The 276,194-nt window shown below is 51.9% G+C and overlaps 1 protein-coding gene across 4 annotated transcripts; it reads left to right on the forward strand.

The window, feature by feature from the left end:
* Nucleotides 1–36,789: 36,789 nt before the first annotated feature.
* Nucleotides 36,790–232,800, forward strand: ROR2 (receptor tyrosine kinase like orphan receptor 2). Of its 4 annotated transcripts, none has more exons than XR_007146557.1 (9): nucleotides 36,790–37,109; nucleotides 186,348–186,425; nucleotides 203,337–203,624; nucleotides 204,468–204,498; nucleotides 219,951–220,078; nucleotides 223,666–223,980; nucleotides 225,277–225,488; nucleotides 228,635–228,837; nucleotides 230,362–230,489. XR_007146557.1 is itself a non-coding variant. In XM_047831488.1 (9 exons), exons 1-9 carry the CDS (start codon nucleotides 37,022–37,024, stop codon nucleotides 231,802–231,804), a joined length of 2,820 nt encoding a protein of 939 aa, XP_047687444.1. In that variant the 5' UTR covers nucleotides 36,790–37,021; the 3' UTR covers nucleotides 231,805–232,800. The 4 variants fall into 4 exon arrangements, 3 of the variants coding, with proteins under 3 accessions (XP_047687444.1, XP_047687445.1, XP_047687446.1); XM_047831488.1 differs by having other exon boundaries at nucleotides 225,277–225,522; nucleotides 230,362–232,800; XM_047831489.1 differs by lacking the exon at nucleotides 36,790–37,109 and adding an exon at nucleotides 38,080–38,134 and having other exon boundaries at nucleotides 225,277–225,522; nucleotides 230,362–232,800.
* Nucleotides 232,801–276,194: the final 43,394 nt, after the last annotated feature.

Here is a 276,194-nt window from a genome sequence, read left to right on the forward strand (position 1 = left end):
GTGTCTTACCCACTCAATCTCTAGCTTTTCTCATTTTTCATTTTTCCAACTTTACCGAAGAATAATTGATCTCCGTCTTTTTGTTAACAGTAGTTTCTTTTTTTCTTTTAAGTTTATTTATTTTGAGAGAGAGCGAGATAGCACGAGCTGGGGAGGGACAGAGAGAGAGTAAAAGAGCGAGAGAATCCCAAGCAGGCCCTGCACTGCCAGCATGGAGCCCAACGTGGGGCTTGAACTCATGAACCATGAGACCATGACCTGGGCTGAAATCCAGAGTCAGACACTCAACCAACTGAGCCACCCGGATGCCCTAATCTCTGTGTTTTAGTTGGTATATTTATACCACTAATATTTAAAATAGTCATTGATACATTAGAGTTTAAGTCTGCCATTTTAAACACTTTTTTTTTTTTCTGAGACAGAGAGAGACAGAGCACGAGGAGGGGAGGGGCAGAGAGAGAGGGAGACACAGAATCCGAAATAGGCTCCAGGCTCCGAGCTGTCAGCACAGAGCCCGACGCGGGGCCCAAACTCACCAACTGCGATATCATGACCTGAGCCCAAGTCAGACGCTCAGCCGACTGAGCCACCCAAGTGCCCCAAGTCTGCCATTTTAATATTTTGTTTCCTACATATCTTCTTTTTTCATTCCTTTGGTTTTCTTTTTCTTTTTTTTTCGGGGGGGGGGGCTTCCTTTCTTGTTAGTCACCTGAACAGTTTTTAGCACTGGATTCTTCTTTATATACAATATTTTTTTGCATACCACTTGGCATAACTTTACTGTCGTTGTCCCAGCTGTGACCTGATGCCACTACCTGTGCTATCAGTGTTTTGCCCTCTGAGTGTAGACGCTTTACCTGCATTTAGATCCCCGACCCTCCCCACTTCTTAAACGTAATCGTCTTAAGCGTTTCCACTACGTGCATTGAGCACCACATCAGATCGTATTACAATTTTGGCTTCAGACATAAAGTACAATTAAAGAAACTCAAGAGGGGAAGAACAGTCTGTTACGTTTGCCTCTGTATCTTCTCATTCCGTTGTCCCTGTCTTCCTCTCCGAAGGGCCCCTCCTCTGTCTGTTGTCATTTTTATGCCTTTGTCTGCTCAAGCTGCCATGACACATGCCACGATCCTGGGCACTTCATCAGCAGCCCGTCCCTCCCAGTCCCGGAGGCTGCGGGTCCAGGGCGAGGTGTTGGCAGGCGTAGTTTCTCCTGAGGCCCGTCTCCTTGGCTTATAGGCTGTCACCTTCTGTGTCCTCACACGGTTTTCTACGTGCACACGCTCCTGGGGGCTCTTCCTCTTCTTATGAAGACCACCGATCCTATCAGAATAGGGCCCCATCCTTATAATCTTGCCTAACCTTAGCTACCTCCTTAACGGTCTTGTTTCCAAATACAACCTCCTTGGGGGTTGGGTTTCAACGTATGAATTTGGGTGGGGGGACACAATTCAATCCATAACCTTTTTTTTTAAGGTTTAGGGCGCTTCCTGTAGCAATCTTTAGAGGTAGGTCTGCCCACACCAAATCCTTTTAATTTTCCTTCATCTGAGAAGTCTATTTCCCCTTCATCCTTGAAGGATAGCTTTGCCAGATATAGGATTCGCGGCTGACAGATCTTTTATCTCTTGAAAAAATGCACCAGTAACTTCTGGCTTGATGGTTCCAGATGACAAATCTGCATAATTAATTCAGTCTTCCGGTACAGGTAGAGCATCATCTCTCCCTGGTTGTTTCTAAGTCTTGTTTCATTTTGTTTTATTTTTGTGTTTAGCTTTTCACAAGTTTAATAGTGACGTGTCTTTGTTTGGATTTCTTTGGGTTTCTGCGATTTGGATTTCTCCCAGCTTCTTGAATCTGTAGTTTTATGTCTCTTGCCAAATTTAGGAAGTTGTCAACCATTGTTTCTTTGAGTATTTTTTCAGCCACACCCTCTTTCTCTCTTTCTGGAACTCGGATGATAAATGTTGGCCATTTGGGATATTTAGTTAGACATCTGTTTCACAGATCCCCCAGACTACATTTTTTTCTCAGTCTGTTTCTTTTTGGTTTTGTTCAGATTGAATGAATTCATTGATCTGTGTTCAGGTTCATGGATCCTATCCAAAGTCATCTCCATTCTACTACTCAGTCCGTCCAGTGAGTTTTTATAACTTCTATTTCTTTGCAGAAATTTTTTATTTTTTAATTTGTCTCAAGAGAATGTGTCATTGTTTATTGAACATTCTTAATTACGACTGTTTTCAAATCCTTGTCAAACACTTTCAACACTTTTTCACTTCAGTATTGACATCTGTTGATTTTTATTTCCCTTTTTTTTAATTTTATTTTTTCATTTATATTTTTGGGAGAGAGAGAGAGCAGAGGAGGAGGAGCAGAGAGAGGGAGACACAGAAACCGAGGCAGGCTCCAAGCTCCGAGCTGCCGGCACAGAGCCCGACACGGGGCTTGAACGCACAAGCCGTGAGATCGTGATCTGAGCCAAAGTTGGATGCTAAACCGACTGAGCCCCCCAGGTGCCCCTGGTTTTTCTTTCTCAAAGGGTAGTTTTCCTGGTTCTTGGTATGATGAGCGAAGTTTTATGGGCATTTTGGCCACTTTGTTAGGGGGCCTCTTAATGCTACATAAATCTTCTATTTTAGCAGGCAAGTGACCCCTTTTACATTTACTGTTTGGTTCTGACCCGCTTTCGTGGGTTGTAGCCCCAGTGACCGGTGAGTTGCTAGAGCCCTCGTGGTGCTATACCGGTCGGCCTCATTCTTGTGGCATCTCTGGGGGCTCTGGGGGATCCGTCCCGGCCCCTCTGCAGCTGCCTGAAAGGGGAGGAGTGGCTCCTCTGGGCCATCTGTGCTGCTGGCCACCTTCCGCCACGGGACTGGGTGGGAGGGGTGTCTCCTGCCACTGGGTGGAGAGCTCCGAGCTGCGATGCCGCCCCTCCCAAGGGGAGCAGTTCCCAGGTGCGGAGTGGGGGTTGGGCCAGCCCAGCAAGGCTTTGAAGGCAGATCCGGTCCCCTGCTAGGTCCCCTTGGGAAGCAGCCCCCGTTCGGGCCCCGTTGGGCTCCTCCTTTCCCGTTCTTCCGCCCTGGCCTTTCTCGTTTGTTTGTCTCCGCCAGGTTTCAGGCCACTGTGGCACCCCTGCGGGGCATCTGGGAGATCAAAGACCTCACCAGGTCACCACACCCCAAGACCTGAGGTCCCTGTCCCCCTTCTTCTTTTCCATTTTTCAGAGTCCTGTTGCCAGTTTCTGTCCAATTATTTCCAGGCTATTCGTTTGGATGCGGGGGGGGGGGGGGGGGGGGCAGGAGGTGGATAAGTGACTTCAGTCACGCTTGCTCGTTCTGAAGCTACAGGTACCGTTTAAGATTCCGCACACGGAAGCTGGAAAGAACCGCTTGAGATCCATGGCTGCGAGAGCCGCTGCTGGGCACCGTAGGGTGGGCGCACTCTAACAATCACTGCGTCTTCAGAGTCTCAGTCGGTGTCCTGAAGGCACTTCCCTCCATCCTTGGACAAGAACACTCCAGGCTGCATGTTTCTGAGCCAAAACCACGTTGAACCGGGAGCCCGAACATAGGACATCGCGATGTTCCAAAAGCTGATGACGCTACTCTCTGCTTATATTGTCTGCTCATCTGTCCTCCGTCCATCCGCCTGCCTGCAGATAGGTATTTCTCCGTCTAATCACCTTGAGTATGTGCCTCTTTTCTCTGTTCAAAAGAAAGAAAAAGAAAAGAAAAACCCTGCTTTATTCAGTATCCAGACGCACCTAACGTAGTGAGCCAGAACTCCGAAACAACCCCTTCGTGGGAATCTTTCTTCAGGAAAGAGGCCAGCGCTCTAACATACAGAAAGGACAAGATTTTGTTTTAAAGTTTGCTCTTAATAGCCCTGGATCAACGCGACAGAACGTCAGCGTTTTGCAAAGCCTTTAAATGTGGAGATTTCAACCGGATCTCCCTCCAGTGCCCGCACCCTCTTCTCTAAGTGCCTCTCAGATGTGGCTTTTAGACGAAAGCATCTTAACGCAGCAGCAAATAATTCCACGGCGAGATATCGGCTCCACGGGGTGTGTGTCACGAAGGATCACGCCCGCGGGTTTCGTTTCCGTAAATCCGAAATCTACTCCCCAGCGGACACCCCACTTTTTCTGCATTCAAGAGACGAAATACATAAGGAGTTCGTTAAGAAATCAGGCGCTTCGGTGGGACGGCTTTGATTTGACACTTTTGAAATACGATCCAGGCCACGGTGGTGAACGGTGCAGACCTCTTTTTCTTGGCACCCGCATCTGGACCTGGTTATTTTAAATTAGCTTGGGGGGCGCTGGCACCCCCCACCCCTCGTCGGAGCCGCTAACGGCAGACGGAACCGGGGCCCGAGATGCTGCGGGAGGCGGGTGCGCGTTCCGAGTGCCTGGAAGGAAGCGGGTCCCTTCGTCCTCAGCTTCTTGTTTCTGCGCCGCGTTTGTCGGCGCCGAGAACGTTTCATCCACGATGGTGGCTTCCGTGCCAAGGATAGACTAACCCTGGAGCGTTTTGTCCGCCTTGAACTTCTTCCCTCAGAAGCGCAAGTGACGCTAGCTGGGTCCTCCCGTCAGTGTTTATTAAGTGGGTAAAAACTGCCTCCAAAATCACCTGCCACCGACAACGTGGCTAGCGTGCTCTGGGCTGCCCGCGGGCGGAGATGGGGCTACCCACCGCCTTGTCCCCGTGGGACAAGCTTCGCTGCCTTTGCGTCGCCTGTGGCCAGGAGTTCAAACCCGGCCCGCGTCCTGCGTCCCACCCCTGTCTGCGGTCGCACAAGAGCGGGTCAAACTGGGCTGTCCCCGCTCCCCGGCAGCTGATACGTTCCGTTTTCTGCTTTGGGGCATGTTTGTAGGTGCAAGTTGACCGGAGCAGGTCCGGTCAAAAGAGAAGGGAAACGATCGCTTTCACGCCGACGGGATCTCCTCCTTCCCGTGGTTTTGGAAACAGTCACACGGCCACGCCTCGGATGGTTTCACGGAAGCCGGGGGCTGGGCACGCTCCTGCCTCCGGGACGAACGGCTTGTGTCGAGCCTCGCACAAAGCTCCACAAGTATCTCGGGAAGAGATTGTGCACCGGGAGGGTTCGGAACACACAGCTCCTTTTCCACGGCCCGATGGGGTCCCGCCCGCGTTTCTCCCCGAGACTCAGCCTAAAATCACCCGGGGAGGGGGCAGGATCTTGGCACCGGCAGGGGCCTGTCTCAAAGCTGCATCTCATGTAAACCTCCACAAAATCTACTCACAGAGGAGAAAACAGAGCCAGAGAAACTACCCCGTGTCTGTTCCCACAGCCGGGGTGTCGCCCAGACCTGCCCGTGACACCTGTGTCCCACGCGCCCTGCACCTGTCGCGTGGCTGATCCAAAATGGACTACAAATCGCCCTTGAGGCACCTGGGGGGCCCAGTCGGTTAAGCGTCCGGCTTCGGCTCAGGTCCTGATCTCGCGGTTCGTGGGTTCGAGCCCCGCGTCAGGCTCCGTGCTGACAGCTCAGAGCCTGGAGCCTTCTTCGGATTCTGTGTCTCCCTCTCTCTCCACTCCTCCTCTGCTCACACACTGTCTCTCGCTCTCTCAACAATAAACTTTAAAAAATTTTTAAAAGAGGACAAAAAGGACTACAGATTGCCCCGACTCCGGGAAAGAATCTCTCTTCTCTCTCTCCCTCTCTCTCTTTCTCTCTCTCTCTCTCTCTCTCTCTCACACACACACACACACACACACACACACCTGCTGTTGGATACCATTAGAAACTGAAAATTCTGCATCATGGATTGAGAATCATCGTCAGAGACCAGATAGAGCCTGAAATTAAATTTTTTACAAGTTCAGCAGGTAAGGGGAAAGATGAACTGAAGGATGAAGATCGGGCTACGGGGGCTGGAGAAATGGAAAATACAGGAAGAAGTATAAGAAGACTAGAGGTGCCTAGTCCCGGGGTTGGTTAAGCCTGGGACTCTTGATTTCCGCTCAGGCCACGATCTCATGAGTTCTTGAGTTCCAGTCCCCACCCCCTGTCAGGCTCTGCCCTGGAAGCTCAGAGCCCGCTTGGGATTCTCTTTCTCTGCCCCTCCCCCACCTGCACTCTCTCTGCCCCTCTCAAAATAAAGAAATAAACTTAAAAAAATTTTTTTTAATATAAGAAAAGTAGAGAATCATTCTAGGAGGTAGAATATCTAATTAACGGAAGGCATAGAAAAAAAATAACAAACTTTTTTAAAGATTATTTTTAATTTTGGGGTGCCTGGGAGGCTCAGTTGGTTGAGCAGCCTACTTTGGCTCAGGTCATGATCTCACAGCTCGTGAGTTCGAGCCCCGCATCGGGCTCTGCGCTGACAGCTCAGAGGCTGGATCCTGCTTCGGATTATGGGTCTCCCTCTCTCTCTGCCCCTAACCTACTCACATTCTGTCTCTGTCTCTCTCAAAAATAAATTTTAAAAAAGATTATTTTTTATTTTATTTTCAGTTTATTAGAGAGAGAGAGAGCACAGGTGGTGGAGGGGCAGAGAGAGAGAGAGAGAGTGCACGAGCGAGTGGAGGAGGGGCAGAGAGAGAGGGAGACACAGAATCCGAAGCAGGATCCAGGCTCCGAGCTGTCGGCACAGAGCCCGATGCGGGGCTCGAACTCATGAGCTGTGAGATCATGACCTGAGCTGAAGTCAGTCTGGTAACCGGCTGAGCCACCCAGGCGACCCTAAGATTTTATTTTTAAATAATCTCTACATAGGGCTCAAATCCACAACCCCAAGATAAGAGTCACATGCCCCACCAACTGAGCCAGCCAGGCGCCACAGAAATATATTGTTAAATAAACAAAAAGCTTAACTATGAGTTAGATGTTGGACATTCTGCGATAATTGATGGGTGAATGGATAAATAACCCAGACCTCTCAATCCTCGAGAATTAATACACAGAAATTCTGCCAAACCAGGGACGTGAGTCGCCATATCGAAGAAGCCTGTTGAACACCTCCGAAAACGAGTTTCGGAGACCCATGGCAAAGCACAACGTCGTGAAACCTCACACATCGTAACAAACTGAGTTTCTGAATCGTGTCTCAGAGTTAAAATCTGTTAAATTTGTGTCATTTACTTATAAGTAGATACTCACAAAAGGCTGTGCCTTGAGCGATGGTTCCAGTTTTAAGAGGACCCACAGGGCACTTTGCAGAGGCTGAGTTAATCACATGGAGTCACCACGGTTGTGAGTGAAGCCAGCCTCCGATCCGAAATGCAGTTTACAACTAGAAGCGAACCAACACGGCCGTCTGTATCGAATAGTCTAAACACTCGGCCAGTCTCGTGGCAAACGCACTCTGGCGCCCAGGCGACAGGAAAACAGCCGATGGAACAACACTATCCATATTCCGAGCATATGCGTATGCTTCTTATCACAAAGACTTAGCCAGAGCTTAACTTTATGCCAGTGAGGTAAAGAGCGCGTGTAGATGAGCAGGCTTGCTCGGTGAAACATCTTCGCTGTCCAAAAAAATATCCGCCGTCTACCTCAGGGTTGTTCTGTTTTCAAACCACTTGTTTCAGCCGATTCCCACTTTCCTCGGGGTTTTTCATTAAATGCTTCTGCTCGAGCCAAATGTTCCGGCCAAGGCTGGATTAAAGATGATGGGGCTCAGAGTTCTCTACTCCCACCCCAAACACGGGAGAGAACTGAGAGCCCTAACCTTCACAGAGGAAAAAACACGGATCCTCTACAGTGACAGAGGCCCCAGGTGTCTGCCAAGCAGCCCGTCCCCCTTTCTGGGGAACGCCTAGAACCCAGACTGGATGCCCGCAGTATGGCCCCTCCTGGGGGAGGGATCATGACGGGGCCAGGTGCTGGGGGTGGGGGGGTCCAAGATATTCTTCCCACTAAGAGGACAATCACTGTACTCATGTCGTTTTTAGACTGATATTATGTCCTGGCGGGGATCGGAACGTGGCCCCCCAAATACGCCACCCTGGCAGAAGGATTATTTTGAGCTGAAGGCCATCGAGAAGCAGCAGGTATAGGAAAAGCCCCCCTCTCTTCCTAAAAATGGGGCGCAAAGTTCCCTTTGTGAAGGTGTCCCCTCGACCACACCAGCGAGGGAGGAGCGACATTATGACCGGAGATGGAGGTCACCCACATGAGTGTCCAGCAGTAGACCTTACTAAATAACCCTTACGTCCCGTTACGTTCCCCACAGCGTTACTTCCCTTCATTACTGCCACCAGAAGCCCAGCCTGTTTCCTCTGTCCGGCTGCGTCCGTACCATTTATCACCCTGTGTTAACGCGTAAGGCTCCTGGTCTAGCCACCTCTCTTAAGTGTTTACTTCTATGAAAACCTCCACGGACACGGGAAACATGAGATGACCATCAACTACAGTTGGTGTGCTTTTAGTCCTGTTAATTTGTCTTGGTTGATTTCATCTGCAAACCGCAGCCCAGGAACGTAAGAGGGTGCATGAAAAGTTTCTTCTCCCCTTCAGTTCCTTGCTACCCAAAGCGTCTTAGCTCATACACGTGCAAAGAATCAGAAGTAATAGCAGCAGTAAGACTTGTCCAGCAGGTGAATTTGAACTTGTCGATACCCAGTAAGACCGAGCATTTATCACAGACTTATTGGCCGTGTGGGTTTCTTGTAGGAACTGTCCGTTCACGTTACGTACCTGTTGTCTCTTCCCTCACGGATACGTAAGCTTTCTTTTGTATTCTGGTATCTCTCCCTTGTTCTCTGTGCTGCAAACAACTCCTCCCCCTCTGTGATTGGGGCAGGTGAGGGTTTGCATTCTGTCTGTATGTCATCGAGTCACCCTGTCGTTTGATCTGAGGCACGTTACCCGAGTTTGGTCTCCCCTGTGTCTAACGGGGTGGTTTAGCCTGATTCACACGTCTGTCCGGGGCGTCAAGCGAAATAAACCATGAAGCCTGTCAACAGGGTAATAGATTAACATCCAGAGATAACGTCGATGTTGCTGTGACGCATGGATCCCGAGAGCAGGCGGGGGGTGGGGGTGGTGGCGGGGAAGCTTCGAGATCCCTGCGTTATTTAGAGTTAGAGATCACTGAATTAACACTACGTAGACAGCACTCACCACGTAGCGGGCAGTTTTCAGTCTTACGCGTTTTAGCTTATCTGCTCACAACAACAGTTCGCAAAAGTTGCTACTGTTACCCCAGTTTTGTGTGTGAGGAAGGAAGGAACCAAGGGAGACACCGGGACAGTTGGCCAGATGTCTGGGGAATGGGTAAACAAGACAGAGCCGCAATTTCCGCTCGCGCATCTACCGGGAGGAGTTCTCGGAACCGTCCGGTTGAAAAACAAGAATGTTGTTTAGAGCAGGCTAAGCCTGGCTTGTAGGAGTTCTCCGGAAAGGGACCGGGAAGCCCTCCTCAGGGACTGCAAGGACACCTCCCGTTTCGCAAGAACTGCCAGTTGGGACCCTCACCAAGGGGAGCGGAGCCATACATCCACACCTGAGGCGTCGGCCTGGGTCCTCCCCACCCCGTGATGCCCTGGCCGGCATTCTTTGCCGCCCTCCCACGGGGTAGCAAGAAACACCTTCGGAGACCGTCAGGACGGATCACCCACTCTCGTGACACCCGCCGACTTCCTTCCACGGCTTCCGTAAGATTCTCAAAGAGGCTCATCAGCTCAAAGGCTAATTTACCAAACATACCACCCGTCTACATCTCAAGCTCCCCCACCAAAACTGACAGAGGTAACTTTTTTTTTTTTTAACTTCTGTAGTAAAGAGAGTCTTCGTTTTCCTGAGCTTCTGGGGCTCCTGGAGTTTTACTCGTGTGAATAAAAGAGAGTCCGTGGATGGTATCTGGGAAGGAAAAAAACAACAGCAACACATTTTCCTGCACCCTCTTAGGTTCTGTGCCAGGGGCGCTGCTAATTAAATGGACAAAAACAAAACCAGATTAATGGACAAACAGGTTTATTTCATATCCCTATGAGAGGCCCCTCAGAAATGAAATGAAAACCTCCAAGAAATGGTTAGGCCTGAGAACTTCTATATCACATTCAACACAGAGCAACCAATGGTGGAGACATGCTTCTAGAGGAGGCCAACGGTGGGAGACAAATACATGGGGAGACTAATGGGAGGCGAGGGTTGTCTGGGTCAGGTTTGTGCAGATCCATATCGGTGTTGACTCCCAGTCTCAGGTGATAAGAATGTTCTCTTCTCGGTACGGGGAGGGCCCTTTACCACAGGACGTTTTACGACCTGCTTTTAGGTGGAAAGGAGGTCAGAGAGCCGTTCCTGCCTCTGCTGTTCTCAAGTTCCTTCAGCTCCAAATAATCAAAATGCCAACGTGGCCTGACTGAGGGTGGCACGTCCCAATCCCTTCAGTGGGGAGGGTCCCACGATCTTCCCTTCACCCCGTCCTGCCAGCCTGCTCCCAGGGCAGGGTCCTTACCTCTCATCCAGCAAGTAAACAGCCTAGAGATGTGCCCCGGGGTGTTCTGGATGCACTTAGATGAGCTTCGCTGCAGGCCCCGAATTGGTGAGGCCCTGGCACTCTGCTCACAGCCCCTGGGGTCCTTCCATCTCCACGGAATTCGGGCTACGCGGCCTCATCCTGCATGTTTCCCTGAATGGCGGTGCTCTCAAGGTGTACCTCTGTAGGAAGAGTTTTCTGAATTAAGCCCACTTAGGTGAAAAATCCATTCAAGGTTTTAACATCGCCTGGTGAGCAAGCGCTTTTCTGATGCAGCCCATACAGTTACGCTTAGGTAGGAAAACCCGGCTTGTTTAATTCAATCCAGCGCCTGGCGCGCAGCGCGCCAAGGTCCGGCGGGAGTTCGCTTAAGCAATCCTGTTTCGCAAAGCCAAAACCTAAGTAAATTAAAATTCTTGACTGATTCGGGGAAATTGTAACAGATCACGTTTTCCCGGTGGGACCATTTTCAAAAAGGCGAACAATGAATAAAGTTGTGCGTGTTTCACCAGCTAACAAAATAATCTCTCTAACGCCATTCTAACGTGTAAACAAACAAGTGTGCGAGCCCGCGGGGGCACCGGCCTCGCGGGTCAAAGTGAGGAGCGGGAAGAGGCATCGTGTCTTTGCAGCAAACTGGGATTTCTACTCCGTTTGGAACAGCGTTTAAGGGTAACAGTATAAAGTATTTTACTTATTTATTTTAACGTCTCTGTATTTTTTTTTAATTTTTTTTTAACATTTATTTATTTTTGAGACAGAGAGAGACAGAGCATGAACGGGGGAGGGGCAGAGAGAGAGGGAGACACAGAATCGGAAACAGGCTCCAGGCTCTGAGCCGTCAGCCCAGAGCCCGACGCGGGGCTTGAACTCACGGACTTCGAGATCGTGACCTGAGCCGAAGTCGGACGCTCAACCGACTGCGCCACCCAGGCACCCCAACGTCTCTGTATTTTTGAGAGAGAGAGAGAGAGAGAACATGAGTGGGGCAGAGAGAGAGAGAGAGAGAGAGTGAGACACAGGATCCGAAGCAGGTTCCAGGCTCTGAGCTGTCAGCTCACAGCCCAATGGGGGGCTCGAACTCACAGACCGCGAGATCATAACCTGAGCCAAAGTTGGACACTCAACCGACTGAGTCACCCCGGAGCCCCTATAAAATATTTTAAATAACATCTTATTGTCATCGAAGAAATGACACGTTCTTGTCTAAAAGCCTTTGACGTGCAGGAAAGCGTCGAGTACAAAAAATCATCCTTCATCCTGCCAGATGGAGGTAATTGACGAATTATTATTAAGATTTGAAAGTAGTAACCGACCTAGTGACAGAGTTAGTTCAGGGAGTAGAGGAGCACTCTTTAGTTTTCTATTACCTTATGCATTTATTTGTTTGTTTATTTTTTTAAGTCGGCCTCGTGCCCAGCGGGGGGCTTGAACTCATGACCCTGAGATCGAGTCACCTGCTCCACCAACTGGGCGAGCCAGGCGCCCCGGAGGAGCAGTTTGCAAGAGACACCATTTGGGGGCGTCCAGGTGGCTCGGTTGGTAGAGGGTCCACCTCTCGGTTTTGACTTAAGTCACGATCTCGTGGTTTCATGGGTTCAAGCCCCGTGTCGGGCTCTGTAGTGATGGCAGGAGGCCTGCTTGGAATTCTCTCTCTCCCTCGGGCGCTCCCTCACTGGCACCCTGTCATTCTCTCTCAAAATAAATTAATTAATTTAATTTCTTTAAGAAACTTAAGGAAAGAGGCACTGTTTGGAAATGGTCCCCTTAACACGTAAAGACAAGGTAATAATATAATAATTTTATATAGATACTGATTTGTCTGGATTTCTGCATCTCTATAAAGTGTCCTATTTACAATTGCACTGTACCCTCCCCAGTGATACAAATAATAATAATAATAATAATAATAATAATAATGATTAGAGTTGAATGAGCCCTTACAATTTGTCAAGCACGTGTTTGATTGACTCAAAGACCAGGCAGAACCTCCCATGAATGCCAACCTGCTTAGGACCAATGCATCTACTCATTAAATCAAGATAAGTGAGTAGACTGTTCTATTAAGTAAGATATTAGAAAAAGCCCAGGGGCTTCCGCAGGGGGCAGCCACGGGGAGGGTGACTGACGCACAACAGAGGCCGCCCCCGGTTTGCGAGGCATTTTCGGTCGGTTGCACACGCCAGGAGGGAGGCGGAGCCCCGGAGCGGGGACACAAGGGGACAATGAATGGAGGCACAGAAGGCACGAGAGTGCTGCGGTCTGACCCTCGGGGTCCAAGGAATCCCTGTGAGCCCAGGCTGTGGAAACACCGACTTGAATAAGTCAGGAGGTGCGGCAAGTCCCGGGTGACGGAGACAGGAGGAAAGAGGGACATCGAAAGCCAACCTCAGGCAGACACTGAAGTAACGATTGTTACAGGCAGGGTCCTGCGACGGGTGTGAAAGTTAGTGGTCGGGGGACAGAGGTTGGAGGGGAAACAGGATACTTGTATCGTCTCACAATACCCGCCTCTACTACTGACCCTGCACAGTGGAGACCCCGACGCACGGTGTGACCCCGGGGACCCGGGGCGTCCTCTCCGAGGGTCGGACAGGCCCCCACGGTGACCCCGAGAGGCGCGCTGTGCGGAGAAAGGCTGTGTGGTGTCCTGGCTGCTCGTGATTGTGACGAGCGTCAGACGAGCCCAGCGTAGAGATGTTCTCTGGGAACAACCGGCCAGCGCTCTTCCCAAGTGGGTCACGGCCGTGAGGGACCGGGATGACCCGGGAACTGCCCTCCGCACGGAGGAGACTCAGGAGCCCTGAAGGCTCAGTGCAAGGTGGGACCTGGAACAGAAACGGGGCATTGCTGGGAAAACCGGAGAAAAATCCGCGGAGGGTCCATAGTGTCGTCGACAGCGAGTTTCCCGGAGTCGGACGTGGTGCCTCGGACACTTGAGCCTAGAAGGAACCTGGTGAGGAAGCCTCGGTCCTGAGCCCCTTCCGTACGTCCAGAGTTATTTCAGACTCAAACAGTAATGAAGGAAGCAATGTCAGCAGGGAGGAGGAGGCCTTCTCCGACGTGAGCCCCAGATCGCGTCCCTGGTGGCGACTCCCCAGGGCCGGCAGCATTCCTGCCCGGTGACCGGGGCTCTGGGAGAATCGGGCCTGGGGTTTTGTTTCGTCTCCTGCAGAGTGGAAGGTTCCGGAAGCTGGTGATACGAGAGCGGGCTCCGTCTGGCTCACCAAGACGGGCCCGTGACCCAAGCGGGACGCAGAATTGAGGCGTCTCCAGAGACACGTGGGCAAGTCGTTGGAGACGTGTCCATAATTTAAAATGCGTCGTCGAGTTCGTGTTTGAGGTCTGGGGCGGGAGCCCACGAGGAACACCCCTTCTCTCTTCCCGAGTTCTGAGCCGATGGACGGACAAGACAGTCGGAGATCAAAATGCCAGGTTCACTAGTGTTAAAGGAAAGGGTTTTTTTCTTTCCGGGGGCTTTTTCTTCAGACCCTCCGTCCAGCCCCACCCGAAGGCAGATCTCAACGACCCCAGCCCCCGGGCAGGCAGGAAATCCCCGCGACCAGATCTGGATTTCTGCAGAAGTTACGGATGAGCCAGGCACCCTCGGTGGGCCAGGCTCGGAAGGCTGGGGAAAGAGGGAGAATGGTCTCCCTGTGGCTTATACCTGTAAGACGAGCCAACGTCCGTGAATTAAGGTCGCCAGGGGCTGGGGGAGGAGGGGAGGGGGACAGGTTTCGGTTTTGCAAGAGGAAGGGTTCTGTGGATGGATGATGTGACCGCACAGCCGTGTGAGTGCCCTTGGTGCCCAGAACGGTGTGCTTAATTAAACACGGCTGGGATCGATCGCGTACCGGGTGTCGTGTGCATTTTACCATAATTTAAAAAAAAATTAATTTAAAGCAATGGAAGGAAGCAAAGGTACACGAATTAATGACATGGCCACAAGTCCATCATGACTTTTACTATATCAGTGCTCTGCAAAGAGGCAAAACCAGAGGTGCCCGGGCGGCTCGGTCGGTTAAGCGTCTGATGTCGACTCGGGTCATGATATCGTGGTTAGTGGGTTCGAGCCCCGCGTCGGGTTCTGTGCTGACAGCTCGGAGCCTGGAGCCTGTTTCGGATTCTGTGTCTCCCACTCTCTCTGCCCCTGCCCCACTTGCACTCTCTCTCTCTCTCTGTCTCTCTCTCCCCAAAATAAATCAACATTAAATTTTTTTTTTTTTTTAAAGCAAAGCCAAATGTCATCACTGTGTCTAGATTTATGTCTGCTCTGGAGAGAAGTGGAAAATGGTCTCAGAAACTTTTAGTTATTCCCTCTGCAAGACTGCAGTATTGGGGGAGGGGCGGTGGGGACAAGAAAATACCCCTCGGAGCCTTCGTGCTTGCTCCAGGGACAAGTGAGAGGCTGCAGTGAGTCCCCCAGCGGTGATCAGGGCAGAAACGAATGCCCAGGAGGCAGCGAGGACCAAGTGTGTGGAGGCAGGAGACTGGAGAGGCGTTCACGACAGACGGCGCGGACGGTGATCTGGGCCTAATGGAGGCCACGCGGGGCGGTGCAGAAGGCCGCGTGTCCCTCCCCAAGACCCATCTTGACCCCCTTAGATCCGGAGCGGCTCTGGGGCGGCTCCAGATGGAGACTGAACCCGTGACCTCCGCACGTAAAGACGTCCATGACCCCCACTGTGCCATCTGGGGCTCATAAAACCACATTCTCTATCTGTTCGTGGCTGCGGGCTATTCAAAAGCTGGAGGGCAATATTTGGGACCGCTCTGGTTTATTCGTGGGCTTTAATTCAGAACACATTTCCACAAAGAGAGAGAGAGAGAACAAAGAACAATAGCACCAAAGTTCAATTTACATTCTCAGTCAGTGAAACAAAATGGAAATAAAAACCAGTTGTGCGCGAGTCATTTATAACTACACCGCGGCTCCAAGAGCGCCTTCCCTATAATGTCACGGAAGAAAGGACATTTTTAAACCGCCAGCAAAAGAGCTTAAGTGACCAAAAAAGGAGAGGTGAAGACTTTCTATTAAGAAAAAAATGTTTTAAACGAGGGCCGTGATGACAGCAGTCTCTTCTCTCTCAATTTGGCGGCTGCAAACTTACTTGAATATTTCCCGACTTACAGTCTTTTCCTGCGGGGAGCGTCGTGTCTGGGGGCCGCTAGGCCCTGGGAAGGAAGCCCTGGGAAATGCCTGCTCGGGGGAGCGGGTTTGCTTCGTGGTTTGGCGAGAGACCTCCGGGACCATCACACCCCGACGAGTTCCAGGCACAAATTTGCCCCAGTAAGTTATGTCTGGCTTGTTCCAGAAAAAAAAAAAATCTATATAGGTAGATAGATATAGATACCGATATTGATATAGATACAGATATAGATATAGATGATATAGATAAAGATATAGATATAGATATAGATGCAGATATAGATACAGGTACAGGTATTTAGATACAGATATCAATATAGATATAGATGCAGATATAGACACATATACATACAGATAGAGATACAGATACAGACATATATATAGATATAGATACAGATGCAGATATAGACACAGAGATACAGATAGAGATACAGATGTAGATACAGATACAGATATTGATATAGATACAGAGACAGATGTAGATATAGCTACAGATGCAGATATACATACAGGTACAGATACAGGTACAGATATAGATACAGATACAGATATAGATACAGATACAGATATAGGCACAGATACAGGTACAGATATAGATACAGATAGAGATACAGATACAGATACAGATATTGATATAGATACAGAGACAGATGTAGATACAGCTACAGGTGCAGATATAGATACAGATGTAGATACAGATACAGATATTGATGTAGATACAGAGACAGATGTAGATATAGCTACAGACGCAGATATAGATACAGGTACAGATACAGGTACAGATATAGATACATACATAGATATAGATACAGATACAGATATAGATACAGATGCAGATATAGACACATATAGATACAGACAGAGATACAGATGTAGATACAGATACAGATATTGATATAGATACAGAGACAGATGTAGATACAGCTACAGACGCAGATATAGATACAGGTACAGATACAGGTACAGATATAGATACATATACAGGTATAGATACAGATACAGATGTAGATACATATACAGACATAGATATAGATATATATCAAGTGCTAACAGATGGCTCCACTTCCAACCCCCATGTGACAGACGCAGTGAAGAGGTAATGCACGGCACCCCTGTCCCCGCGGGACAGGACAGGTGCTAAGCTGCTGGTGGTAAGTGTGGGGCTCCCTGAGTTCAATGTCAGACTGGATCTCACACAGCTAAGCAGCGGCAGAAGCAGAAAGAGACTCCAGGGCCCACGTCTTGCACATTTTCCGCACAGCTGAGAAATGGAAGCTCTTTGAGGGACCCTCATGACAGCAGTCACATCAGGCTGCTGGCAGTGAGCTATCCTGGTCATCAGGCCTTCCCGTGGGCCGAATTTTCCCCTAAACTGGGTCCCCTGGCTGGTTTATCTCCTCCCTGTTTAGAGTTTCTTTTATAGGATCTTTTCCACAATGACACCCTAGCCATTTATGTGCACGCACGTTCCCACTGTTGTATCACAGACTTTCTGTTTTTTTTTTTTTCTTCCCAGTGTTTATTTTTGAGAAAGGCAGAGCATGAGCGGGGGAGGGGCAGAGAGAGAGGGAGACACAGAATCCGAAGCAGGCTCGAGCTGTCGGCACAGAGCCCGACACGGGGCTCAAACTCACGGACCACAAGATCGTGACCTGAGCCAAAGTCGGACGCCCAACTGACTGAGCCACGCAGGCGCCCCATACTGTAGACTTTCCAAGGCTAAGGAGAGTCTCTCGGGTTTCCAGCCCAATGCGTGCTGTGGAGTCGGGGGCTTGCTAAGTGTTTGTGGAAAGAATTAATGAGTCCGATCATTTTTCTAATTAAACTTTTAAAAGGATTTTGCTTTCTTTTCGTTGTATACGAATACCTGCGGAAGAAATCTGCTTAGAAGATACATTTAGATATTGTAGGAAAGGTTGGATGGAAAATCTGTATGTTAAGGGCTCTGGGCCCCCATTCGCAGCCGCTGCTCTTTTGTTGGCCCCCAGGAGAGGTTAGAAGGGCTCCGTCCTGGTTTCCCAGACTCCCTTCCGGCTCAATGTTCCACGGGGCCAGTTATGACCAAAGTGGAAACCGCCAAAGTCCATTGGGAGGTTTCTGTGATCAGGGCCACCCTGTTCTCCTCTTTTTCCACCGACGGCCACCGAGCCACCGGGAGACTGGAGGCAGCAAATGTGAATCTGGGACCCACCGCACCAAGGGGGAAGGAGTGGGGCCATAGAAAGATCCAGGATTCCGGAGGGCATCGTGGAGCGGCTGAGCCTGTGACACTAACTGCTGTCCCCAGGCCTCTCCTTCTGCAAGAAAATTCAGCCCTTCTCTGTTTGAGCCATTTTAGCCCCAAGGTGGCCTAGGGTCTTTTGAGTAATATCTCTGAATCAAGAGATCATGGAGTCGTTGCTCTGACAACACATCACAGAATGTACAGGAAAGCCAGTTAGTACCGTCACGGCCCCGGGTCTTAGCACATTTTGTTTTTTTCTGTTATGACCTGCCAACATAAGGCTGTGTATGTATTTTTTCTGAACCTTTATAAATCTCATCAAACCTTTCCATGACATTTGCCATGGAATATACCTTCCTACACTTTTCAAAACTAAGGACTTTCTCCTCTATGACCATGATAGCATGATCATATTTAATAATTCCCAAATATAAACCAATGCCCAAATCCATATCCAAATTTCCCCATTGCCCACCCCAAATGTCTCCTATAGTTGCATTTTCATTTTTTATGTTTTAATGTTTATTTATTTATGAGAGAGAGCACGAGGGAGGGGTAGAAGGAGAGAGGCCAGAGGACCCAGCAGGGTCCGCACTGAGGGAGCACGGGGCCCGACGTGGGGCTCGAACCGACGAACCACGAGATAATGACCTGAGCCAAGGTCAGACGCTCAAGTGACTGAGCCACGCACGCACCCCCATAGTTGCTTTTTTAGAGCTGCGATCGAAGCGTTGCATTATGTTTTTATCCCTGTCCCCATATTTCCGTGTGACATTGTCCTGTTGGAGAGGCCAGGCCAGCTGTCATGAAAAGCGTCCCGCTGTATCGATTTTGTCCGATTTCCTGCTGGTGTCATTTCGTGCCTCCTCTCTCCCCAGATTTCCCGTAACTGGAGTGATGTGGAAAGGTTTGATGAGATTTGAGTCAAATTAAAGCGTTTTTGGCAAGGACACCGTAGAAGATCCACGTGGGTATTTTTCATGGTTCCTTCTCGTCCCACGGAGCCGTGGGCCGCCTCCCACACCCAGGCAAGCTTCTCGGCCATGACCCTTGTGCCTCCTGTCCCTGCCCAGCTGCACACTGTCCCCGTGTCTGGTCTGATGCATCTCCTCATGGTCCCGCGCCCCCATGCCTCTCCTTGCGGTCTCTACAGAGGTCATCTCCTCTCTCCTGTAGGCTGGGTCTACATGGCAGGCGCTGTAGACATGGTCCTCGTGTGTGGGAAGAGCCTGGGACTCGATTCTGAGCAGTAGAACAGAGCACAGGTGAAGGGCTGCCTGATCAGTCTCCAAGGACCAGCCTGAAGGACGCAGCATTCTTCGTACCCCAAGGCCAAGTCCCTGCTGATCCCTTGTTGTCAGAACCACGTAATTCATGATCTCGAACAACAACAGCACCGCTAACATTATCCCCCCAACTGAACCATGCATTCTTTTTTTAAATGTTTATTTTATTTATTTTTAAGAGCGAGGGAGAGAGTGCTTGTGCAGGGGAGTGGCAGAGAGAGAGAGAAAGAGAGAGAGAGAGAGAGAGAGAGAGAGAGAGAGAGAATCCCAAGCAGGCTCTGTGCTATCAGTGCAGAGCCCGATGCGGGGCTCGAACTCACGAACCACCAGATCATGACCGGAGGCAAAACCAAGAGTCAGACTCAACCGACTGAGCCCCCCAAGAGCCCCTGAACCATGCATTCTTTGCAGGAGGGAGCCACATGTAAATGCCGTATCTCACGCACTCTGAGGCATCATGTTGCATACGTAGGAGGTACTCCTAACTACTTGTTCTTAACAAAGGTAGCAATTATTATAGTCGACAGCTTGCAAGTAAAAACCACTACCATTGGGCTTTCCAAATACTGAGAGCTGTATCAGTATGTGTCTCTATACAGAACCAAGTGTGTCTATAATAAGGAGAGAAGGATAATAATATTTGGCTCGACAAAAGAAAACATTGTGTTTTGGAATTTCCTTTCATTTTTTTTTTTTACTTCTTGGAAACACACAATACAAATGGAGTGAGTTAGTGAAAATGTTTTCCAGATGTTCTCTAGATAAGGGAATAACAAATATAAACAAGAATCTTTTCTAATTTTTCCTGAGAAAATTCTAATGAAAGTTCAGTCTTTAACCAATTGTTCTTTGCCCAGACTCGCATTTCCCCCCTTCGGCTTCAGATTCCCAGCGCGAGAAGGACTTGACAAAGCTATGAGTTGGGATCAGGGCACCGTAGGATCCCCAGTTTAAGACTGAGTCCTGAGCACAGTATTGCTTCCTTCCCAAATCCCACTGAAATGAGAGGAAAGTTATTTTTCCATGACAAATCCATGGGCTTGATTAAAAAAAAAAAAACAAACAGCAAAGGGGCTTATAGGAGAATGGAAATATTTTGCCTAATCACAAGCAGGAAGGTGGCAGCCGACACAGAGGCTAATGTGAATGGCAATCACCATCCTTAGACCCCAGTGCATACTGCATCAATAAAACAAGAATGGGCTGCTATGAAAAAGGAGCAATTCAAGCCAAAGTCGCTAGAATCTTAACAAGTTATATATGGGGGTGTCTGGGTGGCTAGGTCGGTTAAGCGTCCAACTTCAGCTCAGGTCATGATCTCACCGTCCGTGAGTTGGAGCCTCGTGTCAGGCTCTGTGCTGACAGCTCAGAGCCTGGAGCCTGCTTTGGATTCTGTGTCTCCCTCTCTCTCTGCCCCTCCCCTGCTCATGCTCTGTCTCTCTCTGTCTCAAAAATAAATAAAAACATTAAAAAAAATTTTTTTAAGTTATATACGTTATATCTAAAAGTACACACGCGAATGATTATTGTGATTGAAGATTTCACTTGAAGTTTCAAATTATTGCTTTCACATGGGCAAAGGGAATTATTTGTGACCTGTAATGTAAAACCTAGGATTTTATAAATTAGGGAAAACTTAACAAATCTAAAAATACAGAGAGAAGTCAACAAATGCGCTGGATTCTCTGAAGAATAAAACAGGCAGGTAGGGAAAAATTAAGAAAGAATTCCCGTAAGAAACTTTCCTAGAGATGAATATAAGCTCAGGCTTCGAGCTATGAAGAACCCACCAAGCGCCAAGCAGAGACGTTTAAAAGGCACACGTCTGGGTACAAGTAGGAGAAACTGCTGTTGTCAAGGATAAAAAGGAAACCCCAAAACTCTCCAAGAGGAAAACCAGGGTGTCTCATAAGCACTAAGAATTAGACTGAGCTGTGTCTGATGTTTGAGGACAAGGAAAGAGCGCTTTCCTTCCCAGGGGAAGTGAATTCGAACCCAGACTCCTGTCCCCAACCCCCAAGCACCAGTGAAGTATGAGGGAAAATAAAGACACAGTTGGGTTTTGGACTGCAGGTGGCAGGTGGCAGGAGTGCCCCCAATAGGGTGAATTTTCCCGTGGAGCTGCTTCAGGGCTAGATGAGGCATCAGAGACCCCGTTCCCGTCTGTCCGTCTCTCCACTCCATCGTCATTGGCATCGGGCTTCATTCTGGGACTTGCTCTCGAGGGCACCAAGGTGCCTCGTTTTTGCGCATCAGAAGAAAAAGAGGGGAGACTTCACTTCCAGCAACAGGCTATTAGTTGTGCTCTTCGATCCGAGCCAGGCCGTGCGTGCCCTGCACCACGTGACCCGTGCTGGTTGTCTTAGATTCACCCACCAACCGGGAGTGAACGGGGGGTTCCTTACCGTGAGCCATGCGGTCCAAGCGGAAGAGGGGTAACCCCCCGAACAGAACAGGTTTGCTCAGAAGGAAAGAAGGGAAAATGGATCCCGGATTGCCAGACAGCAAAGTCTAGTACACACTCTTACACCCATTCTGAAAAAATTCCTTGAGGATCTACTCCAGTAAAATGGAGAGGAAGGCAGGAAGAGGGTGACGCACAAGCCAAAGAAGAATGGAAGCACATCATGACATTAGAGGCATGTCTGTGACACTGGCTAGAAATGAATGCGTTTCGGGCATCTGGGTGGCTCAGTCGGTTAAGCGTCTGACTTCAGCTCAGGTCATGATCTTAACCGTGTGTGGGTTCGAGCCCTGCATCGGGCTCTGTGCTGATGGCTCAGAGCCTGGAGCCTGCTTCAGATTCTGTGTCTCCCTCTCCCTCTGCCTCCCCCCTTCACGCTCTGTCTCTATTTCTCTCTATCAAAAATAAATAAAAACCTTAATTTTTTTTTTTTTAAAGAATGCAAAAGTAGCCAGAGACAAGACTGAAATTCATGAGCATGTCAGTGTTTCAATACAACTTTATTAAAAGGGGCACCTGGGTGGCTCAGTCGCTTAAGCGTCCAGCTCTTGATTTCAGCTCAGGTCACGATATCTCGCGGTTTGTGAGTTCAAACCCCACATTGGGCTTCGCACTGGCAGCGTGCAGCCTGCTTGGGATTCTCTCTCTCCCTCTCTCTGCCCTTCCCCTGCTCATGCTCTCTCTCTCTCTCTCTCTCTCTCTCTCTCAAAATAAATAAATAAAAGTTAGAAAACCTTAATAAAAAAAAATTCATTAAAAGAAACAGCCAGGCAGGGGTGCCTGGCTGACTCCGTCTGAAGAGTATGTGACTCTTTTTTTTTCTCGATAATTTTTTTCCAGCTTTATTGTGATATGATTGAGATATAATATCGTGTATGTTTAAGGTGTACAACTCTACTCCCTGAGTAGCCAATGGTGCCTGTAACAAAACCTGTACTCCTGGGATAAACTCCAGTTGGTCATGATGCGTTATCTTTTTTATATATTGTTAGATTTGATCTGTGAAAATGTTACTTAGAGTATTTTACATCTAGCTCCTAAAAGATATGGGTCTATAGTTTTGTTCTCTTGTAATGTCTTTATATTGTTTTAGTATTATGATGATGCTGGTCTTATAAATTGAGCTGAGAATATTTCCTCCTTTTTAGTTGTGTGGAAGACTATGTACAGAATTGCGATTATTTCCTCCTTAGACAATTTGTGGAATTCACCAAGGAAGTCATGTGGGTTGGGCATTTTCTTTGGGAGGAAGGTTTCAACTACAGTTTCAGTTTCTTTAATAAATATTGGGTCATTTGGTTTATCTATTTCCTTCCAAATGAGCTTTCGGAGTTTTGTCTTTCACGGAATTAGCTCGATATATGTAAGTTGCTGAAACTATTGGCTTAAAGTTGTTCAGGATAACCCTTTATTATTTATTATCCTTTTTATTGTCTGTATAATGTCAAATTTGTGTCACTGTAGCTAGAGATTCATAAATGGCATTGATGGTCTCGAAGGTTTGTTTTATTGTTTTTTCTGTTGTCTGCTTCAAATGAATTCCTCTCTGATCTATATTCTCCTTTTTTCTCTTTACTTTGGGTTTAATTTGCTCTCTTAGTTTCTTGAGATCATCGATTTAAGACCTTTCTTCTTTTCTCATGTAGGCGTCTACGCTATGAATTTCCCTCTATATCTTGCTTTAGCAGCATCTCCACACATTTGGATCACGTGGTGTGTTTTTATTCGCATTCATTTCAAAATATTTTCTTATTTCTCTTTGTATGTCTTCTCCATCCCATGGGATATTTAAAAGTGTGTTATTTGGTTTCCAAATATTTGGGGCATTTTTAAGAGATATTTCTGTTATTGATTTCAAATTCAATCCATCGTGATCAGATAAATGCTTGGTATGACTTGAATCCTTTTAAGTTTGTTAAGACTTGTTTTATGGTACACAATGTGGTTTTATGTTCATAGTTCTCTTCTACACTTGAAAAGAATGTTGCATGGAATGTTCTATAAATACCAATCAGACCAAGTTAAAAGATAGTGTTGTTCAAATCTTCAGTGTCCTTACAGATTTTATGTCAATTTTTCTAACAATTTTTTTTTGGGTAGTCTCTACACCTAGTGTGGGGCTTGAACTTACAACCCTGAGATCAAGAGTTGCGTGCTCTACCGACTGAGCCAGCCAGGTGCCCTTGTGTCTATTTCTTAAATCATTATTGAGAGGGGGTATTGAAACCTCTGACTGTCATGATCAATTTGTCTTTTTCTCCTTTCAGCTTTTGCGTCAATATTTTGGAACTCTGTTATTAGCTTCATAAACATTTATAATTTAGTAATGTTAGCATTATCATGTCTTCTTGATGAATTGACCCATTTATTATTATGAAATAGTCTTCTTCATCCTTCATAATAGTCTTTGCTATCAAATTTACTTTGTTGGATATTAATATTCCAGCTTTCTTTTGACTGTTGGCATGGCATGTTGTTCTCTATCCTTTTACTTTTCACCTATTTGTGTCTTATTTTTTAAATTTAAAGTGCATTTCTTGGGGTGCCTGGATGGCTCAGTCGGTTGAATATCCAACTCTTGATTTCGGTTCAGGTCATGATCCCACAGTTCTGGGACCAAGTCCCGTGTTGGGCTCTCTTTCTCTCTCCCTCTGTCCTTCTCCCCTGCTTGTGTGCTCTCTTTCTCTCTCTAAGATAAAAAATAAATAAAATACAGTGCATTTCTTTTTTTTAAAGTGCATTTCTTGTAAGCAGCATATAGTTGGGACTTGCTTTTCTGTCCAATCTGATGATCTCTGACTTTTAATCATCGTATTTAGCCATTCATATTTACTGTAATCATCAGGTGTCTTGCTCTGTTTTCCATTTGTCCCATCTGCTCTTTGTTCCCTTTTCTTTTTCTGGCTCCTTTAGGATTAATTGAACATTTTTTATGATTCTATTTGATCTCTTTCATTGGCTAATGACCTACAACTCTTTGTTTTTTCATGTTAGTGGTTGCTTTAGGGTTTATAGTATTTGTCTGTAATTCATCACGATCGCTTTACATGTATTACACCACTTCATGTATAGTATGAGAACCTTATAACAATATACTTCCATTTTCCTTTCTTGTTTCTTCTATTATTCTATTTATTCTTTATTCAATTGTTGTCATATATATTTCACTTCTGCATATGTTATAAATCCCACAGATTGTTCTGTCACATAGTCTTAGTGCCTAGATTGGCTGATCCAAAGTCCATTCACCTAATCTACATGCTAACAATAAAACAAGAAAACAAACAAAAGTGGGGGTGCCCAAATGGCTCAGTCAGTTAAGCATCTGACTCTTGATGTTGACTCAGGTTGTGATCTCTTGGTCTTGGAACTGAGCTCCATGTCAGGCTCTGCACTGAGTGTGGAGCCTGCTTGGGATTCTCTCTCTCCCCCTCTCTCTGCCCCTTCCTTGTCTCCCTCCCCCCCTCAAAATAAATAAATAAACTCAAAAGAAAATGAAAACAAATAAAAATCCTCAGCTCAAATTAATCGTTGACAAGCTTCAAGTAGGAAAGATCATGCTGGTTAAATGTGAGGTGAATCCTGTCTAAAATGCAACATAATCAGGAAATTCATCAAATTATTAGTATAGATTCTTCATGGTTTCAACACTGCATGTTCATTTAAGTCTCAAAAAGTTCTCAAACAGCTGCTGGGATAAAAGTGATAGATTTATAGGGTAATGTTGCTATAAACTATTTTTCCACGTAGAACGTAAAAATGCATACTGTAACACATAGCTTTGTGTTCTGTGATGAATCATAATTGCTTCTACATATGGTGGTTACTCGACGCTGGGCACCATTCTGAGTGCTATACGTATATTAATTTATTTAACCTTACTTCATGGTCAAGTAGTCCGTTTACAACAGGGCAGTGAGAATTGCTATATATGGCAATTCAGAAAATGTTGAACTTGAGAGTGCAATCAATTTTAAGGATGATGTGCATCCTGTTACATTACTTTGCTACATTGGTTAGATCAAGATTTACCAAAAAGGATTCGGTTTCCATCCCATGTGAATACTAAATTTCCTTCCCTCTTTAAAAAGAAAAACACTCTGTGCTTTATTATTTCAACAAGTTCTCAGTCTTATTGTTTCAACTAGTCCCAATAAATTTGAGTTGTTACTGTTCATATCATTTTTATGATATGGCATCAGACTCTCAAACAGATACTGACAAGAGCAGGGCTGGAATTCGTGGCATACTACATTGTTTGTATAATCTACGCCCCCTAAGAGATGAATAAATCAGACATTCTTGTGTAACAGGGTAGACGGAGTTCCCACATGCTCCAGCAAAGGAACTCTGAGCACATCTGTGGAATGTCAGAGCCTTGGTTCAGGAGGTAAAGACCAATTTGGGGACTGGGCGCCTGGGTGGCTCAGTCGGTTAAGTGTCCAACTTCGGCTCAGGTCATGATCTCTTGGTTCGTGGGTTTGAGCCCTGACAGCACAGAGCCCGCTTCGGATCCTCTGTCCCCTTCTCTCTGCCCCTACCCCATCCTCTCTTCTCTCAAAAATAAATACACATTCAAAAAATAAGACCAGTTGGGGTGGTAGTCCCACAGCTGGAGACACGGAATCTCAGGAGAGGTGATGGCAAAGGCCAGATGAGACCGTGGAGTGGACCAGTCCAGCCATCCCACCCGGGAGGCTGCCGGGCTCCCTGCACGGACCTGGGGACAGTCGGGATGCAGTGAGCCTCGCCCGTGCTCACAGACAATGCCTTAAGGAAGGGAAGAAATGAAATCTGAAAATAAAAACAAAACCAGCAACATTTGGGTCAGCTCGTGTGGGCAGTTGAATATTAAGTAACTACATATTAAAAATAAGTAGGGGGCGCCTGGGTGGCGCAGTCGGTTAAGCGTCCGACTTCAGCCAGGTCACGATCTCGCGGTCCGCGAGTTCGAGCCCCGCGTCGGGCTCTGGGCAGATGGCTCGGAGCCTGGAGCCTGTTTCCGAATCTGTGTCTCCCTCTCTCTCTGCCCCTCGCCCGTTCATGCTCTGTCTCTCTCTGTCCCAAAAATAAATAAACGTTGAAAAAAAAAAGCTTAAAAATAAGTAGATACGTAGAACATGCAGTATTATAGATAGTAATACTTGCAAAGGAGAAAATGTAGACCGGCTGAGGGACACAGGAATGGTCAGCTTTGAGAACAGGGCATCAGGGAAGGCACCGAGAAGGGGACATTTGAGTCGAAGCTGGAGAGGGTGATGAAGTGCGCTTGGGCCATTGAGGAAGACTAAGGAAGCCAGTGAGGAAGGACGGACAGGGGGTGTTGTAGGAGCAGAGGGTGCATGGACAGCAGATCACGCGGCGTCTGTGAACCACTGGAGAGATGTTTGCTTTTCCTACAGACGGAGGCTGTGGCAGAGGAAGTCGGTGGGAGAGGAAGAAGAGACGCGAGTTGGATCCCAAGTGAGCCACCCTGGCTGCCATCTAGTTGCACTGATTCAGCTGGGACTTGATGGAGGCTCAGACCACGGTAGAGGGTGTAAAACATTGATTCGTTGAAGGATACATTCTGAAGGTAGAGCCAATATGTCTTCCGATGGATTTGATGCGGGAGAACGTGAGGAGTCAAGGGTGACGTCAAGATCTCTGGCCTGGGTGATGTTTGCCGAGATGGGAGAGACCGGAGGGAGGAGGCCAGGGGGAACGGTCAACAGTTGTGTTTTCGCTAGTTCAAGTTGGATATGCACCTGACGGACTCAAGGGGGAAATGTCGAGCGTGTTGCTGGACATATGACAGTGGCGTGTGACGGGGGGGACCCAGCTGAGATGCTCGCTTAGGAGTGTCAGTCTATGGTGGGCCTTTACAGACGCGAGACTTGCCTGCCATCCCCGTGGGACGTTTCGAAGTAGGGGAGAGGAGAGCAAACAGGGGAGGAGGTGAAAAAAAAGAGTGGTCAGTGTGGGCAGAAGAAAACCGGGGGATGCTTTGGAAGCCAGATGAAGAAAGTGGTCCCAGAAGGTGAACGTCAAAAGCTACTACTAAATCGAATAAGAGTAGGACTGATAATTGACCCTGGAGATTAGAACCGTGGGCACCACTCAAGACCTTGTCAAGGGGAGCTTCTGTAGAGGGGAAGAGGTGACATCGTGCTAGAAGTGACTTCAAGGTCAGAGAAAATGGTAGAGTAAGGACATCTGAAAATTCTCTGCTCTGTAAAGGCAATGACAAAACCGGTGAACTGATCAGAGTCAGCTTTCTAAGAACCCTGGAAACGAACTAACAGCCTGTAACAATTCTAGATGGAGGAAGCACTTACGCAAGACAAGCAGCCAAGTCTTGGTGAGAACAGAGTGACATTTGAGTAGAACAGGAGCCTTAACTTGTCCTATCCCTGTCTCTGTCTCTGCAGCTTTGCAAAGCCGTAAAGCCCAGCGGCCTGACAGCCCCCAGGGAGGGCACAATGGAGGTGCAGCTTCTCCAGGGCCCCACTGCCAGAGCAGTGTCGATATCTGACTCATCTGGGGCTCCCTGGGACACCCCACCTGCAAGGCTGCCTTGAACTTGGCCTTGAGCTTCTCCCGTGAGAAGACACGTATGTTGAGACCACGTAGAAGTAATCGTCTAACTTCACAGGTGCGCAAAGCTGGGGTGAACGGTGGGCTAATGAGAAAGCTTGAGGGGGAAAGCTGGAGAATGAGCTATCCCCAGGGGCTTTGGAAAGCTCCGATCTTCGGGGCTCCGTGACCTGCTTTTGTCACTTAGCCTGTCTTAGATGCCTGTCTGTCAACAGCTCTACCCGATCCTGTTACACTGTAGCACAAGACCATGAGACAGACACACACGTCAATATCTATGTTGTATTAACATAGATTGGTTGATATGACACACAGCGTTTATATTAATATATTTATATGCTACGTATGTGTGTGTGCATTTAGACGTTCTCCTATCGATAGATATTTCGGTCATTTCAAATGTTTTGTTGTGAATAATAATGCTGTATGGAGTAGTATCCGGTCTACAAAGGCAGCCCCCAGGAAAGCTCACCTCCAGGTTTCCACGGCCTTACGGCGTCCCTCCCGCACCGGGTCTGGGCTTTCTGTAGTCGGCACCTTGCCGGGAACCGATGCTATCAGGGGGTTCCGGAACTAAGCCTGACCAAGGATGGCTGCCTCCACATCTGTGGTCTTTGGAGCTGGCTTTCACGTGAGTCCAATGTCCTTTGAAGAGAGAGGCCACCATGGGGCGCCTGGGGGGCTCAGTCGGTTGAGCGTCCGACTTCAGCTCAGGTCACGATCTCGCGGTCTGTGAGTTCGAGCCCTGCGTTGGGCTCTGGGCTGACGGCTCGGAGCCCGGAGCCTGTTTTGGATTCTGTGTCTCCCTCTCTCTCTACCCCTCGCCCGTTCATGCTCTGTCTCTCTCTGTCTCGAAAATAAATAAACGTGAAAAAAAAAAAGGAGAGAGGCCACCTGCTGAGGCCTTGGACAAGAGCCGGCCCCATGCTTTCCCCAGAGGTGGAGGCCACGGGGAGGGGCACCGAGATGCCGGACGCATGAGTGAAGAAGCCCTTCTGGGTGTTTCCACCCAGTGGAGCCTCAGATTTCTACTACCCAGGGGAAAACCGTCCAGCCGAGCCCAGTCAACCCACAGGACCTTGAGGGGTTATCGTGAGTTGTCGTGTTATGCTCTCAAGTGCTGGGGTCCGCTCTGCGGCAGTGGGTAAGCGAAATTCGTCAGGAAACCACACAAGCTCCCTCCTGATCTCTCTGTGCATAGAGAACCGAACGGCGAGGCCATGGGGCCGCACATCAAATGGTAATAAATCCCGCCTAGTTCCTCTCCAGAGTGACCCTGCCCCACTTCACCTCCGCACCCACGGTCTTGAGACTACCTTTTTCCTTTGAAGCGCTTGCCGGATCAGAAACGGGATTCCTGGTGGCTCAGTCGGTTAAGCATCGGACTCTTGGTTTCAGCTCAGGTCACGAGCTCAAGGTTCGTGGGTTTGAGCCCCGTGTCGGGCTCTGTGTGGACAACGTGGAGCCTGCCTGGGATTCTCTCTCTCTCCCCCCCTCTCTGTCTGCCCCTCCCTGCCTCTGTCTCTCTCTCAAAATAAATAAATTTGAGGGGCGCCTGGGTGGCGGAGTCGGTTAAGCGTCCGACTTCAGCCAGGTCACGATCTCCCGGTCCGTGAGTTCGAGCCCCGCGTCGGGCTCTGGGCTGATGGCTCAGAGCCTGGAGCCTGTTTCCGAATCTGTGTCTCCCTCTCTCTCTGCCCCTCCCCCGTTCATGCTCTGTCTCTCTCTGTCCCAAAAATAAATAAACGTTGAAAAAAAAAATTAAAAATAAATAAATAAATAAATAAATAAATTTGATTTATTTAAAATTTTAAAATGTTTATTTATTTTTGAGAGAGAGAGAAACAGAGTGTGAGCGGGGGAGGGGCAGAGAGAGAGAGAGGGAGGCCCAGAATCCGAAGCTCAGGCTCCAGGTTCCGAGCCGTCGGCCCAGAGCCCGACGCCGGGCTCGAAGTCACGAACCTCGAGATCGTGACCTGAGCCGAAACTGAGAGTCGGACGCTCAACCGACTGAGCCACCCCGGCGCCCCTAAATAAATAAACTTAAAAAAAAAATTAAAACACAGAAACCGGAGGACGGCCGCCTCCTCGCGGGGCGAGGAGAGAACGCACAGCGCGTACATCGCCCTGCACACGACTCTGTTACCGCTCTTGTGGCTCCAAGCCCGTTCTGGCCGCAACACTCCCTCCGCGGACACGTGAGGACCCGTTCCCACCGCAGCTTCGCAGCGGCGGGGTCCCAGGGCGGCCTCGTCCGCGTCTCCGTTGGATGCGTGGCATCTGCGGGAGGGGCTGGGGGGGGCCTCGAACACCCGTCTGGGGCCGGCATGCGCGGCTTTGCTGAGGATGAAGCCACGCCTCCCTGCGTGAGGCTGTCGCTCTACGCGCGTAAACCTGGAAGGCCACGCCCTTCCCGGAAGCTCTGGATCTCGCTGTGACGAGGGTCCTCCGAGTGAACCCGGTGACGCGGTCGCGGCGATCACGGCACCAGCCCTCACTCCCTCCTGGAGCCAAAGGCCCCGAGGCCTTCCCATCACACGAGGGAACGTGCGTCTGCGTGGACGTCATCTGGGTTAGGCAGTTTTACACGGGGCCCTCTTGTGTTGTGTGTGATAATTTTACAGTCAACAGTAAGTAATCGGAAAGGGCGACCTCGGGCCTGCGTCCCTTTGCTGCATCGCGGGGATGTCCTGGGGCTGCCGGAGCAAAGCGCCCAGACCAGGAGGTTTCAACAACGAGCATTATGGCCTCGCAGATCCGGAGGCTGGAAATGTGTGATCAAGGCGTCCGCCGGACCAGGTTCCCTCCGAAAGCACAACACGCATCTGTTCCAGGCCTGGCGTCTCCTAGCTTCTGGTAGTTCTTTGTCTCGTGGCAACGTCCCTCCCATCTTCCCTGGTGCCTGCCCTCTCTACACGTCTGTCCGCGTCCAATATTTTCCTTTCTAGAAGGATACAGTCATAGTGGGTTAGGGCCCACCCTGATGACCTCATCATTCATTTATTGTATTTATTGTATTAATTAATCATTAATTCATGTATTTCATTAATACACAGTATCTGAAAAGAACCTGCTTCCCGTTTCCAGGCTCCTGGCTCAGAGTTCCTAATGCCCTTGGCATCTCCTGAGTCATGAGTGTCTTTTGTTTTTCAGAGCCAGCCTCTCTCAACTACACCTGAGTGCGTGCTACTGAGGTGACTGTTCGAGGGCCCCTGAACAGCTTTGTGCGAACCCCGGTTTCGCGGCCAAGTGGGACAGAAGCGTGGGCGCCCCGGGGCCCCTGAGACTTGAGACTGGCTTCTGACGTGCAGGCGGGCGTCTTGTGGGACTGAGCCCTTAACCCGTGGAGTCTGGTGCTAACTGTGGGTGGCCAGCGTCAGAAAACGGTTAAGTTGAGGGCCCCAGGTTGCTCTTTGGAAAACTGACGTTGGAGGAGACGCCGTGTACTTGCTGTCCGAGGAGAGGAGAGTGGTTCTCTTCGTCCTGGAGAGGTTAAGACGAGCCCCTCAGCCAGTCGTGGGGCCTCCTCGGGATGACCCCCGGCCCGGGGGGGGGGGGGGGGGTCCGCTTGGTGCAAAGTGGTGAACTACACAGAAAGGTACTTCCTGCCAGCGCCTTTCTGCTGCCCCCGTGTCTTGACGTAAAGATTGGAAATTGAAGACAAGCTTTCTCTGTTATAAGGGTCGCGCTCCAGCTCTGTGAGCTTCGGAAGTTTGTAGTGTGGTGAAAACTGGACCCTTGGTTTCATTGTGTCTGGGTCTGCATTTGGAGGAACAAGAAAGCCGATTTCAAACTGATCTCGCAAAACCACCGTCGTTTTGGACGGGTGTGTAACTTGGGGGCAAGCCTATCAAAAATACACCCGGTCGCGCAGTGTGAACTGGAAAACTTCCTGGTGTCGTGTCGTAAAGACTTGCCCCCCGCGAGGGAAGGCGGTGGACTGGCAAATGAAAGAACGCATTGGGTTCGTCCTAAATCCGAGTTGAACACGGCATTTTCCGCTTCCCTCCCTTCATCCCCTCCGCGTGTGGCGTCACTGCACCCCGGGAGCTGGCGAGCGCACCCCGGCCCTTTTCTTAGGGCAGAGTCACTCAGGGCCGCTTCAGGTCAGCAGGGAAAACGGACCTAGTTCAAGTACACTCGAAACACACGGGTTCGATCACAACTGTGATACGTGCCTCTGGGTGGGGTTCCAGACTCACTCTCCTGGGGTGATGGTGATCAGGGAGGTGTCCTTGAGGAAGAGACAGCAGAGGGTAGTTAGACCTGGGTTTGAAAGATCTTTTTATGGCGGTGGGGACAGCCTGTTGGAGCTGGGTGATGGAGGAAGCGGGGAGATTGGGACAGAGGCTCTTAACTGGGCAAGCGATGATGTCATCCTGAGTTCGGATGACGGCACTGGGGACAGAGGACAGTAGGCAGGAGGCATCCGGGAGGTAAAAGCAACCGGACATGGCCATGGGGTGGATGTACAGGGAGAGGGAAGGGTCAAGGGCGGGGCCGGGTTTGTGTCTCGTGGGGCTCCATGGACGGTGGGTGACGGAGGGAAATTAGGAAAAAGATTAGGAAAAAGATCAGGTTTCAGGCAGGGTTCAGGGTGCAGCAGGGCGTGTAGATCAGGCGCTCAAGTTCGGGGGCACCAGGCTGGCTCATTCGGTTAAGCATCCGATTCTTGATCTCGGCTCAGGTCATGACCTCATGGTTCATGGGATCGAGCCTGGCATCGGGCTCTGTGCATGGAGCTTGCTTGGGATTCTCTCTCTCTGTCTCTCTGTCTCTCTCTTTCCCTCTGCCCCCCACCCCCACCCCGCCTGCTCGCTTGCTCTCGGTCTCTCAAAATAAATAGACGTTAAAAAAAAAAGGAGTTCAAGTTTGGATAACTTGAGTTTGAGGCGCCCCTGGGGCAGCCAAGTAGAGACGCCAAACATGGGTCTGGAGGTGAGGGCGAGGGTTCAGTTTGCAGATGGACGTCAGCGGAGGCCATGGGCTCGGGGGAGACCGTGGCCAGCCTAACGGCCAAGTGCAGAACAAGGAGAAACATCTAAAGAAGCAGCATTGGAGCTGGGGGTCCTCGGTGTCAGGGAGCCGAGGGGAGGTGCGTGGTCTCAGGAAGGAGTGGTCTAGGACCGCGTGCTGCAGAGGGGCCGAGCGAGAGACAGAGACCTCCTTGGTTTTCGTACTCGGGGGTCCCAGCTGACCTTGCCCAGAGTGTTTGTGTGGCTCGAGGTGGGGGGTGGGTCTTGAAGCCGGGCTGGCCAGGAGGGTGGGGAAATGCAGCCGTCCGTCCCTGCTTGGACTTCTGCGTTGCCGGCTACTGGTAGAGCACATGAACACAATTCACAGTTGTACAAGAATACAATTCGCGCGGCGATTTCCCAGCTGGCGTGGAAATGAGCAAGTGAGGACCACCCACCCACCCCCTGCACTGATCTGCCTGTATTCCCGCAAAAGCCCAGCAGGCAGAGGCCGTGAACAGAGCCCCCCACTTTTCACATCCGTGCAGGGATGTTTGCTATACTCTGACACCCCAGATCCCCCCCTTTTTTTTTTGGTCTGATCTAGCAGTTCCTGGTACTCAAAAAGCATTACTTGGAAAAGACAAAACCGGTAAATTGATTTCATCAACATGAGAAAGCACTGTTTATGAAAAGGCACTGTTAAAAACCACTAAAAGACAAACTGGAGGTTGGGGGAAAACGTTACCTGTATCTTTACTAGAACGAGCTTCTATCCAGAACACGTAAAGAACTGTTAAAACTCAAAACTAATGAGATCTATAACCCAGTTAGGTGATGAGCAAAAGATTGAAACAGACATTTCACATGAGAAGGTATACAAATGGCCAACAGGCTGATACCCCAGGAGCCCTTTGCCTCAAAGCCTTCACACTGGCCCGCCACTGCACCTAAGTGTTTTCCTTCAGACACCTGCATGGCCCCCCACTCACGGTCTTGCAGGGGGGCCCGGTTGCTTCCTGCTGCTCTCGCTGGCACACCACGCGCGTTTCCTCCTCCTCTTTCCCGCTGCCTGTCCTGAGGACAGCATGGCTGTATTCCTTCTGGGAGGTGTGGCCGTCAGCCTCCTGGTTGGACACACCCCCACGCGGTTTCCCCCTACAACGAAGAGGGCGGCCCATGACACCAATGCTGCGGACATGTCCGAGTGACTTCTGAGACTTAGAAGACGCTACAGCTGCCACCTGGCTCTTACTCTGGGGGTGTAAGACAGCTGACCAGCTGCCACCCTGGGAGGGTGCTCAGGGAGCCCCGCAGAGATCCACGTGGCAAGGGATGGGGACCCCACCCACACGCAGCGCTAACTTGCCAGGCGCGTGAGCAAGCTGCCTTGGGAACACCTCTGGTCTCAGGGAATCCATCAGACGATGCAGCACTGACCGACCCTGACCCAGACCTGAATTCTTGACCCGTAGAAACCAGTGAAACCATAAAGGCTTACTGTATCCGGCTGTTAGGGTCGGGGGGTGATTAGTCATGCAGCAACCAATAACTAGTACAGGTTGGAGGGAACAATTTGGCTTGGGATCTAAGCCATGTTCTGCTGCTTAGAGAGCACACATTTTGACTCCCCCCCCCCCCCCCATTTATAAAGGTAGACTTATTGCATTTATTCCTGTAGGTGCTGAACCTGTAGAGAGGGCAGCAAGGAGGGAGCGAGGGGGGGGTAGATGAGGCGGGAGCAGGCCAGAGTTATAGGTAGGGGAACTTTGGAGACAGAAATGCTGGGAAGATAATTTTTACAAACCTTGAAGAAATCATATGTGACATAACCCACATTTCTGACTCCACCCAAGGAACTGTCAGCAAAAATACACGTTGCTGTTTTAAACTCTCAGGTCAGGTGTGTGGGGCGCCTAGGCATGTGAACATTGCACGCAGGTGAGGGGCTGAAACGTGATCAGGTCATTTCCCCAAAGTTCACACTGAAAGTCAGGGCGGGGCTGCTGACCCACCGGGTACTTCTGGAACTACAGCCTCCAGCCTACCCAGCAGAAAGAAAGCAGGAAACGGAGATCCCCCCAACAGGACAAAGCTTTGCTATGGACTCGTCTTTGAGGGCCAGGCTCACAGGACCCTTCTCCGCCTTCCCTGGGTGGTTCCCACCAGATCCACAACGGAAGGGTCTGGAACTAAGTGCTTCAGGACCAACTCTTAAAGCCTTATTTACTCTTAAAGCATCCTTGAGCCCCCCCCCCCCCCCCCACCAGGGGAAGAAAAGTGAGGAAAAGCCCACAGATAAAGACCTGGCCGTCCTCAAACAGCATTTGGGAGAGCTGTCTGCAGCTCAGACAGACGGACAGACAGCTCCGGCTGCCTGCACCAGCCGGCAGCCCCTGGCCAGGCACGGGCACAGCCCCTCCAACGTGCATGAGGAAAGAGAAGCGTGTGGGCTATTACTGCGAGCAGATTCGGCAGAGACAGTGCGAGGGAGGGAGGCCTAAATCATTTTACCAGGGGCAGCGCGCCGCTGGGGCGGGCTCGGCCATGTTGTGAGCAGATCACAGCAAGAGAACTTTTATTTCCTGCCATGTGTGAGGCGGTGAGCGGGCGATTCCGGGGGTGGGGCGGGAGTAGGGGGCAAGCTCAGCCGCCTGGGGCTCTGGCACCCGAGGCCGGGGCTCTCCCTAATTCACCCCAACCAGCAGGAAATGGCGCTTGAGCAAAAAACGCCAAACACACTGCTCGATAATCAGTTAAAAGATAAATCTCACAAAACAAACAACCGAGACGCTGGCTGGCGGTTCCAAATCCTTTCTCCAAGAGAGCAAAAACAAAGAAAATTCCTAAGTTACAAACAGGAGGGTCAGGCTTTCCAATTCCAGACCTTGCTTGGCATGTGTTAGGCAAAACCAAGAATAAGCAAGAAAATATGCTATTTGAATTGCATTCAAAATGTCTTTTACAAGTGAAGCAAATTACTTCTGCATGTTCTGGGGCTCTGCAGAGAACAAATAGTGTTCTGCCTTTAATGGGTAAAATTACACAATTTGCTTTTAACAGTAAACCAAAAGCCACGGTGGCTTCAGATAGCATCGCGCTGCCTCTACGCAGCTCTACCGCCTCCGGGTTTCTGAGCGTTTTGGAGAGACGCGGTCGTCCCCACCGCGCAGCGGGAGGCGCCGGCGGGGACGCGGCCTGGCCCGTTCCTTTCCTGGAACGTGTCGCTTCTGCATGCACTCGCTCTCTTCCTCCCGCACGGCTGGTTTCTGGGACCGGGTGGCTGTCGTATCTGCCCCGGTGGGCCTGGCGGGGAGCAGTGTGGTCCCGAGTTACTGATTTGTGACCAGGCCCCCGGGGGCCCCGCCCCCTGAAGCTAGATGCCAGCTGCCCGGGGCGCCTCTGCGGCGACGGCTGCCGCGGCCCAGGCCGGCGGGGCGCCCCCGGGGCGCACCTTGGCGTCCGAGCGTCCCGAAGTCGCGCGCGGGAGGCCAGCCCCGGGACGGAGCGGCGGCCCCTGGTGCCGGCCCCCCGCTTCCCGCGCGCCCCGCCCGTCGCGGGCGCGTCCCTCCGGCAGGGGGCGCCGGCGCCGGCCCTGCTCTGCCCATCGGGGCGGGCGAGCCGGGGACCCTGCCTCCTGCGCGCCCGCGGTCCGCCCCCCGCGCTCGTCCCGGCGGCCGGCGGGACGCCCAGCCCGCGCCCCGGAGGCTCGCAGCCAGCCCGCGCCGCGCCGGGAGCCGAGAGGCGCACTCGGGCCGGGACGTGAGAAAGACGAGGAGTTCCTCGAAAGGGACCGACTCGCGCCGCGCCCGGGAGGAAGGGCAGCGGACGCGCGGCCCACAGGGCTGGTGGCGCCCGGCCCCCCCGCGCCCCGCCGGCCCCCCGCGCCCCGGCCCCCTCTGCCCGCGGCATGGCCCGGGGCTCCGCGCTGCCGCCACTGTGCGCCCCAGCCGTCTGGGTGGCCGCCGTGCTCCTGCTCTGCGTGCCCCGGACCTCAGGTAGGACTCGCCGCCCCGCGCCCGCCCCGGCGCGTCCCCTCGGTGCTCCCGGGTCTGTGCCTCCGAGCCTGTGCCGCCCCGGGCCGCCCTCCCGAGCCAGGGGCGCCGCCTAGGGTCCCTCCGCGCCCGGCCCGCCTCGGCCCCGCGCCCCGCCGCCGGGGGCTGCTTCCAGGGAGGCGCGCTCAGGGGACGGCTAAGTGTTTCCAGAGGCCGGGCGCGCGGGCAGGCGGTGCCGGCGGGGAAGCCCCCGGCCGGGGGTCTGCGAGGGTCGTGAGTGTGAATGCGGCCCGGGCCTGGGTCCGCAGACCTGTCTCTGGTTCTCAGGATCTCGTCTCGGACCTGGCCCTCCCGGGTTTCCCCTGCAGGGCTCCCCGGCCCCCGAGCCCCCCAAGCGGGGCCGGCGCCGCGATCGGGCGGGGCCCGGGGGAGGGGGCTCCCGACCCCGCCGCCCGGTCGAAGAGGACTTTGGCTTCCCTTTTGTTGGCCCCGAAACCCCCCTCCTCGGCTCCCGGGAGGTAGCCGAGTGGCGTTTCCTGCTTGGGGTCGGGGGTCGCCGGGAGGCCTTTCGGCTGCTGGGGCGGCGCCCCGAGACCCGGGACCAGGCACGCGGCTGGAGGGTCGGGCCCAGGTTCCTGGTGGCGTTTTCCTGGAGGGGCACACGTTGCCCCCGGAGGGGTGGGGGTGGGGGGCGCTGCGCGGGCTTGTCTGCGCGGGCCCCGGGGCGCGTAGGAACTGCCGCGGTGCGGAGGGAGCCGGGGGGCACCCCCCCGGGGAGCCCAGGGAGGCGGCGCTCGCCCACGCCGTCCGGAGCCCCCGGCACCTCCGGCCTGCGCGCGGCGGCCGAATTCCGGGCACCCTGCCGGGGTGGGGGAGGGCGGCGGTGCCTCCTGGCGGGAGGCTTGGAGGCCGAGGAGGTTCGCTTCCAGCCCCAGAAATGTGTGAGCCGCTCCCTTACTCGTAAGAGGGATTCGGAGTCGCCCGCCTCTTCTTGCACCGTTCACCACTCCGCGTATTCCTGCGGGCAGGTGAGAGCTAAGGGACTGTCGCGCAAGGGGGCTCAGCTCTTCCCCCGTCTTGCTTGCTGCCAGCTGCCCGCTCCGGGGACCTGCCTGCAGAACCGGCAATGCTGGGCAGCCTTTCTGGGGGTCGTCTGGGTTTAAGCAGATGCTGATTACGTCAGACATTTCTGGTTACTGGATTTGGGCAGGGGGTTTGCATTCCGTCGCTGTCCCTCAAAGCATACACCGCCCCGGGTGCACGGTGCGGTGGTGAGTAAAGTATATTCGAAGTCGGTCTGGGCGATTCGCACAACATCCCTGTGGATTTCTGCAGCCCTCCTCCCCGCAGGAGTCCCCCTCCCCTTTAAGAGTCGGGCGACCCGTTTGCTGCGCTGTTGGGAGGGGGGCGGGAGGGGCTTAAAGCCGAGCCTGGACGCGCGGTGGCGCAGCGCTGGCGCGGTGGGCGCGCGGGGGTCACTTGTCCTGCACGACTCCGCTGGGCCGACCTGCGGCTGCGGCCTGTGCGGAGGGTGGGGTGGGGTGGCGTGGGAGCTGGGAGCTTCGAGGGAGGGTGACCCGTCTGTTGCTCAGATCGGCTCTTGGAACGACAACAGGAAAGTCGCTCGCGTTTTTTTAGCGCAGTAGTTTACACATTGCTGTCCTTTCCAGTCGACTTTCAGACCGTCTCTGAGGAAGAAAGCAGTCCTGTGTCATTCTGCTTAACTTTTGAACCCTGTGGGGAGGTAACTTTCATCTTCCAGGGAACTAGTAATCTCTGTACAGGGAGGGAGTAGGAAAGCTGTTCCTCCCCCTCCTTCTCCTTCTGGGATTCAAATATGACCATTCGTACTCCAAATATGAATGCACTTTAGTGATTACAGGGGATTTGGGTGTTTGGAGTCTTTTCTGCTATGAAGAGGAATCCTTGTAATTTGGGTGTATTTTATACACAAATCATGTTACTATGGAAAAACTTGGAAAGGTTATTGTGGGAGGATTTATAAGTTCTTCGTCTGCGTTTTTCTAGAAGGCTCTGTTTCCTAAGGAGACAAACACCTGATGGACTGTGTGCCCCGCCTAGGTAGGCTCGACTGGGAGGGACAGTTTGGGGGCTCTCCTTTCACCCATTTTGATAGTGCAGCGTTGATTTCTGGCCTCGGATCCCTGGAGAGATGGGAATCCCTGGAGAGATGGTCGTAATAAATGATAGCAGTCCGTTTGGAAGTAAGCAAGTGAACACATCTTGAGTAAGAAGACTTGGGAAAAAGAAAAGTTTTCCTGTATATAGTAAGGCAACATGTTTTTCTTATTATGGCTGAGTACTGAGCAAAGACGCACACATTTGAAATGTTTCGATATTGAATAGTGAGTTTAACCCTGGTGTCTGCTAAATCCTGAAGGCTACCCGGGCTACCCTGAGACCCGCGACACCACCGATCCTGAGGGGCGTCCCGCTGTAAGCTGTTGTCCTGAAGTGTTCCCAGAAATGGCGTTGGGTGCCCACGGGGGCTCCAGTCCACGAGGCTGAACTTTCAATTAGTAAAGTAAGTCACAGTTGGAAAACGGACCAGAATTTTGCGCTTAGTGTTTTGGGTTCAAAAACAAAAACCAAAAAACAAACAACCCCCCCCCCCCCCCAGGGTTTAAAAACGTGCTTACTGGGATAGTTTTGGGGGACAGTGATTTGCAGATTGAGGAGGCAGTGTGAAAAACCTTTCTGTCTTTATTGTTAACCCTTTTTCCCGTTGTCGGTCAAAGCACAGCCTTCCTTGGTGTTTGTATGTTACTCTCCTCTGATGGAGTGATTTGCAGTGAATTACTCGCTTCCCGTTGAAGGGTTAGTCTTGGTTTAACCTCAGACGTTTAAGCCTGGCAGAGCCTGGGTTTGACACGACTTTTTCCTTCGGAATCTTTTCCGGAGCCATCAGTGGGATAGAAATGTGGTGGGGCCACAGGCCTTCTGACAGGTAGGGAAGATGAATCCTCTGCGGGGGGGATTTCTGAGGCCAGTTATCAGCTGGAGAGGTGGCTGGTCTTTCAAATGCATTCCTGGGGAGGGCAGGAGGTGGGAAGTTATTATCATTGAAATGGCAGCTGGGTGTGAAGGGCTTGGTTTCCCTGATCTGCAGAAGCCTGGCCAGTCTGATGAAGCACAGGAAATTTGTATACTCTGTATCTCGTTTCCCTGGGAGAGTGCTAATTCTGTAATTCCAAGTTGGAGTCCAGGGAAAGAACGGGGCTGGCCTGCGAGTGTACTCCCCACCCAGGGTTTATAACCATCTTCTGAAGCTTTCGTTGATGTCAGAGGCCTTTTGGTGTTTATTTGGCCCATTCCCTGGGAACCTGAAAGCAGATCCCAAGGTGTCCGCCCCGCCCCCTCCCCTGCCATGCGGTCACCATGTGGCAAAGGGCCGGGAAGGGAAGCTTCCAGTTTCCCCTGCTGTGCCCTACAGGGGGCAGGGGGGGCTTCTTCAGGGCTGTGACTCCATTCTGGTAAAGAAGGCTGTCATTAAGATACTTCCTTCTTGGGGGACCCTGTGGTGACTGCCCGGTGACCTCCGTGAATGTCATGCACGAAAGCTTTCAAAGCAAAGGGGGGCTTTGCTTTACGGAGGAACGTTGCTGGGTGAGTCTGGATTTTGCGTGGCCAGTAGCAATTTCACGAGAGGTCGATCGGGGTCAAAAGGACGGTTGTCGAAAACATCGCTTTGCGGCGACCCTTTGGGTGCTTTGGTTCTGTGCTGCTTGCTGCAGGGAGTTTGATGTGTAGGGAGGGCTTCCTGAGTTTGCAAGTGAAAATCCTGCAGCCACGGGCGCTCTTGCCGCTTAATCAGGGCCACAACCAGCGGGGGTTCGGTACCGGCCTCTTTCCAGTCTGTATGTATTTGCTTTTGTGGGGGAGCTCGCCAGGTTGGAAAGATGGTCATAAATCATATCTGGGGTGGCATCTGTTTCAAAATCCTATGAACGGGGTGGCCAAGGAAGTGTCGAACAATGCTGGGAATTTTCTGAAAGCTTCCAAAATTAGGGAATTGTGTTGGTGTGTGGTTTGCCCCAGTTTGGGAATCTCTCTCTCTCTCTCTCTTTTTTTGAGTTCTATCTGGGAAAGAACCCCCCCCCCCAAAAAAAAATCAAAAGCCAAAGGGAAGGAAATAATTACAGAAAAATTTAGCCTAATTAGGCTAAGTGGCTTGTCCTCCAGAAAGTCTCAGGTTCCAGTGGGAGCTGGTGTGTGTGTCTTTAATTGTCGGAGTAAGCCCCGGGAGGTACTCTGTCACTTTTGAGATGTTATCTGGGGAGAATGTGGCGGCTTCTTCAAGTCCTGGGGGAGTGGGGGAGGGTTTTCCCCGGGTCCCCAGAGCTCCCAGCCTCCTGGTTTCCATGGCCCCCGCGCCCTCCTGGACGGCTGGGTGGGGCACCGCGGTTAAGTATAGGAAACCCTCACCACAGACGGGAGCTGTGCGGGACAGGAGCCACGGGGTCCGTCCACGGGGTCCGTGGAGCTGTTGCGGTGACAGTGAAGCGAAAGACTCCGATCCTCACCGCACTGGCTGCATTTCCCGGGCGGCGCCCACAGGACATTTTCATCACCGCGGGAAGCTGTGTCGGCCACCGCCCAAGGGGCTGCCCGTCCCTCCTCTTTGTCCGGGGGCTGTGTGGTTGTCACGTGCTCCAGGAGCACGTGGGAGAGCCCAGAGCAAGGAGGGGCTTCCCCCACGTTTGCTTACGTTTTGCTTGTTGGCCGTGGGGGGTCGGAAGGGCAGACCGGGACTGGATGGGCCCTGCTCTGTGCCGTCCTGCCCCGAGGGCGCCCAGCGGGTGGGTGAGGACCAAGGCAGGGAGCCTCCCAGGGCACCAGCTAGACAGAATTACGTGAGCGCGTGTGTGCACCGTGCACCCGTGTGTGTGTGTGTTGGGGAGGGGTGGCGCCGCAGTTTCCATGCCACGAAGAGCACAGAGGACGGGGGGGGGGGGGGGGGGGGGGGGCGGCGGCGACGACTGTTCAATCAGGCCGAGTGTGGGATCGATCTTGCAGTGGGAGATCTCGAAGAGGAGAAGAGAAACGCGTGTCGCCTGGAGGAGCGAGCGTGCACGGTGCAGATTCCCCTGCGCACGGCGGAAGGGCCGAGGATGCCTTCCCGCCTACCTGGTCGCCCCCACCCCTTGCACCATGCCTGGCACACTGGGAGGTGCAGAAGCGGTCTCCCACAGGGAGGGCCACTTGTAGGGGGCAGGACGAGGGGGGGGGGGAACTCAGAGTCCAGACTGACCGAATCGGCGAGATTTGGCAAAGGGACCCCCCGAAGGGAGCAGAAGACGTGTGGTCACCCCCAAAGGAGGGCAGCCCTGGCGGAGGTCTCTCTTACCCCAGATCCCATGGCAGCCCTGGGGGGCCGGTCCTGTGCTCGCAGCAGGAGGGAGCAGCCGGAGTGCCGTCCACGCAGCAGGGGAAATCACACGGGGTCAAGCGTGAGGGTCTCCGCTCACAGATGTGTTCAGGACGTGGGGGGGTGAGTGGGACAAGGGGTGGGATGCTGCAGCCGGGTCTTAGGGGTAATTTGGCAGCCGCTGGGGGGGTTGAGGGGGTTGTGTTTGCACCCAAGAAAGGAGGTGCATGAAAACTCGAGGGGTTAGGGGCGCCTGGGTGGCTCAGTCGGTGAAGCGTCCGACTTCGGCTCAGGTCAGGACCCTCCCGGTTCGTGGGTTCGAGCCCCGCGTCAGGCTCTGTGCTGACAGCTCGGAGCCTGGAGCCTGCTTCGGGTTCTGTGTCTCTCTCTCTCTGCCTCTCCCCTGTTCCAGCATGCTCGCTTTCTCTCTCAAAAATAAATAAACTTAAGGAAAAAAACTCGAGGTGCTTGGCGTTGGAGCCTTTGGGAGACTTCCAGGAAAGGGTCTTTCTCTGGTCCTTTTCTCTGGGTAAGGAGCTTCCTGGGGGGAAACTGAGGCAGAAGAAAAGTCCAGTCGTCCCTTAGGGGTCTGGAGGAGGGTTGCACTCAGCATTTTGGCTCCGGGCAGACAACGGGCATCGGACAGGAGAATGAGTGGGATTTGGGCTACGGCGAGGAGGAGTTCGGTGTGGACGCTCGAGCTCCATCTGGAACGTGAGCAGCCCACGGATGGGTGGCCTGAGGGGCGTGAGGAGGGAGAAGGGGCTGCAGGCTGGAGAAAGCTTTCGGGCACAGCCCCCAGGTCACACGTGGTGCGGAATCGACCCCGTAGCCCTCCCACGGGATGCTGTGCTGTGTTTTCTCGGACAGCAGACTCCTGCAGAACACTTGGGAATGACCGTTGGAAATGGGGGGTTTTCTTCTACATACTGAAATGACCCCCGGTCACCATATCATAGTCTGGGTGTAACATTGGATACGACTCCAGAGCAGTGTGCAACGGGGAAAAATTGAGCACGATAAGTCTACAGGAGGAGCCGGTGACAAGTGGGGGGGGGGTGCTCTGTGTAATGAGCTTGTGGGGTACAGGCTCTGGCTAGTTGTACATCTGCTTGGTTTTACAAACAAACAAACAAACAACCAAAAAGGACCCAGGCTCCAAGCTGTCAGCACAGAGCCCGACGCAGGGCTTGAACTCCTGAACCGCAAGATCACGACCTAAGCCGAAGTTGGACACTGAGCCACCCAGGCGGCCAAGATCTTTTTTTTTTTTTTTTTTTTTGATTAATATAAAATAAGCAGAAAGTAGAGCCTTTTAACCACTCATAATGGTGTAGTTTGGTGGCAGGAAGCACATTCACGCTGTTGTGCCCCCATCCCCACCGTCCATCTCCAGAACTTTTCCTCTCCCCAAACTGAAACGGTCCCCATTAAACACTGACTCCTGACTCCCCCTTCTTCCAGCCCCCGGCGCCCACCATTACACTTTCTGTCTCTCTGAAGATCACTACTGTAGGGACCTCAAGTAAATGGGATTATACGCTCTGTCTTTTTGTAACGGGTTTCTTTCACTTTGTGTAGGGCTTTCAAAGTGCATTCACATTGTAGCATCATGTTTCAGTACCTCATGTCTTTTTAAGGCTGAATAATTTTTTGAAAATCCCATAGTTGTTTTTAGTTGTTGAGACAGAGAGAGAGAGAGAGAGAAAGGGAGAGGGCTTGCATGAGTGGGGGAGGGACAGAGAAAGAGGGAGAGAGAATCCCGAGCGGGCTCTGCACCGCCAGCGAGGAGCTCGACATGGGGTTCGATCCAACGACCCTGAGATCGTGACCTGAGCCAAAACCAAGAGTCAGATGGCCAACCAACTGAGCCACCCTGGGCACCCTGGGGCACCCTGGACATCTTGACAAGTCTTTGAATCCACAAACAAGGGATGTCTTTCCATTTAGTTAGATCTTCTTTAATTTCTCTCAGTAATGTTTTGTAGTTTTCAGTGAACAAGTCTTTTTTTTTTAAAGAGTTTATTTTTAAGTAGTTTATTTTTAAGTGGGGCTCGAACTCGCAACCCCAAAATGAAGAATCCCACACTCCACTGACTGAGCCAACCAGGTGCCCCTCAGTGTACAACTCTTTTACCCACTTGGTTAGGTATGTTTCCAAGTATTTTATTCGTTTTGATGCTGTGGTGCATGGAAATATTTTCTTAATTTCCTTTTCAGATTGTTGTTAGTTACTGTGTAGAAATGCAACCGATTTTTGCCTGTTAATTTTGTGTCCTGTGAGTTTGCTGAATTCATTTCGTTGCTCAAGTAGATTTTTTCTGGATCTGTAAGCAAAGTCATGCCATTTGTGAACAGAGATAAGTTTACTTCTTTCCAATTTTGGATGCCTTTTATTTCTTTTTTTTTTTGTTTTTGCTTAATTGCTTGATCTAGAACTTCCAATACTGTGTTTAATAGAAGTGGTGAAATCAGACACTCTTGTTTTGTTCCCGATCTTAGAGCAAAAGTTTTCTGTTTTTCACTATTCAGTATGATATTAGGATTTTTATGTATTTTCATCATGACCTGAACCAAAACCAAGAGTCTGATGCTCAACTGACTGAGCCGCCCAGGAGCCCCCACAGTAGTTTCTTTCTCTTCCTAGTTTATTCCCATATATTTTTGTGTAGTTTTGACTTTGGAACATGTAAATGTACTAATGTTCAAGAAATAAAACTAAATCACTAAAGATGGCAGGAAACTAAAACTGAATGTAACCAAGTAAATAAACCCAAGTATATTGGAAATGAACAACGTAACTACACTAATAAGGAGCCGGGAGACCTAGATCAGGTGACTGTGGTCCCAGTACTCTATGTATCCTCCGTGTAGATTAAAAACAGACAAAACAAATGGAAACAAATCTTGCATTCTTAGGTTCATTTTTCACAGTGAGATCTAATCTAAAACTGTGAACTGCGTATGAAATCAGACATCCTTGTACGAAGTGTGTTGATAGTGTTGTAGGCAAGGTTCCTACTGTGGAAGGAGGGGCAGGCAAATAAGGAAGGGAGGGAGGGAGGGAGGGAGACAAGGAAGAACCCAGAGGGGTTGGATTGGAATTGGAGAAACTGGTATAAGTCACGATTTCCTGTATTCACAGACACAACAACCCTCCCCCACGACACACACACAAAATAGTAAGTGTTAAGATTATGAAATCCTAAAACATGTATTTTTCTATCGGTAATAGTTATGTCCTGGCACCTCATTAGCAATGAGCACTCTTCTTGTGCGGGTCTTGGTTGCTAGATTCTGTTGCGCATTGAAGGAACTAGGAATACTTTGGAGAAATGACTGATTCCAGTGGGGCCAGGATGGGAAGAAATACAAGAGAAGCCGGGAGCGCGGAGCGAGTTCTCGAGATACAAAGTAAGCAATCAGACATAATGGGGACATAGGAAGCATGCAGGTGCCAACTCGAAGGAGTACAGGTGGTCAAATCTGGAGCAAAGTTAAGCCTCAAACTGAAGGTGGATGTTCCATGGAACAAAATAGCAATCTGTGATTCAACGCCGATGGTAAGTAAATAAGCAACTGAATACGAGTGTTAGGGCCCCGGGGCCTCCTGACAGGGGAGCACAAACAAGGTGACTTAGAAGATGGAGATGTCCATAGAAAATGAAGAGGTCAAGGTCAGCAGCCCGGCCTCCCTCGGGAGTCTCTGAAGGAGGATCCTGTTTTGTCTCTTCTAGCTCCTGGTGGCTCCCGGGGTCCCTTGTCTCGTGGCCCCATCAGCTTGCTCTTTTTTCCACTTTCACGTGGCCACCTTTCCTTTGTGACTGTGTGTGTCCCTTCCTCTTCCTGTGAGGACACCTGTCGTTGGGTTTAGGCCTGCTTTAAGTCCAGGATGATTTTGTCTCGGGATCTGGCACTTGTTACTTCTGCAAAGACTGCTTCTCGATAGGGTCACATTTGAAGTTCTAGGAGGATATGAATTTTGGGGACACTATTTAACCCACTGTGTTACATAAATAAATGGAAGGGATGGGGGAAGAGAGGGCACTTCCTTACAGCAAAATGCCAACTCATACGTGTGCGGTGAGTAGGAAGAATCACTCTTGGCCACAGTAATTGTGGAGATGGGTTTGGCCAAGAGTCCTCAATGAGTGCTGAATCTAGTTAAAAGAGGCCATGCGTGGGGCGCCTGGGTGGCTCAGGCCATTAAGCGTCCGACTCAGGCTCAGGTCACGATCTCGCGGTTCGTGGGTTCGAGCCCCGCGTCGGGCTCTGTGCTGACAGCTCGGAGCCTGGAGCCCGCTTCGGGTTCTGTGTCTCCCTCTCTCTCCGCCCCTCCTCCTCCCATAAAATAAATGAACATTTAAGAAAACGTTTTAAAAAAGAAGCCATGCTTCGTGGGGAGCAGGAAATGTTCGTGGGGAAAAGTTATTTCCCCCCAGAGCCCTCACTTGCAAGGGGACAGTTAGTGACAAGACCAGAGACATGGGATGTCACCCCGACTGGGTGATCAAGGCTCACGCCACCAGGGCGGGCAGAGAGACATCACCCTTCTGCGAAGGGCATCCCTGGGGTTGCATCTGAGCTCGGGGTTGCAAAAGCTGAGTGTGATGGTGATGCAAACCAGCAAGCCCAGCTGGAGGGGCACTTTATGAAAGACTTGGCTTTGCGTAGAAAAGGTCAGTGTTGTGAAGGACGAAAACGGCTGCGTGACGGGTCCAGCTTGAAGGAGACTCCAGGAAGGGACAGCGAATGCAGAGTGTGTGAGTCCATAGGGGCCGTGCTGCAGCAAAAACACGCCGACGTGGCTGTCGTTGGAATGTGGGGTAAGTTATTCAAAAGTGTCGTCAAAGTTCACTTTCCTGAGTGTGTTCATTGTACGGAGGTTACGGAAGAGAACGACGTGCGGGCTTTCGGGAAGCGTATGCTGTGTGTTCCGGGATAAACGACGTGGTGTCCACAGTCGGGATAAAAACACCGTGTGTGCAGAGGATAATGGACACTTGGGTGAAATGGATCTGGTCACCAGCGTGGGGGGGGGGGGGGAGCTTTGTGCGTGAATCTCACAACATTTCTGGAAATTTTGAAACAGTTTCCAAATAGAGAACTGAACACGTCCAGTGATACACACGTGAGACCGGCAGCCAGTGTCTCTTAGAAGAAAGACACGATCGGTTGTGTTTTATTGGAAATGGTGTCAGACCTCACACAGGGCTGGGGAGGGGGTGGGACTCACATGTTTTTGACCCCGTTTCTTCGACTAGATTGAAAATCGCCAAGTCTTAGCCTTGTTTCTGGATTGCCAGAACTTCTAACCTGTTTTCCCTCAGTTTTTTTTTTTTTTAAGTTTATTTATTTTTGAGACAGAGACAGAGTGTGAGCAGGGGAGGGGCAGAGAGAGGGGGAGACCCAGAATCCCAAGCAGGCTCCAGGCTCCACGCTATCAACACAGAGCCCAACACGGGGCTCGAACCCACGGACCGCGAGATCATGACCTGAGCCGAAGTCGGACGCTCCACCGACTGAGCCACCCAGGCGCCCCTTCCTTCGTCTTTTTAATTCTAGAAAACTTCAAACATACGTGCAATTAGACTACCACAGTGAACGCCTATGTATTTTTCATGCAGCCTCAACAGTCACACGTTCTGTTAATTTTGTTTCATTTCCCCTGGCCCTCTTAATGGGTCCCGGACAGCCTTCATTTTTTTACCTGTAAATGCTTCGGCATGAATGGTAAGAACTGTTTCCCACATAGTCTCAATACTGTTATCACAGGCAAGCGTTATCTGAGACCCGGGCCCTGCCCTGTTTTCCCGGCTCCCTAGAAAATGGCCTTTGACGCTTGCTGTGTTCATAGCCGGGTCCGGGTGCCGGTTAACTTTGCTGTTCACCATCCACAGTGGCCTTCGGCCCGACCCGGGGTTCCCGGGGTTCCCGGGGGGGGGGGGCTGTGGCTCTGAATTCCAGCAGGTCTGGGTGCTGTTCCGTGGTTCCCAGGCTGTGGGCACTCTGTGGAGAGGGGCCCCGCAGATTTGGGTCCTGGGGCAGAGGTGTGCGGAGGGCCCCAGGAAGGCCCCATCGAGTCGGTCTGATCCTTCGTTCCGGGTGTCTCTTGGATCGGTGCTCCTTGGCACCTCTGGGGGGAATCCGTGCGGCGGGCATTTCTTCGCCCGTCTCAGAGGACCTGCCTCATCAGGCAGAGGTTATCAAGGTGTAGAAAGACAGGGAGGAGGGGGGCGTTATAGCTTTCAGGGCTGTACTGGCCCCTCCCCATTCTTTTCAGCAACAGTGCAGAAAAAGACTCAAGTCTTGTGTTTCCTGCTGCAGAGGATTTGACGCCCGCTCTAAAATCCAGACTGCGGGATGGAGAGAACATGTTTACAACAAACAGGGCAGGGGCGCCTGGGGGGGCTCAGTCGGTTACGAGTCTGACTCTTGGTTTCGGCTCAGGTCACGGTCTCGAGGTTCGTGAGTTCGAGCCCCACCGAGCCTGCTTGGCATGGCTCCTGTTCGAGGACAGAGCCTGCTTGGGATTCTCTCTTTCCCTCACTCTCTGCCCCTCCCCCACTCACTGTGTCTCTCTCTCTCTCTCTCTCTCTCTCTCTCTCAAAACAATAAATAAACCGAAGGGGCGCCTGGGTGGCTAGGTCGGTTAAGCTTCCGACTTCGGCTCAGGTCACGATCTCGAGGTCCGTGAGTTCGAGCCCCGCGTCGGGCTCTGTGCTGATGGCTCAGAGCCTGGAGCCTGTTTCGGATTCTGTGTCTCCCTCTCTCTCTGCCCCTCCCCCGTTCATGCTCTGTCTCTCTCTCGGTCTCAAAAATAAATAAACGTTAAAAAAAAATGAAAAAAAAACAAAAACAAAAAACGTACAGGGCAGATGAGGGGGTTTGTATCCAGACCACGTAACTCATGAGACTGATGAGAACATAAATGCCGCGGTGAAAAGGGAGCAAGCAGCAGGCTGTGTGTGGAACAGGAACTAGCCCAAGGCCCGACACTTAGGGAAGGCGTTTGGGTTTGGTCTCCTTAGGATGGAACACAGTGCACCTTAGAGGATGGTGACCCGGTGTCGTCCTGGCGGAAGCCTGGGGTGGGTCACGAGGTCTGTGCCAGCGGTGACGTGGGCAGCGTGGCACCGTGCTGTGTCAGTGGCCACTTGGAGGGCGGTTCACACGGACTGTTAACATTCAAAACCCACAGGTTCTGTGGCTTGCCCCCCCAAAATACACGCGTGCCTGGGAGGCACGTTGTTCACTGCGGCCCCATTTCTAACGGCGAAACGTTGGGAATACCGACGTGTCTTTTTTTTTTAAGTTTATTTATTTATTTTGAGAGAGAAAGAGGGAGAAAGAGGGAGGGAACGAGCAGGGGAAGGGCAGACAGATGTACGAACCCCACGTCCGCTCGTTCCCTGGGTTTTTAGACTCTCCACACGGGGCATCTCTTGGCTTCACAGATGTCCAGTCCACATCCCATTCTAAACGTTCATCATTTTCTAAATCATTTTTTAAGTTTATTTATTTTGAGAGAGAGAGAGAGAGCACAAGCTGGAGAGAGAGAAAGAGACAGAATCCGAAGCAGCCTTCAGGCTCTGGACCCGACGCGGGGCTCGATCCCGTGAACCTCGAGATCGTGACCTGAGCTGAAATCAAGAGTCGGATGCTCAACCCACTGAGACACCCAAGCGCCCCAACATTTATCATTTTTAAAGCTGTCCCCCAAGGGGCGCCTGGGTGGCTCAGTCAGTTGAGCGTCTGACTCTTGATTTCGGCTCAGGTCATGATCTCACAGTTTGTGGGTTCGAGCCCCATGTCGGGCTCTGTGCTGATGGCACGGGTCCTGCTTGGGATTCTCTCCCTCCATCTCTCTCTCTCCCTCCCCCCATCTCTCTCTCTCCCTCCCTCCATCTCTCTCTCTTCCTCCCTCCATCTCTCTCTCTCTCTGTCCCTCAGCTTGCTTTCTCTCTCTCTTCCAATCTCAAAATAAATAAACATTTAAAAACAAAAAGCTGTCCCCCAAACCCTCCAGTGGGGGCTGCGTCCAGGTGGGGCTTGTTCTGGGACCTCCGGGGCGGCCTGCTCCCTTTAATCCCAGAATCCCCAGAGCCGCTGAAATACTGGAACCTTGTGTAAAATGACCACAGGAACCAGAGTTTTCTTGATATTTTGAAACCGAAGCAGAAAACGGGAAACCAGAAAGGATGCGGAGATGGAAATACAATTGGAGCCGTCTTTCAAAACCTAGTTTAAAATTCTTCTAGCTGTAGGCTGGAGGCTTGTTCCTCTCAAAGCTTTTTCACAAAGAGGATACCGTGCTGTTACCGGATGAATTCCGTTTCCCCCACGAAGAGGTGCATTAGAATCCTAACCCCCAGACTCGAGAAGGTGACGTTATTTGGAGAGAGGGTTTTTGCAGGTGTGATCGTGTGAAAACGAGGTCGTTACGGTGGGTCCTAATCCAGTATGACTGGTGTCCTTATAAAAAGGGGGAACTAGGGCTCAGGGACAGACACCCGGAGGGAAGGTAATAGGAAGAGAAGACACAGGGAAAATAGGAAGAGAAAATCCAGCCCTGCCAGCCCCTGGGACTTGAGGCAGTAAATGTCTATCGAATAAGCTCTCCAGCTGGGGCTATTTGTTACTGCAGCCCAAGCTGACTCATACACTGCTAACAGACACCCCTTCTATCCGTGAGCCGTGGGGCCCCAGGACTGGTCGGTATTGGGGTCAGGAGTTGGGGCACCCACACGACAGGGCCTGCCGTCAGGGAGCCTCTGGGTGTCCGTGGCCAGACGGGGGCCAGCCACTTGGCACAGAGGACATGCCCGCCCTCCGGAAGAGCTCCGTGTCACATGCTGTCCCCCCCCCGGACAGTGCTGTGGCCACCCTCTGTGGTTGTCCGCCCCCCCCCCCCCCACCTTCCTCCGGCTGCTTGCCTGGCTCTCGAGGGGGGGCTCCCAGAGCAGAGGGAGGCATCTGCGCACGCTCCCCTCCACGGTGAGCCCTCAAAGTGCCAGGCGTCCGGCCCTTGGTGTCCCCGAGGGAGCCCCGGTAACAGCAGAAACAAACACGCTGGAAGCAAACATCCTGGGCGCTGGGACCGCTCGGCTATCAGCGCCTGTGATTTATCTGGGCCTGGAAGCCTTTGAAGCCGGAGGCATCGGACTCCTTGAAGTCTGGCCCCCGCGGGGGAGCCACAGAAGGCGCCAGAAGGAGAGGAAAGGGGCCAGGGGCCCTGGCCCGGCTCCGGGGTGCCTGCTCTCGGGGTCCCGGGAGGGCGGGTGAGGGAAGGAGCTCTCGGAGGGGCACTTCTCTGTTCCTCCCTCTGTCCTGTTCCCAGGCACAAGGCAGCAGGGAGTCCCCGGCGGGAAAGAGGCCCTGATTACAAAGCTGGCTCGCGGTCCGTCAAGGGGGGAGGCCCCCTCTAGATTTTGGGGGGACCCTGGGCAGAACGCGAGTGTGCACGGCTACCAGCTCACCAGGGTCGGCTCCTTGGGGGGCTGGAGGGTGGGGAGCGCATGGGGCCACGCAGAGAGGAGGGTTACATGCAGGGGTGTCCGCGTGCACCCCAGTGGCCGCTGGGCCTTCCAGCCGGGCGCCAGGCGGCTGTGAAGGAGCGGATGCCACAAGGAGACGCATAATCCCAGTGTAGCCGGATTGCGTCAGGAATGTAAGCACGAAATTCTTTTTCTTTTTTTTAATGTTTGTTTATTTTAAGAGAGAGGATCCCAAGCAAGTTCCGCACTTGTCACCGCAGAGCCCGATGTGGGGCTCAAACCCTCGAACGTGCGATGGTGACCTGAGCTGAAAAGAGCCAGCAACACTTAACCGACTGAGCCCCCAGGCGCCCCAAGCGGGTAATTCTTTCATCGCTAAGATTCGGATGATGGCTTTGACCTACACTCCGTTCCTTTCACTGCTTGCGAAATGCAGTGTGTCCTTGTCATTTTATTTGGGAAAAAGGAACGCCAGCCGGTGGTTTCACGAGGCAGAGCCCGGCCCCATTCCCTGTCCCGAGTGGAGGGTTTCCAGAGTTCACATAAAATTCACTTACCTTTTGCCGCTGTTGTTCTGTGTGGCTACTCTAAACTTGGAGCCCTTCTCTCTCTCTCTCTCTCTCTCTCTCTCTCTCTCTCTCTCTCTCTGTAAAATAATAGTAATTAAAAAAAAGAAACAAGATAGCCCAGCCTCTACTTGACTGACTCATTTTAGACCACGGGGTCGAGAAGTCAGGCTGACACAAAACAAAACGAAACAAAACAAAACAAAACAAGACGAATGAAAACCAAGTGTGGGTACAAGTTGATCTGCTCCGGGTTGAGGTTTAAAATGCTCTTTATAATTGTCCCCCCCCCCCCCCCGCTTTGGAATGGGGCCTGCCACGTGTTTGGGTGTGTGTGTGAGGGGGGAGAGGGGGGTCCTCATGATGTTGAGGAAGCTCTGGCTTGGGCCCAGCCACCAATTTACAGCTGCAAGTATTTATTCGAAGAATCACGATGTGAAAACCCTCCTGAAACGGTACTGTAGGATTTTTCTGTCTTTTGTGCCGGCGGATGCTTCCAAGGGGTCTCTCTCGGCAACGGAGAATCATGTAGCTCTTTCTGGAAGGTTTAGATTTTGTATCAGGGTAGTGCATGTGTTACCTGACCAGGTAAAAGTCAAGAAAAACAAAACAAAAACAAAAACCCTAGTAACAAATGCTGATGGCTTGGGGAAAATGAGACGCCCCTCCCCCTCCCCCCGTCCCCTCCCCCTCCCCCGTCCCCCGTCCCCCTCCCCCCATCCCCCATCCCCTCCCCCGTCCCCCCTTCCCCAGTCCCCCTCCCCTCCCCCGTCCCCCCTCCCCCTCCCCATCTCCCACCCCCCTCCTCTCCCCCTCCCCCCATCCCCCTCCCCCTCCCCCCTCCCTCCTCCTCCCTCCTCCCCCCTCCCCCTTCCACCCCCCCCCCCCCCCCCAGTCCTGGATCCTCAGATAAATGTGGCCAACAGTCTCTGTGCTTCATTCCAAATATTTTCTGGGCACACGTGCTTGCCTGCCCATCTCCTTCATTTTACTTTCCAAAATTGTGGTAAAATTCACCTTACCTAAATTCAGCCATTTTATTTTACTTTGTTTTTGTTTTTATTTTTATTTGTTAACGTTTACTTTTGAGACACACAGGGAGACAGAGTGCGAGCGGGGGAGGGGCAGAGACAGAGGGAGACGCAGAATCCGAAGCAGCTCCGAGCTCTGAAGCTGTCAGCCCAGACGGCCTCTCGGGGCTCGAACCCACAAACTGGGAGATCATGACCTGAGCCCAAGTCGGCTGAGTCACCCAGCTGCCCCCAAATCAGCCTTTTTAAAGTGCACAATTCAGGGCCATTTGGTACACTCACCGCCTCCGTCCGGTTCCAGAACATTCCCATCGCCCCCAAAGGAGACCCCTTTGCATCAGCGCTTCCCGCCCATCCCCCTCTCCAGCCTCCGGCAACGCTAATCTATTTTCTGTCTCTCTGGATTTGCCTCTTCTGGAAATTTCATCTAAATAGAATCCTACAATATGTGGCCTTTGTATCTGGCTTCTTTCACTGAGCTTAATGTTTTCAAGCTTCCCCCGTATTGTGGTCTTCTCGATGTATTTCTATGCACAGTGAGCTTATGTCACACGTAATGAACTGCTGTTTCCAATAACAATAGTCCGTATAAATCTTTCCCTGTTCGTGCGTGCCAGGTACCATTCTTTCTCTAGACCTTTGCCGAGGTCTGTCATTTGGAGACACGGGTACGTGTTTATTTCACTGGTCTCACGGATGGATCCTTCTCATCAGAAGGGGTAGCTGTTACATAAACTAGGGCTGTGGGGAACATCTGCAGATACATTTATTATTATTATTATTATTATTTTTTTTTTTTTTTGCACTTGTGTCTCTATAGAGTCGGTTCCCAGAAGTGAATTTTTTTTTCCTCCGGCGTATTTATATTTAAATTTTTTATAGCTCTTACAGGAATCGCCCTTCCAGAAGGCAGCTGTTTATACTTCCAGCAGGGGTGGGGGGAGGGGGGTGGGGAGGTGGGGGTGGTGGGGGGAGGGAGGGCGAGCCCTTCAGGTTTTCCCAAGCCCTGCCTAACACTGGGAATTGTCAGGCATTTTAATCTTAGTTAAGTCTGAAAAATAGACACAGCACGTTAACGTTGTGTATTGGTAATTTTTAAATGATCCGCGACGCTAAGTGTCTCCACATCATTTGTGTTTCCTTTTTCTGGGAGATGACTGTTGACTTTTTCTACTAATTTTCTGTTCATTGTCCTCAGTTTCCTCCCCGCCTTCGAAGAATATTTAGCCCCATTCCTGATCATGTGAAACTATTTTTTTTTTCCTCAGGCTGTCCTTTGCCTTTGCCTGACGACATTTGTTTCCATGCAGAAAGTTTTATAGGAACAAATGAAGCTTGCTTGCATGTAGCTTGAATTTTGCCATTCTAAGGTTATTTTTAAAATTACCCTTTTTTGGAGGAGTTTTTATGATTCATCTTTCTGGTTGAATCTTTCATTCACATGGAATTCAGATACAACTTTATTCTCAGACATGAATTGCCCTGAAATCCTTTTATTGAATAATGTATTGCTTTCAATTACTGGAACAGCAGACTTTTTCTTTCTCTCTCTCTCTTTTTTTTTTTATGGTATTAAAAATTCCTTGTTAGCTTGGCGTTATTTTTGGATTATTCAGTGGCTGGCCCACTTTTAGTTACCATAGCATTTTTTTTTTAAGTTACCATAGCTTTATAAATTTTAGCATTTACTAGGAGTAATCTGTTCTCTTACCCATTTCCCCCAGAATGTTCTTGGCTAGTCTTGTGTAATTTTCTAGATGAATCTCAGATCAGTTTTATCCTTAGTTAGCAAGTTCTTTTTTTTTTTTTTTTTCAACGTTTATTTATTTTTGGGACAGAGAGAGACAGAGCATGAATGGGGGAGGGGCAGAGAGAGAGGGAGACACAGAATCGGAAACAGGCTCCAGGCTCCGAGCCATCAGCCCAGAGCCCGACGCTGGGCTCGAACTCCCGGACCGCGAGATCGGACCGCGAGATCGTGACCTGGCTGAAGTCGGACGCTTAACCGACTGCGCCACCCAGGCGCCCCAGTTAGCAAGTTCTTAAGGGTCTCTTCGTGAGCCCAGCGGTAGCTACACGTTTTAGATTGTGTTGCACATGTTGCACGAGTGTTTTCCTTACTGTTATTTCCCAGGTAGTCTACAATCCTCAGTTTCTTTTTCTTCTGTGATTCAAGAGTTGTCTAAGAAGAAATTCTAGGGGCGCCTGAGTGGCTCACTCGGTTAAGCATCCAACTTCAGCTGAGGTCACGATCTCACAGTTCGTGGGTTCGAGCCCCGCGTTGGGCTCTGTGCTGATGGCTCCGTGCCTGGAGCCTGCTTCGGATTCTGTGTCTCCTCCTCTCTCTGCCCCTCCCCTGCTTACCTTCTGTCTCTCAGGAAATGGGTAAACATTAAGAAAATAAATTTTTTTTTTTTTAAAGAAGAAATTTTAACTTGGGGCTCCTGGGTGGCTCAGTTGGTCACGTGTCTGACTCTTAATTTCCACCCAGGTCATGATCTTGAGGTTGTGAGATCGAGCCCCGTGTCGCGCCCTGTGCCGACAGTGTGGAGCCTGCTTGGGATTCTTTCTCTCTCCTTCTCTCTCTGCCCTTCCCATGCCTACTCTCTCTGCATCTCAAAGTAAATAAATTAAAAAAATCAACAGATTGAGCCGCCTAGACCCCTAAATGTCTGTTATATTTTAAATGTAACAAATCGCTTTGTTTGGGTTTTGGTCCTTTTTTCTTCTAGCTAATAAGTTTTTCCCTCTGGCTTTATTTACTTCTGTTACTTTCGGGGGTTATACGTTCTATTTTTGTTTCCTTTGACTTTGGTGATGCATACGCATCTAAATCAAGTGACCAGGAGGTAAAACATAAAAGGGAAGGGCAAAGATTTACCAGCAAATATTGTGAATTCTTGAAATTCAGTCGCTTCGCCAGTTTGTGCCCTGGTAATGACTGTGCATTGTGCAAGTTAGTTCGTTCTTTATCTTAGTTCATTGTCATCGGTCACACCTATGAGTACACATCTTTCTGGTGCCATATTCTCAGGGACACCACTGGTGGCTTCGCCGGTGTGGCCCCTGCGGTCAGTAGGTCCACCCTGGGTCCTGACTCGCTGTAAGCGATTCGCAACCTTGCCTGAGCGATGGATTCACTTACGAAGCCTTTGTTCATCGCCAGCGGGACCTTGGTCACGCACAGACGCTTAGTGACTCCCACAAGGGTCTCTGCCTGGCTGGGGGGCTTCCGACACCGTGGTTCTGGCGTCTCCCTCTCCCTGCTTGAGATCCTTACTGACTGGCCGGGCCGGGGCGTGTGAATCCGGATTTCGTTTTCACAGCTCCCAGCTGACGTCTCCGCGCCATCGGGAGGAGCTGCTGCTGGGAATTCTGGGAAGTCTGGGAATTTGACACAATGATGGGAAACGTGCTGGGCTTTTCCCTCACCGCGGCTCCCGTGGCGTGCGGAAGCCAGGCGTGGGCCTTGTGCCCTGCATCTGCTGTGCCCCAGTGCTGTGGCCTTCGTCCCTGACGCCAGTAGCGGGGACATGCGTCCTCCTGAGGCTCGTGGGGGTTGGTGAGTTCTGTTTCCAGTTTCCTACTTGGTTAGAATGGAGGACGTGTGGGGGTTTCTTGAAAATGGGGAGACTCCATGAAGGGAGGGCGCATGTCTTTGCCATCTTGAATCGGGGGTCAGAATGTGGTTGGCCCGTGAGCAGAGTTGAGTTTCCAAGGGACCAGATGCGCATGCTGATGCAGTTCTTCAGTGTCTTGGGTGTCACTTCCTCTGCAGGTGGGGTTCAGTCCCTTAACGGTGTGTAAATTCAGCGACATCAGACGGACCCCTCTCTCCTTTGCACACATCCTTATGAACCTGTCTAGTCTCCTCTGCGTCACCGCGGAGCATTGGTGGGCGGGGACATCCTCGAGGCTGTCATGGCCTAGTGGGGTCACTGAGATTCTCCTCCGTGGCGACATCGGTCTCTGTTTCTCAAAGTGGGTTCCCCTGGTCGCCCCTCCCCAGAGTTGCTCCCCAGAAGAAAGGCCGGGGTGAGGGGTGAGCATGGCTGGAGACTGATACGTGCGGTTTTACAGAAACCTGCTTCCCAGACGTGTGATCAGGGGGTTCTTTAGACTCAGGGACCGTGTTGGGGGAAGTGTGGGCGTGGGCATGGGGGTTCACCACTTCTGCATCTGTGGACCGGCGGAAGGCGTGGTCTCTGCCTCGACCACGGAGTTGCATCGTGTAGAGTTGCCCCACGGCGTGAACCGGGGCGCCTGCGGAGGGGATCGGGGATGCCGTGTATTTGTTGGTGAAGGCCCCAGTTTGTCCGTTTCAGACTTTGCTACAAAATAAGCCGGGCTGTTGACATCGAGGGTGTTTCAGTCTTTGCTAACAAGCGATGGGGGGCTGCAGGCATCCGTGGCGCCCGGTCCCTCCTTGTGATCGAGGTCCTGGCGGACGAGGGCGGCCATCCAGTGTGGTGTGGGCAGTCTGGACGGCCCTCTGGACGCTACAGTCATCCCTCAGCAGTAGCTTTGGGCCAGGGCTGGCCTTGTGCTCTTCAGACGTATAGTCTTGGGAGCCGTCCGTGAGGACGGCCCTCTACAGATGAGGAACCCGGGCAAAGACACGTCCATGACTTGCCCAGAGTCACGTCCCCAGGTCGGGACCCGGCTTTCTGAGGCTCAGCTCTTGCACCTGCTGGAGGCCCACCAGCCTCTCCCCCGTCGCCCGCCCCGGTCGTCAAGCAGCCAACATTGGGGTGGGGTGTGGCCCACCTTCCATTCTTCCGACCTCACGCCGTGCGTGCGCCAGTGATCGTGCCCATGGGATCTTACCTTGAAAGAAGGCTCTTTCACATTTCCCGAGAGAGGGGGACACAGCGGGCCGTGCAGGGCCCCCGAGGGAAGCATCAGGTTGGTGGGGAGGCAGAAGTAGGAGTGAGGAGGAGTGAGGTCAGAGCCTTCGTTGAGGTTTTACAGGAATGGCAAGGCTGTGTGGTCAGCAGCTTAGGAATGACCAGCTGGAATAAGTCTGGCGAGCCCTGGGACACGGGGGCTCCCTTGTCTGGCTCCCGGCCCTGGGGTGACATGGGGCAGGAGGCACACCGGCTTGCCGTGTGAGGAAGCAAGGTGGTGGGGATGTGGGCTCTGCGCTGTCTGGTTTGCACATAAAAGGCATGCCCGCCAGCCTTTTGCCGTCTCTAAGAATTGGCCGGCCCTGGGAGGGGCCTGCTCCAGATGCCAGAGCTTCGAGAATGCAGAAACTAAGAGCAGCTGGCTAATACGGTTGGCCCTGCGGTGAATGGGCGCCATATCGACAATTCCTGAATGTGAGGAGCAGAGTTAGGACTGGGGGGGTGGGGGGTGGGGGGGGAGACGGCTCCTGGCACCTTGCCCCAGCTGCGGTCTGCCCACGGCAGGCGGGAGGGTGGGTGGGTGGGGACTTTTCCCGTGGGCAGCCTGCTAGTCCCTGCCAGTGGCTAGTTGGGGATTCGGATGAGTGTCCAGACGCGACCGAGGGCAGAGGCCTCCGAGTGACGTGAAGATCTTAGGGCCTCGGGGTGACTTCTTCCCTCCACGTGGAGCTCCAGGAGGGCTCCTGGGGGGGGAGGGGCGTGACCTCTGACCTGCTCTGGTCCCGCCTCGGACACAGTTTGGGTGTTGATGAAACAGTTGTGGTCTGAAAAAGATTGCTTTGCTCTCTTGGGCAGAGTCCAGCTTGCGAAACGGGGCTGAAGAGAAGCATTTCACCCACTCCCATGACACACGACTGAAAAAAAATGCATTCTTTTGTACTTTCATCAAATTGTGGTAAAACACACATCAAATTTGCCATTTTTATCATCTGTAAGCGTGCTGTTCGTTGGAACCGGGGACAGCCACGCCGTGGCACGGCCATCCCCACGGTCCGTCTCCAAACTCTTTATCTTTCAACACTGCAGCTCTGTCCCCATTAAGCAGTAAACCCCCCCCCCCCAATCCCCTGCCCCCAGCCCCGGCCACCACCCTTCTTTCTGCCTCTGTGAATCTGACGCTCGAGGGACCTCATGTAGGCGTTAGTCTTTTTGTCACTTAGCGTAACGTCCGCAAGGTTCACACGGACGTAACACCCTTGGTGTTTTGTCAAGGTAGATGGATTTCTGCCTCTTGTAGTAGCGATGGCTTGAAGTTTGACAATTCACTACATATTCCATCTCTGTTGGAAGCGAAAATACAAGATGCTTTTTTTTATTTTGAGAGAGAGAGAGAGAGAGACAGGGAAGGAGAGCAGGGGGAGAGGCAGAGAGAGAGGGAAAGAGAGAATCCCAAGCAGGCTCCACATGGTCAGCACAGAGCCCCACGCGGGGCTTGATCCCACGAACCGCGAGATCACGACCTGAGCTGGAGTCAGACGTTAACCGACTGAGCCACCCAGGCGCCCCGACACAAGATGTTTTCTTAAGTGCACGGCTGACACTTGAACAACATGGGGCTTGGGGCACCGGCTCCCCCTGCGCAGACGAACCCCGCCCCCCATAACTTCTGACTGATGGTGATAGCGTTGACCGGAAGCCTTACTGATAACATCCACATCGGACGAACACGTATTTTGTATGTTGTGAGTTCTATACGCCGAATCCTTAGGAAAAGGAAGCCGGGGGAAAGAAAAATGTTATTAAGAAAATCATAAAGAAGAGAAAAATGCACTCACAGTACTGTCCTGTGTTTTATCAAAGGTTTTTCATGGAAATGGACAGCTCTGCTGAGTTCACACCCTTGCAGTTGAAGGGCCAAGCGGATGTGCGCGTCAGACGCGGACGAAATGAGGCAGTGGTCACGGAAACCAAGTTACTTGCTCCCTGCAAAGAGGAACGTGGCGGCTGGTTTTTCCGTCCAGGCATCCATCCCTGTGGGATCAGAATGGTGTTATGCCTCTGGATCCACCTGGTTGGATAGACGGTCTCGTCTCCTCTGACCGCCGCTCCTAATACGGGGTTATTACGAGTTTGAGTTCCTGTGGATTACTTGTCCGTAGAGCTGTGGCCGCACGAGACGCTTCGGGGTGTGTGCGTTTTGAGGCAGGGAGTAATTAGGGGAGGGAATTGGGAATTAGGGCTTGCGCAGAGACAGGTCATAAGTTTGGGAAAAAGTGGGTGTTCGGGCCAGGCACGCGTGCACACACGCACACGTACACTGGAGGCCAAGAACACCTCTGGGGCCCTGGCTTGGTGAGCCTGCCCACACTGGGTGAGGGCGGAGCTCTCCCGGGAGGTGCTGGGACCCCATTTGTGGGATGGAAGAAGGCTGGATGTTGAGGAAGTGCATTCCTGAGCGCTGTGTGAATTCGTGTCTGCGGGATGAACTGGTGTTAGGTGCTGTGAATGTGTCCTTCTCCGGAGGACCAGGGCCCCATGGTCGCGATCGTCTCAGTGTGGTCCCTGCAGCAGCTCGGTGAGAATGCATTAGAAATGCCAGTTCCGGTCCTTCTGAGTCAGAACCCTTGAGTGGATGCCCAGCAGTGTGTGTTAACAGGCTGTCCCGGGGATTCTGACATGGGCAGCAGTTGGAGATCCATTGGCGGTGGTTCCCGCGGTGGGCCTGGGTTAGAAGGCCGTGGACGTCACTGGGTGCCGAGGGGTTAGAAGCGGACGTCGCTTTCCTGAATTCAGCTCCTTCCTTGCTTCTCCCTGTCCACTGCAGGGACTGGGGAGCCCCAGCCTGACCGCAGGGCTCCTGGATTTGGGCACCTGGAAGGCCGAGAAGGGATCAGTGCAAATCAAGGGTCAAAGTGTGATCTGTGGCGGGAATGTGTGAGACCAGAGCGTCCCGCAAAATTCTGGGGCGAGGAAGGGACCCACGCGGCCCGACGCTGTCGTGGGCTCTCTTGGCGGGAGTCACGTGGGGCAGTTCGTCTGACAACTTGGGCCACGCGTGCAGAGTAGTGTCCCTCCGTCCCGCGTCCACAGGGGCAGGACTCTGCCGGATCAGAAGGATACTGAGCAGGTGGGCAAGCATGCGGTCCAGAAAACGGGCGCCTTTGTGCGGACGGTATCGGCAAACAAGCAACACATTTATAAGCACGTTGTAAAATCGCAGGTCAGGGTTAAAGTATTCAGGTCAGTGCCGTCGACCCGAATAAATCATAGGACAGTGAGTGTTCGGGAAGACGATCGTGTTCACGGTCCTGGAATGTGCCGTCTCTGATGCTTTCTGTGCACATTTTAGAAAGAAAGCATTCATTCAGATCTGTGTTCACGTCCTCGGCCTGTGGTCTCCGTAACTGTTTTCCTTCCGAGGTCCTGAATTAGCCCACGGCAGGTTTTCCGGTCTTGGATGTTTCTGGAATGTAATTTCAGGATGCCTGGGGCATGTGCTGTTCCTCCAGGTGCACTGTCCAGTAGGTGGCTGTTTAACTTAAATTCATTAGAATGAGGGCGCTTGGGTGGCTCAGTCGGTTGAGCGTCGGACTTCGGCTCAGGTCACGATCTCGCGGTTCCTGAGTTCGAGCCCCGCGTCGGGCTCCGCGCTGACATCGCGGAGCCTGCCTGGGATTCTCTCTCTCCCTGTCTCTCTGTCCCTCCCCCGCTTGCGCACACACTTTCTCTCTCTCAAAATAAACAAACTTAAAAGTAAATATAAATAAATAAATAAATAAGTAAATAAACAAATAAATAAATTCACTAGCATCAAGATTACAGACCGAGCTCCTGAGATGTACCAGCTAGGCTCGCGTACTGGGGGGGTGGGGGTGGGGTCTCACGGGAGGGCCGTGAGTAGTCTTCAGGTGTGCGTAACCTGCGCGGTAGACTGCCGGTATTTAAACCGCTTCGCAGTGGGTTGTAAGGATGAGGCGACCAGGGGTGAAGCTGGTGGTTTCCCTCCCACAGCCCCAGGAGTGTGTGTCGTTTTCGGGGCCCCGCCAGCGGGCGCGTGGCGGGGGCGGGGGGGGGGGGACCCGGCTGCTCCTGTCCCCTGCAGTACTGGGTTGGTATGGATGGGCCTTCCTGCTGACAGTGGCCTTTGTCGTCGTCGGAGGAAGCGGTCCCTCGTGCTGGTTTCGCTCTGCACTCCCCGAGAACTGATGATGTCGAACGGCTTTCGCTGTGTGTATGGCTGTTTTCCGTGTCATCTTCGGAGAAACGTGTATTGATGTCCTTGGCCCAGTTTTTACTCGGGCTGTTTATCTTGTTACTGGTGCAGCCCTCGCCACCCCGTCGAGCTTGGCCGGAGAAGAGATGGGGGGCTCCAGGCTCCTTCGGTGCAGCACGGCGCCCTAGACCGTACCGCGTGTCTGCCCGTTGTGTCCTTGGGGTCCCCACCTCGAGTGTGTTCGCCCCAGTTAAAAGATTGCCACGCAAGATCGAGGAACCACTCCGAACCTTCTAGAAGTATTTATTTGGACTCCACTTTAACACCCCTCCCCCCGCCTCCTGCGCTGTGTTCAAGAAAGACGTTCTGCTTTGTGTTGAGGTTGGCTTCTTGACTCGCTCTGCTCTGTAGGTCAGAAGGAGCACTGGGGTGTGCCCAGCGCCGGCCTGTGGGACGCTTTGTGGGCTGGCTGCACGTGATGTTGCCCTTGATACGGATGGGAGGCCAATGTCCCCCTCGGACACTGTGTACTCACCCCTCAGTGGGGCAGATCCAGTAGCTGGCTGGTACTGGCTGATTAGCTGGTTGTATATTTTATTTTATTTATTATTATTATTATTTTTAAATGTGTATTTATTTTTGAGAGACAGAGAGAGGCAGAGCACGAGCGGGGGAGGGGCAGAGAGAGAGGGAGACACAGAATCCGAAGCAGGCTCCAGGCTCCGAGCTGCCGGCACAGAGCCCCACGTGGGGCTCGAACTCATGAGCCGTGAGATCATGACCTGAGCCGGAGGCGGATGCCCCACCGACGGAGCCCCCCAGGCGCCCCCAGTTCCAGAGTTCTCGCATCAGTAGTATGCCGCATATCAGTTTTCAGGTCCCAATAATAACTGTAGGATCTTCTAGGTAGTTCATCGAGGGGTTAGGTTCTTTTCCAACCTCTTCCCAGTTACTCAAAAGAGGAGGAGAGAGAGCTCTCAAACCTTCCGTTTCACACAGTGTCCTCCTAATACTGGCTGTCGAACTGGATTTGTTGGGGCTGGAGTCCCTCTGTCACTTGCAGGCATTCAGGGGTCAGGTGGCCTCAGAGGGACAGATGGAGGGTCGGGAGTTGGCTGCTCAGAGCAGCCCCGTCCAGCCTGGGCAAAAATGTTTGAAAAGGGGCACCTTGGTGGCTCGCGGGTTAAGCGTCCGACTCTTGATTTCATCTCAGCCCACGATCATCTCATGGTTCATAGGACCGAGTCCCGCACTGGGCTCTGTGCTGTGAGAATGAAGCCCGCTCGGGATTCTCTGTCTCCCATTCTCTGCCCCCTCCTCTGCTCTCTCTCTCTCTCTCTCTCTCTCTCTGTCTCAAGAGTAAATATTTAAACATTAAAAATTTTTTGAGAAAACGTAGGCTCAGTAAGTGTTGGAGCTATCGGTTCAGCTCCCTCGGAAGGGCAGGCGGATACCTGCTTTAAAAGGGTGCGGAGGATGGGGCACCTGGGTGGCGCAGTCGGTTAAGCGTCCCACTTCAGCCAGGTCACAATCTCGCGGTCCGTGAGTTCGAGCCCCGCGTCGGGCTCCGGGCTGATGGCTCAGAGCCTGGAGCCTGTTTCCGATTCTGTGTCTCCCTCTCTCTGCCCCTCCCCCGTTCATGCTCTGTCTCTCTCCCAAAAATAAAATAAACGTTGAAAAAAAAAATTAAAAAAAACAAAAAAAAGGGTGCGGTGGAACCTTCCAGTAAGGCCAGAGTGAGTGGAATCTGAGACCTGGGGCTTGGGTCCAGCCCTCCCACCGCCCCACCCCGCCCTTGGGCAGCATGAAGACCTGAGCACATTGTGGGAGCATCTGAAATGAGAACTTACATTGCCAGCAGTCAGAAAGAACCATTCTCCACCCCCACCCCCCCAGACTTGACGACTTTGGTATTGCAGGGACCCAGGTACGCGCTCGGTAAGAAGAAAAAAAATTAAACGAGGCCGTTAACACGTGAAATGATCCTCTGAGATTTTTAAAAACGTTAACACTGGAAGCAGAAAATACTAGAGGAATAATATTTGGAAGGTCAGGAATCACGGGCTACTTGTTCAGATGGCCCTGTGCTCAGAGACACTGAGGCACCTGTGAGTTCTACTGAACTGTCACTTTTACGAGCTGGCCTTTGCCTTCATGCGAATTTATACCGGATGAATTTGGTACTTAAAGAACAGAGTCAAAAAAAAAAAAAAAAAAAGCACATCGTGTCGTACAGTTGGGCCGAGGCCTTCTGGTTGCCTGAGAAGTCAGCTGGTTAAAAAGCGAGGGATGTTGGGGCGCCTGGGTCGCTCAGTCGGTTAAGCGGCCGACTTCGGCTCAGGTCATGATCTCGCGGTCCGTGAGTTCGAGCCCCACGTCGGGCTCTGTGCTGACAGCTCGGAGCCTGGAGCCTGTTTCAGATTCTGTGTCTCCCTTTATCTGACCCTCCCCCGTTCATGTTCTGTTTCTCTCTGTCTCAAAAATAAATAAACGTTAAAAAAAAATACTTTAAAAAGCGAGGGATCTTGTATAAAAACCCTGCGTATCGTCAGTAGTGATAACAAACCCTGACCGAGTGCTTGTTTGAAGGGCAGAGAAGTTCCTTTGTGCCACGGATTTGCCCTTAGAGATTGCCAGTGTCTTCGGGAAGCTAGGCTCCGTTTGTCAAAGAATGTGTAAAATCTTAGGCCGTGTGATTGTGTGGAAAAGTGGCCTGGAAGACGAGGTCAGCACGGAACACGGACTCTGGAGAGACGTCGCCATGGGCTGGGTGACGAGGGAAGGTCAGGGGACGGTGACCGATGTCGGTCATAGGTCTGACCAGGACCGGAGGGGGCCGGTTGCTGATTCTGCCTTGGTTGTTTTCTCCGTTTCCACCATCTGGATGAAAGTGGTTTTTGCTACATAGGAGTGAGCCCGTTAGGTGCCATCACAGACTAAGTGCACAGGCCATTTGCACGTGCTTCCTGCCTCTTCTGTTTTAACACCACAATTACTGCAATACAGTCACAAACCATAACACTCTCCCCTTGAGAGTGTAGACTTCACTGGTTTTAGGGTATTCACAGACTCGTGCAGGACGTTCTGTCACCGGTGCCTGTTTAGACAAGATATGAGAGCCCCCCCCCCCATATGACATTGCCTGTCATTGGCTATTTTCAGCCTACAAAAATGGCAATTTCAGGTGGTCCCACTTTCACACACTTGTCTTCTCCTGAGGCTCTGTCAGTTAAACGCCTGACTCTTGATTCTGGCTCAGGTCACGATCCCAGGATTGTGAGATTGAGCCCCGCCTCAGGCTCTGAGCTGTCAGTGCAGGACCCAACTTGGGGTTTGAGCCCATGAGCCGTGAGATCGTGACCTGAGTCGAAATCAAGAGTCACGGGGCACCTGGGTGGCGCAGTCGGTTAAGCGTCCGACTTCAGCCAGGTCACGATCTCACGGTCCGTGAGTTTGAGCCCCGCGTCAGGCTCTGGGCTGATGGCTCGGAGCCTGGAGCCTGTTTCCGATTCTGTGTCTCCCTCTCTCTCTGCCCCTCCCCCGTTCATGCTCTGTCTCTCTCTGTCCCAAAAATAAATAAAAAAACGTCGAAATCAAGAGTCAGACCTTTAAGCGACCGGGCCACCCACATACCCCGGGCCTCACCTCATGAGCAGGTGTGTGTGTGTAGATGCGTAGACGCACGTCCAGATGCATAGGTCTTGCTTGGGGTAGTCTTGAAGGCAAGTAATGCTGTTAGGTGGAGTAAGGGGTATGAAATTGCTGCTTTGGTAGGTAAACGGTGATTGAGGTGGAAGGAGCCGGTCTGAAAGCACTGGAGCCAGAAAAAGATCAGTGGTGCCAGGGGTCGGGGGGAAGGGGTGAACAGGCGGAGCACAGGGATTTTTAGGGCAGAGAAACTGTTCTCTTTGATGCTGTCATGGCAGGTACAAGACACGCTTGGCTTAAAACCCATAGAGCTTTACAACAGAGTGAGCCCTTTGTAACCACGGACTTGGGGGGGGGGTAACTGTATGTGGATTTGGTTCATCAGGGTACAAATGCAGCACACCGGTGTCAGATGGTAATAAGGGGGGGGAGACGGTGGAGGGGGTGTGTGGGTGCGGGGGTGGGGGAGACGGTGGGGGTGGGGGAGACGGTGGGGGAGTGGGGGGGTGCGGGGTGGGGGAGATGGTGGAGGGGATGCGGGGGTGGGGGGACTGTGGAGGGGGTACGGCTGTGCCGTGGTGGGGGGAGGGGGTGGGGGGAAGGGGTGGGGGGAGTGTGGTGAGGGGGAGACAGTGGAGGGGGTGCAGGGGGGGAGATGGTGGAAGGGGTGCGGTGGTGGGGGAGACGGGGAAGGGGTGGGTGGGTGGAGGCTGTGTGGGGGAGGGGGTGGGTGGGTGGAGGCTGTGTGGGGTGGGGGGAGACGGTGGAGGGGGTGGAGGTGTGTGGTGGTGGGGGGAGGGGGTGGGGGTGTGTGGTGAGGGGAGGGGGTGGGGGTGTGTGGTGGGGGGGGAGGGGGTGGGGGGAGTGTGGTGAGGGGGAGACGGTAGAGGGGGTGCAGGGGGAGGCGGTGGAGATAGGGGAGGGGGTGGGCGGGTGCGGGCATGGGGGAGACGGTGGAGGGGGTGGGGGAGACGGTGGAGGGGTTGGGGCAGATGGGAAAGGGGGTGGAGGGTGTGGGGGAGGGGGTGGGGGGAGACGGTGGAAGGTGTGGGGGAGGGTGTGGGGGGAGACGGTGGAGGGGGTGGGGCAGATGGGAAAGGGGGGGGAGGGGGTGGGGGAGGGGGTGGGGGAGACGGTGGAGGGGGTGTGGGGGTGGGGGAGATGGTGGAGGGGGTGCGCGGGGGGGGAGACGGTGGAGGGGGTGTGGGGGCTGCGGGGGTGGGGGAGACGGTGGAGGGGGTGGGGGAGAGGGTGGAGGGGATGGGGGGTGTGGGGGAGGGGGTGGGGGAGACGGTGGAGGGGGTGGGGCAGATGGGAAAGGGGGTGGGGCAGATGGGAAAGGGGGTGGAGGGTGTGGGGGAGGGGGTGGGCGGAGACGGTGGAGGGGGTGCGGGGGTGGGGGAGACGGGGGAGGGGGGTGCGGGGTGGGGGGGGACACGCGGAGCTCTCTCTGTACTTCCTGCTCACTTTTTCTGTGAACCTGAGCTCTAAAATATAAAGTCCGTTTCACATGGTTCAGCCCCCCCTCCCCATTGGATCCTCTTTAAACACAACAGTCATAATCGCTTTATGCGACTCACAGACCCTAAATTGAGCATTTTAAAGCGCACACGTTGCTGGGTTTCAGTACATTCACAGAGTCGTGCGGCCACCGCAGTCCGTTTTAGACCGTTTTCATTACCCCAGAAGGAAACCCTGCACCTCCGGCCCTGGCCACCAGCCACCTGCTTTCCGTCCCCGTGGATTTACCTGTTCAGATACTTCCTATAAAGGGAATCATACCGTAGGTGGCCTTTCGTGCCTGCCTCTCTCACTCAGCCTCGTGTGTTCGAGGCTCATCCTCGTCATCCCAGGGCACTTCGCCTCTCTCGGAAGATAATTGGTGGGAGAACAGTTTTAGATTTATGGAAAAAGTGCACAGAGCGCAGGGGGCTCCCAGAAACCGGACCCTGCATTTCCACGATTGCTAACATCTCCCGAGTGCACGTCTCAGCATTAGTGGATCCAACCGAGGTCCATGCACTTTCCATTTTCCCTGGCTTCTCACCTCGTGACCTTTCTCCGTTCCGGGCACCACACTGCGTTTACTTGTCCCGTGCCCTCTCTTGGCTGGCACAGTGCCTCGGGCTTTGTTTTTGAGGACCGTGGCGGCTTTGAGGAGTGGAGTCGTGTAGTTTGCAGCGGCTTGGGCGTTTATCTGATGTTCTCAAGGTCAGAGGGGGGTTGTGGGATTGGTGGGCGGAGACCCCGGAGGGAGGGTGCCTTTCCCGGCACGTCACACACAGCGTACCTGCTAGCCACATGGCTTGTCGCGGACCGTGTCGCCTGGCCACCCTCCTTGGCTTCTGGTTGCCGAGTACAGTCACCGTATGGAAGCAGCACATTTTATCGATCGATCGGCGGACACGCGATTCGCTTCTGCTCTGCGGCTGATGTGAATAACGCGGCTGTGCGCACGGTGTTACTGGGCTTTTGTGGATGTACCTTTTCAGTTCTTTTGGGTGTCTGCTTAGGAGTGGGACTGCGGGATCATCTGCTCGTCCGCGTTTAACATCTTGAGGACCCCCCAGACTTTTCCACGGTGTCTGTGCCGTCTTGGGCTACGCCCTCCCCAGCGATGCTCGAAGGTTCCATTTCTCCACATCGCCACCAATGCTTGTCCTTGCCTGTCTTTTTGACAGATTCTCTTTTTATGTTTTTTACCTTTCAGAAGTTTATTTATTTATTTTGAGAGAGAAAGAGACAGCATGAGCGGGTGAGGGCAGAGAGGGGGGAGACAGAAGATCCGAAGTGGGCTCCCCACCCATAGCACGGAGCGCGATGCGGGGCTCCATCCCATGAGCCGTGAGATCATGACCTGAGCCGAAGTCATGACTGAGCCACCCAGGCGCCCCAACAGATTCTCCTTTTAAAGAGACCCAAGGCTAACCTTTTGAAATTGTCCCCAGGCACGTTCTGAGTGTCACATGCGTCCTCGATTCCCGGCCCCGCCGTCTTGCAGCTCGTAGGCAGCGGCGAGCGGGGTCCGTGCCAGCCTGGGAAGCAGGTGCCCGGCCATCCCGGGCAGGCTTCTCCGTGCTCTAGCTCTGCCGTCACCGTCTCTCTCAGCACAGAGGACTCGGTGCTGGTGCAGGAGGTGTGACCGGCGTCTTCCCACCTGTGGTGGCCTCGATGCCTTGTTCTGCCACGTTAATTAAACCCCTCACAGAACCTCTTTCCTAGTAGCTTCTCTCCAGATATCTCCTTCCCGTTAGTTTCTGGGTTGTGGATTCTTTCTGAAAATCTGATTTGATTTTCAGATAGTAGTGGCTGCAGCTTAGGGCTAGGAAACCCAGGGACTGGTTTGTGTGTGTGTGTGTGTGTGTGTGTGTGTGTGTGGAAGGGCAGCTGGAGAGGCAGCCATGGATTCTTCTGGAAGAATCCCCCATACCAGGGGCCTTTCAGGGTGCAAGGGAACCCCAAGAGCACAGCGGCATCGGGAGGGGATTAACGACCGTCCTCGAGCAGCTGGTGATCAAGCAGGTAACTGATACTTGAACAAACACGGGAATTAATCTTAGAGCCACTGGGAAGGGAGATAGCTGAAGAATTATGGAAGAGAGGGGCACCTGGACATTTGAGTCGGTTAAGCCTCCGACTTCAGCTCAGGTCATGATCTCACGGTTGGTGGGTTCGAGCCCCGCGACGGGCTTTGTGCTGACAGCTCAGAGCCAGGAGCCTGCTTCGGATTCTGTGTCTCCCTCTCTCTGCCCCTCGCCTGTCCCATGGTTTCAGTTGTTCCCATAGACTAAGAGGCAATGAACGTTTTCCACCTGAGGATGGGGAAAACTTTTGTCAGATGTAACTGACATGGGGCTTGAACTCACGACCCTGAGATCAAGAGTCTTATGCTCTACTGACAGAGCCACCCAGGTGCCCCTTTAAAGATCCTAGAGGATCCTTCTGCCATGGTGGTGGCCAGCCTCAGAGTCTCCATACTGCTTGCCTGTTTCTTGGGAGAAGCAGTAGTTGGGTATTAGTTAGATAATAAGGTTTGACGTTCTAGAAAAGTGTTGCTAAGTTTCTGTTCTTAATTACAAGAAAAAAATGTTCCCGACGTCAAGGACCTGACGAGAAGGGCCCTGAACAGAGTCGTCATCCCTCTGGCTGCTTTGGTCGAGGTCTGAGTTACCACGAGGAAAACCGTGACCGCGATGGTCACAGATGGGACCGGCTGCCTAATGGTGACAATGGCTTCACTTCAGAATTTTCTGACCCTTTACAAGAGGACTTTTGGATTTGAGCCCCAGCGGATGTTGGCGGTTGAGTAGATAAAGGTGGAAGGGTGGGGGCCAGTGGAGGCCAGGGCCCCTCCAGACTTCTCTGCAGGAGGGGGTGCCCAGTCGAGGCTTCGAGGAGGGAGCAGAGGTGAGGCGGGGGGGCTCTGGCTGCTGACTGCAACGTCCACTAGAATGCTTGGCGAGCTTAGAGAGTTCACCAACAGAAGTGTCATGGCAGCTTCCCCTGAACAAAAGAAGCGAAAAGGACTCAAAATCTATGCACACTTTTTTTTTTAATGTTTATTTTTGACACAGAGAGAGAGAGAGAGACAGAGCATGAGCGGGGGAGGGGCAGAGAGAGGGGGAGACACAATCCGAAACAGGCTCCAGGCTCTGAGCTGTCAGTACAGAGCCCAATGTGGGCCTCGAACTCACGGACCGTGAGATCATGACCTGAGCCGAAGTCCGACGCTCGACCCACTGAGCCACCCAGATGCGAGTTGTAGCCCAGATGCGACCTTGTACACCTCCCAGATGCTGCTGGGCTTCCTGGGATCCCTCTGTGAGACAGAGAGGTCTTAGAGCCTCTGTGAACGGACCTGTGATACAGGTGAGGGGGAGACTCGCCCCGACGCCCACTCTAGAGGCCAAGGTCAGCCCGCCCTTGGCACCCCCTCTGCACATCCTCCAGCGGGACACCGAACGCATGAGACTCTTCCCCCCTGGGTGCCAGAGGCCGAGACAGATCCCAGGGGCCACCGAGGTGGGAGGCGGGTTCAGGTCGTCTGTGGGGTCACAGCCCTCCGTGCCCTTCGTGCCCCTCTGGGAGGTCGATGCCGGCTACGGCGGCCTACGGGTCACTGTCACTGTTTCAGGATGACGTCTCTGAGAGACAGCCGTGCTGTCGGATGTTGCACGAGGGGAATGCAGGTGATCTGGATGTTCTGACGTGGCGGACAGAACCACGGTGTTTGTGAAAGGTGTTTAGCGCATTTGTGGTGTTTTAATCCAGAAACCTCCATACTGTTTTCCAGGGGGCCCCTGCAGACCTCTTCTTAGGTAAAGACACTTACGGTTAGGATTTGTCTGCTTAGAGCCCCAAACATCCTAACTCCTGGAGACAGAATTGCATCGTATGAACAAAACTGAAAACTTTATTACGGGCTTAAACTTTCTGTGAATGTGTTGGTGGGAAAAATAAAACTTATCAAGCTACAAGCGGAACTGATGAGCTGAAAGGAGGCTAGTTTGTGCCCGAGTTCTTAGCTCATAAACTTGCAGGTAACTTACTTCCGCAGAGCTCGGGGACTACAGCCCAACTCGGGGCTTCATCCCAAGACCCTGGGATTGTGACCGGAGCCGAAATCCAGAGTTGGACGTTTAACCGACTGAGCCACCCAGGAGTCCCCTTAACTATCTTAACCATTTTTTAAGAGCCTTTTTTAAAAAATGTTTATTTTTTGAGAGAGAGAAGGAGAGAGAGAGAGACCCAGAGCACAAACAGGGGAGTGGCAGGGAGAGAGGGAGACACAGAATCGGAAGCAGGCTCCAGGCTCTGAGCTGTCAGCACAGGGCCTGATTCGGGGCTCGAACTCACGAGCCAGGAGATCATGCCCTGAGCCACCCAGGGCTCCTAACTATCTTAATAACTATCTATCTTACCCACCCCTAACTATCTTAATAACCATTTTGTAAAAGTAGGCTCCGGGCCCAGTGTGGAGGTTATTTCTACTTAATGGTGGAACCTGGGGCAGCGGTTAGTATTTCTGTCTTCTCCTTGGTCGGCTTGTCCAGGGAGTCTCTGGAAGGCGGTTGAATGTTCTGTGAATCCTCCCGGCTGGTGTGACACACGGTCCCATGCCGTTTTCATTGACTGGCAGAGCTGGGGTCTTTTTGTAGAGAGAGAAGAGGCTGAATCTTTTCAGTGTGATTCATTCCAAAGAATAAAAGTCTTTGTCAAGCGTGGATCGTTGTTACCAGTGCACTTGAGGGCTTTGGACATTGCCGTATGATATATTTTTGTCTTCCTTTTAGGTTTTAATAATTACTGTCAATGTTTTCTTTAAAAGGCTGTACTATGTTATATACTCTTTGCTGGCCTATTACATAATAAGTAGTTCTACTTTTTTTTTAATCTCAAGACAACATTAACTAAATATCTATTATATAATGTTAATAAGTCTATTAAACTCTTAATACACTATCTGAAACAGAATATTAAAGAAATGTTACATTTAAAAATTGCTTCAAAAATAGTTTTAACTGATGAGCCAACATGATCCTCAATTTTCACCTGTTGCATGTTTTGTGGAACTAAACATTTTTTTTTCCTGAAATATTTATCCTTCACATTTTTTCAAATCCAAACTTTCTGCTTTGACTTAGAAGTGCATCTTGGTAGGAATCCACACCCTGTAGCTTGTGAGATCAAGCTGTTTTCTACTTGGAAATACACACTGTTTTTTACTTGGAAATAGTTTCGGATGGACAGAAAGTTGCAGAACTGGTACAGTTTCCCCAAACCCTTCACCGGCTTTCCCCAGAGTGAACAGCACCCATCAAAACAAGGCATGTATCAGAGAGAGGAAATTAACATGGGCGTGATCCCGTTAGCTGAACGGCAGACCGAATTGGAATCTTGCCAGTTTTCTCGAGATGTCTGTTGTCAGTCCGGGATCCGCCGCAGGACCCCACATTTCATTTCGTTTCATTCGTATGTTTCCTTCTTCTTTTCCAGCCGGTGACAGTTCCTCGGGATTGCCTTGTTTTTCTTGACCTTGACACTTTTGAAGAGCACTGCTCATTGTGCGCCATATTCCTTGACTTGGGTTTGTATGTTTCGGACGTGTGGATTCAGATTCAGAGGGTGCGTTTGTGTGGGGAAGACAGCAGAAGCGTCGCGGAGCTCTTTCCAGAGCCGTGTGATGTCCACGTGTCCCTCTGCTGTGGGCATTAGCCTGGCCGCTTGGCTAAGGCGGGGTCTGCCAGGTTTCTCTGCTGTACAATTTCTGTTTTTTCTTTCTTGACGAGGTCATATCTTTCAGGGAGATACTTTCGAGACTATGTACATATCCTGTTTTTGTTTTTTTTTTTATGTTGGCTTCCTATTTCCACAATCTATTCTGCATTTAGTAAAATTGGAATGTCTACTTTCTTTTTTTTTTTTTAATTTTTTTTAACTTTTTTTTTAATTTATTTTTGAGACAGAGACAGAGCATGAACGGGGGAGGGGCAGAGAGAGAGGGAGACACAGAATAGGAAGCAGGCTCCAGGCTCTGAGCCATCAGCCCAGAGCCCGACGTGGGGCTCGAACTCACGGACTGTGAGATCGTGACCTGAGCCGAAGTCGGACGCTTAACCGACTGAGCCACCCAGGCACTCCAAGGAATGTCTACTTTCAAAGAGAGCCTGTGTGGAGGACACTGAGTTTGACTGTTTTTAATTTTTTTTTAATGTTTATTTATTTTTGAGACAGAGAGACAGAGCATGAATGGGGGAGGGGCAGAGAGAGGGAGACACAGAATCCGAAGCAGGCTCCAGGCTCTGAGCCATCAGCACAGAACCCGATGCGGGGCTCGAACTCCCAGACCGCGAGATCGTGACCTGGCTGAAGTCCGACGCTTAACCGACTGCACCACCCAGGCGCCCCTGAGTTTGACTGTTTTTAAAAGGAGCAGGTGACAGGGTTGATGGGGCCACAGTGATGGGATACTTTGCTTCGTCCCGGAAATGTGTGTAGAAACATCATGTATAGGGAATGCGTAATAGTGTTTTTAAACATTTTTCTGTTCTGTGTTAAGTTGCTTCTGTTATTCCATGTTGTTAATAATGTTACATGTTTTAGGCATTAAATATAAAGCTAGATTTCTTTGAACTTGATTGTCTCTCTGTATTTGAAGCCATTTCTTTTTTTTTAAAATGATCTTATTTTTAAATTATTTTTAAATTATTCTATTTTTTATTAGAGAGAGCACACACGAGTGGGGGATGGGCAGAGAGAGAGGGAGAGAGAGAGGGAGAAAATCTCAAGCAGGCCCTACACTGTCAGTGCAGAGCCTGATGCAGGGCTTGGACCCAAGAGCCATGAGATCATGGCCTGAACTGAGATCAAGAGTCGGACGCTTAACCAGCTGAGTCACCCAGGCGCCCCTATTTGTTTATTTTTTTTTATTTGAGGGAGAGAGAGAGAGAGAGAGAGAGAGACCGAGAGCAGGGGAGAGGGACAGAGGGAGAAGGAGAGAAAGAATCCCGAGCAGGCTCCACACTCCATGGAAAGCCCAACCCGGGGCTTGATCTCACGACTCTGGGATCACGGCCTGAGCCGAAACCGAGAGTTGGACGCCCAGCCGACTGAGCCACCCAGGCACCCCCCCCCCCCGCCCCACCTTGAAGCTATTTCTTAAGTGCAGGCTCCCCAGATGGGAAGTTAGTAGGTCCTCAGCATGGTATTGGGTGCAGGTATTGGCAATAATAATAACGGGAGTGAGGATGTTGTGGGCTTGTCATCCTCGTGCGTGCTGGTTCTCATGGACCCGTTGGGCAACCCCCCCACCCCTCCACCGCCCGGGAAGGAGCTGTGAGCACGGGCCGGCTCTGCACCCCCGGGGATGGGGACAGAAGTGCACCCAGGCCCGCGCATTGCATTCCAAGACGGTCGCTGGAGAGGAAAAGCAATTAGCAAGGCATTTTAGTTTTCTCATCCGAAAGAAATTCTATAGGTTGTTTTTGGCAGAGTGGTGTGTTGCATTAGGCCCCGTGGACCCCGGTGCTCTGTAAATTAAAGAGGTTTGGGGGCATTGTGGTTTCTTCTTAAATTCCTCTCCTTGGCTGGAGGCCGACAACAGCCGGATCCGCCGTGACGCGTTAATGTGGGGTCGTGGAAGGGAAAACTTTCCCTCCTGGTCAGCCCAGTCCAGCCGTCCAAGGTGCCAGCTTTATAGGTTTGCCTAATGAAATTATAAGGGTTTGCATTTGGAGGAATCGGAGTCATTTGCTTAATTGGCACCTTCCCCTTGAAATCTTAGTTGCTGTTTCTTCTGGCTCTGTCGAGTGTTTTAAAATCTCAGCGGAGCTCGTTTGGGATAATCTCTTAAAGAGGAGATTAATTTTGCTTGTTATTCATATCCATTAATAATCAATTAGTTTTGAGGGAGCAGAGGAAGGATGCTGAGTTTGTCTGAAGCATCTTTCTTTGGGGCTGGTGTACTTTCTAACCCTGTGGTCCTCCTGTGTGCTCTGGATTCCTTCGCAAACAGCCTCCCCTCGGGGAGGCATCAGTACCTGCCCACCTCGAGGGGTTCTCGTCTTGGGGATTAAATGAGTTAATGCTTACAAAGCCCTTAGGGACTGCGCTTGGTCTGCTGAAAGTGCTAGGTTGGTGTTTGCTGCGGTAACTTCTATCAAGCCTGTACGTGCTCCTCGTTCAAAAGTCGTTAAGAGCTTACGCTTCCCCAGGCTAGAACTTCTGGTTCTAAAACACCGTAGTTGGGAGATGTTTCGGTGGATGTTTTCCAAGGACCAGTTGCCCCTGCGGACCTCGTGTTGGGTGTGCTGGGCACCTCCTGAGCTTCATCTATAAAAGCAGACTTGGCTCCGGCTTCCTTGGGGCCCTTCATCCTGTCCTTCAAGGCACGGGAAGTGTCCCCTCCATTCCTCCGGTGACCCGAGACATAAGCCAGGGAGTGCTTCGGGCCCTTCCTCTCCCCAACAGTTGATAACACGTAAATGTCCGTTTCAGCTACCGGCTAATTTTAGACACCCCCCTCTGTCTTGTCCCCCCTGTATCTTGTCCCCCCCGTATCTTGTCCCCCCTCTATCTTGTCCCCCCTCTATCTTGTCCCCCCCTCTATCTTTCCCCCCCTGTATCTTGTCCCCCCCTGTATCTTGTCCCCCCTCTGTCTTGTCCCCCCCTGTATCTTGTCCCCCCTCTATCTTATCCCCCTCTGTCTTGTCCCTCCCTCTATCTTGTCCCCCCATCTATCTCATCCCCGCCTCTATCTTGTCCCCCCTGTATCTTGTCCCCCCTCTATCTTGTCTCCCCCTCTGTCTTGTCCCTCCCTCTATCTTGTCCCCCCATCTATCTTGTCCCCCCCCCGTACCTTGTACCCTCCTCTATCTTGTCCCCCCCCTCTAACTTGTCCCCTGCCTCACACAGCTGTGCTGACGTGGGCAGTGGCCGCCTCCTCTACCAGCACTTGGGGGTGCCTTTCGCAAGAGCCTTGACAACACACAAGCTGTTACAGGAACTCGGAAGTGCTTCTTTTTAAAAAATTTTTTTAACATTTACTAATGTTTGAGAGACAGAGGGCATGAGCAGAGGAGAAGCAGACAGGGAGGGAGACACAGAATCTGAGCCTCATGTAGGACTGGAACTCGTGAACCGTGAGATCGTGACCTGGGACGAAGTCAGACGCTTAATCGACTGCGCCACCCAGGCGCCCCCGGAAGTGGCTTCTAGAAGCGGCCTTGGTGTCCGAGAGGAGCCCAGCCTCTTTGGTCACAGCCTCTTTCCCGGTCTGTGTTCCTGGGAGATGACCACCTCCCCCCTCCCTCTGCAACGCCCCGAACTAGGCACGGTGCACAGGAGCTGTCTGGAGGGAGGCCGGCTCCGTTTCGGGACGGACGTCACTCCTCTGAGCTCACATCGGCCTCCTGCAGCCTCGGGACCGTCCCCCCCCCTTTGCACACCCTCTGCCTCACTTAGTAGTCAGTGTGGACGTGTTGATGGAGCCCCTGGGATTGTCATTGATCAGAAGAGGCCAAGTGCTGGCAGAACGACAGAGCTCAGGGTGGAAACCAGAAACTGCTCTCAGGACAGAAACAGAGGCCACCCAACGCTTGCTTCGTAAGGCCCTGCCCGTGAACGCCAGTGTCCTTTAGAAGCTCCTCCGCTGAATCGAGGATCGGTCGCCCTAGGTGTGTAAGTCAGCAGGCGAACTGGTTCATTAACCTGGCAGGGGGATGGGAGCCCCCTGTTTCCAGGGCCTTGTACCAGGTTCCCCGTGGTATCCCAAATGCCCAGGCGCACAGAAGACCCTTAATAACTCGTCTTGGTTAAGAGAATAAATAAATAAATACCTTAAAATTTTTCAATTGCAGTAAATTATACGCAGCGTAAAATCAGCCACTTAACACCGTTTTCGGGCACTAAGACAGTTAACGTTGAACAGTGCGGTGGGGCCCGGGTACGTTCATCACCGCCGTCCCTCCGAGGAACTCTTCCTTCTAACCAGCCGAGTCCATTAAACGCGGACGCCCCTCCCTCCCCTCCCCTCCCCCCGCCCCCGGCAGCCGCCATGCTGCTTTGTGTCTCTGCGAAATCTGACTGCTGTCTATTTCGTGGACGTGAAATCATACAGGATCTGTCCTTTCGTGCTGGCTTATTTCGCTGAGCATCGCGTCCTCAAGGTTCACCCGTATGGTAGCAGGTGTCTTGATTTCCTGACTTCCTGAGACTAACGTTCCCCCGAGTGTGTGTTTCACATTTTGTCTATCCCCTCTTCTGTCCCCTTGGGTTACCTCCCCCTTCTGACCGTATGAGTCATGCTGCTGTGAATCTCTTTGAGGCCGTGCCCTCGATTCCCTTGGTTTTGCTCCTTCTCGGTGTCCGGACGAACACCCGCGTCGTAGGCATGGTCATCCGGTCTTTAATTTTTCATCGTGGAGTTTTTACATTCTGGTGTTTGCATTCTCTAAGAAAGTCACTATCCAGTACAGGTTCGTTTCATCTCCAACTCCACGTTTCCCAGAGGACCAGACCCCTCCTCCAGCCCCCACTGGAGGCGAGCGGGTGGGTGGCCCACGCCCCTGAACGTCCTGAGCGTGCAGGTGGGGGCAGCACCCCAACTCGGAAATGGTAGCTCGGTGGCTCTGGAGAGGCTGTACCCACCCGAGGCTCCTCATCAATTCTTCTCCATTCTTGGGTCCGTGTAGAAGACAAAAGTTGCTTTGACGGGTCCTGGGAGGATACTCCCAGCTAAGGAATGACAGCTGGCCCCCTTTAGACGTTGCGGCGAGTGGAAATGCGTGGGTGCTGGCCGAGCACGTCTTTGGTGTAGCTGTTTTCAGAAAGCTTTGCTCAGAAAGGTGGCTTGATCCCTTCCGTCTTGATCGATTTGTTTTCAAATCGCCGTTCCCAGCCCTCGACTTCTTGGATTTTCCTCCTGCAGAATCCCACCTCGGTCCCACTCAGCCAGAAGAAAGGCTGGGTCCTGAGACCTGGAGGTGTTTGTAAATCATGGCTTCCTGTCTCGGGTTTCAAGAACATGAAGCAGATTTCTCCCTTACGTGGGATTCCATTGGCGGCTGGGGTCAGCCCCTGCCAGGGTGGCCACCTTGATCCGAGAGCTAGATGAGCCGGCCACTGTCAGTTTCGCACGATGGAGAGGGCTGCGCGGGGGCCCTGTGATGCTGGCCGCGCGGTGGTGTGCCTGTGCCCAGTATTGCCTGACCGTGCCCCGCAAAGCGGGGAAGGTGGTACATCTTATGGGGTGCGTTTACCACCAGTAACAAAGCCCCGAGAACTGAAGGCACAGGGCCGGGTGGAAGCATGGTCAGTCTGGAGCCCGCACGTTTTGTCCACAGTTCTCTGCTTCTCAGACTGTCAGGGAAAGAACTACTCACGTTCCCCCCGAGTCCCTGCACCCCGGTACTTTCTCCACATCACGATGAAAGGAATCGATAGATGAAAGGCTGGAGAAGATGTGACGTATGTACAAGGAATATCACTCAGCCAGAAAAGAAGGATCAGATCTCCCCGTTCTGGGCACCCTGGACGGAGCTGGAGAGTAAGTGAAGTAAGTCAGGCAGAGAAAGACAGATACCGTATGATTGCACTCATGTGCGGCATCTGAAAAGCAAAACGAATGAAGAAACAAAACAGAAACAGACGCCTAAGTACAGAGGACCAACTGGTCGTTGCCAGAGGGGAGGGAGGTAGGAGGTGGGCAAAATAAATAAAGGGGCTCAGGAGGTACAAGTTTACGGTTTTGTTTTACAGTTTTTTGTAGTGTTTATTTTTGAAAGAGAGAGAGCGAGACAGAGCACAAGCCGGGGAGGGGCAGAGAGAGAGAGGGAGACACAGAATCGGAAGCAGGCTCCAGGCTCCGAGCTGTGAGCACAGAGCCCCGACGCGGGGCTCGAACTCGTGAACCACGAGATCATGACCTGAGCCGAAGTCGGACGCTTAACCGACTGACTGAGCCACCCGGGCGCCCCTACAAGCTTACAGTGTTAAATAAATAAGTCACCGGGATGAAAAGTACGTGAAAAGTCCAGCATAGGCAATATAGTCAGGAATACCGTAATAACTTTGTAGGGTGACGGATGGTAGCTATGTGAACACGCGAGCATCTCATAACGTGTGCGAGTGTGGAATGGCTGTGTGGTAACACCCAAAACTAGGACGGCCAAACCTCGGATCGCGAGCAGCTTATTCCGTGAGTGTCCCACGAGACCAGCAAACGGTCTAGTAAGTTTTAACTTGATAAACGAGCCACGTCTTAAGAGTCGCATGTGACGCTGCATGTCACGTGATCGCAACTGAGCCAATGGTTCTTGAAATTCGCTTTGATGGATGAGTGCTTTGGATCACAAGCGTGTGTCCAGGAGGAATTATGCTCGCAAACCGAGGTTTTACTGTTATACTGTTGTGTGTCAACTATGTTTCATTTAAAAAAAAAAAAACACGCACGTTGGATAAGATCCATTTAATAATGCAAGGTCCATGTGACCGTGACCTCAAGCTAAGACCCAGTAAAATAAAGTGAAAGGGGTCTTCACCCCACGAAGGAACGGTCATGGTGTGTTGGAAGGGCTGGGTCCTCTGGGAGGCCAGGTACCAGTGGGGCATCACCGGCCGCAGGCAGGGGACTGTCCACGAGGGATCGCATCTTGGTGATTTTCCTGTCACCGTGCCACCACGTGGGTTTGGTAGGAGTGCAGACTGCCGGGCCATCTCCCGTGGGTTAGTTTTCCCCACACGTGCGGATTTCTCAAAGATTGCTAGGTGCAGACCTGGGTCTGTTGGTCAGGGGAGATTTTTCCTTCTAAAGTGGAAGTTGGTCATTGTGGGCGTCCCAGGTTGGCATCCGGGGCGAGCTCCTGCAAAGCCAGTCTGCCCTCCCCCGGAAGAGCCGCCTACAGTCTAGGGGTGCGCGTGCTCCCCTGATCCCAGCCCCACAGACCAGACTGGAGGACTCCCCCCGGATAAGGCTGCCCTCTGTGCACAACCGTCTCCGGTCCTGCCACACCTCTCCGGGTTTGGTGTGGTTTAGAAAGCCTCCTCCTGAGTTTTACTTTATCATACCTGCTCAGCAGTTATTACTGGGGTTTTTTTTTCTTAAAGCATTCTCTTCAAATGAACGGTGTTTTTCCCTTTTCATTAATAATCGTTTCTTTAAAAACCAGCAATTTGGAGTTGCACACGTAGTCTGTAATTTTCTGCATTTCCTTTAATATGCAATCTTCTGCTGGGATCTAGAATTTCCTAGGAAAGCCTCCACTCTTAGTTCTTAAAAAAAAACAAAAAACAAAAAACAGAGCATGCTGCTGGGCTCCTTTCTTTGTTCTCGGACTTTCTCCCCGATTTATTCCCATTTGCTTTCGTTTCCATTTCCTCTCCTGGATTGTGTGTTTTGCCTCCTCCCCTCCTCCTCCACGCCTCAACCCTGTGGAGCCAGGGGCTTGACGCAGTTTTGCTTGGTGTATGTGTGTGTGTGTGTGTGTGTGTCCACGCGTGCATGCATGGATATGTACATGCGTGTACACGACTGTGCACACGTGTGTAGGTGGGCATGCATGTGTGTGCACTCTGTGCATTTGCGTGAGTGCATGCATGTGTGTGCGTGCACTCTATCTGCACGAGCGCGCGTGGGTGCGTGCACTCTGTGTGCATTTGCACGAGTGCGTGTGTGTGTGTGTGCATGTGTATTCGCGTACGCGTGTGCCCGTTATGCGGCCATGGGCTACGTGCAGTCCCAGGCAGCCGATGGTGTTCCAGGCTGTGGGTAATGAGCAGTTTTATTTTTCCTTCTGGAGGAACCACGGGACCCTAAAGCCATAGGTGGCGTCAGAAATGAGCAGCTTGTCCAAGACCCATGGGGGATCATGATGAGCCAGGGTGTCCGATTTCGGGGGCTGGAAGGGCACTAAAGTGTGTCTGACTGTCCTCCACGCTCCTGCCTTTCTGTAGGGCTGGTGGCCGCCCGGGGAGTGCAGAGCGGTGGCCCCCACGCAATGTCTCAGCGGTAGCCCCGGGTGGCCGGCTCCTGCCGGGGCTCTGCCTCAGTCTTCCCACCCGGAAGCAGAAGTGTTGAGACTCTTCCAGGGTGAGGGCACATCCGCTTTGGCCCTGGTCCCGCCACCCACGCCTGGAAGGCAGCCTGGAGGCAGACTCCCCTCCACCACAGGCTGGAGCCCCCGGAGGGAGCATTTTTGGACCCTGGCGATTCCTGGGCCTACGTGGGTCAGTGGGATGAAGCTGGGAGAGCGCCTGGGTTTTGCTCCAGGGAATCTGCTCAGGGAATCTGTGGGCCGGGATATGCAGGGGTTTGCAGGGATCAGCACTGTGCAGGGGCGGGGGAGGGGGGGGCAGGGTGGCCGTGCCTGACCTGGTGACAGTTCCCTTTGACTTTGTGTCTCTGGATACCCAAAGCACTTTCCTTTAAAACTACTCTGGCCGTCAACGGATTTGTGTTTCTGGAAATCAAATGGATTTTGTGTTGGGAACATAGCAGTGTGCCTTTGTATACGAAAAGCAAGCACGGGCATTTTATTGCCGTATACTTTTTAGCAGACCTAAGACTCCGGTATTTTTATGAGCTCCTAGTGAGCCTGCCCTAGAAACCGACTGGCTTTGCTGTGAGCCCCCTTTGTCTGTGGGGCGCGGCGTTCCCTCTGTGCCCAGGATGTTCCTGCTGACTGGGCGGCCGGGCGGGGGCGGGGGCGGGGACGCGGGGAGTGTGCTTGTTGCCTTCTGGAACACATTCGAAGGTGAGGAGAGCTCATTCCCGGGGAGGGAGCCCAGCTCCTGGACTTCCCCGGGTTTCCGCAGTAAGAGCGCCAGAGACCCCCACCCAGTGCCCCCACAGGCTCCTTCACAGCCGGCTGGAGTCAGGCCCGGCCCCCTGTCCTTCCAGGAGGGGGCCCAGAAAATCCCCATCACTGCCTCCTTCCTTGGATTCCCACTTCAGGGGAGAAGTTTGTTTCGTTGTTACTTTTTAATAGGTGGGGTTTTTTTGTTTCTTTTTTTGTTGTGGCAAAACATATGTACTGTACGTTGACCGTTTTAACCATTGTTCAGCCTACGGTTTGCTAGCAGGAGGCAGACCTTCCCCCTGGGCCGCCGTGACCACTGTCGGCTGCTGCAGACTTCTTTCTCGGTGCGAAGTTGAAACTCTGGCCCTGTCTAAGGCCAGCCCCCTACTCCCCTCCCCAGCCTCTGGCGGCCACACGCTCCTTCAGGTCTCTGTGGGTTTGGCGACTCAAGGCTCTTCACCTAAGTGGAATTAGACGGTGTTTGTCTTTTTATGACTGGCTTACTCCATTGGGTGTGACGTACCAGGGTTCACCCGTGCCCTTAGCATGTGACAGCGACCAGGTTTCTTTCTCGATGATCTGGTTCTTCAATGGTCATTTGTGGGGCGCCCGGGTCCCTCAGTTGGTGGAGTATCTGGCTCCTGGTCTCGGCTCAGGTCAGGATCTCGCGGTTCGTGGGATTGAGCCCCTTGCCGGGCTCTGTGCGGACAGTGTGGAGCCTGCTCAGGATTCTTTCTGTCTTCCTCTCTCTCTCTCTCTCTCTCTCTCTCTCTCTCTGTGTTGGAGGAGAAAGTTCTAGGACGTCCTGGAGCTGGGGCCTTGAGCCGTGTTGGAGCCCTTGTGAGCCATTTCGTCTGGAGCCTCAGTTTCTGAGCCTGCACAATGGGTGTGACCACCACATTGTGTGGATTAAAGCACCGTTGGGTAAACTGAGGAATATGCCTCTTGGAGGCACACGGTCTCTTTCAAATGCCTTTATTAGTGCTGGCCTGGTGCTCTAGTCCCAGAGCTGGGTGGCCCCCGGCTTAGGTGCCAATGGCCTCGTTTGCCCAAGAGCTGTGGGCGGATAAACAAAGCTCCTCCCCTCAGGTTGAGAAGTGTCCGGGTGCTTTTATTTTTAACCCTCTGCACAAGAAGATAAGGTACTGAGCCAACCTTTGAAATGACCCAGAACTTTTTCTCCTGGGGGCAGGGAAACCTAGAGCTTAGTTCTAAATTGGAGGGGTGGGGGTAGATAAACCCACGCCTCCTGGTTGGTTGGTTACATTTGAAGCAACTTGTAAACCCTCTCTTGTCGCACAAGTTTTATGACTTCCCCCAGGGATCTGCAACAAGCCAGCTGTCAGCCTGCAGGTTTTCGTGGAGGTGGCAGCGTGGGGTGTGGGTGTAGCTCATTCTGCATATACCGTGTAATTTATGAATGCACATACAGCGGGTAACTTGTCCCTGTTTGTTACGCAGTTTGCATCTCGGGCGGGTGTCGGCGGGCTGTCGAGTGAAACGGCTGGAGCAGATTGTCTTTGATTCCTTACAAGGAATGACAGAGGAATGACAGAGGAATGCTGGAGAGGTCACGGATGAGCACCCCGCTTCCGACCAGCCAGCAGAGGGGCTCTCTGGGCAGTGCCCTGGCCGTTCTTAGGAAAGCCCTGTAGCTTTGCTTCTTTAAAATCTTCCCAGAAAGGGATTTAACAATCCGGTGCCGGATGAAACAGTGTGCTAATTCTTAATTCCAGGAGTCTTGCTTCTTGCTCTCTATTTAACAATGGATTCCCTGCTTGGAAACAGATGTGTGTTCTTGACTTAGAGCTTTTCTCCTCCACGAGGGGACTTACGGTCCTCTGTTTGCTCAGGACGGAGGAGCAAGGTGGGTATAGTCGTAGTGACAGCGTGGGGACATTGAAGGCTGAGGTTTTAGGGCATAGATGAGGGATCTCCCCCGCGGCCGCCCTTTTCACCGCCCAGGACCGCCCAGTGTGACCCTAGGGAACCCCCTTCCCTCTTCTGTCTGCCTTTTTCAAGCCCCAGTGCTTCTTTTAAAAGGTTTTCTCTAACAAGCCTGTGGGGGGGGGGGGGCTCTGAAAACTCTTCATCAGTGTCCCCCCCCCTCCACCCGGCACTGAGGCTGTTTAAATCACGTGGGCATGTTGCCAGCGCTCCTGAAGGCCAGTCATTCCTCCTCGGTTGGCCTTCCTCTCAGGCCCTGTCCCCACCCGCCCCCACAAGGCGGTTGGCATCCCAGCCTCCGCCCAACTTCACCCACACACACCCCAGCCTCTAGGCCACCTCCAGTCTCCACCCCACCCCCAGCCTCCACTCACCCCAGCCTTCACTCACCCCAGCCTCCACCCCACCCGCAGCCTCCACTCACCCCAGCCTTCACCCCACCCCCAGCCTCCACCCCACCCCCAGCCTCCACCCCAATCCCAGCCTCCACTCATCCCAGCCTCCACTCCACCCCCCAGCCTCCACCCCACCCCCAGGCTCCACTCACCCCAGCGTCCACTCACCCCCAGCCTCCACTCCACCCTCAGTCTCCACCCCACCCCCAGCCTCCACCCCACCCCCAGGCTCCACTCACCCCAGCCTCCACCCCACCCCCAGCCTCCACCCCACCCCCAGCCTCACCCTCAAGGCACAGTGCCCCAGATTGCAGGGCCTGTGGAGCCTTCCCTGCCAGGGGCTGCACAGCCATGACTGAGTGGGGAGACCTGGTGAAGCAGGGTGCAGGAGGTGCTCTCCCCAGCTTTCCTGCCGGAGATCTCGGGGGGGGTGTGGCCAGCCTGTCAGCTTACCATCTTCAAGGGGCTGCTGTCATCCTGGGGGACCCCCCCCCCCCACCTCAGCATGCTTCGTTTTGTTTCGTCTTCACATCTGTGTGATGCCAGGGGTCCACTGGGTCCCGACTGTGCACCTTGCAGGGTGGGACCCCAGGGACGTGTCTGACCCCACCCCTAGCTCTGGGTGTCTTCTGCGTGTCCCCCCGGGGCCCAGGCCTGTAACGTGTGCTGGGGCCAGTCCCTGCCCCTCTCGGACTGTCGGTGGCCCAGCAGCCACGTGTTACACACGAAACGAGTCTCGGTGTAGAGCGAGGCTCTGGGTTCGAGGCCTTGGGTCTCTAGGTCCTTGTGGGTTAACATTTCTCCAACCCGGCCAGGCTGTAGTCGCAGGTCACGCAGAGATTTTATCCCTTCATAGGCTTCGGGCCCTTCTTCCTGGTCTCCTGGTGCGTGTGCGTGTGCCCACATGTATATGTGTGTGTGGGTGGGTGGGGGGGGGGGGGCGTGTGCCTGTGTGTGTATCTTGTGTGTATTTCGTGGTGTGCAAGTGGCTCGGGATCGAGGTGTCGGGTGGATGCAGGTGGAGTTCGGGGGACACCGGGGGCCTGGTCTCAGGTAGATGGCCTTCCTGGCTTCCCTGTCCTGGAGCACACCTGTCGTCCAGGTGCACCTGACCCTGGGGCAGGGGGGGGCACCTTCGCCCCTGGCGCATCCAGGGGAAAGGAGGCACCGCCTGCAGCCCCCCTCACGGTGAGCGCCAGGCCCCCCTCGTCCCAGGGCCCTGCTCTTCCGCTGCTCCCAGACCCTCCGACCCCCACCCCCCCCCCCAGGGCCACTTTCCTGCCGCCCTTGGCTGAAGTCCCCTCGTGAAGTCTGTCAGCAGCCGCTCATCTTCCTCATGAGTCCCCGGGCAGTTTCCAGGACACCCTCCTTCCCCACCATCACCTGCCCGCCCCTGCCTTCCTGGGGGCATTTATCATCTGGGTCCACCGCCTTGGCCGTGACTCGTCCGCCTGGTGCGCGGAACAGAATGAGGCCTCTTGGCGCGGCTCAGGAGGGCTCCTGGCAGCTGGTGTCCTGGAGGTGTGGACAGACAGAGTGACACGGCTGCTGTGCTCAGCCGCCCTTCTCGCTGAGAGACACGGTGACCGGGCCAAGGCTGGTGACAGGTGCCTTACAGGGGGACTTGGCGTGCGGGGCCTGAGGCCTCCTGCGGCCTCCGTGGGACCTCCAGCTGGCAGAGCGTGTGGAGGCCGGCAGGCGCCCCCACGGGCTCCAAAGTCTCTGCTCTGCACCGGGGTCTGCCGTGGGCCCTGTGTTTGCCAGGCCTGGAGGTGTTCGCTGTGCCCCGGGAGCCGGGAGACCTCGGCTTTGCAAACAGGACTGGCCTTTTACGTTGCTGCTAGAGTCCGTGAGTTAAGGGCACCTGGATGGGGGGGGGGTCCCCTTTACGTGTCGGGCCCTGGCCCAGACCCCCGGATGGAGGGGGGGGGCCCGTGTCGTGCTGGCTGCACGGGTAAGTGCATTTGTCATACCCCAGTGATGGACACAAGTTGTCATATAGAAATGACACCTCAGTAAAGTTGATGTGAACCCAAGCGTGGTCTTGGGGCTCAGATCCTGGCTCTTCCCGTGTATTTTTGGCAGGTCATTTATCATCACGGGTCTGTAAAAGGGACTGTGTCTTCTCCGTGCCCCAGCACATTGCCGGTCACCCTGATCTTTAAGGAGGCCACGGGTCCCTTTTCCTCCGAGGGAAGTTGAAATGGACCACGGGCTGGGCACGGGATCCCTCATTAACTGTGCGTAGCCTTTCGGGACTCCCTTTCCAGAGGCGGTGACCATCGTGGCCGGGCCCAAGGGGCCTGGGGGCCCAGCTGCAGTGAGGTCTGGTCTGAACCTGCGGGGTGTCCCTGTGGCCTGACCCTCCCACTCCCTCTGTCCTCGGGCACCTTCTTCATTCTGGAGCCTTGTGGCTCCCAGGCCCTGGTGATGCTTCCTCGGTAACCGCGAATCCGCACGTGGATTTGGCTTGCGGTTCGGGACACTCTGAAGCGGACCCGTCCTCAGGGAGCGACTCTGGGTTTCCCGGCCGGGTCTGCCCCCAGGACGCCAGCCTGGCCTCCCTTGTGGGGCTTTGGCGTGGGTGTCCCAGGGTCTCAAGCTTCAAGGGGCGCCTGGGGGCTCAGTCGGTTAAAGCGTCTGACTCTTGATTTCGGCCCAGGTCATGATCTCACGGTCATGAGATCAACCCCCTGATCAAGCCTGCTTGGGATTCTCTCTCTCTCTCTCTCTCTCTCTCTCTCTCCCCCTCTCTCTCTGCCCCTCCCCTCCTTGGGCTCTCTCTATCTCAAGACAAGTAAATCAACTCAAAAAAACAAAGAAATAAAAGACACTTCGAGGTTCAGAGTGAGCTGGCCCCCTGCCCCCAGACCCCTCCTTGGTGACCAGCCCATATTATGGCCCCACACCTTGGGCTGGGCTGTTCCCTTCCCCCGCGTGGTCTCCCTGTTCTACCCCCCAAATCCTGCTCACCCATCTGAGTTCCATTCCACACGCGTGCTTGCTTTTATCTGATGCAGATTCCCCGAGGTGATGCCGACCTCTACTCCTTTTTAGGGGGCCCCTAAAACCCTGCCACGGGGTTATTTATATCATTTATGAGCCTCTGACCCTTGGCTCTGGCAGCCCCTTAAAGCAAGGTGTGCCAGGGACCCTGGGGTGCAGAGGTCTGCTGCGAGGCCATGCAGTTTCGTCCACCTCAGGCAGGAGACCGTATTTGGATGCACTTTGGAAATTAAGTAGTATGATTTTAATTGCTCGTATTAATAATTAGCTTGACTCTCAAGTTTAACGGGACTTGCAGACTCCTGGCCTCCCACTTACTTTGGGGATGTTGGTTCTGATCACAGCTCTTGCGGGGCTGGGTGGGGGGTCCTCCGGCACCCCCAGGATGTTCAGGGTGTGCCCGGCTCCCAGGCCTGAATTTGACAGGCAAGGAAGAGGTGCTTTTCTGGGGGCGTAACGGCCCCCTCTGCCTGCCCTCCCGCCCCCCTCCCCCCTCCCCAAGCTAGCTGTTACCCCCAGGAGAGGGTCTGAGGAGAGCCGCGGAGGGTTTGCTGGGGCCTGGCCAAACAGAAAGCAGGCCTGTCAGGAATGATTAAAGAGCCCAGTGTTGGAAAAGAACAGGCCTTTATGTCGGTGGTAAAATGATTAGGAAGTAATAAGAAAAACGCAGGTTGGGACAGAACATTGTTTTGTTTAATCAGTTCTAAGTCCAAAAGGGGGGGGGGGGAAGGACCCTTAGAAGTCATTTTAAAAGGGATTACAACATACACGTGAACATTTTCCACCTACTTCACGGGTTTAAACTTTCGGGGGAAGGGGCCTGTCAGGTCTATATTCCTGGTTCTGGTCTCATGCCTCTCTGGGACACGGCAGTTTGTGTCCTGGGAGCCCGAAGCAGAGGTGAGCAAGAAGCAGGCCTGTGAGCAGGAAATGTCACCTGGTGACTCACAGTTCGAGGGCTGCAGAAGATCCGGATGGGGCCAGCCCTTTCCAGAAGCTGAAGGAAGAAACCTGGAACTCGATCAGCCTGTAACAAGAAATGGAGATCTGAAGGAGAATGAGTTCTGTTGGTTTTATTTATTTATTATTATTATTTTTTCGATATTTATTTTTGAGAGAGAGAGAGAGAGAGAGAGAGCGAGCATGCTGGAACAGGGGAGAGGCAGAGAGAGAGGGAGACATAGAATTCGAAGCAAGCTCCAGGTTCTGAGCTGTCAGCACAGAGCCCGACGCGGGGCTCGAACCTATGAATTGTGAGATCATGACCTGTGCTGAAGTCAGACGCTCATCCGACTGAGCCCCCCAGGCGCCCCTGGTCTTTGCTCTGTCTGCTTCACCGCCCTCCGCGGATGCAGTGTTTTGTGGCAGTCCTGTGTTGAGCGAGTCTTTCGGGAGCTGTCTTTCCAACAGTATTTGCTCACTTTGTTTTTCCAAGTTACGTTTTTGCCGCTCCTGCAACATTTCAAGCTGTTTCATCATTACCACATTGGTTACTGTGATCTGGGATCCGTGCTACCGCTCACCGAGACTCAGTTCAAAGTAATAAAGTATTTTTTTATATTTATTTTTAATTTATTTTTGAGAGAGACAGGGAGAGAGAGAGAGACAGAATCCCGAGCAGGCTCTGTGCGGGGCTGGAACTCATGAACGGTGAGATCATGACCTGAGCCGAAATCAAGGGTCAGATATTTATCTAACTGAGACACCTGGGCGCCCCAGGGTAATGATGTGCATTTTAATTAAGGTGCATGCATTGTGTTTTTTTGATATAATGCCCCTGCACACTTAATAGACCGCAGTATAATGTATGCAGAGCTTCTCTGTGCACCGGGAAACCAGAAAATTCATCTGACTCACTTTATCGAGGTATTATTTGCTCTAGTGCAGTGGTCTGGCACTGAACCTGCGATGTCTGTGGCGTGTCTGTAGTGTTTCTGTTTTCTTTTGTACTGTTGCTGAAGATAAACTTGACGGGGACAGAATCGTGGGGAAGCAGGGGGTCCAAGGTTGCATCTAGAAGCCTCGTTTAGAGACAGAGGCTGCTGCTATGAATGTGCCCAGTGGAACAGCACTGGCAGGACCTGCTGGTCCTTTTTCTTCTAGACTGCAGGGTACAGACTGCTTGAATTTCCCTTTTGGGAGGAGATAGACGGATTTGGGAAACTCTTCCAGTAACAGGTCCTCCTCTCTCTCGGACCCTCTGGATGTTATCATTGCTGTTACATCACTAAACTTCCCACGTTTGTAAAGATGGGGGCTGTTTGCGTATTCCTAAATGATTTGACAAGGGTTAATGATTTACTGATATCCTAGCAATCTCGGGGCCTCCACAGGTGCCCCTGGCCTCCCTGACTCACCAAATGCTTGAATCATCAAGTGAAGGAAGAGTTGTTTTTTTTTTTTTTTAATAGATTTTATGTTTTAGGGCACTTTGAAGTTCATAGCAAGACTGAATGGAAGGTGCAGAGGATTCCCATGTACCTCCTGCCCCCACGTATGCACAGCTCCCCTGTTATCAACACCCCCTCACCAGAATTGTAGTCAATGAGCCCACACTTTATGCCATTGTGGCTTATGGAAGGTTTCATAGGAGCACCCTATTTTCGGGTAGCGGGGTGGGAGGGGGATCCCGTATGGTGATGTCATCGGGGGTCGGGTGAGCCTGAGGCACATGGTACAAATGCAGGCGGGAAACAAGGGACGGGAACACTGGAAGGTCTAAGGGGGTTCTTGCCCCGTAGACACAACGGCAGTGCCGACGCCCCGAGGCGGAAACAAAGGGTGGAGTGTTCCGGAACAGCACAGGGCCCGCGTGGCTGGCGGTGGGTGGGTGTGTGTGGGGCGGGGGGAGCAGGGCCAGGCTCAGAGAGGGCCTTGCAAGCCGCAGTAGGGATTTAGAGCTGTATTCTGTACGCACCGGGAAGCTTTTGGAAGGTTTCGAGCAGAAGAATGTTGTAATCTAGCTTTATGTTAGAGAACCCCCTGCCCATGATCGGAGCCAGAAGGGGCAGAAGACGGAGAGTGGTTGCAGGTGCCTGGCCTCAGGTTGGCTTTCTGCAGGGGGCAGGAGGCAGAGGTGCCCTGGGCTTCCTGCCCCCCAGCCTGTGACTGTGATGGAGTCCCCCTTCCTCATTAGGTTGTATCACGCGGCACAACTGACTTTAAGAAAGGGAGATTATGTCCAGCCAGCCTGGCCTTGTCGCTTGAGACCCGCCCGGGACTAGGGGTCAGACAAGGAAGTCAGGAGTCGAACTGCGAGTAGGGTTTGATGTGTGTCGCCCCCTTTGAGGACGGAGGGGGCCACGTGGCAAGGAATGTGGGCAGCTTCTAGAAGCTGAGAGCGGCCGTCAGGAACAGCCAGTGCGGGATGGGGGGCATCAGGTCTGCAGACACAAGGAACAGAAATCAGACGACACCCCGAGGGAGCTCAGAGCTGCCGGAAAGGACCCCAGCCGTGGGGACAGCTGGGAGAGACTCTGAGCGGAGAACCCGCCATGCTGTGCCTGGACTTCTCATCTGCAGAACTGGAAGCTTGTCAGTAAACGTGCTGAGCCTCGGAATTTGTGGGGATTTGTCCTGTGGCAGGAGAAGTAGACTGAACAACAGATGCCTTCTGAACCCTCGAGAACACAGACGCGAAGTTCTCGTGTAGAGTTTAGCAGGTGCGACCTGGCGACACGTTAAACGAACACAAGAAAGGTTTACCCTAGAAATTCTGGTATGATCCAGCGTGAAAACATCCACGTGAGTAGGCGGGAGGGAAAAATCACCATGGATGCTATAGTGCTTGTGCTAAATTTCAGAATTCTTTGCCGATGAAAAAATTAGCAAAATAGGCTTGTCCAACTCCGTGAAAAGAATCTTTTGGAGACCTGCGCTGAATGCTGCATTTCCGAGAAGATGCGTGAAAGATGGTGACAAGGTCCGGAGGTGAGTTATAACTGTTGGTATCCAGTGTCCTTCTGGAAGTCCTAGGCAACGTGATAATTGGAAAGGATAAGAGAAAGCTGTCGTTATTTGTGGGTCATATAAATGTAGTTCTGCAAAATTCAGGGAATCCCCTGACAAGTATTGAAATCAAGGAGAGTGTTCAGCAAGGCGACAAGATGTGAGTTAACACAGAAAGCCCACCGGATTCCTGTTGCATCAGGAGTGACCATTTGGAACAAAACCAGTAACACCTGACAAAGAATCTATAAATTCGGCGCGTTGCTGATCAAAATCCCAAAAGGCAGGGTGCCTGGGTGGGTCTGTCAGTTGAACATCTGACTCTTGATTTCGGCTCAGGTCACGATCTCGTGTTCCATGAGTTCGAGCCCCACGTCGGGCTCCATGTTGACAGCACAGAGCCTGCTTGGGATTCTCTGTCTCTTTCTGTCCCTTCCACTCTCTCTCCTCAAAAATAAACAAACATTGAAAAACGTTCCAAGAGGCTTTTTCGTCAAACTCAACGTGTGAATCTAAAATCCAAGTAGAAGCAAACCCTTAAAAAGGAGCCTGGAGGCTTCATTTTGGAAGCGAACAATAAAAGTGGGGAGGTTATCTTACTGTAAGAGAGGGAGGTGCAGTCTTAGGCTCTCATGATTGGAATTGTGTGCTGTTGCCATGGGAACGGACCACTGCCGGGGCCGTGTTGTGTCCCCCGCGTCCACGTGTTGACGTCCTCACCCCCATGGCCTCAGAGTGGGACTGCATAGGGAGACCTCCGAGGAGAGAGTTAACTTGAGGTCCTTAGGGTGGGTCCCAATCCAGTGTGCCTGGTGTATTTCAAAGGAGATGGGGACACAGACACACACGGAGGGACGCCCACGGCCGGCCGTGTACACGCTCGGGAGAGACCAGCCCTGCGCCCACCTTGGCCTTGTGCTTGCAGCCTCCAGGACCCCCAGGGGATACGCTTCCGTGGCCTCAGCCGCACAGGCTGGGGTGCTTTGCTGTGGCAGACAGAACAAACACGCGGACCCAGCAAGAAAACTTACCGGTGCGGACACCGAGCCCTGTCTGTGTGAGCGTTCCCTGTGATGGAGGTGGCGGGGGCTGCCCAATATTCCGTTGGGGAAAAATGGCCCTCCCTTCCCCACGTACAAAACCAGATTTCAAATTCCAGGTGCGACTTTGAGCTACAGTTTAAAGAGGCGCGTAGAAGAGGTCAAGTTTATAATCTCTGTATGGGAAGGGAGCTTGGTGGTTGATGGGAAACCTTATCGCTGCACAGTGACGGCTGTCACTGCACCGTGACACTATCTGGGAGTGAGCACTTCTTCTCTTAACTTTCCCGGGAGATCTTCCGCTCTGCAGTCCGATTCGGTGCTTTCTTGTCCTGGAGGGGGGAGGCCAGGCCGGGGAGGGGGTTGGAGAGACACTCCGGCCGGGGACAGGGAGGGGAGTGTGGCTTTGTTTGGGATTCACTGAAATCCGGACACAGTTCTCTGCCCGGCCACGTGCAAGGGACCTGGTGTCCGCACTGCCTCGCAAACCTCGTCTGAAAGCCACATGTGTCTGCTGTAGAATCGCCAGGTGTACCCCACGCGAGGAAGGTGGCCCTGTGGAGAGAGGGAGGGTCCTTTCCCTGCTGAAGGAGCCGGGCGTTGTATTTTAGCGGGCTCAGTGCGTGTGAAGCTCAGTCTTTAAACGACGTTGGTTTTGTGTGACGTCTTTTTAGCCCTCTGAAGCCCGACTGTGTCCCTCTGTGTTGCAGTTACGATGTCTGCCCAAAAGATCTGGACTTGGGGTGGACACAGCCTACCTGTGCACTCACAGGGGTCCCTGCGGACCCCTACACACCTCGGGAGGCTCAAGCATCTGCGTGGGGGGGTGTGGGGAAATGGATGCGGGTTCTGACAGCCTATAGGGAGGAATCCGGAAGGGTGGTGCACATTTCTGCCGGAGGACAGAAGGGCGGGCTGCCCCCGTTTCCCGGAAGTTTCTAGAAGCTGAGGTTTACATCTCCCTGCTGGAGGCTGAGCGTGGTTTCCCAGGGAGCAAGTCTCTGCTCACATAGGTGTCCTTGTCCAGCTGTCTGTGTCCCCACAGATGGCCTTTGAATTGCTCTCCAGCCTCTGACTTTTCCTGCAGGCTTTTCTTCCAGGAAACCGAGGGAGACAGGTTGTTTGCGTTTTTTTTTTTTAATTTCTTTTTAATGTTTTTGTTTATTTTTGAGAGAGGGAGAGAGAGAGAGAGCAGGGGAGGGGGGCAGAGAGAGGGAGACACAGAATCTAAAGCTCCAGGCTGCACAGGGCCCGACGTGGGGCTCGAACCCACGAACCGTGAGATCGTGACCTGAGCCCAAGTCAGACGCTTAACCGACTGAGCCACCCAGGCGCCCCAGGTTGTTTGCATTTTCTAAGAAGGGCACGTTCCGGGGAAGAGAGCACTTCTGAGCCACGCTGGGCTGACGTCGTGGGGCCCTGCAGTGTGTGGGGAGCAGAGTTAGCGAGGCCTCTCGGCTGCTGGGGAGCCTTGGTCACAGGGGCGGTGACCCCCTCCCTGCCCAGCTCACACCCCCTGCTCAGGGGCCTGTGCCAGAGCGACTCAAGCCTGCCCACTGTGAGGGGATTTCGTGAGGGAATCGGCTACGAAACACCTCCTTGCTCCCGCTACAGCCCCTTGAAGAGGCGAGGTGCACAAGTACAGATTCTCAAGCGTTCAGACCTCGAGAAATTACCATTTCCACGTGAGCCTTTCTGAAGCCGAGTCTCCCCGGGTCAGTTTTAGGGGATCAGTGTGTTGTGTGCTGAGTTTTTGAGTCTCACTCTGGCCCTGCTATGTTGGGAAAACCCATCATCGATTGCTTTAGTGGAAGGGACCGCAGACGCCTTCTGGTCCACCGGGTGCGCTGGTCAGCATGGGCAGCGGGGGTGTGGCGGAAAGGTGGGCGATCTCTCCAGACCCTCCAGTGGAGGGACAGCAGGTGCAGAGCTCAGGCCTCCTGACCTGGAGAGCCCCCAGCATATCAGCTGCGTGCGTGGGTGCACTTTCATGCCGTAGGTCTGACACTGAGCCTCCAGGGGGACCACCTGTGGAGCGGTGGCTTCGGCCGTGGTCGGCGTCTGAGCTCAGAGTGGTTCAGACTCCTGGGCACGGAGGGGAGAGGCGCTCTCCTCTGTTTTACCCCGTGCGAGCCTGTCACACTCTTGAGTGTGTAGACGGAGTGGATGAGCCAAGAGGGGCCCTTGGAGCGTCTGTCTTTAGCCAGGAAGCGAGTAGGAGCAGGTTGAGTCTCATATAGGAGGGTGTCCATGCCGGGAGAACGAGGCCGGGATTATTGCCCCTTGGGGGGCTGCCTGCATACGGTGCCTCCCGACGTGGTCCTGTCTCTCCCGTAGGTCTGCGTGGTTTGCAGTCCCTCGTCGGTGCCTTTGAGTCTGTGTGAATATCCCCCTTCCCCTCTATCTAGATAAATAGAACGCAAAACCCTAACAGGGAGCTCACCTGCGGAGAAGCCTTGGAAAGCCCCACGGACAGGAAATGCAAGTTCACAGCACAAGGAGGTGCACAGCTCTGCCCCACCAGGCTCGCAAACGCTGGGGAGTCTGACCGCTCCAAGTGTCCGCACAAACCTTCGCGAAGAGCGGGACGGACGGAGTGCGGACCGGGGCGTCCGGTCATCGGGCAGCTCCGCCCCGTCCGGGATGCCGGTCGTGTCTCTCCCCCTGCAGATGGGCACTCCACCGACGGACCAGAGAAGCCGGCACGCGGGACCGGACAAGCCGCGGTGGGTGCCCAGAGGTGCCGTGGTCGCGTTCACAAAAGCTGGACGGGCAGCGGGAACCGATCGGGATGCGTGGATTGAGTGGAGTGACAGGTTCTCACCCGGATGGCTCACCACGTGGGGCAGGAAGAGCCACTCAGTTGCGGGAGGATCCAGAAAGCCCGGTGCGATTTTTATGTTAAAGGCGAAAACTCTGCGAGATCTCTTGCTCTGGGTTGGATACACGCGTGCTAAGAGTGGGCAGCTACGTATGGGCGCTGCATTGATATAAATTCAGAGTAGAGGCGACCTTTGGAGGGGGGCTCAGAAGGCAACGGGGCTTTCACCGGGCTCTTGTGGTATTCGTTCACTTTTTTTGGGGGGGGCACACATCTGGAACATTTCATCCTAAATGACGTCCAAACCTGGAAAAGCAAATGGACCCTGAACCCTCTGAAAAATTGGATGTTAGAAATGGACCTGAAAGACTTTCTGCTTCCCACTACTTTGCCCGGAGCCCAGGGTGGGGCGATGGTCACCCGAAACCAAAGCCCCACCCCGGCGGTCCTGCCCAGCCTTCCTTTGTGGGTCTGCTCTGGGAGGCAGAGACCTTAAAAGTTGTCTCGGGGCGCCTGGGTGGCGCAGTCGTTTAAGCGTCCGACTTCAGCCAGGTCACGATCTCACAGTCCGTGAGTTCGAGCCCCGCGTCGGGCTCTGGGCTGATGGCTCGGAGCCTGGAGCCTGTTTCCGATTCTGTGTCTCCCTCTCGCTCTGCCCTTCCCCCGTTCATGCTCTGTCTCTCTCTGTCCCAAAAATAAATAAACGTTGAAAAAATTAAAAAAAAAAAAGTTGTCTCGCTCCGGATTCTGGAAGAGGTTGAATTTCCTTGCAATCCTGGATCAAAGGAAGGCAGGCCATCTCTCTGGTTGTCAAGGGAGCTGCGCCTGGGTCTGTATTGATACGTTCAGGGGATCCTCTCCTGCCGGGCTTTTAAATGGTAAGTAGTGGGTTCATGACCCTTGGTGAGAAGAAAGATAACCCCAGCAGGTAATATTATCTTTTCCTTTCATCTGTTAATCTCCCTGCTGCCGGCCAAACACCCCCCGGAGCCCTGGGTCTGCACGTCTCCAGAACCCTGCAATTACGCTCTTTGCCATCCCCTGAAGCTGGAAAACCTGATTTTCTTGAGAAAGGAAACCTCATCCCAGGAACGGAATTTGGTTTCTTTCCAGAGACGCGTGGGGCGGTCAGGGATCACTTCCTGCCCTCTGCCCAGAGTGGGATCCCATCATGGAGGGAGGAGGAGAGCCTTTGTCTCAAGGCAGGAGGGCAGTGGCTCCCTAGCCGGGACCCCCGACCCAGACACTGTGGTGTAGACAGCCTGCAGTGTTCACAGACAGAGTCCTCGGGACAGACCTTGTCAGCCCAACCCAGCCCGGGCTCGCTGTGCACCCTCGAAATGGGGAGGAGGAAGGTTTGATCGGAAGGCTTCGTTACGGGAGAGTTCGGGTTCTCCCAGAAGCTGAGTAGCTAGGACCCATGGGCCCCCCCATTGGCTCCAGCAGAAATCGCTCACTCCTACCTCCATCCCGCCCCCAGATCCATCATTTCATCCATGAAAACATCGTATTTACTATGTGCCTCCAGGGGTAAGGGCTCCTTTACCAAAGGAACCTCACCGGCATATTGTCACACTTCAGTGAACGATACGTTTCATCATATAAAACATTTTACTGTTTGTCTCCTGATTTTTATTTTTTATGTTTTTATTATTTAACCCGGATTGACTTAAGGCCTACACGTTGCAGTTGGTTGATTGACTGAAGACGCGTTAAATTAACATAAGTCTCAATACCCTGAAGGAAACTGCACCCCCGGGGGAGGGGCCCTGGTGGGGCTCCTGCTGGGATCCCAGGTCTGTGAGTCCCAAACCCTTTTGTGTCCCAGGCATTTGGTCCTTGAATGATACCTCGTGTATACCCACCCTGGTGTGGGGTGCAGGGGTTGGGGGTGCGGGGGGCATGGCACTCCAGTTCTGGACCCTGCCGCCCCTCCCCCCCACGGCCACCCCTCCCCCGCTACCCCTCCAGAGGTGAAGGGACCCAGAAGCCAGGGCAAGACAAGTGGCTGTCTTGATGTGACAACCGTGCTGGGCAGTTAGCTTTATGAACAGCACCCTCCTTGGAGGCTGGTGGGTCCCTGTTGAAGAGATCCAGGAATGGGGCCCCCTTGTCCCCGCTTCACGTTGTTCAGCAGAGGCTTTTTTTATTTTTATAACTTTCTGCAGCCCTTTGCCCTGGTTCCCTCTTCCTTTTGTTCTCTGGCTGCAGGCCACACCGCCCCCTCGCCCCGGTTCCCTGGTGGGAGAGAGATGGGGTGCAAAGCCCCCGACTTTCAGTGCCCATTTCGGGCTCTGGGGGGCTGCCCGGTTTGGCCTCCCCCCACCAACCCCGAGCCCAGTGGCTCGTTAACTTTGTAAGTAGAAGGCTTAGTTAAGAGCCCTGCCTGGTCCCAGAAAATGCTGAGTTAGGGCAATAAAGCGTTTCCTACTCCGTCTCCCCCGCCGATTCATCACCTTCTCAGCACAGGAAGCCGATGATTTAATTTCGAAAATATGGTTTAAAAAAATTGGTCCAGAGGCTGTTGGGACTTAACTCAGTGCATGTTTATGCCTATGCAGATGATATCCTGACATGCATTTAAAAAAAAAAAAAAAGACTCCAAGGTTTTGTGAGACTGGAGATGGAAGGGTGTTCCCTGGTGGAGCGATGTGGGACCTGCCGGGCGGCCCCACGGGGTGCGTCAGCCCCGGTTCAAGCCAGAAATGCAGGAGAGGGAAGAGGCTGTCAGATACCGCCGATCAGATCAGATCAGATCAGATCGTGGAGGTAAAGCCGTTCGTCAGGAATGTTCTGACAGTAGGAAAGCCGAATGTAGATTCAGCTTAAAAAAGAAAAAAAAAGATAATTGAGGGTAAGCGGGGAGGAAGTAATCCTCTTTAAAGGTCGGTTAGGTGAATGTTGCCTGGATGCTCTGCCTTGATCACCATAGGGGGTGAGGGCATCACAGGGGCTCCTGCCACAAAGGGCCCTGACTGCTGCGTGCGCCCGTGTGTGTGTGTGTGTGTGTGTGTGTGTGTGTGTGTGTGGCTGCCTGGGTTTGCTCGGGTATGTTTCCACAGAAGCTGGCGTGTGTGGACAGCAGGCGGGCGTTCTCGGTGGTGCTGAATGAGGGACCGTGCCGCTGAGCTGACGGACAGACAGACGGACAGAGAGGCCGAGAGTTAGGAGGCAGGAAGGGATTGCGGTCAAGTGCTCGGGCTCCCCCCACGGAGAACCCCCCCTCGCCCACTCGGGGGGCTCCTCCCCAGCCCGCCCGCTCGGGGGGAGGAGGGGGGGCACCGTGGTCCCAGCCAGCCGGCAGGGCACTGAGCCTGCTTTCCCTCTGTGGCTTTGGCCGTGATGGTAACACGCGCCTCCCGTGACACGCGTGTGCCCTGGCCAGACCCGGGCGGGCGTGAACCCCCCTGAGAGTCTGCTCCCTGCCGGACTTGGTGCTAGAAAGGGGCCGGGACCGGGGAGGGGGGGGAGACCTCGGACGGCCTCCTGGGGCAGGGTCTCGGCTGCAGCGAGGGCTCTGCCGGAAAGGTGCCCGGGCGACCGGCTTTTCCCGGCACCGTGCAGGCGGCCGTGGCTCCCGGAGCGCGGAACAGAGGAAGAAGTGTGTGGTTTGCAGCGAGAGGGTTCTAGCCCTGGGCGCCCTCCCGGGGCCTCTCGTCAGCGACGTGGTGCGGAGCGGCTCCCGCCGGTGGGATTTTCCGCCCGGAGGGAGGTATTGCCCATCCGTGGCGTCCGGATCGGCAGCCCCCAGCCACACGTGGCCGTCGAGTATGCGAAACGGGACCAGTGAGACTGAGGAGCTGAATTTCTAATCGTGTTACTTGTTTTTTTTTTTTAAATGTGTATTTATCTTGAGAGAGAGAACGAGCATGAGCGGGAGGGGGGCAGAGAAATGGAGGGAGAGAGAGAGAAGCCCAACTAGGCTGAGTGCACGCTCTGACACCTGAACTGCTGAGCCACCCAGGCGCCCCTCGGCTACCTGTTAATTAATTAATTAATTTAGCATTTATTTATTTTTGAGAGACAGAGTGTGAGCGGGGGAGGGGCAGAGAGAGAGGGAGACACGGCATCCGAAGCAGGCTCCAGGCTCCGAGCTGTCGGCACGGAGCCCGACGCGGGGCTCGAACCCACGAACTAGGAGATCATGACCTGAGCTGAAGTTGGTCACTTAACTGACTGAGCCACCCAGGCGCCCCTGTGTTAAAAAGGAACCCGGTTTCAAGTAACTTAGATTTAAAGAGCCCCCTGCAGCTCGTGGCTACCGTGTCGGACGGTGCAGCCTGGAGGGGTGGCTCCCTCTCACCATTCCACGGTTTATGTCGTCAACGGGGAACAGTGTGTAATGTGCACACGCCCAGCGTGAAGGATGAGGACGTGGCCAGCCGCGTGCCCTCCGGCGGGTTTAAGAAACCGAGCCTCCTTCTCGCTTGCTGGGTAGCGTTCTGGGTCCCACCGTCTTCCAAGGTCCCAGTAGTCCTCTGTTTCACGTCTGTGGTCTTGCCGCCTGGGAGCGCGTCTGGGTCGCTGTGTTAGGGTTGATGCGACAAAGCGGGCTGATGCGGCAGCGTAAGCAAGCCTCCTTTCAGTCTGGAGGCTGGAGGCCAAGTTCAAGGTGTCTCTCTCCCTGGCACGTGTGGTCACCGTCGCCTCCCCCGTGTCCTCACATGGTCGTCCCTCTGTGTCCTAATCTCCTCTTAGGACATCAGTCACGTTGGAGTAGGGTCCCCCCTAATGACCTCATTTCATTGCTTCTTTGAAGACCCTGTCTCCAGGTGCACCTCCATTCTGAGATACCGAGGGCTAGGATGTCAGCGTATGAATTACGGAGACTTACTCTCGAGCCAGGAGCATCCCTGAACAGCATATTGCTTGGTTTTGTGAGTGTGGCCCCTCATGCAGGTGGAGGTGTGTTACCTATGCTTCTGCAGCCGGGTTTCGTCACCCAGAATTTCCATTGCCTCTTCACGGTCACTTGCAGGCCATCGGACGGCTCTCTTGGGGGTGTGGTTGCCTGGGCAACACATTAGTTCTGTGGGCCGGGGGGTGGGGGGTCCCTTCCTTCGGGATTAAAAGGGCCGGAATCAGATGTTACCTGCTGTTGGCTCAGTAGGCTTCCGCCTGGATATGACAAAGAGGGGTGGCTCCCTGGGTAGTCCCCAGGCAGCCCCGTGCTCCCTCTGCCCAGCCAGGTGCGGACACACATGGACGCCCAGCGCGAGAGTGGCCTCCGGGCCTCTGACAGAACATTCTTTCAGCCTCCGCTTGAAATTTTGATCCGTTAGCACCTCTCCCGGCATTTTGTCCTCTCATCTCTCCTTGACCTCAGTGGCCTCCTTCCTCTTGCTAACATTCCCGCACGGTCTTATTTTTGCCCTTTGCCTAGTGGTCTTTACTGAAGAAACTGAACAGCTCGGAGGAATTCCTACCCCCTCCCCAATTTTTCCCACCTCATTATAAAATTGATTTGTGTATGTCAGTATTTGGAAAGAAAACTGTCAAGAAGAAATAAAAAATAGGGGCGCGTGGGTGGCTCAGTTGGTTGGGTGACCGACTTTGGCTCAGGTCATGATCTCACAGTTCGTGAGTTCAAGCGCCGCGTCCGGCTCTGTGCTTACAGCTCAGAGCCTGGAACCTGCTTTGGATTCTGTGTGTCATTCTCTCCCTGCCTCTTCCCCACTTGTGCTCTGTCTCTCTGTCTCTCAAAAATAAATAAATGTTAAAAAATTTTTTTAAAAAGAAGAAAAAAATTCACAATTGTGCTACCGCAGATAACTCAGTATTTAAAAAATTGGAATATTTACTTCCATTTTTACACATTCGTGATCGTACCTAACAGGCTTCTGTTACATAAACACGTGTCTCGTTGTCTATTTAGTCTTTCCATAACCACCTTTTTTTTTATGTTTGTTTAGTTTTGAGAGAGAGTGAGTGTGTGAGTGGGGGAAGGGCAGAGAGAGAAGGGGACAGAGGATCCAAAGCGGGCTCCATGCTGACAGCAGACAGCCTGTGTGGGGCCTGAACTCATGGACTGCAAGATCATGGCCTGAGCTGAAATCAGATGCTCAACCGACTGAGCCACCCGGGCGCCCCCATAACCGTCATTGTTAATGGCTGTGGCCTTGGGCCTGGGGAGGGGATGGGGTGTCATGGTCTGCTGAGGCCAGGGTCGTTCATTCTTACTGCCCCCGCCTCCCGCGGCCCCCGCCAGCCTGTAGAGTAAGTGAATTTAATGAACGGGCACAGAGTGCTACCTGTGTATTTTCCTAGCAATAAAGGGATTTCTCAGGTATTGTAAATATTCCATTTGTTGGAGGAAGCCATGGTTGGTAGGGGGCCTTGTGAAGTTCTGAACGCTCTGAAAATCTCGTTAATGCTGGAGGCTTACACAAATTAAAGGGTCCTCGTGCGTAAAGCCTTTCTTTCTCAGCCTCTTTGTGATGAGAAAATAATTGATTATCTTTAGGGATAATAATACCTTGAGATATTTATAGCCCTTCCTGGAGAGCTCTGGGACAGTTTGCAAATGCGATCTAATTGTACGTCTTACAACCTCCCACTGAGGTAGGACTCAAGTATTATTATCTCTTTGGCCCCTTCCTCTAGTATTTGAGCATAAATCTAAATCTGGGAGACAAAGCGATTGGCCTACGTATAATTTAGTCTGTCAATAGACCAAACAGGAATCACCGGCATCTAGCAAACTCCAGCTGTGAAGTGATTTGCCCACGTTCTTTGTGATGGTTCTTCAGAGTTCTTCGAGACTGAATAGTCGACTCTTAGGAGTGAGTGTAATAATGGCACCTGGCAGCACTTAGCACGTTTCCTAGAGGTCCAGTCATTTGGGCACATCTGGATTATAATTTTCCCTTTAAGGGCGCCCCTCTCCTTTCCCTGAATACCATAGTCTCTGACCCTCTTGATCCTGTTCTGGTCTTAGAATCCCTCAGTTTCCTGGGAGCTCGTTCTGTGTCTTTCTGCCTCCTACAAATCAGTGCTGGGCATATGACTAAGGGGTGGGCACATGCCCCGGTGCTTCCTGATCTCCTTTAGGGATGTGTGGGTCAAACCTCGAGTGTGTGGTGGTGAGTGAGGTCAGAAGGAGAGTGGAAGGGGCGAGGGGTGTGGGGAGAAGAGACAGGAACGTTCTAAGAAATGCTGTGTCAGTGGGACGTTTGAGTCCTTATGAGTTCCACACACACACGCTGATAGTTTGGCTGGGTATCATTCTCAGTTGAATGCCAAGTTCCCTGGAATGTCACCCCACGGTTGCCTAGTGCCCCATGCTTCCTTCTTAGAGGTCCACTGCCTTCGGATCCTCCTTTCTTTTCCGGTGTCTTGGTTTTGCTTGGAGACCTTTGGGGATCTTCTCCTTCTCCGTGGTGTTCTGAAATTTCACGGTGGTGTACAAGAGGCACACGTCTCCTGGTTCATTGCTCTGAATGCTGGCTTGCTTTTTCAGTCGGCGTGCTTGAGTCTTTCAGCTTGAGAATGGAGGCTTTCTTCAATGTCTGGTGGTTCTTGGTTGATTCCCAGTAGAAACAGTAGCATACGACCGGTGAGGCCCAAGTGGACTCACTTCAGGTTCAGTGTTGGGACTGGGCACTTTACAAGGTCTACCAGTCTGTTTCTGGAAGGTCCATTGCATCTTTTGATAAACAGGCACACTTTTTTTAATGTCCCTTAGAGCAGTTAGGAGGAAGGCAAGAAACGAAGGCTGGAGTGTCAGGCCTGCTCTGAGCTCGGATGGAAAAGGGTGTAGCCTGGTTGGGATGGGACTTGGTGGTTAGGGTTTGTGCCGGTCCCTCCCCGTATTTGCAGTACCGCTGTTTTTCACTCCCACCTGCTCTCTGATGGACCTGGTGGTGTCTCTGCGCTCTGAAACGTTCTTCACTGGTGCCATGTGGACTCTTTGTGCTGTTTGTCGTTCTCGTCACCCTCCACGGATCTCCAAGGCTGTGGGTTCTGCTGCTGCCTGTTGTGCCCTCTGTCCGGTGACTTGCTCTCTTCTGTTATTTGTGGGCTTTCTCCTCTCCTTTCACCGAGAGAACAATCTTGTTCTCTACATGATTATGGGTTTCTACCTTATTTCATTCCCATTATTTTGTGAGGCATTTGGAAAGGGAAACAGAGAGGCATGTGGTCAGTCCAGCAATTTTTTTCCCCAGCTGGATACAATAATTTGAGAAGCACCACAACACGCCTTTCCTGTTTTCTGAAAACAAGAAAACTAACCAGTGACTTTCTTAAGGGTACTTGGAAATTGTTTTGGAAGCATTGACGTTTCTACACCTTTGTCAGGTGGATCGAGAGCCCTACTGGGATTTCTGCACAGGCTTCTCATTGCCAGATGTCTGTTACTTCTGATAGAGTCAGGTTCTGGTCCATTTAAAACATCGCCATCAACAAAAGTATGAAAGCACTTGGAATGGATCTTTAGGCGTCCCACTGGCAGCCTTTCATGCTGAGGTTGGAGGAGAAGTCTGCTCACGCTCTGCCCCTGGGATCTGTGATCAGGTGGGCTCGCCAAAAAAAATGTCTTCTCTATTTATGTGGAGAGAGTGAGCGGGAAAGGGGCAGAGAGAAGGGGAGAGAGAGAATCCCAATCTGAGCTGTCAGCACAGAGCTCGACGCGGGGCTCAAACTCATGAACCATAAGATCATGACCCGAGTCGAGATCAAGAGTCAGACGCTTTAACCGACTGAGCCGCCCATGCATCCCACCAAAAAAGTGTCTTTTGAAGTGAGTGAAAGATAATAAGACAACACATCCACGTTGTATTTGACTTAAATCACGTGTTTGAGTTAAATCATGCGAATGATCATGCCTCCGCTAATCTTTGGTTGTCGGCCAAGGTCTCCCAGTGAGGGTTACCTAGGAGGAGTCCGCAGTTGTCTTTTTTGCCCAAACTGCATCCAGAGTCTTCAGTTTGGGCGTCTTTAGAAACGGACTGAAAACCAAAAGGAGCTTGTAAAGCAGTCCGAGGGCAGAAGTGTATAATGTCTTGTAGTCCTTTATAGCTTAGTCTCCCACATCCCGTCCCCCCGTTTTTTTTCCAAAGCCGCCTTCGTTTTCCTAGAAGGAATTCTTTCTGCCCTCCTTGTTCCGCAGAAATGTTATGAATTTAGACAACATTTAATTATACAATTTAATATTCTGATAGGTATAACGGGTGCGAACAGGTTCGGGAGCGGATGTGGTTGAGTCCTGGCGAGGGTGTGCGTCACTTCGTGGAGCAGAAGTGGGGAGTGTGGTCTCACCGTGATTGCTCGGTGCATTTTTCAGGGGCCTTGAGGACCTCCCTTAACCAGAATAGTTGCTTGAGTAGACGTTGGTTAAGAGACTTCTGCTGCACTAATCCTGCTCTGAAGCAGATTCAGTTTCCCACCATAGGGAGTGGAAATGAAGGATATTCTGTCTTTCCCTGAGCATGAGCCCAAAGTTGATGGCTCCTGGAGGCCCTTTCTGGGGCTGGCTTTGTCAGCCCCCTTCCAGGTGGCTGTCATCATTCCCCCCACGTCCTGACTTGATTTTTTTACAGAGCACACACCGAGTTGCTGGTCTAAGTCTTTGTCAAAGCAGAAGTCTAAGGTCCCCCAGCCGATTCAACAGACCACCAGATGGAAAAGCCTTTAATGGACTCTCTTGGACGCACTCCTTTTAAAATTCATCTCCGAGGAGAAGTGAAGGTTAATTTGTCAGAGGTAATTTACGGCCTGAATTTCCAGGGGAGGTAAAGTTTCCCTGAAGGCATCTCTTTATGGAAGGGATCCGGCTGTAGAAAGAGACTCTGGGCTTGAGCCACTGGGTAAATTGTGGGATTGTGGCCCTGGGTAAATCACAGCATTGTCAACACAGCCGGGTTTACCGCCGGGTTGGGCACACTCTGTCACTTTGGGGGGGGGGGGTGCATGCATCTGCCCGGGTTCAAATGCACCCAGACGCCCGTGGGACTGCCCCGGAGAGGCCATGTTGCACTCTGGGCCCCCATTGGTGGGATCTCAGCGCTCTTGCCCAAGGGCAAGAGGGTGGACAAGGGGTGTGTGGACCAGACGTGCAAGCGGGGGGTGGGGGGCAGGTGACAGCGTGGAGAGAGTAAACCCCACCCTTATAAGCTCCTTCACCCAAAGGAGGGAACCCAACCCACAGGGCCCAAAAGTCCTCCCCGCGGGGGACAAGCCCCAGCTCCCAGCGGTCAGAATCCGAGGAGAGGGTGATGGCAGTGGTGGTATGAAAGAGTCGAGTCTCTGTGAACGTGAAGAATCCCGGAGGCGCCGTACTCGGGGTCTCCTCCGGTCCTGCCGAGTCAGGGGGACACCGGGCCTGTGCCCTGCGTGGGTCTTTAGCTTTATGCCAAGTGCACCAAGGCGCCTTTTGCTTTTCTCGGCGCGAACAGGCCCACGGTGTGCGGGTCCCCCTCTGTACCCCAGCGCGTGTTGCTACGTTGGCCGTGAGCCGGGCCTTCCCTATTGATACCGAGGCGCTGCTGCGGAAGTTGTTATTCCGCACATTCGTCTTATTTCCAGCCCGGCCTCCCGGGTCACACGGTAGAACGCACGCCCTGTGTTCTGGCAGCGGACGGCGTTGCCCTCCTGGGCATGAGGGCCACGCTGACCGCGCTGTCCGCAGAGCACGCCAGCCACAAGTGGGCGTTGGGAAATACTGAGGTGGGAGGAGAGTTGACCTAGTAGCCACCTGACAGAAATCGGCGCTGACAGAAATAGAGTTGATTCTGGCCACGCGGTGAACGTTGCCAGCTCCCTCCTCCAGGCCCAGCGCGGGGCGGGCGTTGCACGTTTGGGAAGTCTTGGGGATTGCTGACCTCTGTCGAGGGAGAACAGCCGCCTCCCTTGGGTGGTGTTGTGGTTCCTAATTAAAAGGACCAGGTGGATGGGGCCCAGTCGGTTGAGCGTCCGACTTCGGCTCAGGCCACGATCTCGCGGTTCGTGAGCTCGAGCCCCGCATCGGGCCTCGTGCTGGCGGCTCGGAGCCTGGAGCCGGCTTTGGATTCTTAGTCTCCCTCTCTCTCCACCCCACCCCTGCTTGTGCTCTGTCTCTGTCTTTCAAAAATGAATGAACATAAAAGGACAAGGTGGATCAAGGGGTGGACTGCCGACCAGCGGCTGTACCTGCAAAGCGTTTACACGAGGGACCTGGGTCAGAAAACTTTCCACGTGCCATGGTCTCGACTATAGCAAAGGTGAGGGATCTCTTTTATGCTGGCTGTTTCCCAGAAAGAGAAGGAAAAAAAGAAAAAAGAAACAGAAATAAAGGATGTAAACTTCTTTATTTAGAATTTATGGAGAGAATGAGATTCCTCTCCAGATCTGTTCTGGTTATCGATTGTTGTGTAATGAAACACTCCACCAGTTACAGGCTGAAATGATCACGTGTTAAATACCGCCCTTCTCTGGGTTCGCAAGTTTCCCACGTGGGGCTCTCGTAAGCCTGGGGTCTTCTAGGGCCGCTGTCTCATCTGAAGGCTCATCCAGGCTGTTTGTCCAAGAAGATGCACTGACGTGGTAGGTGGTTGATGCTGATTGTTGGCTTGGAACTAAGGGGTTTCTTGACTGAGAACTCGTACGTGGCCTCTCTGTGTGGCTTGGCCTTCTCACAGAATGGCGGCTGGATTCCAGAAGGGCTTTCCGGAGAGTAAGTGTTCTAAGGGCAGGGAGTTGAACCTGGCCAGATACAGGCTTTATTCAGATGGCACCAGGTCACTTCCTCTATATTCTGTGGGTCAAAGGCATCCCAGGGCCCACCCTGATTCTGGAGGGTAGAGAAATGGACCCCGCTTCTTGGTGGGGAGTGTCAAGGTCACCTTGCAGAAGAACATGTAGAACAGAGATACTGTTGCAGCCTCCCTTGGAAAATATAGCCCGTCACAAGATTTTAAAGTCTAAATTGGAATTCAAATCCCTTTGAAATAGGCTCGTACACATTTGTATGTTGCAGCCCGTGAACAGACGCTTGGAACCTGCAGGCTGGTTCATTCATTCAGCACACATTTGTTTACCGGGTGCTGTTGGACGCATCCTGGCCCCTAAACGACGAGGTGGAAGGAAGTAGTAAAACACACAGACAGTGTTTTAGATGGAGACAGACACACAGTGGTATGTATATCGGACAGCTGCTCTCCACACGGGGGGAGGCCCAGTGTGGACGCAGAGAAGGTGAGACTCACAGACAGAGTGGGAGCTGATGTGGGCTGCACTCTGGCCGTACCTTCTCGCTTGGAGAAGGTAGTGTACTCTTGGCCTCTGGGCTGTGCTAGGTCAACCAAGAGTTTCTGTGCTCAGCAGAGTCAGTCCCTAAACCTGGATTGTGCCTCTCCCCAGAAGGCGCCACTTTAAAGAGTAATTCAACTGAGCTATATTTATAGAACGATACTATTTATGATGTTGGCATTAACGATTCTTTGTGGTTGTATTTTTATTTAATGTGAGCTCTGCTAATAGCATTCCAGAAATTAAAGGATGCTCGTGTCTAGAGTTTCCTTGCTCCTGTGAGTGTCCTTAGAATAAATATTTTCCCCCAGGTATATAAAAGTATTATACACACTTGCTCAGACTCTCCTTAAAATCAGTTCCAAATCTGTGGCTTAGGGCCATTTGCAGGCTGCATAAAATAATGCAGTCCAGATTTGTTGAAATATGAAGGGTTTTTTTCCCCCTTTGGAAATCTGTACTTTCAGCATTCAGCATGTTATTCAACCTTAAAAAAATCACTTTTGATCTTGAGTTGCTTTTAACATCACAAGCAGAGATTGGTGTGTGTAACCACGACCGAAAGCAGGATTCAGAACAGTCCCAGTGGCCCCCAGAACGTCCTTGTGGCACCCCTTTATAGCTCCGATCCCCATCGCCCATAAGTCTTGGCAACCACCGATCATTTCTCTGTCCTGTATTCTTGTTTTCTCAAGAATGTCATGTTGTGGAGTCATAACGGCTTTGACCTTCTGAGTTGGCATAAACGTTTCTGATTCACCCATCTGGTTCCAGCTCTCGATAGTTCATCCCATTTTTGTTCCTTTTTCTTCGTGCTTGATCATTCAGGTTCTCCAGTAGGAATTTCCTTCTGCACAAAGTGCTTCCTTTAGCAGATCTTTTCCTGCTGGGCTGCTGACAGTGGGATCCAGGAGTTTGCCTTCATTTGAAATTGAAAATCCTTCATTTGGTAAGGGTGCTTCTTTTGCTTGCTGGGTATAGAATTCTGGGTTGATAGTTTGTTTCTCAGAGAACTTTAATAGTTGGTTTTTCACTCTTCTGACCTCCATTATTTTTAATGAGAAATTGGCAGCCATAAAAATAGTTTTTCCTCTATAAATACTTTGTTTTTCTCTGATTGCTTTAAAGATCATTTTGCTTTGTCCTTATCTTTAGTTTGTTTTTTTTTTTTTTTCTCCAGCAGTTTGATTATTACCTGTTCAGGTGTAGATTTCTTTGCGTTTATCTTTTTAAGGATTCATTGAGGTCTTTATTTTGTGGCTTTATATATATTTTTGCCCCTTTTAGGAGAGTCTTAGCTATTACTTCTTTTTTTCTCTCTCTCTTTTTAAAAGTAAGTTCTGGGGGCGCCTGGGTGGCTCAGTCGGTTAAGCGGCCGACTTCAGCTCAGGTCACGATCTCGCGGTCCGTGAGTTCAAGCCCCGCGTCAGGCTCTGTGCTGACAGCTCAGAGCCTGGAGCCTGTTTCGGATTCTGTGTCTCCCTCTCTCTGACCCTCCCCCATTCATGCTCTGTCTCTCTCTGTCTCAAAAATAAATAAATGTTAAAAAAAAAATTTTTTTTAAAGTAAGTTCTGTGCCCAACCTGGGCCTTGGACACATGATCCTGAGATCGAGTTACATGTTGAGGCAGCCAGGAGCCCCTTAGCTATGATTTCTTTACCCCTTTTTCCTCTTTTTCTGAGACGCTGATGGTACAAATGTCAGATCACTTAATTTTGTCCCACAGATCTGTGAGGATCTCTTCATTTCTTTTTCCAATCTTTCTGTTCAGGTTTTGTAATTTTTATTGACACCTGCCATCTCCATACTGGTTTCATTCTCATGCAACAGGTTTTTCTTCTGTTTATTGTGTTTTCATTCTAAAATTTCCTTTTTTTTTCTTTTTTATATTTTCAGTTTCTTTGCTGAACTGTTTCTTACTTTTGTTGTTTTCCAAAGTGTGTATCCTTACTTGTTGGAGTGGTTTTTTTTTTTTTTTTGGCAGTTACAGATAATTCCGACACCTATGTCTTCTTGCTCTTTATGTCTGTTGCTTGCTTGAGATTTTCCTGGTTTTCTGTAGGTTGAGTAACTTTGGATTGTATCAGGGAGATTTGAGGTGTTCTATTTGGCTGTGGGACCCAGAATGTTGTTTTGGTCCTTGTGGGGAATGTTGGTGTCGTGTGAGCACAGTTGGTTCATTTGGGTTCACCTGCAAGGTCCCAACTGCTTCCTGTATTTGTGGATCAATGTCAATTCTGTGTTCAAAGCCTTTGTAGTGCTAGTCAGGTGTGCCCCCCACAGCACCTCACCGTGGCTGTCAGGACCTGGGTGGTATTCTGTTGTTCAGTTCTTCTTTTTTTTGTTTTGTATATTTTTAAAAAAGTTTATTTTAAAAAGAGAGCTAGTGCAGGAAGGGGCAGAGAGAGGGAGGCACAGAATCCGAAGCGGGCTCCAGGCTCTGAGCTGTCAGCACAGAGCCCGATGCGGGGCTCGAACCCACGGACCGTGAGATCGTGACCTGAGCCGAAGTCGGACGCTCAACCGACGGAGCCACCCAGGCGCCCCTGTTGTTCAGTTATTCTAAGCATCTCTTTGGGGTCGGACTCCCCCCCCACTACAGCTCGTGGGGGACCTTGGTTATAAACAACATTAAGGGAATACTTTTCTGAGTTTCATCCTCCCTGTGATCTCTATACTTTCTGGTTCCCAGGGGCTCCCATTTTCAGTCCCCTGGCACAAAATTGGGTTTTAGCTACCTTTACTGCTGCTTGCTCTCGTGGACCATACCCATGGTTAGAGGACAGAAAGAGACAAAGACAGCAGGTCTGATCCCCTCCTGGGGCCCCAGCCCCTCTAACTGCAGAGATAGGCTCTCCTCAGAGGGTCAAGTTCCCGCAGCCACCTGTTGCCGACTTCAAGACCACCTTCACGGCATCCCATGGGGCTGGGGTGTAAGAGAATGAAGAAAAGGGAAAAAGTGAAAAATAAGTGGGGGTGCTTCCTGTGTTCTATACTTCTCTCGATTCTCCGCAAACCGATCCGGAAGGCTTTTCACGGTGCTCACTCTCCTGTGCGGGTGCCCACGTGTGTTTCGGGCTGTGTCGGGAGGGCCTGCAGAATAGAAGCCCCAGGCAACTGGTCCCTGTATTCGTTCCCTGGGAGACACGGTCAGAGTGTGATTAGCCCCATCCTGCCCAGGACCCAGCCCTCAAGGTGTTGAGATCATCCTAGAAAATGTGCAGATCTCATGTTCTGTTGTGTCTTCAAACACGATAGCACCAACCCCACTTGAGAAGGATTTGTGGGTCTCAGGTTGTACGGAGACCCTCTCCCGTTTCTTTTCTCCAAGCAAAAGCATCTCCACGAAGTAGTTAATTCCTTTCCTTCATCACTCCTGCCCCGTAGAACTTCGGGGGATGATGGAGATGTTCCACGTCGGCGTGTGGGAGCCGTCAGCCTCCCGCGGCCCCTCAGCCCTGGAAGTGTGGCTGGTGGGACCAAGTAACTGAATCTGGAAACTAACTTCTTTCATTGTAATTAATTGAAACGTCCGCAGCCCCTTCTGTGTGGCCGCGTCCCTGCCGTATGTATGTTGCGGCTCCGAAGCACGCAGCTGGCGAGCTTGGACTTGGGTCAAAGGAAAGAACATCTCTACTTCTGCCTTTGCCAGTTCACACGACAGCGTTTTCACTGTGCCTCAGACCGACTGCACAGTTGTAACACAACACCCAGCAGAGTGTTTTGATTTAGGTAATTCAGGAAGTGGCTGTTTTTTCAACCTGTGTTGCTAAATTTGGGTAGTGGCCCGTGTTCCAGGCGTCTGCTGTGGAACGGCTTAAAGAAAACATCTTCCAGATTTCATCTGGTGGGGGTTGGGGGGAGGCGTGGTGGCTCTTGAACATCTCTGGGCACTCTGATTTTTAGAAATCGCCGTCGGGAGGTTGACCTGGCCCCCAGTGGAACTGACATTTTTCACTGTGCCCCCCACCCCGTGCCCTTGTCTGATTTTCTAAGGAACGGTGAAGGACTCCTCTGCAAACGGGCATTTCTTTCTTGCTCAGAACGAGATCTTTACTGATCGCTTTTGGTCACTTCGTGTGCCTGTTTAAATGAAATGACCCTGCCACCGTCCCTGGGAAGCTGGCGTTTTGATATCTTTGTTCCACATAAAGAGGAGTAACGTTCACGTGGTGAAAATCAGGTGAAATTACAAAAAAACCCCAAAACAACAACTGGTCTCCCAGTTGGGTCCTTTGAGTCTGTGCCTCTGTAGTCTGGTGGCTGTTTTCCTCAGTGGAGGTGTCACTCACACAGAGAGGTGACACCCTAAGTCGGAGGAAGAACCTGGTGGTTGGAGGTGTATCAACGACCCATTTACGTCGAGTGACGGGCTTAAGGACCGAGAGTGCCTTCATGTGGTTTTTCCCTTTGTTGTCCCTTGAAAGGGCTGCTGGAGATCTTTTAAGCTTTTTATTGCCATATAGAATTACCGTATTTGAAAACTATACTGAAAAAAACCTTTCAGCCTTAGCTCGTACTTTGGGGATTTGGAGATCACAGACAACTCAGTTGACGACTTCGCTGCTGGTGGGGGGCGGGGGGGGGGGAGTATTTTGCCGAGCGCAGAAATTCCTGGCTGCGGTCATTCCAATTTCCCTTTTGAGGAAGGCTGTCTGTTGGCTAATGGGATGCAAAATGCCTTTTTCGTGAACCACTGCCCTCCCCTTCAGAGGGGACGGGAGGAGGGTGTGCAGTGTCAGCAGAAAGGAAACATATGGCCCATTTCAGTTTACCAAGATCTGATTTACCTCTTTGTGCTCGGTTATGGTGAAAATGATTGCCTTTTATTTTTATTTATTGATTTATTTTTTAATGTGTATTTATTTATTTTGAGACAGAGAGAGAGAGAGAGAGAGAGAGAGCACACGGGAGAGAAGCAGAGAAAGAGGGAGAGAGAGAGAATCCCAAACAGGCTCCATGCTGTCAACACAGAGCCTGATGTGGGGCTCGATCCCACCACCCTGAGATCATGCCCTGAGCCGAAATCAAGAGTGAGCCACCCAGGCGCCCCACGAGCTGCCTTTTAAATAAGTTGCCTAAAACGAGCACATTCTGAAAACTATCCTGGCGTCACCGGCTCCTCTGGCGTGCCCTCACGGAAACTGTAGATTCTTGGACTCGTTTGGAAGGATACACTGTGCAAGTGACCGCCCCGGAAAGGGGCCCTCGCAAGTCCTGTGACTTGTGCTGTCCCTACTGGGCGCCTTCCACACGTTTTGATCTACGGCGGCGTTTCCCTGCAGATTCTAGCACCAGGATCGTAGCATCGCTGAGGTATAATTACTGGAACAGTCCCCTCCTGCCGTGTGTGTGTGTGTGTGTGTGTGTGTGCGCGCGCGCGCGCGCGTGTTGGGAATGCTTCCTTATTTCTGTGCCCTTTGTCCTCCGGAGGTCCGCGGCCCCTGTGCTCGGCTTCCAGGGCGGATGGGGGCCCAGGGCGGGTTTGTGGACTCAGAGCGAAACGTAGGTTTTCTCCGTTGCAGGAACCAGCTCTCGTCCTGGCCAAGCCCAGTGACGAGCGTCAGAAACTGAAGGACCGCTTTCTCATGGTGGGGGCGGGGGTCTGGTAGTCTGGCACATGCGTTGGGGCTTTTTGGGTTGAGTTTCTTATTTATTGTTATTGTTTATTTATCTGAGGAGGAGGGGTAGTATTTTTAGAGAGGGAGCGTGAATGGGGGAGGGGCAGAGGGAGAGAGACTCTTAAGCAAACCCCACACTCAGCCCGGAGCCCGATGTGGGGCTCGATCCCACAACCTAGGGATCTGTGCGTGAAGTCAGGAGTTGGACGCTCAACCTGCTGACCACCCTGGTGCCCCATCGGGCTGCGTTTAAATTCTGGGGCACACAGGTGTGTAGAGGAAAAGGAAGTGCGTCCGCACGCGAGCGTAAAGATGGGAACCTCGCGTGTTCCCAGTGAGCCCAAATGGAGCCCACCTCCACCTTTCCTGGAAACCACCTTCTCTTCTGCTTTCTTTCTGCTTCCTTGCTTTTGTTCTAGGTTTTATATCACCTCCGCCTGCTCCCTGTCTTGTTGCCGGCATCTCCAATTTAGTCATTCTTACCGATACGCTTTTATTGAGATATAATTCACTTACAATTGCAGCTGACCATAGAGGGTATAAAATGCAGCGACTTTGAGGGTACCCACAGAGCTGTGGGGCCCGGGGCCCCACACCCATGACCTCAGCTAAACCTCCTCACCTCCCAGAGGACCCACCTGTAAATACGATCCCCCTGAGGGTTCCACGTAGGAGTTCTGGGGGACACAATCACGTAGTCCGTAATGGCCTTCTTGACATATGTCGGAAACAAATCCTTCATCAAATATATCGCTTGCAAGTTTTTCTCCCATTTTGTGGGAGTCTTTTTGCTTTCTTGATGATGTCCGTTGAAGCACAAAAGTTTTCCATATCGATGAACCCCGGTTCCTGTGTTTTGTGTTGCTCTTTCTTTGGGTGCCACATCTTCGGGACCACTGTCTAACCAAAGGTCACAAAGATTTACACCTGTGCTCTCTTCTAAGCCTTTTATAGTTTTAGCTCCGGTGTTGAAGTCTGTGGTCGATTTCGCGTTAATCTTTTTCTGGATCTGGTGTGGAAGGGGTTCATCTTCATTTTTTGGCGTGTGAATGTCCGGATGTCTCAACACCAGCTGAATTGTCCCAGCAGCCTCGGCAAAGATCAGCGGACCATAAATGCGATGGCTCATTGCTGGCCTTCGAATTCTGTGCTGTTGATCTGTATGTCCATCCTGTGTCATTGCCACGCTGTCTCAGTCACTGGGGAAGTGTGAGGCCTCCAGCCTTGTGTTTCAGGATTGTTCTGGCTACTCTGGGTCGCTTGCGTTTCCGTATGGACAACTTCTGCAGGAAAATCAGTTGGGATGTTTGTGGGGATTGGGGAGCGTTGCCATCTTAACTGTGTTGAACCTTCCAGTCCACGAGCGTGGGATGTTCTTCTGTTTACTTAGATCTTCTTAATTTCTTCCAGCAACGTTTTGAAGTTTTGCACTTTTGGGGGGGGAATGACTTTAACGCTAAGCAGTTTGTTCTCTTTGAGACTATTACAAACGGAATTGTTTTCTAGATTTCATTTTCAGGCCGTTCACGGCTAGTGCATGGAAATACGGTTTGCATTTTGTATTTATGTTCTGTGTATTGATTATCAACACGCTCACTGGTGGCTTCAGTACCCCCCTCCCCCTCTTCTTCCTGACTCCTGTGTTCCTGACAAGGCCCCTCCATTCGTCCGGAGGGAAGGGGACCACCCTGGCTGGGATTCGACTTTTTTTCAAGGAAGGGCCCTGCCTCCCGCGGGAACCCCACCGCCCCCCCTCTTGCGGGAAGGCCAGTGGGTTTGACTCGGCCCTTTCCCTCAGAGGTTGAAGGCCTCCAAATGCTGGCCAGGGGTTCACTTTTCCAGAAGTCCCTGATAGGCAGGGCCTGGACCCTAGCCCTTCCTGATGGTTTCTCATTTCCTCTTCTACCTCCCTCCCTCAAACCATCCCATGCGAATCTTTACACGCATCCACGAGAAGAGCCCCCTCCCTGTCGCTGTCCCCATGGGCACAGCACCCTGGGCCTGCAGGACCCCACTTGCCCGGTACCTCTCAGAGGGGGTGTGGGGGCTGAGGCCGGCTGGGTCTTCTCCAGGCCGGGTCCTTCAGGACGCTGCCACCCACTGGGAGCATGTGCCCGCACGTGTTGTGCCTGGAATGCCCCGGAGAGGACCCCGGCCTTCATCGGAGTCTTTCCTGAGTGTGTGGGGGACAAGACTTTCAAATGCTCTGTGTAGTGGGGGCCTCGTGGTCTTTGGCTGGGGCCGGGCCAGCGTTGGTGTCTCCTCACCGGTCACCAAGGTTTTCACTGACAGACCTGCCCGGGCTGGGACTCGCGCTGGGCAGGAACCCACACCCGCATGCTCCCGAGCCCTCTGTCCTTCGGTCTGTCCATCGGCCGTCCTTTGTCTCTCCTCCGGAGCTCTAGAAGGCAGGACCGTGCCTGCCTTGTGTGATGGCCGCCGTGGCTGTGTGTTCAGGGGGTGGACGCCGGGACCTGCCAAGCCTCCTGCCTCGCTGGCTGTGTGATCTCAGGCGCGTTGCTCAACCTTCCTGTGCTCTGCTCTTCAACCGTAAGGTGCAGGAGGCATCACAGCCTCAGGGGATGTCTCTGAAGGTCACGGGGTTGGTGTGTGGGTGTTTAGGACACCGGGGGGGGGGGGGGGGGGGGGGCTCCTGGAGCTAAGTGTCCTTGTTACTGCCTGTGAGCGCCAAGGGTTAAGTGAAGCCGTAAAATTGCTCTGTTCTTTTTCTTTTTTAAAAATGTAAACAGACCTTCTTTTTAGAGCAGTTGTAGGTTCCCAGATAATTTGGGCGGAAGGCACAGATCTCGCATGTACTTCTTGACCCCACCCAGCCCGTCAACATCCTGGCCACCGGCTGCGTTTGTCACAGCCCACGAAGCTGGACTGGCCCGTCGCGGTCCCCCACAGCCCCGAGTTTACCCTGGGGCACACTCGGGGTGGTGTGCATGCTGTGTGTTTGGGCACGTGTGGGATGCCACACGTCAGCCACGAAGGTGTCTCCCAGACTGGTCCACTGCCCCGAAATCCCTCCGCGCCCTGCCCGGTCACCCCTCCCCCGCCCGCCCGGTCCCTTTACTGTCTCCCTAGTTTTGCGTTGCCACAGCATAGCGTCTATATCACCCTTTCGGCTGGCTTCTTTCGATTAATGAAACGCATCGGAGGTTCCTCTGCGTCTTTCCGCGGCTTGATGGGCCGCTTCCTTTTAGCACTGCGTAATACTCCCTTGCCTCGATCGCCGTCTTGTTTTATAAACCAGCACTTGACCTCTGGAGGAGTCAGACCCGCTCCAAGTGTCTGCGGTTCTCAGCCGTGAGCCTGGAGGGCTTCTTACCCACGTCCAGCCCCGGAGTGCCGGGTCCTGTAGGTCTGTGGTGTGGCTGGGATGCTGCATTTCGGAGGACTTTCCCTGGGCTGCTGGCGGGCGTGTGTGCGTGTGTGTGTGCATGTGAGTGTGCATGTGAGTGCATTTCTCTGTGTGCACGTGAGTGGTCGTGTACGTGTATGTGCACGTGTGCATTTGCATGTGGGTGGATGTGCACGTGTGTGTGTCCGTGTGCCTCTTCCCGTGGCCCAGGTGGGCTGCTGACGGTCAGCACCTCCCTGGCGCGGTGGGACAGGAGTCCGGGTGGGAGGCTGCAGGGGACAACCCTGGGGGGACGGTCTTTGCTCCCCCCGGTGCCAAAGTCGGGCGGGGCCGGGCCGCCTTTGTTCCCTCCTCCCGCAGCAGGACCGGGGCCTGATCCTGAGTGGGGACGAGCCGGTGTTTCCCTTTCCTGGGCTTGGCAGCTGCTCGCGGGCTTCCCCCTAAACCCGGAGGACCTCTGGGAGTAGTTGCCACCCCCTTCCCACGTTCCCCCCGTTATTTTCTCATGCTCGTCTCCACAGGATGTATGCTTGATTAAGTTACTCTCTTTTATCATAATTAAAGAAAAATGTGGTGGGAGAGCACTCGAGACTGCCCTCGATGAAAACCAGATTGCTGAACCTGCAGGAGAGCAGGGGCGGCCCCGTCACGTCCGGCGCCCGGGAGTTCGGGGCCTTCGGGGCCGCCCCGGGGTGACCCAGCCTGTGCTCCCGGCCTCCCTGCCCCGGGGCCGCGCCCGCGTGTTAGCCTGTGAGCAAGGCGACCTCCTGCCAGCCCGTGTGGACGTCTGTGGAGAGCGTGTTTCCGGCTGACTCGCTCCCTGGGTGCCGGTCACACTGATCACGACGGCCACACTGCAAGCCTGATGGTGCCTTCAGCGGGTCACGAAGCCCTCGCTCCCGGGGACCCTCCCAGGACTCCACGGGTGAGGTCACGGCCGGCAGGCGGATGGATGGTCTACGCGCCGACGGGAAGGACCTCGGACCTGCTGCTGTTGTTTGCGACCTTGTGTCTGCGACTCGTGTGGGTGTTGGGAGCATTTAGTGACAGTGCTGAGGTCCCAGACGTGCAGAGCCGGGCGGGGCGGGGCGGGGGTGCTGACGGCTTTGCCGACGGTCACCAGCGAATCAGGCGCCACCGTCCAGTCCCCACAAGTGTGTGCTGGGCCCCCTGACCCAGGGGCTGACGAGGGGGAGTGGGTTCTGGAGCCACTGGGCTCCAGTCCTGGGCTCCAGTCCCGGCCCTGCCGCCGACCCCTAGGTGAGCCCGGGAGAGTGACTTGAGCGGAAAGCGGTCCCGGTTTCTGCTCCATCCCTCGGGGTGGGTGACGACAGACACGCTTGCCTCCACACCGCGTCAAGCAGCCCTGGGAGGAGGTTGTGCACGCCGGGGTGGCAGCGGAGGGGTGCCCGTCCACCGCTGGGATTTGCGCCGTTGTTCGGGGCTGTCCGTTCCGGGAGGGGGAGCCCAGCCCTCACTCAATCGAGGGTCACCGAGCCCCGCGAGCGCAGACCCCAGGTGCATGACGCCTCTGCCCCAGACCGTTCTGGGGCTCGTCCTGACCTGTCTTCCTCTTGGACCCTTACCGGCCACGTGGGTGCAGCCAACTCAGGTTGCTTCCATGGGAAAGTGCCCCTTCCAGCAGCCTCGTCCCCGTCCCGGGAGGGAGCGCATCCCGGCCCCGGGGGTTTGGGCCTCAGGGATGCACCCTGGACGGGACGGGTGAGCAGTCCTGGTGGGGACGGCCGTGGGGGCGGGAACCTAACTTCCGGTCTGCGCACTTTGGGGGGAGGACTTGAGCTAGGCCTTCTGTTCTCACGTGTGGAACAGTAACTTGACGTGTGAATACTTCCGTTTCCTTGCGAACGCTGTTTCAAGCATTTTGGAAATATCAGTTGTGATGTTAACCTGTTGATAGGTGTTCCCCTTTGCCTCTTGTCGAATCCTTGAGGCCCCTCTCCTAATTATAGTTTTTAAAAGAAAGCCCTTGCTAGTTCTTCATGGGCTTATTGAAGCCGAATGCTACTAAAGCGATTCTCCACAGATCAAACCCCGCTTCCCACTGGAGTCAACACTAGAAGGGCTTTTTCTAAAAATGGTTTTGCCTGATAATGTTTTGGCGTAAGACCCTTGGCTTACCAAGTGCCCACCACTGTGCCACGCTCTTGGAGGCCACGGAGGATCCTGTGCCCTGAGATTAGGAAGCTCCCGCTCCTGCCTCTTGAGTTGGGCTCCTTAAAAAGGATACTTGATCTGAATTTCTATTTTATTGTTTTGTTTTATGTTGTTTTGTTTTATTTTATTTAAAATTTTTTTTAACGTTTATTTATTTTTGAGAAGAGAGAGACAGAGCGTGAGCGGGGGAGGAGAGAGAAAGAGGGAGACACAGAATCCGAAACAGGCTCCAGGCTCCGAGCCGTCAGCACAGAGCCCGACACGGGGCTCGAACTCACGGACCGCGAGATCATGACCTGAGCCGAAGTTGGATGCTCAACCGGCTGAGCCACCCAGGCGCCCCTATTTTATTTCACTTAATTTTACTGGGGATGAGCGCATGTGTGCAGGGGAGGGGCAAAGAGAGAGCGGGAGAGAATCCCAGGCAGGCTGCACGCTTTTAGCTCAGAGCCCGACATGGGGCTCAGTCTCATAAACCGGGAGATCGTGACCTGAGCTGAAATCAAGAGTCAGACGCTTAACCGACTGAGCACTGAGGCACCCCGTGAACTTCTTAAGTAACTGGGAAGTGATACAAAGCCAAATCACCTCTGCTGTGAGCTGAGAGCTGAGAGCTGAGGGTAGAATCAAGTTGTCGCTCTCTTCCTCTGCGACGAGGACTCCGCAGATGAGTAATGTCGGCGTACAGACTGTCAGCGGCACCAGGGCGTATATGTGCCGAGGACGCTGTGAGCCCCCGCGGTCACCTAGGGGACAGTGCCCTGACCCCTCCCGCATGCCACAGGCTGGCGGGGGCCATCCTGGACCCAGCGGTAAGGTACACCGTAGGTGCACGTACCCTTTGCGTCCGGTGTCCTTTGACCGGCGATGACCAGGGCCCGGTAGAGAAACACATCAGCTGCCTCGCCCGTGGGTGGGTCAGCTCCACGATGTGCGTTCTGCACGGCCTCCCAGGGGTGCCCAGTGTGACTGAGCCCCAGAAACCTGCTCGTCAACGCAGCTGGAGGGCGTCCCACGGGGCAGAGTGGTCCAACTCTGCCCGTGGTGGGGGCCTCCAGCGGGACCTGTCCCTGGACTCACGGCCTGGCTCAAGGGGCGTGTCCTCCCCTGCCCCACAGTGATTATTTTGATCCGTTCAGGTAGCCAGCGTTTCCCAAGTGCTCCCCGGAGGGGCCGAGAAAGGCAGCAAGCGTGTGGACGAGTGTAGGGTGGTGTGAAATGATGTGTCGCAAATCGGGTGGCCTGAGGCATGCTTCACTTGGATGCTAGAAATCTCCCTTTGTCTCCAGCTCCCCAGATGGTCCTCCTGATTCTCAGAGAAGGAGGCCTTTAGAAGGGAAACGCGCTGGGACCCTGGTCTGCATCCCGTCCGTACCTGCCTTCTCTCTCTCTCTCTCTCTCTCTCTCTCTCCCTCTCCCCCTCCCTGTGAGGATGGGGAAGATGATTTCTGGAGGGCAGTTGCTTGGTTTACTTTGTGGACCACATTCCTCTCCAGGCTTCTTACGGCCTCGTGTCTTTGTGTGTCCGTTTCACTTATTTACGGCCTTGCTCTTTCAACCGGATTCTCATTTCCTTTCGGATGTGCTGATATTTCCTGCATTTGGAGCTAAAATTCTGCCCTCCACGCTTCCTCCAGGAAGTCCTTCTGTATTGTATCTAGAATACACTCCTCCTCCCTGCCCCCTCCCCCCCCCCCCCCCCCCCCCCCCCCGCCATCACCACCTGGGATGGAATTAGGTGTTTAACTCCCCGGCCCACGTGGGAGAGCCCTGTCATAGTCGTCTCCGCCTTTAGGAGGGGCGACGCCAGTCTCACAAACACCAGGAAGCCGTGCAGAGCCGTATGGATCTATTTGTTAACAACAAAATTTCTCTCAGATGAAGTTCAATGAAGCAAACAGTAGGCATCTATTGTTTAAGGTGATAAATCTATAACTAATTGCATCTGGTTCTCTTTCCCGTGTATAGAAAATACAGCGGTCTCAACTGAATATCTTAGCACTGATGGGCTGGATAGGACGGGTGGCTTAGATTCAGGATCAGCTCGAAAACATCAGCATCGTTCTTACGTACCTGCAGAAACGTTGAGAACAGGAATCAAACCAGTCAGAAAACCACGAATGACGTTCGTAAGAAATGTGTGACAGCTCTGTGACGTCACCGCGGAGGGGGTAAAGGAAGACTGGAATTCCTGGAGGCGAGAATGCAGTTGTTGGGTGGGAAGGCAACGTTACAAAGACACCTGTTCTTCTGAAACGAACGTCTACGTTTAATGCGGTTTCGGCGAGTGCCCTCGTAAGGTATTGTAGTAGAATTTAGCTGTCTTTTTCTAAAATCTAGAACTGAGAATTAGCAAGGAGAGCCAAGATCGTTTTGAAAAAGTAAAGCTAGTGGGATTTTCGCTGTATCTGATACGAGGACGTCTCAACCAGAATTAAATAGACACGTAGATCTATGGAATAGATTAGAGAATCCCTTGGCAGACCCGTGGGATATAAGGGGGTTTGTTAAATGATAAATGTGCCTTTTCAAATGAGTGGGGAGATAGTGGAGTTATTATAATAAATAGTATTGCAGTAATTAAGTGTGCCTTGGGGAGAATATCATGTCAGACCCCTGCTTTATACCAGTCACCAAAAAAGAGTAGATATGAGAGTTTGTTTATGAAAGGAGCAATGAATAAATCCTAAAAAAAAATTATTTTATTTTATTTTAGAGGGGTGGGGAGGGGCAGAGGGAGAGAGAGGGAATCCCAAGCAGATTCTGTGCTGTCAGCCCAGAGCCCGACGCAGGGCTCGATCTCACGACCTTACGGTCATGACCTGAGCTGAAATCAAGAGTCCGACGCTTACGCAACTGAGCCACCCAGGCAACCCCACGATGGATAAATCTTAATAGAAGCTGTGATGGGCAAAGGATCTTAAAAAGGGGATTTACAGCAAGGTATATACAAGGGGCCGGGAACATGAGAAAAAAAATGCTCATCCTTGGTAGTTTAGGCTCTTACTGCTGCTGGAACAAATACCATAAGCTGCGTGGCTTGAAACAGGAGGTCAGGAGTCTAAACTGGGTCGGCGGGACTGGATTTCTTCTGGAAGCTCTAGGGGAGAATCTGTTTCTGTGCCTCTTCCGGCTCCTGGAGGCTCCCATGCTCCTTGACTGGGGGCCGTCCTCCCCTGTGCGGCCGGCAGTGGAGCATCCTCCCGTCTCCCCCTGTCCCTCGTCACATGGCCCTTTCTCACCCTCCTGTGTCTCTCTTCACAAGGGTGCTGGGGATGACCGTGGACTCACCCTGATGATCCAAGATCATCATCTCAAGATCCTTAATCACATCTGCAAAGTGCCTTTTGTCGTGTAAGGTACATAGTCCTAAATTCTGGGCATCAGGACGTGGGCATCTTTGGCAGACCGTAATTCTGTCTACCACACTAGCATTGAGAAACATGCAATGAGTTATGATTTCCCACCATCATTCTGGCAAGGTCTGAAGAGTTTGCTAAGGACTGTGGAGGGTGTGGGGGAATGGGCATTGGTATAAACTGTGGAGTATAGACTCCTCATCCATTTGGAGGTCAACCATATCTCTTTAAAAAAATGTTTTTTAATGTTTATTTATTTTTGAGAGAGAGAGAGAGAGAGCAGGGGAGGGGCAGAGAGAAAGGGAGACACAGAATCCGAAGCAGGCTCCAGGCTCTGAGCTGTCAGCACGCAGCCCGACGTGGAGCTCGAACCCATGAACCGCAAGATCATGACCTGAGCCGAAGTCGGGACATGTAACTGAGCCACCCAGGCACCCTCGTTAGCCGTATCTCTTAAAAAAATGAACAGCGTGTACTCCCATGGGCCTGCTGGGTCCGTGTCTCGGGCTTCCATTCCAGACTCACAGAGCTTGGGGCGCAGAGAGTATATGGGGTCTTTGTGGCAGTGCTGTTTGTGAGCAAGAAGAAAAAACACGAACTGTTTCTTGTTTTGCAAGCGGTGTAAAAACACACTCACAGATGTGGTGCATTCGTACTGGGGAGTATTATGCAGCCATGGAGGCAGTGAGGTGACTCTGCCCTGAGAGGTCCGGGCTCGGTGAACCCAAGTCATTTGTAAAATAGCACGCCCACGGTGATGCTGTTTAGGGGAGAAGATACGCTCAGAACCACGTGCTTTTGGAAGCGTCCGTGACAAAGCCAGAACTGGTAACGTGTGTGGAGATTGAGGCGAACTTCATTTTTGTCCGTGGGCATGACTCCGACGGTTGAAAGGCATGGACAGCTCACTTGAGGCAGAAATCAGCTCTTCGGCAGTGAGCCCCCAGAAGCGTGGGGTCTGTGGGGATGCACTTGGTTCTCGGGCTCTGGGTCCTGTGTGGACTTGGCTCCGTTGCAAGAGTTAGTCCCATCCGAAGAGTTAAAGAGCAGAACCTAGAAGCTCAGCAATTGCATTTTCTTGCTTCCGGGACCATCTGCTTGTCCGTGGAGATGCTTCTCACGTTGCATTGTATTTTCACCTCCTGGGTCCCTTCCTCTGGTCTTTTTCTCTTTTCCCTCCTGAGATTCTCAGTGTTGAAATCAAGAGAAACCCGAGACCCCTGTGTGACCGCGGTTGGGCACGTTTCCTGAGATGCTCCCGAAATCACGCAACCCCGCAAGAAGGCCTTGGATCCCCTGGTATTGTTGGCCGAGGGGATCTCCCCACACAGTGAGCAGCCTGTGGACGCCTCCAGAATGACACAGGGGGAAGGTGGACGCGCTGATGGGTGCGTGCACGGTGGCTGCCGAAGACTTGACTTCTCAGTTCTCTGGGGTGGAGCGTTGAGAATCCTGATTTTCCTAGAGTTCTGATTGCTTCAGCAGTCTTGGAACAGTGAAGTACTGTCTAACATATTTCTTTCCCCCGTGTTTGACCTGGAGATCATTCTAAGGCTGGCCCCAGCCGTAGGCCAGCATGAGTCTAACCTGGTATTAGGGACCAAAGCCTTGTGTGCAGCTGTTGTCGAAGTAACAGAACTTTAGCAGGCGGGTGAAGAAACAAGGAGCAGGGACCCCACGCATCCAACTCCACGTCTCCTCCGTCTGCATGGCTGGACACATACACGTCCACCCCTTTTTGAGAAACCAGCAGAGTTTAGAATACAGCCTCCCTCCCCTTAGTCCTGACCTTCAGGGGGTGCAGTCTCAAAAGGAGCGCTTTCTGGGGCGTCTGGGTGGCTCAGTCGGTGAAGCGTCCAGCTTCGGCTCAGGTCATGATCTCGCGGGTGGTGGGTTCGAGCCCCGCGTCGGGCTCTGTGCTGACAACTCAGAGCCTGGAGCCTGCTTCGGATTCTGTGTCTCCCTCTCTCTCTGCCCGTCCCCAGCTCATGCTCTCTCTCTCTCTCTCTCTCAAAAATAAGTAAATATTAACAAAGAATAAAGGAGCGCCTTCACCAAATGGCATTTTCCCTTGATGGATGAGAGCGGCGTGCATCTGTTACTGGAAGGTGAAATCACGGGTTAGTAGAATCAAACCAACGCCTTTCCTTGTGTTTCGTTTCCGTAAAACACATCCGCCCCTTGGGCGCAGGGAGGCCCGAGTGTCATTAGTTTTGTGCCCCAGGTGATAAGCCTCTTCAAGTTTCTGCTTGCTCTGAAAGATGCCGCAGCATAAATAACGTTTTCTTTAGAAGGCTCATCTGTTTCGCATTGCGAGGCAGTTTCGACACCGTCTGGCGGGACACGCGAGGCGATGAGGTCGGCTGAAGCCGGTGCCTGCGTGCTTCCCATCCCGGGGAAGGAGTCTGGGCCGCTCTCCAGATCAAAGACAGACGCGCGTCCAGCCGAGCGGAACTGGAGCCCTGGGGAGTGTAATTTCAGTGGCAGCATAGACGTGAAGGATGCCTTCCTGCTCAACAGCAGGATGGAAGGGGCAGGGCCCGCCGTGTGCCGGGGCTTTCTCACCTGACGTCCACCCGGCACCCTCAGGGCCGAATTGAGAACGGCTGGGTGTTGTGGGTTCGGAGCGACTCTCGAAAGACGGGAACTGCTGGGGCGCCTGGGTGGCTCCGTCGGTTAAGCGTCCGTCTTCGGCTCAGGTCATGGTCTCGAGGTTCACGAGGTCGAGCCCCAGGTTGGGCTCTGTGCTGACAGCTCAGAGCCTGGAGCCTGCTTCCGATTGTGTCTCCGGCTCTCTCTGCCCCTCCCCCACTCTCACTCTGTCTCTTTCTCTCTCTCTCTCTCTCTCAAAAAGAAATAAAAAAAATTAAACACATAAAAGACTGGACTTACTGTTTTATTTGTAAGCTGCCCCTTGTCGTCTCTGGTGCCCTCGGAGCCTGCCTGTGTGTGGGGTGCTCTGGACTGAAACTCCGTTTGCCCCACGTCTGCGTGTCGGAGCCCTAACTCTCAGCGGGGTCGTGTTTGGTGTTGGGCCTTTGGGAGGAGATGACGCACGGGGTCCCCGTGGTGGGTCGGTGCCCTTGTAAGAAGAGGAAGAGATCACAGCGCTTCCTCTGCCATGAGAGGACAGCCAGAAGGCAGCCGTCTGCACGCCCAGAAGAGAGCCCTCACCAGAACCGAATCTGCCAGTGCCCGGATCTGGGACTTCAGCCTCCGGAGCTTTGAGCAATAAATGTCTGCTGTTGAAGGCCCCCAGGTGGTGGTGTTTGCTCTGGCAGCTGACTGAGATGGGGAGTTAGGTTTGGTAGCGCTTTCTGGGGCGTATTTGGGTCTCTGTGTGGTGTGTGAGTGTAGCCTTCCATTTTCGGGTGCATGGCAGAGAGGAACATGGGGGCATCTAAGCTCTTAGCAAGACAGGTGCTTGGAGACAGTGGCCTGCCTGCTACAGTTAACCTAGGCCTCGGCTGGGTGGAAGGTTCCAGGAGGGAGGGCAGGTGGCTTGTGAGAGCCCATCCCGGTGGAGCAGTGCCCCCTCCCGGCACCCACCCTGCCCCTGCGGTTTGCATGGCTGGTACATGCTGACACCCTGAGTCTGATCTGCCTCCTCTTTTGGGGACAGCGTCCCGCCCTGGGCTCATGGGGCTGTTGTGAGTGACTGCCCGACCTGGCCACAGTAGCCCCTGTGACCTTTTTGGGAGGGACGGGGTTAGGCCTACTTTTAGCCGAGACTCCCTTGCATAGCTGCTGCCTCCCTCCGTAAACCCCCCTCCCTCTCTCTCCCCGCCCTTCTCTACCCTGTGCCAATTTGTGCCCCGGTGCCTTTGCACGGGCTGCTCCCTCAGCATGTGCTGTCTTTCCCTCCGTTTCCTGGGCAACCCAGCCCTCTTTCAGCTTTGGCTCTGTGGCGCCCCCCCCCCCCCCCCCCCCCCCCCGCATCTCCACACTGTGTGCTGGTGGACACATTTTCCTGAGCATGTCTTTATGCATTTTGACACATAGTTTCTGGAAGCGCAGTTCTGTCCCTGAGCTGTTGATATTTGGGTGGTGGGGTTTCCCAGGGAAATGCATCTCCTCTTCTGTAGAAAGCACGGAGCAGGAAACAAAAAGACGTTTCTAGCCCCAGAGCCTTTGGGGGTTCTCCCGAGCCCTGGAGGAGACAGCTCGACCTGCAGCCCTTTGCCCATGTGAGTAGGGCGGGTCCGTCACATGCTGAGTAAGTGGGGCCTCCCCGGAGGTTTTCCTTAAGGCAAGTGTTGTGTCTTTGCGCCTGGGCCGTAATAGAACACCACGGGCTGGGCGGCTCCCACAACAGACGTTTACACCCTGCAGCTCTGGGGGCCGGAGGCCAGCATCGGGGGTGCCCGCAGCCTCGTGTTCTGGGGAGGCCTCTTCCTGGCTCGCAGGCGGACGGCCTCCTTGCTTTTCCATCGAAGAACCCTGAGTGAGTCCAGAACGACCTCCTCCAGCATAAGCGCAGACTCTGAGCTGCCCAGGCTGGCCACCGGGGTTAGGGATGCTGGGGGGACCGACCCCACCGTGTCCTCATGTCGCCGGACGGAGGGCCGTTCAGAGAACGCCGTCCTCGTCCTTCCTTGAACGGCAGGGAGGGCCGCACCTGGGCCCAGAGAGGACAGAGCACGAGGAGCACCCAGCACGACACCGTAGCCACCCCCCCCAACCCCCAGTTTTGATCGGACCCGTAATTTCCAGCAGGGTCACGAATGCGTTGCGCTTTGGCCTGGCAGGAGTTTGCAAACCAGGAAATGGTTGCTCTGAGTCGGGACTCGTGTGTGGAAAACGCAGGCATCAGTCCCGCTCTTCTGTCCGGCCCTGACCCAGGGGCGACCGCGGAGGTCGTGGGGGAACAGTTACTCAGTGCAGCCTCTTTTTGTTTTTGCCCCAGTGAATCTCCCCCGGTTCTGGTTCTCCCCGTGGCCCTCCCAGCCGTGCGGGTCCTGGCGGCAACGAGATGTTCCCCAGACACGCGGGGGCCTGCTCAGCTGAACACGGACGGCTGGTCCCGAGGAAAGCGGTGGCGGCCGTGGGCCGAGTCCACGGTGGCCGCGTCCCGGGGCTGGAACAAGCGGCTGTCTGCGGACGGAACCGGAGCCAGGAGCCCGCGCCTTCCTGGACGAGGAGGCCCCGACGCCCAGCCAACAGTGTTTCTTTGTGCGCGCGGCTCCCGGGACTAACGGCCTGGAGCTGGTAGCTGGAAGTCTAGTCACAGGCAGCGGTTTAAATCAAAATAATCACTTTAAGAAACAGTAGGGAGCTTAGCTGGAGAGCCGTTTCCTCTGCCCTGAAACGCTAAGGCACGTTGTGATTTATGCCCTTGGCTCTGGGCGGCTTGCGCACAGTTAGGAGGACCCCCTCCCCGCGGCCTCCCCCCACTCCAGGGATGAAAAAACACTTCAGAAGGAGGGCGGGGAGGCCCTTGGTGCAGCGAGTGGCTGTTGAAAGGAAGGGGGTCTTGCAGGGAAGCGGCCGGGCCAGCCAACCAGCGGGGAAATGCGTGCCCGCGGGCTGCTTTCCTTTTGTGCTGAGCTGAGGCTTTTGGGACTCTGGGCTCTGCGCCTCCAACAGGACGACAGGACGAGACCCTGGAGTTCGGTGTTGGAGACCCCCATTCCACAGAGGGGAGCAGGGACGGCGGGGTGGAGGCCATCCTGGCCGGGGAGGGGCGGCTCTGTGCCTGTGTTCCCCACGTTGGTGTCAGGATCTGGGCTTGATGGGACCGCTCTGCACGGGTGACCAGGTGGCTGAGCATCCGGCATCAGCAGGTGTGGATTCGGGGCCCGAGCTGATTGCCTTGTGGTGGCAGGTGGGCGAGGCGTGGAGCCCCACAGCGCCCCCCGTGGGGCCTCCCTGGCCTCTCCGTCACCCTTGCTCTGGTGCTGGTGTCTGCCCTCCTCCCCTCACGTCGGGGCTGGCGTGTCCACCTTTGGTTTAGGTCCAAGTGCAGATGGTGCTTGGGCTGAGCAGGTCTGGCCCCGTTTCTCGGACGGCTCTGTCGGTGGTGGGGGCCGCTGCCCAGGACAAGCGCCTCTCTGCCCGGTGTCCGCGGAGGCTGGGGTTGCTGGGAAGGGGAGCAGGGGTTGCGAAGGAGGATCGCACACGTGTTCCAGGCTCTCAGCCGCCCCCTGGTTTGTTACATATAGACCTCGATGTCCACTCGGAAGACGCACAGTTGGTGGACATGTGGTCATCGGTAAGTGGGAAGGAGCCGGAAAGACGGGAGCAGAAGTGCCCTGATAACCACCCTTGCCAACCCCAGTCTAGATGAGCACTTCCTATGGGGGGGCTGTAGGCTGTCAGGATGTGTTATGTGGGGCCCGGAGAAGCTTTCTGGAACTATCAGTAAGGTTAGGATACACAGGTGGTCTGATGGGGCCATGTGGGCTTCTGGGCAGCTCTGGTACCTGTGCCACTCCCAGGGGCAGCGTGGAGCCCCCCCAGACGGGAGCTGGCTGTATCCCTGTGCCTGTGATCGGGATCTTCCCACGGGCCCCTTCCGACATCCTGTGTCTGTCCGAAATTCCCCGGGTGCTCCCTTTAGCCTGTAGGCTCATGTCCCGTGGAGCACTCGGCACAGGCTGGTTTTGTCCAGAGTCCGTCCCTGGGGTTTCTCTTCTAAGTCCATCTTCCTCCAGCAGGTGCTCATGGAAAGCAAGTCTGGAAGGCCATCTTGCAGGGGTGTGGGCTGCACCAGCCGTGTGGGTGGACACCTGGGTCCAAGGGGCGGAAGGGAGTGTGCCTTGGGAGGATGCTGCCCTGGGGGCCGGGAGCCTGCCACGATCCGTGGCTTCTGTGCCCTTTAGCTCTGCTACGTGCAGCGTCGCTCAGGGTCCTGCAGACCCAGCAGACGTGGGGCTGGTGGTGCGGGAGCCTGGGGCGTGGGTGGCGGGGGGAGAGCCCGGCACGCCTCTGCCCTTCCTCTCCCAGTGTCCTGGGTGCTCCGCTGGGGCCTGGGCCCGGCTTCCCACCTGGCTCCGTCCTGGGTCCCCCGAGCCGGAGTGAAATGTTGAGGCCTCCAGAACTGACCGTCAGGGCAGGGAGCTAGGGAATTATGAACGCGTGCTCAGTGGAACAGCTTCTAGAAGCATCGATGCCACAAAAAGAAACCTGTGGAGGTTCCTCAAAAAATTAAAAAGAGAACTACCCTACAACCCAGCAGTTGCACTACTAGGAATTTTTCCAAAGGATACAGGAGTGCTGATTCATAGGGGCGCATGCACCCCGATGTTTACGGCAGCGCTTTCTACAATAGCCAGATTATGGAAAGAGCCGAAATGTCCATCAACTGACGAATGGATACAGAAGATGCGGCTTATATATACAATGGAGAACTATGTGGCAATGAGAAGGAATGAAATCTGGCCGTTGGCAGCAAGGCGGATGGAACCGGAGGGTATTATGCTAAGCGAGATAAGTCAGTCACGGAAAGACAGATATCTTATGTTTTCATGCATGTGTGGAATTGTCTGTTCTCGTCGAAAGCCCGGTTCTGGCCTTCCTCATCACAGAGGGACGGTTAGACAAGGAAGGATGCCCCGATGTGACCTGTGGCTGCGGCGTGTTCATGGGGTCGCTCGTAGGTACAGCCCGTGTGGCCGGGAGTTCCTGCTCTTGGGGGTCACGTTCTGCCTCATTTCCATCAGCCACGTGTGCAGGCACCAGTATTTGTCCCCGCAGTTACGCAGGCCTCCCATCCGGCCTCCCAGACGCAGACACCTGGACCCACGTGGCGGGGCTGCGGGTGGAGTGTGCAGACGTCTAGGTAGGGCTCTGGAATGTTCTGGGGCGGGCTCACTCGCGGGACGCTGTTCCTGCAGGAGAAGGGAGGCCGCACGTGCGGGCTGGGCTTCGGGCAACACGGGTGTGGACTTGGCCGCCAGCAAGGCCTTTCTGTGAGCCGTTGAGACGGACGTGCTCGTGAGAACCAGGACGTGCTTCAGGGCTGCGAGCGAAGGGTGGAGGGCAGGTGAGACGCGGCTTCCCTACAGGGGTCTCGGCCTGCGGGTGGTGTCGTGACGTCAGCCGAGACAGGGGCTTCTGGCTCCCGACGCTGCCCGCTGACCCCGTCCCAGACAGGCGCACACACACACACAGTAACACACACAGATATATACAGATACAGAGGCAGATACACAGACACAGAGACAGGCGCACACACACACACACACACACACACACACACAGACATGCATACGCACGTGTGTGCTCTGGGCCGGCCACCCCAAGAATCAGCCCGGGATACTAGAGGAGGTATCTTGGTAAAGACAGAAGAAGTCCTGCGCGTTCCCCGTGAGCCCCTTCCTCTGTCTGTTCCACGCCTCGTGGAGAGGGAGCTCTGAGTGTCTTTACTTTAATGTCCTCTTGACTCCCTGCCCAGGATGGGTCATTAGGTTTTCCCCTACCGAAGGGAAATTTATCCACTTTTCCCTCCCGAGTTCACAAAGAGACCTTCTCTCTAGTTTCTGCTGAAGCAGACTTCCACTCTAGGCCGAAAAACGATTTTCTTGTTCTTTGTGCCTTTTATTTAAAACCCCAGAGCGGAGTGTTTGCTTTTATGAATGCTGGGTTTCACGAAAATTCATAACATCTGTAGTGGCGAAGTGCATAAACACACAATGCCTGCTTTGCTATTTTAAAAGGGCCTGGTACCACACATCACATTTTCTGACTGCTCGGGGTCGGTGTCCCCAGGAGCCCGGGCCCCCTCCCCTCCGGAGAGGATGGGGCCATGTCGCGGGCGTCCCCCTGCGTGCCCCGTGCGGGGACGGGGCCTGGGCCGCGGCAGACTGGCTCAGAAGTAAGTGGAGGCCCTGATGCCTTCCCTCTGGGCCCTCAGGTTAACGCAGTCTCAAACTGGTGGTTTAGGTGGCTTGCTCTGTCCCCAGACGGCTCGTACCGCCTGCTCTCATTTGCCTTTACAAGCTGACAGGAGACACTGACCTTCTCAAAGGGATAGTCTTTTCATGGTCCGAGTTGCATCTTTCAGGATCCGAAGGGAACATTCTGCATCTCAGATGTGCCCAGTTTCAGGAATACGGTGAAGATGTTTACTGCCTAATAAACTATAAATCCCAAAATAAACTCTGGACAAGGCAGGAAAGCGTCCGAGTCAACAGGCAAACACAGAACTGGTCTTGTGAGGGCAGCGGGGGTGTGGGTGACTGCTGTGTTTCCGGAAATGTGCGTTTAAGGTAGCAGTTTGACAATTGGAACTAACGTGAGGATTGTGTTTTTTCTTTTACGTGTTTTCAGTTAGAATGTGGGAGCAAGTGGCACTTTAATCCATGTCTCCCATTCTTTCTTTTTTTTTTTTTTTAAGTTTATTTCTTTGAGAGCGAGTGCAAGTGGGGGAGGATCAGAGAGGGAGAGAGAGAGAATCCCGAGCAGGCTCCGAGCTGTCAGCGCACAGCCCGACATAGGGGCTGGAATCAAGAGTTCGCTGCCCGGGGCGCCCGGGTGGCTCAGTTGGTTAACCGTCAGACTCGGGATTTCGGCTCAGGTTACAACCTCATGGTTAGTGAGTTCGAGCCCCACATCAGGCTCTGCGCTGACCGCACAGAGTCCACTTGAGATTCTCTTTCTGTCTCTCTCTCTTTGTACTCCTCCTCTGCTTGGGCTCTCTCTCTCTCAAAATAAATAAATAAACTTAAAAAAATAAAAGGAGTCTGCCGCTTAACTGACTGAGCCACCCAGACACCCTGCCATATCTTTTATTCTTTTACTTCTACTGGGTAGTTTAAAATAAGGTATGGGGACCATGAGTTGAACCCACGATAGCACTTAAAAAATTTTTTTTTCCGCTTGCCAAATGTGCACCGATCAGTCTAAGAACCCTGGACCTTAAGACATTTTCTGGGGCACGATTGGGATTTTTTTCCTCCTTTTGAAACACATTAAGAATCCTGGAAATGAGACATTTGGGAAATGGAAAATTTATGAGAAGCTTTTTGAGAATACCTGCCCCCCCCCCGTAACTGATTTACACCCCCCCCAAACCCCTCAAGGTCTCCCACTCTTGGATGGTGTTCATAAGAGTCAGGTTTCCCTCCCTCCCCAACACTTACCTCTCTGCTTAAGAAAGACTTAATAACATGCATAGATATAAATGTTTTTAACCTGAAATGAACTTTTAAAATAGCTTCTTTGGGTACACATTCCATAAAGAAAAAAACAATGTTTTCATTATTTTTTTCTGATGGTTCTCAAATCCAGTAATCTGGAATTATTGTAAATTCTTTTCTCTGGGAGGTAATAATAACCACACACCATTGACTGCAGTTGCAAACAGAGGCGGCCCGGCTTTCAATACTGTGGTTAGTGCAGCGCGTTGGAGCAGACGGGTTGAACGGGACAGGCTGAGGTGGCCCGGGGTGTCCTCATCTGGTACCTGGGCTGGGAGGCTGGAACCCCAGGGCGGCCCAGATCATTCTTCTCTCTCCAGGTGTGTGGGAGGCTGAGGCAGGTGGCATCACAGCTGATGCTTCATGCTCCGGAAGGGAGTTTTCTGGGGGACCGGAAGCACAGACTGCCGGGGGTTCATGAGATCTGGGTCCAGAGTTGGCACAGCATCGCTTCTGCCTTCTTCTTGGGGTCAGAGTAGCCTTGGAGCCCACCCAGACTCGAGGGGAAGTGGGAGAGGACCGAGGTTTCTCCGCTGCCTCCAGCCCGCCACGCTGTCCCATGCCTGGGAGCCTTCCTTGAGACCGTCTCGGGAAATGCTGATGCCCAGGCCCAGAAACGCGGACTTCCTGGGTCCAGGGTGTGGCGTGGAAACATGTTGTGTTTTTTAAGTTTATTTCTTTATTTTGCGAGAGACAGAGAGCACGAGTGGGGGAAGAGCGGAGGGAAGAGAGAGAGAGAGAATCCCAAGCAGGCTCCACACTGCCAGCGCAGAGCCCCACGTGGAGCTCAAACCCATGAAGCCGGGAGATCATGACCTGAGCCGAAACCAAGAGGTGGATGCTTAACTGACTGAGCCACCCAGGCGCCCCAGAGCAGGTATACTTTCAGTGGTTCTAAAGTATGGCCAAGGTTAGGAGCTGCTGTTTGGACTGAATAGAAGTAGGTGTTTGGTATAGAAGCTGATGCACATAGTAGGGCGTCCCTAAATCCTTTGGGGGGTAGCCAGCTGCTGGCCAGGGCACGAATTGTCGGTGATGGCCTTCAGACCCAGATGGTCTGTATGCCACAGGGGCTGCAGAGGGACATTCGTTTAGGGACCGTCGCTTCCCCGGGCTCTGCGGCAGCGCGGGGCGGGGGGGGGGGGGGGGGGTTGCTGCACACTCGCACTGAGCGTGTCATAGACGCGCGCACGTGGCTTCGCCCTGACCATGACCAAGAGTCCTGATTGGGCGGGCCGGGTAAGCCACGCCCTGGGAAGTTCCGGCTCTTGCAGGGAAGAGGGGGGCGCCGAACAGCCTCTGTGCAGCCCCCAGACCCTGTGGGGTGTCGGGGCGAGGCGGGGTGCCGTCCCGCGTCATCACTACAGTTGGACACAGGAGACCTGGTTCAGAATGTTCTTAGCTCTGCATGAAAATGAGCCTTGGATCCGTGGGCGGGGACGGTCTACACACGCCAGGGCAGCGGGGCGCTCCTGCCGCATCGTGGGCGAATCTCTCGGGCGGGTGTCTAACCAGAGACCGCAGGCGCAGGTGCGGGATTCCAACCTGGAGAACTGCTTTCCGCCCCGCCGACGATGTAGGCGGTAGAGGTCTATAGAGAAGTGGGGAAGCTGTGACCACAGAAGCATTTTGGTTATGTTTGGAGGGGATTGGGACCCTGAGCGGGAAGGACGCACGGAGACGTCGCTGGAGAGTACTTTTCAGTGTCTCCTCGAGGACGACCTCGCAGGGTGACCTTTCCAGGCCAGGGGAGGGGCCGGCTTTGCCTCCCCGGGTCAGCCCCTAGCCTTCCAAGCTGTGTCCTGCCCTCTCCCACGGTGACAGGTACACCCCTGCGTTCAGGCCTTTCCTGGCCTTTCTGCAGGGACTCTGTGCACCGTTTTTTCAGGAATCTTCTGGAAAGAACGTCCAGTGCCCCTGGCACAGGTGCACCAGAGGAAGAGAGGGGCATCTTCCCTGGTAGGCGAAGGGGGGGCCAGGAATGAGGCCCGGGATCCTGGAGAGGCCCGTTCTGACGTGCATCGAACCCAAAGCCTGCCGGGGCAGCCCAGGGTTCCGGACCTGCTTATTTGGCTGAGCTGTAGCTGCTGTTTTGGAATAGGGGCTGGGGGCGGGGTGGTGGGTGCGTGGAGAGAGCGAAGGAGCCCGTAACCAAGGCCGCGATCCCAGCGAGTTGCCGAGGAAGCATGGAATTGGAATGCCTTACGAAGACCGGACACGGCTGCCTCTCCTGCACCGTTGGTACGTGAGGCACATCTCAGCGTTCATCAGCGAGCGGCTGGGTTGGTAAAGGACACTGGCAGGAAAGGAGGGAGGTGGCTCGCCGGCCCCCTTCCATTCCTGCTGCTTCCAGACCGGCCGGGCCATGGTCCGCAGGGTCCCCGTCGGGCGTCGACGCGGCCTCTGGCCCGCTGCCCCCGGCCCACCCGTCCGCATGACGTCTACACTCCCAGACACGAGGCCGGGCGCATTCTTGTGCTGGGGTGGAAAAGCAATCATTCCCTGGCAGAGGGCTTGGCCAGGTTATAAAGCGGCCTCCCGTGAGCAGAGCCCGCGCTATCGGGTTTTATTAGGGCTGCGCTTGTCTTGAGCCCCGCGGGAGTCAGAGTGGAGACTCGAGTGAAACCTTTAGGTAAACTTCAGAGCCACACCTTCCTTCGATTCAGGATTCAGCAAACGTTTGTCTCAGCTTTAAAATCGCAAGGGCTTCCCCTTGGGGATCTGTACCCTTTGAGGAGGCTTTAAAAACTTGGTTCCACTTCAGGTTTTTGCCTTTGGAATTTTAAGGGGCGCCTGGGTGGCTCAGTCGGTTAAGCGTCCGACTTGGGCTCAGGGCATGATCTCACAGTGCGTGGGTTCCAGCCCCGCGTCGGGCTCTGTGCTGACGGCTCGGAGCCCGGAGCCTGCTTTGGATTCTGTGTCTCCCTCTCTCTCTGCCCCTCCTGCGCTCAAGCTCTGTCTCTCAAAAATAAATAAACGTTAAAAAAAAAAAATTACTTTGGAATTTTAAGCGTTTGGGTAGATGGGTCCGTTACCTGGTGATGTTGGTTTGGGGCTAGAATGTAAATCGCGCTGACCTTGGCTTTGAGTGGCCCTGGAAGGACTGACTGGGTGTTGGGGGCTGTTCTCTCCCTGTTACTCCTCTGGGAGGCTGGTTGAGCGGATCTCCTGCCTCGGCCGGAGTTAGAAGTACCGAAAATTCACACAGCACACGCCGGGCCAGGTCCAGAATTCATGTTTGCTCAGTGCCTGGATTGAAAAAAGAAACCACAGAGCACAGTGGCCCTTCAAGCAGGGCTGGCTGGAAGAGCCAGCAGCCGTGCGGGGCCGCAGGTTTGAAGGTGGGAAGCTGGTCCCAGGGATCCTAGGCCTGTCCCTGCTCCTCGGCCTGTCCCCCACGCCAAGGGTGTGCCTTTTTCTTTTTCTCTGGGTAACAGGATTTACTGCTCTTTGTCATGGAAATCAATTTGCAACCTGAGCCACATTTTTGCTTTCCCTTTTGCCAGCTGGCAGGGAACTTGGATGAGCTTTACAGCCCAGCAGGGGAGGGGGGGAGGGGGAGAGGGGAGGAAGGGGGGAGGGCCAGCCCTCCTTGACCTCCTGCACCGCCCCTGACCTCAGCCAGCAGTGCTGGCGGCTGGGGGGCAAGACCCCTGGAAGATACCATGCTGCTCACAAATGCTTTGGGTTTTCCCCGAAAGCTGGGCTGGGAAAAAGCCGATCTAATCGGTGCATTCAAGCGGATGCTTGGGGCAGGAGCTCCTTCTCCTGTGCGAGGAGGAGGGAAGGCAGGGTCTAGGAGGTGGACCACGGGAAAGCCGGCAGAACATGGGTCACCGAGGGTGTTTCGGTGCTTGCTGGTCAAGTCACATGAGGTCCACAGGCTGGGCTGGGTCTTGGGTTGTTTCAGTGGGCAGGGGGTGGGGGGAGAGGCACCGGGAGGTAGGTGGTGCAGGGAACTGGGGTCTGTGGGTGCCATGGAGGGACTAGAGATGTTGTGCACTCAGAGGATGGGGCTGTCATGTCCTGTGAGTGCGGGAGTGGCTGGTGCAGGGCTGGGGACCCTTGGTGCCTGTGCCTCATCTGGCTCTCTCTGTTCCTTGAACCTGTTCTGCAAGGTCGGCTTTGCCGTGACCTGCCAGGATCAGCCGGCTGCGAGGCCCAGCAGGGCAGGAGACCCTTGTCCGGCCCGATGTGTGGCATATTGGGTGAGGAGTCCCAATCAGGACGCCCCTTCTTGACTCTGAGTTACTGGTAATAGTCTGGTGTCTCTTTTTCCAACCTTTTTTTCCCATACATTAAAAAAAAAAAAAAGAATTGGGGTGCCTGGGTGGCTCAGTCGGTTAAGCGGCTGACCTCGGTTCAGGTCATGATCTCATGGTTCGTGGGTTCGAGCCCCGCGTCGGGCTCTGTAATGACAGCTCGGAGCCTGGAGCCTGCTTCGGATTCTGTGTCTCCCTCTCTTTGCCCCTCCCCTGCTCACTCTTTGTCTCTGTCTCTCAAAAATAAATAAACATTAAAAAAAATAAATAAAATCTTAAGGAAGAGGAAATACATTTATAGTACTGTATCGAAAAAAATCTGTGTAAAAGTGGACGGAAGCAGTTCAAACCCGTGTTGTTCAAGGATCAGCTGTATGTGCTTTGTGAAGAAATCAGTGTAAACAGGACTCAGTAGATTTTTACTCCAAGAAAGGTTCTGGGCTGTATCTACACCAGTAGATTGATTAATGATGGCTCCTTTGTGTGTTTTAGGTTAAAATAAAATATTTATCGTAGGTGTATGTCATTTTTTTATGACTTCCCCGCTCCATGTGGCTGGCTTCCATTAATCAGCCATCTGCAAATCCCGGTCACTTTGGGACGAAGGTGTCCGTTGGGCTTACACTCCAGGATATGGCCGTGCCTTCATTTGATCACTCCCCGTTCTGACTGTTTAAAATTCTTCTCTCTCTGGTGGTTCCAGGGATGTGGAAATACAGATTACACCTGCCCTGGATGTCCGCGGTTCAGCGCCGACGCGCGACCAAGTGTGGCCACACGTTTGGGGGAAGAACAGCATTGTGTTCATTCATTTTGTCTCTCTGAATGCACTCCAGGGAGGTGACTGCTCGTGCCGTGTCAGAGGTGTGGCGGAGCGGTAGTGACCCGCCGATGTGTATTTAAGCTCTACCTTGAGGTCACTTGAAAATGGAATTCTCCCTGGTTCTCAGCTGGTGTTTACTTTCTGGCGTCTGTAACCATTTAGACGTTGTAAACAGGGAGATTATGAGATCCCCAAACAGGCTTTTAAGAAAATTAATCACACATTTCTCGTTTTTTTTTTTTTTTTTTAATTTTTTTTTTCAACGTTTATTTATTTTTGGGACAGAGAGAGACAGAGCATGAACAGGGGAGGGGCAGAGAGAGAGAGGGAGACACAGAATCGGAAACAGGCTCCAGGCTCTGAGCCATCAGCTCAGAGCCCAACACGGGGCTCGAACCCACGGACCGCGAGATCGTGACCTGGCTGAAGTCGGACGCTCAACTGACTGCGCCACCCAGGCGCCCCACATTTCTCGTTTTTAAAAGCCGTAGGAAACGAGAGATAGAAAAGATAACTTTTTATGATGTTAATTAATATCTATGCCAAAGTAGAAGCCAACATGAGTGGTGTAGCCTACATAATCCTATTAATACCAGGCCAATTAAAGAAGCCTTACGTGACGTTTGGTAAGGGGAGGTTGAATGGGTTGTGTAAGATATGGTGACTGTTTATAGAGACTGTGTACTTTAGAAACCTGGGTAAATAGACTAAAAACTTTCAGAATTAGTGAAATCATTAATATATTTGGGAAAAATCCATTGGGAAACCTTTTCTAGACACCATTAATTATCAGAAACTGTCTAGGGGAAACATTTCACTGCACAAAGCATAACCAGTTAAACCACACCTTTACCAAAGGGTATGAACGTGTGTTAGAATGATGAAAAATTTTAAAAGGACAACAATTTAGGCATGGTCTGGATTCCATTTTCTTTCTTTCTCTTTATAATGTTTATTTTATTTATTTTGAGAGAGAGAGACAGAGCATGAGCAGGGCAAGGGCAGAGAGAGAGGGAGACGCAGAATCCGAAACAGGTTCCAGGCTCTGAGCTGTCAGCACAGAGCCCGACATAGGGCTCGAACTCACGAGCTGTCAGATCATGACCTGAGCCGAAGTCGGACACTCAACCAACTGAGCCACCCAGGCACCCCTGGATTCAATTTTCAAGTAGTCTCTACACCCAGCGTGGGGCTCAAACTCAAGACCCTGAGACCCCAGAGTCACATGCTCTTCCTGACTGAGCCAGCCGGCCGCCCCAGGAAGGTTAAATGCTTTAAAGGTGTCCATTCCCCCCAGCGTAACAAACATCAGAAATAATCTCAATCCATATCCCAATAGGACTTTTGGGTGACACTGGACAAAATGACCCAACAGCCCATCTTGAAGAATAAAGAATTGGTTAAATGGCTACAAAAATTTTTGAGTAAGAAAGGTGCTTAAAGCAGATCATTGCTATGTTTAAAATACATTATAAAACTGTAGTCTCTAACACAGTATGATTCTGCCCCAAATAATGACTAATGAATGATAGGAGAATAGGCAAATGATACAAGTAAGAAGAAAAACACTAATGGGCATCACAGAAATGTACAAAGGCCTCAGCATCCTTCAAAATATGCAAATAAAAATTAACCTGAATGATGGACTGCTGTTTAGTTGTTGAATCATGAAGCTTTCAAAAAGTATATTCTTTTTATTTTTAGTTTTTATTTTTTGAGAGAGAGAGAACATGCACGCTTGCTCATGAGCAGAGAAGGGGCAGAGGGAGAGAGAGAGAATCTCAAGCAGGCTCCAAACCCAGTGCAGAGCCCAACTTGGGTACCAGTCCCACGACCCTGGGATCGTGACCAGAGCCAAAATCAAGAGTCGGACACTTGACTGACCGAGCTAGCCAGGTGCCCCCCAAATTATATTCTTTTTTGTTGTTGTTGTTTATTCATTTATTATTTCTGGGCTAGAGAGGGAGACACAGAATTGGAAGCATGCTCCAGGCTCTGAGCTATCAGCACAGAGCCCGATGTGGGGCTCGATCTCACCCACTGGGAGATCATGACCTGAGCTGAAGTCAGATGCTTAAGTGACTGAGCCACCCAGGTGCCCCAGTATTCTTACATATATCATAAGCAAATGTGTGGATAGGACCAGACCTCGTGTCTATTACTTACACTTTTAGGAATCCATCTTGGGAATATGGGGAGAGAGAAAGAATTATAGACAAGGATGTATATTACAGCTTCGTTTGGCACAGTTAATTATTAGAAAGAGCCTGAGTGTTCAGCAGCAGGAGACTAGTTAAGTAAACTTGACATACTCCATTTTGTATTTTGTAGACATTAAAAAAAATTACGTTTTCAAAGAATAATTGATGATACAGCAAAATCTTCATCACACAATGATACCTATAATGATGGGGGAAAATGTTACAATATAATATTCATTTGTTCAACTAAGGCATATTGAGTGCTTCACGTGTCTCAGACAGTGCTCCAGACTCCCAGGATCTGTTTGTACTATGAAGAATTCCCTTCCTTATGGATCATAGAGCCCAGGGAGGAATTATGACTGTACTGTTAATGATCATATAACAATATAAAGCTCAATTTACAAAATGACTCTCCTCTGGTAACAAAAAGTGTTTTTATCACCATGTAAGCATGTATAGTCTGGGGAGTCAAAAAGAAACGCACACCAAAACGTTAATACTGGTTTTGTTTGGCTCAAAGTCTGATAGGTTTTTTTGTTTTGTTTTTGTTTCTTCCCTGTGCTTTCTAGTATTTCCCAAATTTTCCGTAAAATCTGACTTCTATTTCAGTGATCAGAACAAAGCTAAGAACAAAGTTAAGAAAGGAAGGGAACTTACAGTGTTCCCTTCTCAAAATGTGAACACAAGAGTAATTAAACAGAGTCATTTATATACACAGTAATTGTTGCCTATTCGCATTGACAAAAGATCGTCTGCTTAACCCATGAATTAACTTACTGGATTTGTAGTTACCTTGTACAACTGCAGGGTCAAGGAATTTAACCACAACACATGTGGGGTTTCTAGGAGAACACTTTGGTTGTAACACAAAGAAAGATGTCAAGGATAAAAAAAAGTATGTCAAGGATAGAAGGACCACGCAGAAGAAGAAGACCTGGAGTGTGTGAGAAGACACACACACGGGGGCACCTCGGTGGCTCAGTGAGTTAAGCGTCTGACTTCTGCTCAGGTCACGATCTTGTGGTTCATGAGTTCAGGCCCCGAGTCAGGCTCTGTGCTGACAGCTCAGAGCCTGGAGTCTGCTTTGGATTCTGTGTCTCCCTCTCTCTCTGCCCTTCCCCAACTCGTGCTGTCTCTCCCTCTCTCTCTCTCTCTCTCTCTCTCTCTTTCATAAATAAACATCTAAAAAAACTGAAAGGAAAAGAAAGACACATATAAAAATGAACTACCACCGTAAGCACGGGTGGGGTGCTCGATGTATCATGCTCTGTCTACACTTCTGTGCATTTCATCCTGTGAACCAGGAGAGCATCTTCCTTGGGGACATCCTTGGCCTGTCTAGGACTTGGCCGAAAACTATAGGACATCTACTGCAATGCTGTCAGAACAGACCCCAGGAAAAGTGGTTACTCCCCTGCGAGTCAGAACTGCCACGTGGGCCTTCCCGTCTTCCCACCCGGGTAGATTTTCATAGAAGCCAGGAATGTGTGGACCTGAAAGCCGGTGTCCCTTGGGCCTGTGGATCACGGCTGACTTAATGAGCCCTGATGCCTTTCGTCGGTGCCTTTGCTGAATTCAGGAGGACTTTGTCTTGCTGAAATCAGAGTGTTTGCCCGAGTCAGCAGTTTGTGGCCATGGAGAAAATCCGAGGATTCTCTCTGCGGCTTTGCTAAATTGATGCTTTTCCTTTGATGGCCCAATTCTGAGCTGATTCAAAAGTCCTGTGATTTATAAAACCGTAACATGTGACTTGTGTCCCGTCCCTTGGGCGTCCCAGAAGATGGGAGTCGGGAGACGTCCTCAGAGCCACCTTCTCCCCTCCCGGGTGTCAGGCTGGATATCCCCCCCCCCAATTTTTTTTTTGATATTAATTTTTGAGAGTGAGAGACAGAGCGTGAGCAGGGGAGGGGCAGAGAGAGAGGGAGACGCAGAATCGGAAGCAGGCTCCAGGCACGGAGCCATCAACACAGAGCCTGACTCGGGGCTCGAACCCACGAACCGTGAGATCATGACCTGAGCCGAAGTCAGATGCTGTGCCCCAGGCCGGATAGTCCTATAGGAATCGTTGTAAGTAATTGGACAATGGCAGCTCTCCAGGTCTCTCAGGGGCAGGATCTCAGGTTGGTTTCTCAGATGTTTTGCTCGGTTTCAGTTTTCACCCCAGCGTGATTACAGATGAATTAAACGTGAGCGGGACGTACTAGTCACCCGCACACCGGCTCTCCAGGGTGGGGGTGTCCCCGGGCCCGTCCCGTGCACCTCCCCTCCGCCCCTTCCTGCTGGCCATCTCACACCGCACAGCACTGGCCCCTGTGTGGGGCATGCCAGCGGTGGAAACAGATGTGTGTGTTTTTCTGATCGTCCCCTAAGTCTGAGAGACACATGTTATTTGGCACTGGCTTCCAGAAGGCCGTAAAGAAATATTCAGGGGCTTGGCCGTGTGGCCCGTCTGACTTGGACACATATCTGCAGCCCAGAGCTCCCTGTCCTCCATTGCCCACAGGCCAGAGGACCGGGATGCCCTGTGAGCAGTGCCGTTCGCTGGGTTTAGGGGGCATTGTTTTGGCAGCTGGCAGGAGGCTTTGCTGGGCCCTCCCCTCCTGCCAGGCCGCCTCCTGATTGCAAACACATGGGTGAGTTCCAGAACTCGGGGACCGGTTGTGTGTCCGCCTGCTGAGAGCTGTGCGTGTCCCGCCCCTGATGCCCTGTTTCTCCTCGAGGAAGCAGGGCCATCCCTCCCTTACCAGGGACAGAGGACACCTGCCTCAGCTCAGGTGCGCCTCCCGGACGCACCCGTCACAAACGTCCTGGGGCAGGTTGCTGAGCGCTGGGATCTGGTTGCATTTGGGGCATCTTCTGCAGCTCCGGGAAATGGTTTCCAGTCTTTCTGCCTCTCCTTTCTCTTCCTGTGAATGTGTTTGCCTTGTGTCCCGCAGAGGGGACGCTGATGCCGCCCGAGGGGCCTAACCTGGAGTGGGGAGGGCTTGCGTGCACAGCAGCGTGAGTGAGTCATGGGCTTGTGTCCCACTGGCCACTTCCCTGTGGCCCTGAGCATCCGCTGACCCCCCTGAAATCCGTTCTTTTTTTCTTTTTTAATTTTTTTGATGTTTATTTTTGAGAGAGAGAGAAACAGCACGAGCAGGGGAGGGGCAGAGAGAGGGAGGGAGACACAGAATCCGAGCTGTCAGCACAGAGCCTGACACAGGGCTCGAACCCACAAACCAGACGATCGTGACCTGAGCCATAGTCTGACGCTTAACCGACTGAGCCACCCGGGCGCTCCCTGAAGTCCCTTCTCAACGTAGAGGGGCCAGCAGCCATCTCTCCCCTGCAGGGGGGGCCTCACGATGAGCACCAGTGACGCAGGAAGTGGTGTCCCGCAAATGCACGGTCAGCAGACCTCATTCTTTCCTCCCCAAGAGAGAGACCATGTGTCTTGAGCAGGGCGTGCGTTCTAAGGGCTCGCGAACCCAAGGGAGGTGGGGGCGGGGAGGGGGGAAGAGCGGCTACCAATTGGGGATCTCAGAGGAGCCACCCAAATCCAGCAGGACTGCGTGCGATGACTTTGGGGGGCGGCGGATCAGGCTTCCCCAGGAACCTAACTGAACATAACCCTGTGGACTCACCGTCACCCTGCCCGTGTGCCTCCCTCCTTATGTCCCTCATGTCCGGACGATGCACATTCTCCAGTGTGCAGAAGTGTGAAAGACAGTACACCAGGGGGCGCCTGGGGGGCTTAGTCGGGTAATCGGCAGACTCCAGAGTCGCGATCTCACGGTTCATGGGTTCGAGCCCCGTCTCGAGCTCTGCGCTGGAGGTGCAGAGCCTGCTTGGGATTCTCTCTCTCTCTGTCAACTCCCTCCCCCTGCTCATGCTCCCTCTCTCTTTCTCAAGATAAATAAACTTTAAAAATTAAAAAAAAAGTATTGGAACGGCAGAGACGCACAGACTCCCCGCCCCCGCACGCACATGTTGCAAACCTCGTTCGCTGAGCCTTTTGAAACTAAGCTGTTGACGTTGTGACCTGTCCCCGGACCTCGCGCATGAGCATCTCCTGAGAATTACGGCTTCCTTGTACATCCCGGTGACACCGTTCCTACACGGAGGAAGAGCAGCCACTGTCCCGGGATGTCAGCGGCTGCTGATTTGTGGGCTGCATGCTCCCTTCTCCGGGTCTCCCCAAGCGTGTGTCCTTCCTATCTCCCCCCCCAAACCAGGGTCCCCAAACACTCATCGGTTTGGTGGTTATAACTAGTTGGCCTCTTTCTATCCAGAAAGTCTCCTCCCCCTTTCTTCCTATCTCTGTGACATTGGCCGTGTGGTACAGCGGGCTGGTTAGCCTGTGGGATGTCACCCGCCCCGAATGCCGGACTCCTTCCCGCTGGCGCCCCTATCCCTCGCGCACACTCTTGGGACGGTATTTGAGCGTTTGTGGCCCGAACGCTGGGTGGATGAGCTGTGTGCTTCCTACTGCATCGCATACGGAGGGTCCCAGCTCCCCCACAGCCCTCTCTGCACCGTGTTCTGCCTCCCGGGACGAGCCCTGTCCCAACCAGTTGCAACGCAGCAGGTGGCGAAACGGTGACGTTCTCATTTAGTCGTTAATACCGCAAGGCTTCCTTCCACCCCAGTTTCTGGGACTCGTTAGGACTGCGGGTTTAAAAAAAGGAAAAAAAAAACCCTCAATGTGTTAGAATTAAAGGCATCTTTAGTTTTGCTGATGCTCACGTTTAGTCAGTGGAGTGCTTTAGGCTGGCACCTGTGTCCTTCGACTTGACCCTGTTAGCGTTCGAGGGTGCGTTCTTGCTGCCCGGCTCCCCTCAGCGTCCCCCTGACCCAGACAGACAAGCAGCCCTTTTCCCAGGGAGTTTGGTCCTTGCTAGCGATGTGGAGACCCCAGGTATGGGTGCTGCTGGCCTCCTGGTTATGGGGCCCTCATTGCTTCCAGGCCCTTTCTGTGGCTAGCTCCATGTTTTTATTTTATTTTATTTATTTATTTATTTATTTATTTATTTATTTATTTATTTATTTATTTTTGGGACAGAGAGAGACAGAGCATGAACGGGGTAGGGGCACAGAGCGAGGGAGACACAGAATTGGAAACAGGCTCCAGGCTCTGAGCCATCAGCCCAGAGCTCGACGCGGGGCTCGAACTCACGGACCGCGAGATCGTGACCTGGCTGAAGTCGGACGCTCAACCGACTGCGCCACCCAGGCGCCCCTAGCTCCATGTTTTTAAAAAGCGTGACTTCTGGGCGCCTGGGTGGCTTGGTCCGTTGAGCGTTCAACTCTTGATTTCGGCTCCAGTCCTGGTCCCCAGGTTGTGGGATTGAGTCCCGTGTTGGGCTCTGCACTGAGCCTGCTTAAGAGTCTTTCTCGGTCTTTCCCTCTGCTCCTCTCCCCAGCTCGCTCTCTCTCTCTCTGTCTCAAAAAAAAAAAAAAAAAAAATATGATTTTGTCCAGATCGTTGTGATTCAAATTGGAATCGGAATGCACGCCTCTACGTTTTCCTCACTTTCCTGAATTCCCCGCATCCCAACCTCGGTTCGCTGTCCATCTGCCCCTCCTTGAAGGGTCTTTTCTTGCTCTTTGTTTTGTGGTGAGTGTGTAACGCTGTCTCCTCCCGTGTCGTCTCTGCCTGTGTTCACCCTTCACCAGGTGCTCCTCAAGTACCAATTTTATGTGACCTGCCCAGGAAGCAGAAAGCCTTGGGAGACGGGGCCCCAGGCACCGTTTGCATCATGCTCCCCAACCCGTTTCTACTCCTGGCCCCTTAGAGAAACACACGTTTCTGGGGGGAGGGGAGGCGCCCTCGCCCCCCGTTAGCAGTTCAGAGCTGGGATTTGTCCAGTTCTACTTAGTTGTTCCTAACAAGTTTGGTGGGTGTTAGATACCCTCCCCACCACCACCCTGTAATACAGCCCCGGGGAAGAGTGTTCAGGGCCTCATGCGGAGGAGACCGTGAAGCAAGGGTGCTCTCTGTGTGGTGATAACCCTGCGAGGTGCCCAGCGGCTGAAGGGATCGGAAGCTTAGTGATGGGATGGAGGCACCCATTCCGCTCCTGGCCCCTTGCCTGCCCTCCCCGGGCCACAGGGGATCCGGCCAGCCTGTCCCCCAGACGCTCACCCTGGCCTGGTTGCTTGCCCAGCAGTGGTCTCTTCCCCGAAGCTGGACCATCAGGCTCCTCGATGCAGTCGAGGCGGGGAAGGAGGGGTGACTTCCCCAGGGTCTGCCCGGGCGGAGCAGCGGGGAGCAGAGAAAGGGGCGCCGTGCTTGAAGAACAGAGGCAAATGAGGTGACCTGTGGAGAGGAGACGGTAGGAGGGTGGAGAAGGTCTGATGCCCCGCAGGTCACAGGTAGGGAGATTTCAGGGTCCAGAGGTCAGAGTTCACCGGAGTTGACGTTCATGCCGTTGGCCGTGTCTGTTCCAGCGGGGAGAGAGACCCAAGTTCATGCTCCCGGTGCCGTGGGCAGGCCAGTTGGCCTCTGGCTGGTGTTTTGTGTTTCCAAGCTGTCTTGGTCCATCCAGGCTGCTGTGAAGAAACACCACAGACCGGATGGCTTAGAAAAACAAGGTTTCTCAGAGTTCTGGAGACCAGAAGTGTGGGATCAGGGTGCTAGGGGGCGTCTGCCGAGAGCCTTCTTCCGGATGGCAGGCGGTTGCCTCCTCCCTGCGTCCTACGTGGAGGAAGGGGTGGGGAGCTCTCCGAGGCCTCTCCTAAGGGCGCTAATCCCATTCGTGAGGGCCCCCCCTCCGGGACCTGCTCACGTCCCAAAGCCCCCCCCACTAACGCCACCATACAGGAATTCTGACCGTAGCACAAGTGTCCTGGGGCAGTGGCTGAGTGCTCCTGACCTCTGCCTGTTCTTTTCTGGGTTCTCCCGTATGAAAGGGTTAGATTTCTGTGCGGCCTGGAACATTTGTTCCCGTGTCTTCTGCAGAAAGCCACGGGGGCCACTTTTGTGACAGATTCTTCCTCTCTCCACACCGGAGGGCTCTGTTAGGGCCGATCAGGCTTCCAGAGACGCGGTGACCATGCAGCTGAGGGGTGGCTCCACGGGAGGGTTGACATGGCCAGGTGGGGGGGTAGGGGCCATGATGGGGTGGAGGCGGAGGGCTGTCGGGGACGTGTGGCCTTCTGTTCCCGTTACACATGTTACAAGAGGCACCAGCGGCCGCCTGGCGGGTGCTGTTGGGAAAGCTTGAGTGTCTCTGCCGGCTTGAGTGAAAGATGCTCAGCTGTGCACATCAAAGAGTGGAAATCTGTCATCTCAGAAGTCACTAATGTACAGTTATGTGACACAGATTTGAGTAATTAGAGGGTTTGATCACCAGGCATGTGAAGCCTGTACAAATGTTGGTCGACGTTCCTGGAAGGAAGTCAAACTTGGAGACTGTTGGAGCGAGTCACGACTCTTTAAAGGTTGCCACAAGCTGGATTGATTTAGTTTGGCAGAAACTACAAAAACAAACATGGAACTCAGAAAAGCAAAGGCTCATGGGACCCCATCTCTGGCCCCGGAGAAGAGGAAATGCTTCATAAATTGCCCCGTGGACCAGCGCACCGAGGCTCCCTCTCCCCCACCTGATAATTTTCAGATCGTCTGGAACAGCCATAAACAAACGCGGAGACACCGAGAGGCCTGGCCGGCCCCTCCTCCGCGCCCTCCTCCCGCCTTCTCCCCTCTCCCCTTAACAACCCCCCGGCCTTGTGGTTTCTTTCTGCTTTTACTCCCTAAGTAAATCTGCATCATGGTGGTTAAGCCCAGCTTTGACTTCTTCCGTTCCCATGGTTACCAGATGGGGCCTTGGCTTGGCGAGATGGACGCAGGACTGCCCGGCTGCAGGGGGACCGTGGTGCTGTGTTCCCGGGCGTCATCACCCGGACCAGTGGGCGACAAGGGAGGCCCCTTCTTGGGGCCTGCCAGATGTGGGAAGACGAGGTGACAGCCTTCCGGACACAGACCCCCTTCTCCGGCTCCTGGTGGTAGACGTTCTCTTCTCAGATGCATATACACCCTGAGGCCACAGTTACAAGCTCCTGACGTGGCCTCGCTCATTGACTGTGACCATGTGATCCATTGGTTGGCCCTCAGGGCAGCCGTGGTCCTGTGGGTCTGGGCGGCCACCCGGATCCCTGGATGCCGTGGAAAGCCTCCCACCAGTTGGAAGCAGGAATGACCTTGGGGAGATGGGGGGGACGCACCCACCCAGGTCTGTCCCACAGCTGGGCGCAAACCTCCCTTCCCCCCAGGCTCTACCCCAGATGTGATGTTGGCCACGACCGAAGCCAGGGGCCTCCCCAGCACCGAGCTTCCAGAACGTGTTGCCGAAAAGTCGTTGAAGTGGGGGTGGTCCGTTAAACTGCACTTTGTCACAGTTTTGGGCGAGTTGAGATAATGCCGACTTAAAATAACACAACTTGCCAGCGACTGGTTATGAGTCTTTCACAAGTCGCGTTTATAAGTGTCCTTTCTTTTTGAAGTTGGGCTCAAAACCAGTAATGCGTGGTAAATGAAGGTCTTACCCTACTGGCCTGCGCCCTTGATTTGTTATCTCATGTTTAAAGCCTCTGTGGATTATCATATAATTTCCTTTGAAATATGAAGAGCCCACCAGTTCTGGAAAAGGGGGGAGACGGTAACCAACTAAAGGGTAAGCGAAGGGATTGGGGATAGAGGTAGCGGCAATGCAGCCAGCAGCGTGAGGGGATGTGGGGGGGGGGGGTGCAAGCATGTGGATTATGATGGGCGAATGTGGAGGTGGAGAGCCTGAGTGAAGGCCGCATTGTGGCACCAGAACAAATACGACGGAGGCTGGTCTTTGGGTTGGGGCAGGGGAGGCTGGGAAAAGAAACTTGCTTCGGGACCTGCCCTGGGGTAGAACTGACTCCTGACCCACTGGCTGCCAGAAGCAAGATGGCGGATGGTGTTTGCCTTTGAACACCTGGACCAAAGACGGGGCTGTTTACCACTGATTGAGAAGGGTTTTCTGAGAGGAGGAAGCCGTGGGCTCTGGGAGTTCTACAGGGCTGTCCGTTATCCGTTGCCCGTGACCGTGAGCATACTCAGAGAACCAGCTCTGGAAAGCAGATTCAAGGGCAGCGCGCCCCCCCCCCCCCCTCCCGCCCTGCCACCCCTGCCCCTTGCCCTGGGTGATTGTTGCTTTTGCATTGTTTTTATTGTTGGGTGTTTGAAGCACAGGCGCCTTCCAGCCCTCTGGGTGTTGCTTAGGGATTTCGTGCTTTCCTCCTCATCGATTACAAAGGTCCCCCAGAGCTACCCGGCATGGCGACGCGGTCCCTTTTGGTTCCTTTGGCATCCCTTCGAATAGTTTCGGTTGGTAAGGAATTTACAGGAAGACCATCAGTTTCTAGAAGGCTGACAGTGAAGGTGCTGTCACAGTTTCCATCAAGAATACCCCCTCGACGGCCAGCCAGCAACTTCTGAGCTAAGAACAGTATTTACACTGTTTATTCGAGGATTAGTGAAAATCCTGTAATTCTCAGGAGCCTGTCAAATGTAAGGGGAGCTTGATTTAATGCCTCAGTCTTTTTACCTGCAAAATTGTGAATGTTCTCTTTTAAGCACCTTTTCTGACCCGTGTATTCTCATTGCCTTAAGGTTTATTTTTCAAGCCACGTGATAACTTTTATTATGACTGAGAACGCTGGTGGTTTCTTCGCTCCTGAGAGGGAGCTAGAGTGCTCTCTCATACTGGCTCGTCAGAGAAAAATCATCTTATATACGCCATGAATCTGCAATACGGCCCGTTGGAAGCCATAGGTCGTTTAAAAAATGTAACGCGTATCATTTATTATGGGAGCGGGTGGTTGACGTGATTGGATTTCCTTCTTGACACATAATCTGTGTAACGGTGAACTTTCTCCTAAACCCACACATACCTTCACAATTCAGTAGGAGGATTAAATTGCTTGCCTTCACGGACCCTGACGTAGAAGTGCTACCGTGTTCTGGACCCTGGATTTTGAGCGGATCGCGAGGGCAAACCTTGCTGGACGGCAAAGTGCCTTGGCCAGGCACTTCTCAGGAACGGTTCATTTCCCACCCTTGCCCCGGGCTTTTCACGGGTTGTGTCGGCCCGTTGGGCTGAGACGGGGATAGAGCGCCCGGGGAGTGCAGCTAGTGGGTTTGAACTCCGTGTTCTTTGTTTTGCTTTCTAAATCACGAAGCCTATGTTCCCGTTTCACGGTATTGATCCGTGCAGACCCCGTCTCCTCTTCCTGGGAGGCTGTGGTTGTCCCTCCATCGTCCGGACCCTCGAGAGGCAGGAAGGAACCCCGTCAATTTACTCTTGCAGAGAATGGAGCACGAGCGGAGTTCCTAAACCTCAGGGAACAGGAGTTAACTTTCTTTTTAAGTTTATTTCTTTATTTTGAGAGAGAGAGAGAGAGAGAGGGAGAGAGAGAATCCCAAGCGGACTCCGCACTCTCAGTGCAGAACCCGACGCGGGGCTCCAACTCATGAACCGTGACGTCAGGACCTGAGCCGAAATCAAGGGTCGGACGCTTAGCCGACTGAGTCCCCCAGGCGCCCCAATTATTGTTACCGTTTCTAGCGTGGTCCAAAGTGCAGTTCCGAGCCGCCGGTCTGCTTTCACAGTATTGCTTATGGTGACGTTGTATTTTTGTCTTGTATTCGGAAGTCACGGGTTGGTGGCAACCCTGCAGTCACTGAGCGACGACCCAGCCAGCGACCAGGATCTAGGGTGCCTGTCATGCCACGGCCCTGGGGCACCCACCTGCTGTGATGTTCTGCCCCCGTCCCAGAGAGGTCTTACGCAGCCCTGAGTGTCCCCTGTCCTCACCAGAACGTGCACAGGGCTGTGTTAAAGGCCGGAAATAGGCGTGCATGCCTTGGGCATGGTTTTCGGCTCTCTGGGCCGCTGACCCCTCAGAAATGGAGGATAGGAATATGCCATACTTAATTTTGCTTGGGCTTTTTCCTCCTTTCTTGGCAGAATTATGTCGCGGTTTCTCCTCGTAGAGAGAAAATGCAGCGGTATTCAGGGTCATCACGAGTGCCCGTGGTGCCCAGCGGGTCCCCAGCTCTCTTGTTCTGCCCTCTTTACGTTTTCCCCGTGGAGTTTGCTCACTTCCAGTGTCCGAAGGCCTTCTCTTCTCTTGCATGGGCTTCGTGATTCCGATGGGGCATCCGTGAAGGGAGAGTCGGAAAGGCCTCTTCAGGGCACTTTCTAGAGTGGGCCCCGACTTCCTCCTGAGTGGCCCAGGGCAGCCCAGGGGGCGGGGCACGACAGAATCTTCTAGAAGGCTGCGCTGGGCTCTGGGACAGGGACCGGTGGGGCTTCTGTGGTGGAATGCTTCTCGCCGTGTGTTTCACCGAGGATCCAGAAAGCAGGCCCTACAATGTACCCCTGTTTACAACCCACAACGGTCTCTTCTCACGTCATAATCTCCCCGCTGCCCGCTTATTTGGCTCCTGTAAGCGTGCGGCCCACAGACGGCAGACCCGCCCCGACCCAGACGCGCCAGCCCCAAACAATCTGGTTACTGTTTAAACAACCGGTGTAAATAATAAGCCCCTCCATTACCGAGAGTATAAATACATTTCGACAAGTAAGAGGTCTGCCGAGTGAAAGTTTAGATTATGTGAAAACTTCCACAGCTGTAATTTGTACGCCACGGAGACGGAGGGGTGTGAGTGATGTAAGCCGGAGAAAGCCCACCTTTTCGCTTATGTGTGTTTTGTCATCATGCCAGGAGGCCAACGCCGTTCTGTTTCCTTCGCGGGGAATTAATCACGAGGGGGCAGGCGGCACCTGCCAGAAAGAAAAAAAAAATGTCTTTGGCAAAAGTCGACCCCGCATAGGTGGCTGGTGTTAACGAGGCTGGCTTGGGCGGGCTGACCGTGAACTCTGCACCGGGGCCTGCTGTCACCTGTAGCGGCTCTTTTCCCGGTACTGAAACAGAGCGAGAGACAAGCCACAAAGACTTGTGATTGAGGTGACTTGGACGCTGAGTGGACAGAAGGACGCGTGAGGAACCGCAGTGTCGCCTCCAAGTCCCCGGCCTCAAGCTCCACCGCTGGGGCACGGAGGGCGGGGCCTCTCTTGTGGGAGGACAGAGCGGAGGCTCCCTCTCTATTTCTTGGCCAACGTGGGAACTACAGGACGTCCCATAAAATTAAGTAGTTTTCTTTATGAGGAGAAACGGGAGAGGCAGAGAGCCGCCGGGTGGGAGGGATCACTGGGGTTTCTCCCCAGCGACGGCGGGTTTCCAGCATCCTTGCTTCCCATCCAAGGCCTGTTGGAGAGGGTCCCCGGGGTGTCAGGCGGCCACACACCTGGGGGTGCCTGACCCCTGGACGTGCTGATCCCGCCCCGTGTTTGGAGGTCACCCTTGCATCGACTTTCAGTCATTGCAAATCAGGGGTCGGCTTCTGAGGCTTCCCTGATGCCCCCTCCTCCCCAAATGCTCAGCCCAGCCTGGAGGTTTGAGGCCATATTTGTTTTAAGATTACCTACTTGGCGGGGGGGGGGGGGGGTGCCTGCGTGGCTCAGTCCACTGAGCCTCTGACTTCAGCTCAGGTCAAGATCTTGCGGTTCGGGGGTTCGAGCCCCGCGACGGGCTCTGTGCTGACAGCTCGGAGCCTGGAGCCTGCTTCGGATTCTGTGTCTCCCTCTCTCCTGGCCCCCCTCCTGCTCGTGCTCTCAAAATAAATAAACATTAAAAAAATTAAAAAGACAAGCTTACCTACTTGGGAAAGTACATGGATCAGTCATCTGGACTAGCTGTTTGCTAAATCTACTTATGTTCTCCCGCATCTCCCCTTCCAGGAGACGAGAACCATGGGTTACACGCGTGCGTGCACACACACACGCACCCACAGGAGCTGAAGGAGGGATTGTGTGTGTTTGAGCGCAAAGGCAGACGCAGGTGAACTGAACAGCAGGGCGGGCCTCACCAGAGCCCCGAGTGAGAGGCAGGCAGGTGCTGGCAGTGTGCGTGGGCATCCCCCCGACAGCAAGGCTCCGTTCCCAGATGTGCCTGGGATTTGCTTTAATCAGGCGTGATACACGGCAGACATGGAAAACGACTTTTCTGAAGAGAGAAGCTTTATCCTCACGGATCCCGGGATGCACGCAGGGCTGCGAGGGGAAGCTCGGGGGTCAGTCCGGAGGCACAGGGGAGTCTGGGCCAGGAGCCTCGACTGTAGTTTCCGCAGGAAGAAATGGGTGAGCCAGCGTGAGCAGGCCAAGCAGGTTGGGGCGTGGGGGTTGGCCCTGGGGGTGATGAGGGCAGGGGGGTGATGGTCTGAGAGTTTGGTTGGTTTGCGTTTTGGCTAGCCCCACGGGTGGGGGCCGGTGTCTTCAGGGTCCAAAAGGCCCTGAATGTCAAAACACCAGAACTGCAGAAAATACAAAGGAGTGGTTAATATAACCCCTCCCTCAGGGAGGCCTCACGTGGGCCCCAGCCACACCCAGGAGCATTTCTTTTGGAGAAAAGGATGGAAGGATGCTCGCCAGGTTACCTGGAATGAAGATGTGCCCCAGAGACGAGGCAAAGCGAGGTGCGCAGAGGGAGCGGTTCTAAAAATATCTTTGACTCTCTGTGTCTTAGGATGTCTATATTGTCATGGGAATTCATGTTATTTGGGTTTCTTGGGGTTATTTTAATCGGATCACAGAAATGCATTATCGTACATTTACGATAGTATCAGTTCATTTACTTTACAAGCCTGTGATATTTACATGAAGAAAAAACAATCTAAATCCTCATAAGAGAGAAGCCATGAGAAGGGTTTCAGGCCGCACGCGTGTGCCTGGCTTGACCTAAGCGAGGCAGAGACACATTCCGACTAATCGCTGGATTGCGACGGCTCTTTCCTGCGTGTTTTTCCACGAGTCTTTGTGTATCATCTTACCGTCTCCACGAACACGGTTCCGGAAAAACAAGTCATCTGGGCATGCTGTGCTTTTTCATTTCTCCTCTTGACCCCGAGGTGTGATGGGCTCACGTTTCCGAGTGCTGGAATCCAGCTCCGTTTGAAAGGGGGCCCGAGGCATCCGCCTGGGGGAGACCTGTTCGTGCTCTGCCGTTTGCTTCCCGAGGGCCACACTTTTGGAGTCCCCCAGGCTGGCGAGAATCGAACACGCGGGTCCTGTTTGGAAATCCGCCTCGTGATTCGCGTTCCGCTGCGCGAATAGCTTCGATGCCGCTGTCACTAAAGATCGTGGATTTCCTCTATTAATTGCTCCTTTCGAGGATATATAAGGGTTCTAACTGGACCTCAGAAATTTACCACCCACTGGGGTCTCGCAGTTCACTGACTGGCTCCCACCCTCGTCTCAAGAAGGAGCCGATGGCCGTGGCATTGGAGAGTTGGGGCTCTTGGTTCTGCTTCTTCGCAGACTGCAGACTGGCCCAAAGGCTATTGCTTGTTGACTTTTTAAAAGATAGCCGTGGTGTGCATGGCTGCCGGGGGCTGGCTTCACCCAGAACCCCCGCCACCTACCACCTTTCTTGCGGACTTCTGCCCCATCCGGGCGGGTCCCGGCCTCCCCGCTGGCCTCCTGCCCATCCACGTCCATGCCTGCAGCCCACCAGCACCTCACCTCCCCGGCTCCCCCTGTCGTCTCGCTGCTCCTGGGGTCCCCGCGGGCGTCTCCTGGGCCCCACCCAACCTCAGGTTCTTCTTCTCAGCCCTGCCCATCCCCGCAGAAGGCCGGCCATCTTCAGTGACACGATTGTGGCTTCTTGGTGGCCGGTGTGAGCTGCAGGAGGCCAGGGGCTCGTGGGGCCACGGTGGTGCCCGAGGACCTAGGTGGTGCAGGCACGTGGGATCGGCTGAGTGAACGGAACACGGGCTCCTGTCACTGCAGGTGGGGTCTCATGTGACTGTTTGGAGCCTGTCCTTGGAGGTTTCTGTGAGTTCTCCTCCCCTGTGTGGGGGGGGGGGGGGGCGGGGAGGGCACTGTGTCTACGCAGGTGGCCACACCCCTTCCAGCAGGTGTGTGGAGGTCCAGCTCTGATGCCGGGGATGAGGACCCCGTTGGCTTTCTTCCTCTACTTGAAGTGCCCCCTTTATATCCGCAGTCATGACCAAGAGCGGATTATAAACGGGAACAGAAACAACAGCCCGGGGCCGGGGCCGCCGAGGCAGGAGGCCGCCAGCCCGCTCTCGGCTCCCGGGCAGGTGTCGAGCACTTCCAGGCCGCTGCAGCGACCTTCTGTCCTCACCTCCAGCCTGTTAGCACCCAGCGGCTGCTCGTTCTGGAAGGTGCTGTGTCCGTCTGCTGGGGCCGCAGTGATAAAGCACGACGGCCCGGGTGGCTTAGCAACAGGTACTTACTGTCTCCCGGTCCTGGAGGCGGGAAGTCCGGGAGGCAGGCGTGGGCACGGGCGGCTTCCCCCTCGGCCTCCTACTTGGTGTGTCGACGGGTCATCCCTCCGTGCGTGTCTGTGTCCCGATCTCCCCTTCTTCCGAGGGCACCAACCCTATGGGCTTAGGACCCACCCTAGTGACCTCATAGTATTTTCATCACCTCTGTCCGTGCTCCACCCCCAAATACAGCACCATTCTGAGGTGCTGGGGTTAGGACTCCAACTCACGGGTCGTGGGGGCCACGATTCAGCCCATAACAGATACGCCGACCTGAGAAAGCAGGACAGGGAGTCCCTCTGGCATCGTCTTCTGTCGCCCCCGTCACCGGCACCCTGGAGGGGGCTCCGGCCGGGGGGGGGGGGGCTGCCCTCCACCCTGCGCAAAGCGTGCAGGCCCCCGTGGATGTAGGTGGCTCGGCCCAGCCCCAGCGCAGCTGGAACACAGCCCCACAGGGCCCCCTGTGCTGAGGTCATCACCAAGGCCAGCCTCAGTACCCAGGCTACTTGGACACCATCCGCCCTGCTGTGCCCTCTGTCACCTCCTACGCCGGGACTGTGAGTGCAGACACTGCGGTCCCCGCCGTCCGTGGGAAGCACGCGGCAGCCTGTATTCCTGAGTCGCCGGGCTTCCGTGGGGAGAGCCTGGAGGTGCCCGTGTTTACGGCCTGTTTCGGGTCCAGTTTATCCCAGTGTTAGAGGCACGTGGCTGCAGGGCGTCCCCTGCCGTGTCCCGTGTCTTCCCGACGCGGCCACCCGCGCGGCCCCGGGGGCTGGGCACACTTGCACGGACACCCAGCCCGACGGCAGGAGGCAGGAGCGGGCTCCAAGTGTGGCGGCCCCCGTGGGCCTGCACGAGCGCATAGCACGGGTAGGCGATTCCTGTGGAAACAGCTGCTTACGCGTCCTGCCACGCCACCCCAGTCAGTCCCACAGGCCCTCAGGTCCCGCCAGTCGCTCCCTGGCTGCCTCTCTCTTCTTTGCCCGGTTCCCTCGCACAGGAAGGCTTAGAACGAGCTCCGTGTTCCCCGTGCCACAGATGGGGTGGCTGCGAAGGCGTTCCCAGCTCGAGCCGGGGCGTCGGGAAATCGCAGTGGCCCGTTCGGGGGCTGGGGCGGCCCCAGGCGTGGTGGCAGGTGTCCCGGGCCAGCCTGTGGGCGTTGGCACCCTCTGGGTGGTGTGGGAGCCCGCCCCGTGATGCTCGCTCCTGCTTCGTCCTTTCCACGGGTGGACCCCCCTGCCTCCCTTCGTAGCTGGGGGTGCCGGGGCTCACCGGCACAGCTCGGCCAGCTTTGTTCTTGCGGGTGCGTCCCGTCCGTTTCGCCAAATTGCCACAAACTGTGTCCGAGACAGGACCTCCCTGTGGGTCGCAGCTGACTGTTCCTTTAGATGCCGTTACGGGTGTGGATGTGTTACAGCCTTTCCTGGCGACGTGGTCCCATCCGTTAGAGGTTAACTTCAGCCCTTACGGCACCCACGGTGGGGTGTGTGGGGGCTCCTGGGTCTGGTCTGTGGGCGCGTGGGCGCTTGGACGCACGCAGCAGTGAGGGCGCCCGCTACGTGTACCCTCCCTTGCTGTCCCCCGGTCCCCGAAACCCACAATATGTGGCCACGTGGGAGTGAATTGCTGAATGTGAATCATGCTGGTGAGCGCTGCAGGCTGCTGACCGGGTTTGCTTTTGGCCCAGAACCTTCCCGATTAGTACAAGCTGCAGACAGCCATGAGGCAGGCCTGGCCTTTCCCTGCCTTGGTCTTCCCAACCCTCTCTTCCCCCCCCTTCCTCCCCCTCCTCCCCGACCTTCCTCCCCTCCTCCCTTCCTCCCTTCCTCCCTCTCCTCCCCCTCCTCGCCTGCCCCTCCTCCCTTCCCCTCCTCACCCGCCCTTCCTCCCCTCCTCCTTTCCCCTCCTTCCCCCCACCTTCTCTCCCCTCATCCCCCTCTTCCCCCTCCTCCTCCTGCTGCTTCCCCTCCTGCCCCTCCTTCCTCTCTCTTCCTATTCCCCACCTCCTCCTCCCCTCCCTCCCCCACCTGTCTTCCCTCTCTCCTCTTCCTCCTCTTTCTCTCTCTCCGTGTCTCTTAGGTATGTGTGTGTGTCAGGGAGAGTCAGTGGTTTGTCCAAAGGGATTCAGACAATTGTGGAGCCAAATCATTGCTTCTGCCAGAAGAGTGGCCGGGAAGGCATGTGGTTACTTGCAGAGAAGCAGAAGCCGCAGGGAGCAGAGGAAAGCTGGCACGCTGTTATCGCTGGGAGGTCAGTGAGCATCAGAGTCTCAGATCCTCTCGGGGGACGCTCAGATGACGCCATGTGGGTGGACCGTCCAGGGCAGCTGTCATCTGCATGCTGTCCCTGAGCCTGCAGCATCACACGCTGGGACCTTGTTGGACGTGCAGGTTCCCTGGCCCTTCCCACACCTGCTGAGCCCCTCGGGACTCTTCCCAAGGCTCCCAGGTGACTCTGACGCCCACACGGGTTTCAGAGGCACCGGGCCAGCAAGGTTGAGTGGGGAAGGACAGCAGTGCTCCCTGGTCTATGCAGGAATCATCCGGGGAGCTTGGCAGGTTTGGGTGCCGCCTGGGCATGGGGTTTACAAAGCCCCTGTGGTCCCGGTGTGTACCAGGGTTGAAAGCCGGCTCTTCCCGGTCCTGGGGGCCCTCTAACTGCCGGGGGACCTCTCCTGAAGACGCGTGGGTCAAAACGTGAAGCAGCTGCGGGCGGGTGGTCCTCCTGGCTGTTTCTCGAGCTCCGCTTTCTTCCTGTGACACGGGGAAGGGGACACGCACGGCACACGCAAGCGACCGACTCCCCAGTCAGGCGTGTCGCTGTCCTGAAAAGCTGTCCACGGGCACAACCACTGGGCGTGTCTTTCCAGGGAAGAAGACGTGAAGCCCTCTCCTCAGTGACCATGTCTTTGTCCTTGGTGGCTGTGTCTTGTACAAACTTGGAAGGTGTCCCTTCTGTGTCACATAGCCCAGCAGCCGAGCCAAGTGCGTGCTGGTTCTGGGACGGGTGACCTCAAGGTGCTCTGTCTGCGTGGGTCATGTTAGGAATGGCTGGAACAGAGTTCTTCGTGGGTCCCCGACATGGTGCTGCCTGGCCACTGAGGCCATGGACTGTGTCCTGTCTTCTTTCTCGAGTGGAGTTTTGTTTAATTTCTGTTGCACTGCCCCGAAACGTGCTGGGTATTTTGTGGCACGGCCCCCTCCCCCCCACCCCCAGGCTCTGTCCTGTGTTCTCCCGCTCAGTTAGGAGGCCGGTGTGCACGTTTTTGGTGTCTCTGAAGCTGCTGCCAATGTCTGGCCACGAGCTGGTTGCTGGGGGTGAAGGGTCCGTAAGTGAGGGCTTCAGTGGTTGAAATTCACTCGTTGGGCGTGCGTGGAAGTTTCCAGTTTTTAAAATTTTTTTTTTCAACGTTTATTTATTTTTGGGACAGAGAGAGACAGAGCATGAACGGGGGAGGGGCAGAGAGAGAGGGAGACACAGAATCGGAAACAGGCTCCAGGCTCTGAGCCATCAGCCCAGAGCCCGACGCGGGGCTCGAACTCACGGACCGCGAGATCGTGACCTGGCTGAAGTCGGACGCTTAACCGACTGCGCCACCCAGGCGCCCCTATTTAATTTTGTTTTTAATGTTTTTAGTTATTTTTGAGACAGAGAGAGACAGAGTTATGAGCGGGGGAGGGGCAGAGAGAGAGACCCAGAATCCGAAGCAGGCTCCAGGCTCCGAGCCGTCAGCACAGAGCCCGACGCGGGGCTCGAACCCACGGACCGTGAGATCACGACCTGAGCCGAAGTCGGATGCTTAACCGACCGAGCCCCCCAGGCGCCCCATCCACTGCTTTGAAATGGAAAGAAACCTCCGTGGGGGAGCGCCTGGGTGGCTCAGTGTGTCGAGCGTCTGACTCTTGATTTCGGCTCCGGTCGTGATCTCAGGGTCTGTGAGCGTTAGCCCCGCGTCAGGCTCCGCACTGACGGTGCAGAGCCTGCTTGGGATTCTCTCTGTCCTCTCTCTGCTCCTCCCCTGCTGGCTCCCTGTCTATCTGTAACTGAATAAAAACCTAAAAGACAAAACAAAAGAAAAAAGAAAAAGAAAAAGAAGAAAAAGACACTTACAGCATGCGGGCCTCCGTTCCTCCCAGTGTTTACTGCTGTCATGTGCACACGGGGTGGAGTGTTGCCAGGGAACCCACTTTCATTTCTCTTCTGGAAGCGTTCACCTTTGCTTCTCTAGCAGTAACGTCCTTCTCGCCAGAGCCCCGTGCAAGTAGCACACGGCTGCTGGGAGCAGGTTTGGGTCGACAGCTGCCACTCAAAGGCACAGGGCTCGGCGATGCGGTCGGGGCGTGGAGGGGACCAGGACACCCGCCAGGGGAGGCCAGACGGCCTGTCCCAGTGGGTCCGCCAGCTGGTTTGGAAACCGTCTGTCATGTTCCCGTAGTCTGCAGCTATCTCATCCGCCTCCCCCAACGAGCCCCGAATGGAATGCCTTTTCGCGTCCCAAACCACCGCTTACGTGTTTTCCCTGGTTCTGTTAATAATCCACCCTGGGCCCCTTTCTCTCGCCTTCCCCACCCAGGAGTCAGGAGCAGCTGGTCCTACCGCTGAAATGCACGTCACACGCAGCTGTCTATCCAAGTAAAGCTGAACTTGCTGCTGAATTCAGTGTCCGCGTCGTGGGGTGATGTGCACCCCGCCCCCTCCCGTGCTTACGTGTTGTGTTCTCCTGGGAGTTACGCCCCGGGAAGAATGCTGGCTGAGGATAATAGTCCCTTTATCCTTTTGGAAGGGATGATGTTGATGATGGAATGCAATTCCTCTGGAAGTTTGAGTGGGCTGTCATCATCCTGTCCCTGGTCCCTTTTTAAAAAAAATGTTTATCTATTTACTTATGAGATTGAGAAGGAGGGGAGAGTGGGGAAGGAGCAGACAGAGGGGGAGACTGAGGATCCCAAGCAGGCTCCTCGCTGTCTGCGCAGAGCCCAACGCAGGGCTTGATCCCGTGAACTGTGAGATCATGACCTGAGCCGAGATCAAGAGTCGACGCTTAACGGACTGAGGCGCCCAGGAGCCCCTTCCATCCCTGTTCTTTCTTCGTTCAACCCAGGGCGTGTCGCGAGATGCTTCCCAACGAGGCGTTGTGACAAGCGTAGTTGTGTGTGCATGTGTCGTCTATATGTGTGTTCACGTGCACATGTGTGGGTGTGCATGTGTGTGCATAGATGTATGCGTGTGCACACAACAGCATGTGTGTGCCTGTGAGTGACCCTGTGCACGTGTATGGGAATCTGCACGCGCGTGCACGTATGTGTGTGTATGGGTGCATATGTGTATGTGTGTGCACGCAACAGCATGCGTGCGAATGTGAGTGAACATATGTGCACGCGTGTGGGGATCTGCACATGTGCGTGCGCGTGTGCATATGTGTGCACACACACGTGCGTACACGCGACAGCATGGGTGTACGTGTGAGTTAATGGGTGCACGCGTGTGTGCATATTCGTATGCGTGTGCACACGAAAGCATGAGTGCCCATGTGAGTGCGCGTGTGTGCACATGTGTGGACACGTGCATCTGTGAGTGTGGCTTCCCCCTCATGACACACCCAGAGCACGTTGGCATTTCTTCCTGTCCTGCTCCCTTTGCTTGTAAGGGTCTGCATTTTGACTTTTCAGCTCATGTGCTGGGAGTGTGGGACTGTTGAGCCAAGAGGTGCCCCTACTCTAGGCTTCTTGCTCTAGGCCAGAGTGCAGCGTCTTTAATTCAGGACAGAGGGGGAGAGTGGGGCCGTGTTTGGAGGGTGAGGGGCGGGTTGGAGGAGGTGGGACCTCAGGGCTGTTCTGGCTTTGCCTCCGGCCGGTCTGCCCGGGCTGACTTGGGGTCCTTGCCTGTGTAACTGGTTCCCAAGCTGGCAGCTAATGCCAGAGGAGGGGCTGTCAGGTTCCCTGTTCCTCCCTGAACTCAGCGCCTGGGGAGGGAGTGGGTAAAAAGCAAGTGGCCCGTGACTGTTGCTGGCCCAGTGTGGGTGTCCAGAGGCCCGTGTCGGCCCTGTGTGACGATCTCTGTACTCTGTGTGTGTGTGTGTGTGTGTGTGTGTGTGTGTGTGTGTGCAAGGGACACTGAGGCACAGAGAGGGGGATACGGAGGAGATTGGAAACTTGAGCATAGTCCTGTGGCTTTTGAAGGCCAGAAGCTGTTGAATACAGTTGTATTCATTGAACACTTAGTATGGGAGTGTTAACGTAAAGTGCTTTGGGTAAGTCTGGAGGATTAAGGGCATCTGCCTTATTCCTGCTGAGCGTCTCGCTTAAAGCTTTTAAACCATAAAAAAAAAGGAAGAGGAATGTTCCTCGGGGGAAATGCTAATAGAGATGACTGGAGAAGACAAATGAAGCTTTCCAATGATCCAGTTAATTAAAATAGAGGAAAATGATGCAAAAGCCGTGTCCTGAAGGAATGTCCCAACGATCTGCATTCAGACTTCTGGTCTGCAGAGCTCAGGACCGCTGCCGTGCTTCGTCCCTGAAGATTTGCTCTTGGGGACGCCTGGATGGCTCAGTCGGTTGAGCGTCCCATTCGACTCAGGTCACGATTTCGTGATTCCTGGGTTCAAGCCCCGCGTCGGGCTCTCTGCTGTTAGTGCGGAGCCTGCTTGGGATCCTCTGTCCCCCACTCTCTCTCTCAAAGTTAAATAAACATTAAAAAGAAAAAAAAAAAAAAAGGATTTGCTCTTAACAGAGTCCAGAGCTTAGGTGGCCAGAGAAGGGCAGTGGCATCTTGGGGAATCGGCATCTTGGGCAAGGACCGGCCACGACACAGGGCAGTCACGCTTGGAGGGCACGCTGGGATGGCAGTAGGTTCTTGCCAACCTGCCGAGTCCTGACCCGGAGTGGGCTTGCCCAGGCTGGTCCTGTGTGCCCGTTACCTTCTGGCCACCACGCGGAGCCTGTGGGCCGGGACGCCAGGGAGGGAGCCCCCCCGCCCTGGGAGGCCCCCAGCTGCACAGGACCTCAGGTTAAGAGGCTGCCAAGCCAAGGCCCCTCCGGGGGCAGCCAGGTGGTGGCCTTGCCGCTGTGGGGACAGGCACGGGATCTAGCGATGGGTACGTTGGCTCGGCGTGGGAAATCAGGGGCTGCTGGGGCACGGCGGGGAGACGCGGGTGGCATGCGATGCTTCCACCGTGTGCTCCGCGTTGGGTGCCGCTGCAGTGGGCCAGCCCCGAGCCCCCATGTGCCCGGTGCTGTGCTGATCGGCGGCTCTCACGGGTGGGCGCTGTTTGTATTGCTCCCATTTGCAGACGGGAGACAGAGCCACGCGTTTATTTTTTTGTTTTTTTTAATGCTTATTTATTTTTGAGAGACAGAGTGAGAGCAGGGGAGGGGCCGAGAGAGAGGGAGACACAGAATCCAAAGCAGCTCCTGGCTCCGAGCCGTCAGCACGAGAGCCGGACGCGGGCTCGAACCCACAAACCTACGGACGCTTAACCGCCTGAGCCGCCCCCGGGCGCCTAACCCAGAGCCACAAATTGCTCTCGTTGTGTCAGACTTTCAGAAACGAGCATGTTTCTGGTGACGATGGCCTCCCCGGAGTCCCGGTACATGAAAAATGTAAAATGCTTTCACCCAGAGATGACGTAATCCCACGTGATGTGGGCCTTGACGTCCACACCCCGACTCCGTGAGATTCTAAAGGCGGCGGCCGCCAGGCAGAACCTGTGGAGTCGGAGGAGTTCCTGCCAGTGACCGAGGCCCAGTGGAAAGCATAGACCACGCCGCTTTTGTGCAGGGCTCCAGCCGGTCCGGAGAGGATGTGTGTCCGTGTTCGTCCGTGTGCGGCCGTGGTCCCACTGGGGGCGTGTTTGTGGTTCTGCCTGAGACCGTCAGGTGCCTCTCTGCTTGGAACGTCGTACGTGGGTGTCTTGAGGCCAGACTGTGTGTCCTTGTTTTTTTTTTTTAAGTTGGTTTATTTATTTGGGGATGGGGGAGAGGCAGAGAGAGCTAGAGCGAGAGAATCCCAGGCAGGCTCCGTGTTGTCAATGCAGAGCCTGATGGCAGGGCTCGATCCCACGAACCATGATCGCGAGCTGAGCCAAAATCAAGAGTCGGACATTCAACCAACTGAGCCACCCACGCGCCCCACCTGTGCGTCCTTCTGTGCGCCCATCCAGCATGCGCAGATTTATTTTTCAATTGCGGTTAAAAAACAACAACAACAACAAGAAACCCAACCACATAAAATTTGCCATCTTAGCCGTTCCTAAGCGTGCAGTTCAGTGGTCGTAGGTACATTTACGATGTCGCACAACCTCTAGAACTTTCCCACCGTGCAAGACTGAAACTGTATACCCATTAAACCGCTACTCCCCAGCCCTGGCCTCTGGCAACCGCCATTCTTTATTCTGTGCCCGTGGGGTTGACTATTCTAGACGCTTCATAGGACTCCTAGAGTATTTGTCTTTTGGTGACTGGCTTATTTCACTCAGCAGAACATCTTCGGGTTCATCCACGCTGCAGCGCACGTTAGATTTTCGTTGTTAAGGCTCAACACTATGGTGTTGTGCGTATACACCACACTTAGCTTGTCCGTTCATCCCCGGGTGGACCCTTGGGCTGCTTCCATGTTTCAGCTGCTGTGAACATGAGTGTGCGGCTGTCTCTTCAGGACCCTGCTTTCGGGTTTTTTGGGTACATACTCGGAAGTGTGGTTGCTGCGTCATGTCGTAATTATATTCTTAATTTTGGGGGTAACTGCCATACCGTTTCCCAGCAGGTGACCATCTTGCATTGCGACCAGAAGCACGCAAGGGCTCTGGCTTGGTGACATCCTCTCCCACACTTGTCATTTTCTGTTAATGGATGCGAAGTATTTCATTGCGGTGGCTCGTGGGTCTTGCCAGTGATTGCCGATGTTTTTGTAATCTCTCTGATGATCGGTGATCTTTTCATGTGCTTTTATTTTTAAGTCTATTTATTTTGAGGGGGGTATGAGTGGGGAAGGGACAGAGAGAGAGAGAGGGAGAGAGAAAATCCCAGGCAGGCTCCGTGTTGTCAGCGCAGAGCCCTGCGCGGGACTCGATCTCGCGAACCGTGGCCTGAGCCGAAACCGAGAGTCAGACGCTTCACCGACTGAGCCACCCAAGTGCCCCTTTGCATGTGCTTGTCGGACGTTTGCATTTCCTCTTTGGAGAAATGTCTCTTTGGGCCTTTTGCCCACTTTTTGGTCAGTCCCCTCGGCTTTTCACAAGGCGGCATCCCTGCGTGGCCCTCCGACGCCCTGCACTTTCTCCCTGGAGTAATGGTGTCGTGGTTCCTGCCCCTCCCCATGGTTGGAAAGCCAGAAAAACTTCACATCCTTCCTAACTTGGCTCTCCCGGCACACATGGCCCCGTGGGGCTGGATTCAGTCCATTTCCCGTGGGCAAGAGGGGCGGTGATCTGGAGCTCTTTCACGGGCTCTCTGCACACCTCCCCTCCCCACTGCCCTGGCCTCTTCTGTGTCTCTCTTTGCTGAGCCCTGCAGGTGAATTTGCCCCTGTTTCAGTGCCTTGGAAGATGCTTTGCGGCACAGAGGAAGTACAGCCCCTACATCTAGGGTCTACAGACGCTGTGCTCACAGTTTCTCCTGTTCGCAGATGAGACTCAGCAGGGTCTCAGACCCAAACGCCCGCAGGGCTCGGTGGTGAATACAAGTGCCAAGTGCGTCCTTCACCTAAAACCTTCCAGATTGAGCAAAGGTTTGTGACGAGTGTCATTGACCAATCAAAGGGCCTGGTGATGGCTGCCAGTCTTAACCCACGCCAACTTGAAAGCGTGTGGCCCGTCTGCCCAGAAGCCAAGACCGTTCACGATGGTCCGCGGACCAGCAGCATGGCTTTGCGTGGGGGCCGTTAGGAATGCAGAATCCCAGGTCCCAGCCAGCCGAGTCAGAATCCAAAGGGGTCACCTCAAAGCAGACACTCCCCGCTCCTGGCCTGTACCCCGAGAATGGGAACTTAATCCCACCAAACCTGTCCGCGAATATTCTTAGCAGCTCTGTTTGGAATGGCCCCAAACTGGTGCAGTGCAGCTGTCCTTCAGTGAATGAATGGATAAGTAAACTGTGGCCCATCCATACCATGGAATACTGTTTTATCAAAAAAAAAAGAAAGTGAATTCTTTCCACAGACACCAAATTAGACGGCCCCTCAAAGACATTATGTTGAGAGAAAACAGCCAGTATCAAAGATCACGTAGGGGAGGAAAAAAGCTTCCTCTACTCCCTTAGGTTCTGTGACTTAAGGCCTGGGAATTAAACTGACAGACGGCTTCACAGTAGGAAAGGTGCACGGATTTAGTCGATGTTGATTTTCTCACGCGGATGAAAGCTTCGTGGAAAAAAACCCGCGAAAACCCAAAGAACTGCTTAGGCTCGGATGCCTTACGCTGCGTAAACGAAGGGCGAAACGTCGCGGAGACAAGATGAAGCAAAGGGAAAGAGTTTGGGCTTCCAAGGGTGGTGGGTTGTGACAAAGGGACCCGTAAGTACTACCTACCACGATCAGGACCGTTCTTCCCTCCTGGTACAGAAGAGGGGGACGCCTTCACAAAGGGAGATGTATGCCCTGCTTTTAGGCGGATGCAGAGAGCAGAGAGCTCCCCTCTCTTTGCTGTTTCTTAGTTGTCCTCAATTCAGAATAATCCTTCTGCCAAAGTAGCCTCTTTTGGGGGTGGCATGATCTGATCCCCATCAGTTACATTTTATGTGATTCCATTTTTCTCAAAAAAGCCAATGGAGGAAAAAGTGCGCGTGTGTGTGTGTGTGTGTGTGTGTGTAAAGGGAGAGTGTGGGAAGAGTTTTTTGGGTGATGAGTCTGTTCTCCATATCGGTTGTGGTTGTGGTGAAATGAATTTGTTCCTGTGTTAAAATCTGTTAAGTCTGGACACCGAGAGACAAAATAAAAGCCCACGGAAATGCAAACAAAAGCAGAAATGCAACGCTTCGGTTACCGTGGGCGCATAGCATTTCATGCGTGCGTGAGTTCGTTTTGCGAGATGCATTTCCTGGAGGTGGAACGGGCGGGTGGCGGGTGTGAACGTCACAGAGGAAGGTGGCTGTCCCGTGTGGCCTTTCCCCCAGATACACGCCCATCGCCGTGTCCGCACCTTCCTCAGCCTGACCTGGGGATCTTTGCCAGCTGATGGTGGGGGGGGGGGGGGAACCATCAGTTTTGAAACGCCAGGTAAATTCTGGTTCCGGGGCAGCTCGTGGGCCAGAGTCACCCAGATGGGCCTGCACACGTGGGATGGTTCCCCACCCCTCCCGGCACACATTCGGCTGCCTCCCGTGTTAAATTGAAAGCACAAACTCCTTTTGGCAGCCTGCCAGTGGTAGTTTTGTTCCGCGTGTGCGCTTGTCATTCAGGACTTGGTGACGGAGCCGCCGCAAGGCCTCTCACTTGGGACCCGGCCCCAGCCTACCTGTCGACAGGTAAGATGGCCTCAGGGATGTTGGATAGATCACAGCAGCCCTCGAGTTCTAGTTCCTTTTAGAGCCCGCTGTTTTCCAATCTTCCCGTGCACAGCTGCTGCCTCGGGCCCTCAGGGACCCTCATCGGTGACAGGCTCCTCAGGTGTGGACCTGTCTGCCCCTCCCGAGGGCCCCCCTGCGTGGACGCTGCCTCTCGTCACCGTGCCGGGCTGCAGTGTGGTGTGCCGAAGGCACGTTTCTGTTCCCACTGAGGAGAGTGTATTCCCGCTGGAGGTGATCCCTTGTCCTCTTTCCCTCTTGAAAACTGCCACCGAGGTATCTTTGGGCTCTTCCCTTTTTACTCCCCGCTTTTAGCACAAGGCCTGGGGGTCAGCGAGGTCCAAAGAAAGCCCTGGAAGAGAGTAACTGCCCAGCACCCTGCCCTGCGCATCTCACGTCGTGGCCATTCCCGTGTTCAGAGGACAGCTTAGCCTCCTCTGATGGGTACGTCCGTGTCCGTGCTGCAAAGTCTTTTTTTTTTTTTTTTAAGTTTACTTATTTTTTGGACGGGGGTGGGGGGGGGGGTGTGCGGTGCAGAGAGGGAATCCCAAGCAGGCTGCACCCTGTCAGTGCAGGGCCCGACACAGGGCTCCAACCCAGAAACTGCGAGATCACGACCTGAGCCGAAGCCAAGAGTCGGAGGCTTAACCGACTGAGCCCCCCGGGGGCCCCCATGCTGTAAACTCCATACACATAAAGGTGATGGTGGGAAGGAAGGCGGAGTGGCCTGGGGATACGATCCAGCCTCCTTTGTAGGAGCTAGGCGCTGCTGGAGTGCCTTGGTCTGACCTCCCCATTTCTGCAAAACCTCCCCCTCCAGCGCGGAGGCTTTCCCGGCCTTCGCGCCCCACGACGTTTACGTGCTGTTACCCTTGGCATCTGTTTTGGTAGATATTTGAAGCAGGGCCGTGAACTTCACCGTGGCCTGGTCACTAAGCGCGGAGCCAAGTACGAGAGGGTGTGCATCCTCATGGCCGTGTGGGCTCTGGAAACCGCAGTCCCCGTGTTCTTCCCGAGACGGCCTGGGCCGCTGGCCGCCCTCCCCTCTCTTGTTCGCGCTTTTATGGCAGTGAGAAGCCACGGGTGGGTGAGAGCCCGCGTCCCTCTCACCCTGGTCATAGGGCGCGTGTTTCCTCCAGTAGCTTAGCGGTCTGGGCGACCCCAGTCCCTCCGTGGCCGATGACGGCGGGCCGCCTTCTGTGCAGCCCCAGCCAGCGGCTGGCCTGCGGGCACCCTGGGACACACGCAGGACGTCCGCGGTGACGGGGCGTCACAGAAGCAAACATAGGCGTGGCTGGTGTTTCCGCTGGTCCTGCCCGGTCCTTCACGGCCGAGTTGCGGCCGCTGCCCTGGGCCGGTGTTCGTGGGGGGTCCCCGCCTCACTGGCAGCCGTGGTGGCAGAGGAGGAAAGCTTAGACAAAGGGGACAGATGGAGAACAAGAACACACACTTACCGGCTTCGGTGGGAGGGATGTAAAGCCCAGTCCAAGAAGTTCCGTGTGACTTCCCGGGACCGTCACGGCTCTGTAAGCTTGTCTCCCGGGGTACGAGTCAGAGAGGCCGGGAAGCCACTTGTCTTGCCCCCCCTCAGAGCTGGTAAGAGGCAGAGGCTAGGGGACCTCTGTCCGGCTGTAAAAGTTGGGCTCGTCCAACATGCCAGAGCCTTCTGGGGCTTAGATCGCGTGGGACGTTGGAAAAGGATGAGCCCGGAGCCCCGATGGCTGGATGAGATCGTACCTGAGTTTTATTCCCACTCTCAGGCTTGCGGACCCTCAACTAAGAACACGCAGCGAAATAGAAGGTAGGACAGAGCCAAGCAGGGTTTCTCAACCGCACGGTGTGGACGTTTGGGACCCGATAATTCTGTGCGATGGGGGCTTTTCTGCATGGTGAGTGTGCATTACAGCGTCCCTGGCCTTGGGCCACGAGGGGCCACTGGTGTCCCCACCCCAGTCTGACAATCAGAAACATCTCCAGGCATTGCTGGACATCAGTGGGGGTGGAGGGGGGAGGGTGCAAAATCCCTCTGCCCATTGAGAACCAGTGGAGCGGAGGAAGGGCGCCCTCTGGGAGTCTGGAAGGAGAACCTGACCAGGAGACAGAGAAATGGTCCCATTACAGCTTCCTCTACCCCTACACGTACGGACCCTCAAAACGAAAAGGAAAAACACAGAATTAAAATGGGAGAGGGGGAGGAGAGGAAGGGAGGCAGGAATAGAGAGAGAGAGAGAGAGAGAGAGAGACTCATTTCCATTAACCTGTTCTCTTTGAAAATTCTTTACAAGCAGCTCTCCAAAAGGGTTGTATTGTCCTTGTCAAATTGCCTGCAGATGAGCCGGGAGGGGATTTTCTCTGGCTGGTGGCCATTCTCCCCCTGCTTCCCTCACCCCGAGGTCTATTCAGCCTCACAGATGTATCATGAGCAGAAATGGTGTTTTCCCTGAATTCTCTGCTGGGAAAGAAGGTTCGGGAAGGTACAGTACAGTGCTGACAGATTGCATAGGATGTATCTGAGATGCTACCATTTTCATGGACAAGGAGGGAGAGCCCATGGATGCCAGCCCCCTATGCCTGTGCCTAGAGATGTCAGCCCCCTGTCCCTGTGCCCAGGATGCCAGCCCCCTGCCCGTGTGCCCGGGGATGCCAGCCCCCTGTCCCTGTGCCCAGGGATGCCAGCCCTTATTGTTCTTCTCATCTGGTTGCATTTTCTTCCAAATCTAAGATCCTGAAAGCTTAAAGTCATGAGGAGGAAGTTGCAGGGACCCTCTGAGTCACAGGCACATGCGTGCGTGTGTGTGTGTGTGTGTGTGTGTGTGTGTGTGTGTTTCCTGGGTGTCCCAACAACTGAGAGAGAGAGCTTCCATGGTGCCCTTTGGTTGTTAAAACAAATGTGCTTTAAAATATGAAGCTGAGAATACACCTTGAGAGACAGAACAGGCAAGTCCCGCCCGTGGTAATTGCCCATGACATTACTCCATGATTGATTAGTTTAGGGCTTCTGGCTGTGAAAATAAAGAAAGCCTCAAAGAAAATCTTGAAGCAACCATGATTTATGAGTTTAAGAGTCTCACTTAGGTAAAACAGTGTACTGAAAAATGTCCTTTTTTTATTGGAGCATGAGGAAATAGGCAGTGTCTGGAGATAGGATTGCCAACTTCATGCTTTCAGTAAATCAGTTTAAAAGGAGAAGCTTAGAAGAGACAACGACATTCATTTATAGAAAAAATGATAATTGGCAATTACCTGCATTTTTATGGTAACCACTTGCCCTGGTTTGTATTGTTTAAAAATTTTTTTTTAAATGTTTATTTATTTTTTGAGAGAGAGGGAGAGAGCGTGAGCGGGGGAGGGGCAGAGAGAGAGGGAGACACAGAATCTGAAGCAGGCTCCAGGCTCCGAGCCATCAGCACAGAGCCCGATGCGGGGCTCGAACTCACGAACCGTGAGATCATGACCTGAGCCAAAGTCGCCGCTTAACCGACTGAGCCACTGAGGTGCCCCTGTATTGCTTTAATATAGTCAATGTTAACGGTCCAAAATCATAACTGACAGAGTGCAAATATTCGTGTTGCTATTGCAAATCCTTGCTCTTTGCATTGAACGGATCAGATACTCTCCAGGGGATCAGGTATTTGGGAAACAGAATATAAAGACTGTTTTTGGGTTGTTTAAAACTCCTGGGGCGTGCAGGGGACTCTCACTATGGCTGCATCTTTCTTTGTGCGGTAGATATTTTAAGTTACGTAGTTTCATTAAATTGTTGACATTCTGTAAAAAAAAACTAGAATATCTCATTAGGTTTTTTTGATATATACATATTTTTTAATGTTTCTTCACTTTTTTGAGAGACAGAGACAGAGTGTGAGCAGGGCAGGGGCACAGAGAGAGGGAGACAAAGAATCCAAAGCAGGCTCCAGGCTCTGAGCTGTCAGCACAGAGCCCGACGCGGGGCTCGAACCCACAGACCGTGAGATCATGACCTGAGCCGAAGTCAGACACTCAACCGACTGAGCCACCCAGATGCCCCTAGAAAATCTCGTTAGTTATAGAATTTCCAAGATGAGTTATTTTGTTCTACCTAAAAAATTTAAGTAGGTTTTTTTTTTTTTTTTTAGTGGAAAAGGACATGTCTAAATTTGCTAACATGACTCAGACATGGTGCATCCTGTTTCCTGCATAAGTCTCTGCAGGGTTGTGTTTCCTGCCTAGCTTCCACGACTCTAGGTCACCTGCCTTTCTGTGTCTGGGATTGGCCTTGGGGGACACAGGGTACACTTGGCTCTCACCTTGCTCTGCTCACTCAGGAGTCTTGACATTGCAATTTTCTGCACTTTGTATACAGATTTACTTTGTTCAGATTTACCATGACGTGCTTTCGGTATCAGGGCAATACCGGCCTTATCAAATATGTTGATATATTTGATATATATCATTTGGTAGAATTCACCAGAAAAGCCATCCGGCCCTGGGCTTTTCTTTCTGTGCAGTTTTCTTATTGTTAATTCAATGTCTTCACTTGTTCTAGACCCGTTCAGATTTTCTGTTTCTTCTGACATCAGTGTCAGTTGCTGTGTTTCTGTAAGAATGTGTCCATTTCATCCATATTATTAACTTGTTAGCACACGATTCTTTATAGTATTCTTTTCTAGTCCTTTTTGTTTCTTGTAATTCAATAGTAATGCCCCCATATTTCATTTCTGATTTTAATAATTTGAGTCTCCTCTCTTTCTCTCTTGATCACCCTAGACAAAGCTTTCTCAATTCCGTTCATCTTTTCAAAGAACCAGCTTTGATTTTCTCTGTTATTTTTATTCTTTTCTTTCTTCTGTTAGCTTTGGGTTAAGTTTGCTCTTCTTTTTATAAGGGCTTAAGATGTAAAGCGAGGTTATTGGTTTGACATCCTTTTTAGTACGGACAGTTAAGACTAACTTTCCCTCTAAGCATTACTTTAGTTGCACGCTTAAGTTCTGTTACTTTGGGCATCACTCTCATTCCTCTCAGAGTATTTTATAATCTTCCTGTGATTTTTTTTTCCTGTGGCTCATTGGTTATTTAGAAATGTTGTGTTTCATTTCCACATATTTGTGAATTTCCCAAATTTTCTCCTGTTACTGATTTCTAATTCCATTCTGTTGCTAGAGAACGTACTTTGCGTGACTTTATTCCTTTTAAATCTATCAAATTTTATTTTATTGCCTAGAATATTATCTGTCCTAGAATACTTTCTGTGTAAGTTTGAGAAGAATGTGTATCTTGTGGTTGGCGTGGAATATTCTTTCGTGTTAGGCATAGTGTATAGTGTTAAGTTTTCTGTTCCCCTACTGGTCTATTTAGTACTTATGTCCATTATTGAAAGTGGATTATTGAAATCTCCAGTTATTATTGCTGACTTAGCTATTTTCCCCTTCATTTCTGTAAGTTTTTGCTTTGTGTTTTTGGGGCTTTGTTTTTAGGTGCATACGTGTTTAAAATAGATTGGATTGACCATCTTGTCATTATAAAATGTCCTTTGTTTCTAGTAATGATTTATATCCTGCAGGTTATTTTGTTAGGTACTAATATAGCCCTTACAGCTTTCTTATGATTATTGTGTGTGTGATACCCCTTTCCAGCTATTTGTGTTCTTGAATACAAAGTATCTTTTATAGACAACATAAAGTTGGATAATTTAAAAAATCCTTTTGGCCAATCTCTGCTGTTTTGATTTGTCCTTTCAACCCATTTGCTTTTAATTAATTAATTATGAGGTAGGTTTTACTTCTGTCATTTTGCTACTTATTTTCTATATATCACTTCTTTTTTGTTCCTCTGTTCCTTGATTCCTTCCTTTTTTTTTTTTTTTTTGTATTGAGTAGATAGCTCCTGGTGTGATTTAAAAATTTCTTTAATTTGTCTCTCATATATGTCATTTTTAAAAATCATTTTCTCAGTGGTTGCATGAAGATTACTATTATCATCTTATTTAAAAAAAAATCTAGCTCACTCATGGCTCATGGGATTGAGCCCAGTGTGGGGCTCTGCACTGACAGTGTGGAGGCTGGTTGGGATCCTCTCTCTCCCTCCTCTCTCTCTGCCCCTGCCCCCCCACCCAAATAAATAAATGAACATTTAAAAAATATAGTTCAGATTAATACTAACTTAATATTAATAGTAAATACTTTGCTCCAATATGTTGCTATTCCTTCCCCTTCCCTCTGGACTATTAGTGCCATACAATTTACATCTTTATATGTTTTAAGTTCATCAACACAATTTTATAGTTATGGTTCTATGCAGTGGTTTTTTTTAAAAGAAATAGAAAAAAAGAGCTACAGACAAAAATACGTTTATATAACTTTCATAGTACCTATGTACGTACCTTACTGGTACTATTTTACTTCTTTGTGCGGATTCGGATTCCTTCCAATGTCCTTTCATCTTCCCTCAAATAACTCCCTTTACTATGTCTTGTAGAGAAGTTTGCTAATGACAGATTTTCCCCATTTGTTGTTCATCTGGAAGTGGCCTAACTTACTCATTTTTGAAAAAGAGTTTAGCTGGGTATAGAATTCTGGACTGACAGTCTTTTTCTTCCCCCCAAAACTTTTAATACATCATCCCACTTGGTTTCTGATGAGAAACCAACTCTTTAATCTTACTGAGGACCCCCACTACATGACGAGTCCCTTCTCTTGCTGCTTTTAAGATTCTGCTTTCGTTTTTAAGGTTTGTTTATGGTGCGTCCAGTTGTAGGTTTGCTTTCGAGATTCTGCTTTGGTTTTTCAAGTTTGTGGTGCGTCCAGTTGTAGGTCTCTTAGAGGTTGTCCTACTTAGAGTTTCTTGATTTTCTAAGTGTTTAAATGAATGCTTTTTCTCCGGTTTGGTAAGTTTTTTGTCATCATTTCTTCAGATATTTTTTTCTGCCTTTTTCATCTCTTTCTGGACTCCCATTATGTATGTGTTGGTGCTCTTGGTCATATCCCATGGGTGCCTTAGATTCTGCTGCTTTTCTTCATTCTTTTCATTTTCTTCTCTTCAGAGTAGATAATCTCTATTCCAGGAAAGATAGTAAAGTGTCTTCTAGTTCACTGAATCTTCTGCCAGCTCACATCTGCTGTGGAGCCCACCTGGTGAATTTCAGCTATTGTTCTTTCCACTGTAGAATTTCTATTTGATTCTTTTGATTTCTATCACTTCATTGATATTCCCTGTTTGGTGAGAAAAAGTTGTAATTTCCTTTGATTCTATACAATTTTTTGAGGGTTTATTTATTTTTGAGGGTGAGCAGGGGAGGAGCAGAGAGAAAGGGAGACACAGAATCCAAAGTGGGCTCCAGGCTGTGAACTGTCAGCACAGAGCCCGACGGGAGGCTCAAACCCACAAACTGCGAGATCATGACCTGAGCTGAAGTCAGACACTTAACTGACTGAGCCACCCAGGTGCCCCTCCTTTGATTCCTTAGATGTGGTTTTCTTTCTTTTTTTTAAACATATTTATAATATGTTTAAGACTATATTTATAATGGTCTCAGTCTCCTCAGGGACATTTTCTGTTGGGTGTTTTTTTTTCTTCCTGTGTGTGTGGCATGCTGTCTGATTTTTTTTTTTTTCTGTATGTCTTTGTACTCTTTGTTAAAACTGGACATTTTCTTTTTTTTATTAAAAATGTTTTTAAATTTATTTATTTATTTTGAGAGAGAGAGAGAGCACACACAAGCTGGGGAGGGGCAGAGAGAAGGAGAGACAGGATCCCAAGCAGACTCCATGCCATCAGCACAGAGCCCGATGTGGGGCTCGAACTCAAAAATCTTGAGGTCATGACCTGAGCTGAGATCAAGAGTCAGACAGCAGACGCTTAACCAACTGAGCCACCCAAGCACCCCCAAAATTGGACATTTTAAGTAATATTTTAGCAACTCTAGTAGCAAACCCCTCTACCCAACAAGGTTTGTTTTTGCTGCTGTGGTTTTGTTTTTGTTTTTCATTTCGGTTTTGGGGGGTGTTTTTCTTGTTACCGTTTGTTTGTTTAGTGGCTTTCCTTGACTAATTCTGCGGGTTCTCTCTTTCCTATGATGTGTGACCGCTGAGTTGTCCGCTATTCTTAAGTTCTCTTTGTTTTGTTTTTAAACCACTCTATTGAGGTATGATTGGCATCCAGAAAGCTTTACAGATTTAACGTACACAACTTGGTAAGTTTGGGGATCAGTGTATGCTCGTGAAACCATCACCACAGTCTGGGCTATAAACATAGCCATTGCTTCCAAAAGTCTCCTTCTCCCGTCTTTATTACTGTTGTTATTATTGTTATTATTTTGTCTGTGTGATAAGAACACTTAACATGAGGTCCTCTACATTTTATTTAAAATTATTTAGTGTTTATTTTTTGAGACACACACACACACACACACACGCACACAGAGTATGAGTGGGGGAGGGGCAGAGAGAGAGGGAGGCACAGAATCTGAAGCAGGCTCCGGGTTCTGAGCTGTCAGCACAGAGCCTGACAAGGGGCTCAAACTCATGAACCATGAGATCGTGACCTGAGCTGAAGTTGGACGCTTAAACGACTGAGCCACCCCGGCGCCGAAGGTCCTCTACGTTTTCAAGTTTGGGTTCCTGAGGGTCACCACTCAGTCAGCACTGTTGTGTGGCCAGCCAGTCCCTGGTCAGGAGACTTTCTTACGCACCTCGCTGCGTGTCTTGAACCTTTTGCCAAGGGGATCTTGTGAGCGGGCATCCATCAAACATCAGCCTTCGCTGCCTCTTCCTGATGGCACCAGAGATGTGGGGCCGGTGTCTTCCCCCTGTAGCCTTCCTCGGGCCTGAACATGGCCTTCCGCGCGCGCAGTGTTGTTGATCCGGGAAGTACGTCGGACTTCTCGAAGTTTCCCGTGGTCCCCTGGGTCTGGATTTCCTTTTGAATTCTGGGCGCCTGGTGTTTCCTGCCCTGTGGTCGCCACGAGGGAGCTGCTGAGGCGTTGCCGGCAGCCTGCTCTGTTTGACAGTGTCCCAGGGGTGACACCCCCTCCCCGCTGCCTCCCCACGACCCCAGCCCCAGGCCAGCCGAGTCAGACCTAGGATCTCCCCCGGGTGCTGCACGTCCAGACGACGCAGCGAGGCCATCTTCCCGGGGCCCAGTCCTTCAGTCCTTTGTTTCACATGGACGATTTGTTTTCAGCTCGTTCGGTGGCCCCGGTGAATTCTCGGAGTTCCGACATGCTTGGTTTTCATCACGTGGCCTAGGATTTTGTTGTTTTGGAGGCAGAGTGAGTTCACCGAGATCCTCAGGCCACCGTTCTGCGGGCCAGTTCTGCAGCGTGTGGTCCGGGGGCCTGGCGTCTCTCAGCAGAATGCATCTCAGGTGCACCTGCTGGGGCACGGGGAGGAAGGTCGGGTCGGAGGGCAGTGGAGCAGGGAGGTGCTCGCTTGCTGTTGGGAGGAGCAGGGGCCCGCACTGTGACCCCCTTATCTTCCTCTGAGAAGAGGAGTGCAGCAAAGGGACCCCCCGCATGCCTGGGACAGGTGTGAGCCCCCCCTTCACACCGTGAGCCGAACCTCAGGGTTTCCGGAACGTGAGCGTGACGGTCCCACGACTCTGCCAGCATGCGTTTTGTCCTCGGAGTTTTGGGGTGCTTCCTGCATGCCGGGGTTCGAGGTAACGCCTGTGACCGTCACCCACAGCCTTGTTCCACGGACCACCCTCTGCTGACGTGGGACAGACGCGTTGCTCTGGAGAGAAATGCAGCAAGGGACAGGGAGGGTGGCCTCACAAGCCAGCAACGGAGCGGAGAGGTCTCAGGTGGCGTTTTCCGGGGAGGGGGGCGGGCAAACAGCCTCAACTCTAGAGGGAGAAGGGGCTGGAGTTGTTGACGGGGGGAGGGGGGCGTGAAGGGTAGAGGAGCCCGGGCGAGTTCAGGAGGGCGCGTGTGCGTGTGCATCTGCATGGAGGGCGGACAGAGGGTAGAGCAGGTGGAAGGTGCTGGAAGGTGTCGAGCACAGGAGCATTCATTCATTCACTCCGTTCGCCAGATGAACCATCCCTGCTCAGCTGCCGGGCTGAGCAGGGAGCAGACAGACGGAGGAATAAACGAGCATGTGGCTTTTAGGCGGCAGGACTGAGAGCTTGATGTGGAAGGAAGGGGTCAGGGTGGGCCTCGTTGAAGCAGGTAGTGTTACAGGAGCCAACACGCCAGGGGAAACGCGGTAAGCTTGGGGTGGGCGTAATACGCATATGTGCATCAGTTCGCACGTCACCAATAGCCTCGCAGAAACCTCTGTCCTGCTCCGTCTTGGCCGTCCCCCGCAAGGGTGCTGCTGACCTCCGTCACCACACGTGCCTCGGCCTCTGGTTGAACTTGGTGTAAGCGGAGTCATACAATCCGGGCTCTTCTGTGTCCGGCTTCTCCCGCCGGGCCTTATGTTTTCGAGGGTCACCTCTGCTGTCTCAGGTGATGGTGCGTGAAGCCCCTTCTGGAGGGGAGGTGGGCCCCAGGAGGCCTGTGCAGGGGCTGTCATGTGACCCGGCAGAGCCAGGAACGGCGGGGACCAGGTGTGAGCGGTGGGGCGGGGCCGGCAGCATCGATTCTGATTCATCTTGAAGACCGAGCAGTTGACATTTCATGACGGGTTGGACGCAGAATGTGGCTGGAAGGGGAGTCAGACACAATTGTGGGGGGGGCTGGGGCCTTGGCCTGTGGATCGACGGAGTCAGAATTCAGGAGGTGGGGGGCAGCTGCAGGGGAGTAGTCTGTGGAGGAGAGCGGGGTTCCTGCTTGGACACGTCGAGTATGATGTGCGTGTCAGATGGGAACCGGTCCTCGGGTCTGTGACACTGGCTTCCCGGAGAGGGGTCTGACCTGACAAGGTACATTTTGGGGGCTCTGTGCATTTTCTTTTTATTTCTTTTTAAGTTAATTTTTGAGAGAGAGAGAGAGAGAGAGAGAGAGAGAGAGAGAGGCAGAGAGAGAGGGAGACACAGAATCGGAAGCAGGCTCCAGGCTCCGAGTTGTCAGCACAGAGCCCGACGTGGGGCTCGAACCCATGAACAGTGAGATCATGACCTGAGCTGAAGTCAGACGCTTAACTGACCGAGCCACCCAGGCGCCCCTGTTTTGCTCTTTTAAAGCCAAGCCGTCTCTCCCCTCAAGGGTGGAAAGAGGGAGGAGCTTTGCAGGTGCAGCCTCGGAGGAGCAGGGAGGGGAAGACACTCAGTCGCACGGAAGATGAGGGCAGGAGGAGAAGGTCCAGACGCGGAGGTCATGGGAAGGGGCTATGAGGACGACGTGGGTAAACTGAGGCACCATGTAAACGTTGACCAGCGCCCCCCTCCCTGCGGGCCTCCCTGCCGCCCAGCGGGGACAGTGGCGCTGACGTGAGTGAGCACTGTGAGCGGAGGGACCTGGCAGGTGCGGGCTCGGAAAGTGTCACACCTGCTGCTGGAAGTCGCGGGCGCGTGGAGCTCGGAGAACCCGTGTCCTGCCTCACGTCTGGGGGAGCGCAGCCACGGGGTGTATTTCGCACAAGAGAGAAGGTGTCTGAGGCAGCAGCCAGGGCGCTAGAATCATCAGCGGGTTGTGGGCGGGTCCCCCAGACGCACCTCTGTACCCTGGTCCAAACCCCTGCTTCCTGTCTCGTTGAGGCCTGTCTGTCCGTCTGCACCCCGCGCTCGCAAAAGCCGCTTCACATCCGCATTCCTTCTAAAGAGGCAGTGAGGGCAAATGAACGCTACCTGTTGTCGGTTGAATCGTGCTCCCCCAGAATAGACGCGCTGCAGTCCTGGCCCCCCGGTATCTCAGAGGGGGACCTTGTTTGGACATACCGTCTTTACAGAAGTAATTACATTGAGATGCGGTCATTAGGGTGGGCTCGAAGCCAATGCGACTGGCGTCCTTATAAGGAGAGATTAGGACACAGAGGGGACGCAGAGGGGACAGCTGGCCACACAACAGTGCCAGTCCCTCAGCAACAGTGCCACGGAGTGTAAGTTGGTGAGGGACCCTGGTGACTCCGTTTCAGGTTGGTGGGCTTTACTTCGTGTTTCCAAGGCAGGGTTAGGCCAGCCCTTGAGGGAGAACACCACCAGTGTTTACTCAACCCCGAGGTAGCAATAGTGAGAATTAAGACGGCCGGCGATTAGGCACAGGCCGCTCACCCTGACCGCTGTGCGCTTTTCTGGCTGGAGACACACAGCGTGCGACGTTTTAACCAGCGTGTTCCCAGCGACGTTATGGAATCTTCTTACTGTCGGATGTACCTTCTCCGGCCGAACGCCCAGACTAACGGGCGCACCTTTTAGGACCATATACCGCGCGCCCTCCCGGTTGTTAGTTTCTTTCCCTCCATTCTTGCTCTTCCAGCGTCACGGATGGTTTTGGTGGCACATGGTGCTCAGCTGAGGGGTTGCGCTGGATGCATGGCCAACGTTGCCCGTCGAAAACGGGTGTGCTGTCTGAGTTTTCATCGTAAAATCCGGGCCTGTCCTTCCAGAGGCTCCTGTTCTGCACCACGATCACCCCTCCAGACTGTGGGCTTTTTCTGGGCCCTCCCTGACTGCTGTTCTTTCTCATATCCTGGAAATTATAGCTTTTCACAAGGATGACCAGATCCAAGAATGCCAAGCTTCGGTGAATAAGGCAGCCTCACTAATTAAAAGGAGCCTGCTTTGAAGTTGTCCAGATATTCTAGAGACTACATCTAATTAAATCACAGCACGTGTACCGATTCAGATCAACAGGTAGGGAGTAAGGATGAAAACAGTATGAATAACAAAACACTTTTTAAGAGACGCAAATCGCAAACAAAATAGCACCGTGGACCCAAATCCGAGGGCGTGGGTTGAACTTCATTAGTAAATTCTTGCTTCATAGTGTCTCTGCTGCTAATGAGAAAGCTGGGATTTTAATAGGACAGAAGGAGCCTGGAAATCAGCACAGATCCATTTGCTGCTTTGCAGACGCAAACGTCTCTTACGGATGCCCTAAATCAGGACGCCACGCTGGAGGCCCGTGTTGAGAGAAGGTCTGTGGAAGATTCTGTATGTGTGTGTGACTGCTGCCTGGTTCCTAATCGCTCTGCATTTTCCCACGTGTGGGCAGCGTGTGTGCCATGAAATACCAGCATCAAATCTTTTCATCAGGCCATTCCGACGCCGGTCAGTTCAGCCCTGAACGTGCGGGACGCTGATAAGTGCTGCCCAGAATATGCCCTAAGTTCCTGAGTAAGAGCTGACGTCACCACGCCTGATGAATAACGTAGGATTCAGGTCCAAACCTAACTCACTTAACTTCTGAGTAGTCACTGGCCTGCTGTGGACTCTTTGAACACCTGACACTGAATCTGCCGTTCGTGCCTGGCTTTGGGGCCGTATCCAGTGATCCAGAATGCGAGGTGTTTGGAGATAGGATCTTTCCGACAGCCCTTCTCTACCCATGAGCCTTGGTTATGGGCTTAAGCCACGTGATGGGATGTGTGAGTGTTTTTGAGTGAGCTCTTCGGTGAGGACAGTTTTAGATTTGTAGAAAGGATGTGAAGGTCGTATCGAGTTCCTCTGCACCACGCACCTGGTTCCCCTGATGTTAAATCTTACACATTAGTGTGGGACATTTGTCACAGCAAATGTGCCTCGATTGACTGATTCTTTTTGAAAAAAGTGTTTATTTATTTTAAAAGAGAGGGCATGTGGTGGGGGGAGGGAAAGAGAGAGGGAGAGATTTTTTTTTTTAATTTTTGAGAGAGAGAGAGAGAGAGAGAGCGAGCATGCGCGGGGGAAGGGCAGAGAAAGGTGGGGACAGAGAATCCGAAGCAGGCTCCACGCTGTCAGTATGGAGCCAGACATGGGGCTCGATCCCATGAACTTCGAGATCGCAACCTGAGCTTAAATCGAGAGTCGAACACCCAGCCGATTGAGCCACCCAGGTGCCCCAGCCACTCACTATTCTTAACCAAAATCCATACCGTTCCTCTTTGCTTAGACTTTACCTAATGTACTTTTTTCTGTTCCAGAATCCCATGTTCCAGGAGGGTTATTATCACGTTGTGTTCAGCCTTTGCTTCTAGGCATTAAAGTATAATTTTGACTATAGTTTTGACTAAAGTATAATTTTGACTATAATAGTTTGACTCTCAAACTATGCAATTAATGTGTCTTTGCACTAAAGCAGCCACATTTCACTTGGTTTCAAATTAAATGTTCTCTCTTCTTCAAACATCAAACAAACAATTAAGGAGCTAATAAACCTCTTACTTGATTGAGGCCATCGATGGTTTGTGTTCCGGTGGCCTTACGTGTCTCCCTGCGTGGGTTTTCACAGTGAAAGCCCCCCATGTCTGGTGCAGGAGAGTTAGAGCATCAGAAATTCCACGCCCCTGATGGACACGTGTGGCCTTCATAGCATGCCCTGTAGCCTTCTACCAAAATGAAAGACATGTGATTTGCTCCATTTCAGAAGAGATTAAGTCCCGAGGCGTTGGGGCAACCGGGGCTCCTCCCCTAGGTTGTTCCCTGTTCGGGTCTCCTCGTCTGTCGGATGGCCAGCGGAGGCGAGGGCAGCAGCACCAGGCAAGCCCGAAGCGGGGCTTTGTGTGAGGAGGTGCTGGGCAGGCCATCAGGGAGATGTCACGGGGCTCACACCGCCGGGGACTGTCACCGGCCAGCCGGGCTGGCAGGGATCACCAAGGCAGTGTGCGGGGTTAGGAAGGTGGGTACAGGTCGGTCAGCCAGCAGCAGTGACATGCAGGAGAACCCGCTAGTCAGGGCGCAAGCAGGAGAGACCAGCTCCAGTGCTGGCGGTGCTGAACCCCGACTTGGTCCCCTGTGTCCAGAGCCCCGGAGCCCCGCCTTTCCCGTGGCAGCGTGTGGACGTGTGCTGGTGTCCTGGCAGGTGACTTTCAGACCCGTCTTGGCGTCCATAATCCCGGTGACTCCAGCCTCCTGTCCTGTACTCACCTCGGGTCTTGTGTGCACTTCCACGCATAATATCAAAAAGCAAAAAGAGTCATACAATTGGTGTTTGTTCAAAAGGCCACATGTTGTGTGATTTCATTTATATAATATGCCCAAAACATAAAGCCCTAGAGACAGAGAGCAGACCGGTGGTTGCAGGGCCTGGGGGAGGTGGGAATGGGGAGGGCTGCCGATGAGAACAAGATTTCTCTTGGGAGCGATGGAATATTCTGGAATCACATAGTGGAGACAGTTGCACAATCTTGTGCATATCCCCAAACCCGCTGGAACTGGAAGGTAGACTTTATTTTTAGTTTTTTTGAGATTTTTTTAAAGATACTTTTTAAAGTTTATTTATTTTGGAGAGAGAGAGAGAGAGAGAGAGAGAGAGAGAGAGAGAGAATGTGCAGGGGAGGGGCAGAGAGGGAGGCAGACAGGATCTCTGTGCTGACAGCGCAGAGCTTGATGTGAGGCTTGAACTCACAAACTGTGAGATCATGACCTGAGCAGAAATCAAGAGCCTGGCACTGAACCCAGGCGCCCGTGGACTGTAGACTTTAAAATGGCAAATTTTGTGGTGTGTGAATTACATCGATTAATAATCCAATGTTTTTTCATCGTAGAGGTGTTTAAAAATAAAATAAAAGAAGACATTTTATTTTTTTTTTTTTTAATTTTTTTTTCAACGTTTATTTATTTTTGGGACAGAGAGAGGCAGAGCATGAACGGGGGAGGGGCAGAGAGAGAGGGAGACACAGAATGGGAAACTGGCTCCAGGCTCCGAGCCATCAGCCCAGAGCCCGACGTGGGGCTCGAACTCCCGGACCGCGAGATCGTGACCTGGCTGAAGTCGGACGCTTAACCGACTGCGCCACCCAGGCGCTCCAAAAGAAGAAATTTTAAATTACCTTTATAATTCTGGCTATGCAACAGTGACATTTGGATGTGTGTGTGTGGTAGTTTTTGCAATTGTTTTGTTGGTTCTGGCCTGTGTTTGTTTTGTGTTTTTCCTCTGGGGTGTTTCCAACCCTTTTGGGGGGCCGGGAGAGGTTCTGTTGGCATCTGCTGAAACGCTGGGCCCACTTGTCTCCTTTCCCCAAGTTCATATTTGCACCTGTTCCACTTGGCTTTTAAATTTTAGGACGTGCAGCATCTTGAGTGAGGACAACCATTCTGTGTCCGACTTCATGCTCTGTAAGAGAGTGACAGTTTCTAATATCAGGCTGTCAGTGGGGTCCTCCCTTCTCAGGAAGCAACAACAGGGCCCCGTTCTGTGGAAACTTAGGGTGTCAGCTCTAAGGACCACGGTAATGGGCCATATTCTGCCTTTATTCACATATGTGACCCTTGCTGTCATTTTTTATTTAAAAAATGTTTTTAAATGTTTATTTGTGAGAGACACACAGGGTGTGAGCGGGGGAAGGGTAGAGAGAGAGGGAGACACAGAATCCGAAGCAGGCTCCGGGCTCCGAGCTGTCAGCACAGAGCCCCACGTGGGGCTCGAACTCACTCACCGCGAGATCATGACCCGAACCGAAGTCGGATGCTTAGCCGACTGAGCCACCCAGGCGCCCCTACTAAATTATTTTTTAAGGCAAAGCTTGGGGCCGAAAGAGATGAAAAGTCAAGTCGCAGCCTCTGTGCTGACCATCACAACCTGCTCAAACAGAGTCTTAGCATTTCTGCGGTGAACAGCGACTTTGCAGGTCTGGGTGGGTGGGTGGGTGAGGTTGACCCGAGAGTCAGCAGAAGCATCGGGGCCGCCTCCGGCTCCTTCGCATGGGACACCGTGACTCAGACGCGCCGGGAAACCTTGTGCGGCAAAACAGAAAGCTACCTTGGAAGAGCTGGGAATCTGTTCCGCGGTAGAATTGGGCTAATAGTGCTTATTTTTCTTCGGGGTGTATATTTATTTGACTGTTTCACACCATTTGTCAATTTCTAAGCAGTTAATAATTTTTATGCCTCTTTCAGATGTGTGTATATAGTACAAGTGTGTTTGATTTCCTGTGGTCTCTCTGCATTTACACAGCGCTGAGTGATGGCATGTATAACATGCCAATTGAAAATTTCCAACCCAACTCAAGTTTGATTCTTTAGCACACATCCGTGGACTGCCTTGCCCGGTTTCTGCCTGTGTCTGTGCTGCCGGGGCCCTGGATTCTGTCTAGGTTCTAATGCTGGGATGGCCTAACCGCTGTTTACAGTCCCCTGGGGAACGTTGAGCGATACGGGGAATTGGAGAATAAGGACGCGTGATCGATGGTGGACATTTTACGGAAGGCGGCATGGAGCGTGGCGTCTGTTGTGTGGTTGAGTTTGGACTAGAAGTGACAGAAAGAGGGGACCTTCCTTAACTGGGTGTGAGAAGCCCCGGCCCGGGCAGAAACACCCTCCCGCTGGCCACATGGGTGCTGCGGCTCAACGCCAAGGGCGCTCAAGGCTGATGTGTTCCCTGGCGCATCCTGGGGTTTCGGACCTGGCGGTGCAGACAGGTTTAGCTTAGAGACGCCGGTGCCCTCATGAATCAGCTGGCCAGTCGGTGTTTATTCAGCGGAAGAATTTGAAGACTCTTGCGTGAAAACCGCTTGTACCCTGTTCGCAGGCCCCAGCTTCCTCGAGCAAGGCTTCTCATCGCAAGAGCGGCCTCGAGTGTCTGGGTGCTTTGTTGGTTCCTGTGTCTCGTGTAAGAGAGGCAAGCGGGGTGACCCGGTTTGTAACTGAGTTATAAACCGTCTTCCGGAGACTTTCAAAGAAATTGTGATAAATGCACATAACCTAGAAGTTTGCCGTGTTAGCCATTTTTTTTTAAATAGGAAACTCATTGTGGAATTGGTTTCCATACAGCACCCAGGGCTCCTCCCGACAGGTGCCCCCCTCATGCCCATCACCCACTTTCCGCGCCCCCCCCCCCCCATCAACCCTCAGTTTATTCTCAGATTTTAAGAGTCTCTTAGGGTTTGGCTCCTTCCGTCTCTGTAACTTTTTCTCCCCCCCTCCCCCTCCCCCCTGGTCTTCTGTTAAGTTTCTCAGGATCCACGTAAGCGTGAAAACATACGGTATCTGTCTTTCTCTGCCTGGCTTATTTCACTTAGCATCACACCCTCCAGTTCTATCCACGTTGCTGCAAAGGGCCAGATTGCATTCTTTCTCATTGCCGAGTAGTATTCCATTGTATTTATAAACCACATCTTCTTTATCCATTCATCAATTGATGGACATTTCGGCTCTTTCCATAATTTGGCTATCGTTGAAAGCGCTGCTATAAACATTGGGGTACAAGTGCCCCTGTGCATCAGCCCTCCTGTGTCCTTTGGGTAAATTCCTAGCAGTGCTGTTCCTGGGTCATAAGGTAGATCTATTTTTAATTTTTTGAGGAACCTCCACACGTCTTAGCCATTTTTTTAAAAATGTTTATTTATTTTTGAGAGAGAGACAGACAGAGTGTGAGCAGGGGAGGGGCAGAGAGAGGGGGAGACACAGAATCCGAAGCAGGCTCCAGGCTCCGAGCTGTCGGCACAGAGCCCGACGCGGGGCTCGAACTCATGGGTCGTAAGATCACGACCTGAGCCGAAGTCGGACACTCAACCGACTGAGCCACCCAGGCACCCCACGTCTTAGCCATTTTTAAGTACGGGGTTCAGTGGCGTTAACGGCACTCACATTATTGTATTCCTGCCATCACCACGCATCTCCAGAACCCGTCCCCATTAAACCACCAACTCCTGCCTCCCCCCCCCCCCCCCACCGCCCCCCTGTCTGCTTTCTGCCTATGAATCGGACACCTCTGGGGACCTCACTGGTCAGACGCTATTTGTCTTTCTGTGTCTGGCTCTTTCCCTCAGCACAATGTCCCCCAGGTTCATCCACGTGTAGCGGAGCAAGATTTCCTTCTAAGCCGCGTGACGTTCGGCACGTGTGTCCCATTCCATGCTAGGCTTTGATGTCACAGACCCAGATCCATCCGGATGTGTCGTCAGAGCCACCATTTCTACCGCACCCTCCCGGCCCGACTGGTGGGAGCCGGGAACAGGGGCCCACGGCTCTGTGTGGTTTTCCGGGTTAGGCGGACCAGATCTGCTCCCTCGCTGGGTGCGGGTGAGCCTGGGAGTGGTTGCGCCTGCTGTGACCCCGTCTCTACAGGGTGGGTTGCTAGAGCTGCAGGACGAGATACCTCTGTCCTCACAGCTGTAGGTAGGTCCGTCCTTGGCCACTGGCTGCCAGTGGATCCGGGGGGGACCAGGAGGGGAACGCGCTGCCTGAAACACCCCGGTTCCGAATTTATTCACAATCTCCAGGGCCCGCCTCCGGAGGGCCACCTGCAGACTCTGGCGACCGAGGTGTTCTCTTTCGCCAGCCCGTGTTCGAATCTCTGTCCCTCCCTGAATGGCGCTCAGGGCTTCGGTCACACGTGCGCTTCGTCTGTGTGTTCTGCCACCCTGGGGGTCAACGTGAAGAATCCCTTCTGCTGCGATGCCAGATCAGAGCCTTCCAGAGGCTCCCACAGCGCCTTGTCCTCCTAGGTTTTCTGTACACAGTGGATGGTTTTGCTAGAATACTGTTGTTCTTGCATGAGAAGCCGAGTGCAGGGCGTGCAGTAAACCTCACGGATGTGTGTGCTGTGCTCTTTCTTTCGTCCAGGGGAAATGGAGGTTCCGGACCCGAATGACCCTCTGGGAGAGCTGGATGGACAGGACGGCCCTATTCCAACTCTGAAAGGTAAAAGACTGAGGAGTTCTTGGAAGCAGGTGTTCGGAAGTGTTCTCGGGGGCCCGCGTGGAGCGGCGTGGGGTGCCTTCTGTACCCGGGGCGTGGCTGCTGGGATGGGTGGCGGGTGCCCGTGGCCCGGCGCTGCCCCATTGGTGGGTGTGGCGACGTGCCTGCCTCGGCAGCCGTGGGGGCATCGAGGGCTGGTCCGAGCCGGTCGGAATGTGGCGGCTGGCAGGTGGCGGGCAGATGGTCGCGGGAGGGGGGGAAGGGGCCTTGTGGGGAGCCCCGTGGGGCTGAGCAGACCCTGAGGAGCCGGACTCTTGGCTGGGCCGCCGTCACCTGCTGACGGGTGGCGGTCTCCTGGGGTCCTCCCTGGAATCGTCCGGAGCCGGTGGGCGTCCCGCCTGAGCGGGTGGCTCACGGAGGAGTGGGTGGTCTGTCTTGTGCCTCAGCCTCCCCCACAGGTCACCGTCTGGCTCGCTGCTCCCGCGGTGCACTCTGCAGGCATCTTGGGCTGGTAGCGTGAGTGGATGGGACACATTTCTTCCGATACAGCCCGATTCCTCGGGGAGGTGGCCACCCTCCCGCTCAGCCCTTTGTCACCCTGTCGGCTTGATCGTTGCCCCAGCCCAGCTCCTGTAAGGAAGCACCACGTGCGGGCGGCGTCATCCGCAGGAATGCACTCCCCAGCGTCCTGGCGGCTGGGGGGCGAGGGTGAGAGCGCCAGCAGGTCAGTTTGGGTGAGGCCTCCCTTCCTGGCTTGCGGACGGCGCCCTCTCTGGCCTCACGTGGTGGAGAGAGCACTCCGGCTCCTCTTCCCCTTAGGGCACCGACCCCCTCGTGGGGACCCCTCGAGACCTCATCTCACCTAACCCCTCCCGAAGGCCCACCTTCAAACGCTGTCGCGCTGGGCGCCGGGCTTCGACGTGTGCGTTTTGGGGGAGATGCAATTCAGTGCCCGACGATTGCCTGTTAAAGCGACCACTCTGGGCGCCCGGGTGGCTCAGTCTGCTGAGCGTCTGGCTTTCGGTTTTTGGCTCAGGTCATGATCTCCAGGTGGGTGGGATGGAGCTCCGCGTCGGGCTCTGTGCTGACGGCACACAGCCTGCTTGGGGTTCTCTCTCTCTCTCTCTCTCTCTGCCCCTCCCCTGCTCACACGGGCTCTCTCTCTCCCATAAAATAAAATGAGTAAACTTTAAAAAAAAAAATGAGAATGCTAAAAAAAAAATCCGCTCTCCTTCTGCCTGATTTCTTCCTAATTATTCAAAGACCAGGAATCCATAATCATTTCTTAGCCCGCTGTGTGTTGAGGGTCCCGCGTCCCCTCAGGAAGGTCGCCCCTCCGTGTGTCCGCAGCTGGGTCTCCTGGGCTTTGAGCAGCTAGGACCCAAGTCTGCTGGCCTCAGTCTAAGGGCCGGCTTGTCCCTGCAGGTCCCGAGAGATTGCCCGGGGTCCTACGGGGTGCTGAGCTCCCTCCGCGTCCCAGAACGCTCACCAGTGTGTGCTGTTTGCTTACAGGCCAGTCATTTCAGTCAAGGGCGTGTGGAGCCGTGACTGCCCTTGGTGGGGCCTGGTGTGTGGACCTCGATGGGACCTCACAGGGACACGGGCTGCTTGCAGGCGTCAGACCTCCAGCAGGATAAGGATGTGTCCCCAGGGGGCAAGGCCTGTGCTCTGGATGCTGGGCCTGGTGAAACATTTCTCAGAAGGCTGACTTAGCCTGCAGTCCGGATGGTCCACACACATTCCCTGACCGTCTCTTTGTGCCCCTGCTGTGTGAGGCCCAGGTACACGCTGGTGACCCAAACAGCACGACACCATCCCGTGTGGTCTCTGTTTCATGACGTTTCCCCGTACTGGGGAGTCAGAATCCTGAATGCTCGACAGAGTAGCTGGAAGGAAGAGACAGGGCTGTGTTGATCTGGAAGGAAGGGAAGGGCGTCTTGGCATAGGACGAGATGTTACACTGAGATCCGAAGAGCTGACAAAGACGGGGGAGTCCTGAGGCATGGCGGTGCCTGTGCAAAGGTCCTGAGGCAGCTGAGAGAAAGGGTTGGGTAGCTGAGGTCAGAAGGGTCAGGGGACTAAACCAACATGACCTAGTCCCAAGGCCATCAGCCATGCGTGGGTCTTCAAATTTAAATCAATTAAAATTAAGTAAAATCAAGAATCCAGTTCCTTAGTTCTCAGAGCTACATTTTAAGTGGTCAGTGGCCATATGCGCTAAAGGCCACCACGATGGACAGCACAGATCTAGAACATTCCGTCACCACGGAAAGTTATATTGGGCAGCCCTGGGTAGAACATATACAGCTTTTTAGGTGGCAGGAGGATGTTCTGCTTTATTCTGAGCGCCGTCTTCCACTGTGCAAGGTTCTGGCCTGGGACACGGTGTAGCCTGATGGCTGTGCAAAGATTGCCTTGGTAGTCTGGAGGGTGATGGGGGGGGAAATGGGAGGGGCGGTGGGAGGGAGGTGAGGGGCAGATAAGAGAGAGGTGAGGGGGCGGTGGGCGGGAGGTGGGGCTGGCTGAGTCGAACTCTAACCTGCACTCCCCTCGTAGACTCCAGACTCCCCAGCGGGCAACGTGTTTACAGCAGACCTGTCCCCCAGGTGCAGGGTGCGGGGTCTCCAGGGGCCAGAAGGGCCTGTCACAGCTGCAAGATGAAAGGTCCTTCGGGCCCGCCCGGATGCAAGACGCATTTGCTGACCAAGGCTCGGAAGCGACCGTAGGCCGAACGTTCACAGAAACTTTTGTTTGCATCCAGCCACAAGCTCCAAACATGGATAAGTCAGATCCTGTGCCTTGGGTGGGATTCCAGGCCCTCCTTCTTGGTCTGGGAGCAATTTCTCAAGCCCACAGCCGCATGCTTTGTAAGGCCCTCTGCTTGGTTGGGATTCGACTGCCTCCTGACTGCTTTTGTTAACCCACATGGGATTGTGTGAAAACGGAGCGTGCTTTCGTGTCTGCAGTGCTGAGGCTTCTGGAAGCTTGCCTTGGCTTCTCCAGGGCACAGAAACACCAGCTGCAGATGCTCACTGGCAAAGCGGGCGTGTGTGCACACGTGTGGGCCTGTGTGCGCACGCCGTGCCTGGGCCGTGGGAAAGAAGCAGGGGGCCACGGCGAGCTGGGCCCCTCTCCCCGTGGGGGCCGCCTGGGTGCCGCCAGCTGCTCAGAGCAGCCGTGTGAGCCTGGTGTGGCTGGAGGACACCCCGGGATCGGATGCGGCTCCAGCATCCCGCTGTGGCCGGCGCACCCCCAGCTGTCGGCGGGACAGGAGGGCTCAGCGCACGGCACTCACCCAGGAAGCAGTGGCAGGAGGCCTATGCTGTTTGTTATTCTTCCCGGGTGCGACCATCCGCGTGTGCCTCAGTCCCAGGCGTCCAGACCTCAGCAGCCGCTTGGGGACAGGATCCTAGCGAATGCCCCCCAGCCAGTCATTGCAGCCCAATTTTCTGGTTCTGTAGTGCGATTTTCTTTCTTCCTGGGTTACGGCTCTTGCACAAGAGGGGACTCACTCTACCCTTCCTTTCTGCTCCCCCGGCCTCCTCGTCACGCGCTCGTGACGGAAGGAATTGGCCTGGCCCCGCCACACTTGTTGTTCCGTGTGCTTTTTTTTTGCTGAACTCCAGGGAGTGTCACTATTTGGCCATATGTGGCTTAAATCATACAAAAAAAAAAGTGTTGGTAGCTGAATGGACTCTATGAGCTCTTTCTTTTAATCCGGTTAGCATTTATGACACCCCAGCATCTATAAAATCACCAGCAGGGGGAAATGGCTGGCAGGCCAGTCCTCCGGTGAGAGAACCACTGCGTCTCTTCCAAGCAAACCGGGACCTGGGAATTAGGCACACGCGTAGACAGCATTTGTGTTCAGATATACTCTGCCATCTGCCAGCAGTCGGTTTTTAACAGATACATAGTTGGTCGTGGGTATCGGCAGAGAAAGACCCCCAAACGAAAAGCCTACGTAGGAGAGAAAACACAGAAGACGTGATTTACGCCAGGAAAGTTCGCCTGAAGTTTTCGCACGCCAAACCACCGTCGGGGTTCGGACGGAAGCCGGCCTAGGACTCCTGGGTTATGGTGCTGGGCTAACCCAGGAGTGGATATATACCAGGAGCTTAGATTCCTTGCCGCGTTAGACACACTGCTTATTACTGGCGAGGTCACTAGCATTTTTGTCATTGTCACGGTTATTGTCGTGACATTTACAAAAGCATACGTTTGCCCCAGAAACCCTTTGGTCTTGTGCTCCAAGGCTGTATTTGAAGTGGAGAGGTAACACGTCTGGGGTTTTGTCAAATCAGTACTTTGGAATGTGTGTGGGAAGCGGATAATTTCTGAGGGCCCGGGAGAATTCCAAGCTCTCCCCGCTTGAGGATACGTTGCAGTTGTAGGTGATCTCAAGGGCATCCTAAATCACAGGGCAGGAGTCCAGGCTGCCCCCTGCTATTTGCAGGTGCTGCGCTCCGGTGCCGACCCGAAGTCTCCCGGGACGGAGGGGACAGAACAATCGGCAGAGCTCGCAGATCACGGTGTTGGCCTGGCCCTGAGCCCTGTTGTCTCTGTCTCCTGAGCTTTGGGCTCCTGAGTCCTGTAGGGCATGCGGATTGATTAGTGTATACATTGGGTACATTTCTGGAACTTCTGGTGTGTGTGTGTGTGTGTGTGTGTGTGTGTGTGTGTTCATGCCCCCGGCCCTTTTTGAGTCCGTGGGTGTCGCCCAGTGCAGGTGTAGGCTTGTGGGGCCAGCTCCTTCCTTCCTCACTCCCTCTACCCTTCTGCAGTAGCTTCCGAGGGCTGTCCTACCAAAGGACCACAGGCTAGGTGTCTCAAATGACAGAAACCGGCTCCCAGTTCTGGAGTCAGATGTCCCAAATCAGGGTGTCTGCGGGGGCGGGGGGTGGGGTGGGGTTGTTCCTTTGGGGTCTCTGAAGGAGAGAGCGTCCCGGGCTTCTCTCCCAGCCGCTGGTGGCGCCCGGCAGCCCGCGGACTTCCTAGGCTTGTGGCCGCGTCTCTCCCGTCCCTGCCTCTTGTCGTGTGGTCTTCTCTGCGCATCCATGTCCACATGTCCCTCTTCTGATAAGGACAAGAGCCATTGGACTAGGGCCCACCCATGTGATCCCCTCTTAACCTGATTGCATCGGCAGTGACCCTATTTCCAAATAAGGGCACGGTCACAGGTTCCAACCCGTGTCGTTGGGGCCACCGTTCACCCTCCTCCAAATGCGCAGAAACGCTCACGTCCTTTTCTGCATTTCTCAGGCCCTTCGGGTTCCTTTGCTCCTGTTTCCCGTGTTCTCTGACTCCCACCTTTGCCCATCTCACCACCCCCCATCCTGTCCCTGTGGCTCTTCTGCTCAGCCATCCTCCCCCCCCCCCCGAACCTGCAGCTGGCTCTGTGCAGACTGCTAGACAGCTCAGCGGGAGCGTCTGAGCAGAGTGACCCCTCGCCCCTGCCCCCGGCTGATTTATGGAGCTGTAAATACTTCCCCTGAGAAGAGTGGCTTTATGTCCTCCGTGTGCTCCTCAGGGTCCCCTCCTCACCTGCCCTGCCAGGCAGCTTGTCTGTTGTATTTCCCACCAGTCAAAGCCCTGTGACCTTGTGACCCCTGGTGCATAAGGCTTTCCTTATCTCCTTCCCAGACCAGTCAGCGTGGCCTGGTAAACAGGCCGCTTCTCAAACACCTAAGTAATTTGACCGAGTGGGAAAACGTGGGGACGGTCAGTTGGGAGAAAAAGACCATCTATCACCGATCCGACTGTGAGACGGGAGTGCTGGCCCATAGTAACGGGCTCTCCTGTTACCTCTGCCCTTGGCGTGTCGGTCCTGCTTGGACTCGGGTCCGGTGTCCGGAGTTAGGGGTGAGCAGAGAGCTGGCCCCGGGAACAGGGGCGCGGAATCCATTAGCATCGTTGTTAAAGTTCCCCCGCTGTGCAGAGGGGAAACCCTCTTGGATAATTAGAAGGGAAGACTTCTGTTCTGCCTCTAACACTGTGGGGTGCTGACTGATCCAAGTTAGCCAGATTCTCAGTCGCTGGGGTCTGGCCCCTCCTGGCCTGTTCTGTCGTGTCCGGAGTGGTTTGGAATGGTCCTAAAAGGAAGCCTTGTGACCTGGAGGAAAGCTGAGCAAAGATTAGTACAAACCCCGTATTTTGCACAAAAGGGAAGTGAAGCCAGGAGTTTAAATGGGAGCCTGTGAACTAACCCCAGGGGCCAACACAACACTGTGCTTCCTCTTCAGAGAACTTTCTTTCTGGCTTGGATCTTGGCCTCCAGAGCATTAATGATGGTTACGATGGTGGACCAAACTAACTTGCCCCCCCCCCCCCCCCCGCTTAAATTACATACAAGTGCTCAATAAAAATTAGTAGAAGATGTAATTGCTTACGTGCACTTGCGAAGAGAGATGGAGACATGACCAGGAGCCAGGAATAGGGAGGAAGCTGAGTTGTGGCCGCCCTGGGCTGCCAGGGCACGAGCCACTTGAGGTGGTCCTACTCTGCAGCCTTGGAGAATGTCCCCATGGTTTAGTTTATCTGAGACAAAGAGTGGTGTTTTGCAGGTGTCATGCACTTATGATGCGGGCTCCCCAACATGTGCCCCCATGTGGCTATGGACACATCCGTGGGCTCCAGAGTAGAAGGAACACCAGTAAGGCGTGCACATGTTGGCAAATGCTGGAGACAGGCAAAAGGCTTCTGCAGGTGCCTCAAGTCATCCAAACACTGAGGCTGGAGTATCCCCAGACGCAAATGTGACACTGCAGAGAATAGCCAAGAGAGGGAAAATGCTGATTGGGATCATGTGAATAAATTCCTTAGCTTTACTGACATCACTTGGAATTGGAGATATTACATTTCCTTCAATCAGGAGAAATAAGAGGTTGAGACAGAAATCGAATTTGGCTTCAGGACAGTGAAAGAATTTACATTTCTTGTGCCCTATGTAAGGCCTCTGAACGGTCATCAAGGCTCAGCCACAGCAGGAATCTTGGGTTTCAGCGTCAAACCAGGAAGGAACCTGTGGGGTCCAGGGAACTGAGTGACCATGGTAGGTAAGCGATTGGCAGCAGGCGAGGAGACCTAGGGGCTACAGTCCTCGCCTCAGCCCTGGCCCGAGGAGGGGAACACGGAAGGCGCTACCATGAAAAACAAGACGTGGACCCACCCCCCAGGAAACCCGGTTTACATGCTGGGAATGTTGTGTGTGTGGGGGGGAATCCCAGGCCCAAGAGTTAACGTGAAGACTTGGCATTGAGTGTTGCAGGAACCTAGTCCCCAAGGGGTTCCCACAGAAAACCCACCCTATAGTGGAAAATTACAAGGCACACTCGGAGAGGCTTGGGATGAGTGGTGAGCTAGTAAACAAGCCAGAAGGATTAAAAATAAAGGAAGAAAAGGCAGTGGTGGATTTGAAAACCAAAGAGGCTGTCTAGAAATAAAAAATTGTAGTCGGAGAAATGAGAAACTTAATGGGCAGATCAAGGAGCAACAGGGTGCCCAGCTGGAGATTAAAAGGAGCTAGGGAATATCAAAGCAGCGAAGCACACGGAGAAACTACATATGGGAGGAAATTTGGCATCTATGCAGAAGCAGATTTCAGAGGAGGAATAAAGGGAAATGGAGGAACGATGTTTCATGAGGTATTGGTGGAGAATTTTACAGAATTGGTGGAATCGGGAATGGTACTGAGGCCCATTAAGTCTATATACAGATAAATTCACAGCTAGAGATACGTGGGAGTGGCAAAAATAGAGGGGAAACATGAAAAGCAGCCTAAGAGGGGAAATATCAGGTTACCCACAAATGAACAAGAACCAGCCTGATTTCTGCAGTAAACTCAGAAGCCAGAAGATGGCAGTGTAAGTGTCAGGCCAGAATTCCATACCCAGCTAAACTATTACTCAAGTGTGAAAGTAATGGGTAACTCTTAGACCAAGACCGAGGGTGTTTACAACCTCAGTCCTTTACCCAAAGACCAAGTACGATTCTCAGCTAAGCCCAGAGGAAGGGTGAAGTACAAGCCACATAAGCAAGGAAAAGCACTTGGTTAACAGGTCAGCAAGTCTAAATAAACTCTGAGAGTAAAAATCATAAATAGTAATGACCGCTGGGGCTCAGATATCCAGTATAACTGAACACCGGGAAGCAGTAACTCAAAACTGGTGGGTGGGCATGTGGTTGCATCTCTGAGCATTTCATGGCACTTGTATTTGGTCGCATTTGGAGGAAACTTTGCCAAATTAGGTCTGCCTGTAAAAAATAGGTAAGTTAGCTGCCTACTACATGTTTTAGACAAGTAAAGGGGAAAAAGAAAATTTTTTTAAATCAATCAAACAGAAAACAGGAAAGGCAGATTAAAATGAAAATGAAATGAGAAATAAAATATAAAATGGAAACATTCAAAATAAAACTGGCCAGTTAAAAAACTCATGGTTCATATGTAAAGATTCATCAATTAACATGTTAAATTATATGCTGTTTACAGGATTCGTTTCTAAAGCATAATCATAAAAATGGTTTAAAAAATTAAAAATATAGTGCAGGACTATGTTAATCAAGAGTACCCTACATCAGGGGTGCCTGGGTGGCTCAGTCGGTTGAGCGTCCGACTCCGGCTCAGGTCATGATCTCACGGCTGGTGAGTTTGAGCCCCGCGTCGGGCTCTGTGCTGACCGCTCGGAGCCTGGAGCCTGCTTCGGATTCTGTGTCTCCCTCCTCGGCTTGCACTCTGTCTCTCTCTTCCTCAAAATAAATAATTAAAATTTAAAAAAAAAAGAGTACCCTACCTCAAAATCAGACAAAATGGGCTTTTAGACAAAAGCATTAGACAGTATATGAAGACTAGCTGATGCCATAAACCTGAAGTTTATTGCACCCAGTAACATAGTTTCCAATATGTAAACACACCTTCACAGAGTTACTAATAGCCATTTGACAAACACAGAGTCTGTGAACACACATGTCATCGAAAGTAATAGATGAGCCTATTAACACTTTGAAAAACTTAACAAGTTTAATCTAACGCACGTACGTAAATCCCTGCACTGAGCAGTTAGAGAAAACACATTCTTATTGGTAAAATGTGGAACGCTACTCTAGGTATTGAGTCGTGCTAGGCCGTAAAGCAAATATCAGTGGTGTCGAAGAATCATCATCACGTAGACCGGGTTCTATGACAACAGTGTGGTAGGCACACTTTCAATAACTTGGAGCTAAAAGAAAATATTACAATGTAAGTTGGAAGATATGTGGGTCTGGCCGACCAACCGTATGGAGATTAAATAACTTATTAGATGGCTGAAGAAGAAGTGGAAGGGAATCTGCACACTGAATGCTTACATTAGAAATGGAAAAAGAAAGGGGCGTCTGGGTGGCTCAGTCGGTTGAGCGTCCGATTTCAGCTCAGGTCACGATCTCGCGGTCCGTGAGTTCGAGCCCCGCGTCAGGCTCTGGGCTGATGGCTCGGAGCCTGGAGCCTGCTTCCGATTCTGTGTCTCCCTCTCTGTCTGACCCTCCCCCGTTCATGCTCTGTCTCTCTCTGTGTCAAAAATAAATCAATTAAAAAAAAATGGAAAAAGAAAATGTATGAATGGCAGTAGTTAGAGCAACAGTGTAAAGGTTTGAACAGACAGCTGCAGAAGGAGAGGCCAGGGGCCAGTAACCTTTCCAAGAGACTCCAGCTCATGGTACATTCTTACTTTTTTTTTTTTTGAATGTGTATTTATGTTTGAGAGAAGAGGCAAACATATGCTATTCGGGGAGGAGCAGACAGATGGGGGGAGACAGAGGATCCAAAATGGGCTCTGCACTGACTGCAGAGAGCCCAGCTAGGGCTCAAACTCCTGGGCCGTGAGATCATGACCTGAGCCAAAGCCAGTCGCTTAACTGACAGAGCCACCCAGGAGCCCCATCTCAGGACACATTCTTTAGATGGAGAGTGAAACAGCCCTATTTCAGATTCATCAGGTTGGCAAACGTTTTTTGGCCCCTAAACACAAATGTTGACATAGTTGAAAGGGAAACAATTCGATTGACGTTGATGGTGAACGCGGATGGTTTCGGGCACCCTTGAGACTTACATAAATGAGAGATTTCAAAGCCCCGTGACATCACTCTTGCATCCGGGTGGACACTTTCAAGGAATTCTTGTATGTGTGCACGATGAGACGTGTGTACAGGTGGTGATTAAGCCCTAACAAAAATGTGGGAACAATTTACTGCCCTGCATTTGAGAAAAGGATAAAGAAACTATGGTTGGTTTGTACAGTGAAATATTACACAGTCATTAAAATAAATGAACATCAACAAAAATAAATCCCAAGCTGACTTTGAACGGGGAAAAAAACTAACAAAGTGATCTTTCAGGGAACATTTCTAAAAATATAAAACAGTAGAAATGTGCATTGGCCTGGTGCATAACCAGTTTTCAAGAAACAGGGAAATGTGGGTTTTAGATGCATTCTAGAGTGTGTAATTTTTTTTAACAGTGTTCTAAATCAGATATGGCAAAATGTTAGCATAAATGTTAATGTTGTGTACACAGGTATCTATTATATTAATATTTGTAGTTTTGTGTGTTTGTAGCATTTCAGTATTTAAAATTGTTAAATTAAAACGAACTAATATTGGGGGGTGCCTGGGTGGCTCAGTCAGTTAAGCATCTGACTCTTGGTTTCAGCTTAGGTCACGATCTCATGGGTTCATGAGTTCGAGCCCCAAGTTGGGTCCTGTGATGATAGCATGGAGCTTGCTTGGGATTCTCTCTCTCTCTCCCTCTCTCTCTCCCCCTCCCTCGGGTGTGCTCTCTCTCTTTCGCTCTCCCTCTCCCTCTCCCTCAAAATAATAAGGTTTAAAAAATTATTTAAAAAATTTTTTTTAACGTTTATTTATTTTTGAGACAGAGAGAGACAGAGCATGAACGGGGAGGGTCAGAGAGAGGGAGACACAGAATCGGAAGCAGGCTCCAGGCTCCGAGCTGTCAGCACAGAGCCCGACGCGGGGCTCGAACTCACGGACCGCAAGATCATGACCTGAGCCGAAGTCAGCCGCTTAACCGACTGAGCCACCCAGGCGCCCCTAAAAAATTATTTTAAAAAATAATATTGAGCAAAACAACTAGGCAAAAGGAGATGTGAGTGGTATGAATTTTGAAAGCAAAAAGGCCACACTATTGCTATTTGAAGAAGAAGAGATCTGCACGGAAAATCCAGGACAGTCGACTCAGAAACTGTTAGAACTAGTAAGATAGTTCAGTAAAGGGGCAAGATAAAAGCAAAATATACACAGTGGACAGAAGAGAAAGATGCCCCTGGAACCTGTGAGGTGTTGTTACTTTTCACCGTGCAGGGTTTGCAGATGGGATTAAGTTAAGGATTTTGAGATGGGAAATGATCCTGGATGATCCAGGTGATTACACTCGCAGGGGTCCTTATAAAGGCAGGCCGGCCGGTGTCCGTTACTAGTTGGAGATGTGGTGATGGGGGCAGAGGTGGGGCCAAACGCAAGGGAAGTGCCACGAGCCAGGGCATGTGTCGCCTCCAGACGTGGCAAAAGCAAGGACAGAGACTCCCAGAGCCTGTAGAAGGAACAAAGCCCTGTCACTACCTGGATGTTAGGACTTCTGACTTCTAGAAGTGTGAAACAATAAATTGGCGCTGGTTTACCCCACTAAGTCTGTGCTAACTTGTTACAGCAGCAGTGGGAAGTCGATGTAGAAATCTAAGAGTTGTCCTCCACGCCTTCTTAAACCACTGAGCCTCCTTTAAACTACTTAGATAGAAATGAAAACAATTCACACCCCAGTGCCAAGAATTACAGGATACCTAAAAAACTACCTAAAAATACACGTGAAGGTCTGTAGGAAGAAATTGACAAAGAGATGTCCTAAATGAGTGAGAAGGCCCGAGACTGAGACGTAGAGCATGCTTTCTCCCTGTTGTCTAGAGGGCGGCTTTATACAAATCATCTCTAAATGTAGAGCTTTTCTCCATCAACACCCCAGGCTTGAAATCAAACTTACTGGGGTGATTCTAAATTGAATCTGGACAAGAAGTAGCCATGAAGTTGAGAAACATGGCCCCAAAAAGTCACATTTTGTTATTCTCGATGTCAAAACTTACTAACTTATTTCAGTTACCGTAATTTAATCATTATGTGACTCTGCCATAGCATCAGGCCAAGATCGGTGCTGTGGGGAGCAAGGTTAGAAATGAATAGAAGCTGTTTTAAATGGGGCGGCCAGGGGAACACCGTCTGTGGACATGACCTTTTGGCAGAGACTTGACCCTGGAGAAACAGCAGAGATCTGAGGACAGGGTGTTCTGGTTGACGGCAAGATGAGGGACCAGCTGGGTGTGTTTCCGGAAGAGTAAGGGACCCCCCCCCGCTTCCAGTGGAGGAAGAGTATGGGAAGGTTAGAGAAAATTCCAGAAGCATTGATACCATGGATATCAGCTGTTCACCATGATGTCTTAATTTCTTCCCAAAGGCTGTTTTAGGCACTCACCTAGGGAGGGTACTATGAGTTTAGTAAGTTACCATGGTATCTACCTATGGTTTTGGTCTCTCTAAGCTTCTGGTAGAGGCAGATATAAGACCCATGTCAAGGCAAGGGTGCCGTCCATGGAGATTCTGCCCTGTCCATTCCCAGCTAGATGAGGCTTTCGTATGCCTTCGCATCCAGAACCTCCAGGGGTTTGTGCTGGACATACAGACACGTTCTTTCCAGTCCTGATGCTCTCCTCCAACAATGCTTCATCTTGGGGTTGTCTCTGGTCTGCACTGACTTTGTTCTTGGGTGGGTTTGGTTCATCCCAAGAGAAACCGTAGCTTCTCTTTGTCCTCTGCATTTTTAAGCAGGTGTCCCAGGTCCTGACTACACACTTAGAGCTTTTGACGAATGCCATTGTCCAGACCCTTCCTGGGTCCTGGTTACCGTGGGTCTTCTTCTAAGCTCCCAGGTGGCTCCAGTGTGAAGACAGAGCTGAGCTCCCTGGTTTAGATGGTGGAGGGTCAAGAAGGATTGGTTGAGAGCTCCACATGCGGGCTGGATCACTGCACCGGATCTCCTTCACTTTTTGCAAACTGAGGAGGGTGTGGCTTCAGGGGTGAGTGTTCGTCTGTTGCCAGTGAAGGGGATCTGGAAAAATTGGACACCTCAGGCCCAGAAGAAATCGGTGGTGGCCTCACCCCAGGATTCCAGCAAATCTGAGGGTGGTTGCCGGCACCTGGGGAAGGATGCTTTCGACAGAGCGGCCCCTCCCCCACACCTGACACTTCCATCAACCCCACCGTACCCCCCACTTTTACCTGGTTTGTCCGACCTGGTCTCACCTTCCCCGTCCCGCCTCAGGAGCATTTGCTGACCCAGGACCACACTTGTGGTGTCTTGCGACCATCAGCACACCTCCGTTCCAAACATTTTTAGCGCCCCACGGGGAGACCCCATACCCAGTAAGAGTCACTCTGTAAGTTCCCCACCCCCAGCCTCTGGCAACCATTCACCTGCCTTCTGCTTCTATGGGTTCACCCGATCTGGATATTTCATAGAAACAGACAGAGCCAAGAGTGCTTGAGTGGTTAAGTCAATGGCGTAAGGTGTTTGCTTCCAGCACATTCGCGTCTCTTCAGGCCACGTTAGCTATTACGGCTGAAGCATCTAAAAAGGAAATACTGGCACCATCTCTGAATTAAGCCTTGTTCTGACTCCGGTAGATGGTTTCACGGCACCTTGCCGGGTGGGGTGGGGTAACACCCCGCTCTCCGTGTCCTTGCACGGGGCAGGAGTTCATGTTCCCTACTCTGACTTCTCAGAAAGGAGCCTTCTTGGGGAACACCGAAAGACTAATTGTCAAATCAACAGTGCAGGAGAAGCTGTCGGCGGGCAGGGTGAAGAATTAATTCCGTGTTTCCGTACCTATTTGATGGGAAAAAAAGATACTCTGGAGAAGCAGATACTGGGTCTGTTTGTGGTAATGGTGCAGCAATTACCAGCGGGCTTCTCCTCAAGTCTCCTCGGTGGTTCAAAAGGAACGATCCCCTTGACCTTCCTCTCTGACGTCTTCCCCCACTTCCCCCTCCCTTTCTAGATGAATGTATCCGTGTTGAAGAAGATCCTCCTGTATCTTTCAGGAGACGCAGCCCCGGCTGGCGGAGCTGTCCCAGGTGGATGTGTGCAAACGTCCTAAAAGTGGAGGGAGGCCTTGGGAGAAGTACCATCAACCTGGTCCCCTAGAGGGAGGAGATGAGAGCCAGTCGTGACCATCATGTCCCGGCCCCCAGTTCCCCAGGGCCTGCCCCTTGTAGATATTTTTGCTGATCAGCCCAGAGATGCCGATGCTCCTGTTCTACCCGAATACAGACCCGTTGCCCGTGCCTGCTGGGAAGCTGCGGTTTGTCACCGGGCTTTGGAGAAACTGTCATCAGTTTCTCCCATCAGGGGAGATGGGAGTTCAGCTCACGCCCAAAAGAGAGCTTTGTGATTTTAATGTGTCATTTGCTATCTCCCATTCCGGCTTGATGACCACTTTATATGCCCCCCTGGTGCATTCATGTTACGCAAACCTTGACGAAGCATTTGAATATCAAGCAACTTGGAAGTTTCCTTCGTATGAAACCCCCCGATTAAGCTGGGCTCTGGCCAGAACACCGTGACGTGGTGTCTTTATCCTAATCAGGGCGGTCCAGATTGTGTCGAAGTGACCGCTGCAGACTGTCAGATCGCATCGGGTTTAGTGTCCAAAGACTCAGGGTCTGAGGTGGGAGCCGCGGGAACCAGGGTTCCCCCAGCCCAGCTTGTGCAGTTGCATTTATGAAGAGTGTACGTCCAGAATGCCACCCTGCTTGGTTCGGCCTGTCTTTTCAGGGGGTTGTTCCACATTCCAGCTTTGTGTCCCTCCACGAGAATTCTCACCTGCAACTTACTTCAGTGCACTGAGGAAAGGGTTGGCTAGGAGAGAATCAAGGAGAATCAAGGATGTGGTTAATGATGATTACTGCTAATTAGTGACACCTTTACAAACAGCTATGCATCCACCCTCCCTTGTGAAGTAAGACCATCCCTTCGTCTTAAAACCCACAGCGTCCCCACCCCCTGCTGCCCCCTGCCATACAACATCTAGGGGCCACCATCCGTGCTGTGAAATGTACCCCAAGGGCCCACTAGAAATCCTGTCATTTGCCATCCAATTAAGGCAGTCCTAACAGATTTGTGCCGTCTTTCAATCTTTCAAACTCACTGCTTAAAAAAAGCGTAGGAAGGGGCGCCTGGGTGGCGCAGTCGGTTAAGCGTCCGACTTCAGCCAGGTCACGATCTTGCACTCCGTGAGTTCGAGCCCCGCGTCGGGCTCTGGGCTGATGGCTCAGAGCCTGGAGCCTGTTTCTGATTCTGTGTCTCCCTCTCTCTCTGCCCCTCCCCCGTTCATGCTCTGTCTCTCTCTGTCCCAAAAATAAATAAACGTTGAAAAAAAAAAAAATTAAAAAAAAAAAAAAAAAAAAAAAGCGTAGGAAGCCAAAGATTCAGAACATGAATGTATTTTGTGGTCATTTTCAGAGTGCTCAATTATATTCCTTTGGTCTGAAGCGAGTTCATCTCCTGATTGACCGTCTTGTCTGTCGAGCCTTAGTTTTGTTTTTTTTTTTTTACGTGTTGTGGAATTTAGCAGTGCACGTCCATCTCGAGTCATCTCTCAGTTCCTGACCCACACCAGGCGTGTACTCGAGCGTGCACACCTTTGTTCTAGACACCTTTGTTCTGTCCCGGCCAGGGATTAGCTCATTTTTCAGTGTGTGTCTGTTTTGTCTGTTTTGGATTTTTCCTCATCGAAGCTTTAAGGTGCTGTGGTCGGAAGGGGGGGTGGCCTTTCCGAGTGCGAATTACATCACGAGTCCCTGAGGTTGGATTAAGATCTAGGGTTTGCAGAGAGAAACACGGCTGATCTTCATTTTCGGGTTCCGTGTTTTTGAGTTCACCCACTGCCTAATGTGTACATGTAACCCCAAATCATTACTCCTGGTGCACTGGGGGCATTTAGGCGTGCCCAGAGCCATGAACATTTAGAGTTGCCCAATGCACACGTTCCTAGCTGAGGCCCAAGAAGGCGACACCTGTCTAATTGTCCCAGCTTATACTGTAAACAAGGGTACTTTTTGGGGGTCTGTATAGTCTTTTTTTCCCCTGCACTTCTGTGCTTTGATTTGGTGATTTTGCAGCTTAGTTTTTTTAAACATCTATTCATTTTAAGAGACAGACAGAGAGAGAGAGAGAGAGAGAGAGAGAGAGCAAGCAGGGGAGGGGCAGAGATGGAGGGAGACACAGAATCCGAAGCGGGCTCCAGGCTCTGAGCTGTCAGCACAGAGCCCGACGTGTGGCTTGAACCCATGAACTGTGAGATCATGACCTGAGCCAAAACAGGACGATCAACCGACTGAGCCACCCAGGCGCCCTGGTGATTTTGCAGTTCAAAATCCCCCCGGGGACAGTGCTGAAGGGCAGCCTAGCGTTCCTAAACACCAGAAGGCTGCGCTGTGCCTCGTGGTAGGAAACCACGTGTTAGATAAGCTTCTTCCAGGCATGAGTTAACAGCAGCGTCAGCCGTGGGCTCGATGTCAGTGAATCAACAATACGTATTAATAAGGCATCTTTCAGCAGAAACACACAGAAAATGAGGTTATGCCGCGATTGATGAAAATACTGCGACCAGAGGCCCGAAGGAACCTGACGCCGTATTTCCCCGGGAGCGGTGGTTCAGTGTTTGCTGACGCATGTCTCTCAGAACATTCTAGAATGTAATCCCCACCAGTGACAGGAACGGACTGTATTTATGAGAGAAAACGGAAGGCTTCCTCGCAGGCAGCCCTTTCTTCCAGCCCTCGCTCAGCTTTGCTGTTTTGTGACCGCTCTCTCCCCTGCAGGCTACTTTCTGAATTTTCTGGAGCCGGTGAACAACATCACCATAGTGCAAGGCCAGACGGCCATCCTGCACTGCAAGGTGGCCGGAAACCCGCCCCCCACCGTGCGGTGGCTGAAGAACGATGCCCCGGTCGTGCAGGAGCCGAGGCGCGTCATCATCCGCAAGACGGAGTACGGTTCTCGGCTGCGCATCCAAGATCTGGACACGACAGACACGGGCTACTACCAGTGCGTGGCCACCAACGGGGTGAAGACCATTACCGCCACCGGCGTCCTGTTCGTGCGGCTCGGTGAGTCGGGGCGGCCCAGGCGTGTGGTTATCAGCCAGCAGCGCCCGCAGCCACGGAACGGGAGATTACTTTGCAGCCTGAAAGCGAACACGCACGAGCCAGCAGAGAGGAAATCCATAAAACCATTTCCCCGGGGCCTTTCCCATTGTGCACGAGGTCCCGGCTTAACCTGTTAGCCATTTACTAGTCATAAAGGAAAACAGACACAGATGGAATGGTCTGTAAACCTGGAGTGCAGAAAATAACCCCAGACACAAAGGTGAGCTTCGAGGCGTAGGGGGAAGGCCGTGCGCCGGGTGGGGGAGGCCGGCCTCGCGCACCCCGAGACGGGGACACAGACACCCGCAGAAGCCCGGGCCCGGCTGAGAGGCAGAACCCAGAGCGGAGCGCATTGATGGTTCCACACACTTGTGCCCGTCAGAGGTGGCGGGGAAATCATACGACCGGAGGGGACGCCTCCTCTCTCATCCCAGTTGTGAGATGGTCCCCACAGTGCCCCAGCCCTGTCACACAGGCTCCAGACCATCTGGGCCCCTGTTAGTAACCAGATCTTGTGAGTCAAGGTTGGATGAGCTGAGAGAGAGAGAGGGAAGACAGCGCAAACCCCAAAAATCCCTCTAGACGTTTCTGCACACACAGAGAGCGTCTCTTCCATATTTTGTGGTTTTTCATCGTCCCTGCCGTATAATCTTGGGCAGCAGCAAAGCCCGGGGCCCGAGGACGGCTCACCACAAATGAGTGCATTGGGCTGTGGCTGCCTTTACCATTGACTGGTTTGGAAAAAAGTTTTATTCCAAATTATAAAGCATTAATAGCCTATCTTTTTTTTTTTTTCCTTTTTAGGTCCAACACACAGCCCAAATCATAACTTTCAGTAAGTATCTGTTTTCCTCGAACCATTTTCTCATTCCCTGAGGGTTTCCGTTATGTAAGAATCCGGGTTTTTCAATCCAGCAAGCACATGTCTGTGCCGAATTTGCTGGACGCTGGCTGGACTTCACACAAGATGGCGATGTGCTGGCCTCGGGCTGGAACACTTCTGTTTTCTGTGGCTCAGGGTGAGGGAGGAATGTCTCAGAGCAACGGTTGTTCATTCCTTTCCGTGACCGTGACCCTACAAGGCTGGAGGGCGTGTGTGGGAGTACAGGCCAGGTTGCTGGGGCCACCCAGGACCCGGGCGTCCCGAGCACATTGGGAAACGGGGAGGCTGTTCCCACGGAAATCCCAGCACCGCCCCCAACCGCGTCACCTGCTGTGGTGTTTGATGCGTGTGGCCATCGTCCGGGGCATGGCTGTGAGTCTTTGGAGAAAATGTCTGTGATTTCAAAGTGATTTCAAAAATATTGAAATTATTTTTTTATACTTGTAAACTTTATGTAAACATTCTATAACGCAAACAGACACTATTGGGAAATAAGACACAAAATATAATTTATATGTAATCATAATGTCATTCTTAAACATGTAAATATCAACTATAGTCACATTTTGTATAAAAATTTCAGCAATATTTTTGCATTTGTTTTTTTCTCATTTTTAATTAAGGATCCATTTTAATTAAGGATGCATTTAATGAAGGATCAACCATTCAGGCCATTCTGGTCCAGTGAAAGTTTCCCCGGCCCACCCCCAGCCCGGCCCCCAGGATCATCTCTCCCACTGGGTGGGTGCCAGATAAGGCCTCTCCGAGCGTTTAGCACACGCGTGTATCTGGAGCGTGGCTTCCTCTGGCTGCCGTGCACTTTTTTACCTAAAGGATATCACACTGGACATGTTTGATGCCCAGGACGTCAGTATACTTTAAACTTCCCGGGTTGTGCTTCTCCCTCTCTCTGTCCCGGGAGAAGCGTGTGATATTCCCACAGTGATGAGAATTTCCCTTGACCCACATCCACCGCGGCCTCCCTGTGTGTGTCCCGAGGCTGGCTGGTGTTTCTCTGGGGGACATTCTGAAGCGTAGACACGCAGGGGCACAGGATCACCTTTGATCGGTGATCTTGCCGAGTAGGTGTGCGCGGGTTCCTTCCCTGCCACGAAGGGAGGACCCGTTTCTCCCTAACTTCCAAGGTGATTCCCGTAAATCTCTTCGTTGTTGCTACTCTGAAGGAGAAAGACTGGTATCGACTACTTTATTTTCCCTGCCACCAGTGACGTTTGCTCGCTGTTTCTGGACACTCATGTTTCCACTCTGTCACCTGTCTCCTTGTCTTTGGCCACTGCCCTCACATTGTTCCTTCGTGATTTTTAGTTGATCACATAGAAATTAAAATTTTTCTGTCACTTATCAGTAGTCACCAGCGATTTTAAGGTGTTTGTATCAGCTCTTAAAGAACACCCCAATTTCCTTGAAGAATTCCGATGGTGTTTTTGATTGGAATGACAATGGACTGTAGGATAAAGTTGGTGGAAATTAACATCTAAATTGAACTGTTGTGTCAAGGACCATTTTCTTCATGCTTTGAGATGCTCTTTTCTTCCCTGACATTTTATTAGGAAAAATTTCAAGCATATGGAAAAGCAGAAAGGATCTGACCATGAACATGGGATCCATATACCCACCAACCAGACCCTGCCGTTTGCATACACTTCACTGTGCTAACCTTATCACCCGTCTCTCCATCATCAATCCAACTTATTTGTTTAATGTGTTTCATGATCAGTTATAGGTATTTGTGTATCTGTACATAAATATTGCAGCGGGGAAATCGTTGACAAGAGTTCAGTGACTGTGTCCTAGTCTTGTTTCTTCTTTTGGAGTTAAAACTTACGGGGCGCCTGGGTGGCTCAGTCGGTTAAGCGTCCGACTTCAGCTCTCGGTTTGTGAGTTCGAGCCCCGTGTCAGGCTCTGTGCTGACGGCTCAGAACCTGGAGCCTGCTTCAGATTCTGTGTTTCCCCCCCCCGCCTCTCTCTCTGACCCTTCCCCACTCACACTCTGTCTCTGTCTGTCTCTCTCTTGAGAATAAATAGACATTTAAAAAAAAAAGCTTACATACGATGAAACACGCAGATCTTAAGTATCCCATTAATAAGGTCCAGCGAATGCCAAAAAATCTCTGCGGTGCAAACCCCATGTCCAGCCACAGAACATTCCTATCACTCTAGAAAGTTCCATCATGCAGCTTCTTAGGCAACTCACTTCCTCCTCGGGCAACCACTGTTCTGTTTTGTTTTGTTTTGTTTTTTTCTTTTTTCTACCATGGACTTGTTTTATGTGTTCTGGAACTTCATAGAAATGAAATCCTACAGCACATAGCCACTTAAGGCTGGCTTCTTTCACTTAGCATAACGTTTTTGAGATTTATTTGTGCTGTGCCTGTATCGATAGACCACTGCTTTTTTTGCCGAAGAATGTTCCACAGTATAACCATACCGGTTGGTTACCCACTCTTCTGTTGATGGATGCCTACGTAGTTTGCATCTTTTGACTATTTGGAGAAAGGTCCTAAGGATATTCTCATCCACGTTTTGGTGGACATACATTTTAATTTGTGTTCGGTGAATACCTGGGAGGAGTGTGGCTCACAGGGTATTTGTGTGCTGAGTTTTGTAAGAAATACCAGACTTCTCCTTACAAGAAGAGAAAGACACATCAGAAGTCTTTCTCTCTGCCGTGTGAGGACACAACGACAAGGCGGCCATCTGCAAGCCAGGGGCTGAAGAGGCCAGCACTTTGATACTGAACTTCTCAGCCTCCGGAACTATGAGAAGTCAGGTTACCCCATCTGGGCCATTTGTCACAGCAGCCTAAGCTGACACATACATCTGCCTTATTCCCAGACCGTGTCTTTTAGATCTCCTGGCCGTTGTCTTTTTATTCTTCCATCCGGATTTTTGTCAGTTTGTGTTTTATTAGAGTTGCATAGAAATCCAGTTTTTGCCATTACTTTTTCAGACACAGAGGTGACTGTGTAGTTTCTCTCTTTGAACATACTATGTTGCATAGTAGATCTCCTTGAGTTGGGGAGCTTTACAGTTCGAGCCTGAAATCCCTCGGTCAGGGGGAGTTATTCTTTCAGGAGGCTGCTGAATTGATCTGCTGCATTGTGGTGGCAGATGACCTTCTGTAATCGGGCACCTGGTGGTCGGGGGTACCCACGCTTGACCATGATCACGGGTCTCTAGACTAACCTCCACCTCCTTGTGGCATCTCAGAAGTTAACCAAAACCAGGACAGAAAGAGGGGGAAATCAGTGGGCTTAAGCCAGATGTGTCCACACGTTCTCCCATTTTCGTCCCTGGAGTGTCACCCACTCTTCCCACCTGTGACTCCTCTCTTGGGCCATTTCCCGAGGCTCTTTCCTTGTTGGACAAGCGAGGTGCTGGGGCCTCCAAGTGGGGAGCTGAGCGGTGAGTAATAGCGGAGCCTTGGCTGATCCCCGAGTGCCGCGGGTCAGCGTCGGGACGTGCTGCTGTCCGGAAACACGAGCAGGGACGGCCGCAGTGACTCCGATCCAAGGTCACGCCCCCAGCTGCTGCCCGCACGCACCCACACGCCCAGACTCTGGAGGTTCGCCGGACAGCGGTTCATGTGTGTCGGGGGAGGTAGAGGGATTTACTACCGTTAAAACATTGCTCTTCCTTTCATCTTTTTGGAGGGAGGGTGTGGAGGGTGTGTATATGGGGAACAAAGCCTTTCAGAACAGGCTGTTAGCCCACAGAGGCAGGTTCAAAGACAGGGTTATTATAGCTTACTCAGGTAGCAGCCTGGGGAACGTGAGGGGATTAATGCAACACTTGCGTGTCTCACGTTTCATATGTGGGTTTCATTTTTATCTGCTCTCTTAAAAAGTGGCTCGTGTTCATGACTACAGACCCGTACGCACACCACGGGGTAGCCCGGTGGCATGGCCGCACGGTGGCGGGGTGGCCCCCGAAACCTGCACGTGAGAGCTTCCGTGTTTCCTGCGTTGCTGTCCCGGGCCGAGTTCATGGGCCACAAAGTGTGTGCACGCATAATGGGCTTCAACAAACACTGCTTAATGGAAGATGTGTTATTGTTCTGGACAAATACCATTTACGTTCGTTATTGGCCCCTGGGAAACCGTCTTCCTTGGGGCTGCGTCCTGAGCCCCTTTATTTTCTTACTTCGCAAACTGCAGGTGACTCTGAGGCTTCGGCTACTCACCACCCAAATGCTCGTGGCCCTGGAATCCCCACTCCCAGGCCCCCAACCTCAGCCATGGGCATCTCCAGGCGGGTGACTCAGAGGCACCCCACGGTTGGCGTGTCTAAACAGAACTCGGCTGTCTGCTCCCTCCAACTGCTTCCACTGGTATTTTTAGGGAACTGTCATAACCGAGTTCAAACTTTATCCTAATTACGGGAAAATAGCACTATGAAAAAAACACAAAACCTGAGACTGCCAAGCCAGTGATTAAAAATGACTTCAGGAGAAACCAAGCTGCCTTAATCGTTGGTAAGTAAACTAGCTCAGGCAGAAGGCTGATGCAGAGCATTTGATGTTAAAGCCATTAAACCACCGACCTAATCAAACTGAGTTGTTGGGAGGAGAGAAGCCAGCCTGATTTGTTGTTTTTTTTTTTCTCCGTGACTTCTCATTAACGATAGGTTCCATTTCTTGGAAAACGTAACTCCTGGAATCCCACAGCGTGGAACTTGAATAAAAGATAGAAAGGTAGTTCATTTTAGGAGTGGACGATGTGGGTAACAAGTGACTGAAGAGATCATCGTGGGTAAAGTAGTTAGAGAACACGCACACTCTCCTTCATTCAGACCACGCAGGCGACACAGGCGAAGACGTTTGCGCTTTAGCGGCAACGAGAGTATTAGCACTGGACGTGTAGTAACACATTTAATGCTCCCACTTAGCCTTTTGTTTTCACTTAAGCCCATGCATTAGCTGGTATGCCCTATGATGCGTGGATGAATGCTTTTTACACACCGACCTCCAAAGTCATCCAAGGAAATACCAACCTTCCAAGGTTGGCCCGGGAGGGGCCAGCCCCGTGAACACAGTAGAGGAGAATTACACTTAACTTCTCGGGTAACCGGTAACGCCGGAGCCACCGTTTCTCCGCCTCTGGACGCCGCGTGTGATCCTGGCCTTAGAGAGGGCCATGGCAGAAGTGAGTATTTCTAAGAGGCGCTGCAGACTTGAGCTTGTATGACATGAATTTGGGTGTTGGGCGTGTTCGTTTGGATCATGTGGACGCTTTTGCCACATCTAATACGACGTCAGTATAATTGGAGGCTAGGAGCATTTCGTCTTGGATTCAGAAATATAAAACACAGTGTTTCATTTTTAAGGAAATCATTCATTCTTTTAACAGATTTATATTGAGGGCCTAGGATGTGCCAGGCCTTACTCAGGGTGTTGGGGACATGACAATGAAGGAAACAGACAAACACTAAAAATTCCTCCCATGGGGTGCTTACATCCTCTGGGGAGACCCTTGGGTCTGGCTTCTTTCCTGGAATGTAATATCCGAATGATTGTTCCTGTGGTTTATTCCTGTTTATTGGTGATAACTATTCTGTTTATTCACCTGTTGATGGAAGTTTGGGCTCCACTTCGGGGCAGTTACAGTTAAGGCTGCTATGAACGTTTGTGTTCGAGTATTTTTGTGAGCATGTTTTCATCTCTCTAGAATGCATCCTGGCCGCGCGATTACTGGGTCAGATGATAATGTGTACCTAAGTCATAAGGAATCGCCAGACTCTTCCCCAGAGTGGTCTTTCCATTTTCACACTGCCACCAGCAGTGTGTGAACGTTCCAGTTATTCCACGTCCACGCCAAAGTGTGGCCTCGTACGATTTTAGCCATTCATCATCTTGTGTTGTGATGATTCACGGTGGTTTCATTTACATTTTCCCATCACCAAAAGTGGGCCGTCTTTTCAGGCCACACTTTTGTGAAGCGTCTGTTAGGCTTTTGTCCAGTTTTACTGTGGTATCTTCCTATTTAGGTATAGGAGTTCTTTATATATTCTGTATATGATTCCTTTGTCAAATACGTAAAATGTCTTCTCCCAGTCTGTGGTTTGCTTTTTTATTTTTGTAGTGCTGTCTTTTGATGAGCAGGAAGATTTAATTCTGGTAAGTCTGTCATTTTTTTTTTTTTATGCGTCATGTCTGAGAAATCTTTGCCTTTCCTTGTCTCAATACTATAAAGACATTCTCCAGTGTTTTCTTCTATAAATGCTATAGTTTTAGCTTTTATGGTTAGGTCTGTGATCTATCTCAAAAGCAGTTTTTGTGTACAGTAAGAGTTATGGGTTCAGGTTTATTTTTTCCGTACAGATATCCAGTTCTTCCAATATTGTTTTTGAAACGATTGTATGGTCCTCCTCAAATGCCTTAGTGCCTTTATTGAAAATCAGTTGACCACAGGTGAGCGTCTATTTTGAGATTCTGTATCGCGTTCTATTGCCCTGTCCTTATATCCCAACATGACATTGTCTCGACAGTTGCAACACAGTAAATCGTACAATCAGATGGTGCAAATGCACCCTCATTCTTCCTCTCTTTCATGATTGTTGTGGCCATTCTAGTACCTTTGCATTTGCAAGTAAATTCTAGAACCAGTTCATCAATTTCTACAAAAGTATGTGCTGGGATTTTTTTTTTAACTTTTCATTTTGAAATTACTTCAAATGTACAGAAAAGCTCCACGAAGAGTAATACGTAGTCCCAGATCTCTTTCCCCAGGCTTGTCCCTTCTCATTTGATTTATCACTTGCCCGTGCATGTTTGTAAGTGTTACTTTTCCTGGGCCAGTTGAGAAGTGGTTGCATTCATCACACCCTTTTCCCCTTAATACTTCTGTGCGTATTCCCTAAGATCAACCATATTTCCTTACAGAACAACAGCTTCAAATTCAGGGTGTATGTCAGATTGGCATCACTCTCCAGTTGCCTTCATGGCCTCAGTGATTCTGTGGAGACCCCTTCCCTGGGACAGAATGCCCCCCGTATTGCTTTAGTGAGGAACAGTTCCTCAGCCTTTCACAATGTCGAAATGTTTGACACGTGCAAGGCAGTTATTGTACAGAACGTCCCTGGATTGGGATTTGGCTGATGTTTATGATGTTATGACTATGATGTTAGATTCTGGCCATGCATTTTTTTTACTTAAAAGCGGATCAAGTGATGTTTCCTTTTCAGGGTCTTGTATCCGGAGGTACATGATGTCAGTCTGCCCCTTACTGGTGCTGTTAATTGTGCCCACTTGGTTCTTTTCTTTTTTTAAAAAAAATTCTCATGATAGAGTTATTTTTCACTGCATAAGTGAAACTAATTTGGAAGAAAATCCTGCTAGGATTTCGATGGGTGGGATTGCACGTTGGGAGAATGGACTCCTTAAACCCATTGAATGGTCCACCCTGTGAATATGGTAGATGTTTCTATTTCTGTCCCTTTTCTTTCTCTCTACAGTGTTTTAAAGTTTTAAGTGTGGAGGTCTTCTATGTATTTTATTAGTTTCACTCCTGACTATCTCACCATTTTGAAGTGTATAATCCAATGGTGTTAAGTACATTCACACTCTTATGTGGCTGTCTGTCCTCACCATCCATTTTCAGAACTTTTTCATCTTTCCAAACTGAAACTCTGTATCCATTAAACAATGACTTCCCATTTTCCCTTCCCCCTAATTCTTAGCAACCACAATTCTACTTTCTGTCTCTATAAATCTGACTACTCTCTTGTGTGCTTTTAACATGATTGTAAATGACATTTTAAAAAAACTTTCATTTGCTAATTGTTAAGTATAGGAAAACGATTGTATTGACTTAGTCCTACAGTTTTACTAAATCTGTACTAGTTTTAGTAGTTTAAATTTTTTTTTAATGTTTATTTATTTTTGAGACAGAGAGAGACAGAGCATGAATGGGGGAGGGTCAGAGAGAGAGGGAGACACAGAATCTGAAGCAGGCTCCAGGCTCCCAGCTGTCAGCACAGAGCCTGACGCGGGGCTCGAACTCACGGACCGTGAGATCATGACCTGACCCAAAGTCGGACGCTCAACCAACTGAGCCACCCAGGCGCCCCAGTTTAAATTTTTTTTTAATATTTACTTATCTTTGAGAGATAGAGTACAGGTGGGGGAGAGGTAGAGAGAGAGAGGGAGACACAGAATCCGAAGCAGGCTCCAGGCTCTGAGCTGTCAGCACAGAGCCCGATGTGGGGCTCAAACCCACGAACTGCGAGATCATGACCTGAGCCAAAGTCGGGTGCTTAACCCACTGAGCCACCCAGGCGCCCCTATTTTTAGTAGTTTAAAAATATATTCCTCACAGGGGCACCTGGGTGGCTCAGTCGGTTGGGCGTCTCACTTCGGTTGAGGTCATGATCTCGCAATTCATGGGTTCGAGCCCTGCATCGGGCTCTGTGCTGACAGCTCAGAGCCTGGAGCCTGCTTCAGATTCTGTGTCTCCCTCTCTCTCTCTGCCCCTTCCCCGCTTGTGCGCTCTCTCTCTCTCTCTAAAAAATGAATAAACGTTATAAAAATTTAAAAAATATATATACGTATACATATTACTTAGCATCTCCTATGTAAATTATGGTATCAGCTGTGAGTGAAAGCAGTTTTATTTCTTTCTAATCTGTAAGTCATTTATCCAAATACCATTTACGTGTCTGTTTATCAGTGGATGGATGGATGGATTGGTTATCTCCTGATCATAATGGTTAAGATTTCCACAGCAATTTGGATAGAATTGGTAAGAACAGACAGGTTTGTCTTTTTTGATGTCTGTGGGGAAAGTGTTCTGTATTTCACCATTAAGTAGCATATTCACTGTAGGCTTCCGATAGATGCCCTTTTTATTAGATTAAGAAAGCGACTGTTGAGACTTTGGGTAATGAATGACGGTTGACTTTGTCAACAGCCCTTTCCCTACCAACCGAGATTATTACATGGTTTCCCTCTTTGTCTGTGTGCTTTTGGTGACTGGTTTTTAAGTGTGGAAATAACCTTGTATTCTTGGTTAGCGGAGTTCGTTCATTACCCAAGTCTCTGTTATCAAAAAGAAAATAAGTAAAATATAAAAAATAAAAAAACTTGGCTGGGTCCAATTTGCTTTGGTTTTGTGAAGCATGGTGCCCATTTGGTCAAGGGCATTTTGGTCTATAATGTCCTTGGGCATCCTTGTCAGGCATTAGTATCATTTTACCTTGTAAAGTAAATTAGGAAGTATCTTCCTCCTTTATGTTCTGAACGAGTTTGTGTAAAATTGCTGTTTTTTTCTTAAATGTTTAACAGAAGTCACCAGTTTCTACTGTTTGGGGCTGGGGTTTTAATCGTGGGGAGGTTTTTAAATTATAATTTCAAATTTCCTTAAGACATTTAGGTCTATTCTGAGTTTTTATTTCCGTTCCCATTAATTTTAGCGTATTGTGTTTTTCAAGGAGTTTGCCATATTTTTCTAAGTTATTGGATCTGTGTTCACATATTTGTTCATAATATTTCTTATTATCTTTTAACATCTGTAGAGTCTTTAGTGATGCCCCCTTTCACAATCATGATATCGGTAATGTGTGTTTTTCTCTTTTTCTTGATCAGTTTTTCTAAGTATAAGCAATTCCGTTACTTTGTTTGGAGAACCAACTTTTGGCTTTATTGATTTTTCTATTGTTTCTTTTCTATTTTATTAATTTCTGCTCTCATCGTTAGTATTTTCTAGTGACTTCAGGCTTAACTTGGTATTCTTTTTCCAACTTGTTAAGATACAAAAGCTTGTCTAAGCATTTAAAGCTATAAATTTCTCTTTAATTACTGTTTTAGCTGCATTTCACAATTTTTAGTAGCCTGTTTTCATTTTTCATATTTTATATTTTCATATTTCATTTAAAATCCCATTTAATTTTCCTGGGTTCATGGGTGGCTCAGTCAGTTAAGCATCCCAACTCTTGATGTTGGCTCAGGTCAAGGTTTCATGAACCATGAGATCGAGCCCTGCATCTGCACAGAGCCTGGATGGGATTCTGTCTCTCTCTCTCTCTGCCCCTCCCCCTCTCGTTCTCTCTCTAAATAAATAAATAAATAAATAAACAAACAAACTTTAAAAAATAAAATAAAATACCATTTCATTTTTCTTGTATTTTATTTTTTGAGCCCAAGGATTATTTAGAAATGGGGTCTGCAATTTTAAAATATTTGCAGAGTTTCTAAATAGGTTCTTGTTACTGATTTCTAATTTGACTCAACGTGATCTGAGATTTGTGGCTCCAGTTCTGTTAACTTTATTGTGATTGATTTTACGGCAAGAATATGGTTGGTCTGGGTGAATGTGTCGTGCGCACTGAAGCACCCATGCTGTCTCATTGAGTATATTGTTCTCCAAACGTCCATTAGGTCAAGGGGGGTGGCCAGCATTTCCACCATTGTTTCTTCACTGATTTTTTGTCTAGTTTGATTAACTACTGACAGACAGGTGTTAATATTTCAACTATAATTGTGCATTTTTCTGTTTTGTCTTCTAGTCCTGTCAATTCTTGTTTATGTTTTGTTGTGTTGTTTTAGATGTTTATTTTGAGAGCGAGAGCGAGTGGGAGACAGAGAGAGAGAGAAAGAAAAAGCATGATCAGGGGAGGTGCAGAGAAAGAGAGAGAGAGAGAGGGAATCCCCAGCAGGCTCCACAGTGTCAGCAAAGGGCCCCATGCGGGATTCGATCTTATGAACCGTGAGATCATGACCTGAGCCGAAATCAAGAGTCAGACGCTTGACTGACTGAGCCCCCCAGGCATCCCTTGCTCATATATTTTGAAGCTCTGAAATTAGGTGTATTCGTATTTACATCTTTTTGGTTAACAGACCCTTCTGTTTGAAAGATGTTTCTGCTGAGTGTGGAATTGCAGGTTCACGATTTATTTTCTGTGCTGGTGCGTGGAAGCTGTCACCCTGTTTTGTGTTGTTTCCGATGAGGGGCCAGCCATTATTTGTCGTGTTGCTCTGCCTCTATTTATCTTAGGTTTTGCGCAGGTTGACTGTGATGTGAGCAGGTGTGATTTCCTCGGTGTTACCCCACTCGCTCTTCGCTGACATTGCTTAGTCTGTTACTGTTTTTTTAATCAACTCTGGAAAGATGTTGGGGATTATTTCTTCAAACCTTTTTCCTGACCCCTTGCATCTGTCTTCTCCTGGGGCTTGATGGCACATCAGTTAGACCCATTGTATTTGCCCACAGCTCACTGAGGCTCTGGTTATTGTTTGTAAATCTTTTGGTCTGTCTCTGTTTCAGGTTGGAATTTTTTTTAAGTTTCTTTATTTATTCTGAAAGAGTGTGGGTAAGGGCAGAGAGGGAGGGAGAGAGACAGAGACAGAGACAGAGAGAGAATCCCCAAGCAGGCTCTGCACTGTCAGCACTGAGCCTGATATGGGGCTTGAACTCGAGAACCCATGAGATCATGACCTGAGCTGAAATCAGGAGTCAGATGCTTAACTGACTGAGGCCCCTCGGTTTGGAAATTTTCTGTCGACCTTTCAAACTTACCACTTTTTTTTCTGTTTAATCTGTTCGTACCATCTAGTGAATGGTTTACTGGAGACTATATGTTTCAGTTCTTCCATTTGATTATTTTACAGTGTCTGTGTCTTCTTTTTTTTTTTTTTAAATGTTTATTTATTTTTGAGAGAGACAGAGACAGAATGTGAGTAGGTTAGGGGCAGAGAGAGAGGGAGACACAAAATCCGAAGCAGGCTCCAGGCTCTGAGCTGTCAGCACAGAGCCCGATGCGGGGCTCAAACTCACGAGCTGTGAGATCATGACCTGAGCCGCAGTTGGGCGCTCAACCGACTGAGCCACCCAGGCGCCCCAAGTGTCCGTGTCTTCTGAAACTACCTGTATCTTCATTGCACTTTGTTCCATGCACTGTTTACCGCACTTAGAGCTCCTTAAAGCCCTGGTCTGCCAAGTCTAACATCTGGATCGTCCTTGGGTTTGTTTCTCTTGACCCTGGGTTATAAGCTTTCCTGTTTCTCCACGTGTTTGGTAATTTTTCTTTGTATACCAGACATTGTAGTTTGTACTCTAGATTTTGTTACCTTCCTCTGAAGAGTGTTTTGTTACTGCAGCCTATTAGGTTGCTGTCGGGTCACCTGAAACCTAGGGAGTTTCAGGCTTTGTTAAAGCGATTTATCTCCATTTATTCTTTGTGCTTTTGCTCTTTCCTGCTCTCCCCCCGTTCCACTATGCCGGAGAGATAGCCTCCTCTGCTTCACTCCATCAGACAGCCCATTTAATGCAGGCTGACCCTTTCATAATAAGAACAACAATTAGGAAAACGGTGTTACCACAGTTTTAGCAAAAAACTGTTTGGCGGGGGGGAAGTTACCTTCCTACATAATGTGTAACTACATTGGAATTTTGACACTGATTGCCTTTCAATTTCAAGGGAGCCTACTTCCCTCTAAAGGTCATTAATTGACGGTGCCTGGGTGACTCAATCAGTTAAGCATCCAACTCTTGATCTCAGTTCAGGTCTTGATTTCAGGGTTGTGAGTTCAAGCCCTGCAGCAGGCTCCACGCTGGGCATGCAGCTTACTGTGGGGGGGGGGGGGGGTGGAGAAAAGGTCATTCATTTCTTATATCCAGGAATTTTTCCATGTTTTTCTTCAGACTAATTTTTACGTGTGTACCATTGAGGGGAAGGTACCTGCCATCAGCCCATCATCTTCTCTGCCTTTTGCGGAAAACACTTTCTGTCCTTCCTCCCTTTCTTCTCAATCGCCTACTCCTTCCCTTGCTTTTTGTTGTTTTAATCCAATATTGTAGTTACTCATGTCTCCCTTCCTTGACCATGAATCTGTAGGTGTGTAAGTTTCTTCTTCATCTGTGTCATTAGGCCTTAGATTAGTGCCTGGGACATTAGGAATGTAGGAGATCCCCCAAATTGCATTTCCGTAACATTGAGGTTCTGCGATTTGGTACTCGGGTCTGTTTCACTTGCGTGGTTTAAGGGATTTTACAGATGACGGCGTCTGTCTCGGTGCTTCTCTTTTGTCTTTGAGTGGCCAGTTGTACACACTGTTCCAGCTCTGTCACTCTTCAGAGGTCCCCAACTCTGCCCCGTAAAGATAAGATAGAACTGTGCTTGAAACTAGAAAGTAATTCCTGCTTGTTGTACCATAATTCAGAAACCCGAAGCATGTCATTTTCCAACCACTTCTGTTTGTGTTTTCGGACATTCTCTGCAGTTCAGATTAGACGCCCCCTGAGCTGAGTTAGCAGTGGATGGGACACAGTGGCCTCGAGCCCCTTCTCAGTGTATCTTGCCTGCCCGCTGCTCCTTCCCTCATTCTGGGGGCACCTGACAGGGGACAGGAAGAAGCCCATGGCAGAGGACCACGCTTTCTATGCCTTGACTCTTGAAGCGGAGGAAAGAAAGTGCTCGCTTTGTGGGGTCGCCCCCGGGGACCGGCTGCATCAAATCCCCTAACCTGGGAGTAGGTGACGGTAAACAGAGCACGCGCCTCTCAGCGATTTTCCCCGCACAGTGTGCGAGCACCCCGAACCGAGCTGCGGTGACTCGTAGCGCACACCCCGGGGCAGAGTTGACCTGCCCTTCGGTGCATTTGGTGAGCGTGGGCATTGGCTTTAATGTCATCAGCACTTAACTCGGCTCATGGGGCTGGGGGTGGGGTGTGTGTGCTGGTGTGTATGGCCAGCACGTGTGCTGGGCCATTTAAACTATATTTGAGGAATCCTTGACCCGAAGAAATGATGGCTGAGCGAGCTTACGAGAAAGGGCATCCCGCTGTGGTTGGCATCACAGTCTCTTTGTTTAGATTATTTATGGCTCCAGCTTCCTTTCTTTGAGAGAAAAAGAGCTTCTGCAGGTGCCGGGGGGAGAGAGCCAGAGGCGGCAGAAGAGAGGGTGTACCGCCGGGTCCTTTGTCTCCACTGTTAGGAGCGTCCAGAGTTTACATCTGGGAGGGAGCTAAGATAGGGATTTTTAAGTCCGTTTGGCGGAATTGGACAACACAGAATTTCAATGGGCGGTGGTCTGCATCAGCGTAGGGTGAGATGATGAGGCTTAGGGGCAGGTTACAGATTTGCTGGAAAACAACTGACGTAATTACAGGCCTAAGGCGTTTGCTAGAAGCTTGCCCTGGGAGCCCCAGGCCCCTGTCCTTTGCTCCCCAGCAGGTGGGCAGTCCTCATGTATCTGCTGTGGGAACTTCCATTGTCTCCTGGGAGCATCCTCAGGGCCCCTCAGAATGCCTGATCCCGTGGGCTGAAGGCAGGACTGACAGGTTCTGCAGGAAGGAATGTGACACAGACTCCAGCGGTGGCAGGGGGTGTGGACGTGCGCGTGGTGGGCATGTGCAGGCTGTTCCCCTTGGGCCCCGGGGCAGGAGTCAGACTGGGGGACCCAGCGGGAGGGCCGTGCCTTTGCCCAGCACCCCCGCCTGTCCCCCATGTTCCTACGTGTGGTCTGTGCCACCTGCAGCACCCACACATCCACGGTCTCCCCATTAGTTGCATCTTGCGTTAGTGTGGTGCATTTGTTACGATCGATGGGCCAGTTTCAATACATGATGATCGACTCAAGTCCGTAGTATTCGTTAGCATTCACTCCTGGTGATGGACATTCTGCAAATTTGGACAGATGTTCAGTTGACTCTCGAACAACGCGGAGATGGGGACACTGACCCCCCGCATGGTTGAAAGTCAGTGTATAACTTCTGACTCCCCCGCCAGAACTTGACTATACTAATAGCCCGCTGTTGACCAGAAGCCTTACTGGTAACGTAAATGGTCAATGACCACATAGTTTGTATGTTGTATGTATTATATACTGAACTCTTACCATAAAGTAAGCTACAGAAAAGAAAATGTTACCAAGAAAATCCTAAGGGAGGGGCACCTGTGTGGCTCAGTCTGTTGAGCATCGACTCTTCATTTCATGATCTCAGGGTTCGTGGGTTCGAGCCCCGGGTCGGGCTCTGTGCTGACAGCATGGAATCTACTTGTGATTCTCCCTCTCTCTCTGCCCCTCTCCCTCTCACATTCTCTCTTTCAAAATAAATACACTTTGAAAACATCACAGGGGAGAGAAAATACATTTTCAGCACTTTGTTTCTGGCACTGAATAACATTCCTCTGTCTGGATGGACCACAATTTATTTGTCCGTTCACCTACTGAAGGATAGCTCGGTTACTTCTGAGTTTTTGGCAGTTATAAATACAACTGCAATCAACATTTGTGGGCAGATTTTCGTGTGGTCCTTTTCAGTCCATTTGGGTAAATACCGAGGAACGAGATGGCTAGATCATAAGGTATGGATTTTCAAGGGAAAAAAAAAAAAATCTTGAAGGATACCCGAGATCTTCTGGTGTGGTCACAGACTGTGTCTTTCCCAGAGACGACTACCACGAGGACGGATTCTGCCAGCCTTACCGGGGGATCGCCTGTGCGCGCTTCATCGGGAACCGGACCATTTATGTGGACTCCCTCCAGATGCAGGGAGAGATTGAAAATCGAATCACAGGTAGGAGCCCGACATCTTTGCGGTGAGACAGTGAGCACCCGCTTGTGTTTGCCAGTTACTCGCTCGGACAGTCAGTCCCTGTTCTGTATTCTTGGCGATGGAAAGGCGGAGACCTTTATTAGAAGCATTTGGAGTCGCCATTGTGGTTTGATCCAGAATGTCCCCATTGGTGCGCTCATAGTTCCAAGGGCAGATTGCTTAGAATAATACGTCTGATTCGTCGAATCGGGCCAACCAGATGGGTCCCAAGTCTTGCCTTGTCCTGTCCTCACTGCGTCGTCGGGGCCTCCTGTCCCTGGGCTGGCCACACTGCAGGCGGGCCGGTGCCCACGGCGTTCCGTCACTTGACTTCTTTGTTCCGCCTTTCCTGACTCTTGCGCCGTCTCGGACTTGTGCTTGGTTACTAGGGCCACAACTGCGCTGTTCGGGAGAGCGGTTTGCAGGTTGGCGGTGGTGCGTGGGGACGCTGCACCATCAGACCGAATCAGCCTTCGGGTTTTCAGGTGCCTGTTCGCAGCACGAACAGCGTAGCCGATCATTCAGCATGAAGCGGCCGGCTCTCTGTCTCTTTGGGAGTTAGCATTTCTGGTGGGCGGTTAGCCCTCAACGCACTGACCTTTACACGTTGATGTGAAGGTCATCTTAGGGGAAATCCTCTGAGAAGTAAGAAAATGAATTAGACCAAAGCCCCGCAAAGCCCTGTTCCTCCTGTCTCTGCTGTCCCCCCAGGCACACGCTGCAGCCACCGGCCAGCCTCTGAGGCCGGGCTCCCCGGGAGACGTGGTGGGGTTGGCAGAGGGCCTGGCAAAGAAAGCGGTGCCCTGGTAAGGGGCAAGAGTGAGGGTCCTAGGTGTATGCTCCTGGGGGTGTCATTGACACGCCCTTCTAAATGCGGGTGCGCCGTGGCCTTGCCTTTCACCCCAGCCTGGAGGGGCTGAGGTCATGGTCACGCATAGACCTGCCTGGCCCATGGTGACTGAGCCCTCTGAGGACAGGGCCAGGTGTCCAGGGAGAAGTGGAAAGGGCAGTGGGGGGCCCAGCAGGAGGACGTTTTGAAAACATCGGAAAAGGGGCGCCTGGGTGGCGCAGTCGGTTCAGCGTCCGACTTCAGCCAGGTCACGATCTCGCGGTCCGTGAGTTCGAGCTCCACGTCGGGCTCTGGGCTGATGGCTCAGAGCCTGGAGCCTGTTTCCGATTCTGTGTCTCCCTCTCTCTCTGCCCCTCCCCCGTTCACGCTCTGTCTCTCTCTGTCCCAAAAATAAATAAAAAACGTGGAAAAAAAAAAGATATTTTAAGAAAAAAGAAACCATCGGAAAAGCATTTCATGCCATTGGAAGCAGAACTTCTCAAACCTTTTCGGGGACCACAGCCAGCGAGCTATGTTCTTGACGTTAGGACTGGGTGTATGCGTGCATGGATCTCACAGACGGGAAATGGGTTGCAGGAAACAAAATGCTCCCTTAACAAAAGCAGTGGTTTCTCTCTTTGGTTTTATTTCATTAAGGGAGAAGAGCGGGTTACTGCCTTATCGTGAACCCTGCATTCTGACGTCCTCTCGGGCGTTCTAAGCCTCTTCTAGAATGCTAGCCACAGACCCTGAAATTTTACATCCCACTAATCGGCAAGCCCTGATTCCAGGCACAAGAGTGCCCCTCAGTGATTTCTTTAGGAATTGTCTGAAGCATTAAACAACTCAGATACCAAAGCAGACTGATTTTACAGCCGTCTTTGGGGAAAAGGGTCAAATGAGTATCTCTAGATTTGTGGATTGAAGTGGAAGTTGCTCTAGACGGACCGGCTTGGGGTTTAGAGACTGGCTGTGGGGATGTTCTGTTTGGAGAGCGTGCTTGTCCCAGGACTCTGGAAGCTTCCAAGGAGTCTTCAGAGTGGTGTGGGGAGCGGGGGAAGGTGAGGACACGAGTTGTTGGATCTTCTGGGTGATCGGAAGTCAGCCCTCATGCGATATGTTCTGAGGGAGAGAGGGAAGAGGAGAGACCCTTACAGGGTCAGCTGTGACACCCTATTGGCTGATCACCCCAAAAGAAATGCCGGGTTTGGCTTTCTTAGACGATCTTTCTCTGCCTGGTGGTCAAGGTGTACATCATGACCGCCCTCCTGATGGTCACCAGCTCTGCCATGAAGGGACAGAACTGGGTTCACACCTGGTTCTTGAGCCGTCTCCGAGAGACCCTGCACCGACACCCGGTCCTCAATTTTAATATAGACCGGAAGGGACCAGGCAGGACCCTGAATGCACCTCATGTGCTCATACAGGCTCTGTGCAGCCATCCATTCCACAGTGTTTGGCCTCAACAGCCTCAACAAATCACTTGGCAGATAAAGACACAGGACCAGAAAGGGACTGAGTGACCCACTGACCTATAGTAAATAACAGGGCAGGGGGCTCCCACACCAGCTCACCTATTCCTGGGGCTGCTGCGCGTCCCCCCCCCCCCATAAGGGGTGCCCGCAGCGCCACCTGCTGGTCACACTGGGCACCGCACCACAAGTCCTGGGTAGAGCTGGGGGCGTCCCAGGGATTGAATCCCAACCTGTCCCATTTTCTCCCCATCTCTGCAAGGTGTGCCAGCAAAGGGACCTCTTTTTCTTCAGCTTCCTCGGATCAAATTGTTACAAGCAGGTCTTCGCAGGTCAAAGGGGATGGGCCTCCTGGCAGTGGGCATGGGGCTGATGCCTTCCTTTGGGCCCCGATGGCCGAGAGGGGGCGAGTAAGGGCTCTGTTCATCCTGCTCACCCTGCAGCTCCCATCCGGTATCCTCTCTCCAGACCAGGGGTCAGGTTCATTCCCGGCACACTCCGTCCTGTGTGCTACCTCTGAACAGCAAACCAGCCCATCCTGGCTCCGGACCCCCTGCCTCTACCTGCCTCTGTGCTCTCTTTGTCACAAAGCCCTCCCGCCCTTCCCACGTTGAGCACCTGCCAGCTGTTGCCTGGCTCTCCCTCTCGCCTCTGCCTCCGCCACTGTCTTCTTCCTCCTCCTGCGGTGCATTTCACAGGGCTGGCCGCCTGTCCATCTGTCCGGCACAGCCTTCATCCTCTGGGGTGCCCTCTCACCTCCCCAGGCCCCGGCGTCGGCCTGCAGGCCCACGGGGCGGGGATGCCGGAAGACGGTGGCTCCCTCCTGGGTCCCTGTGCTTTTTTCCAATCTCTGCCTCTAGAAGTCACTGCTCTACCCACACAGGTCACAGGAGGGCCCGAGCAAGTGGCTTTTGGGTCGGAAATCCGGGTCTTCCTTTGATGGAAAAAGCATCCAGCTGGATGAGTCCCTTGTTTTCCTTGTTCCCCTTTGGATTGTGTTAAGTGAGGCGTGGGGACCAGGGCCTTTCTGTGTCTGGTGCCGATCGGGGAGGCTCTTGCGCGGCCCGGGGGCCTGCTCGTGTGAGCACCTTTCCGGGTGTGCGCAGGACAGCGTGGAGGGTTGGGGGGGGGCCCGGTGCGGGGAAGGAGAGAGGGGGCCGGGGGCCGCGGGCAGGCGGGGAACACCTGGCTAGAGCAGGGGCCAGGCGCGCCAGGTGGGGTGGGGTTCGGGGACCCCACAGCTAACGCCAGTCTCCCCGCCCTCGCAGCGGCCTTCACCATGATCGGCACGTCCACGCACCTGTCGGACCAGTGCTCGCAGTTCGCCATCCCCTCCTTCTGCCACTTCGTGTTCCCGCTGTGCGACGCGCGCTCCCGGGCGCCCAAGCCCCGCGAGCTGTGCCGGGACGAGTGCGAGGTGCTGGAGAGCGACCTGTGCCGCCAGGAATACACCATCGCGCGCTCCAACCCTCTCATCCTCATGCGGCTGCAGCTGCCCAAGTGCGAGGCGCTGCCCCTGCCCGAGAGCCCGGACGCCGCCAACTGCATGCGCATCGGCATCCCTGCGGAGAGGCTGGGCCGCTGTGAGTCCGGCGGGCGCGGGGCGGGGCGGGGTGTCTGTTAGGGCCCCGGGGTCCCCACCGGCCCGGCGCAGTCACCGGGAGCCCTTCCGCCGCAGGCTGACAGCACCGAGGGAGGCAGACTTGCCCTGGGATCCCCGAGCGCCTCAGCCCTGACCAGGTCAGGTGCGCTGCCCCTTGAAGGGGGCGGGGACCCAGGGAAGAGACCACCTTCTCCCCCCCCCCCCCCCCCCCCCCCCCCAGGCTTGGGACTGGATTCACTTCTTTGGCGAGGCTGGGGAGGGGTGGTCCCAGAGCCTGGCGGAGCTCCTCACCAAGGGCAGTTCAGAGCCTGGTCCCTGGGCTCACCGCTCACGCCCCGATCCTGGCTGTAGGGCTTCCTCAGGTGTGACCTTGGACAGTTTAAATACCGGTTTCTTCCCCTTGCTCCGGGATAAGAACCACTAACCTCCGAAGGTGGGAGGCAGATCAAGTGAGTTCATCCTCAGAAAGTGCTTAGAACAGTGCCCATCCCTGCAAGCTCTGTATTTCAACGCCCACACCCTAAGTCTGGCTCAGAGAGCTCTCTGGGTCTCCTCCTGGGCTGCAGAGATGCACGTGATGTCCTTGCTGGGCAGCAAAGAGGGTCTCCGAGGCTGTGGGCCTGGGGGTTTACCCCCCCCCAACCCCACCCCGTTCACTTCTGCTTTGCCTCTGCTGCAAGTGAACATGAGGTTGGGGTTGACATCTCATTCTGGAATGCAGGCTCCTGGTGGGTCCCAGAGGTGGTTTCAGGATCGTGGTATAACGCTGGGTGGGTTTTCTTCCCCACCTGTGTGTCCCTGATATACCCCCAATTTTTAAAACAAAGTTTTGAATGGTTAGTTTTGACAGAGAGAGACAGAGAGGGTGGGCAGGGGAGGGGCAGAGAGAGAGGGAGACACAGAATCCGAAGCAGGCTCCAGGCTCCCAGCTGTCAGCACAGAGCTCGACCCAGGGCTCGAACCCACAAACCGGGAGATCATGACCTGAGCCGAAGTCGGACGCTCAACTGACTGAGCCACCCAGGCGCCCCAGATGCACCCCCAGTTTAACTCGTGGGCTCAGGGCTTTATGAAGTCATGACTTTTAGTGGCGCTTTTCTGGGAAGCTATGTACGTACAGTCTTTCGGTCTGGAAATTTCCAGCGTGGGAGACGTGGGCGCGGTGGTTTCGTTGCTTCCGTTTGTGGGGTAGTTGAAGAAGGGTGCTGTCTGTCCCCCGCCGGGGGTGGGCCGCTGCCCGTTGCCCTCGGGCCTCCTAACGCCTCCTCCCTCGCAGACCATCAGTGCTACAACGGTTCCGGCACGGATTACCGGGGGACCGCCACCACCACCAAGTCCGGGCACCAGTGCCAGCCGTGGGCCCTGCAGCTCCCGCACAGCCACCACCTGAGCAGCACGGACTTCCCCGAGCTCGGAGGGGGCCACGCATACTGCCGGAACCCCGGGGGGCAGATGGAGGGCCCCTGGTGCTTCACGCAGAATAAAAACGTACGCATGGAACTGTGTGACGTACCCCCTTGTAGTATGTATTCTCTCTCTCTCTTTTTTTTTAACGTGTTGACTGTTGTGTGCGACCTCGTGGTGACGTGGGGCCAGGAGGCTGGTGGGGCTGTCGCCGCCCCCACATCACCACCGTGATTGTCGGTTTTAAGTAAAGCCGTTGGCGGTTAGGGAAGTAATAACTGGTCATTCTAGGACGTTTTAAGTTAGAGACAGGTCTCTAACTTAGGAGGAGGAGGCGTGGGCTGGTCACCCCTAATTGCACCGCTCCGTGGACTGCTGTTTACGTTTTGGGGGCCCTCTGTCACCTGTGCGTGGTGCTGGGATGCTCGGTTAGGCCCCTCGTCTCTCCACGAGCATCGTCACGGAACGTGTGCCAGTACGATAAAACCTTGATTTGCAAGCGTAATTCGTCCCGGAAACATGCTTGTGACCCAAAGCGAATTTCAGGAACCCTCGGCTCGGGGCTGATCATGTGACGTCCGGCGACTCGTATCGCCAGACCTCACTCATCGATCAAGTTCAAATTTATTAGAAATGTTTGCTCGTCTCGCAGAACACTCGCAGAACAAGTTACTCCCAATCCAAGGTTTTGCTGTATTGATAGGGTGCTTCCTGGCGTCTGTCGCTAGGGGCGCAACACCACCTGGCCCCCCCCTTGCCTCCCACTGCACCAGCTTTCGTAGGTGGGCTCGGCAGAGTTGGGAAGAACAGGACTTCAGTCTTGTAACCAGTTTCCCTGCAATTTCTCTGTTACATTATGAACAGGAAGAGAGAGTGTGACTAAGGGCTGGCTGCAGACGGTACAAAGTACAAACGTTATTTCTCTGTTGCAACCATTTATGTACATGTTGCCGGCTCCCATCCGCCTGGATACCCCGAGAGAAGAGCCTTCTGAGTCTTATATTTTGGACCCTGGAGGCAGTGGGTTGGTGGAACGTTACTGAGAAGACATGGATGAGGAGAGATGAACAGTGAAGCAAAACCCGGCTCACTGTGCCCCTATTGGCCCCGGGCCGGGCACGTCTCCACCTGCAGTCACCAGGAGTGAAAACTAGCATCCATCACCTTCTGGAAGTATAATTGGGCAGTTCCAAATTTGCCACTCTTTACTCAGCACAGATCTTTCTTTTTCTTTTCTTTCATTTCATTTCCTTTCCTTTTGGTTCCTTTCCTTTCCTTTCCTTTCTCTTTCTTTCTTTCTTTCTTTCTTCTTTCGAGAGAATGAGAGCAGGGAGGGGCAGAGGGAGAAGAGTGAGAATCTCGAGCAGAACTCGATGAGGGGCTCAATCTCTGTGAGATCATGACTCGAGTTGAAATCAAGAGCCAGCCACGGGGCTGACTGAGCCACTCAGGCACCTCTCACCACAGATCTTAACACTGGCCTTCAAGAATGTGTGATCGCTGCAGGAATAAACTTTAAGAATGAAAATGCCAGTAGTTAGATTATCGTAAAGCGACTTCGTGGAACGCTACAGTTGTCTAAAACAATTTCCTGTGAGGGAGGATGTCCATGGTGTCCTGTTGAGGGAAAGAGGGAAATTGTAGGACAATAGCTGTGTTATTTCTTTGCTCTTCCTCCCCGCAACTTCCCTCTCTGCACCCCTCCCTCCTTCCCCTTCTCTGTCTCTTTCTTCATAGAGGAAAGGGTTGTGTGTGGGGGGGGCGGTGTGTGTGAGCACACGTAGGCACCTACATTTTCGGGGCGAAGCTTTGGAACACTGCACACCAAACTTTTCGCGGTGATTTCCCACGGCCTACAGAAATGTTAAAATGTGAGACGTTTTTACAACGAGCAGTGATTACTTTTGTAGTTAAAAATAAACCAAAACCTAAAAATCTGTACGTCGTTTGATTTGGCAATTCTAAGAATACCTAACATCGCAAAAATACCTGCACTCAAGAGGGCAGAGATGCTAAGGATATTTATTGCAGTGTCACTTTTAGTAGCTAAATAAGAAACAGGCTGCTTGTTTACCAGTAGGGGGTTGGATGGTGATCGAACCACATCCGTACCATGGAATTGTGTGCGGCCGTTGAAGAATGCGTAGGGCTGTCTGTTTCTCATGAAGCCTTGTCTGAGATGTGTTATTCTGCCACCAAACCAGGAACAGGAAAATATGGGTGGTATGATTTCTATTTGACAAGAATTCTACTGATAATTCTATTTTTAAAATCATGTCAAATTGTTGCTTCTGTGTGCCGAAATAGCTGAATATCGTTTATTTCAGGGTCACCTTAAAATACACATAGAGAATCAGGTGAACACCAACCTGTTGACAGTGGGATAGCCTTTGGTGAATGTGCTGTTAGGAACACCCACTTTCCCGTAATACCAGAGTCCTTAATAAGCATGTTATCTGTTGGTGATTTTGAAAAGATGGATGGTCGCACAGGTGTTTGGACTGAGCTCACATCACTGACCTTGGCCTGAGGGGCATGTGGAATCTCCCCCAGCCCTCCTGATGACAAATGACCATGACCCGGAATCTCCACTGCCCCTGAGGCTTCTAGAACATCTGCCTCGAGGGTGGGGCCAGGAGAGTTTTGATTTTATGTGTGGGGGTGGGGGGCATGGGACTGACGGGAGGGACAGACAGACCCTGGTCTGGGACAGTGCCTCAGCCCAGCTTGCCCCCTGTGCGTCTCCGTAAGTCCTGTAGAGGGAGACAGAGTGTTGCTTCTCATTACGGAGAAAGGTAAATCCTCACGGAGGCCTCCCACATCCCACCATGCTTTCTTCAAGAATGCTCGAGCCCCAGTTGCATACTGTATAGGGTCAAACTCACTGGGTGCCTGTGCCCTTCAAATCAAATGCATTTGTCATTATTATCTTCAAAGAATATGTGTCCGTTATACAGAAAATGTGGAAAATCCTCAAATGTTGCAGACAAGGGTCACTGCTCATCCCAGTACCTTGGTTATTACTCCTGTAAGACCCTTTGAGTTCACTTGTCTTCCGTGCTGGCTGGGCATTCCCATTTGATTCCTTGGTGGCAGTTTGGGATCGTGTCTCATAAACGTATCCACTTGTGTTTGACTCTTAGAGCGGAGTCGGGGGCGGGGGGGCTGGTGGAGCACGTCGGGTGGGAAGGGGATATTTCTTAAAAACTCGTGACCCTTGCTGTTCACAGGCCCCCAGGACAGCAGCAGGATGGGAATTCTGTACATCCTGGTTCCCAGCATCGCGATTCCCCTGGTCATCGCGTGCCTTTTCTTCCTGGTCTGCATGTGTCGGAATAGGCAGAAGGCCTCTGCGTCCACACCACAGCGGCGGCAGCTGATGGCCTCTCCCAGCCAGGACGTGGAGATGCCTCTCATCAACCAGCATAAGCAGGTCTCCCGCCCCTCCAGGCGTAGCCTCTACCTGGAGATCGCTGGGCTTCTCGATTTGCTCGAAACTCCACACATAGCTATTCTGTTCTATTCCAATCTGGTCTAGTCTAGTCTAGTCTGTTCTTACTCTACTGTATCCTATTTTATTCTACTCTGTTCTATTTTTACTTTATTTTGACTTTTAATTTGTTTTGTTTTATTTTTATTTTACTTTATTTTATTTTTCTTTTCTTTTGTTTTATTTTTCTTTTTACTTTCTTTTCTTTTTACTTTCTTTTCTCTTTACTTTTTAATTTGCATTTTACTTTCTTTTCTTTTTCCTTTATTTTGTTTTATTTTGTTATTTTATTTTTTTATATTTTAAGAGCGCGAGAGCACAAGCTGGGGAGAGGGGCAGAGGGAGAGGGAATCTCAAGCAGGCTCCGCACTCAGCATAAAGCCCAATGCAGGACTCGATCCCACGACCTTGGGATCATGCTCTGTGCCAAAACCCGGGGTGGGGGGGGGTCTGACACCCAGCCAACTGAGCCACCCGGGCACCCTGACACGTAACTATTTTAAACCGCCCTTGATTTTGCTGTATGTACTCTAAGACATATCAGGACATTCGTGTGCTTAGGAAATAAGCTGTAGGCATGTTTGGGATCGCCCGCCCCACTGTCTAAGGCTCCCCCCTCCGCCTAGACCTGCGCGCTAACGAGGGAGCCCGAGGGAGCTATCCTGGTCCTGAACCTGCAGGGCTTCTGCGCTCCCCACAGGAGAACAAAAGGAAAAGGGTTTGGATCGGCCCACGACCCGAGGGCCAGGCTGGCTCTTCCAAGGGGCTGGGGTGTGTTTTCTGGTCCGTGTGGAGTTGGGCCGCAGCAGACTCCTTGTGGGGGTAGGACAGAGCGCTGCTGAAGGCCACCCCCGTCCCCGAGAGCTCCTAGGACAGCGAGAGCATCCCAAAATACAGCACACGAGAGAGTCATCACCCGCCTGCCTTACGTGAGGGAACGTTTCTGTTACTTGCAGGCATGAGGGGGAAAGCTCATTCCCGTCTGGGCTCTGAAGGAGGTAGAGTGGACTCGTTCAGCTGTGTAGCCGGCAGTCACTGTGTGTTTGCTGGGGGGCTCTGGGGATGGATGGTGAGGAGACGCAGAACCTCGTTTGAGGGCGGGCACATTTCCAGAGCAGCAGGAAAGGCCCGGGTGGGGGCGCGGCTGGGAGAGTCCAGGGGTGCCCCCGGGACAGTGGAGCCCAGCTTGGCTCGGGGGGGTGGTGTGCGCTTGAGTGTGAACAGGTGCACGCGCACTGCGACGGTGTCCCCGGAGTATTTGGGGGGACGTCATCTGCGGGCTGCTTGGGAGCCGTTCAAGGTTTTCAGGCAGCCTCACGGCTTCAGAGCGTGTTGAAGAGCAGAGAGTGGTGGGCAGGGCCGGGGGGCTTTGCTGGGACTGCCCCCTAAGCCTCCCCCCCCACCCCCGTTCCCAGCTGCTCTGCTCGCCCCCCTCCTGTGTTTCACTGGGCCTCTTCTCCTCGGCAGGCCAAGCTCAAGGAGATCAGCCTGTCCTCGGTGAGGTTCATGGAGGAGCTCGGGGAGGACCGGTTCGGGAAGGTCTACAAAGGCCACCTGTTCGGCCCGACGCCGGGGGAGCAGAGCCAGGCCGTGGCCATCAAAACGCTGAAGGACAAAGCGGAGGGGCCGCTCCGGGAGGAGTTCCGGCACGAGGCCATGCTGCGGGCGCGGCTGCAGCACCCCAACATCGTGTGCCTACTGGGCGTGGTGACCAAGGACCAGCCGCTCAGCATGGTGTTCAGCTACTGCTCGCACGGGGACCTCCACGAGTTCCTGGTCATGCGCTCGCCACACTCGGACGTGGGCAGCACCGACGACGACCGCACGGTGAAGTCCACCCTGGAGCCCCCCGACTTCGTGCACGTCGCGGCGCAGATCGCCTCGGGCATGGAGTACCTGTCCAGCCACCACGTGGTCCACAAGGACCTGGCCACCCGCAACGTGCTCGTGTACGACAGGCTGAGCGTGAAGATCTCGGACCTGGGGCTGTTCCGCGAAGTGTATTCGGCCGACTACTACAAGCTGACGGGGAGCGCGCTCCTGCCCGTTCGCTGGATGTCTCCCGAGGCCATCGTGTACGGCAAGTTCTCCGTGGACTCGGACATCTGGTCCTACGGCGTGGTCCTGTGGGAGGTCTTCAGCTACGGGCTGCAGCCCTACTGCGGGCACGCCAACCAGGACGTGGTGGAGATGATACGCAGCCGGCAAGTGCTGCCTTGCCCCGACGACTGCCCGGCCTGGGTGTACGCCCTGATGCTCGAGTGCTGGAACGACTTCCCCAGCCGGCGGCCGCGCTTCAAGGACATCCACGGCCGGCTCCGGGCCTGGGGCAACCTGTCCGCCTACAACAGCTCGGCGCAGACCTCGGGGGCCAGCAACGCCACGCAGACCAGCTCCCTGAGCACCAGCCCGGTCAGCAACGTCAGCAACGCCCGCTACGGGGGGCCCAAGCCGAAGGCCCAGCCCTTCCCGCAGCCGCCGTTCATGCCCATGAAGGGCCAGATCAGGCCCATGGTGCCCCCTCCCCAGCTCTACATCCCCGTCAACGGGTACCAGCCCGTGCCAGCCTACGGGGCCTACCTGCCCAACTTCTACCCGGTCCAGATCCCGATGCAGATGGCCCCGCAGCAGGTGCCCGCCCAGGTGGTCCCCAAGCCCGGCTCCCACCACAGCGGCAGCGGCTCCACCAGCACGGGCTACGTCACCACCGCGCCCTCCAACACGTCCATGGCGGACAGGGCGGCCCTGCTCTCCGAGGCCACCGAGGACGCACAGAACACCCCGGAGGACGCGGCCCAGAGCCCTGTGCAGGAAGCCGAGGAGGAGGACGGCTCTGTCCCGGAGACCGAGCTGCTGGGGGACAATGACACTCTGCAGATGGGTGAGGCCGAGGGCCAGCTGGAAGCTTGAGGGGCACGGGGCCGCCGGGCACCCGGGGAGGCTTGGGCAACCCCCGCCGGGCTGGTTTGCGGTGTCACCGTGCGAAATCTGTTCCTCCGTCGTCCTCTTGTGCACAGAGCTGCCGCGGTGGCCACTCGTGGTTGGAGGGTGTGGGTGCTGGTGGCACCCAGCCGGGCGGGGGCGGGGGCGGGGGCCCGGGAAAATGGGCGGCACCCACCTGCACGGCCTGCATTCCCTGAGGTCAGACCGGCGGTGCTCTCTGCCCGTGCTCGGCGGGAACGTAGGCGGCATCTTCCCTCCACGTTGGCATATGGATCGAATGTGATGAAACTTTGGGAAAACAGGCCCCGGGGGGCGGCGAGGTGCGACCTCGGGCTTTGAGATTCCCGGCGGCTGGCCTGTGTGAGGACGGGGGAGGCCTGCCTTCTCCCCGCCGCCCCCCGCCAGCCAGGGTCGGTCTCCCCCTTCAGCCACCCAGGATCGGCGGGAACAGGACGCTGCCACCGACCAGCGTCCCACGAGCCCGGGGCTCCTGCAGTGGGAGTTCTGTGTGCCTTCAATGAAAATGTGCCTTAAAAAAGAGAAACCCACCGATGGGATTTTGTACCTTTGTGAAATGGTTTGAATTCTCCCGCATGTGTATCTTGCCCACTTTTCTGGAAAGCGTTTCTTGGGTTTGGAAACGCAAGGAGCGACGTCGTACAGAGCACGGTGTTGTTCTTTTGTGTCTTGAGAATCATGTACGGGCCCGAAAACTGTAACTTATGTGGTTTCCTGCACCATTTCTCTTGACGTATCGTGCGCTTTAGTAATTTAACCGTTCGCGCCACCCGCGCCGGGATGCCACCAGATCTTGCTCGTGCGTTCGTTTGCTTGCGCTCCTGCCACGTGGGGGCGAGGTCCGCTCATGTCGAGCTGGCGGGACAGCGCCACCCCCCGCATCCCGGTGGCTCTCACTTGTAACTCCCATACCTGGCGTATCCAATAAAGCGAAACAGAACTTTTGGTCGGCTCTCTGCGGGTTGCGCGGACGTGGGGCAGTGGAGGTGCTGCGTGACCCCACGGCGATGCCTGGGGCTGAGTGCTTGCCGTGGGTCGGGGTGGGGGGGGGGGGGCGGTCTCGTCCAGGACCGGCAACTCCGTCCGCGTGTGGACTTACGTTGCCACGTGACAGATGCAAACCCATGCCGTCGCTCTTCTGCTAGGGTCTCTCGGAGGTGATTTCCTGGCCGATGACGTGAAGTTGGTCTGGGGTTTTAGCCTGTCTCCTCCTGAGGTCCCATGGCCCCTGAGAGCTGGGGACCTGCAGCCCGGCACTTCCCAGGGCCCTGGAGCGGGGCGGGGGTGGGGGCGAGGCGGTGAGTTGGGAATGGGCTGCCTGCACCACCGCCCAGGGCCGCCTGTGCCTCTGCTCGCTGGGCAGTTCAGCCCGAATGAACCGCCCCCCCTGGGGGGGGGTCCAGGGCTTCTGGTCGGGAGAGGGGCCGCTGTAGCAGCACAGCTGCGGGGGGACCGGCAGGCAGCCTGGCCCCAGTGCCAGCCTGGGACGGGGCCGTCGGAGCTGGTGGCAGTGGGTCCGTGGCACTGGGGCCGGCGAGGCTCAGCGGGGAATTTGCATCACGTGTGCTGGAGAACCGCCCTCTCTGCTCCCCGGCGGGTCTGGATGGGACCAAGATGTTGCCTGTACAAGCGGCCGGAAGGGGGGCGAGCCACGGAGCCACAGACCCGACCACGTGATGGTGCAGCCCCTGAGGTCATCTTGAGCTTCAGGGCCGTCGTGCGCAGCCCTCACCCGCTGCTTTGGCAGAATGCTGCTGACACACGAACCAAGATGTCGGAATGTGTATCCTGAAACCGGAGGGCCTCCCTGCTTGGCAGAGGAAGCGGCATGACTGGGCGGTTGGGACTGGGACACCACCCCCGCCCCCGGACCCCCCCCCCCCAGAGCCCCCTGCTCCTGGCGAGTGTGGTCTGAGGTGCAGAGGAAAAGAACTCAGGATCGGATAGGGCTGCTTCCCGTTTCCATTGACCTGATGGTTTAACCGTTGGGTTGACACCTGAGAGTGGAAAATGGGAACTGTCACCTGGCCGCGGGCACAGGCGGGCAGCAGCTGCCGCTGCGGCTCCCCAGCCCTCGGTGCCCAGCCGGGGAGAGCGGCCCAGGCCGCCGACGCCTTGGAGCCCCCAGCAGAGGCCCTGCAGAAAAGTTGGCAGGGCTTTTTTTGTGGAGCGGGAGAGGCTTTGAATTGGGGGATTTTGCTTGTTGGGTAAACACAGCATCTCTTGTTACGGCTCTAACTGTAAAGCCTCTTACGTCCTCAGGAAGGTGACTGAGTTTCTGGAGTCCGCTGGACAACAGGTACTTGGCGGGGAGGTTCTGGAACCACTGACGTCAGAGCCAAGTTGCAGGATTCAGATAAACGTCCCGCGCGCCGTGCGCGGGCCGCGCGCCCGTCCCTGTCCATCCCACGGCGGGAGACGGCCGCAGCTGCTGAGTAACTCGTGTACGTGTGATTGGTTTCGTCAAGCCGTGCAAAGCCCCAAATAGCTTTTTCAGTTCTTCTGTTGTTTGGACGAGTGGCCTTTGTTGGAACAGCGTGTCAGAGCGATGGCTGATTTTTCTGTACTAATTTTAGGGGGTTGGACGAAACGCCACCGTATACGGTAGCCCCCCCTCTAAATCAGGAACACCTCTTCCTTCTCTCAACACGGAAACATTTTTTAAATAGGCTCCCTTGACATTCGGTTCCTCCTCGGAAATCCGGCGTCGGTACCTACGTGGGGGGACTTGGTGCTTTTACACCTTTGTTTGAAACGGATCTCACACAGATGTCCGTTCTGTGTGGGATTCTTACAGGAACATTTAAACCGTTTTTTGGGGGGTGGGGGGAGGTTTGAGGTTAACTTTTAAGAGGTTAACTTTTAAGAGTAAATGGGGCTCGGGGTACCTTCTGGAAACCTCGCCACCATGAGCCAAGGTGACCTACGGAAGGTCTGTCCCCCTCCCACCACGCCCCCGCCTCCCTCCTCACCAGTCCCCAAAGTACTAGAGACTAAGTACTTCCTGGCATGATACTTGGTGAGCACGCAGCCATTGGCTCTTGAAATAGGAGTGAGGTTTTATTTAGGTGGGGAAGCCTGGGTTTAGCCTCCCTGGCACTGGCCCGCGAGGACATGAGCCCCGGGGTCAGGTGTTGAAACCAGAATAGCGCTGTCATAATTCTGTATTTCTGTTTCACTTAAGTACTGCATAGTGAATTCGCTCCTGCAGGTCAGAGACACGGCCCATCCCGTCCGCCCCGTGTCCCTCCAGGTAAACTCCCGTCATTGGCTTGTTAAGGGTCTACCCAGTTTTTAGTACATGCGTGAGGAAACATACCTGTATGTTCTCATCTGTAGCCCTTTATTTTAATGCGTACGCGGTCCCCTTCTCTACAGATTGTTTCCTGCCTTGCTTTTTTTCATGGTGACCATGTATCTTGGGGCTCTGTGCCCTCCGGTGGGTAGGGAGCTAGTCTGCTGGAGGAATTTCTCGCAGTGCCCCTCAGTGATGTCTCAGTGCCAGTCCCGAGCCCCCGGGCCTGGAACGCTGTTCGCCTGCAGGCGTAGGTGGGGATAAAGCTGAGCAGGACTGAGGAGCCTTGGCTTGGTGCTCATACATGTTTTTAAAAAGGACCAGACGGGACGGGGGGTCCTGGGTGGCTCAGCAGGTTAGGCATCTGAGTCTTTATTTTAGCTCAGGTCACGATTGTGGGTTTGAGCCCCGCATCGGGGCGTGGAGCCTGCCTAAGATCCTCTGTCTCTCCCCCCTTCTCCCTCTACCCCTCCCCTGCTGCCCACTCTCTCTCTCTCTCTCTCTCTCTCGAGAAAAAAGAGCAAGTTAGCATTTTTAACTCCCTGGTATTGCTTTTTCTGGAATTTGTCCTGTTCACTTTTTCCCACTCTGCAGTGCTGAGGCCTTAGCGGGAAATGTTGCCCAGACGCAGAGAAGCAGATTGATAAACCATCCCTTGTGTGTTGGAAGGCTTAGGGGCATGTGCAGCTACCACAGGACCAAGTGAGAAAACTCCAGAAGGCAGCTGTGCGCATACCCGCCAGCCCAGGATGGGTATTACCGCCCCTGCACCCCGGCTCTAGGTAGTAAAGTGCAGGTGTCATTCGCTGTCACATCCACCAGGGGGCTGAGTTCAGGTGAGTGGTGTTACCTGCTTCCCGATCTTTCTTAGTGGAGGGGAGGCGGGGTGCAGGCAGGTTAAAGGGAACTGGGGGGAGGAAAGGCAGCCTGGTCCCTCCCTGTGCTGCTGCCCCAACTCGTGCCAGTTCCACGTTGAAGCTTCTTTTTCTCGGAAGGAGGGATGTATGTACAGGTAGGGCAGAGTCCGGCTCGAGGAGGTCTTCCTTTGACATGGGCACGTAACAAGGCCTGACTCTGCAATGCCTGATTCCGTTTCTTTTTGCTTAAAGATAAATTGTAGACATGCCCAGAAGAGCCCTCTTCATTCCTTACTAGAAAGTGTCTCCTCACTACGGTGTCTTTAATGGAAACCTGCACCAAAGCCACCTCTCTGGGGGAACGCCAGTCTAAACCGATCCCAAGACCGTGCAACCATGGGGCGCCTGGGTGGCTCAGTCGGTCGAGTGTCTGACTCTTGATTTCGGCTCAGGTCGTGATCCTGCCAGGGTCGTGGGATTGAACCCCACCTCAGGCTCTGCACTGAGCACTGAGCATGGAGCCTGCTCAAGATTCTCTGTCTCTCTCTCTCTCTCTCTCTCTGCCCCTCTCCCCCACTCACACTTTCTGTCTCTCCAAAAAAAATTTTTTTTCTTCAATTAAAAAAAATCCATGCCACCGTAGAATTTTAAGAAGATTCGCCGCGACTTTGAGATGCACAAATTAGGCTTTGAGAGCCCGGAAAGAGAGTGAAGAAACGAACGTGCAAGTTGCCTGAAAGGTGGTTTTTAGTGTTCAGGACCCTTCCTCCTGCCACTGGTGTCCACACAGAGCTTTCCCCGTGGGTAGCACAAGGGTGTACTTTGGCCACGGCACTAAACCCGACGCGACTGGGTGTCTGCATGACTGTTGCAGGTGAGGAATGGCCCAGCCTTCCCACCTGTAGATACGACACTTCCACGTCTGGCTTTTACCTCGTTTCCAGGCTCTGAGGTACCGTATCTTTGCACTGCTCACCCCGGGAGACCCACAGCATTTTGTAACAGGGAGTTCCTTCTGGGCTCCGGAGGAGGCGTTTCCCTTTCCTTCAGGTCGAGGTCTCCAGGACCTTTCAGACTCCACTGGCCTGATCATCACTCTTTTCTTACCAGCTGAACTGTGCTGTAATTGACTCCCGTAAAATTCACCCATTCCGGGTGTGCGATTCGGTGACGTTTAGTAAATGTGCTAAGCGTGCGGGCTTCACCCGAATCTAACTTCGGAACATTTCTATCCCCTCGCAAAGATCCTTCCTGCACGTCAGCCCTGGGCTCTCTGGTTTTTGTCTCCACGGATTCGCCTTTGCCGGACATTTAGACGGAATTAGTACGTGGCATTTTGCTTCTGGCTTCTTTTCACCGAACGATGTTCTTGCGGTCCACCCGTGTTGTGGGGCGTGTCAGAAGTTTGCTTTATGGCTGCGTAGGATTCCATCGTACGGATAGGCCACGTTGGTTTAGCCACTCATCTGTCGGTGGGTGTTTACATTTCTCCAGCTTCTGGGTATTATGAATAGTGCTGCTGTGAACATTTGTACGTGTTCCTATGTGGACATAGGTTTTCACTTCTCTCAGGTAGACTCCTAGGGGTAGAATTGCTGGGTCATACGGCAAATCAGCGATCTTTCTAAGAAATTTCCCAAACTGTTCTCAGAAGCAGTGGCACCATTTTGCTTTCCCGCCAGCAATGATAGAGGACTCCAGCTTCTTTCTTTTCTTTTTTTTTAAAATTTTTTAAATCTTTATTTATCTTTGAGATAGAGACAGAGTGGAGTGGGGGCAGAGAGAAGGGAGACCCAGAACCCGAAACAGGCTCCAGGCTCTGAGCGGTCAGCACAGAGCCCGACACGGGGCTCGAACTCACCAACCGCGAGATCACGGCCTGAGCCGAAGTCGGGCGCTCAACCGACGGAGCCACCCAGGCGCCCCAATAAATGCTTCTTGAGTGTGTCCAGCTGGCTGGATTCCGTGATGAACAAGACAGGGAGCGTTCCCGCTTTCTCAAGAGGAAGGTTATTGCGCAAGAAATACTGTGAAAACAGGCTGTTTCCCCCCACCCCCGCCCCCACCCCCGCCGGGGTAGCACAATTGCCATTCAGTGATGCCTTGGGCAGAAGCCAGCTGTGGCCACCGATGAGGGTCCCTCAGGTGTAATTAGATCAGGTCCCTGCCTCTGCCAGCGACAAAGGACAGAAACTTTCCCCACTGTCATGAGCACACTGGCGACTTGCTGCCCACTGTTTTCAGGGCTTGTGAGGACTATAGATTCCTGGGGTCTTTCTGTGGACGATCCGCTTTCATCTAGAGACCCCAGCGTTTCCTGGATCTCAGAAGACATTGGCAGGGCCCTGGAGCCCTGCAGGTGCCCCCCCCCCCCCCCCCCCCCCGCCTCCAGACCTGCCTGTGAACGTGGTGGGGAAACCACATGTTTATTTTCACTAACCTCTGAGTGAAATGTAGCATTTCCTCTTATCATGAACGTAGGGAAAACCCAAAGAGGTGTTCATCGCTCTCAGGGCTGGCTGCTGGTGGAAATCGCTTATTCTTCTGAACCCCTGCGGTTGTGACAGATGCCCCCGCGTTTGGTTTCGATCCTCAGTCCTCCAAGATCATACCCCTGATCAGACCTGCTGCAAAATCTTGTTCCTGAGTGAATACAGGAGCACACATACCACATCCTAACTTTGCTTTTAAAAATACTGCATAGGGGCGCCTGGGGGGCTCAGCCGGTTAAGCGTCCGACTTTGGCTCAGGTCATGATCTCACGGTTTGTGGGTTTGAGCCCCGCATCAGGCTCTGTGCTGACGGCTCGAGCCCCGTGTTGGGGTCTGTGCTGTCCGCGCGGAGCCCACTTCGGTTTCCTGTCTCCCTTTCCCTCTGCTCCTCCCCTGCTCATGCTTTCTCTCTTAAAAATAAATAAAAACATCCAAAGCAAAGTTTTTTAAGCGCACATCAAGAAGACAATGTGGCGGGGCGCCTGGATGGCGCAGTCGGTTAAGCGTCCGACTTCAGCCAGGTCACGATCTCGCGGTCCGTGAGTTCGAGCCCCGCGTCGGGCTCTGGGCTGATGGCTCGGAGCCTGGAGCCTGTTTCCGATTCTGTGTCTCCCTCTCTCTCTGCCCCTCCGCTGTTCATGCTCTGTCTCTCTCTGTCCCAAAAATAAATAAAAACGTTGAAAAAAAATAAAAAAATAAAAAAAAAAAGAAGACAATGTGGCAATGTGGGAGCTGGATGGGGGCACAGAATGGTTCTGTATTTTTTTTTTTTTTGAAATTTCAGAATTGTTGCTTTTTCACATCTCCTGTGCTCACAGGCCCCTACAATACACTAGGTGTTCTCTCCGTGCCCCACCGTCCCCGGAGGGAGCAGAGAGGCCTCAGGCTCCTGGAGGCTCTGGGAGCAAGGCCATCATCTCACCCGGAGAACCAGGCCCTCCCTTTCCTTCCGGGGACATGTTCTTCGAGTTTTGATTATCCAATAAGGCTAAGTTTCTAGCTGCTTCAGATTGCTCTCCGGGTGGATTTCATTAGCATAAGAGAAATGTCCCATTTCTTTTCTTTTTTTTTTTTTTTTTACATTTTTTTTTTCAACTTTTATTTATTTTTGGGACAGAGAGAGACAGAGCATGAACGGGGGAGGGGCAGAGAGAGAGGGAGACACAGAATCGGAAACAGGCTCCAGGCTCCGAGCCATCAGCCCAGAGCCCGACGCGGGGCTCGAACTCCCGGACCGCGAGATCGTGACCTGGCTGAAGTCAGACGCTTAACCGACTGCGCCACCCAGGCGCCCCAGAAATGTCCCATTTCTTACAAACTCACGGCGCTCACTTCATGAAGTGCAGTGAGTGGTCTGATGAGAGCTGGTGATGATGTAGGTCCTATCAATATGCGTGTTCATTGCACTAGGTGTCTTCTCTTAATAAATTTCATTAGCTTGGTTACACCTTGGGGGCATTTTTTTGCGGAAACAGTTGCGTAGAAACCTGATACGTGCAAGGAAATGAGAGTGCTCGGTGGCAAACTCCGCTCTTGACACGCTAGAGGTAACACTGGTCCCTGGAACAGCAGGTGCGGATCTCATTGTGGGTGAAACGTTCCGTCCGACGTCCGTCCAATGGATTGGGCCACAGGAACCACACAAGACCCTCTCCAAACTGACCACAGGCGAGATCATTAGATTAGCGTGGTGACCAGTGCTGGTGGCAGCCTGCCGTGCTGGGGGTCGTGCGAAGAACCAGGGAGATCCAGCAGATGGGCTCAGAAGCAAAGTACATTCTCGAATGTCCATGGTATTCCGTTGTCTGAGGAAAACCCAGCAGCACGAGGGGAGACCCCTTGGCGAGAGTGGGCAGTTTACACGATCTGGTCTTTACTCGCCAAATGTGCCTCTAAGATACACTGTGACCAAGAATCCTCTGAAAAGGTTTGTGCTCAAAGTTCCTTTCCTTGTGACCCGCGGTGGCTTTTTTCTCTCACTTTAACTGGAAACAAAACCATGCGGGTATAGCAACCGGGCCCCCGCTAATACAAGACGGAATAACCAGAATAACAGAAACTGAGAAATTTGCCGTATTAACTACATCTATCCCTACAATCCATGAATTTCTAATTCACAAGGTTGGGGTTTTGGAATCATAGGGAGTGGCAAAGAGAAACCGGTGGTAAGCAGTTTTGATTTTTTTAATGGGGACGAGAAGCCAGTCTTACCCCACAGGGTTAGCTGTGTAGGAGTGTGGTGTATTTTCAGCTGAGCCGGGAACTAGTTTTGGCGGGGGAGGGAAGGAGAGGCTGGGGGCGGGGAGGGGGGGCGCAGGGAGGGTGTCCTCAGCCTTTGGGGACAGTCAGGGGTCTCCAAAGCACCGACTGAGATGCAGTTCTGACAAATGCCACTAGAGGCCACTAGAAAACAAACTTGAATTAATTCACTGAGCTCCCTCTCTGTCTCTTTTCCTAGAAAAAATTTTAGTTCACAGCCAGAAAAAAAGGGCAGGGTGGCTGTTTGATGCACCATCAAGTGTGCTGGGGCATAAATATAAGTCAGTGGAGAGAAGTGTGTTCCAGGTGCCTTTCCATCCAGAGGTCAGTTCCCTCCTGCAGAGGTGGGTTGACAAGAGTTGAAAGTCCCCAAGACAGAAGCCTCCCCAGGGCTGGGGTGACACCTGGGCTTTGCTGGGCAGATTCTGTACATTTGGAGCCAGAAGGGGATCTCCGGAGGGAGCACGTTCCTCCTAAGAGGTTGCCCAAGAGAAGTGAAAAGATGGGTCTGCCCGCGGCATCGTGCAGGAATGTGCATAGTGGCTTTAGTCCTAGTGTCCAAGCATGGGAAACCTCCCAGTGTCCATCGGCAGGTGAATGGAAAACCAGCTATGGCACACCCAAGGAAGGGAACACTACTCGGCCATAAAAGTAACACACACACACACGCACGCACACACACTGGTGGGTCTCGAAAACATCAGAGCGAAGGAGACCACACAGAAAACGTTGCCTACGGTACGACTCCGTGTCAAGTTCTGGAACAGGAAACGGAAATCTGTAGTGGTAGGAGGCATCTCCAGGGTTGTCTGAGACTTCCAGGAGGGTTGGAAATATTTTGCAGTTTGAACGCGGAGATGGTTACAAGAGTATACAGTTTTCAAAATTCACCACGGTAGACACTTTAAGCGGGTGCAAATTATACACTTCAAGGTGACACCTTGAAAAGGTAGTGCTTTTTATTTTAAAATACAAAGCACCCTTCCCGTGTTCTTAAATGCAGATGCCAATGCCTGCCAATCACAGAATTTCAAAAGGCCGGTCTATTTACAGTCACACGTAATCAAAAAAATTTTTTTGCTCCGTCGTGTAGATGGAAAGACCGTTTCCGCCTCGGGCTTGGAGAGAGGAGTGAGAGTCGGGTCGCGAGGGGCAGGCCCGTCCCTGGACATGGGAGGTGGTGACCCCGGCTCCAACCACCACGTGACTGCAAGTGGATGAGACTCCCAAGGCCAGTCTGCCCCTAATTCAGGGAAACACGGGCGAGTATGGCGGCTGCAACCACTATGGGACAGCATCGGAAGATGGAAATGACCAGATGAGGTGTTTGGCTTTGGCCAGGCTGGGATTGCTCTAGACTGACGTGGGAGGGGCGGCAGGGTACCCTGTTCCACCCCTTGGGACCCTCCGTGTGGGTCTGCTGCAGGGCCACACCACGTGCCCTGGGGACCCGCTCCGGAGACTCCCTGTCTCTGTTGAGGTGACCACACACAGGCCGCCCACATGAGCAGGGGCGCCGGGCTGAGACCGTGAGCCGGGGAGGTTGGAGCTGGTGGGTTGATCCCCTGCAGATCGACTCTCCCCAGGTCCTACAACTCACCCATGTGTGACGACAGTCCCCTGATTGTGCGTGGGCTCAGCAGTGCCCCCTCGGTCTCTCACTCTGTCACACTGGCTCTCCCTCAGTCCTGGTCTCCCCAGTTTGTCCCACTCTGCTTTCTAGGGCATCCAGTGTAGATAGACGCCCGTAGGATGTTCAGCCAGAGATGCTGACCGAGGCCGGCGGATGTGCAAGCTTGGAATTCTGGGTAAGTTTGGGAGCCTTCAGCACCTTGTTGGCATTCCAAGCCCTGACACTGGATGAGATGTCATCCAAGGAGTGAGCGTTGATTAAAAGCAGAAGAAGCAAGAGATGGAGCTGGGGAGCCCTCCGCTGGCGGGGCCTGGAGGTGAGGTACGTCCAGGAGGCTGGAGGAGGGCTGAGAGAACAACCATGGCCACGATCTTGCTGAGGTCACCAGCGGTCCTTACTGTGTACACTTCACAAGGGACAGCCATTCAGGTCTCGACAAGAGACACCTGGGTGGGGAGACCAAGGGCTCCAGAGCAAAGGGGAAGAGAGAAATGAATGACAACCAGTGTGGGCCACCCTTGAAAAAGTGTCACTGTCCTGGGAGCCAAGTTCAATGCCGCTCTGATTCTCTTGTTACATTATAACCATCTGGTGTTTTCTGTCTTTTCGTTTAGGATTTGTGTCCTTCTTCTAATTCAGCAATTTCATCAGGCTATTGCCAAGTGTATTGGCTTGCTAGAGCAGTCATGACAAAGGCCCACAGATGGGCCGGCTTCCCCGACCTGGAGGCTGCAAGTCTGAGGTTGAGGACAGTCAGTAAGGTTGGTTCTTTCTGAAGGTCGTGAGGGAGGGATCTGTGCCAGGCTCTCTCCTCGGCTTGGACGGGTATCTTCAGGAGTCCTCACATTTTCTTGCCTCTACTTGTGTCTGTCTCTATGTCCAAATTTCCCCTTTTTATTAGGACACCAGTCATCTTGGATTAGGACCACCCCCCACCCCAACACCCACACACCTCGTCTTAACTAATTAAATCTGTGACAGCCTTATTTCCTAACAACGTCACGTTCTGAGATTGAGGGAGTTAAGACTTTAACAAATTTGGGGAGGGGGAGCACAATTCAACCCATGACCCCAAGCATGTGTCCCTTTAAATATACTCGATCGGCCAGTTTGCGGGTCTGATTCTTCACGTAGATCACGTCGGTTGTGTTTGCTTACGGATCTCTTCTCTGCGCTTCTATGGCTACACGTCCCGTCTGCTTGGGTCTGTGCTCGAAGGCTCCTATCTTTCTCCTCGTGATTTCCCTCTTTGCATGGTTGCTCTGCATTCCGAGGTTTTCTTCTACTTGGTCTTCCGGAGACAATCTGAACAAAGACCATCCTGTTTTTCGTTTCATGTATTGAAGTTTGAAAAGCATGTATTTACTTCTGCAAAGTCATTTTATGCTTTTGGTGCAGCTCCTTGAGAATTCTTACGAGTGCTTGGATAACATTCTCATCTAAGTCTTCCAGTTCCATCTGCCCCCGTGGGAGGCACCGATTTGACGTTTGCCATCTGGGCCTTCCGCCCTCTGGTGGCTGGGACGTTTGCGGTGAGCCTCTCCTTTCTCCCCTCTCGTACGTCCATGGCTCTGCGCATCGTCAATCATCAGCAAAAGCTACAAAACCTCTTAAGTACCCATAAACCCGAGTGGGGTGGGAAGCAAAGAGGCTTCTGGTCTCGTTGGATGACGGCTGACAAACCCAGAGAGGTGAGCGGCGTGCTGGCGATGGTTATGTGGGCGCCAAGGTCTGCGGCCGCCAGACAAAACCAGTTCTCAGCTCGGACACCCTCACGGTGGGAGACTTGTCTTCCCTTCAAGGCTTTGTCTCTGGGGCTTGTACAGTTTCACATGCCCCTGAATGGATGTGGAACGACACATAGGTTCAAGGTTGACCAGGTCGTCTGTGACGGTGAAATACACGCTCCCTGGGCAGATCTTTCTCTGAGCACGTTTCCAGACACGGGGACTTCAGGAAGACATCGAGGTGTGATTAGAGCAGGGATAACGTGCTAATAAATTTCGTGGCCCTCAGTGAGGCCAGGTCAGCTCGTTCCTCTGGTCATGGATGGCTGTGTGTACCACCTGGACAAACACCGAACTGCTTTCCGCCCTGTGGCTCCTCTGTGACCCACCCGCGTCGCTGTCAGAGGTGTGGGCGAAGCCCTTTGCCTTGGAGTCAGAGCCTCTCTGGCCAGGTCTCCTTCCACAGCAGCTCCTCAAACTGCCACAGAGGCTTTCCCGAATCTGCTCAGTGCTCCCCAGCCAGCCCTGCCCCAGGCGAGCCCCTGGAGGAGAGAAAATGGTGGTGAGCCTCCCGGGACCCAGGGTCCTGCCGTCAGGTGGCTCCTTGCTCAGACATGCTGTAGACCCCAAAGGGCACGGGGCTGCTGGATGTATGGTTTTTATTTTTAGTTTTTAATTTTTTCTAAGTGTATTTATCTATTTTGAGAGAGCGAGAGCACAAGCAGGAGAGGGGCAGAGAGAGAAAGAGAGGAGAGAGCGAGAATCTCAAGCAGGCTCCACGTTGTCAGCACGGAGCCCGACACGGGTTTTGAACCCACAAGCCACGGGCTCGTGACCTGAGCCGAAATCAAGACTCGGACGCCTAACCGACTGAGCCACCTGGGCGCCCCTGGACGTGTGGCTTTTAAAACAGTGGCAGATATCATGGCAACGGAGAAAAGAGAACCTGCTGTGAAACCACGAGTTGGCTTTTCGAACAGAGTGGCTGACGCGAACCTCTCGTGTCTTCTTCTTAGAATTAGAGGGCGCCACGGATGGTTCCTGAAATCCTTCTCCAGAGTGAATGCCGTACCTTTCTGCAGCCCACGGGGGGCTCTGGTCTGTGTGCTGTGCATGAGAAAATTTATGACTTAACTGCTTCTTGTCCTTCACCTTTGTCTGACCGCCAGCCCAGAGCCGGAGAACTCAGTCAGTGAAAACAAAGCCAAACAAGGGAAGAAGTAAATGAACGCTGAGCTCTCTGAGGGTCCCCCAGGGGGGAGAGTCAGGTCTCTAGGCCACTCCCTGGCCAGCCGGGGAGGGGAGCGGCCCCCATGCAGGTCCCTCCCAGGGCCGGGCAGTTGCTGAGATGTGACCCTCCCCGTGCTGTCCTCTGCTGGCTGAGCTCCCAGGGCTGTGGATTCCTGGCCTCGGCCTCGGGTCTCAAGACAAGGCAAGCGCCCTCCTCTGTGCTGCCGGTTCCCCAGCCGCCATCCCGCCTTGTACGGGCTTTCTCCTGATCGGACCCACGGCCCCAGATTGCCCCAGCTCCTTGCTCTGCAGTGTCTGAGCCCCCGAGAGAGCTGAGACAATGAAGTCAGAGAAGAGCTCAACTGGCCAGCTTCCTTGAACAGTTTCAGGGGACAGTTGCTGGCTGTCACCATGGCACCTGGTTCCCCCGTCGCCTTTCTGACGTCCCCGAGTTTCAGTTTGGGAATGCCTATGGCCTTAGCGGGGGCTGGCTCTGCGCTTGACTTCGGGTCCGGGCAAAGTGGTTGCGGTGGAATCAGCCGGGGACCGGTCGGCTGAAGGGCTTACCAGAAGTGCTGGACAAAGTCTCTGCCTCTCTTCCCTTCTCTGGGCGTGATCCGTGAAATGTGGGGCTCCCGCGGCTGCTGGCCAGAATTTGGGGATCACAGTAGAAGCCGTTTTAGGTTGACTTAGCAGCGTGAAGACAGAGCTAAACCCCAAAGGAAGCGGCTCTTGGTGAACTGGTAAGCCCAGATCCAATGTTTCATGCCCATACTCACACATCCGAGTGCCTTCTGGATGTTTCCGCCTGCATGGCGCACTGGCTCATCAAACTCATAAATCTTTCACGGAAAGACATATCTTTTTACCTAAAACTCATTTTCCTCCTGGTTTCCTGTTTCAGAGAAACCCAGTTCTGCTCCCTCCATGCAAGCCACGTCACCTCTTACAAGGGGGACACCAGCAGCCTCCGAGCCCCCTGCCCCCAACCCTGCAGGACCGAGCTTCTCATCCATTCTAGAGGTCCGACTCAATTTCCTAAACTGTACATTGGATTACCTCCCCTTCTCTGTGTAAGGCCCTTGGGATACAGGCAAACACCCCAGCCTATCTTACACCAAGACCGCACCTAAGCTGATATCTCTTGGGGTGCCAAGAGCCTTGTCTCAAAATGACCTCAAGGTTTCCCTGTGGGTCACTGGCTGGACCTCTGGGTGAGCTAGGTGGGATCAAGGCCTCCCCGTCTCCCAGCAGGACAGCCTAGACCCTCACTGGCTCCAAGATTCCCAGGTGGGGCAGCCGGCTTTCCCAGAAAAGTTCCAGGGAGCAAGGTTCCTCCCCAGGATGAGAGCCCACGGAGGGCCCTGGCCCCATGTCTCTCCCTGGGGCCTTGCAGGGGGTGGTGCTGTAAGGGACCAGGGCCTTCTCACCTCTTTTGGATCCCTGCATTTCCCCCTCTGTACCTTAGGCTTCAGAGTAACACACGGCACTGTCTCGGCATCCGGAGAAATCAATCCGTCACACAGACAGTGTCATTTTGTGCTGGACTGCAGGCCACAACTTTGGCCACCAACCCCCGTGGGTGAAATGGTATCTTGCTAACGGTTTTCATTTGCACTTTTAATTCGGTTCTAATTTGCGTTTCCCTGATTACTAGAGAGGTTGAACGCCTTTTCATATTTCCTGGCCACCTGGTTTTCTTTTTCATGGAGTCTTTTCTAGCTCTTGACTGTTTCTGTTGAGCGGCTTGCCATTTTTTCACTGTTTTATGGGGGTTCTTTACGTATTTTTGGATATTGATCCTCAGTTGGCCAGATAAATGAAATATATATTTTCCAATAGATCTCTGGCTTTGACTTTGTTTATAGTCTGCCTCACAAAACTTTTTATTCCTAACACAGTCAAGTTTTTTATATTTTTAACATAATTTAAAATATAACATTACATCTATCTTTAACATAATCAAGTTTTTTATATATTTAACACAATCAACATTTACACTATGCATTGTGTCCTGCTCAGCAGTTTCTTCCTTATCCTGGTGTTCCACAAGGAGCTGCCTGTATTTCCTTCCAAAAATTTCAGTCGGCTTTCACAGGTAGGTCTTTAATCCATTTAGAATACACCGTGGTGTGTGTGTGTGTGTGTGTGTGCGCGCGCGCGCGCGGTGTAAGAACAAAGGTGCGATTTTTCTGTAGGACAGTCAATTGTCCTTGAGTGGATGGTTCTCTACTAATGAAATGCCACTTCTGGGGGCGCCTGGGTGGCTCAGTCGGTTGAGAGTCCGACTTCGGCTCAGGTCACGATCTCGCGGTCCGTGAGTTCGAGCCCCGCGTTGGGCTCTGTGCTGACAGCTCAGAGCCTGGAGCCTGTTTCAGATTCTGTGTCTCCCTCTCTCTCTGCCCCTCCCCCGTTCATGCTCTGTCTCTCTCTGTCTCAAAAATAAATAAACGTTAAAAAAGAAAACAGAAAAAAAAAAAGAAATACCACTTCTGGATAACATATGAAGTCTGTTTCTAGACTATTTTCTCCACTGGTTCATTTGTCTAGCCATATTTTAAAAACAAATGCTTCTAAGGATGGCTGGGTGGCTCAGTCGGTTAAGCGTCCGACTCTTGGTTTCTATTCAGGTCATGATGTTACGGTTTCGTGAGTTCGAGTCCTGCGTCGGGCTCTGCACCGACAGTGTGGAGTCTGCTTGGGATTCTCTCTCTCTCCTCTCTCTGTGCCCCTCTCCCACTGGTACTGTCTCTGTCTCTCAAAATAAATAAATAAAAACTTTTTAAAAATGCTTCGTTGAAACCAATAATACTCTGCTTTTAAGGTTCCATTTGCATGTTGAATGCCGCCCACACATGACAGCAGGTTGGGAAGTTACACTCTTGTGCCACAATCAATTAGCTCTCATTTCTCAGTCTCGTTCATCTGGGTTGTAGAGAGGAGCAGGGACATCATCTTTTGGTGAGGCTCTGAGTCGCTTGGGAGGTCACAGGACCACAGGACCAGTGCCGTTTTCCCTCACCACCGACAGTGATCCCAGGAGGCATCCGGACGATCCCAGGATGGCCCTTCTAGGCAATCAGTCAGCGACTATTTGATTGATAAGCAGTTTACTTTTATCTGCCAAATGAGATTTGCTTCTTCCTTAAAACCTAAAGGGTGGCAACGCCAGTCTTAAGGAATTTTGTCGTCCCGTTACCTGTTCACTTCCTTTTCTTTCAGAAACCCTCAGCATTTTCTTAGGCCTGAAACTTAAGCTTGCAAGCTCCTGGACCGGTGAGAAGTATTCCCCTTCTCCAGAATTGTCGTGGGAATCATTGCCGCGAGGTATATGGCACATCTTGGATCCATTCTCTTTTCTTTTCTTTCTTTTTTTTTTAGAGCTGTTTTATTTTCTGGAATAAGATGTACTTGGCAAACAGTTGCTGCTTCTCCTTTTCCTACTTGGTATGTTTTGGGAACGAGGTGTGGACAGACCCTCAGGCGTCTGCCCGCCTGTGCTCACACCTCCGAAGGGTCCCCTCTTTCAGAGTGTGGCTTGCTTGTGCCGATGCAAACGGTCAAGGGGTTGGCCTGTTACTCTGTGGTCAGAGCGTGTTATTAAAGACTCTGTTGCCGGCAGGCTGGCCCTCCTGTCTCCGCTGCTGGCCTTGGAGAAGGAGACTGCCGTGAATCCTACGGCCGCAGGAGCACCCCCAACCAAGCCTCTGACGAGAACCCAACCCCGGTGGGCACCCCTGTCACCGCCTCTCTGACCTCAGACAAGGACCCAGCTCAGAGCGCCTGGACTTCTGGCCCAGAGACACTGGGAGGTAATAAGTGTGTGTCATTTTAAGCCTGTCTGTAGTGACGTGGTGATTGTTATGTAGCAATAGAAACTAATACATTAACCTGCAGATAATTTCTGAAAGTCACTCCCTGGCTAATGCGTATGCTGTCGGTTGGAATGTTCCAACCAGTTCCACCGAGTTTGTATTTACCCAGATAAGAGATACGAGAGTGTTTATATGAAGTCTCCCCCAGCATAACAGTGCTTCAGAATCACGTAACGTTTTCCAAGTTTCCCCGCCTGTGAGTCGGGGCTCCGGAGCCGGTGGCTTTGCGGAGGGAAGGGGCCAGCGAGCGCCTGGTGCACAGTAGGCCCCAGAAATCCTTGTGGAATCAGTAGGTAAATGAACAGAGGGCTGTCACCACCTTCTTCTTATTACTGTAATTCTCCGTCTCGGGCTCTGTGATGTGTCCTGTGCGTCATCTTCTGAATCACTGAAATAGTCTCGTCAGGCAAGTGGAGTCACTCGCTTTTTACGAGTGGGGAAGCAGAGGTTCCGAGAGGCTGGTGATCGCCCCAGATCAAACAGGTTGAGTGGCAGATCGAGCTCGGGGTCAAGGCTTCCCCACCGGAAACATCGGAACACGCACACATGCACACGCGTGCGCGCACATACGTCTATGTCCGTGTATAAATTTTGAGTACAAGTCTATCTATCCCGGTCGCTCCCCTGGGAAGGGACTCGGGTTTGGGAGCTGGGCGAGCCCGGCCGCCTGTGACGGCCGCCGCGGCCTGTAGGTGGCGCTCGAGGGCTTGTCACCCGCGGCTTCAGCGCTGCTCCTTCGAAATGTGTATTGACTCCCGGCATCCTTGGCTCTTCCCAGAGCTGATTTTCTCACAATCCATACAGATGGGTGGGCCCATTATGGCCGATTCTTCATCTGTGAATTATTTAGTGCGAAGAGAAGTGCTTGCACACGCTTAATTTCCAATCACGATCGGATGCCTCCGTGCAAACCGCTAGGAGGGAGCGAGGGAAGCAGAAAGGTCCTTCACAAGTCTGCAATTTCCCTCCCGAACGAAGGTAACCAGGGACAGGGTTCGCATTTACAGAATGCTTACTCTGTGACTTCAAATGACTTGCCTCGCCTCGTTAATCTCGCGGCATCCTTAGGAGGCAGGTACTAGTATTAGTCCTCTCACAAAGAAGAGGGAGCAGATGGAGAGAGTGGAAATATCCTAAGGGAAGGGAAGGACGGGGTAGCGCGTGGTCCCAGACTGGCCGCGTCCCCACACCTAGTCCTCAAAGGCTACAAGGACCCAAAGACCCCCTTGGATGACCTCCCCCACCTTGTTTCTGCGTGTTTCCTTTTCATTGTTGACAAGAGCCAGCCACAGAGTCATGGACATGAGCTCAAGCCTCATTTTGGACAGTGTGATCTAAGCAACACTGTGTCGTGGGGTCCCTGTGGCACAGATGTCCACACCCTGTGGCCACATCTCTCTCTGTTGTAGGAGGAAGGTGGGTGGAGAGCAGGGGTGAGGGGCACCTGGGAGGCAGGTGCTGGTGCCCTTGGGGGACCACGCGATACGTTAGGTGGGCATGGGGGAAGACAGGGACCGGGAAGGCGTCACGGAGATCCCTGCTGTTGAAAATAATTTCTATGCCATTTAAAGGACCACCCTTGGAAATATTAGATGAAACAGGATCCAACTGAACAGCACGAGCCAATAGGATGTGAGATGTGAGTTGCTCTATTTTAGGTCAAGGCCACCATAAAAAGACGGGAACTCTGGCTTTCATAGAGCTCCATGAAAAAGGGTTGGGTAGGAGGAGGAAAGCCAAAGACCAATCCTTCCTGCAAAGTTCAGGGGACAGAGACCGCCTCTCCTAATTCATCCACTTCGGTAAGTTCGGGCTGCGGGGAAGGCTGGGCCGGCTAGCCTTCCCCAGGGCGTCTCAGAAGTCCCGTCAGTCAGCGCTGGCACGTTCAGAAATGCACCAGGATTTCTCATGGAGTCTTTCTCATTAAATCCACGTGTTTGCCAGAGCTAATACAGGTCACACTGAAATGATGAGACAAACGCTACGAATTGAATTACGCTAATTTAGTTGTCATAAAACCACAAGCTGTCATTTGCAGGATGAAGAAACCCGTATTGAGGCAGCGAGGACTTTGCGATTAGCTCGTTAGGCGTGGGGCCAGAGGCCTGACCCTGAAGTCTTCGTCAAGTGTCTGGATCTGGTGTGTTGTCTCCCGGGCCCGAGCATTCTCCTGTGAAACCTCGGACTGTCGATCACGTACCCCGAAGAGTCTAAGTGGCACTGTCGAGTTGGCTTCAAACCCAGAGTTCACTGACTGACTCAACCAGGAGGATGCTTTTTTAGCCTCACAGATGTGGCTCCCAAAGGGACTTCCAGCCACTTCTTTTCCAGAACGGGTGCCTTAGCACTGCTTTCTCCCAGAGCCTTTCCACATGTTTTTGTCTCCATAACACATGACGGGGGCCGACACCCATCGTTTATGTAGCAGATCGGAGGCGAGGACTGTGTCACCGGTGTTCGGTTCTCATTTAGAGAGTGCTCAATCAGTGCAGATGAGTGAAAATTTGAGATGAGTTTGATAACGTGGCCCAAAGGATAAATGGACCTCATTTTCTTCTGTTCCCGGGCCTGGAGGGCTCTTCCATATGCTTATTAGGATATAGGAGGCAGTGACTTATTGAAACTCATGAATGGGGCGGTACAAACATAGGAGAATCTTTAAGACCCTTTATTCTGCTGATTTTCTGGAAGCACACAGAAACTTCTAGACTTTTTTTTTTTTTACTCATCAAATATTTTGTGGGTGTACATGTAATAATGAGCTGGGCTCAGGGCTGAGAATGCAGCGATCCAGGGACCAGGGACTGTGTTTTCTGGAGCCCATCAGTCCCACAGGGGGGCAGCGACTCAACCAGCACTGAGTGGAGGGAAACCAAGAGTAGAAGAAGGCAGCACGAGGTAGACCAGTAGTCTGGAGTGGGAACAGACCTCTCCAGAAGGATCAAGACTTACCCAGGTGGCTTCGGGCCAGCCCCAGGTGGAGATTCCCAGGAGGGAATGAGAAAGGCAGGGTGGGGGTGGGGGGGGGAGGGAGATCTGAAAAAAGATGAACAAGGCCAAGGGGAGCACAGCCCAGAAGGCAGGTCTGGTGAGGGGGGCGGAGAGACTCGGAAGGCCCCGAGAGCCCCTGCCAGCCCCCGGCAGCATCACTCTCAGCAGCAGGAAGCGTCTGGTAAGCTTAGAGGCTCCCTAACGCAGCATGACCTGGGCACGCGCGCGTGCCCACAGGAGCTAGGAGGTTGGCAGCCTTACGTTGTCCAAGAGAGCACGCCCAGGGAAGGGCGCCTTCTCTATCTGCCTCATCTCAGGTTCACAAATGACTCGCTTCGCGTTCTGTTGTTTGTCTATAATTTAAATTCATAGAAACAAACTTTCCACAGCTTCACTGCTAAGGTGGCGTAACACCATGTGTTACTTTGCTAGGGACGCCACAACGAAGTGCCACCGACTGGCGGCCTACACGACAGGAATGTATTTCCTGCGGCGACAGAGGCTGGAAGTCTGAGATCGAGGTGTCGTTTCTCCTGAGGCCCCTCTCCTGGGCTGTCGACGGCCACCTTCTCCCATGTCCTCACGTGGTCGTCCCATGGTGCCCGTTTGTGTCCTAGTCTCTTCTTATAAGGACAGCAGTCATCCTGGATGAGGGCCCACCATATGGCCTCGTTTTAACCTAATTACCTCTGAAAAGATCCAATCTCCAAATATAATCACATTCCAAGGTCCTAAGGGTTAGGGCTTCAACATAGGAATTTGAGGGCCAGGGATAATTCAGCCCGTAACACTCCACTTAAGTAAAATGCTTCTTCCAAGATGTTACCGCCAAAGAATTTTAAGAAGCAAAGAAGCTAACGAATTTTCTCTTGGGACACTGGAAGCTCAACCAGTCAAATTTAATTAAATTCATTTGCCAGTAAGCGAGTGTCTCCTACACAACGTACTTCCTCTAGAGGAAAGCCTATTGTCACCTAATCTTCGTAATTGAATCACAAAGCATTCCTCTTCCTCCTCCCTCCCCCCTCCTCCCCACCCCATCAAGTCCTTTTATCCCTTTCGAGTAAGGAAAGAAGAGGGCTCTTCTGGGCATGTCTACAATTTATCTTTAAGCAAAAAGAAATGGAATCGGGCATCGTAGAGTCAGGCCTTGTTACATGACAATGTCAAACGAAGACCTGCTCGGGCCGACTCTGCCCTACCTGTATACACATCCTGCCATGTTCTCGGGGTCCCCGAAATGGAACGTGTGCTTCGAGACGAGGAGAAGTTAGGGGAGCCATCATAGTATATTTGTGAGGATAAGGGTGTTGTTACTTAAAAAGCCTTTAATGCTTGTTATTGAATGTCAAAGGCCCACTTTGTCTTCACTGCCGCTTTTTCCGATTTCGCTGTGATTTGCCTCATACTCGCTTACATAAAAATTACTCTCCAGACCAGAAATTCTTTATTCCGACATCTGTCCAAAAATGTTCCTTCTGCAACTTGCAGTCGTAACTCCTTGTTTTAATACCACCACCTCCTTCTTCCTGCTGTCACATTCTTGCAGAAATGGCAAGTGAAAAGAAAACATTCCCTCCTGGGAGCCCAGGAAATGCAATGTAATTCTCTGTCGAGTGATTTGCTATATTTATATAACCAGGAGAAAACAAACACAGACATGTACTACACTCAGGAAACTCCTGTTTGCTCTATTTTTAAAAATTTGGGTCTGCTTTCTCGAGGAGAGCCAGCTAAAGCCAGGGTTTATAGATTCTTTATCAACATGGACAGGCCAGGCAATGGTTGTCTTAAAGATTTCTCATTTAAAGGCAGCGACATAAGTTAGTAGACCAAACGCCCAGTTAGCATGGTACATCCTGTAGGAGTTCATAGCCCTACCACTAGGGTGGAAACCTGGGAAAAGCTGAATTTTTACAATAGGGTAGCGTGATGTGCTAGAAAAACAGAAGTCACTGAAGAGGACAGACCTGTTGAGGCAGAACTTTATGATCAACCGGTTACATATGAAGTGAAACTCTTCTGATCTTGGAACCTTCGTTAAGTATACAGGGCTGATGTGTGAACCTAAGATTTTCAGGCATTCTGATACGAGACCCTGGATTACTTACGATTTAGTTACTGAATATTCTACACACCTGGGTCACAGAGTCACCTTACGTTTAATCTAATCCCAATGGGGATTTTAAGAGAGAAGTCAACAAGTTTATCCCAAATAGTCTCTGAAAGAGCAAAACATAATAGCCAATATAATTTTGAAAAATAAAGATGAGGAGTGCCTGGGTGGCTCAGTCGGTTGAGCGTCCGACTTCGGCTCAGGTCATGATCTCGCAGTTCGTGGGTTCAAGCCCCACATCGGGCTCTGTGCTGACAGCTTGGAGCCTGGAGCCTGCTTCAGATTCTGTGTCTCCCTCTCTCTCTCTGCTCCTCCCCCGCTTACACTCTCTCTCTCAAAAATAAATACACATTAGAAAAAAGAAAAAAAAAGAAAAAGAAAGATGAATGGAGATTGCTTTTCTTTAACAGAAGGAGAACATGCTATAGTGACTTGTGCTGGGGAAATGAAGAAGGTGTACATTTCCCTACACTTCCCAATAAATACAACGAAAAACCTTAGAACTTATATATAAAACAACTATAGGATATATATACTCTGATTGGCAGACAGCAGAAGCAGACTGTTTAGGGACCTTGGAACCCGAGAATGACATGATGGTGAATTCCCTGGGTTTTCTCTTTGGCCTCGTATACCTCAGACTGGATAATGGAGAAGCCAGAAACCTAAAAACGCCCACGTGCACAGGACAGAGAAACGTTCCCAGAAACGTCTCCTTCCTACAGAGGACCAGGAAAGGAGCAGCACAGCAAGACAGAACTGTCAGATAGTAACCACTTTGTTCAGACCAAGCACCGCAGGAAAGGCTGTGGCCCCAGAGCCATACTCACAGCTGGCAGAGAGGGGAGCCTAGAAGTCCACTGTTGACAGGTCAACAAGACGCTCCAACTTCCCACTGGGACGGGGTCAGAGAAGGCAGAGTGAGGAACCGGGACTTTCATTCACTCTGGGTGGCCATGAGCCCTTCTCCCACATCCTGTGGTGGCAGTGCAGATCAGATGGGGAGGTTAGACTTCCACCCCCACTCAGGGTGCCCCTACTTCTTCTCACAGGAGTGACACCAGAAGAGGCCTAGTGGAGAATTGGGGTGTTCACCACCGATCAGTAGTCAGAAGGTCACCTTCCTGACAGAATCAATGGAGGCCTCTTCTCAGCCAGGAGGGTACCATTAGAGGCCTAATTGGGATCATGAAATTCTGCCCCTGCCCAACAGTAACAAGGAACCCCTCCCTTCCCAGAGTCCAAGGAGATCAAGAAGAAAACCTGGAATTCCGTCCCACCTGGTGGTAATGTGATACTGCATCCTTTACTTCACCCACCAGAGTGGTGTCAGAAGAAGCCTTCTAAAACGCTGGTTTCAACCAGATGTCTTATAACATCAAGGTCCAGGTCTTAATCAAAACCTCTTGGCAAACAAGAAGCAGGAGGATCTGAACTTGAATGACAAAAGACAATCAATAGACACCAACACCAAAGGGCACGTGTGTGGAATTGGATGACAAAGATTTTAAAGCAGACATCATAAGAGTGTTCCAACAAGCAATCACCAACACTCTTGAAGTGAATGGAAAAGTAGGAGTCTCAGCAAAGAAATAGATGATATGGAGAACCGAATGGGAATTTCAGAACTAAACATACAATGGCCAAAATAAGACACTCACCTGATGGGCTTACCAAAAGAATAGAGAGGAAAGAGGAAAGAAACTTGAAGATAAAATGATAGGAGTTAGCTAGCCTCAACAACAGAGAGAAAGCAGACTAAGAATAACAATGAAAGGAGACAGACATGTGGGGCTTTAACAAAATATCTAACACTCATGTCATTTGATCCCAGAAGAGGAGAAAGACAGTGGGACTGAAAAAGTATTCAGAGAAATAATGGCTTAAAAAAATACCCATATTTAGCAAAAAGCATAAACCTACAGATTAACAAAACTAAGTGAACATTAAGGCTGATAAACTCAAAAGAAGTCCACTCAAGAACATGTAACAGTCATATGTCCCCAAATTAAAGACAATGAAAGAATCTTAAAGGTAGCCAGGGAGAAATGACACATTGCCTATTAGGGAAAACAATTTAAATGATGGTGGATTTCTCACCTGAAAACATGGAGTCCAGGAAGAAGGGGCAAATTTTTTGATGTGCTGAAAAGAAAAAAAAGTCTAAACCCAAGAATTCTATATCCAGCAAAAATATCCTTCAGTAATAAAGATGAAATAAAGGTAGTCTTAGGTGAAAGATTGGAAGTTATTTCCCACATTCTTACCTGAAAATGATGGCTAAAGGAAGTACTCTAACAGAAAAAAATAATAAGAGAAAGAATCTCAGAACATCAAGAAGGAAGGGAAAACACAGTAGAGCAAAATAATGGATAAATACAGTAGACTTTCCTTCTCTTTTTGGGTTTTCTAAATTATATTTGATGGCCAAAGCAAAAATTACAGGGTTCTCAAAGTATGTAGAGGAAATATTTTAATCAACTATATTATTCACTATGAAGGGTAAAGGGGTATAAAAGGAGGTAATTTTTCCTCAGTTTGCTTGAACTGGTAAAATGTCAACACCAACAGACTTTGTAAGTTTTGAATATATAATATAATGCCTAGAGCAACCACTAAAAAAGCAATAGAGACAGTCAAAATTGTTGTAAACAAAGAAAGATGAATTCTAGAAAAGGTCAAGAAACCCAAGAAAGGCAGGAAAAAGAAAACAGAGAAATTTAAAAAGGGAAGAAAAGCTTGAAAAATAAAATGGCTGACTTAAGTCTTAATGTGTCAATAGTTAATGAAAATGTCCTAGATGTACCGATTAAAAGACAGAGATCAGCAGAGTGGATTAAAAAAACATGACTCAAGTATCTATTGCCTACAAAAACTCATTTCAAATACAATGATACTCATCGGTTGAAAGTAAAAGGATGGAAAAGATATACCATACAAATATTGATCAGAAGAAAGCTGGAGTGGCCATATTAATATCAGCTAAAATAGACTGTAGAGCAAAGAAAATTGCCAGGGCTAGAAAGAAACATTACATACGATGACAGAGTCACCTCACAAAGAAACAGCAATTCCAAAGGTGAGTGAACCAGAGCGCTGCCAAATATGTTGAGCAGAAATGGATAAAACTGGAAGGAGAAAGACAAATCCACACTGGGGAGTTCCACACTGGTCTCTCAATAGCAGAGAACACTCCACTGAATGATGGCAGGATTGCTTCTTTTCAAGAGCCCACAGAACAGACACCAAGACAGATGGACAGCAACCTGGGCTATAACGTAAACTCCACAAACGTAAAAGATTTGAAGTGTGTTTTCTGACCACGCTAAGATTAAAGTGGAAACGCCCGGAAGATAACTAGAAAATTCTCTCTTGGAGATACTTTTCTCCAAGTGTTTCTCCAAACACTTGGAATCTAAACAGCTCGCTTCCAAGTAATCCGCGGGCCAAAAAGGGAGTCTCAGAGGAATAAAGAAACAAAAACAGAAACACCGAACTAAATGAAAATGAAACACATCTTGCCGACATGTGCGGAACACGACTGTCCCACTAAATGTCTGCAGCGAAAGAGAGTAAAATTCTCCAGTGAGTAATAGAAACCAGAAAATGAAGAGCAAAAACTAACCGGAACAAGAAGGAAGGAAATGATACAGAGAAGGGGAGAAATAGAGGACATTGTAGACAGAGAAACAATACAGAAAATCAATGCAACAAAAGGCTGGTTCTCTGAAAAGGTCAAGGAGATTGACAAATCTCTGGCAAGACTGACAAAGAAAAAAAGAGAAGACACAAATTACTGATATCAGGAGTGAAACAGTGGATACCGTGACAGACCCTACAGACATGAGAAGGGTAATAAGGAAATACCGTGAACAATTGTGCCCACCTAAGTTTGACAACTTACATGAAATGGACCAATTCCTTAGGAAATAAGCTGCCACAGTGCACCTAATGTGAAATAGATCGTCTGCAGCCATTTAACAATGAAAACAATTAAATGTGTCATTAAAAAGCTCCTGAAAAAGAAATCTCCAGACCCAGATGGTTTCACCGGAGAGTTATTCGAGTATTTAAAGAAGAATGATCACTAATTCTACAGAATACCTTCCAGAAAATAAAAGCAAAGGAAACATTTTCACCTCGTCCTATGAAGCAAATATTATGCTGATAGCAAAACAAGACAAAGATAGTACAAAAGAGAAAGAAAATCTAGAGTAGTATCTTCATAAAGATGCAAAAGCTCTTAATATTAGCAAATAGAATTCACCAACATGTGACAAGAACTACCCATCATGTCCAAAATAGGCAAGAATGCTAGAAAACTAAAAATCAATCCATGTAATCCATGATATTCCCATGCTCAAGAAAGGTCACACAACTCTATCAATCGATAAAGAAAAGAAGCATTTGAAAAATTCAGCACTAATTTATGAGAAAAATCTCTGAAGAAAACTGGGAGTGGTGGGGAACCTCCTTAGCTTGACAAAAAATATGTAGAAAAAACCCACAGCTAAAACCATCGACAACAGTGGGTGTTTTCACTATGATCAGGAACGATGGAGTTGCAAGAGATAGTTTTTTCAACAGGTAATGTTGAATTGGGTATCCACAGGCAAAACACTCAAAAAAGAACCTCCACCTATATTTCACCCTTCATGCAAAAACTGACACAAAATTGAGCATAGATTTAGAAACAAAACTGTGTTTAGAAAAAAAGAATAGGAAAATACATCTTTTGGGACCTAGGCCTGGGTGAAGCATTTTTAGTTATGACATCAAAAACATGTTGTATGTTAAAAAAAAATTCAAGAAGTAGACTTCCTCGAAGATGAAAACTTCTGTTCTACAACGTACCCTGTTAAGAACATGGAAAGACAAAGGGATAAAGGAATACTTACAAGCCACATATCTGACAAAGGACTCATATTTAAAATGATAAGTTCTCAGAAATCAAAGCTAAAAAAAAATAATCGGGTCACAAAATGGGCAAAAGGCATGAAGAGAATATATGGATAGTGAACAAGTTCTTAAAAAGATATTTAATACCATTAGCTTAATTCTCATTGGGGAAATGCAAATTAAGACCTTGACGGGATATCATTATACATCTATTAGAACGAAAATGTAAAAAATAGTGATAATCCCAAATTCTGATGCGGAAGCAGAGACACGGGATCTCTCACATATTGCTGGTGGGGATGTGACACGTTACAGCCACTCTGGCAGAGAGTTGCAGTTTCGTAAAAAACGAAATCGTACGTGTACCAAAGAAACTCAGCAGTTGTACTCTTGAACATTTATCTCAGATCAATGCAAACTTATGTTCCCATAAAAACCCGTAAATAATTGTTTCTAGCAGCTGTACTTGTAATAGCCCCAAAGTGGAAACAACCGCGGTGTCCCTAAACAGATGAACGGTCAAGCAAAGTGTGATACGTCGAACGTGGAGTAGACTGTTGATACACACAGCGGCTGGGCTGGGTCTCAAGGGCGTTACGCCGAGCAGTAAAAGCCAATACCAAAGGTCACGTACTGTATGATTCCATTTATACACCATTCTTGGAAAAACAAAATTGTAGAGATAGAAAACAGATTAGTGGTTGCCAGGAACCAGTTAGGGATGATGGGGACAGGTGTGTGTGTGCGGGGGGGGGGGGGAGGGGGATGCGTAACTGCGAAGGGTCGCACAGGCAAGATCTGTGTGACGATGGGCTATTTTTGTATCCCGGTTGTAGTTATTGTGACACAAATTTGCACCTGTGATAACATGGCATGGAACCATACACACACAGGGTACGATGTCAACTTCCTAGCTCTGAAGTTGCGTTATAATTATGTAAGACGGTACTACCGGGAGAAATGGGAAGGAAACACAGGCTCTCTCTCTACTGTCTTTGATCTATAATTGTAATTTTTAAAGTTCCCCAAATGACAGAATCCAAAGTTATACCAATTAAAACCATGTGGTAGGGACCAAAGGATCAACAGAAGGGAGTCCAGCAACTCAAACACGTAAATATGGACATTTGGTACATGATAAGAGTCGCATTTCAAATCAGTTTGGAAAATATGGATTATTTGAGAAAATTGGCAATCTAAAACAAAACAAGTGAGATCTCTATGCCAAGTCGTAAGTCAATTCCAGAAAGCTTCAAGAACTAAAATCTAATTCTCAGTGGCAGAAAACATAGATACTTTTTATAATATTCTGTTGGAAGAGTCTTTCTGAGCACGATGTCGAATTGGAAGCCTGGAGGACCACAGACTTCGTACTTAGTAAGCCATACAGTAAAGAAACCAGCAAGACCTGTGTGAATATTTTTGGAATGATAATGAGTAACAAATCAAACACTCCTATTAACAGGAAAGAGATCGTGTAACTGAAACACAGACCAAGGAAATGAACAGAGAAGAGGAAAACCAAGATGTTCAACAATATCTGGAAAGAAACGCAGCCTTACCAATAACCAACGAAACACAAGTTAAATTAAAATTTAATTTAAATTTAAGTTTAAATTAAAGATTAACCGGATTAATTGATTGAAGCTGGTGACGGAGCCCTCCGTTTTGAGGATATGAGGACGCGGACGCTCATGCACACAGTTCACAGGCTGGGTCACTATTTGTGTAGAAATGTAAATACGACCCTTGGATCCAGCGGGCTAGATTGTAGAAATCGATCTCATAGAAGTACCCAGGCGGGAAGCGTCAACGTACGCGAAGGGAAGTTATTCGAAGCATTGTTTATAATTGTCCAAAATGTGAACCCCGTTCCTATCTTTAACTCAATAGTTAATTGGTTAAATAAAGTACGGTACTTCCATATATTGGGACATTGAGCAGATTTAAAAAACAGTGAACCGGAACTGTATGTGCTATAAACACTTAAAAACATAGAAGGGTAGCAGTTCAAATGAAATTTGAATATTAGACAATAAAGGGTAAAGAGCTCTATTTAAGCTTCTACTATATATATTGGCAATCATATATGCTTAAATCCATACATATCTATGTCAATATATAAAAAATACTTTTGTATATTCATAGAAGATTTATAAAAGGATACACAAGAAATTGATAAAACTTCCTAGAAGGAACAGTGGAATGGGGGAATTGGAGGGAGATGATTTCTTACTAAAGTGATACAGTTGTGTTTCTAAAGAATGTCAAACGGCCCTACAGATTCATAATGAAAACCAGGCTTATGTGTGTGTGAAAGGTCTCCAGTTAAAGATAATTTAAAAAGGAGAAACCACTGCTGAAGCAACAGAACGAAAGAGAAGAAAGCATGGATTAGCCATCTCAGGTAGCCACATAAGCACAGACATACTTACCTTCCTCGTTTGTGATTCTTATGAACACAGTACCGTAGACCTTTCATGATATTTCCAAAGTAATAGACCATCTGTGCGGGCTTAGGGGACAGCAGGCCAGGTTCTGGGGGACTGCCCAGCAAGCAGCCTTTGTCAGTATTTTAGGTATCTCTCTTTCACGTTAACAAGCAGCGGTGTTTTCTTCGTGGAATGAAACTCCGCGAAAATCTCTTTGCAAGCAGATTTGTGTCTTGATGACAATCTGTGGATGACTTGGGCTGAGGCACGCCGATGGAGTGTGTGGATCTCCGGGGAAACTTCCAGCAGATACGCATCAGTGCAGCCACATTCTTCCAGCCTTTACAGCCGTCAGGGCGGTGTCTGACCGTCCTGACAGCCGCCTGCCTCCAGCTGAAGGCGCACGGCGCCTGCGTGTGCCTTTCGCAGCAGTTCATGGGTTACGATCACGCTCCCGCCTGCCTCAGTTTCTCTGGTGGGTTCCCGAAGACACAGGAACTTTACCTCTTCTTGTAAACATTTTCTAAATAGTTTTTTTAAGTTTATTTATTTTGAAAAGAGAGTGCAAGCAGGGTAGAGGCTGAGAGAGAGAGAAGAGAGAGAAGAGAGAGAATCCCAAGCAGGCTCTGAGCTGTCTGCCCAGAGACCAGAGCCCAAGGCAGATGCTTTACCGACTGAGCCACCCAGGCGCCCCAGGAAGTTTGCTTCTGAGGGATGCGGGGCTTATTCTGTTCGCCCTCCTTTCTCCAAAGATCCTTCCTGGCTTTGTCCAAGGGGGATCATAATGGGCAGAAGAAGGAAGTAGTATAACCTATGGTGGAGAACACAGCATTTGGAGTTAGAGCTCCATCTAAATCCCGGTGCTACGCTTTACAAGTACTGTGTAACCTGCGCATCTGTTTCTGTGTCAGATGGGGCAACACTATTTTAATAGGAGAGTGTTTTCATAATAATAGAACTAGTAGGACGTGTATATGAATACACACACACACACACACACACACACACACACAATGGGGTTATTATAAGGAGTTGGATCACATAATTACGGAAGCTGACAAGTCCCAAGATCTGCAGGATGAGTTAGCAGCTAGAGACCCAGAAAAGCCAATGGTTTGGATCTAGTCCAAAGGCCTGCTGGCTCAAGACCTGGGAAGAGGTGATGTTTCAGTTCAAATGTGAAAGCGACAAAGGGCTGATGTCTCAATTTAAACGCGGTCAGGCGGGAAGAACTCCCTGTTACTTGGGAGTGGGTCAGCTTTTTTGTTCTATTCATGCCTTCTACTGATCAGACAAGGCCCATCCACCCTGGGGAGGGAGATCTACTTTACTCTGTCCTACTGATTTGAATGTTAAACTCACCCCAAACACTCTCACGGCCACACCCAGAATAATGTTTGGCCACATATCTGGACACACCGTGGTCCAGTCAAGTTAATATGCAGAATGAGACATCATAGAGACTTTTGAGAATCAGAAGTTAATGTTTGGGAAATGCTTTGGTACGGGGACATGGAACATGGGATTTTGGAAGTTCTTAAATGACTATTTAAATTAGAAAACGTTTTATTTATTGAATCATTTGATCCCCATAACAACCCAAGGAGGGGGGAAGGGGAGAGATATTCACCTCCTTTTAGAGAGGAAGAAATCAAGGCGCCAGTCAGTTGTACAGCTTGATCAGGGCTTTCCAGAACCTACCAATCCTTTACCTTCGGGGTGGGGTGGGGCAGATGCGGAGGAGCGTGGGAGTGTGGGACGTGTACCAAGGCCAGTGAAGCTTTCGAGACTCTGGAGACTTTGAGGGATGGGGGACTGGAGTCACTGGGGTAGCCAGAGGACTCTTGAACGCCCCTTGCCTGTCTCTTTGTGAGTAAGTCTGAGAATCGATGACTGTTGTAAGTCCTCTTGTTACCAGAAGTGGCCACACTGCCGGGATCCAGCAGCCGTGCGTGGCGAGCAGATGGTAACGGAAAAGACACACGCACGGGGACTGTTGAATTCCATATCTTGGAATATGTCATAATTCTCCCTGTGGGGGCTGCAGTTTAACTTTGCCCTGTCTTGTAAATCATAGACTCTGGAGATTGAAAGGGACCTTAAATTTAAGTTAATCGGTACAACTGCCCATGATTCCATAGTCAGATAACAATACCTGCGTTGTAGTGTCTAGATACGTGTGGACCACTTTCAGATACATCCTTCCCGATGACCCGGACACACAGCATGACAGGAGATGTAAATGATGTGCCCAAGGTCTTACAGTGTTTAGAGAAGAGCTGGGACAGAGGCTCCAATGACTCTGTCTACACACACCTCCTGGAGAGGGGGAGGACCGGGTCCCACGCAGTATAACATACTGTAACACCTATCTCCTTGGGTTGAAACTGTTTTCGCTCATTTCTCGTCCACTGGCCGTCAGTTCTTTATTTGAACTATATGTTTGTATAACTCCTGTTGGTGACTCATCAAACAGGACAAAATTCCCCCTCCAGAAGACAGCTCTTCACACGTTAAAGACAACGTCCATGTGTCCCGTGTGCCCTTGTTTGAACTCGTCTCTTCCAGGCTACAGTCCTCATTCCATGTGCCCCCACCGTCTAGTTGCTTTACTTGAGATGCGCCCCAGTAAAGGCCTTTATAAAGTGTGTTTCAACAACCGCCATGGTGCCCTGGCATGGTCTTGACCTTCAGAGTAGAATGTGTTTGTCCCCGGACCTCCGAGCCCCAGATCCTGGCAAACAATTAGCAGCAGCAGCTAACACGGGTGGGGACGTTCAGCCCATCTCCACCTGAATTTTCTCAACCTCCGAGGCTTCACTGTTGGTTTGGCCCCCGGCTTGGCGGCTGCTGAACCCTAGACTTGTTCTCTTCTATTTCGCTTCTCTCTTCCCTCTGCTTGGTAGGCGGGTTTGGGCGTCACCCTCATCTCCTTGGATTCCTGGGACCCTACAGAGAGGGCAGACACAAGGTGGAGGGACCTCGGCCACCTTTATTTTACATACGGTCACCTTATTAATGTATTCATGGCCACATGAATTCTGTTGAAGGGCTATCGATACTGAGTTTATACTCAGTTGAGATTGAGTTCAGCTACGCCCACTTTGTTTACAAACTCAGTTTTGTATTGTGTTAATTTCTTGGATCCAAGTACAGGACTCCACGCTTACTCCTGTCACACTTTCCTTGGTCATGTCTACTCTTTGCCCTGTGATTTAAGGCATTTTAATCTTGTTATCATTAGAGCTTACCTTTCTTCTTCTCTTTTTAACGTTTATTTCTTTATTTTGAGTGTGTGTGTGTGTGTGTGTGTGTGTGTGTAAGTGGGTAAGGGACAAAGAGAAAGGGAGAGAGAGAATCCCAAGCAGGCTCCATGCTGCCAGCGCAGAGCCTGACTCAGGACTTGACCCCGCGAGCTGCGAGATCACGACCTGAGGTGAAACCAAGGGTTGGACGCTTAACCGACTGAGCCACCCAGGCGCCCCACCTTTCTTCAAAGCTTCCAATCACTCATTAAGCTGAACTCAATTTTATTTTGCTTTTTTCAATTTAAAAAGTTTTTTTAAAATGTTTATTTTTGAGAGAGAGGGAGAGAGAGAGAGAGAGAGAGAGAGAGAGACAGAGCATGGGTGGGGGAGGGGCAGAGAGAGAGAGGAAGACACAGAATCCAAAGCAGGCTCCAGGCTCTGAGCTGTCAACACAGAACCTGACAGGGGGCTTGAACTGTCGAACCACGAGATCATGACCCGAGCTGAAGTCGGACACTTAACTTGAGTGAGCCACCCAGGTGCCCCAAGCTGAACTCAATTTTAAAAGCCGTCCCGTGGGTCCTTTCTCCTTTTTAATTTCTGAGAGCTTTTCTTATTTCTTCCCGTGTATCCACATGGTCATAAGCATGTCCCTTTACTTCTCCTACAAGTGCACACACACATGCACACGCACTTTCTTCACCTGGGGGTGTAAGAGGCAATGCTGAGGGAGAACCACGAGTGACCAGCCCTGAATTATCCCCAGGAAATTCAGCTGCTATATGAGGATTGTGCAGCCTGCTGGACACCCACCCAGACTCACAGCCCTTCAAGATGTGGACCCATGGGAAATCTTTGAGGGAGAAGAAAGAGCTGGGGAACTCTGCCACGTGAAACCAACATCCCGAAATCAAGGAAGCCTGCTGCATGCCAATCCATCGGGAATATGATGGAAAAGGATGGCGAAGTGGAAAGTTTCCACTAAGTGGCAAGGACGCTGTGTGTGAGATCGAGCAGAGCAATTCTCTTCTGAGTTGCTGAGAGATCCAAGCAAGGAGGCAATGTAGGCACAGGCTCTGCGGGAAGCGCGTCTGGAACTTGGGATGTGCACAGCGACTTCCGTCACAAAGGATCCCCCAGAGGAGAATGGGGCTCACTCGAGACCCAGGGCAGAATGTCTGCCGTCTCTAATAGGAGAGGAGAGCAGACTGAGTGAGCATTTCCACATCCGCTTTTGAACGGATTTACATTCAATGTCAATGTTTTGACGATTTCACAGATGTATTTTCTCTCGGTTATTATTCGCCATTTCAAATGCCTCCCGGAGGTCCCTGCTGCACGTCGAGGAAAACTGAGCACCCCCTCTGGGTCATTCAATCCATGTATATGAAATGTTTCTAATATATAGTACGCATTCATAGTTTACAGCATCCAGTGTATAAGGAAGTGTGATATGTGACACGAAATGCATCCGAGATTGGCAAACCACGATCATGGGCTAGCCACCTATTGTGTCAAACAGATTTGTTTTTGTTTGGACGTGGCCACATGCATTCATTTACAGATTGCCTATGGCTCCTTTGGCTACAACGGCAGAAGTGAGTAGTGACAACACCGTCCCTGTGTCCCACAAGCCTAAACTTTTTACGATCTCTCCCCTTAAGGTAAAATTTGCCCAATCCAGTAACATACAATATAGTATTTAATATATAACATACTACATAATATATAACGTGACGTACCAACATAGAATATGCCATACACACTATATGTAAATATAATATATAATATATGACAGCATACATGATCATAATTTGTAAGCAGTCATTATATTTGTCCAAAGTGTGGGGATAAGGTATTTGATGGTATTTATACAATTAAACCATTAAAGCATTTCACTAATTTAGAGCGTTTGTTCTGTTGGAAAATCTGCAAAATTGTCCCTTGGGGCTGGTTAGCCTACACAGAAACCGTTCTGCAAAAATAATGATTGATACAGCAATTAACAAACACGGCTTTAGTTGAGGTTTTCCTGTTTTCCAAATAAATTGCTAACAGATGTAGTAACTTCTAAGGCTGGTCCACATCAAGGACAGCGGTTCCAATTGGGGTTGAGCGATTGATTCTCTGGGCCCTGCAGGGACTACACCCGCTGGCACAAAGTCAGTAGACTTGAGTATCGTGACCCAGATGGAGATACAGCTTTGGGGTCTAGAGCATTCAAGAGCTAATTTCGAGGGGTACGCCGTAACCGTCTAAATGTGCGGAACAGATGTATGGAGACTTGCGTACATGCCTGGGACCCATTCGGTCTTGCCCAGTTTGCTCTTCGGCCGCCGTTAGCGCAAAGCGGCAGGGTGAGGTCGATTGGGTGCAGGCTTTATCCCCCAAGGTGGCATAAGACGGCTGGTCACCTAGTTTGCACGGGGCCCTGTGTGCGCCACGCCTCGTTTTCTGCCCTCTGAGTACAGCAGACAGGTGTGCCCGGGTGACATCAGGGTCACCACGTGGCCGGTTTGCTCTGCTCTGCGCGGTCGAGGCAGGGGCCCCGGTTAACATGCACTGACCCAGGTATATAAACTCGGCCGACGTGCACGCCTGTCTCTGTTGACAAAGAGGTATAGCGTAAGCTTCCTAGAGCCCAACAGTTCTCATCTGCTTCGCATGAATATTCACTGAATTCGCAGGAATTAAATTATAGAGGCACCTGTGACACTGAGGGACCTAACCGCTACGTCGGGCCCTTCTGGTCTATTTGGAGCATCCACGGAGAACCTTTTGTCCGAGTAAGACAATAAACCTCTCACTGTACGTCTGCTAAACTCAGACCGTCAGGTTCCACTGGTGTGGCGGTGGGCATCTCGGGCCACCTGTGAGTCCCCTCGGGACAGAGGCCCCACATCAGACGTTGGTGGCGTTTCCTTATGGTTCCTGCTCACCTGCTTATGTTCCTTGCCTTCCTCTTCCCTTATGACCTTGATTCTTTTAAGGCATTTGTTTGTATCACAGAGGGTTGGAGACTGGCTTCGGCGGCCCCGGGAATCTGCCTGTGACCAGAGGGGCAGTGTTAGAAAGCTTTCGCCAACAGGGCGCCCGGGTGGCTCAGTCCGTTAAGTATCTGACTTCAGCTCAGGTCATGATCTCGCGGTTCATGAGTGCGAGCCCCTGTGGGGCCCTGTGCTGACAGCTCAGAGCCTGGAGCCTGCTTCGGATTCTGTGTCTCTTCCTCTCTCTGCCCCTGCCCCGCTCACACTCTGTCTCTCTCTCTCTCTGTCAAAAATAAACATTAAACTCAAATTTTTAAAGAAGGCTTTCACCAGGAAGGGCTTCTCTGGGCTCCTCTGCTTTTACACAGCACGTGCAGAAACGTCTGTGTCTGCACTACCTCGTGTCCCTTAGACAGTGGCTTCCAAAACACCTCTCCTAGGACCCTTGCCGCTGGCCCGCCACCCTCGTGGTTCCACAAGGTGGGTTGCCCGTCAGCCCCATCCTTGGCAATGCCCTCCGGGAATCTGTAAGCATGAACAGCTACTGATCTACTGATCGGACGCCCTCACTCCCTACCCATGGCACCATGGGCACCGGGACCCCCACGGGTCTATCTGAGGAGGGGAAGGGGGCCCGGAGAGGAAATGCCAGAGGCAGCCTGACCGTGTGGATGCTGTGGCCGCCGCCTCGTTAGTGGGGGGGGACAGGCCGCAACGGACAGGGGGAGAAGGATTCTCTCATTACCTGCGGACTTTTCTCTCCATTCCTAATTAATTGTGCTCCCGAGGGGGCAGCACCCGGCTCTCGCTGAGAGAAGAGATAACGATCTGCCCTCCCCGAGCCGTGTGCCCTCACACCGTTGGCTCCGGCATCAGAGAGGTGGCGCAGGCCCGGGCACCAGCCCCACAGAGTGGTTCTGGCCCAGCCTGTCTACCTCGTGAAGCTTATAAAGCCACCGACGTTTCAAAAGCCTCTTGAGCTTTGTTGTTCTGCTCTTATCCCCTCATCCCTTGGGGGCAGTGTGTGTCATCCGCTAATTATTCTCGAACGCTTATTATGCTCATCCCGCTGTGATGTAAGGAGGAAAGGGGGGGGGGTGCCTCTCTGCCTGGACGTGGCCCAGGACGCCAGCTACACGGAGTCCTGAGTGATCCAACCTGTTGGCCACTTTGTTTTCATACCCGGTGGGCTGTTTGTGTATCGACTCAGAAGATTTGGAAACTGCTCTTCCTTCTACGGGTGCTGACGGTCCCGGCTGTGTAGACGTGAGCATCTCGTGCGTGGAGAATTCATCTCTGGTCTCCCAAAGCTGGAGCACGAACTGAGCTTTTCCGAGACGAGAGGGAGGCTGGGGTTGACAGGCAGCCTTTGTTAGGACGGTTCCTACAAGTTGGAGCCGAGTCTGTCTGGGTTCATCCGGACGGTCGTGGTTCGCGCCCGTCGTCCTACGTGCTGACTGGCGATACTTCTCCCATTCTCAAGGGGGCCCCGGTTGGAACGCCACATCCTGTGGTTATCCTGGCTTGCGGTCTTCAGTGGTTCCAGTAGGTGAGCGTCTACACGGTGAGACACGAGGGGAACCAAACACTGTATGTACCCATTCCAGCACTAACTGCCAGCACTAAGCTCCAGCACCAACCTTCTAGCACTAAGTTCCAGCACTAACCTTCCAGCAGTAACCATCCAGCACTAACCTTCCAGCACTAAGTTCCAGCACTAAGTTCCAGTACTAACCTTCCAGCACTAACCTTCCAGCACTAAGTTCCAGCACTAACCTTCCAGCACTAAGTTCCCACACTAAGTTCCAGCACTAAGCTCCAGCACTAACCTTCCAGCACTAAGCTCCAGCACTAACCTTCCAGCACTAAGTTCCAGCACTAAGTTCCAGTACTAACCTTCCAGCACTAACCTTCCAGCACTAAGTTCCAGCACTAACCTTCCAGCACTAAGTTCCCACACTAAGTTCCAGCACTAAGCTCCAGCACTAACCTTCCAGCACTAAGCTCCAGCACTAACCTTCCAGCACTAAGTTCCAGCACTAAGTTCCAGTACTAACCTTCCAGCACTAACCTTCCAGCACTAACCGTCTAGCACTAAGCATCCAGCACTAACTTCCAGCACTAAATTCCCTCCTGTGTGGAGATACTTTAGATCTTAAAGTTTCTGTGTTCAAAGGGGCAGGAGAAGGAGCTAGACCAGTGAGCCACTGGCTTCCAGCTGTCTACACAGTACAATTCAGGGCTCGAACTCATGACCCTGAGATCAAGACCTGAGCTGAGATCAAGAATTAGACACTTCACTGACTGAGGCACGCAGGCGCCCCAGACATACTAAAAAATACCTCTATTAAAAAGAAAAAAAAGCGAGTTAGAAAATTTGCGATCTAAGCTTCCGCTAACACAGGTAGTATTGCCACCCCCAACGTACCTTTGGGAAAAGAGGTTAAGAGGTTCTCCCAAAGGTGCAAAGTGAGTGGTAAGACAGGGGTTTGAGCTCAGGTGCGTCTGCTGTGAAGCAGGGCTGTGTCCACGCGCTGGGAAGACGGGTTGCACATGTAAGCCAGCATCAGTTGAACCTTTGAGGGTCGTCACAGGAAAGCGAGCAAAGCACTCCTTCTAGCATCCAAGCATTGTGGGAAGACAGGGATGGAGGAGGGCCAGGGACAAGGGACCAAAAGTTCAGAGGACAGTCGGGGATAGAGGTTCAGAGGTACAGCAGATACTACCTGCTCAGGGTGTTCTCGGGCCCACGCTGCTAGGTGGGACGTGGAAGTCACCGTGGGGAAGTTGGCGAGGCACCACAGGGACAGGGGAGGAGTGACCCTACACGCAAAGAGTGGTACAGGTTCCCGGCTGCAGGACCAAAGGCGCGGGTTGAGGACGAGACCACGCTCCCTGCCGAGCATGAATGTGGCAAAGTTATGCTCTTGCGTGGAATGGAGACGGAGAAGGGGGAAGGAAAAACTGATGTCGGGAAAGTGGACACTGATGTCAGGAAGGGGAAACTGAGGAAGGGGCTACCGAGGTCAGAGAAGGGGAAACTGATGCTGAAATGGGGAAATTAATGATGGGAAGCCCTACGGCATTCACCGTATGCTTCGAAACAGGGAGCCTCAAGAGTTCTTAGCTCCGGGGGCCTCGGTCAGCCCCTCAGCGCGGGTCCCTCCAGCCAAGCGGGTCATGCCGTCTCGGGGTCCTACAAGGCTTTGCACTCATGGTCACGCCCATGGTCAGGCAGGGACGGTAGGTCAAGGGCGTTCTCTCTACATGCCTGAGCACTGCGCTAAGTAGATAACAAAGTACTGCTGAAACTCCCCAGTTAGTCTTTGGTTCATGGAGTCATGAAAGTCCCGATTCCTTGCAATTGGAAGAAAGCAAGGCCTTGTGCGGGAAGGCAGTGCTAGCCCTAAGTGTCCTAGCTTGTGACTTCCCGTTCAGGAGCCCCACGCTCTGCTGGCGGGCAGTGTTGCCTCCAGTGAGTTGGCTTCCTCAGACTCCGAGAGCCTTTGCTTTTAGATTTAAAAAGCCAAAAAACAAAATTGCGTTGAAATGATACTCTCGACCACATTGCAGACCTTATTTGGATTCCTCAGTTGTTAAACATGCACTTCTTATTAAAACGTGTGGAAGAACTCACCAGTGAAACTCTTTGGGCCTACTGATTTCTTTTTGTAGGTTTTAAATTACTAATTCAACTTATTGAATAGTTACGGGACTCTTCTCATGATTTAATCTCAGGTGAGCGTTAGTATGTGTGATTTTTGAGGACTTGGTCGATCTCGTCTAAGTTACTAAGCTTAGGCGTGTAGACTTGTCCATAGTTTCCCTTATCCTTTTAATGTCTGTGGAATTTTAATGACACTTCCTTTTCATGCCTAACATGCGTAATTTTGGGGTCTTCTCCTTTTTAATTTGTCATTCTTGCTAGAGGTTAATCAATTTTATTGATTATTTCAAAAATCAGCTTTTGAGTGAATTTTGTCTATGATTTTTCTGTTTTCAATTTCATTAATTTCTGCTCTTTATTATTTACTTCCATCTGCTTGCTTTGGGTTTATTTTGTTCTTTTTATGGTTTGTTGAAGTGAACGCTTAGATCGTTAATTTTCTAACGTGCTTTTTTCTTCCCTAATAGAAGTATTTATTTAGTATTTCTGGGGCACCTGGGTGGCTTAGTTGGTTGAGCGTCTCACCCTTGATCTCGGCTCAGGGCTTGATCTCAGGGTTGTGAGTTCAAGCCCTACATGGGGCTCCATGCTGGATGTGGAGCCTACTAAAAAAAAAAAAAAGAAGAAGTATTTAGTGTTACTAATAGAAGTATTTATATAATAGAAGTATTTATAGAAGTGTATTTATGTAATAGAAGTATTTATAGGAGTGTTTATATAATAGAAGTATTTTGTGTTACTAATAGAAGTATTTATATAATAGGAGTATTTAGTGCTATAAATTTCCCCAGATGTGCTGCTTTGGCTGCATCCCACAGATTTTTCATGTTGTAATTTTATTTTCATTCAGTTCAATGCGTTTTCCAATGTCCCATGAGATTTTCTCTTTGGATTATTTAGAAGCACGTTATTTAATCTTTAAAGTTTGGAGATTTTCCTTTTTTAAAGTAAGGAAATGATCTTTCTGCTGTTCGTTTCTACTTTAATTCCATTACGGTCAGAGAACATTAATTTGTTAAATATTGTTTTATGAGCCAGAATATGGTCCATTTAGATGGATGTTCCATGTGTGCTTAAAAAGAAGATGTACTCTGCTAATGTTGGGGAAATCATTTTATAAATGTTAATTAGACCCCCTTGGTTAACGGTGTTATTCAGTTCATCTGTGGCCTTGTCGATCTTCTGTGTTGGTATTGTTTTTATTATTGAGATTGGGGTTTTGAGGTCCATAGTCATCGTTGTGCATTTGTCTATCTTTTTAGGTCTGTCGGTTTTCACTTCATGTATATTGAAGCTTTTTTTGGTGCATACACATTTAGAATTGTTACATTTTTTGGTGAATTAATTCTTTTATCATTATGTAATGTTTCTCTTTATCCATGGTAATTTTCTTTGCTTTGAAGGTTACTTAGTCTGATATTAATATGGACACTCCTTCTTTCTTTCTATCAGTATTTGAATGTTCTACATTTTCCATCCTTTAACTTTGAACATACTATATAACTATATTTGAAGTGAGTTTCCTGAAGACACCGTGTAGTGAGCTCAAGTCTTTTTTAGAAAGTCCCTTCTGGGGCCACCTGGATGGCTCAGTCAGTAGAGCATGTGACTTTTTATCTCAAGGCTGTGAGTTCAAACCCCACATTGGGCATGGGGCTTATTTAAAAAACAAACAAACAAAAAAAAACCAACAAAAAAAAAAACCCATTCTGCTTCTAATCGCGATGTTTAGAACGTTCACCTTTAATGTGATTGTTGCCCTGCTAGTTTTTAGGTTGCCCATTTTATTATTTTTTTCTGTTTTTTTTGGTTTGTTTTTCTTTACTCTGTTTATCTTTTTCTGACTTCCTGTGGATCACTTGGGGATCTTTTAGGATTCTCTTATTATTCATTGATAGTTTTGAGTATTTATTTTTGCATAGTGTGTGTGTGAGATGTGTGTGCATATGTGTGCAGTCTAGAAATTTAAAATCCATGTTAATGTATTACAGTGTCTTGATATCAGTATTTTACTACTTTCAATGAATTTAGAAAGTGACCACTATTTAGGCTCTCCTACCCACCTTCCTTTTCATAATTTTCATAAATATTGCCCTACACACATTCAGAACAATACTGGACAATGTTACAACTCATTGCTTTGTACGACAATACATGATTTTGAAAATTTAAAAAAATTTTTTAATGTTTATTTATTTTTGAGAGCGAGTGGGGGAGGGGCGGGGAGAGAGGGAGAGACAGAATCTGAAGCAGGCTCCAGCACAGAGCCCGACGCGGGGCTCGAACCTACGAACCATGAGATCGTGACCCGAGCCGACGTCGCAAGCTTAACCGACTGAGCCACCGAGGCGCTCCCTCCTATCGCAATTCTTCTAAAGCAAGTCTGTGCTATGGATTCTCCTAGTTTTCTTTCATCTGGGAGTGTGTTTATTTTACTTTCATTCTTAAGAAATATTTTTGATGAATATGGAATTTTGAGTTGACATTTCTTTTCACACTTGAAGTGTATTGTGCCGCCATCGGCATGGCTTTTCATGATTTATCCAGACTTATTTGAATCATCGTTCTCCTGCAAGTCACCTTTCCTTTCTTTCTGGCTGCTTTCATTTTTTGTTTGTTTTTGTTTTTAAAGGCAGTGGATTAAAATATATTTAGGTTCTTTGGATTTTTCCTACCGAGGATTCCCTCAACTTCTTGAATTTGTAGGTTTACGTTTTCAACCAAGTTTTGTACATTTGCCTATTATTTGGAGAAACCTATTATTTCCCCAAATATTTTTTCCACCCTACAACCTTTCTCTCCTTCTTCTGGAACTACCATGATATGCATGTTAACTCTTTTATTGTTGGTGCACAACCCTGACACTCTGTTCAATTTTTCAATCTATCTTCCTACTGTAGTTTATTTAAATTAGATGATTTCTGCTGAAATATATTTAATTTTATTCACTGGTTCCTCTGCCATTTTCCCATCCAGCAAGTTTTACAATTTTGGTTATTGTATTTTTCAGTTTTAAAAATTTCATTGGTTCTTCCTTATATTTTGTATTTGCTGAGATTTTCTATTTTTCTACTTATTTGAGGGGTGTAATTCCTTGTTGGGGCATTTTTGTGATCACTGCTTTAAAATCCTTGCCTATTCATTTTCACATCTGTGTTACCCTGGCATTTGTATCTGTTGGTTCTCTTTTCTTATTCAGGTTGAGATATTTCTGGGTGTGGGGATGATGAGTAAATTTGGATCAGTCCTGGATGTGTTGGGTATTACGTCACGAGACTTTATATCCTATTTAAGTACTGTATTTTTTGTCAGGCGGTCAGTCAACCTGCTACCTTTGGAATGCACATCCTGGCTCAATTGTGTGGGCTTAGGTTCAGAGGTCAACTCAGTTTCAAGTGTTTGCAGTGGTATTCTGGATTACCCCGTGGTGTGTTACCCGGAGGCAGTCTGGAACACGGGCAGCATTTCGTGGCGTAGTTCAGTTCTCAAAGTCATTTCACACGTTGGCTTCGCAGGCCCAGTGTGGGTAAGAGGCGTGTGACTTCCTTCGTGGTGTTTGGTACAGTCTATGTGGTCTCATTCTACTGAGATGACATACTTCTAGCCTCTGGGTGGAGATAGCAGGTTTGCTTCTTTGTTTGTTTGTTTATCGATCTGGGCCAAGTAACGACTGTGGATTGTGGCTGGTGTATAACCCGGACCAGGATATATAGGAAGGAAAAAAAATTCCAAGGAACTCAACATCAAGTTGTTCCGGGAGTCCTAAGGTCCCCGGCCGGTCTCCTTCTTCCCTTTCAGCGTCCTGATAGTTGCCTTACGCACTTGATCCAGAGTTCGTTGGTTCTAATCAGCAGGAGGGATGGGGTGCACCCTACCTACTCCGTTTTGTCTGGAACGAGAAATTCCTCCTTTGCTTTTGTGGATCAAATCTTAGTGCACCTTGAACCTGAGGACATATCAGTTTTCACTGACGTTCCTCTCTCTTGAGCTCCTAAGTTCCTTTACTAATAGCGTGTAATTCAGCACATAATTATGTACCACCTGTAGTTTTTGCTGGTGCATTCGTGTGACATGGGATGCCTTCCCTAGTGACCCCGTGCTGCATGGCACAGTTCGGGGTCGGGTTTGGACTTCCTGTTTCTTGGATGAATTAAATGGAACTCTAGAATCAACGTGCTTCTGAGGCCAAACTGACCTGCATTCAAACCTGTCTCTACCTAGTGCTACTTGTAGAATCTTGAGTAAGTTAATCTCTTCGAGGTCTGATTTCCTCATCTGTAACTTTATCACAGAAGGTAATGGAAGCATTAAATGTAAAAATGTGCCTTAATCGGGGCACCTGGCCGGCTCAGTGAGTTAAGCGTCCCACTGTTGATTTCGGCTCAGGTCACGATCTCACGGCCGTGGGACTGAGCCCCACGTTGGGCTCTGCACTGAGCACGGAGCCTGCTTGGGATTCTCTCTCCCCCTCGCTGCCCTTCCCCCGCTCTCTCTCAAAATAAATAAACAAACATGAAACTGTATACGTTAATTAATTACCAACTGCAGTGGCAGACTGCATAACGTTTTTTTCCTTTTTCTTCCATTCTTCTCTGTTTTGTGACAACCCATCCTTCCTTTCATAAAAAGAA

Source organism: Prionailurus viverrinus, chromosome D4 (assembly GCF_022837055.1).
Source record: "Prionailurus viverrinus isolate Anna chromosome D4, UM_Priviv_1.0, whole genome shotgun sequence".
Lineage (NCBI taxonomy): Eukaryota > Metazoa > Chordata > Mammalia > Carnivora > Felidae > Prionailurus > Prionailurus viverrinus.

Bases quoted from the DNA above. Each gene is read 5' to 3' on its own strand.
- ROR2 (XM_047831488.1), top strand. From the start codon at position 37,022: ATGGCCCGGGGCTCCGCGCTGCCGCCACTGTGCGCCCCAGCCGTCTGG. The intron at 220,079-223,665 runs GTAGGAGCCCGA...CCGCCCTCGCAG, and splicing joins GATTGAAAATCGAATCACAG to CGGCCTTCACCATGATCGGC. The intron at 223,981-225,276 runs GTGAGTCCGGCG...CCTCCCTCGCAG, and splicing joins TGCGGAGAGGCTGGGCCGCT to ACCATCAGTGCTACAACGGT.